The sequence below is a fragment of the Paroedura picta genome, chromosome 3 (assembly GCF_049243985.1).
Source record: "Paroedura picta isolate Pp20150507F chromosome 3, Ppicta_v3.0, whole genome shotgun sequence".
In the NCBI taxonomy this organism is placed as follows: Eukaryota; Metazoa; Chordata; class Lepidosauria; order Squamata; family Gekkonidae; genus Paroedura; species Paroedura picta.
The window spans coordinates 115,787,699-116,070,133 of record NC_135371.1 but is presented as its reverse complement, the minus strand read 5'-3'; the positions used below and the strand labels follow the sequence as shown (position 1 = coordinate 116,070,133).

The 282,435-nt window shown below is 43.6% G+C and overlaps 1 protein-coding gene and 1 long non-coding RNA gene across 4 annotated transcripts; one reads left to right on the top strand and one right to left on the bottom strand.

The window, feature by feature from the left end:
* Nucleotides 1-42,172: 42,172 nt before the first annotated feature.
* Nucleotides 42,173-229,683, bottom strand: ATP10B (ATPase phospholipid transporting 10B (putative)). Of its 3 annotated transcripts, XM_077327217.1 has the most exons (23): nucleotides 229,551-229,683; nucleotides 131,268-131,564; nucleotides 115,665-115,859; nucleotides 97,191-97,395; nucleotides 90,186-90,271; nucleotides 85,055-85,161; nucleotides 81,399-81,530; nucleotides 79,330-79,457; nucleotides 77,117-77,369; nucleotides 75,847-76,076; nucleotides 72,226-72,405; nucleotides 69,799-70,402; nucleotides 68,325-68,431; nucleotides 66,255-66,381; nucleotides 64,026-64,210; nucleotides 60,128-60,443; nucleotides 58,326-58,402; nucleotides 55,811-55,936; nucleotides 51,809-52,009; nucleotides 49,366-49,446; nucleotides 48,988-49,092; nucleotides 48,151-48,338; nucleotides 42,173-44,038 (listed from the first exon to the last, which is right to left on the bottom strand). In XM_077327217.1, the coding sequence occupies exons 2-23, from the start codon at nucleotides 131,543-131,545 to the stop codon at nucleotides 43,552-43,554; spliced, it is 4,398 nt and encodes a 1,465-aa protein (XP_077183332.1). In that variant the 5' UTR covers nucleotides 131,546-131,564; nucleotides 229,551-229,683; the 3' UTR covers nucleotides 42,173-43,551. The 3 variants fall into 3 exon arrangements, with proteins under 3 accessions (XP_077183332.1, XP_077183330.1, XP_077183331.1); XM_077327215.1 differs by lacking the exons at nucleotides 115,665-115,859; nucleotides 131,268-131,564; nucleotides 229,551-229,683 and adding an exon at nucleotides 114,102-114,783; XM_077327216.1 differs by lacking the exons at nucleotides 115,665-115,859; nucleotides 131,268-131,564; nucleotides 229,551-229,683 and adding an exon at nucleotides 98,881-98,995.
* Nucleotides 97,236-107,017, top strand: LOC143832588 (uncharacterized). The gene is made up of 3 exons (XR_013229324.1): nucleotides 97,236-97,379; nucleotides 98,927-99,096; nucleotides 101,675-107,017. It is a non-coding gene; the product is annotated as an uncharacterized LOC143832588 (long non-coding RNA).
* Nucleotides 229,684-282,435: the final 52,752 nt, after the last annotated feature.

Sequence of the window (282,435 nt, the reverse complement as noted above, 5' to 3'; positions counted from 1 at the left end):
CTTCATCTGCTGCCACATACCTAGTTAAAACCAGATCCATGGTGGGAAGCAAATGTATAGTCCTCTGCATGGCTTCTCACTCAGCCATAGTGTTCATCTATCAGCAGTTTAAATTGTACTTAGCCTTGTTTAACATTTGCAAATAAACAATAATTGGCAATTTTCTTCTTTGGGAATTAATCTGCAGTGTTTCCTAAAATGTTTCCCCTGCCTCATATTTCAGGTGTTTTTTTTTTTTTTGTAGCAATCAGTTATTACATAACTATTGCCAAACGTTTAGACCCATATGCAAATGATTTATGATTGCTATAATCTCTATTTTGGTTCAAATATGTGGATTTTTATGTCCTTACAAGATATCACTTCTGTTGCATGTCATGGAAACTGGTGGTGATTCATATGCAGTCACATTTTGGGGCATAAGAATAAATCACACGTAATTCAGAAACTGCTCATGCATCTGAAAGATGCAGTACTGCTGAGCAGAAATAGCTTGTCTGTAAATGACTGTGAGCTGTCAAATGACAGCTGTTTTGTATTTTTTGGGGGGGGGCATCCTATTATTTTGGATGTGCATATATTTAAAACATTAAACAAAGCCTTCAATTTTCCTCCAGATATTTTGTGGTGAAACAACCATCAGATCTCCCCTCTTTTTATTTATCTTATGCTATTAAATTGAATTTCACTTTTAAATAGGGAACTGTATTTCAGGCCAAAGCATGATTTCTGTAACCTGTCCCTTCTCCACCTCCTATTTACACTGAGAGCTAGCTCCATCAATATTCATAGTCAGTGAAGCAGGATCTCTGTAGGGAATGACTTCTGCAAGAGGCATATGCTGTTCGTTTTGCTTGAACTATTTCGGAAGTAGATTTGGACTATTTCGATGTAGATAAATTAGTCTCAAAAGCCTCAGAAAATATCCTAAAAAGTATTTCCTCTGTTTAATGTTTCCTGTCAAAGGTGATTGGTTGGAACATTTAACATGTGGTCATATAGATGAATTTGAATAAACATTTAATAAATAATCAACAATAATCAAATTAACCAATTAGATTGGTTGATCTGTGGACACACATGGTTTGTTGGATAAGCAGTCTGCCTCATCAGATAAAACTATCGGGGAAGAACAATTGCTCCGCTGCCAACTCCAATACGGAGTACTGCAGGGTGCAATTTTCTCCCTGATACTATTCCACATCTTTATGTGACCTCTCAGCCAGCTTGTCCAGGGGTTCGGACTTGGGTGTTGCCAGTACACTGATGACATCCAGCTCTACGTGTTAATGAACTACCGGCCGAACACGCCACCTGATTCTTCGGACAGGTGTCTGGGAGCTGTGATGGAGTTTCTCCAGCAAAGCCACCTGAAGCTCAATCCCCTGAAGATGGAGGACCTGTGGCTGCGAAGGAAGGAAGTGTGCCTTCCCTGTCTTGACGGGGTACAGCTGCAAACTGCACAGACTGTAAGGAATTTGGGGGTTGCCCTGGATGCCTCCTTTGCCATGGAGGCGACAGTCACAAAAGTGGTGCATCAGGCATTGTTCCATCTACACTGGGTAAAACTACTAGCACCCTACCTGGATCCAGAACACGTAGCCACAGTGATCCATGCGACAGTCACCTCCAGGCTAAATTACTGTAATTCGCTCTACATGAGACTGCCCTTGACTATGATCCGGAAATTATAGCTGGTCCCAGAATGCGGCTGCCTGGGGAGCCCGTATTTGTCTTTTTTTCAGCAACTGCACTGGTTACTAGCTGAGTACTGGATCAGATTTAAAGTATAGGTTTTAACCTTTAATCCGGGACCTGCACATCTTAGGAACTGTTTCTCCAAGTATATGTCCTGAAGAGCACTCTACACAGCTGGTACCAATCTGTTGGTGATTCCTGGCCCAAAGAAGCACACCTGGCCTGACTTTTCGTTCCTGGCCCCAGCCTGGTGGAATGAGTGGAACCAGGCCCTCTCAGAACTGCCAAAGTTCCAGAAAGCCTGCAAAATGGCACTCTTCCACCAGGCATATAGTTGAGGCTAAGGCTGAACTGGGGGTCCCTGCTCCCTTCCCTCCACCCCATCCAACTCTCTCCTCTCCCCATCCATCTGTTTTTCTTTTAATTGACTGTTTTAAATACAATTAGTTTTATATTTTATGTATTGACTTTTAATTGCTGTTAACCACCCCAGGATTACTGTTAGAGATGGGTAGCCTAAAATAATAATAATAATAATAATAATAATAATAATAATAATAATAATAATAATAATAATAATAATAATAATAATAACAACAACAACAACAATAACAACAATAACAACAATAACGATGATATTAATAATGATAAATACTGTACTTAATTGTAACATTTTGACTAGGAATCACTGGGTTTTGCCCTGCTGTGACCTTTCCCCTTATGCTCTTTAGGTATTACATCTTTTTTGTTTTTAGTAAGTGTACTGGTTTCATTTTGTTTATCTGCAGGACTGTTAAATTGCAATTGTGCATTTTGACTTCTTTGGCCCAAATCCAAATAAAGTTGGTTATAACTAACCAATGGCTGCAATTCTCATTCCTTTAAATTAGAAGGATATAGAATTTCAGATAGACCAAGTAGTAATATCAGGGCTCTCTCATCCTCACCCACCTCACAGGGTGTCTGTCGTTGGGAGAGGAAAGGGAAGGTGACTGTACGCTGCTTTGAGGCTCCTTCAGGTGGAGAAAAGTGGCATGTAAGAACCAACTCTTCTTCTTCTTCTTCTTCTTCTTCTTCTTCTTCTTCTTCTTCTTCTTCTTCTTCTTCTTCATGTGCTGTTTTCCTGTGTTTAGGTAACATTGCCAAATAACTGGCAATAACTGGTAACTTTTAAAGAGCTTATTAGAAATGGTTAAAATATGTCAAGATGCTCAGTCACATGATAAAGATGTTTGAATTCAACTAAGATCAGTGAGGCTGCTTTTGATGATTCAGAAACTTCAGTGGGTTCAAAATTAACACAATTTTATTGGGGATCTAATGCAACAAGCAAGTGCAGCCCATTTTACATCAACTACAATGACTTCTGGTTGGTTCTGGAATGGAAAGGTGTTATAGAAATTTGCTAGGTAAATAAAGTTGCAATTTTGAAGGAAAAATGAGTAAAAACCTCATATTTCATTGGTAGTTCTAAATGTCCAGCAATTCTTTCCCTATTTTCCTAGGTTCTTATAGGCTCTTGTGAAGTAACCCAAATTCACAAATTGTTTATGGGTAGACTCCATGGTGTTCATACCATCTGCCAATGCCTATAGCAAGAAAATATTTTGGTTGACTTTCTGAGCATACAGCAGGCTTCAGGACAGTATCAGCCATTTTATACATAACACTTTTCTTAATGTAAGTGCAGTGGTATAAGAGAAGAAGCATACATTGTAGTGTACACCTTCATGTGTGAAGATGATGCATGCATGTAATTTGGTAGGTATATATTTCTTGGGAATACTTGTTGGGAATTCACTATCAATTGTAGTTTTCCAAGACTACAGCTGGCAAATAGATACATTATGGACATGTAAACAAAAAAAGTATTTTCGGATTTTGGGAATAGCCTAAATTCTTATATTCAAGTCCTTGGATACCATTTTGGGATTTGAGTTCAATACACTCTCCACCCCCCCTCCTCGGATTCTGGAATTATTCACATTCCATTATTCCCTAAGGGGGTTTAAGTGGTAGTGGCTGTTTTTCAAACAAATGATAACAAAATTGCAGGGGATCGGGTATTGTCTATCCATTAAAGGCCCTACAAGTTTCAGGCAAATGGACCAAGGGGTCTAAGTTCTATGGGTCCCTGGAACAAGGTGCTCCCAGCTATCCTCCTTGTTTCCATTGTTTCTGGTAGAGGAAACATAAATTCAAAAAAGCCAAAATACACACATACACACAGGCCCAAAGTCTCAAAATTCATAGAAAATCAACAAGCCCAGCAGAACCAATGTCAAACCAGAGAATTGCAGCAGAACCAATGTAAGCAAGCCACAGAACAAACCAACCCTCCTTTCATCCATCTGTTCAATTGTCATCATGCTCGCTGTTAGTGTCCCTGTTTGCACAGCAGTATCTTATATTGCATCTGTTTCTTCGATCAATAGTTCAAGCAGCTTGCAATTGGACAAGAGAAATACCAATAGGAGACACAAAGATCCACAAGGTAGAAATACTTCCTTTTGGAACAAATCTGTAAAGTAGGCCATAGTTATTCCAGTTTTTTTAGATGGCCATAGTTGAGTGCCTGTGAACCAATGCTGCTTTCTCATAGCATTTAACTCATGCAACTAGTATTATCAAATGTGATGATAGCTCTAAACAAGATGGAAAATTACCAGCAGAAGAGGAATCTGAAATTATGGAGATAGAAAAGGGGATGTCAGAGTCTTGCAGCTCAGATAAGGACACCCTGCCTGAGAAGATATACAGCCACTCCAAAGCAACAATACTCAAGAAAGACATATGGATCTGCGGTGAAAGCAATCGATTGAAAGGAGCATCATGGAAAAACACCTGTACTGATATTGGAGTCCAGGAGGTACAACTGCCTCAAGATTTATCGATGCATACTCCGAGGGAAAGACTACAACTATACTTTCCCAGCCAAAGACCAATAGGACAGAACATCAGTCAACGGGAGTCACAAGACGTAATAAGCCTCGAAATGAGACCTCCCTAAGAAGCTTGGGGAATGGAAATGCAACACAGTGATCGAAATTCCTTTCCTCCTTTACCTCCTTTATGTAGCCATATAGGCAATATAACTAGTTAAGAAGTTAATCTGGGGGATCTTTTAAGTAAGCTGAATTTGTATTATTAAACCTAATTTCGCAGCGGCTACCAGCCCAAAATCAAAGCATAACTAAAAGGAGACACCTAATGGAATGGGCTTACATTATAGTGTGGGGTTTTAGATTTCCTATGATACCTGAATTTGAATTATCTAGCATATCTATGTAGTGACTTTCAGCCTAAATTTAAAGCATAACTAAAAGAAGGTTTCTAGCTGAGGAGGTGTATATATAACTAACGAAAAATCTTTTCTATTAATTAATGAAGACTCCATTTTATTATTTCTGGTATCAACAATGTATACTTATATATATTTGTTTCCCTTCTTTCCGTACAACTAAGTATTTTTTTTTCTCTTTTTTCCCTCTTTCTAGTGAAAATGTGGAGGGCTCTAGGACTATGTTAAGTATAAACTGTTTATGATTGTTAAAACTATCAGAAACTAAATGATGGTAACAAAGTAGACTTCTCTTTTTATAAAAAGTCTATAAGCTTTGGGTAAAAGTCCATAATATTGTAGCCAGTCTATAATCTTAAATGGAGAGAAGAGGGTTTGTAAGTTTGAAACAGGGAACCAAAATGTTTTTCCACAGCGCTTCCTAACCCACATACAGAGCTTCTTCTACTATGCGACGACGGCAACAAAACTAGAATTGGCCAAGAAATGGAAAACGTAAGAACTACCCTCGACAGAAGACTGGGTGAATAAACTAACTGATCCTACCAAGATAGCCAAACTGACACTAAGAGGCCTTTCAAGAATAATGGGGCCCTTACCTGAACTATTTACAAAAGGGATTAAAAATGGGGAACCAAGTGTATCAAATGAAGAGTATAGCTCTCCTTTTCTGTATTAACAATGTAGATTGCATGTATCTCACTGTTTTCAACTCTGGAAAATAAAATAAAAACTTTCTATAAAAAAAAAAAATCAAATGTGTTTACATTATGCAGACAATGTTTGTGTTGCAACGGTGCATTCCCTATTGGTGGCCAGTGGAATAAAAATTGCACTTTAGGAGCAGGGGTGGGGAAAGCCATTTGGTGATGTTGTGTCATGTGTGGAATACTTCTAGATATTACAGCAGAGAAGGGAAGAATTTCCCTAGGGATGCCATTTAGTACTGTATCCCTGAAGAAGTCATGATGTGCAACCTGATACTAAAATACAGGATGAAATTTAATAATAATTTTGATGATAGAAACTGCTAGATATGCTAATTTGATATCCTTATCCATGGTTCCTCTATATATTTCTGAAACAGCCTGGGGGGTGGGATTTGTCCGGCTGTCCAAGTTGGAATATGGCCAATCATTGCTGGCTGCACCCTGATTGGCCCTGCCCCTGCAGCTCCTGCCCTCCATCCCTGGACTCTAGCCTCTTTGCTCTCAGACACGCCTAAGTGTCTGGAGCCAGCAGCAGGTAAGGGGAGGGCCCTGGGCAAAGGGTTGTGGTGGAGGGCTTGCTAATGATGGCCTCTTGGCCTGCTAGGCTGGGCCTGCTAATGAGGGCCTCCTGGCCTGCTGCCTGCCTGCTAAGGAGCTCTGTCCTGACCCTGCTAATGAGATGGCCAGCCCCGGCTCGTCCTACTTGATCCGGCTGCATGCTGCAGCCTAAAGCCACCTTAAGCTTTGAAGCTAGTACTGTTCATATTACCTTGCTATATAAGTTCCTTCCATAGTGATATCCCTACAAAATTATGGAAGGAGACCAGTTGCTGCGATCTGATGTCTCCTCTTGATTGAAAGATTGTCCCAATTCGGCATCCACTCATCCCAAATTAATAATTTCTTTAATATTTTCATTCCAAAGTATTCACTTATTTAGCTGCTTGTTCCCTGCCAAGTTCAAAAAGAAAAATTCTTTTTATGTTGGGATTGAATTAAAGCAATGTATAACCATAAAATGATGCTTATATTAAGACTTGAAAGCATGGAAATCTTTGCTTCTTTAATTTAGATTGTATTAAGAAAGAGTCTCATGCATAGTTGTATTACTATGATTTTTCAATGCAAACGCTAATAAGAACAAGGCAGTATCTTTGGGATGAAATATTTTGAATGGTGGTACAAATACACAAGTGCAAGGAGGGACTAAAGAGTAGGTGTCAAACAGTGAATTTGAGACTGGAGCCAGCAGAACAAATTATCTGCCGCTACCCCCACCCCAATCTTCTTTTCGGAGCTGATGAAATTGTCTTTCATCAAGTTCTGTAGGCTGATGAAAGCAAGATTTTTTTTAAAAAAATTTACTTCTCCAGATAAAGGCCTCTGCTCTTAATCACTGCACCAAGCTGGCTCTCTATACATAATGAACATACCACTCCACAAACTAGGATGTATGAATAGAAATACCTAATGTCTGTCTTTTGGTCATACTGGAGAGGGACTTAGAAATGAGAATGCAGTGGCCCATTCCACACCAGGATCAATGTGGCAAATTGATTACGGAAAGAAAAAATGAAATTTAAAATAGTGGAATTCGGCGTAACGCATACCTGCCTTTGTAGTGGAATCCAGTTGCATTTCAATCGTTTCCCACAGGTTTCCGGTCTCTGAAAAAATCGCTAGAAAGGAAGCGATTTATTCCTTGCTTTGTCCCGCTCCTGGCAATCAATCAAACGAGCAGCCAATGGGCGGTTGTTACCATGCTCCGGAAAAGCCCCTTTCCCTTTAAGAACAGGGTTTTTTTTTAAAGAAAAAAACACGTTGCAAAGAATATGCCTTGATTCCTTGATTCCTTGCTTCCTCCTCACGTAGAGACCCATCTAGCTGGCAGCTGGTGTATGAGCTGCCGTTTCATCATTGCCACGCTCCCCCGAGTGAACCCCCCCCCCCCGTGTACGGGCGCGATTTTCGGCCGAAAAGAAAGGGAACTTGCAAACGGGGCTGTGTTGTGCTTGGTGACTTGAGGGGAGCTTTGAAGCAGCTCTGTGGAGGGACTGCAGCTGGAGAAGCCTTGCTGGGTGAATGAAGGCTCACCGGCTCGTTGCTCTCCGTCCGCTCCGAGAAAAAAAAATGGCGATTGCTTCACCGGAAGTTCACAGGAGAGAGCCAGGGGGAGGGACTTTGCTGAAACCGCAACAATGGTAACGCACAGAACTTTTTCGAAACTGTTGCAGATTGTTTGCAAGAGTAGCGCTTTCCAGAGGGTGAATCCACTTTTTTGCATTTCCCTGGAAGCGCTACAACGAAGCGCTTTTCGCGGGTCTGTTTCAGGAGTGTGGCAGATTGTGTGCGACGTCGTGCATAACTGGATATTAGTAGCAATTACAATTTGCAACCCTTCTGCTACATTAAACTTGTACGGAATGGACCAGTGTTTCCCACCTGCAGAGTATACAGAGCTATTCTGTTTTCCTTGCAAGACTTTGAGATTCATGCAATCTTCTAGGGCCAGCCCCCGCCCACCACCAATGGGGGGGGCTGGCCCTAGAACACTTTTTTTGTTTTTACTGTCTAGTCGCCGTCAGTTTAAATTGACTTTGTAGGGTTTTCAAGGCGAGAGATGTTCAGGGGTGGGTGGCCGTTGCCTGCCTCTTTGTGGTGTCCCTGGTATTCCTTAGTGGTCACTCATCCCACTACTAACCAGGTCTGACTGTTTAACTTCCAAGTATTAAGCCCATACTGTCCATACCAAGTGGTGGGATGGTGGTTGTGCATATCTACTATTTGGACAGACACATCATGATCTACATTTGTACTCTGCCTTTCATCCATAAAATGGTTTACCATACTCTTATAATTCAATGTCAGAGAACCCCCCCCCCAAAAAAAACATAGTAGAACCAGCAAAAACAGCAACAATATTCAAGTTAAAAATGGGAGAAAGCTAGTTGCTAGTTACTACGGTTGCATTAGACCGCCCTCCTAAGGGGGATTAATTGCATCACGCACATGGCAAGAGGGATAGAACTACTATAGAAAAAGGAAAAGCAAAGTGAAGAGTAATGAATGGATTTTGTTAGAATGAGAAAGGGTTGGCAAGAGAAAGTTGCAGTTAACAGACAGATCAATTAAAAACACAGCTCAACAATAAATCTAAATAAAACATAGGATTAATGAGAGCATTGACATTTGAAACACGCTACTCTTTCTTAAATAAATAATATAATTTAATTATTCAGTGTGTTACAGTTCTTAGTGCTGTCAGCATAACAAACTACAGAGTTTTTCATCATGCAGTTAAACACTAGACTGTGTTTATTTTCAAATAGATTGCTTGCTACTAATTTCGTACACTCAGCCTCTTACTTTCATGACTTTTCCCAAGTCCCCTTTTGCATTCCATTCACACCTTTAATTCTTGCTGCTCATTTTAAGCCCAATTTTCTTGTGCTGTTTCCTATATCCCCACTTTAATTAAGAGCTGGGAGAAATTTGGTGTGCATCCTTCCTTGACCTCCCAAGTTCCCACTGCAAATATCTGCCTTCTGTAGCACCACAGTGAGTGGCACAGTGGGGGAGGAACTGCCATAGAAATACACAGTTCAGACTTGTGCAATTTCATGATGGAATGGAAATTATTCACTGGGGGGAAAGGAACATGTTGCTTTGTACAGAATTAAATGCTTTGGCCTGCATTTTGCAGGGGTCAGATAATGAAATATGTCCTTTGGGGCTTCAAAATACATGACTCAATCTCGTTCCAAGATGTTTGCTTTTTAAAATGGTTCTTAACCACTGTCCTTTCTTTCTCACTGTAGGTTGTATGCTGAGTCAGTGTAGTTCAGGCAAAATTCTTCAGAATACAATGAGGCCGGCGGTTAATTTCACCTTTGTACTGTGCAGCATGAGGTTACCAGTAAGGAAACCATCACCTGCTTTTCAATGTCCCAACTGGCTGTGTGTGTTAAAATTGTCATAAAACCATGTAAAAATTGCACTGAGGGGGATAGGATTGCCAGGCCTCCTGCAATGGTGGGAAACCTCCCACTGGCGCCTCCCTCTTCCTGCCACCACACAGTGTGGAAGCTGAAAAAAGAATAGCCAATGGCAGTCCAATAAACAATTTATCCTAAATGTTAAAAAAAAATGTACCATATGTAACCAAGCCAGAATGTGTACCTAGGTTTGTACTTCATTTTTGGAAAAACCTTCCTCAATGGCTCTATTCTTAGAGAGTGAAATTTAAAAAATTGTAATTTTTTTTTCAAGAATGGCCCAAGCCAAAAACTCTTAGAGTATCACTTGGGCTGTCAGCTCCCAGTTTCACAGAGAGTACCACTCCTCTGTAATGAGGTCTCTGAGACAGACTCCACTCTTCACGGTCACTGCCCCCAAATCTCCAGGCATTTCCCAAGCCAGAGTTGGCAGATTCATTAATTCATTAATTCATTAATTCATCAATTCATTAATTCATTAATTCATTAATTCATTCATACTTTTATACTGCCCTCCCCGAAGGCTCAGAGCGGTTTACATATAACTGAAACTATAGATGAAATCATACATATAATAACATTATTAATATTATTAATTGATAAACCGGGTGACAGTATAACATAACAGTATATCATAACATAAACGGTGGTAACTCGAACAGGTCCAGGAGTCTTAGTAGGTTTCTGGGGGGAGGGGGGCAGGGGCCCTGCAGATGTTGGTTGGTTGGCCTGGCCTCAGCCAAATGCCTGGTGGAAGAGCTCCCTTTTGCAGGCCCTGCGGAACTGTTTTAGTCCCGTCAGGGCCCTGATCTCCTCCGGGAGCTTGTTCCACCAGGTGGGGGCCAGGACAGAGAAGCTCTGGCCCTGGTCGAGGCCAGGCAAACTTCTTTTGGGCCAGGGACCAGTAGCCGGTTGGTGGCGGCGGAGCATAAAGCTCTTGAGTTGGGTGTTGGCAGATGTTGTAATGTACTATGGGCAAGTTTCTGATTGCTTGCTTTTTGAGTTTTGGCCCAGCAGAGCTCTGTATGGCAGCCTGTGGCTGAGAAGCTGATAGAGAGGCTGACTGCAAGAAGACCCATCCAGAGAGAAGGTGCCAGAGAGCTAAATAAAAACCCTTCTTAAATTGAAGCTAAGCTAAGCTAATGTATCCTATTGTTCACAATACTACAGCAGGGTTGCCAGGTCTCCTGCTACAGTGGAAAACCTCCCATCCCCTGCCCGCCCTTCCCACCACCTGGAAAGCAGGAAAAACAAAAAAAGGGAGGGGGGTGGGGTACAATTGGCAGCATCCTGGTGTGATTATATATGTCACTGCATCACCAGTGATGCTCCAGTATTCAGCCAAAACTAGAGCACCACTAGTGACACAGATGAAACCCTCCCGCTGCAGATTAATCTCCTGCCAGTTGTCACCTTCATGAATGTTTTTAAGGTGGGAGGTCTAGAGGGAATTTTTATCTGGGGACTCATGGTGGCTCTTGACAATGCTGTTTGTGAGCACACAAACAGCTAACTTGCAACCTATACCCATTCCTGATACCCAGAGTTTTGGACAAGTAGTGGAACAGGCATGCAACGGACATGGTAGGGTCATAGGATGAGCCTGAGAAGCAGACTGTTGCAGGCACTGTGATATCCGGAATTGATGCCGACCCCCCACACCCGAGGAATTTCTTCACTGGGAGATGGAGGGCAGTGGCAGGAGCTTGCCCACTGTGGGAAGGCAAGTGGCATCTCTCTATATTCAGGTGGCTAGAACTGAGTGGGTCAAATCTGGAGCACTGCTGTTCAGATTATTTGACTATTCAATCAACAGTTCATAGCTACCAACTATTAATTAACCAGGCTGGGTCAAGGAGCACAGAACTGATTTCTGTCGTAATCATTTGGATGAAGCCACAGAAGTTTCTGTATAGCACTGAGAACAGAAGAGTGCTTTGCTTAGTTTGTAAAATTTTCCCCTTTTTATTAAATTTGTGCAACGTTCCCTTTCACAGTGCACACCCAAAGGCAATATTGATGCCTGGTATAAAATGCAGGGCTGGTTGCGATGCAAGATGACCTGCCAGTGCATAACAGGATGCTACTTTGAGGCACCGATTTGTTTACTCTGGACTTCATTGATGTGCGCAGCACTGAGGTGAACGAAAAGCTTTTCTGGATGAGTATTGACAGAGAGGTGGGCAGGTATTCCCTAAAGAGGCTGATCAGTCATGCAGAGCCAGACTTTCTCAAGGCCCTTTACTTCACCCTTGCAGAGCAATCTGTGCTGTTACTCGGGGATTTGGCCTGTGTCAGCATTTCCATTAGAAACCATTATTTGACAAATTTCTAATTCATCTGTGAGAAGTTTCAGGGCTGAAGGTGTCCTTATAAGTTCTTTACCCAAGAGAGGAAGTGGGGTTCACATAATTAAGAAGGAGATAAGACAGATCTGGGGAGGAGGGGATCTACTCTGCTTTACAGGAAAGTAGCAAAAACCAGATATTTGGTCTCAGGGACTCCTTTTGCACACAGAGCATTAAATTTAGTGATATTTTGCAGGCTCCAAATTTGTATTTGACAGGAATTTATGTAAATCAAAATAATCCAAGGATGACTGCCTCACATTTTGCCTTCTAATATATCTTCTCCTGAATTAGTTTAATATTAGCTAAGGCAAAATCACTAAGGGCAATCTAATTAATTTTAAAACCAAGCTGGGTGTATTTTATGAAGGATAACATATAATGAGTTTTACTCTCATTCTCCAGCAATGGTCTGCTGTGTTCAGGAAGATTTTCCTATCTTCCTCACCTTGGGAATTTTTATCAGCCTCTAAATTCTACCCAAAGGCAATAGTTAGAGAATAGATTGTTAGATGAGAATGTACTGGTATGCTCAGATGTTTTCTTCTGGCAACTTTAAAAATGAGTTTTGCTTATATGATAAGGTCCAGAACTAGATATAGCTGGTCTACGGGATCTATATAGTGGTTAGAGGTGCCAATTCCCATATATGTACTGCAATGGAGATGGAAGTACACAACTCTGCTCAGATAAAATGAAAACTATGGCTGCATTAGATATCTTCTTGTCAAGGCTGACCCTGCATTGGTGAGGTAACACAGCCATGCTATACTGAGTTTGGTCTTAGAAACTTCCCGAGTAACTCACATGCAATAAAGCAAGGAAATTTTTAAAATAAGTCATAGGGCAGTAAAAAGGCACAGAAAAAAAACCCTCTTAGTATTTCTTACTAGAGTCCTAACACAGCAAGGTTTTGGAAGCAAAGAATCCTTGAGCATAATACAAATGTCTTCTTGGAAGCATGGATGCATGGAGAGGTAAAGGTAAAAGAAGAACAGTTGGTTCTTAGATGCTGCTTTTCTCTACCTAAAGGAGTCTCAAAGTGGCTTACATCCGCCTTCTCTTTCCTCTCCCTACAAGAAAACCCTGTGAGGCAGGTGAGGCTGAGTGAGCCCTGATATTACTGCTCAGTCAGAACAGCTTTATCAGTGCTGTTGCGAGCCCAAGGTTACCCAACTAGCTGCGTGTGGAGGAGGAGCGGGGAATAAAACCTGGTTCGCCACATTAGAAGTTGGTGCTCCTAACCACTACACCAAGCTGGCTCCTAACCACTACATCAAACAAGGAGAATCTCACTATGGTCTTTTGTACCTGGTGTTTCCCTATATTTTTGCAGTGTATGCCCATTGTTTTCCCTCCATTCTGCATTCCCCCTCACTTTCACTGCACACCTCTGCTGGTTTTAATTTTACATTTTGTATTGGTTTTTTATGCTTCAGTACTGTTCACCTTCTGGCCTTTCCCCTCCCTGCATTGGTTATAAAGCTGCACTGTTGCATATTCCCATTATACTATAATTCTTTTTGCTGACCTTGAATTTCTGGAAAAAATAGTGTATGCTAGGGTGCTAGGGTGTGTGTGTATGTGTGTGTGTGTGTGGGGGGGGGGACACCAACACAGCACATGTTGGGCTGCTGGCTTGCAGCAACAGTAGCAGTGCACCCCAATCCCCCAGTAGAGAAGGGATCACTTTGTTCAGGATCAACTGCAGGGAAGGAAGATGGGGTCATTCTGCCCATCTCAACTCTGCTCAACCTGGCCCCTGCACTGGTTATCCCTCTTCACTTGTGCTGCTCTCCAAGGGATGGTAGAGAGTTGCAAATTTCCAGGCTTCTCTGCTCAGAGAAAGTGGCATTTCTCATCTGAACATGGGGTCTCCTCCTGAGGTCACCCGTTTTGTTTAACAGCACTTTTTCACCTGTTTAAAACTTTCCCTCTCATTAATTCCCCTCCCACCATTATCCAAGTTCAGCAAAAAATAATGGTATTGTTAGACTCATTCCTCTTATAACACTCTCCCCGCAAAATTGATAATATGGAAAAAGTAAGTAATTGTGGAGCTTGTATGCTGATAAAGGGGGAAGAACCACTAATGGTCTGCTAATATGGCTACCAGAGATAAGTACAGTATGAAGAATCTCAACTTCCTCTTTCAAAAAAACACGTCCAGCATGAAACTGACTGATAAAGAGAGACCAAGCACAGGGCACATTTCTCCCCCCCCCCCCCCCGTTGAAACACTACCCAGGTTTTCTCATTGGTATGCAGAACATTTACTCTGATACTCAATTGAAAATCAGAGTGAGGAAAAACATGCAGAGTTCAGGTACAGGATTAGAATTAAAGGCATATCAATTCTAATTCAGCGATAATCAAAAGTGAGCTGTGCATCCAGAAAAGGCTTATAGTTTTAGAAAGCTGTAGGCCATAGACTCCTGACCTTCTCAACTCATTACTGTCCATTGTCCTTGGAATCTTACAGCGGTGAGCCAATTCCCCACTCTCATACCAGACTGACAACTGAACTATGTGATCCTAATTAACAGATCTATGTAGTTTCAGCTGGAACAGACTAAAAAATTCCAATGAAATAGTCTCTGTCTTGCCACTTGTATGTATTGTATCATTGCAATGTGATTCATATTCAAGTATGTCTGCATGTGGTTCCTAATTGACAAAGATTCCAATAGAAAGGATATGTAGATCTGACCATTTGGCCCAGTGTTGCCTTGATGTGTCCTGGACGGTAAGAGCCTAGGCTGTTAGATGTTATCACAGATCCTTCCGGGGAAGGCTTGACAGCTGTTTGAGTTAGTGCCGTGGTGTGATTGTGTTCGGGATATTAGATGTGAGCTAGCTAATTGAATTAGTGCCATGGTGTGTTTGTGTTTGGGGACCTAGAGGTGAGCTCGCCTGTCCTCACAGCATTATTGCTAGAGCCATTTGAATTTGCTTTGAAATCTTAGGTAGCTGCATAGTCTCTCAGGAAAAAAAAATCCAAAGTCATAGTATTAACCACAATATGACAGTGAAAAATTCTCCAGAAATATCCCTTAGGTTGTGTATCCAAGTGTTACGTAAGTTATTCCTATATAAACATACTATACTATATTATATAGGTCATATCTATATTAACTTATAAGTTGGCGGTTTTGGTTCAAAACTCCTGGAAAACTTCTCAAACCAACCCATAACAGAGTCAAGACTGGGGGCCATTATGAGTGAAAGACAGGATTTGACGCCTGTCTAGACTATATAGCTATATTAAGGCTGTGGAGCTCAGACTGAGGAGAGGGGTGAGACAGATCTGGGAGACCATCTGGGACATGCAGGCTTGCATGAAAGACTCTGAAGAACTTGGAATCTGGAGCACTGGGAAATAGAGCTGTGCTGGAGGACCACTTAGCCCAGACCCCAAATTCTCCTATTCCCCCTCCCTGGACATTGGGCAACATTGAAGCCACCCACAAGAGAGGCTTCTGAGGTAGACCTGGCATGTGTGACTGAGGCCTGGGCATGGGAGGGTGAAACTGTTGCCCTGAAAGATCTGGCCCCACCTGGGTTTTCAGTCCTTCACCAGAATCAGCACCATGGAAGGGAAGGGGTGGTGGTGGCAAGGGAAGGGAAGGGGAGGCTTACTTCAACAGGGATCTCCAGGTGCCATCTATCCCAGGAGTGGAATGTGTCAATCTAGGGTGGGAGTCAGTTAAGAACTTGGCCATTTGGTTGGTGTACTGCCTGCCCAATGCTCCACCAGATGCTGGAGGCAGTGGCCACCTAGGTGTTGTAGCTCTCTTTGGAGTGAAGGTAGAGGTAGATCGGATGGTGACTAATGTCATCCCATGGTCAGACCACCATGCCCTCAAGGCCTGGCTGAGGGTACCACCTCCTCCCTGTTTGGGAAACAGGCACATTTTAGCCCACCCATAGAGACTTATGGATGTGGATGGATTCCTGAATGCTCTTGGGACCCGATGCCCTCCAGTGACTCATTCGTGGCCTTGGTGGAAGACTGGGAATCCTACCTGTCAGCTGTCATTGATGAGATTGCTCCCCAATGCCCTCCCTGCCTCCACCTCAAGTAGGTTCCTTGGTATTCCCAGGAGCTTCATGAGTGGAAGAGGGAAATGAGAAAGCCAGAGCCAGTGCGGAGGAAAACTCACAATGAAATTTCAAGAACATCTTATTGTACACTTATGAAATGGATGTGAAGGTGCAAAATGGGAGTTTTATGCCACCTCTATCACATCCGCTAGTTTCTGCCTGGCACAATTATTTAGGACTAGTAATCAAGCCCGCTGTAATCTAAATACAGCGGGCGCTAGACCAGGGAGCCCCCAGCAGTCGTGCGGAGTGTACGCCGGAGTGTCCCCCGGCAGTCGCGCGGAGTGTACTGGGAGGGGACTGGTGAATTGGGAGGAAATAGATTGGACTATGCTGCTCAGGCATTGCAATTTTTTATTGTTTTTTACTGGGGTTTTATTGTAAACTGCCCTGAGTGGTGGACAATAAATCTATAAACAAACAAACAAACATTATTTATTGAAAGTCCAAGAAGGCTGGGAGTTTCTCAAAAGTGAAACACTGAAGGCACAATTGCAGACAATTCCCTTGCAAAGAAAAACTGGGTGGAATCTAAGTTAACCAGGGTGACTCTATAAACAGCTTCGAAAAGAACTGAGTAATAAAATACTCATTTAGAAAATGGAAGGAGGACCTTATAACAAAGGAGGAATGTAAACAAATAACAAATAACCAATTCATGTAGGGAGAGTATTAGAAAAGCTAAAGCTCAGTATGAGCTTAGGCTACCATGAAATGGTAAAAACAACAAATAGGGTTCTTTAGCTATATGCAAAGTAAGAAAAAGAATAAGGACATAGTAGGACCATTGTGGGGACAAGAATGTGACATTGTAGCAGATAAAGATCAGGGGAATGCTGTGGATCTAGTTTACCTTGATTCCAGTAAGGCTTTTGATAAGATTCCACATGATATTCTTATTGACAAGTTGGTAAAATGTGGTATGAATCCTATTACTGTTAGGTAGATCGAGAACTGGTTGACAGATCGCACCCAAAGGGTGCTTGTAAATGGTTCATCATTTTCTTTGCCAAATTTAGCCAAAGTGACTTAAACATTTTTCTTTACAGTTTCTGTCACCTTTCGAACAGGCTAGTCTTGAAGCAGGATTTCAAGAATAAAAATGTCACACCTACCCAGAAGCATTAAGTTACCAGATGAAACCCACAGGATAGGTGCACAGGCTTCTGTGTACTGGGTTGTCTTCCTTGCTCTCTGATGGGTGATCTAGACCTGCCAGGCCGTTGGCAGAGAATGGGAAGTGGGGGGGGGGATTGGGTGACAAGATCCAGGTTGGGTAACTCTGGATTTGAGGATGGAGCCTGAGGAGGACAGGAAACTTGGTGGGGTACAATGCCATAACGTCAATGCTCCAAGGCATCCATTCTCTCCCAGACTCTGATGGCACCAGCTAGGAGCTGCTGCCTGGGTAAGTAAAGACATGCTGCATATGCAGACATTCACAATATTTAATTGCTTGAAATGCTTGAAAAGCTGAAAGTATCTGGAATCAAATAGCTCTAGGGCAATGGCCTTATTTATAAAGTTCACAGGGTAAAAAAACAGCTGCAGGGCTCAAGTATAATTTTTCTGAGCCCAGAACAAAATTGATTCATGAGTCCTCTCTGAGTCCAGCAATCATGGGTTATAATGGAAAAATAATTTTTGAAATTACATAAATTAGGGGTGGCAGCCTCTGAGTGGGACCTGAAGATATGGTAGCCAGGCCAGGCCTGAAACCAGCACATGGGTTGGGGGCGGTGTCATGGGGGGCAGAATGTCAGCTCCATGGCTACATCACTTCAGGGGAAAAAACAGAAGTCACATATCGTTTTATGTATTGCAGTGATGGGCAACCCTACAGTTTGCTCTAAGAATCACCAGAAACTCTGTGGTTTCCCTGGCAATGGCATTGTGGTGTGGCCGACATTACCCCCCCCCCCCTTTTCTTCCTCTCACCACTTAGAGCAGTGGTGGGCAAAAAATGTTGCTGGCAGCCCTACCTGGAATTCTGCCAAAATTATGACTGTTTTCCCAAACTCCTGGGCTCAGTGCTCCTGGGGGAAATGGCTGCGTTGGAGGGTGAACTCTGTGGCATTATACCCACTGAAGTCCCTCCCCTCCCCAAACCTTGCCCTCCCAGACTCCATCCCTAAATCTGCAGGAATTTCCCAGCCTGAAGCTGGGCACTCTGTCATAAATAGATATTATCAGAATAGTGAGTTTACAGTTTGAAGCAGGCTCCTGGCTTCCAATGGCCCCATTGCAGTGTACCCCATCACACCAAACCTCTGTCCTCATGCTTGGGCCCAATAACAGCAGCTCACATGCAAAATACCCACATGCTTTCTCCTCATAGATGTAGTCATTTTTCTACTAAAATCAGGCCTTAGCAAGCTCTCGGAACTGTGGATTTCAAAATCCTCAGCTGACAGTGACTGTTTTTTAAATTATCTCCCATGTATTTTTGCCCAGAGTCCTTCCCTTGCTATGTGTGGATGGACTATAATTAGGACATCAGCACGAGGAGAACTGTTTCTTTTTCCTAATTAAGCAAAATAAATTCATGATTAGGCTGCTGTTACTGTGCAGCAAGACAAACCTTTTCAAGAATTCTAAACACTTAAAATTGTAGAAATAATAAACCTGTAATCCTTTGGGGAGTGGGGAAACAGGCATGTATTTAGGTCTTTGAAAGCTGTCAACGGTATGGCTTGCAGAAACCTTAGATGATAGTGATAGGTTATTTTAATTATCTCCCATGTGACTTTGCCCGGATCTTCTTCCCTAGATCTCTATTACTGCAGTGCATAAGATCAGGTGATCCTAGTGCTAGTTTGCAGGTATCGACTGCTCTCTTGCTGTCAGTTCAGTGGTAGTGTAGCAATACAGGAGTGTCAGAGAACATTCAGTGAGGGACGCCACACACACCCCCCAGTATGCATATATACAATGCTCCATGTTAGCAGTCAAAAGGCTGCTGCCATTTGAAGAACATCCACACTATCTTATGCAAAGTTTTCTGGGGAGAAAACTAACAGGTAGAGAAGTTCAGTGGAACTGGATGATATTGTTTAGAAAGTCATTATGTAGATTTGTATTGGAAAGCAGAGAAAATGGGCAAGACTGCTGGGGGGCGAGGAGGGAGGGGGAACAGAGGACCAAACTCTAGGAAACATTACAGCAGGATCTCTGAACTCCCAACTTTCAATTTAAACAAAATCCATTGTTCTTTCCATTGTGGAGATGCACTTCGTCATATACCTCTGTAATGGAAGAAGACAGATGGCATTTCTGCACATGTGTAAAAATAGGTTTACGCCAGCTGAATGGTGTAACTCCAAATATAATCGCACCTCCTGGCCCCTCTTCACGCTTTTCCTGTCTCGTTCTTCTCTGCCACCTTTTCGCACTTCTCATCCTCCACATCACCTACTTGAAATGGCGGAAGATAGCAACCCAGTTTATACGCAACTCTCTTCCACCTGTCAATCAAGCCAGGCAGCCAATCCCCTTTCTTCATGCTTTAAAGGTCCCATGATGCCCACTAATTTTTTTTTAATGCATTGCTCCATTGCTATGCCTATGCATCTAATCATACATGCCTATGCATCTAATCATAGATGCAAAGTGCTTTTTGAATGCTACTCCTTGAATCAAGAGTCTTGTTAATTAAAAAAATTAATCTTGTTCCCGATTATTATTTTTTTTGGGGGGGGGGAGCTTTAGAGAGGCATGCTTTGTGCTACAACGTTCGGAAAAAAGAATCTTTCTGGCATCGCTTGCATGATTGTCTGCCAATTCATTGCTCCAGGATTTCAGACATTTTAAAAAAGACCTTCCCATCCCTGGGAGAGGGGGGTGGGAGTGAGGGTGGGAGGATTTTCAAGAATTCTAAACACTTAAATGATGAAAGACTCTCACTGAAAATGGATATTACCTGGATTCCGTTTCGACAGAAGTACTACAGAATAAAGAAATAAGGAAAACTACAAAAAAGGACACTTTTCTTTCTTTTATGAATATATTTATTGTATTGCCATTGGATAGGTCTGTTTATCCCAGACTCACCCCGCCCCTTTATCCTCCCACCTACCCCTTACTCTTTTATTTTTACCGCTCCCAGAGTGGTTTACAGATTATTTCTCAGTTGAGCACTTTTTGTGAGAGTCTGATGCCTCATTTCGTTCACTGTGCTTATTCCCGGGTAATTTGTGTTTCATTAGTATTTCATTTGTAGTGCATTTTAGTATTCTGGCTTGGTTGGGAGTCTTTTTGATTCTGCTTGCTCGGTTTTTAATTTTTACACCATATCCTAGTGTAATGTGTTCAGGGTAAAATTCTAAGGTCCATTCCGCACAACCACCTATGTAGCCAAATGTAAGTGCTATTGTAAAGCGGTAGAAATAATAGCGGCAGGTCTTTATAGCGCACACAGCTGTTCCTACCATTCCTACCGCAAAAAGGCCTCTTCCACCAGTATTGTTTTCATTACCCACAAATTTCTGGTCTTGACTGAATCGCAACAAAGGGGGCAATATTTTTCCGCATTTCTTCCTGCCCCCGGCCGTCAATCAAACAGAACAGCCGATGAAATTTTATGCTCATGCTCCCCAAAAGGCCCTTTCCCTTTAAAAACTGTTTAAAAAACTCCAAAAACACCAGTAGCAATGAATAGTTGTTTATTTGATGTTTCAAGACCTTTTTCGCTAGTGTAGGAGCTGGCGCTTAATCGTTTACACTCTCTTCAAGTAAACCCCCCCCCCCATGGGTGCAATTTCTGGCTGAAATTATGGGCAGTATTGAACAGGGGGCTGTATTGTGCTCGGGAACTTTGTTTTACTGTTAAGCACTTCTGAATTGCTTGTGGAGGGACTTCAGCCAGAGAAGCCTCGCTTATTCGTTGCTTTTGCTGGTTTAAGGGGAAATAAATGGCGATTGTGTCTCCGGAAGCTCGGGGGTGACAGCTAGGGAGGAACATTCTTTCTACAGCTATTTTGAGAATGCACATGTCTTTTTTGTATGTGTTACAGGTCGTTCTCAGGAGTGAAGTGTTTCTTTTTTAGGGGGAATCCACTTTTGACGATTCCCCGTCAAAAGCACTACATCAAAGCGGGAGTGTTGCAGGAGTGTTGCAGATTGTGTATGACGTCGTGCATAACTTAAAAAAAAATAGTGTTACACAATGGTAAGACTTCAGCTACATTAATACTGTGCGGAATGACTCTAAATTAAGTAAAATCCATTCTTTATCAAGCCTGTCCCTTTTGCTTAACTGTCTCTTACTTAATGAACAATAAATTATCTGTTTAGTGTATCAGGAAGCAGAATGATTTTTTGTTATGATATTTGATTTTTTTCAGGGTCATATGAGGGGCAGATTGAATTTTTGTCCATAGGCCTGTAGTGGCTCTCACATGGGAGTATACAAATACATACAAAGTACTTAGGAAACAATACATAGTTTCAGAAAAACATTTCACCTCACCCACATTCATCACACTTCTTGGAAGACCAGGAAAAAAGAATATTTTCAGCAAAATTTACCATCTGTTTTCATCAATGAGCTCAATCTTCCACCAAATGGGGAAGAAAATCTTGTTTCTAACGAAGGGGAAATTTAAGGGAATGAAAAATGGTTTACACATGCTTTCCCGCATGGTTTTGTTGGTTCTGGTTTGATTTTTGATTTATCCCCCTGATTTCTGCAAGCATTTTTCCCCTTTAGTTCACTGTTTTCCCCCAAAGTTGTTTCTGGTTCATTTGAAACCACTTTTACTCCAATCTTTTTTTCTGGGACCAGTTTTGAGTTTCCCTTTTCCTTGTGACTTAATGTTCCTGTCAGTTTTCTTTATCTCACCCACTCCTACTCCCCCCTCCAACCCCTTTTCTGATGTTTGGACTATGGACCACTACTGGACCACTCCCACTCCTCCCTTGAAATCTGAAGATGAGTGTTTGTTTTCTTTGTTACAAAGGGCACTAAAATATTGATAAATTACTAGAGCGTTTTAACAATAGGCTTGGCAGGTACTTGGAATTCAAAGTTTTCTTTTAAATGGATGTCTCTAGCTCTCCTCCCCAAGATATGCCCTTTTCCTTCTATCTTCGTGAGGTGAGAGGATATTTACTTTTTAAAATATGAAAGCTGGGCATTCAGAGAATCTGCTAGGCCTGTTTTGTAATGCTCTACCAATTTATCAATATTTCAATGCCATTTTTAAAGGTGGGGTGGTATGATGCCACTGATGACACCACCAATGACAACAACACCCTTCCTTCAAAATTCTCATTATTGAAGGCATGTCTGGAAGAAAATAAACTGACTTCACAACTGTGAAAATGCAGAGGGAAGGCAGACATGCAGAAGAACCATGCTTAAACTGATTCCATTGCTTCTGGATTGACTGAAGTTTTATAAGAAGAAAATGAATGGAAAAAGAAAAGGAATTCTAGATACATTAACAAGTAAGGATACTCAGGACCACAGCCTGAGTTAAATTACTGTGTTGATAATTTTTTTGGAGTTAGCATCATTTGACTGGCTGTTTTACAACCAATGTGAATTTTCTTTCTTTAAGTTTGAATGATAAATAGGAACGTTACACTTACATGTATATGAATGCAAAATTTTAATTTATTTCCTCTGTAACCTATATAAAACACAGCAGAGGTTGTGGGAGGAGTTCAACGGCTACCTGATTGCCCCCCTGTAGTATTTCCCATCCCCCATAGTATTCTCCCATTGGGTAATAGCCATGGGCCAGGAATATGTCATGACCCCCCTGGATCATGCCATCCTGCTCCCCGCCGACCCTGCATATTCTCACTCTCATGCCTTCTCCGGCCGAGGCAACCCAAGGCCATAAAGCAATAAACCTGTCCTCTGAGAACTTCACTCCCTTCCTTTCCCAGCGGGTGAGGAGCCCCAACAGCGGTATCAATCTTGCTGTAAGTGTCCTTGCGGAGACAGCAAAGTCTCAACAATGTGCCAACCTCCCGATAAGGCTCCTGGCCATCTGGCAGCCTGGGAACAGGACTCCTTTTGTCGTTTCTATCCGCTCTCCCGCCGAAACCTTCTGGGTACCCCTCCCCTATTTGGTGGGCCCTATATCTACCCCACCTGTCCCCCATGTACTTTGTTATTATCAAGATCTTTGCTTAGGAAGATCTTGGCATGCTTTAGCTAACTGTGGACTCTACCCAATAAAGCTCTACTTTGGAATTTGCAACCGACTGTTGGATTCTTGATGCGCTTTCATTTGGGACTCCACGGGCTGGGCTCAGCCTGATTCCTGACAGAATACTCCTCCCAAGTACTGTGTCTCCCCCAATGGGAAGAAGTCATCAGCTAGGAATACCCCTCCCAGGTATTGTGCCTCCAATAGGGATAGAGCTGTCGGACCAGCTGACCACCTCCAACTTCCAGCTGCCATGAGAATTTGTCTCCAACTTCCAGCCCATGTGGGATGTTGCTGGCTGGAAGATGAGCCACCCCCCCCCCCACATGCCACTCCATTATGAATTGCACTCACCTCCAGATGCACCCACATACCCCTTCCACTATCTTGCAAGTCCATTTGCACCCAGCAGCTGCAGGTTTTGCAAGCTTTCCATGCCTTGGCTTGCCTGCTTGCACCTCCCCCCATTCCTTACCCTTGCCCCAGCTCAGGGCAAGCCCCTTCTGCTGCCTTGTGAGGTTGCCTTTGCCAGGCAGCTGCAAGCAGCTCTTGGGGCCCACCCACACCTCCCCATCCCCATTCCTTGCCCTTACCCTGGTTTGAGATGAATCTCTTCTGCCGCCTTGTGAGGCTGCCTGTGCCAGTCAACTGCAGGCAGCTCTCAGGACAATCATGGCTCATCCTGCCTGCCCGTGCCTCCCCCCATTCCTCATCCGGCTCAGTGCCAGCCTCTTGCACTGCCTTGCAAGGCTGCCTGTGCCAGGTGGCTGCAGGCAGCTCTTGAGCCACTTGCAGCTCAACTTCCCTGTCCATGCCTCCCCCACATTCCTGCAGTCACCCTGGCTTGGTGCTAGCCCCTTCCACCACCTTGTGAGGCCTCCTATGTCAGGTGGCTGAAGGTGGCTCTTGCACCAGTCATGGCTCGGCCTACCCGTCTGCCCCCCCCTTCCAGTCCTCCCCTTGCTCTGGTTCAGGGGATGCTGACAGGGGGAAGGGGCAAGCCCCCCAGTGGAGGCTGCTGCCTGTTCACTCCCCCTGCCACCTTCCTATGGCTTCCTACTCAGATTGGGGGGGGGCACACCTTCTGAGGTGTCTTATAACCCACTGGTTGGGGGAGAAGCTTCCTTCCGCCCTCCTGTGCCTCAGTTGCTTGCTTTGCCAGGTGTGGTGTGCCTGCTGCCTGGAGACTTTTTGAAGGACCAAGGACAGTTCATGGGGGTGAGTGGCCTTCCTAGCTGACCAAAGCCAGTAGACTGTGCATCACCAGTGTGCATATGCCAATAGACACACCCTAAATGACAGCAATGCCACCACATTCAGCACAAGCCACCCCTGCTACCATGTGCAATGATATGCGGAACATCACTCCACTAAACTCCCCCACCCCAATGGGCTAGTGCCTATAGTATTTTCTAATTTGAAATACCATCTCCCTCTTGGGTGTAAGACCTATGACTTTTTATATATTTACTTCTTGAATTCCTTCTTTGTAAAATTCTGTTGAGCCATCAATGGCTCCATTTGTGTTGCAAAATACGTTTGTTACAAGATACTTGCTAAATACTATAAATGACAGAATCTATTCTCGTTATTCTTCATTAAGTGAAACATATGCTTATTTCTCCTCCTTATGCTTATTGTCATATATTACAAGGATTAATGGTCCAGTGATGTTTCCTTTGTGCCACAAATTAGTTAACCGGGCTCACTGGAAGAAAAATAATATTAAAATATGGTTAACAAAATGTACTTCAGCTTTTTATATTCATTCAGTTATCTATGAATAGAACAAAATATCCTAGTAGTCTACAATTAAAAATCTACCAAAAAAGTTTATATTTCTTTCCTTTTAATCTATACGTTGAGGATGACTATGAAAAGATTAAACAAATCAGGATGTTCAAAATTACAAAGTATTTGGGGCTTCTGAATAACTGAATTACCTAAAACATAGGTAAACACATTGAAATCTCACTGGAATCAGTAGTATTTCTTTGTTAATGATGGGCCGTACCGGACAATATGGGAAGTATAGAAAAGAAGAGGATACGAGTACATCCTTTCCCCAGTGTTCAGCCAAATTAGTGGCTCAAGCTGGGGAACTAGCCCCAGCTCAGACACAAAACACGTGGAACCATCCTCTCTAGCTGCTCAAGGACCAACTGTTTGATTGTTCTAAAATTTTGCCAGCTATAGATGTCAAGCTGAAAGGTTACCAGGAACCTTCTCCCCCCCCCTTTTGAAGGTGGGGACAACATTTGCCCACCTCCAATCTTCTGGCACTTTACCCGTTCTCCAAGAATTGTCAAAAATAATGGACAGAGGCACAGAAATTACATCTACAAATTATTTTAGTACCCTTGGATACAATTCATTTGGCCCGGAGGATTTGGTTTCATTTAAAGAAGCTAGGTGTTTATGGACTACCCCTACAGTGGTGCTAGGCAATAACTCCCATCCCTCGTCATGTAAAATGATTTTGCCACGTTGAGCATGATTCCTCTCACAAGACAAGACTGTGGAGTAGTAGGAATTGAACAGTTCAGCCCTCTCTTTATTACCTGTTAAAAGTCACATTCTTGACCTTACATTGGTCCTACGATGTCTCTATTCTTTTTCTTACTTTGAGTATAACTAAAAAACCTTTTTTGTTTTGTTTTTAACATTTCTTGGTAGCCTAAGCTCATACTGAGCTTTAGGTTTTCTAACACTCTCCCTACATGCATTGGTTATTTGTTTATATTCCTCCTTAGTTATGAGGTCCTCCTTCCATTTCCTAAATAAGTCTTTTTTATTACTCAATTCTTTTCAAGTATCGAACCACCCTGGAGCCTCTTGTGGCGCAGAGTGGTAAGCGGCAGAAATGCTGTCTGAAGCTGTCTGTCCATGAGGTTGGGAGTCCAATCCCAGTAGTCGGCTCAAGGTTGACTCAGCCTTCCAACCTTCCGAGGTCGGTAAAATGAGTACCCAGCTTGCTGCTGGGGGGTAAACGGTAATGACTGGGGAAGGCACTGGCAAACCACCCTGTATTGAGTCTGCCATGAAAACGCTAGAGGGCGTCACCCCAAGGGTCAGACATGACCCGGTGCTTGCACAGGGGGTACCTTTACCTTTTTCCTTTATGGAGCCACCCTGATTTCTTTAGGTTCCTCCTAGTATTCCTTCTCAAGGGTGTTGTCTGTGATTGTGCAGGTTCAAAAAGGCTGAGGTCCCTAACCTACAGAGCTGCACTGAGGTAGAGTGGAGACAATATTAGATTAGGTGGACTAAAAGGTAGTCATATGCAGTTGAGCTGATATAATTACTGCCCTACTATTACGCTTTTGTCTGCCTCTGAATTTAATACTTTAGAGAGAAATTAGCTGATGTATATGTCTTGCAGCCAGTAACTGAGTAACTTTTGGTTAAACGGTTAACTGCAAATACAATGGGAAGGAAGCACTGAATTCAGCACCAGGAATTTAATGTCTCTCTTGGGTGAGGTGCAGGGAATGTCTGTTCAAAACCGCAGTTTCCTACATTGGTTTTACATCAGCATTGTCTTAATGCTTCATTAATCTTAGTCTTCGAACTTAACACATGCAGAACAAACATTAAGAGACTTTTAAATTTTTTATTAGGCAGTTAATGTGTATCGAATGGGAAATTTATAATAATAAATGTTAAATGTTAAGACAACCTGAGTGCCTCTTAGCTGCCATGATAATTAACCATGTAGCCCGCTGTGTCCTTAGTTGTAATATTTAGCACACTATCTCAGAAATAAATATTACAAAGATTGGTAGGAATTTATTCCGCAGCATGGTCATGTGCATTCTGGTAGAGAGGGGGAGAGGAAGAGGGGCTTCTCCTCTGTTGAATAAGGAATGGGCAAGTATTGTATTAGCTTATACTTCTCTGTCATAGCCAGCTGTGGGAAATGTCTGCCGTTGTGGGGTTCCATTTTGCAATTGATATATGAGGGTTATGGGTATTTAGTTCCTTTAGTTCCGTGGTTTTCAAAGAGTGTTCAGTGGAGTCCAGAGGCTCCTTGGAGGCGTATTAGACATTCTCTACAAGGAGAAGATCAATAACTCCTGTCTGGTTTTTCTAAAAGATGCCCACTATTTCCCTGGCAATGTGCAGCCAAGTGGGGGATGCTGGGTGCATTCTAAAGTGCACTCTTAATTGACCTCAAACAGTGGTGGGGCCCATCTGGTCTTGCCAGAGCGTTGCATGAATTGAGAATGCACCATGGAGCTTACTGCAAAATAAACCACTGTGTGCAGTGTTTCAGAGGCAGGAATTATTTGGCAGGTGAATGGGCATGGGAAAAGCCTACTGAAGGCAGGAATTTAAAAATCTATTGTGGTGTTTTATGCTGTGCTCTTTAATCCTATATTGGGCTAGATTTCTCCCTCTTCCGCTCTTTGCCTCTGTCTCCTCAATTTTTTGTTTCTCACTGAATCTTTGGCTGCCTAGGAAAGCCCTGCTCTGCCTCTAGCCCATTCTTCCTAACTACTGTCCACTTTGTATAGCTAAGAGGCAGAACCATCTATTGGTGCTAATTTCTAGGAAAGGCTAGCATTTAGAACTGTCAGCCTTTCTTCCCCACAACCAGATTCTCTGTGCCTTTCAAAGCTGTATAGCGGGCAGAAATTCTGCAGGGGGAAGTAGTTCTAAATGTGGAAATGAAGCGATGCGGTAAGATTCATGTTTTTCATTTCTGCCTTTCAAATGGCTGTCAAGTGAGGAAATCTATCAAAGTGTGAGTATAAATAGATGATATGGTATCTTACATTTTGCATGACAGTTGAAACAAATGCAATACTAGTATTTAATGTTGTAAATGATTGTGGGACTACTGAACACAGAAGATGCAGAGCTAACTTTACCTTTTGGTAAGTGAATCATGCTGGTTGGCTGCAGCGTCCCCCCTCATGTGTGTGTGTGCTGGACAGAATTTTTGATTGAGGAAGAGCAAAACAGCAGCATGTTTTCTTGGGTAGGCTCCACTGTGTGTGTGTGTGTGTGGGGGGGGCAGTAATAGGAATTTGGGCAAATGGGTTGGCCTGTGCATGAGTGAAAGCAGACCATCTGCAGCTGTATTCTCAGGAGCTGCTTATCTGTCAGCCCCAGAGCTTTCTAATGGTCCAGGCCTAAGGCTGCTGTCGACTCATCAGCATTTCCTGCCTGGAAATGGAGCAGTGAAGAAACTAGGATGGGAATTACTCACACAAGTCTGATGTCAGCACAGGCCTTACCTTAAAAGGCCACAGCTCTCACTATAGTTGACAGTTTCAGCCACTGATTATGTTTTTAAAAAGGCCTGTGGGTTCTTTTGAGATTCACTTGCCATAACCTTGATGGACCGATAGATGGACCACTTGGAATGTACATCTCATCAACAGATGCGGAATTCTTCCCATTTTCTTAAGCTTCTCCCTCCCCCCTCCAATAATACAGTGAGATTGTATAGAAAGAAAATTAGCCATGGGGAAGGAAAAAAAGACTTCTCTTTGTTGAATTGCCAGTTTAATTTATTCCTCAGTGCCGATGCACCTGAGGAATGATAAGAAACAACTTTGATGCCATTCTAAATAAATAAAAAGGTTATGTAACCAGATCTCACCAGTTCCTGGGGACAGTTTCTATTCACCCCATGCCCATCTAACTACTGCAGCAAAGAGGGAGCGGATATGTCGATAGACATGTGCCTCTTCAAGGGTGAAGATGGGCTTAATATCAAAAGCAGACTCACAGCAAGTCCCTATTTTGTCATGCATGCCTGACTTTCTTCCCACTGTGCAACTGAAATGATAGACGTTCATTCTCAGGAATTAAATGTTTTTTCAGTGAATGGTTCCCTCCCTCCCTGCTTCAAGTGGGTCCATACAAAAAAGGATCTAGAACACAGCTGAATGGGATGGGGTAGGGGTGGGGGGGGGGGGAGCTTGCAGTGGAAAAACAGTGGATGTGGGAAGGGGTAAAATGCCTTCTCCTCATAATATTTCTGCTCTAAATATTTATTCCAGAAGCCATTTTTCTCTGATAGCAAAAGCTGTTATGTGTGCTTGCATATAACTTGCTGATTTTGAATAGTCATTGGTAAAGCTCTGTTCTGAAGCACATGAGGTTTTTTTTTTCTTTTGTCAGATTGGTCAGTATCTGACCTTAGCTGTAAGGGCATCTGTACCTTCAAACCATAATTGATTTTTATCTGTCATCTTGTTATGTTTTAATTCTGACAGAAGAATAAACCAATCACAATGTCATTTTTTAAAAAGGGTTCTGGCATTGACATGGTTAAGGTAGGCACCTCTGCCTCATCATTTGTGCATATGGTAACAGAAAAGGTTTGGGTGAATGCCATCCTAAAAAATGAACTTGAAGGCTGCCTACTGTGTGGCAAAGGTCAGGAAACCTAGGAGGGCACTGTAGTAGTAATTATCTGATTTGAACATGCTGTATATCACACTTAAGGCACAGAACTGTGCTACTAAATGTATGATAAAAGTGGAATTATAATTTTGCTGGGTTTATTAGGAGATGCTTGAGCAACCAAAAATACCCCAACCTATGGCAAACATAAATATTTGGATTTCAGTACCATTTTAATTATCCCCCTCAGCAATTTTAAACTTTCAAGGTAATTGGTAGCCAACTTATTTTCTATAATTGATTACATAGAATGACCAAATCAGGCATACATTTTCAAAGTTACAATAGTAAACAGAAGACACAGACAGATGCAAAGACAAGGGGGAAAGGACATGCCATAAATGTAAAGGTAAAAAAGCATACAGTTACAATGGACAAACAAATACAGGTTGTATTAACTGTGTTCAGTGAGGTATGTATCCTAATATGGAAATAGTCCTGGGCAGGATATGGGACCGATGCTTCTAGCTGAAAAAGAAAGTACAGGTTAAACAGGATAGGGTTCAAGGCAAGCAAGTGTTCTAGTCACTAAGTGGATTAACTCACAGAGAGAGTTGCAAAGAAAGTTGCTTCTACACCAAGCTTTGTTCAGTGAGTTCCTTTTAACTGTTCATTTTGATGAGTTATCCCCAAAGCCCAGGTGTGGATTTCTCATTCTCCAGATGTAGGTCCTTGTGGCTTTCCTGTTCCTATAAAGAATCTGCTCCAGGAGCCTACATTGATCACTACTGTGCGATTAGGCAAGCACCCTGTCTTCTCTCCCAAGCTGTCAAGTATTTCCCTCCTACTTCTATACACTACTGATTCAGGAAATCCCAGTGGGGTCTGAGGCTCTGGCCTCTGCATCCTTTCTGTTGTCTTTGGCCAAATGAGCAGTCTGGCTGTGAGTGGGAAGCATTCTCGCTTCTCGATGCTTCCCTCAGTTAGGTCTGTTCTCAACCCAGTTGCATTTCACAAGTGAAGGGCCCAAAAAAGGAGGTGACAGCTGGCCGGCCCATGACAGCTGCAGAACCTGAACAGGTGGCTCATTCATGGCCTCTTTTGCTTTCTGTCTTTCCCCAGAGTATTTCGTATGCCATTGATTGGTAACTACATCCCTAAAACAGAAGCACATCTGTATTAGCCCCAATTTCATCTTCTAAAAGATGCATACTTGGGAGTTAGCCACAGTGTGAGGAAGCTTGTGAAAAGGAGGTGCTTTTTGGAGGAGGTGCTTAAACACACCAACACATAGTGCTATCCCCTTCCAATCCCCTCACCCAATGTCTCCCTCCAGGAGTTCAAAATGCATGTGAGGGTGTGGCCAAGCCAGCCATCTGTTAAAAAGATGGCCTGATGTTGCTCAGCCTCTTTCCCCCTCAGGGCACCTGAAGATGCAAAATCCTCCCTCCCGGTTTATGAATGGTTGGACTGTTTGTTAGATGTTGTGTTGTATTTTTGTTTAATTGTCACAGCCGGTGGAAGTGGAGCGTGGGAAGGATCAATTTTGGGTTGGCCAAGCTTGCGCGCTGGCCTCCTCTGGGTTTGGGGGGGGGGCCTTAAGGGACTGTGTGGATGCAGAGACTGATTGAAGGCTATCATTTCTGGGGGGGCAGGAGAACCCCATTAAAATGGACAGAAAAATACCAATACAGTAGACCGACAACCCAACAACATGGTGGAGAAACCACCCTTATCCCCAACCCCAACTCCTTCCTCTAGAGGGAGGAGGAAGGAGAGAGAAAGTAACCAGAGTTGCAGCTTGACACCAGGGGGCCCACATCGATCTTTTCCCACTGTCCCAGCCTCAACCATAGACCTGGTGGAAGAGCTCCGTTTTGCAGGCCTGGCGGAAAGCTGGAAGGTCCTACAGGGTTATTTCCTGCACCATTGTATATTAAGGCAGTACAAAGAAATGAGTAAAATGTTTGTGGCTACTGTTGGCTTTCTTAGGAAGAAGAGTTCGTTTTTATACCCTGCTTTTCTCTACCAGGGCAGAGCTTGCAACAAACCCAGATGCCAACTCTGCTGCCACATACATTCCAATAACTCAATCATTGGACCTGACAACATCACCTACACCATTCAAGACTTACTCACTTGCTCATCTTCTAACATTGTATATGTCATTAAATTCCAACAATGCCCCTCTGTTCTCTACATAGGGCAAACAGGTCAAACCCTCCACCAAAAAATTAATGGACACAAATAGGACATCAAAAATCACAGGACTGAAAAACCTTCCAGGACATTCAATAACGAATTACGAAGAGCTGAAACCCCCAACCTTTGCTGGTCATTGATCAGATAAAGTGCAAAGGCTTTCATTCTCCTAAAATAGGTAGTCGGTTTTAAAGTCCAGATGTGGTGCAATAACTCCACATAATGATAACTCCAGGTTGAGAGAGCTTCCTTTTAGAGGCCAATTTTTAGTGTAATAAGGTAGCTAAAAAAAGAGATTACTCTGGAGCTCTTGGAGGTATCCTTTTTTGTTCCCTGATTTTAGCAATTAGTGAAATTTATTCATGTAATTTCCCCCCTCCTCTCAATTCCTTTCTTATCTTTGATATATTATTTATATGATGATAATAATATTTGATGATATCAAAATCAAATTATCGCATTGTGTGAAAAAACACAAAAAGTTTGCTACAGATTGTTGTTTCCAATTCACAGAACATCTTAAACATCTTAAATCGAACTGTTTCCACACTAGTGATATCCCTCGCTTTTGACTTTGTGTTCCTTTCTGAGCTTAATTTTACCTTTCCAGCCACAGGCCCGAATTGCAAAAACCCAATGCTTAATGATTCCCCAGTTACAGTGATTTCATTTTAAAGAGGGGTACTAATTTGGGATTGCCCAATGGAGAAATCCTTGCATTCGGTTTCTCTTACAGCTACCATTTTGATTAACTTGTGGACACCCCCCTCCATGTAATATCCATAGCCATCCTCCCTCCCTCCCTGCCTTTGTCCTGAAACATTTGACTTTTTAAAGAAAAATCTGGTGATGCTGCTTTTAAGTATAAAAAATTAGCAGCAATCAATCTTGATTGTAACGCAGCATTGTAACACAATAAACTAAGTTTTAAAAATTTATTTATTTTATTTATTTGGATTTTCATACTGCCCATTCTTTACAGCTCTGGGCAGTTAAAAAATAATTAATATCCAGTATATTTGGGGAGGGAAGGGGGGGGAGATGGTCAGTATATCTGAAGGAGGGCACAGAATGGTGGAATTAAGGGGCGCAACAAAAAGCAAGTTGCAAGCCAGAACCATTTTTGCAGACTATATACACATTTTTAAAAAATCTTGGAAACGCGGAAGGGTACAAAGCATGATGGGAGGCTGCCTTCTCTCAAATCAGAGGTGGGAACATAGGGCAGATTTCAGCCTGGTAAATGGAGCGGGGGGGGGGAGCCCAAATGCAGAAAGTCTAGCATTGACTTGTAGCATCTAATGGAAATCCAATATGAGGCTAAGACAAGGTATGTGGAAACGGTCTTAGAGAGAACACTGAAATAATTTGAATTCTTCTCCTTTTTCATAAAAAGCAAAACATCTTTGATTGTCAGTCCAAATCTGAATAGAGTCATAATATCTGTAAGGGTTGATGTAAATAACTGAATGGTAAATTAGTATTACCACAAGAAGGCAGACATTGCATTTCCCGTATTTCCAGGCAAAATAGGAAGAGGTCCAAAGTAGTCATGTGCACTTTGAACCACTTCGGCCCCCAAATGTCCAAATCACGGCTGCTTCGGACACAGATCAGCCGAATATGGTCCGAAGCAGCAAATGCCATAGATTCATATGGCTGAATCACAGCTGTCCAAATCCCCCGAATCATGATTCGGATCTCTCCAAAGTGATTTGGCCATTAAAGTCAATGGGGATTTTCCAATTTCTGACTTCTCCAAGGCTTTTGCTTTTTTTGGGGGGGGGGTGAGTTAGAGTCCCCAAACTTTCAGGGTAGCTTGATGACCATCTTCTCTAAACACCTTCCAGGTTCCAAGAAGACTGGACCAGTTCTAGGGGCACCCAAAGTAGCGTTCCCTATCCCATTGTGTCCTATGGTGGAAATTCAGACTCTCTAGTCTAGTCTCACTCCATACATTCAAATGGGTAGCCGTGTTGGTCTGAAGTAGCACAATAAAATCAGGGTCCAGTAGCACCTTTAAGACCAACAAAGATTTATTTAAGGTGTGAGCTTTCAAGTACAAGCACTCTTCCTCAGACTATAACTATGATTTTGTTCCATTGGATACAATGAAAGTTGGATGGGGCAACCACTTTGGGTGCCCCTAGAATTGGACCCCTCTGGTCCAATCTTCTTGAAACTTGAGGGGGGGGTCTTTGGAAAAGAGGGTCTTCGAGCTACATGGAAAGTTTGGAGCGTCTGAAACTCTCAGTGCCCCTGGCCACTGAGAAGATGGAAATGGGAACTTTAACAAAGCAGGGAGGGGAGGGGGGAGATCTCTAATATGCAGATTCCTCCCTCTAGGCAGGAGATGAAGGGAATAAACAGGAATTACAGCTCAATCTTCACACAGAGCAGTTCCCATTGCCTCCCCTGGAGAACAGGGATGCTAGATGCCATAGCAGGGGATCTCTGGCTTCATACCTCAGCAATTCTGGTGTGCCAGCCTCCATTTGGGACCTGGAGACCCACTGAAATCACATAATGGCAAAGAGAAATCACTTCAGTTCCCCTGGCAAGGTAGGGGGGGGACCTCAAAGCACACTAGGAGTCTCAAGGGAAGCCAGCCTCTGGGTGGCACCTAGACATCCACTGAAATCACACCACACAGCAGAGAGAGGTCAGATCACTTCCACAGAGAGCAGGGGATGCCTGTTTACTGTCCGCTGGCTGGTTGGGTATGGCTGCTGCTGTGCTGGTCCTTGGAGGATCTATCTTAATGGCAGTTGTTTTCTGGGATCTGGAAACCTGGGTTTGATTCCTCACCAGTGTTTGATGTGTGACCAGCTGGGTGACTTTGTCTAATTCCTGTCAGAGCTCTTCTCACAGAGCAGTTCTGTCAGAGGTCTCTTAGCCCCACCAACCTCTCAGAATGTCTGGGGAGAGGAAGAGAAGGCAATTGTAAGCCACTTTGAGAGTTCCTTAGGTAGTGAAAAGTGTGGTATAAAAACCAGCTAGCCTTTCTCTTAACTGTTCTGTTTTGGTGGTGGTGGTGGTGGTGGTGGTGGTGGTGGGGGAGACTGGAAGGGATAACCTGAGATGATGGAAGCACGGATCCAGCACTAAGGCCAACCAGAGCTCTCCCACTGGGGCAATGAGGGTTGGTGCACCCTGCTGATTCTGCTGAGGAGGAGGAAGGTGTCCACGTGGATTGGCTGCGGAAAACGGATTACCTTTTTGAGTGCCAGACATCATGATAGATTTGTTTCGCCTGCCACTGTCCCCCCCCCCCACCTTGCCAGTAGCAGGCATCCCCTCCACTCTCTTTCTCTCTATTGTGGTGTTTGGTGGGCCTCTAGGTCCCCCCTGAAGCCTGGGATCCCCTGACTCATAGTGGTGCTGTGAGACCCCCCCCCTTTGTCAGGCACCACCTCCTCTCCAGGGAAACACAAGTGAGCTCTGTGTGGACTGTGTTGTGATTTCAGTGGGTCTGCTTTGGCAATTTTCAAGTTTCTGCCATCTCTGTGACCTGAGGGGTGTGTGGAGGTTTGAGTTAGAGGCTCCAAACTTTCAGGGTAGCTTAGGAGCCTCTTCTCTGACCACATCACCTTGAAAATAGGGGAGGGACCACCTCATTATAACCAAGACTATACCAATCCAATTTCATATGGGTTAAAGATAATGCTATAACTTTTGCAAGACAATTCTGTAAAGGTGACAGTGATATAGGCATACCTTGAAAACACGTAAGCCCCAAAGTGATGAGTATTACCCTCCAGTTTCATTACATTTTGTAGTGGGAATATAATTATTTGTGGAAATGGACATTAATTTTTCCAGAGTTCAGAGAACCCTTTAGTAAATTGCTTCTTTATTACCACAGGATCATTTTAGGAAAGAAATAAGAAACAGATTGAGCTATGACGAAAGCAGTAATAACAGTAAAAGCATAAAACTCCTGCCAACCCATGGCTAATAATCCCAGCCAAACTCCTCCCCCTCCCTCCCAGAGATGATGTTATGGGAGGGGGGCCGAGGAGGTGGAATGAGTTCCTTGAAGAGCTGAGAGCCCTGTCAGAGCTATCACAGTTTCACAGGGCCTGCAAGACAGAGCTCTTTCACCAGGCATTAGGTTGAGGCTGCTGGGTCCCTCCTCCAAACACCCTCCCTGAGGCGGTGGGTCAAAGGGTCCATCGAGTCTGTTGGTGGTGGGACTATGGAAATTTTGTGGAAATTTTATGGGAATGTGAGCATTTCATTATATTTTATGCTTACTGTTGTAAACCACCACGAGTCAGCTGGACTGAGACTGGCGGTCAATAAATGTAATACATAAATAAAAGTAACCATTGTGTGCGGAATAGGTCCACTTCTTTGTGATACCACTAAAATATACAGAACGTTCCATTAAGGTGTTGAATTTAAGAGGCTTTATGAAAAAGTGCAGTGAGTTCTTATGGTGGCATTTGGGAACTTCTACAAAGCCTGTATCACACAAACTGACTCTCTTTCATGGTCCCATCACCAGATTTGTAAATCAATAGGTTAGGAAGTATTTACAGCAGAATACAGAACTATTGACATTACTATTTAACTGAAATCTCAAAAAGAAAAAAGAGGCTGAGCATAAATATTTACAGTGTTTCAATTACTGTCAGCATCGCAGCTGGCAGCCATGACACTTAGATCTACAAATCAATATTTATGAGCTTCTGAATGCTTAAATTACACCTGGTCTTAGTTTGAATTGACTGGTTTATTGTCTTAGCACTCTTTATAACAATGATAAACATCTCCAAACAACTCTTTGGAGAAGATATCTTGATTATAGCCTTGGACTGAGCACATGCAAAGAAGCTGGCAGCTGTCGATTCTGGTGGAGAAAAAAACTGCATTATGCTGATGCTCAACAGAAGAGCCTGTGAGATGGCGAACGATGGCTACGTAAAATGCAAACAGAAGGGGAAGACTGGCACAAGGATTTTAGCAGTAGAGGTCACTACCTTGCCTTGAAGAGGAACAGATTTGTATTAATTAGATTGAAAGCAGCAACAGTATCAAAGTGTTTCTCTGGAAGGTGATTACACAAGCAGAATACAGGCACAACACAAGACAAACTGGATATTCTAGACATGCTTTGCTACTAGTGGTTGTTTATCTCCCCTCGGACAGGAGATTCTCTGCAACTGCTTTATATTACTTTTGTTTTGTTTTGCTGCATAAACCTTAGAGCATAGCCTGACAGACCAACTTACCAGTCTGTTTGCCTGTGTACCTGGAACTGAGTCCCTCAGCATTTCAGTCAGATTGATATCTTGGTAAGAAGAAAAAGAAAAGCTGTTTTTTTATACTCTGCTTTTCACTACCTGAAGGACTCCCAGAACAGCTTACAAACAGAAGAAGAGAAAGTAAAATTGGTTTTTATATGCCACTTTTCTCTACCTTAAGGAGCCTCAAAGCAGCTTACATTCACCTTCCCTTTCCTCTCCCAACAACAGACACCCTCTGAGGGAGGTGAGGCTAAGACCATTTACGCACTGGAGGTTTCATGCTCAGCTGCAGGCTGGAGTTTTAGTTGTGGCAGGTTGGTTCTTATATGCCGCTTTTCTCTACCCGAAGGAGGCTCAGAGCAGCTTACAGTCACCTTCCCTTTCCTCTCCCCACAACAGAGGTGAGTGAGGCTGAGAGAGCCATGATATCACTGCCCGGTCAGAACAGTTTTATCAGAGCCGTGGCAAGCCCAAGGTCACCCAGCTGGCTGCATGTGGGGGAGTGTAGAATCGAACCCGGCATGCCAGATTAGAAGTCCGCACTCCTAACCACTACACCAAACTGGCTCTTTGCATTCAAAGGTTTATTGTCTCTGAATATGTAGGTTCCCATTTGTCACTACAGCAAGTAGCTATTGATGGATCTCTCCTCCAATACTGATCTGTCTAGTTCCTCTGCAAGTCACCTGTACTTACCATAGCCATCACAAAACACACAAAGAAGGCACACGGTTCCCATCTACTGACTAATTAGCACAATGGGCAAATTAACTTGACAAGGTTTATTTGCTTTTGCTAAAAGCAGAGGAATGCTGAAATAATGGGGGTGTGGGCAGAAATTGGCTGGAGAGTTGCATGGAAAGGAAATGGAAATGACTGAAAACACCTTATTCTATTCTGACAGCACTGCACATTTTTCTTCGAGCTCCTTCAACACTACTGGGAATATAAAACAAGCAGACCTTTTTTCACTTTGGAAAATGCTGAGCTTCCATAATGCTGAACACTTTTAAGTTGAACACACATCCCATCTCCCCTCCACCTCACCGCAGAGCACAGTTGAAAGTGAAAGATGAAACAAAGTACTCTGGAAGCTTGCTAGTAAATAATAATTGAACACTCCAAAATCTCCCACATCTAACTTATTATCAGTGCTGGATTTTTACTGTCTTTCTTATAAAAGATACCACACCTTGAAAAATTAACTGTTAATGTGGGGTTTAAACTTTCTTAGTCCAGTCCTTTCTTTTGAAAATCCCATTAATCAAACAAAACCTGAAAGAGAAAGCCATATTCATAGGTGGGGGGAAATAGTTTAAGCAGTCAGGGATTAAAAATATCTAAATTATTTTTGGTTCTGTGTCTTTGCTTGTCTAAATTGTGTATGGTTAGTGGGGAAATACAAAGTGGAAAAAAGTCTTATTTAAGATAGACATCGAGAGTGAGTACTTCCTAAAACTGAAGATTTCAAATAATTTGATTTGTTGAGTGTACATCACATTCATATAATGCCCTGGATTCCAGAATTGCGCAGTGGCTTATAGAGGTTTAGTGTGTAGCTCTGTCCTTGAAAGTCATTGGCTGTCTGAGACTTCAAGAAGAAAGTGAATCTTGTTTGTGAGATGAATGAGCTTGAAATCCTACCTGCCCCCTCAAATTCCTCAAGGCTGTATATGTCCTTTCTCTTCCACTTATAAACTGTGGCAGGAATGAAGAATTCCTTAATGGGGAAGTATTTTGAATTTGATGGTGTAGTAAATTTGTATTTGTTTTTGTCCACAAACTAGGCTTTTGCATCAGGATTAAACTGCAATTTGGAATCCTGGGGCTTATCTGCACTGGGCTTTTAAAACCTGTTGGCCTTGGTTTAAAAATGCCATCTACACCTGACCTCGATTTGCACTGGGATGCTGCTCATCCCCCCCTCCCATCTTCACAGTTGAGGATTGACTCTGCAGTCAAACTACTTATTCCCCGGCATATGCAAGAGTGGATTTTCTCTGTGCCAACTAGGAAATGCAAGCTCATTCTTTTCCAGGTGCCTTGCCTATTTTGGAGTTTCTTTCCCCACCTCCAGCATGGACATTGTGCCGAGGTCCCTGGTGATTGGTTGACGTCTAGCAGCAGTGGACCATTTAATTTCTGGTGCTGTCTAAAATCTGTCTGAGCTTTCATGCTACTAAGCTGTTTCATTTAATGTACAAGTTCTCTAAGCAATGCAAGAAGCACTCATACAGTAAAGAGTTAAAGATCAGCCATCTCTGCCTCTAGCTGCTTTGTGCTTCACAGGGGAGGGGGGAGAAACTGGTTGGTCTGTCCTTCCAAACTTGGCAATTTGTTTCTTAAAGTAAGGAGACATTGCCTGTCTTCCTTTGGGAAAAAAAGTGAGAGAAAACTCCAGAAAACCTGGCCTAGAGGTTTTGAATGCTATATGTCTAATGGTAGCTCACTAGACTTTTGAAAAGTGTTCCCCCCACTTACAATCTTTTTTTTTCAAGTGTTAACTGACCCCTTAACTTTAAAACAAGAAGCACTGAAATGCAAAATGCAAATCCCAGAGGTAAAAGCCCTGCTCCTGCCAGAAACCAATCAACAGAGACCAATTAACCGCTCAAGCAAATGGGGGGGGGGAGGGGGAGAAATAATCTTGGCAATCCGGGTTTTCTTATTAGTATGCAGATTAAAATGCTGCGATCTGGAGAAGAATATCCCAGAAAGAAGATAGGTGCAGAGGGCAGGAATAGATGTGAACAGGATGAGGATTAAAGAGATGCTGCTTCAAATAGAAATTAAACTGTGAGTGCAGACTGAGTGGCCCTGACCAGGAAGACCCAGGCTAATTTGATCTCAGAATATAAAAAGGGGTCAGCCCTGGGTGTAAGCTGCACAGAGCTTTTATTCCAATCCCAGGTCGATTCAGTCCCTGCCACCTACACAGAATGCAATTTCCGTTTTGATTTTGGGTGATTTAAATTTTCCTTCTGCAACAAGCAGGATTGATCCAGAGTCAACCTATCTTTTCTTCGCGATATTCAAGAGTGGTTTTAACCCTCAATATTTTCAGAATCGGAGTGAGAAAGTATGTGGATCTCAGGCTGCGTCGCATTTGCCACAGTAGAGAAGCCCTGATTGGTCAGGGTTGACTCCTGTGGTAGAGGAGACATGATTGGCCAAGGCAGCCCAGAGTGTAAGCTTTTCTTAAAGGGGAAATACTAATTTTCTCTCCCCAGAAGCTGTAGAAGCAATAACTTCTGTGGGTAGAGATTTGCAACATGGTTTTTCATCTCCCTCCTCTGTTGTCTTCAAACCTCTGACCCCCCCCTTCAAGAAAAGAATAGAAAGAGGCTCCGTCTGGACTTGGCTCCCCCCTCCCCTTCTGAGCCTCCCTAACCTTGTGCAGAACACTTTTCTGTTTCAGTGGGGAGGGGCGGGAAAGAGGAAGACCGAGTTGAAATCGATCTGGATTTAGCAGGATCCACACTGGAAAAAACAAAGTAAGTGCAGAATCAGCCCTGGTTAGTACTTGGATGGAGGAACATCAAGGAATTCCATGTCTGCTGTGCAGAGGCAGGCAACAGCAACCCACCTCAGTTCACCTCTTGCCTTGGAACCCCTATGGGGTGCTGATAGAATAATAGCAACAGTGCACAACCTGATTAAAGAATAGATAAAGGTTGATTTAGGAATTCATATACTTGATAGGAAAGAGAAGAGAAGATAGACAAGGAAGGACACTTAACAGGAGAGAAGGTGCTGACCTCACTATCCTAATTGCTGGCTTCTCTACTTCTTTGTGCAGCAGACATTGCCTTTTCCAACATGGGGTTGCCATAAATTGCAGCAACTTGATGGCACTTTCCACGTCGCCCACTTTGTGAACAAGAAGCAACAGTTTGTTGGAGTGTTTGAATTTGGTTTTCATTACAAATTGGGGTTACACACGCATAAACCAGGAAGACTTTAACCTTGACGCCATATGTGAAGAGAGGAGTGAACATGGGAGTCTAGTGATTTCAGGTACATTTATATCACAAATGCATCATGGTTTGCTTGTGACACCTGCATAGCCGATTCCTCAGAGATCCATATAGTTTGGCTTACATCTGTATCCGGGTCCCCCTAGGCAGACTCCAATGGTCTGCCCACTGTGCACTGGCTCTCAGTTACACAGACCCTGTAGGAAAGCTGAGTATGATGCAGTGAAAGAAATCTGTGAAGACTTTGCTGATTCATCCTTTGCATACCCGATTCGCATAGCAGAGGGCAACAAGCAAGTGTTTTCCTGAAAACATGGTGAATTTTTTCTTCTAATATACAGGCTTGTTTTTGTGCAAGGGATAATCATTATTGAAGCCCTAGCAATGGTTAGCTCCATTATTTGGACAAAAGCAATGAATTCCAGTCTTTAACATTATCCCAAGTACTTTCAATCATCAGCATTTCTGCTAGCTCTTGAATTTGCATTTCAATATTTAATGATTACCCTTGCTTACAAATATCTAATTGCTCTGCATCCTATATGTGGTCCTAATGGCCTTGCAGTGTCGGCACTGGGCTGATGCAATGATAAAAGGAAACAGTGGCTTAGTAAGAGATTGACAATTGCTCAGAGTTATACATGCACCAATGTTTACAAAGTTAAAATAGCGGATTCCCATGAGAACCTCTCCATTTCATATCCCTCCTCAGAACGTGATGAATGGGTCTTGTCTTTCTCCTCAGCTTAGCTCTTGCTGCTCCTGCCAATGATCTGAGAGTTAATGAAGTGTTGAATACATCTCTTCTCTAAACAAAAGAGGTTGCTTTTGGCTTTCCTTGCCTGGCAAGTCCTCTGGTTCTGACTCTCCACAAACCCAACGCATGGGCAATTTTGTCGGCATCTTGCTGTGATGAAATGGTGCTAAACAAAAGAAGATGAGTGGCTTCACCGGGATTCCTGTTAATTGAATATATTGTGCCTGAACTAAATAGATCACACCAGAAACCATGTTAATTTGAATGAATGAATTTTTAGGGCACAAGAAGAAATGCAGACTGCTAGATTCAGATTTCTGGCTTTATTCATATGCTATTCCTGTAGTGTGGAATGATTTACAAAACATTATCTTAACAATCTTCACAATAAATCTCTCGTGTCACTTACAGAGACCTGACCTTGAACTAACAGTTTGCCCAAGGCTGCCAGTTAAGGCAGACCGGCTTACGCCACCTCTGTTGCAGGTCTTAAAGCTGGCCACCTGCAAAACTGGTCTCTTCAGATTTGCTTTGGAAGTAGGGAAGAACTGCAAGGGAAACATGATGGGCAAGAAGACTGACATATTGTCTTTCCCTTGCCTGCCAATTTCCCCCTGAAATTTACCCTACCCAGAGCAGTCTCTGTTCCAAGTCACAAGGTAGAAGCAGCATGAAGCAGTAGAATACACCCTGAATTTGAGTGGCTGAGGATTGAAACCGACATTCTGGTAGTCACTTTCTTCTTCATTCCTCTGACCCAGGCAAAGTCATTTCTAGGTAGGCAATGATCTACAAAATCAATTAAAGTAGAACAGGTAGGTCTAAGCCTGCTTAGCCCTATTGATTTAAGTGGAGATAAATTTGCTTAAATCCAGGTATGGCAGCTCAGTTACTTTGGCTTAAACCTAAATTATTTTCCTGATCTTAAGCACACCTTCCTGGAAGGTAATTCCTTAGAAATCAACAGTGCCTACATCCAGGCACAAGTGTTTCAGGTTCAGGTGTTGGTTACAGAAATCACCCAAATGGGGATCTGCAAGAAGTCAGAAGTGGCTGTGTAATATAATAATTTACTGTAAAAAAAAGGTTATTTAAAAAAATTGCAAAATGTCCGGGTTAGTGAGTTCAGTGCAATGAGGTCATTCAGGTCCTTAAATCTGATGATCTTTGTTTAAAGATGTAACAAGGTAAAGCAATCCCTAAAACCTATTGCCACAATAATACATTGGTCATAACTGGGTTGCAGTTATACCTCCGTTTATTTGCTAGATGAAGACTGACAAGGTTAGGGCTTGATTCAGAAAACGGACAACTACCTGTGTGTGTGTGTGTGTGTGTGTGTGTGTGTGTGTGTGTGTGAGGGATATGATTGTGCCTTTTTTGGTTTTCCAAGCAGAGTCTCTTTCACATTGATTAGGGAATGCTAATGTAATATTTCTTCAAGTGACGTGGAACTTCTCTTTCAAAATCAGTACATACTTGTTTTCTTGAGGTTTGTCATACTGTGGAGGGAAGAGGCAATACTCCAGTATGCTGGTAAATTATATTGCATGTCACTTTTTAGAAGGCTCTGTTATTTAATATAAATAGAAATTCTGTTTACCCCTCTGATTCAGCCTCCCGCTATGTAGGAAGGAAAGAAGGTTCCGGGGCACCACTCCTTGTTAAATCAAGAGTTCAAGCTCCTTCACAGAGTCACTGCACTGACAGATCTCTGATGGCTCCTTCTAAAAGAGCTTCCAGTATCACTGGGAAGGAAGCCAGAAAAGGGGTTTGCAGCTGTACGTTGCCCAAGAGAAGCTTCTGCGAAAAAGGAACTGGCAGTCCCAGCCTCCTCCTCCTCCTCTGTCCATCTTTTGGCATGGTCACTGCTTTCTGTATTTGGCATCCATTCTCCTAGTGTGTCCTGCTCTGGGGGCCAGAGATACTGATGGCCGCCATTCCCAGAAAGTGACATTCCTGCTTCGGTGCGATCAAATATCGGCAAGCTCACATTTGCAGTGGGCTGAGTAAGTTCGTTGCTAGGAACTGTGGCTTCTGAAGACACGGCTGGTTTCCTTGATTTCCATTTTTTAATTTCCTGGTCCTGTTGTTCCTTAGGGAGTTTATCCAGGTGTTGGGCTTTGAGAATGGGAGAAACCTGGAAGCTGCCTTGCAGAGCCATGATAAAGTACCTTAGGAAAGGGAAAACAATTTATTAGCAATTAGACATGTCAGTCTTTACCCTTCCTGCAGTCTTCTGATGGGGAGATATGGTGCTTGTCATTAAGGAAGAGTTACCCAGCTCTTCTGAACTTGCAAAAATGTTACGAATTTTCAGAAAGGGTAGTCTGGGTCCACCATGGCTGCTGCAGTGGGTGGGGCTATGGTCGGTGGGGCAAACTCAGGCTGGGGAAAATTCCTGGACATATGGTGGCAGTGCATGGGGAGGGTGAAATTTGGGGAAGGGAGGGAGCTTAGGAGGGTTCTGATGGCGTTGGGTCCACCCTCTGAAGCTGCCAGTTCCTTCAATGGAAGGGATCATTGGAATTCATTTGCAATTTTAGGAAAAACTCTTAAGTCACACCAATTCACATACAATGGCTGCCACAGAGGAAGGAGCCAATCATGATTCTGAAAGGCTCCACATAGAAAACATTTCAGTGAACCAACTCTTCAAACTTTCTGGCTGAACTCCTTCTAACTAGAGATGGTAGGAGACTGAACTGCATGCAAAGCTATTGAGTTACAGGTCCTTCTCAGGAGTGTCACAGAATCCATTCTTAGGTATTTTTCTCCACTTCCTAAATTCCCTACACAGCCACAGAAGAAATGTATTCATTATTGCTTTGATGATGAGAATCTGAAGATCACCTGGCACATCCCAGGTGGGGATTTGTATGGATCTGCTGTTTATAGCCTTCATGCTTTGCAGGTTGCCATCTTGGTTTGAAGCCAACTGCAATGCAGAAAGAAGTATCCTAATTCTGTCATGGTGGGATCCTACTACAAACAGTATCAAACTTTTATGTCTCAAGTATATCAACTGGCTTACTTCATGTGCCACCAATAAAAACAATTAACAGCATCTCCCTCTCCTCTGATAGACTTCCTTGGCACTTGAAAATACATTAAGATCAATTATTCTAGTGTGGTGCTTTGAAGCAAACTTTGTCCACACCTCTGCTGCATCAGATGGAGTAGCCCACAAAAGTATGCTACAAAACAAAAATCGCTTAAGCTTTTGTAATATATGAAATTGCCTTATGCCTTTTCTCCATCCAGTTCAGTTATGTTTGCTGGCATTAGTAATGGTTCCTCGGAGTGTCAGATGTGAAGGGACTTTTTCCAAACATCTGCTACCTAAGATCCCTCAACTCAGCACTGACGAAAGGGGAAAAACTTCAGCATCCAAGGCATCTGCTCTTCTACTAAGCCCCAGACCCATGTTAAAGTGCCACAAGACCCCGTTCATGTAGTGTGGAGCCTCCTTCTCCAGTGCTGCCGGTTGGCTAAATGATTAATGGGTTGTGCAGGTCATGGATGAACATTTTGCCCCTTTTTGCCTTGCAAAGGGCAATTGGCTCTAACCATGGCACAGGCTATATCTTGCTTTAGCACAATATTTGGGGAAGGAGAAAAGAAAAAAATCAAGGATTGCAGGTTAACCAGAAAGTGGCAGTGATTAGCACTGTCTAAACTACAACATGGGACAATGGTTTCAGATTGTCTTGTGGTGCTGCTGGCAGCCTTGTGAACTAGTTTTCAGCACAGATTTAGCAGGATATAAAGTATAGCATCATTTGTTTCTATGCACGTGGATGGCTGATCTGTGAAAATTGTTTCATGAGGCTATTGCCAGATCTTGTGCTGGCTTGTCTATTTAGATTTCAAACTCTCAGTGCGAATTTTTTTTTACACCCTTCAGTTTTACAGCTCTGATAGAATTCCTTCTTCATTTGCTTTATAGTCTGTATTTGCTGTTATTGCAGCACTTAAAAGTTCCAGAACAAATTGACCATATTCCCAGTTCTTTGTCTGCAGTGGGAAAGATGGGTTGGAGCCTATCAGCTCTTCCACTGGAGCAACAGGGGAAGAGCCCCCCCACCTTGACTGCCAAAAGGACCTTGGCAGGGATCACTGGACACAAATCCATGTGATATGGGGCTACCGTGAAGAAGGGAACTGGACTTCCATCAGCAGATACCATTCCAGTATCTTGCTACTTTTCAGAAGAACTGGATTTCTATTCTTTTCCCCTTCCTATCTCTATCCCCTACAGGAAAGATTACAGTGTGGGATAGCTTACTGCCCAGCTCTCGCCTTCCCTGTGATATGGCAGAAGGAAACTCTGGCTGTCTTCCATACATTGCAAAGTCTATCCATATTCGGACAGGGCTTTTCAAATACACAAATGACAGCTGGAACACTGACAGCCATGGTGGACCTCACACAGCTCCTGTAAGCCATCTGTTCTACTTCTATACTACAGGGACTCCTGGGGAGCCCATTCTGAACAAATATTTGCCAGCAGAGGAAATGATTTCTCATTCTGTGGATAAAGAAACCATAAGGAGTACAATACTGTAGAAACAAAGTGTGATGCTCTCATGAAGCTGCCCTCAAGTCATGGGAATAGTCTACTCAAAAGGAATGGAGATTCTTCCTGCTGACCTTCCAGACAATGGAGGTGGAGGTGAGGAGTAGATGCTATACCTCTGTATAGCTTCCAAAACCAGTTTGACACCTGGGAAATGTTTTAAGATCTGAAAGCTAGCAACCTCCATATTCTAGCACTGAAGAGAAAAGCCCAGAAAATAGTTTTCTTTCAAAGGGTCAAGGGTTGCCACTCAAAGAACTGTATTACACAGCCCAACAACAAAGCCTTTATATGCCCGCAAAGGCACACAGACTCCGTTTCTCTGAACTACGGAAAAACCGCATGACAGAATGTGGGCTGTCAGGGAATTTAGGCTTCACTTCTAGGGTCAGTCAGAAATCACAAAACAGTGACAAACTGGGAGAAAGAAGAAACGCACACCACAGGCAAGTCTGCATGGAGTTTTGTCTGGGAAACAAGGGCACAAGTTGCATAGCTAGGTTCCACTGTATATGTCCTTCTGCACCTTCACCACTACTGGTCTCTTCAGGCATGGCAGACGAGGGCAATCACAACACCAGGAGATGTGTCTTCAACACCATCCAAGGAGAAACATTTCCCCACTGTGCATTATAGCTTCCTTTGAAGAAAATTCTTCTGAAATTGTAGCCTTTAAAGCAGGCTTTCTCAACCAGGGTGTTGTGAAACCGTAGGGTTTTGCAGCAGCCCCAGAAAATATATATATATATATATATATATATATATATATATATATATATATATATATATATATATATATATATATATATATATATATATATATATATATATATATATATATATATATATATATATATATATATATATATATATATATATATATATATATATATATATATATATATATATATATATATATATATATATATATATATATATATATATATATATATATATATATATATATATATATATATATATATATATATATATATATATATATATATATATATATATATATATATATATATATATATATATATATATATATATATATATATATATAAAATCAAGTGATATGACCATATATTTCTGTGACTTCTGGTGACATGACTTCTGGGGGTGTGGCTTGCTGACCACTTCTGGGGGTTCTCGAAGCTTAAATATTATTTCAGAGGTTTCTCAATGGGAGAAAGGCTGAGAAAGGCTGCCTTAAAGACTGATGACTCAGACACGATTCCTGCTATTTCCCCAGAATATTCCTGCTATTTCCCCAGTTTCTGCAGGAAATTCTCCAAGTGAGCCCCTTGAGTCACTATGGCCAGAGGTTAACTAACTGCACAGACTGAGGCTACTTTGAAAAGTAGGTTGCGAATGGAGTTCTTGCCACAGATGGGGAATGAGACACTGTGAGAAGCAGGAGTTGAGGTATCTGGATCAATAATCTCTGATACCCAATTTAAAAGTGATGCCAGATAAGAAGTGAATGTGTTTTTTAAACTCTGTCATTTGGCTCATGCTTGCATCATTAGTTAGCCAGGGATCAGTAGCCTGGGCAGGCATCAAACTGCATGCTCATGCTGCATATATGTTTCCCACACTCCTGCCATCATGCTTAAATGAGGCTGAACATTCCCAAAGATAATCTAACCACACACTAGAGGTATTTATATCGTAATACAAAGGATTAGAGGCAACTGTTCAAACCTTGGTAAAAGTGCTACAGTTGGTGTGAGCAGGCAAATGAGATAAAAAGTGGGGTTTGAGAGTTGCATCTCCATAATCCAGTAAGGATTGGTGGGATGGTTGCAAGTGATACAGGCAGCATTGTAGATGATTGAGAAAATGAAGTAAAGCAGAATACTTCCAATTATTGTGATCCCATGGAACAGCGTCTGCAAATGGAGTTGACAAAAACAGAAATTATAACAACAACCCAAATTAAATTCCATTGCAAGACAGTGGAGAATGCGTAATTGTCAGTATCAGTTCAAAAACAAAACTTCACAAGTCACCACAGCAACAGTATTCCTTGGAAGAAATACTACCTCTCTCTACATCGCTTGTTTAATGAAACTTAAAAACAAAATATCGATCATGAGAAAATGCAAGTTATAGAAACTTACCTAGAGATGTAAATGCCTCCACTTCTGACAGCCATGAGTCCATAAGACCTTTTTAGAATTTCATACCCTCTGAGATCGCAAATGTGAAGGGAGAGAGTGACCTCTTTTCTATTTTGTTTTAAGGGTAAACCTTTAGCAGAAGGCTGGGAAAGGGCGCTGTGGCTCTGGCAGCCCTTGGAGGGCCAGTTGACTTGGGACCAGGCTAGGGTTACCAGCTCCAAGATGGAGCCTGGAGTTCTTCTGGAATTACAATCGATTGGAAGACTGCAGATCAGTTTCCCTGTAGAAGGTTTATATCTTGATGGATTCTAGCTGTTGATTTATTTGCATTCTCTTGCATGCTGTTATTCTAGTGTGTAGAAATAATAATAGCAGCTACCTCTAAAAACATAACCAGTCAAGAGCTTCATATACATACCCAAGTTTTAAATTCTAAAGCCTGGTGGAACAGAATGGTGAAGAGGGAGACAGTGTTGACGATTGACCCAAACGTGAAAATATCAATATCAGAATCATAATACACCTGAAAAGAAGAAGCAACCATTAGCATATTGACTTGATTACAGATGATTATGCTTGGATCCAAAGTACTGTGGGCGTAATGAAAAGTCACATAAGGACACTTTCCCATCTCCCTCATGAAGAGCATGAAATGGAGGGGCTATAATGGGAGGTGGGAATTGGCAACACTTCTCTCTGTCAACAGAAGGACTGTTCTGCTAACACTAGTGCACATACACTGGCTGAAGAGTACCTCTGGATCTAATGCAGTTTCGGAAATGCCTTACATACTTACCAGATAAGGCACAAAGAAGCAGATGAGACTCTGGTAGAAAGCGTCCAAAATGGTGACCCAAAATGTCAATGGCTTGTATATCTGTAAGCAAATTATGATACAAAGAGATCAATGATTTTTAAGGGACTTGCAAGATTTTACATTATTGGTATTTTACAGCTCATCATTACAGTGATGATATCCTGATCTTCTCCTGTTTTGCCTGTTGTCTTTTACAGACAGGCTACAACAACTGTACAGGCCCTTCTGAACTGGCACTGCAGTGGACAGTAACAGACGCAATTCTGAAGAAGATAGGGAAACAGTGTAAATTATACTTTACTGTCATAATTCAATACAACAATGAATTGTTATGCCTTTATGGTCATACCTTATAGCAGTGGTCCCCAACCCCCAATCCCTTGGCACTGGGCTGCGGCTCCCTCTTCCCGCCCCCCCCCCGCAGCGAGAAGCTCTCCAGGCCGCAAGCAAATCAGCCGCCGAAGCGGCCGATTAGCTTGCAGCCCGGCAAGCTTCTTGCTTTCGGGGGGGGAAGAGCTTGCCGGGCTGCAAGCTAATCAGCTGCTTCAGCGGCCGATTTCCTTGTGGCCTGGAGGGGTGGGGAGAGGGAGCTGCAGCTGCCGGCATGCCAGTGGCGCAAGCGTGCATGTGCGGGCTTGCCGCGCGTGTGCGTTTGCGTCCAGCGGGGTGCAAACGCGCATGCACGGCAAGTCCGTGTGCGCGGGTTTGCACCCCTGCCGGATGCAAACGCACACGTGCGGCAAGTCCACGCATGCATGTTTGCGCTGGGGCTGGGGCGCGTGCGCGGGGCCCCGGGTTGCCCTCTCCCCACACCCGGGCGCAGCGGTCCACGGCCTGCAAAAGGTTGCGGACTGCTGCCTTATAGTATCATCCTGTATACAGAGACTGCTTTCAGGAATTGCATTTCATGTTTGCACTGTATATAATAATCTTTGGCTTGCACACAATTAAGTATATCAGCCTCCCCCCCCCCCCCGTTTTACATGTCTTCTGGGACTCAGTACCTTGTAGTTTCCTACCAAAGTCTCACTTCCCGCTTTTTTTTGCTGAAAGACTGAGATGACTCCTGGGAGTTCCCTTCACAACTTTCCTAGGTTCTGCATTATGTCACCTTTCCTCCACCTTCAAGGGGCAGCACTGTAATCTGAAAGAAGGGCAGCTGGCCACTCAGCTGCTATCCATGTACTTGTGCCACTAACAACCCAACTTTTTCTAATCCAGTGGCCTTGAAGTGCAGGCACCCAGTGGTACTCAAGTTTTATCTGCAGAATCTGGCAGGAGGCAAATACTGTAAGCCCTATCTGTGTACCTGTGCAAGTGTGTAGAGTTGGGACTTGGGTTCAGAACATATGTTTTGAATGCAGAGTTCAGTTCCTGGCATCTCCAATGAAAGGTCTCACAGAAGCTGGGGAAGGCCTCTTCTTGAGACCCTGGAGACTTACTGCCAGTCACACTGAGTGGACCAGGGGAAGGCAGCTTCATATGTTCACTGGAGCCTCAGTGATAGGCCCTGATGGCCATCTTAGGGATAGAAAATGCACGTTGATTGTTACTGATGATAGCTCGGCATACCCCACGGAGGAAATCACAGCTTTATTTCCCTCATGAAGGCCATAGTGAGCAGAAAATTGCAAAATAGTTTCATTTTATTGGAAAGAGTAGACGTGAGTGTTGTGCCAACCAGTAATTATCTGTGTATGAGATATGGCTCAAATATTCTTCATTAGAACAGTGTTGGACACAGATCTGGGAAACAGATATTCAGTACTCCATTCAAATGTAAACTTGACAAGCTGTCCTTAAACAGGTAATGGTCTGAGCTCCAGTACCTCAAGTGTAAGATGGGGGTATTTTGAGATCCAGGGAAGGATGGACTGTAAAGAGCTTTGCATACTGCAAGTCCTAAATGTACAAAAAGATAACAACACAGGCTTCCAAAATAAATAGTTATAACTGATATTGCAGCATTTCAGTGCACATAATTATCTGCTTTCTAAAATGCCACTGATCATTTCATAGCTTTGTTAATATCTTTTGATTTCATTGTGTTTCTTCTCTCAGTACTAGACAAGCCACCCAAATGGTATACTTGTATATGCAGCTGAAATGCAAGTACACACTGAAGATTCTTTCCTCCATGCTTGTTTAGACTCAGACCTCTCTTCCATTCTTTTTCTTGTCCAGCTACTTGGGTTAAAAAAAAAACACAGAGGAAAGAGTCACGAAACTCCAAGTAATATCTGCTTTGAGCCTTAGGCTAGCCTTGTTGAGACCCCTTTATAAAGCTAGTACAGCACCGACTAAGCCACAGATATCCATGACATCTATTTTATGAAGCACATTTCACTTTGGGATAATTACAATGGTTGTGATTTCAGGCTTGCAGGAACCCATAAAACACACTTGAACAAGAAAGGTATACCTCTGAATTTTGTCCACTATTGTACAGTTCAGGCAAACTTAATAGAGTTTCTGCAGAAATATCTTTATCCAGGACTCCAGAAAGGATGGGCGGCACAGAAGTGAAAAACAAATTGAAAAAGATCATTTGCCAGTAGTCTATCATGGAGGCCCCCGAGAAAGCACAGAAAAATTGGTACCAGAAGAGCAGGTTGACGTAGGCCTGGTGGGAATATGTTAAAAGGCAATGTTTGTAATATTCAGGATATTATTTGCATGCTTATGCATAATTCATATGTGCTCTTTGAAAACTTTGGTCTTAACAACTTCAAATGAGCTAAACCTCAAGTATTTAGCCTTGACTGAACTTTTGATCAGACTACAGGGTAATCATCCATTGCCTTCAAATGTCTGTAACTGAGTCCTGACAACATTTTTTTAAAATGAAAAGCTGCTTTAGAAGAGAAGTAATTTACAGTTGAGGAGAGGGGGTCATTGTCTGCAGCTATAATTTCCTCCCCACATGGTTGTCCCCCCTTGCCTCAAATTCTAAAAATGTCCTTGACCTAGTTTTTCTAAGTCCATGATGGTAAATATTATGTATGTGGTCATGTTAACTATCTTCCAGAGCAGTGGTCCCCAACCTTTTTATCACCAGGGACCACTCAACGCCAGGGACCACTCAACGCCTTCTACTGAGGCCCGGTGGGGGGGTAGTTTACTCCTCTACTCTCAACCACTGCCCTAGCGCTCTCTGATCGCTATGGTAATGTTTAAACATCCCTTCAAAATAAGATACAGACACGCCACAACAATTAACATAAGGAACATTTTATTTTCATGGAAATTTTAACTCATGACAATGACAAATCAATGGGAACCCTGAGCTTGTTTCTCTGCAATGAGATAGTCCCATCTGGGAGTGATGGGAGACAATGACACCCGAAGTGTGTTATAAAGGGCCGGGGGGGTGAAGTAAAGGGGCGGGGGGGGGAGAAGGCGTCCTTCGGGGCCCACCTCCAATTAGTCGAAGGACCACATGTGGTCCACGGCCCACAGGTTGGGGATCGCTACTCCAGAGGACCAAGCTTGAGGTCCGAAATAGGATCAAAGCGAACTTTGTTTTGACCAATGTGTGGTCGGTAAAATGAGTACCCAGCTTGCTGGGGGGTAAACGGTAATGACTGGGGAAGGCACTGGCAAACCACCCCGTATGGAGTCTGCCATGAAAACGCTAGAGGGCGTCACCCCAAGGGTCAGACATGACTCGGTGCTTGCTCAGGGGATACCTTTATCTTTTTTTTTTTTTTACAAATATTACAGGTGTTTAAATTATGAATATGGAAGTAGTATAATAAAACTGAAGATATAGCAATCCATTTTTTAAAAATGTAGGACAAGCCAGACTCCCTGATGGACAGGCTCTTTGGCAAAATGTTAGGAACTTCTACAGCAGAATGGCAGATTGCAGCCAGCAATTGGCATACTGAAGATCCTCCTGAAGATTCATATTTAAAGGGGCATATATTTAATCTATATATCTAAAAGCCAATAATGCCCTACTTGCAAGTACCTAAATCCATCAATTGGGGTGTTTTACACAGCAATAAGATTTTTCAGCACACTTGGAGGACACCCCAGGCTTGCAGAAAAATCCTAAACTGGGAGTGCAATTTGCCAAGGTGCGATGAATGTGTCTATCACTATTAGACTTGCAAGACCTTGCTGTTGGAAAAGTAATTTTAGCCAGAATGCAAAGGTAGCTATCCAAAACCTGGACTGAACATTGACCATACCTGTCTCAATCTACATTTGAGATGTTGTTTGGTATTGCCAAAATTGCCCTCAGAAATTTAGACTGGACCTTTTCTAGACTGCCCAATCTGCTTGTTATACTAACTGGAGCCCCATATGTTAGCTGAACAAGAGCCTTAGCCTTGAAGATGTTAATTGGTGCTGGAATGTAGCAGCCTCCTTTCTGCCAGAAGAATTTTTTAATTGCACCAGCACTTTTCTGTGCATTTAAAGAGATGTTATTGATATGGGCAGATCTTGAATAAGTTGCCTGGAAAATAACGCCAAGATATTTATACTGTTGGACTTGTTCTATTAGGGCGCCATTTAGTTTCCAAATATGAGATTTAGGTCTCTTACCACATACCACGATCTTGGTCTTATTGTGGTTAATTACCAGGCTATTAAATTGATCGTAGGAGTTTAGCACTCTTAAGGCTCTTCTCAGTCTTATGGGGGTTCTGGCAAATTGGGAAAAATGGATGGGTGGGGGATTTATCTGCGCAGCTGCAGCTAACAACAGGAACAGCTCTCAGGAAGTTGTGGCAGGCAAAAAAGAGAAGGTAAGGCAGGCAACTGAGTAAGCAGAGTGGGAGGTCCAGAAAAGAGGAGCTGGATTGCTGGTGCTTGCTACCCAGCAGAAAGGCAATGACAGTGGTTGGAAGGAAAAAGAAGAAGTGGTGTAGCTTTCTTCTTCCTTTGACAAGAAGTGAAGAAAGACAAACAGCGGTGGGTAGGAGAGAAGAGGGAGAAGGTGATGAGCAAAAGCACACACTCACTCCAAATCCTCTTTCTGCAGGAGTGAGCAAGGAACACTTCAAAACATTGACTCCTCCATTTACATAGACAAAGGGACTGCAATCCCATAGACTGTGCCCACCGTAAACAAGCAAGCCATTATAAATGGGAAAGTGTAAAGACCGATTCCAAGCTTTACTGCCTCCCTTGCCCTCCACTCATAAGGCTCTCACAGAGTTGCCTCCTTTCTCCAGCTACAGCAGCTGAGAACAGAGTCTGCAACACAGATTATTTGAATTAAGTATCTGTATCCTAGAAATGCAATGTTTACGAGGAAATAAACCATTTTCCTGCATTTTACCCAGAGTTAAGTATGTCTGCAAGATAATAGTTGCAAAGAAAAAAGCATTTTAACATCAATCCAGAAAGTAGCCATGAAGTAAAGTAGGACTGGGATTTCCAAAATTGACTGACAGGGAATAAAAAGCATGAATCAACATTATAAAGGTGATATACATTTTTCCTTTGAAGACTGGCTGTTTCCTTACTCTTTACCAACCTAGGCTTTGGATTTCCAAAGGATGCTGCATTGCATGTTGGAAATGTATTACCTAAGAACGGAGGTGTGTGTAATGAAGCTTTCCATTATACTGCTAAAGCTGATTACTGTTGTTGCTAATTACTAGCATGAGGCTCTCATCAAATTAAACATATTGGCAGGCTTTTTCAGCCTAATCCAGAGCCAACTCCCATTTTGAATGGTTATAATTTATCATTCTATATGCAGCAGCATAGCCAGAATTAAACAAACAGCTGTCAGGGTAACCTTTAAAAAAAGGGGGGAGGGGGGAATAATCAGAGGTATTTCTTTGTGGTTTTTAGAAAAAATTCAAAGAACCTGTTTTGCCAATCCAGGGTTAGCTGGTTTCCTCACCTTTTTTTATTGAATGGTTGTTTATGATTTAAAGTTTTCATTGGAATTTTATGACATATTAATATGAAACCTGTGTGCTACCTGGAGGAGGTTCCCAATCAAGTAGAATATCAATCTGGAGGTGTTCACTTGTAAAATTATCACTTTAATTTCTTATTAGAAAGTAATAGAACATTTTCATACGAATGAAATAATGGAAATTTTTATGGTTCTGGAAATAGTGGAACAATGCTCCCAATAATGCCCTTCTTGACTTTCCTATGCAAAATAATTTTGAAAGTGCCTCTTCCCAGACAAATCAAGAGTGAGGATACAAAGAGAGACAGAAAGAGCCTTCTACCCCTCAATGAGAAGATCTAGCCTTTAACCTCCAAAGGCCAGCTCTGAAAATCGTATGAAAGACCTGGTACAGGAAATATCAAACATTGCATAGGTTGGCAACATCTGACTGCACACCCCATATATGAATTGTTCTTTCAGGAAATTTTCTGTGACAGTGGGAAGAAAGCCTGATTAGCTTGTATAGAGCAAAAAAACCCCCCAAAACATTGAACTTACCACATTTTTATAGAAAAAGTAAATTACCATCTTTGCTAAACGAGAATAACACCAGTGCCCATGGACTAGAACCAACTTCTTGAGGTGCTTAAATCGAGATATGGCAAAATCACTGGCCATAACAGCCTAAAAATAGAAAAATTATTAAAATAAGTAATTTGTTTTCTTTGCTTTATCTGACTCAAGCTGACCATTATGTCAAATGAAAACAAGGAATATTGAATGCGTCCCATCTCTGGTGTAACTTACAAACCATTTGGAGTCTTACTATGAAACTACAACACCTTACCAAGGTTTTCACAATGACTAATAGTACAATCAACAGAGTCAATAGGAAGTGAGCCTAAAAGGAGGAAACTAACAACACTGAATAAGATAGCTTGCAGCACCAGATGAAGGGAAAATACGATATGTAGCTAGTTTATGATTGCTGTTTATCCTATCAATACATCTAATCCTCAATGTGGCCAAAACTGTGGATAGTTAAATCTGGAGACTGGAGCCAGGAACAGACAACATAGATCTTTCTACAAACCTAAGAAGAGTCTCAGGTGAGCAAAAAAAGACAAACAGAATCCCAAACCAAAAAGAAAAAAAGAAAAAAGGAAAAGTCTGAAGTACATTGGAGGCAGGATTAAAACCCTCCAAAATGAAAGAAGCAGGGCATTTAAGACATAAATACGTTCAGTAGCCTTTGCTAGGCAACTACAACAATATTGTCAGCTATCAAACCTTATGTCAGTAAAAGGCAGGAGAGTGGGGACAGAACTGATTCCAGGGTTGTTTTGGCCTTTGAGAGGGGGACTGATGGGAGGTATGGCCCATGAATAAGGTGACCAGATTGTCCCACTTTTGGAGGGACATCTGGGGGCACCTGGCAAATTGTACTTATGTTGAAATTAAATATATATATATGACAATACTATTTTTGCATTCTATGCGTTCCATGAAACTTTTTGTTGCTCCAAATTTTTAATCAAGACACCCCCCCCCCGGTCAATGGTGTCCCGCTTTACCAATATTAAAATCTGGTCACCTTATCCATGAACAACCACCAGGTGACCTGCCAACACCCAACTTGCATGACTTATTCAGGCCTGACTGCTTCCGACTGTTCAACAGCAGTCACCCTACAATCCCACAATAACCAGTAGTGGTTATCATTTCAGATTATCATCTGCCATGGAAACTCATTGGGTGACCCTAAGATAGTTATATATTCTCAGCCTGATTTACCTCACAGGGTTGTTGTGAGGATAAAATGGAGGGTAGGATAATGAAATAAGCTGCTTCCCCATTGTGGCGAAGTGAAGTAAACAAATAATAAATATATTATTTGATATAATAATATTTGAAATAATAATAAAAGGTAGATAAAAGGTTGGTTGATAGGTAGGTTATCAGGTCTCCCACTGTGGAGTCAGGTCTCCCACCAGCAACCCGTTCTCTCCCCCCCCCCATCACTCCTTTACGTAGTGGGAGAAAAAGGACAACAAAAATGCAGGTATTGTCTGGGATGTGATCACACCATTGCAGGATTTCTTAGAAAAATGTGATGGTAATTCCAGTTTTCCCTAAAGTGGCGTCATGTTATCTGCAATGCCAATGCCCCACATATCCCTGTCCCACATCATGGGAAGGAGAGCAGGAAGCAGGGAAAGATTGCTAGAACGGGTTGCCAGAAGTGGGGCAAGAGGAAACAGTAAAGGGAGGGGGAATATATGGTAAAGAAATGTGTACTTAGCAAGTCCATAAGGGTTCCTCACAGCTTTCCTGGATGCAGGCTACCAGGGGGAGAGAAGAAGGGGAAGCTGAAGAAAGGGTACAGATAAAGGTGGGTTGGCTGGTGGGGAGGTAGGAAAGAAGGAAACAGGAAAAGGAGTAGTTGGGTGTTTTCAGGGAAGGGGAGGAAACAGCGGTGGAGGGGAATATGAGATGCCCCTGAAATCTTGTGTGTAGACTTTTAGCTAATGTGATTCTACGTGAAGTCTGGTGGAACTGGGAAACATCTGGGTTAACCTAGCTGTCAAGGGTTGGGCCAGTCAGCAACCAGGAATTAACCCGGGGCAGCCACAGCAGTACATTTGGGGGCGACTGCAGGGCAAAACACTATTTATGGGCTCACTGGTCTCCTTAGCTACTTAGTATCTACAACTCAGAATCAGAGGTCTGCACATCCTTCAATTATTGTGTTAACAAATGAGTCATAACAGTGTCACCAGCTTTAGATATTTGCTTCGAGGATATGCTGTATGCTTAAATAAATAATATGGGCAAGGATGTAGACATTTTGATTAATTGCAAATCCAGGACATTTCACCTTGGTTTCACTATGGATAATGGGTATAATGCAGCAATACAGCAATACGGATAACTTAAATTCATGTTATACATAGAACAGACTCTTATTCAGATTCAGAAAACCTTTACTGACATAAAATTTGGAACACTGACAATAAATGCTTAAACAGCAACTGGCAAAAATGAAAGCATGCTCTCAAATTGTCATGCATACCTGCATGCCTTCTTGTCCAGAAATGCCAATTCCAACATCAGCTGCCTGAATCATACTTACATCATTTGCACCATCACCTGAAACAGAATAAAAGCATTGTGATTTTAACAACTTTTAAATGTTACGTTCAATTTTTTTTCAGAATTGAGATATAATCCTGCTTAGTGTCAAAGCCAGGATCCAAGAAAACAGTTTGGAGTTTCCACAAGCTCAGAGGAATTCTTGTCTCTCCCCTACTTTGGTTTCAAAAACAATTTCCCATAGGACATAGTGTGTGTATGTGTGTGTATGTGTGTGTTGTGCCTACTTTTTGATATAAACCATCTTTAAAGTCTTTTTTAGCTTATGGATTTAGTTTCATGATTCTTTGGTATTGCACTTTGTTAAATTATGGAGTTCCTAGAAATTAAGCCCATTGTGCTGTAAATACAGCGGGCGCTAGCTGTGGGAGCGTGGGGGTCTGGGCGGCTGTCCGCCCGGGCGTGAGTGCTGCCACAGCAGCCGGTCCCTTTGGGGACCCCTCCCCTTTTCCCCAGCCACACTCACTGTCGGCAGGCTCGCTGGGTGTGGCGGTGGTTCTCAGCACTCGTCGCCAGTGCTGCAGGCAATTGAGAGGGGCCGGGTGTGCGGTGGGGCGATGGCGGGCGGAAGGAGGCCAGGGTGGAAGCGCGCGGACGTGTGGTGGGGCGAGGGCCCCGAGGCCTAGGTGCGGCGCTGGCGGTGGAGCGGCTCGGCAGCGTAGGCAGGTGCGGCCTCCACTCGTGGACAGCAGGGTGGTGAGGCCTGGGGGCGATGCAGGTGGCAGCGGGACAGCACGTGGAAGGCCGCACATGCGTGGTTGGGGCCGCCATTGTGGTGGCAGCCACGCGGGCCTCACGGCGTGGGTGCGGCAGTTGCAGTGAATGCAGTGGACAGGCGGCAAACTGTAAGTGGGGGCTGAGAGAAGACTTCGGGCCCCCCCCAAGGGATGGTCTGGGTTGGGGTGGGAGGGGCGCGGGCAGCGGCTGGGGAGGCACAGTGAGGGTAGCGGCAAGGTCCCTGGGCGGTCAAGGGCTGTTGGTGGGTGGAGGGAAAGCAGCTTTCCCTGAGTCCAGTGGCGTGGGGCGACTCTCCTCCCCTGCGGCCATCCCGGTCTTCGGCCAAAGTCAATGGGCGACTCACCATCCAGAGGGCGCAGCGGCTCAGATGGCGGCTTGGGAGGACTGGAGAGTCGGCAGCGCGCTGTTCAGGAGACGGGCCAAGTAGCTAATGGGGAGGCGTGCTTCGCGTGCCTCCCAATTGGCCACTTGGCCCTGGAGTGCCACTCTGAGGAGCTTCGTGGCTCCTGATTTGCTCCTCCAAGTTTTTCTCCCGAACAGCACCCGCCCACTCGCCTCCCACTTAGCCCATACCCTTTTATTTAATACCGCGGAGCGGTTTAAAGATAGTAACAGAGAAGGGACTGAAGGATTTCTATCCACTGTGTACAACTTTTTTCTTTCTTCCCTCCTGCTCATCACCCCAAATTCCTGTGTAAATGCTGTTCCTGGGGAACAGTGTAGCGGATGGAATGCAAGAAAGTTATGCTCCACTGGTAGAAACTCTTGTCAATTGTAAATACTCTTTCAATTGCCAGAACAGAACAAACATGAAGAAGAGATGGACAATACATCTTCCATGCCATTGATTCCTCATAATTAACAATAAGCCAATGGTGGGCAGAGCAGGACAATCAAGGATATGGCATTCATTTTTATAAGGCAGGCTAAGTAGTAGCTGAAGTCAGTTAACAGGATCAGGCCATTCAAAGGATAATTACTTACCAATTGCCAGAGTCATGACTTTCAGGTGACTCCGCACAAGTTTGACCACCATGCTTTTTTGCAGTGGAGTACACCGGCAACACAAAACTGAGCGGCTGTACTTGGCTAGTTCAAGAAACTTATGCTCAAGTTGTCCCTGGAAAATGGTATGCAGAGTGCTCCCATCAACCACCAGACCAATAGGAGGATTTGGAGTCACAGTGCTTGACCAAGAAAACGGCAGCTTCATTCCAAAAAGGCTCCACATCGTTCTTGCTATAACTTGAGCCTTCTTCACTTCTTCCAGGGTGATATCCAACAGGGATTCACAGGTCTCCTACAAAGAGATCATTGTTAAAGTGGCATGTTATTTTGCATTATAAGATGGGGAATACAAATTGCTCCATTACTCAGTATTTTGCTAACTTTTCCATCAACCCATAGTGTGCCATTTTGTTTGGGCATCACAAAGAGCTTTGCATGTCACTTAATTGTTCCTTTATGGTAATTGATCAAGCCTTTAGCATTGACGATAATAATGTAGTGTGAAAATCATTGGGTTGGATCCAGTGATTCCCTTCCACTCAGGCTCCTTTGATGGATAATATCTTCCTTTGTTAGAAGAACACTTAGCAAAAGGGAGTAATTTGATGCATCTTGGTAGAATGGCATTATCAGAGCCAACCCATTCTCCTTATCCAACAAGTACATTTTATAATCTCTGATTTGGATGACCCGGGCTAGCCCAATCTTGTCAGACTGCAGAAGGTAAGAATAGTTGGCCCTATTTGTTATTTGGATGGGTAACCTCCAAGGAAGTCCAGAGTTGCTATGCAGAAGCAGGCAATCGCAAACTACCTCTGTTCATTTTTTGCCTTGAAAATTCTGTTTGGTCCTGGCCCCAACCTGGTGGAAAGAGCTCCTGGGAGTTGTCACAGTTCTGCAGGGCCTGTAAAACAGAGCTCTTCCTCCAGGTCTTTGGTTGAGGCCAGTGCCTGGAACACTGTGCCCCCTCCTCAGGCTTTGATGTGTTATATCTACACCCCTACCTCTAGGGAGGTCTGCTCAGGGGATAGGGAATTTTTCGGCTGCCAATCTTTATGGTTGCAGAGGGTCTTAGGGCCCCTGGTACCATGGGTTTTATATGACAATTTTATAGGGGTTTTTATGTTGTAAGCTGCAGCGAGTCTTCAGAAAGTGGCAGGATATAAGCTTAAATAATAATAATAATAATAATAATAATAATAATAATAATAATATATTGGGTATCCAAAAGTCTGCTGTGATTTGATGGCAACTTCCATTACCACATTTTATGAATTCATTTAGAATTTGTAGCTTGTCTCATTTTTATTTGGCTATCCATGTTTTAAAATTTACAAATTGCCTTCTTCATTCTTTATATACATAGAATTAACCACAATATGCAGGTGTGCTCAAATTGATATTTCACTTTATAATGGCATCCTTGTATTCCATGCAACTACAGGGAGAAAGATGATTCTGCACTGATGTTCCTGCTGCCATGATGGCCCAATAGTTCAGAAGAGTGAGCACTATTGGCCTGTGGTTGTGCCACCATTGTCCTGTCTGCTAAGCTAGACTTGCATAGGCTGAATGCAGCTAGTCAACCATGTCTGGTAACCTGACAGGTAGTTGAAAGCCTCATCTCTGAAATCAAAGCCAGACAGCTAAAAAGGTAAAACATTCCTTAGAGCTGGTGCACTCCCTTAGGCTACCTGGGCTTCACATTTAGTAATTTTATTTAGCAAGTAGTAAAGATAAACAATTGAGCCTCTTGTGGCGCAGGGTGGTATGGCAGCAGACATGCAGTCTGAAAGCTCTGCACACGAGGCTGGGAGTTCGATCCCAGCAGCCGGCTCAAGGTTGACTCAGCCTTCCATCCTTCCGAGGTTGGTAAAATGAGTACCCAGCTTGCTGGGGGGTAAACGGTAATGACTGGGGAAGGCACTGGCAAACCACCCCGTATTGAGTCTGCCATGAAAACGCTAGAGGGCGTCACCCCAAGGGTCAGACATGACTCGGTGCTTGCACAGGGGATACCTTTACCTTTAAAGATAAACAATAGTATTACAAGAAAAGGCTTTCTGCAGACTGCCAAATACATATCACAGTATCAGTGCCAGTTCACTTAGAATTGTTTTCAGTACCCAAGCATTCTGCTTGCATTCTTAATTCTGGTTCAGTGCAGCATGGTGTAGTGGTTAAGAACTCTGATCTGGAGAACTGGGTTTGATTCCCCACTCCTTCACATATAGCCAGCTGCATGATTTTGGGCTAGTTACAGTTCTCTTAGAACTGATCTCATGGACCTGTTCTGTTAGAGCTCTCTCAGCCCCAACTATCTCACAGGATGTCTGTTGTGGGTAGAGGAAGGAAAAGGTGCTTGTAAACCGCTTTGGGTAAGGTGACCAGATTGTGAGGAAGCTGAAGCGGGACACTGGGGGGGGCGGCAGCGGGGGGCGGCTCTTGTGCGGTAGCGGCAGTGGGGGTGCTCTCTTCCTGGCGCCTTCACCCTGGTTTGACCACCTGCTTCCTCTTCCCAACTGGCCGCAAGAGAGGAGCTCAGGCTCGGCAGGAAGAGGGAGCAGCCCCGGCATGTTTCGGCCCCAGCAACGCCTGCCTTGTTTGCCTGTCGCCCGGCTTGCCTTTGGCTTTTCTCTGGCCAGCTGACCAGAGCAAAATGGGGAGCGGGGCAGAGGCAGCTGCCTGGCCTCACGCCTCATCCCAGCTGGCATGCTGCTCAGCTCCTCCGCCACCTTGTCTCACCCTGCCACCCGCGCCACCAAGCCCCATGCTGCGAATTAGGCAAGGTAGTAAAAAGTTATAACGGCAGAGTCCATGGAGTCCGTGGAGTTTGCGGATGGTCACTCCTGCCTCTCACCCCCACCCACCTCAGCTCCGGACTGCTCTCGGAGACGGGGGGCGGGGAACAGAGGGCACCACTGCGCTAGCTGGGAGAGGCCAGCAGGGATGTATGCTCAGAGCGCATGGCCTCTAGCCTCGGCCGCCAGTGGCAGAGTGGACTTCGCCGCACTGCTGCGGGGGGAAGGGGATGGTGGAGGGAGGGGGAGGAGGGCTGCGTGCGTCCCCTAGCCTGAAGCTAGGCGAGGAGTGGGGCCAGCTGAGAGTGCTTTTGACTTGAGGATGGGGGAAGGGCGCCTGACAATGGGGTGGGAGTGTCTGGGGCCAGCTCCTCCATGCTCTGCTCTGCAGCCAAGGCGGTGGCAGCTGCTGGCTCAGCCAGCCAGCCAGCCAACCACCACCTCCAGTGGGGGGGGGGGAGAGGCCAGGGCAGGCGCGACATTTTAGAAATGCCGCGGGACACAAAGGCACAAAGCCTTTGAAGTCGGGATAGTCCCGCCCAAAATGGGATATCTGGTCACTATAACTTTGGGCCACCTTTAGGTAGTGTAAACTGGGATACATATAAATAAAGCTCTTCTTTTCTTCACGAGATTATTTTCCAAAGCCTAATGTGGCATGAGTTTTTATCTTTTTGTGTAGGACTAAAAGGGAGGAATTGCATGCACAAATTAATTATAATGAATTGCCTCTAATTTCCTTGAATGGAGCCCCTCTCAAAACCACCACTGCAGATTGAAATGTCCTCCCAAACAGTATGCAATGTAGTGCAGAGGGCTGCAGAAAGAAGGAGAACTTGGGGGACATGCTCTTGTGTGAGAGGAGCAAGCTTTGTGAACAGAGTAGATGCTCATGGAAGAGAAATTTCCTCTTCTTGCTGCAGCCTCCCCCACGGTATGATGCCCTAATCCTCAACAGTGTTTTTTTGTGTGTGTCTAAGTAGGATTCTGGTGGAGGAGAAGCTAGGGAAGATCTGCTTCCATGAATCCATTTGTGGGAACTTGGACTCCACCTACTGATGTTAAGTCCCTACCTTGCTTTCAGTATTAATGGTAAAGACAGTGTCTCCTTGGCCCAGAAGTTTGCAAGAATAAGCAATGTTGACTGCAGTTTCCTGCTTATCTCCAGTCAGCACCCAGATCTGGATCCCAGCCTCTCTGAATGCAGCAATTGTATCCGGGACACCATCTTGCAAACGATCCTCAATCCCAGTTGCTCCTAATGAAAACAGATAAAGAAACAAGGATGAGATAAATGTTTCCTGTGGATGGATGTGGGTGAGACAGAGTGCACAACTAGATGCTGTTCTTTCACCATAGTGCTATTGGATTCGCCAATAACACCCTGAATAAAACAAAGCAATAAAAGACACAGGAAAGAAAGTTAATACCTTATTTCTTTCCATATACACCACACAGGCAACATTTGCATGACTACTAACAAATTGCTATGTAATGAAGCAACCCCAGGACTGAATTTAATTTGAAATCGCAAATGTCCCCATTCCACCAAAGATGAACAAAGGGATATTAATTTTATGTTGTGTCGATAGCTGAATTATCATAATGTACAGCAGGGAGGTGACCAAGCCATAGTGCAGCAGAACTCCATAGAGCCTCCTCTCTGTGTAGAATAGTCTTCAGTATCCACTGGAAATACTTCGCACTTTATTTTATTTTATTTATTTATTTTATTTATCATACTTCTATACCGCCCTCCCCGGAGGCTCAGGGCGGTTTACATTACAACAGAGAACCATACATAGAACAGTCTGTAGAACATGTACATCGATAACCAACAATTGCAACCAAACACAACACAGTATAACAATAAATAGTCGTAATACAAACAGGTCCAGGGCTTGTTGATGGGATTCTGAGGGGGGTGGCTTATTGATTGAATTCTGAGGGGGGGTGGGGGGGAGCAGGGGCCCTTGGTCGCTGTAGATTGCGCCTGGTCTCGGCCAAATGCCTGGTGGAGGAGCTCCTTTTTGCAGGCCCTGCGGAACTGTTTAAGCTCCGTCAGGGCCCTGATCTCCTCTGGGAGCTCGTTCCACCAGGTGGGGGCCAGAACAGAGAATGCTCTGGCCCTGGTCGAGACCAGACGGACTTCTTTAGGGCCAGGGATCCTTAGCTGATTGGAGGCTGTAGAGCGAAGAGCTCTTTTGGGGGCATAGGCGGGGAGGCGGTCCCTCAGGTACACTGGGCCCTGATCGCATATGGCCTTGAAGGTAATTACCAGAACCTTTAGTCTGATCCGGAATTCAACTGGTAACCATTGCAGCTGATGGAGAATAGGCCGGATATGGGACCTCCACAGCGTGAGGATCCTGGCTGCTGCATTTTGAACTAGTTGTAGTTTCCGGGTCAGGGCTAATGGCAGGCCTGCGTAGAGCGAGTTACAAAAGTCCAGTCTAGAGGTGACCGTCGCATGGATCACTGTGGCTAGGTGTTCCGGGGCCAGGTAGGGCGCTAGTAGTTTGGCTTGGCTCCTGTGCACTTTGAAGCTCCTGTGTGGGAACTCTTGTGTGGGAAACCTAAACTGCAGAATTTAGTTCGTAACCAGCTCATTATGCAGACAGCTTGTGCCAGTGATTGCACCTGGACAAGTAGTGCTGTGGCATCTTCTTCCAATACCCCTCTGAACCATGACTTGTATCTTTATAAAGATCATATAATCACAAGAAAGGCACAGGCCTTAACTCAAAGTTGAACAGTTTAATTGAAAGACGTTTACTAAACGGATCAGTTCCTCATCTCTTCACAGGAAGGTGAAAGGTGATAATTGCTTGCACTGGATGTTCCAAAAGGAAGACCAGAAAGCTAAATGAACACTAAATTGAATTAATAACTGAAAGTGTAATAACATCTCTTCTACTAGAGATCAAGAGCTGGATATTAGTAGTGATTACTTTATATGAAATCCAGGTCCTATCTTAAAAAGTCATGGATGGCCAGCCTGCACTATGGATGCCCCAAGTAGAACAGACAGCAGAGAGTTAGGGTGCTCTTTGAGAGGAATGAGGGAGCCCACGTCCTTCGTGATGGACGGAGTCAGGCCTGCATTCTTTGGCCACTCACTGCTGCCTGGTCTGTATCTCAGCATCTCAGAGACAAAACCACAGCATGGCATGGTGTATCACACAAATCGAGTACACTGCACAACGGAGCATTATTTCATGTTGTGAGCTTTATTTGTGGCACAATTACCAGAAAGATGGTGAATTATTCTTGAATCCTAAATACATATTTTTAGAAGATACCTAGTAAAGTGAGTTTAGTCTCTAGATGTTGTGCTGTCTCCATTAATAGCTCCTCTCTGTTTTCAATTGCTGTTTCTGCCTCACGACGGAAGTTGGTCCATTTCTGAAAGTCATCTTCACTTAAGACCTACAACAAATACATAAGATTTCAGGAAGTGAAGTTACCATGCGTTTCAGCAGCATGCTGGGTTGCTAAACATTTCTGTTGGTTTAGATGTCACATGTATTATTCTTACATTCCCTCTCAGAATACATAACATGCTTTGTTTATCTCATACTTAGCCAATGGACCTCTGAAGGCATTGAGCAATGGACACCTCATAAGAAGGAAGGAATCCCTGGAGAAAAGCCTAATGCTGGCAGTGATTGAGGGCAAAAGAAGAAGGGGACGATAGAGAATGAGGTGGCTGGATGGAGTCACTGAAGCAGTTGGTGTGAGCTTAAATTACTCCGGGGAATGGTAGAGGACAGGAAGGCCTGGAAGATCATTGTCCACGGGGTTGCAATGGGTCAGACACAACTTCACACCTAACAACATATTATTCTTAAGACCTGTTAATGCATGAATGGGATGGGTTGCACACCAACTACTATGCTATATGATCAGAAATCATTAGGTGACTCAGGATTACATAAATCAGCTTCAAGTTGCTACATTCATCCCTCCCTTCATGGACTGGAATTTCTTTCTTCCCTTCTTGGTTCACAGGAAGCTATATTTTGCCATGACAGCTGAACTGACAAACTATTACTTATACCTACTGTTTAAAACAAATAGAAAACATTGCTTGTCTATAGTCTTCAATTCTGAATTGGTTCAAACCATAGTTTGCTGTTCTGGATGTGCTGGCAAAAACATGGTTTTCTGCTAAGGAAGCAATCAGAATATGCAGGTCAAGGAGGGAGAGGGTCTGCTTACTGCCTTCTGTGTCATGAGATGATGATGACCAACTTCTCCCCTTGTTGCTTCTCCTCAACCCAGGACTGGCCCTAAACATGACCCATGAGCTATTTTGAAGCATGGAAAGGCTGCTTTATAGAGTGGGCAAACGGGTTATTTACCCAGGGCTCAATGCCTTCAGAGGTCCATTGCCCAAGTATGAGATAAACAAAGCATGTTATGTATTCTGAGAGGAAATGTAGCTGACTGAAATATTTTGTTCCTAGATACCTTTACCCAAATTTAGGAATGAGACTTATGCATATATGTAACTTCCTCGAAGGGGGAACACTGCATAGGGTGGGGGTGCATTTCACTCTCTACAAATATAGAGGGGCACCACGGGACCACAGGAAATCATGCTGTCTAAGGACCTACAGAACCTGGAACTGGGCCTGAGTGCTGAACGGAAGACCAGGCACCTCACCTGACTCCCAGCTCATTTGCGTACTTTGTCACAGACTCCAGAAATCACTTTGTCAAAAAGTGGCATGGCTAAAGTATGAGAGTATAAATAGTTTAATTAAACAGTTAAAATGTTCCTGCAGGCCTTTATGGGAAAATAGCCACAGGTTTCAAACAAATTAAATAACTGTTAAGGTTTCAGACAATTTAAATAACTGTTAATCGCCCTAAACGGAGTATGGAATTAGCAGTGTAGTGTGACAGTTAGTTCAAGGTTCAAATCCCCTGGTAGTCATGATGTTCCCTGAGTAATCTTGGGAGAGTCATTCTGCTTCAGCCCTGTGTTGTGGTGAGGATAAGGTAGGGGAGGAGAGATTCATGTACACCGCTTTGAGTGCCTCAAAAGAAGGTTGGGATAAAAATAAGTATATAGATACAATGTATCATAGAAAAATAAGAGAATTTGAAAATATTTTAAAAGCTATGATAATCACAACCTAAAATGGAAAAAAAGGCTGGATAAGAGTATTGGTCCATTTAACTTAATTTTCAGATAATTCAGTGGAAGGAGATAAAAAGGAATAGGAAACAAGTCTATGAATGAAGATATGGAACCAGCTTTCCACAGGGGAACTGATTTGAAATATCTGTCTCAGCTTTCTTTTTTCTCAAGCAAAAAATTATTTAACATTTTCAAGCTAAAATAGCAGATAACTGCTTCTTACCTTCTTAGCTATGCACAGAGTTCTCAGGCCATCTCGTGCATACCAATCTAGATGTTTCTGTGTCTGAACTTTTACTTTCCTTATCCTTTTTTCCATAGCTATGGTAGCTGTGAAACACAGGAAGAATGATGCTTAGTCCTGCTCCTGAGCATCCATGACTAACAGCCAAACCCGGTGTCTTCCCTCCCTTTCGAAGTGGGGGAGAAGTGAACATGCATGCTGAAATGACTTGAAATGAGGGAAAGGAACCAGTGTGTTGAAATGGCTGTTAATCCCAGACAGGCCCTTCTTGCAGCTGAAGTTTAAACTGAACTGCAAAGAGAGCCAGCCCTAACCCAGGCAGTGGTGGGCTGCTACCTCCTGTCTCCCAGTCTGATCTTAGGCTGCCCCCCCCCCAGCAGACCCCCAAGCTGATCAGCTGTTTGACAGGGTCTGCTGGGCTGCCTGGCTATTTTTCGGGCTCTGGGGGGGCCACGGAGCAGAAGTTTCCTAGGTGCCCAGTCTGAACAGAGTGGGGACATTTCTTCTCTCCCCACTCAGACTGGGGAGTCATTTTAGTGTGCTATTTCACTTCCCCCAGCTTAGAAGCTTCCCCTCATCCCCTAACCTGAATTTTCTGGTCCATGCTCACCCCTAGTCTTATTGGCATACTTCTAATACTGCAATAATCTTTTCCCAAACCTATATATGTGTTGTGTGCCCACTAGGATGCATAAATGTAGCTGGATGCAAAATCAGAGACATCACCTTTCTGTGGTATAGTGAGTCTGTCTTGGATGCTGGCTCACAGTGTTCTTTCTAAATGTACCTTTTCTCTCCAGATGCACACTCTTTGGAAAAGCAAAACAATGCTGCAAATGTGCAATAGCTAGCTGTACCTGATGTCAAAAACAGTCTCTTAATCCTAAATCCCAAAGCAAATATGTGTAGTTTTTAAAGTTTACTTTTTAAAATAATAAAGCAGTGAATGGATAGATGAATACATAAAAGCACTATTAAGCTTTAAAAAAGGCTTGCTTGAATCTGGGTGGGCAGGGTGAGCCAGCAAAGATGCAAAGTGAGGAACAATTGGCTCCGAGCTTTGTTTTTTACATTGCATCTGTCTTTGCCACAAATAAACGCAAACTGAAATCAACATGATGTCAACTCTTAATGGTGCAAAGTGACTTAACTGTCCATAGTTAGATAAAAATGCCTATCTTCCTTCCTGTTTTGGCAGCATAACATGGAAGATTCTCGTGCCATTACTGTACAGTACATAGAAATATCCATGTAGGCTACCTCTGAATCTTAATTAGGCTGTTCTACATTCTGAGCACTCTCCAATTAAACAAACTGCCATTTCTTTGCTCTCAGCTGTGGCACTCGGAGAACTAACTCTTGTGCTTTCATTATAACCTTGCAGATTGGATCCATAATTCATGCAGAGCAAGCAATGTTTTGTCAACAGTTCATTGTTTAATGCCCAAGTTACCTCTGGCAGGGTCTTCCAATAAGTCCATTATGACAGAGTCAGCCCCCTTGGTATAGACAATAATCTCCTTGGTCAGGGGATGCCTCACCACCACAGACATTCTTTTCCTATTGGAGTCAAATCCCAAAGTATACAAGAGGTCAAAAGTCAGGAGGGTCCCTTCTGGCAATCTCACAGCCACCTGGTCAGTGGTTCTGGACACTAATGTAAAGTGGTATGCACGGGCAGCATGGACAAGAGCGGCTTCATCTGGGCTTTCGGCCTCGTAACAGAATCCTGGCTGCAAAGGCCCCTGGGGATCTGTCTCGCAGATCTCATGCAAACTGGTGGCACTGGCCCCAGAGGCCTCTCCCCGGATTATTGAGTCTTCTTGAAAACTGTCATCATCTGTTAGGGTTGAGCAGCTTTGGGTGGGAAAATAATTTTGTGCATTGGAACTGGCACAGACTCTGGTGCTTTCTGTGCTGAAACTGTCTCCTGTGTCTGAACACGACTGAGTTGATGTGAAAGACTGGGAGAGGCTTGCCAGCTTTAGCCGCTGGAACAGCTGGTGGATTCTCTCCAGGGAAATTCCTGATGGTTTGGTCAGGGGCGGAGTTGTAACCTTCAGAGGAAAGAGGGAGCTTGGATTAATCAGAGCTGAAATTATTGAGAGCAAGGCTGTCTTCAAACCACCAGAGCATTTCCAGCGCACTGCAACCGCACTCGTGATGAATTAAACAGCCACCAGGAGATGGCGCCAGTTACAATAAGGAGCTTGTTCAACTGACATCTAGATAATGCATGGGGCTTTCTGGTTCATATCCTTAGTACTGGAGGAGAAGACATAGGCTGAAAGTCCTTTTAATCTGTGAATGTACTGGGATGATTGAATGAATTGTTAGATAATCTTGTCACATACAAAACCACGTGCACACACACAGAATGAGGCTGTCACTCAAAGTTTTCTGAATGGCGGAAGTCAACGAACATATGAAGCTATTTCCTAGTGATTCAGGATAGTGGGCATCAAAGTCAGTACTGTACTCAGACTGGCAGTGGCTCTCTAGGATTTGGCTTTCAACTAGCTAGTTGGGTAAGTTAATTAAGTAAGCAGATGGAAATACATATACTGAGTAAGTGCTTTCCTGGGCGGAAGTGAACTAGACAAGTTTGCTCGTCTATTAGCAGAGTGTCTATAGGATACAGCCCCAGAACTCCCATTCTTAGGCCTAAACTACAGTAGATTTAGGGAAGAGTGTAGTTTGCCCTCCGGACAAACAGGCAGGATAAATGTATGTTTATTTTTTGTGGCTAGGAAAACGGCATTGGAGAGAAGGCTTAATCCCTCCCTACCCCTGCCCCACAGCACTAGTCCCAACCATGGTCTGACTTAAAAAAATATGAATGCAGAAACATTATGCATGGAAATCTCAGTAGCTCAGTAGTACTTTGGCCCTTGTACCATTCTTGTCAAATCTGTAACATTGGCAGTATTGAAAGCCTTAGGTCTGCCAGCTTATGACTTCTGAGCCTGGTTTGACAGGCTTTGCTACTCCCATGGGCCTCTGTCCTCTAGGCATGATTTCAAAAAACACAGTCTTGGCAGAATGACGGAGGACTCCTAGCTTATTCCTCTTGTACCAAACAATCTTCCATAAAGTAATGATGAAGTGACTAAGATGGCTGAAAATATTTATTTCCCCCCAATTTGAGCTCTATATTCCTTTGCCTCTTGTGGTGCAGAGTGGTAAGGCATCAGACATGCAGTCTGAAGCTCTGCCCATGAGGCTGGGAGTTCGATCCCAGCAGCCAGCTCAAGGTTGACTCAGCCTTCCATCCTTCCGAGGTCGGTAAAATGAGTACCCAGCTTGCTGGGGGGTAAACGGTAATGACTGGGGAAGGCACTGGCAAACCACCCCGTATTGAGTCTGCCAAGAAAACGCTAGAGGGCGTCACCCCAAGGGTCAGACATGACCCGGTGCTTGCACAGAGGATACCTTTACCTTTACCTTTATTCCTTTGCACAAGCAAAGGTACTCTTCATAGCATAGAGATTGCTCTGGAAAGGTGGTAACTAGCTTGATGAACCACAGTGCTTTTAATCCACAATTAAGACTTTAGTCATCTAATCATGCTAATTAATCAACTGATGTTTGCAGCTATAATCAAGAAATAGAGGAGAATACTGTTTCAGTTTTAAATTAGCATGTTGCTTTGGACCACCAAAGCAAGAAGATAGGCAGAGACATGTAAAGATAGACAAATGCTGGAATTACTGGAGGCCAACTCCCCACAATACAATTATAAAACAGGTTGCTTTTTCTTTTGGCCTCCTAGATAGTTGTCAGCATTAAGCTTTCAACCCTTTTGCTGAATTCAGTGCCTTTTCTGGCTTTCTTTTTTTTTTTTAATCTTTTACAAATAGTACAGCTAAAACGAGATTACCCTTTGTCTTGGATCAGTTGCTGTGGAGACCACCACAGTGTTGCAGAGGGTCAGAGCAAGAAAAAAGTCAGTGATGGAAGAGGTAGTCTTTGCAGACATAAACAGTGTCAAAGAGTCCATTTGGCATGATGCATTTCTCACTTTCATCAACAGTCTGATATCTGGGGTAACATCCTTTTCCTGGAACATACATTTTTCAGTTAAAAAAAGAAGCCCTGTATGCTTAGGATACTGTGAAAAAGAAGACGAGGAAGAGTTGGATTTTATACCCCACTTTTCTCTATCCTAAGGAGTCTCAAAGTGGCTTAAAACTGCCTTACCTTCTCCTCCCCACAGCAGACACCTTGTCAGGTGGGGGAGGGTGAGTGAGAGTTCTAAGAGATGATTTTCACATCACCAGCACAAATGGCTTGATTTCAAGTAAAGCAATACAGGGCAAAGATTTAATACTATGAATTTACTTCTGTTAATGAGCCATTTCTGAAGCACTATGGTGATTTCAAACAGTACCACTTCCTCCTCCCAACCTTTTTCACTGCATGATCTCCCTCAATTTTTTTTAATGTTCTAAATTGAGCTCTATAGTGCTAAACTGATAGAACACTAAAATGCTATAGTGGCACCATGCAGATGCCTAGACTTCACTGAGTCAATGGAGTCCAGGCATCTGAACAGTGCTGTTATAGCACTGGGCCCTTTCTGCACATGTTGGATAATGCACTTCTAGTGCAATTTAGAAGTGGATTATCCTGTTCTGCACAGGGAAATCCAGCCGCAAAAATGCATTGAAACTTCATTATCCAATATGTGCAGAATGGGCCCTGGAGTGCTATATTGGTTTAGTGCTATAGCATTCAAGTTAGAACACTTTTTTAAAATCCATGGTAAATTGTGAGGGGAAAAAGGGAGGGGAAAAAGGGCCATTATGGGAAGTGCTATGGACATTCTAAACAGAACAATGATTCAGAAGGGGTAGAAAATGGAAGAAATTAATTTCCCTCAAAAGTGGCTCAACCATGCTTTGTTAAACTGATGCAAGTGTGTTGGTTATGAACAGGCAATTAAATTCCACTAGCAGCTGGTTACTAAAGTGGGTATGTCTGAAATGACAGGAAAAAAACACATTAGCAATCCGGTACTAAAACGGAATACAAAGGCAGTCTGAAGCTGGCCTGTGACTGGCCTAAGATCACCCAGCAGGCTTCATGTGGAGGATTAAGCCTGGTTTGGCGCTCTGAACCACTACATCATTCTGCCTTTCATGATGTAGTAGTTAGAACAGTTGCCAATCTTTTTTCCAGTGCCATACATGTATTTAATAATTATACCATAGTATCAGCTAATGCAGGCACTGAAATCTACTGACAAGTGAATGTCACAGCAGACTGGGCATGTGTGTGTATGTATATGTGTATATATATACAAACACATATGTGTAAACACACAAACAGATGGAGACAGTTCATCAGTTATTTCCATCTCGCTTTTAAAACATCTAACTGGTTGGTTATATACATGGACATCTTACTGAAATCTTCCAAGGGGTGGGGTATCACTTCAGATGGTTCGATAACCATGGCATCAGACACATTCCTGAGGAAGCAGCTAATGCCAGCTATGAGGAGCCCTCAGGCAAGATGCCCTTCACAGGACCGCTTAACGTGACTTCTATTGCCTCTTATTTCAAGGGGAAAAAACTTTTGACATTTAATTGTGGTTGCGCATAGTTATTTTGGGAGTTGCTAGTGCAGATAGTCTCTATTAAGCTCAGCATAGGGTCCTCTGCTCTGCTGCTAATCAGATTTCTTGGCAATGGGATGAAGAAGCAGGTGTTTGAAGATGTTGCGCTAACATTTAGCTAGGAAACATGGTGTTCTCTCTGCGGTGCCAATCTCTTTCCATTTCCATTCTACCGGAGGCAGTTGCTTTTCATGGCTGGCACGTAAACACGAAGGATCTTGGCATTTATTAAGCAAAAATTGATAAAGTGCATTGACCTGGCAATTTGAGGCACACCTGTTATCTCTTCACCAGAACCAAGATTACAGCCTAGCATTTATGCAAGTAATAATGCAAGCATGAGGGGAGCCTAATTGATGTATACATTTTTTAAAAAAACAACAACAATGACTGCCTGTGCTGTTTTCAAGAGTTCTCTGGTTCCTTTAATCAGAGCTCAGTTTGTTCCACCTCTGGTAAGATCTTCACCTAGGAACACATTTCAGTTCGAGGAGTCTGACTTCAACATTTTCAGCCAATAATAAAGAATGATTTGCAATTCCACCATTTTCTAATGTTATTGTTGTGATCATGTTAAGTTGCTGTTGTTATAATAGTATTACTGTTATCACCGGCTACCATATGTTATTTGTATCTTTTCCTGTTCCCTGTAAACCGCCCTGAGCCTTCGGGGAGGGTGGTATATAAATATAATAATAATAATAATAATAAAAGATATTTATTGTATATTTTATGGACACCCATCTTCCCCCCCTAATCAGGACTCAAAGCAGCTTATCAAATTGTTCTCTCCTCCTCTATGCTAACTTCAAAATGACAACCCTCATGAGGTAGTGTAGGCTGAGAGACTGTGATAGGCCCCAGGTCCTCTGGTGAGCTTCCATCGCAGAGCTTGGCTTTCTGAGATCTTAGCCCTATATTCTAACTATTATGTCATACCGGCTCCCAGAGTGCACAGTGCCTAGAGCTCAAGCACTACTATGGTCGTTTGCTGGAAGTCTGGGAGAAACCTACTAATTGCCAGTTCCATATAACATGACAACCAGATGTTATTTGAGCAAATTACAAATATATATATATTTGTAAATATATTTTTCCTGGGCTCCAAGATCACTGCAGATGTGGACTGCAGCAAAGAAATTAAAAGACGCTTGCTCCTGGGGAGGAAAGCTATGGCAAATCTAGACAGCATCCTAAAAAGCAGAGACATCACCCTGCCAACAAAAGTGCATTTAATCAAGGCTATGGTCTTCCCAGTTGCAATGTATGGCTGTGAAAGCTGGCCCATAAGGAAGGCCGAGCATCAAAGAATTGAGGCTTTTGAACTCTGGTGCTGGAGAAGACTCTTGCGAGTCCCTTGGACTGCAAGGCGAACAAACCAGTCAGTCCTAGAGATCAGCCCTAACTGCTCCTTAGAAGGCCAGATCCTGAAGATGAAACTCAAATTCTTTGGCCGCCTCATGAGAAGGAAGGATTCCCTGGAGAAGAGCCTAATGCTGGGAGCGATTGAGGGCATAAGAAGAAGGGGACGACAGAGAATAAGGTGGCTGGATGGAGTCACTGAAGCAGTCGGTGCGAACTGAATTGGACTCTGTGGGATGGTAGAGGACAGGAAGGCCTGGAGGATCATAGGTCTCCAATCGCTTGGCTTTAGAAAGAGAAACAGATTGTAAGAGTGAAAACTAAGGGACGTAGTCTGCAGAGGCCTGTGAAAGTAGGACCCAACCTTTTCCCCCTGGCCGAATTCAAAGACCATGAATGAGGTACCCTGTCTTTTGTCCCACCGAAGTTACCAATTACAGCACAGCAACATCACTTGTCCACACTCCCCCAAACCTTAAGGAGGAGAGAAAGTTCAGAGCAATTAGAGATGTTACTCACTATGGTGCTACTGAATGCCACCTGAGACCGAGAGCTTCCACACCGACCCAGAGATCTATGCCTCACATGCCCCTGAAAATGAGCCCGAGCACTCTGACTCCTCTTCAAGGGTTTAGTGGTCCTCTGTGTTAAAGTGGTTGTTTCTCCTCCCCTGTTTGCAGGGAGACTGAAATGTTTGGTCCAGTCTTCACTATCCGAATCCAAGTCCTTGTAGGTCTCCAGTCGCTTGGCTTTAGAAAGAGAAACAAATATTTGTGCCCGTTTCAGTCAAGACAGAACAATTTCCCAGACAGTTTCTCCCAGCAATTTCATGTAGACATTTAATGAAGACCGTTTACACACTGGAGGTTTCATGCCGGGCTGCAGGCTGGAGTTTTAGTCCTGGCAGGTTGCCCCACCTCTTCCTGCACTCACACGGGGGAGCATTTGGCCTGGTGCGCCTCATCTGCCCCCAATTTGTATTCCTGCATGGGAGCTGGGGAAGTGAACTAAGTGAACTAAGGGATATAGTCTGCAGAGGCCTGTGAAAGTAGCTTATAAACTTCAAAGCTCTGCAAATTTATGTCTATAATCCCAGGAAGCCCCTTTCCCTTCATCTGATGGGACTGGATACAAGAACTGAAGCTCCTGTGGCCATCACTGCTAGGAATATAGCAACTGGATGACAATCTAGATCTCTCTATAGATCTTCTTCAGCGCACATTACTCTAACTGGAAATGGAACATGGACATGTACTAGGAGCCCCAACCTTTTTTTTTTTTTTTTGCATGCAGGGATCTTCAGACATAGGATGGTGGGTGCATCCACAAAATGACTAACCCAAAATAGCTGCCACAGGTTATATGCTGTCACACAGGGAAGATCCTTGCATTGTAGTAGTAGCTACTGACAATACAGTCAGTCAGTCAGTAACCTTTTATTGGCATAAATACTGACAATACAACATTGTCCTGGATGGCCTAGCTTTCCTTATTTCTCCCCTGCTACTTCTATGATACCCACAAATCTTCTCTCCTTGCTTGCTGCTCAGTGACCTGGTTGCCTTGAATTGTCTGTTGCTGGTGCAGGAGACAGGTGCGGTTCTGCAGAATTTTCTGTACATCTAACAGATGCAAGATGGCTTTTTGAAAAGCAAAAGGACAAATGTTCTGGCTTCAGTGGCATTCTGCAAGGGGCTGGATTAGATGACCCTAGAGATCCCTTCCAACTCTATGATTCTATGATTCTGGATTGAATGTTCAAGAACACATCCAGTTCAATATGAATTACCATTTTCCTGATGTGAAAATTCCTTCCCATCGATCGTACATCGTCGAAACACCATCTTGTTCTCGGTTAGGGTCCCGGTTTTGTCTGAGAATATGTACTGGATTTGTCCCAGATCTTCAGTGATGTTTAGTGCTCGACACTGTATGGGCAGATCTTGCTCCTCATCATACAGATCAATATCATTGTGAATGAAGAACACTTGACCCAACTTGACTAGTTCGATGGAAACGTAGAGGGAGATGGGGATTAAAACCTGAAAAAGAACATTTCCAAGGAAGTTAGAAAGATATACCTCTTTTGTATTGACTGATCTAATGAGACTTCCTGGACAAGGAAGGAAAAGAAGCCATTTCCCCCTATTAAAAACCCAGTTAAGAGCCAAACTATTGGCACATCTCTTGTCATTTGCAAGGCACCTATTATGCCGCTTAAACCTTTGGGTCTATGGATTGCAGATAAGAGAGAAAAGTTCTTTTGGGAATTGATGTGAATTGTTGTTGAGAACCAGAGAAATTTCCTCCCATGTACGGGGAGTAAGATATTACTAGAAAATTCTTATTATGGGATAAGAACACATTTATGCTGATGTCAACTGCAGCCAGAAAAACATTCTGTGCAAAAGTGTAGCAATTAATATTCTTCCAAGTACTCACATGGCAACAATAGGTGGGTATATTTGGCTATATATGACTAGCGTCTCCCAGAGGTTCTTCCTTGTGTCTGTGAGAATAGGTTTGTGTAGCTTGTAACTGTTACCAAAAACAAAGATTGGATTTTTTCCCCTACACTTCTCTCCCCCCGCTTTAATTATTTTGGCATTTCTCATGTAATGTATGGCATCCCTTGGGAATCTACAAACAGCTCAAAAAACTAGTTTTCAGTCATATTTATGAAATTTCGGGTTGCTTATATGCCAGCAGCTATTACAATAAAATGGCAATATGAATGTCTTATTTCAGACTATTGGCTCTAAATAGCTCTAACTGGTCCCCATTTATCCTATTTTTGCACACCAACATTACTTCTATGAAAAGAATTTACAAGTAATTTTTGTTGACCATGGCTGAGGAACCATTCTGACAATAACATCCAAAAGAGGGCAGGAGTCCTGGGCTTTTAATGGCTGTGTGGAAGAGGGCAATTGGGCAGCTGCAGCTCATTATGCAGAGTCAAGAAATGCTATATCCATTTTACACAACCATTAAAGGTTCAGGAGTATACCGCATCCAGTCACCCCAAGATACACCAAGTAAAATTTCTGGACTAGAGAATAAGACATGTTATACTGGTATTATTAAATAGAGCTCTCTATGTGGGCCTAATCCATGCACACATGGATTGAAAATCTGGCATTTAGTTGCAGCCCCTGTTTTCTCATCAATTGTCATTTTATAGAGTCCCTCAAGTTAGCATGTTTCCAAGGGGTGAGAAGAGCTCTGTGGTATGTATGTCAGTCCTTTGGGTACTGGTCACAGACTGCAGTCAGTATATTTATTGGAAAACTTTAAAAAAACATGCTAAAGAAGTAAAAAAAAACACCCAAAAAGCATGGGGAGAAAAATAAATAGTGCAGAGTATATGTATATGAGAGCCTCTTGTGGCGCAGAGTGTGGCAGCAGAAATGCAGTCTGAATCTCTGACCATGTCACCATGTGTAAAAATACTTCTGTCTAAATCTATTGATGTCTATGGGCTTAGAATGCATAGGATTGCACACAGTACTGCAACTCAGTAAGGTAGTTTTCAAGGGGAGGTGGGGAATGGCTGAGGCTGAAAGAAAGTGGCTTAGAGTCATAGAGTTGGAAGGGGCCATGCAGACTGTCTAGTTCAACTCCCTGCTCAATGCAGGATCAGCCTAAAGCAGCCTAAGTATATGTCCTGCCACTGCTTAAAGACCGCCAGTGAGGGGGAGCTCACCACCTCCTCAGGCAGTTGATTCCACTGCTGAACTACTCTGAATGTGAATTTGTTTGCCCTGGTGTCTAGCCGGTACCATCCTACACGTAGGCTTGCCTAAGGCTGTATTGGCCAAGGTAAAGTTTAGCTTTGTGGCTTGTAGCTTAGCTATTTTATAACCTGTTCAGTTTTACAGCTTGAGCGTACTCATGTTCATGCAAAACCAGTCTCATTTACATGGGACTGGCTCCCAACCCAGTTTGTATAGAACTGTGGCTTTAAATACTTTCCCTCATCATCAGCACACGTTTTCCCACCTGTAGAAGGATGATCATTGTCAGGAACATGTAGAAACCTGCCAGAGCTGGAGCAAGATAGCTGCCATTTATGTCTGGGACGATATATAAGGGGGGCTCTACGAAATGTCCATTCCAAATGCCATGGCCTGAAAAAGGAACCAATTAAACAAAACTACTTCAGAATAAGAGCACTCAGGGGTGAGGCGCAGGAAACAACTGGTAATAGCCTAGCAAGCTTTTTTTTTCTGTCTGCAAAAAACTAATACTGTTTTTAGATTCAAATCCAAAAAAAGCTCCCACAGGGTAATGAATCAGAATAGATCAGGCTGGATGTTAAATGCAAATTCTTCACCCTTGTGGTTTTTGACACAGCTCCTTACAATATTTGGCTAGAAAGTAGCTTTTCCCCTAGAGTTCATAATGGATATTTTGCTCTTCTAATCATAGCCAAGCAGCTCCGCAAGCAGCTCTACAAACTACAAGCTAGATTCTGTATGAAAACCATCTAGTCTGTTTAATATCCATGAATAAATAAATAGCATGCTTTTTGACTGAAGTCCACAAAGCACATCACAGCCTAAATAAAATACAGCAATTAAAAATGGACAATGTTTGAAAAAATAAAACCATGTCCCCATACCAGCATCTACAATGACAATATTTATCCATCATATATATTTTTCTTGCCCATCCTTCTTCAAGCAGCATTGGCTCCAGATCACCCACCAAACTTTGGGGCAGCGTTTCTAGTACTTAGTACTCTCACAATTCCATCACACCCATCCCTTTCAGCTTAGAGGCACACTTGAAGAGGCAATAGTTCAAGGCCTTCAGATTTCCGATGGGAGGCTGTTGTAGGGTGCTTGCAAAGAAATGTGCATATCTGTTTAAGAACTAACAGGGTTGCATGGCCATCTCAGATCTAAACTTTTAAAAAACATTAAAACACAACCCCCCCTTCCCTGTGTTGAGCAAAATGGAAACAGTTGAAATTTCATTTCAAGCCAAGGAACTCATTTAAGATCTGGGGTACCAGCATTTCAAAATAATGAAACTGGAGCTTCTACTCAGCTGAAGAAGATTCTTCACTTTTGAGTCTCTTAGTCTGGTTAATTTACTGGCTTGCTGCCATATCCTGCCACATTTCTTCAAGGCTAACTACTAAAAATAAAGAATCAGTCCAGTGTTTTGCAATTCACTTAATTAGCACAGAAATCAAGATGCAACTATAGGTACTGTTGCATTCTTTGCCAAATGTTTATTTGTGAAAGCTCCATGGACCTTTTCTTATTAGAGTCTGACATCCTTGCAAATCATAGTCACATTAGGACAGGATCACTGCAGACACTAGAAAGAAAGCCTTTCCCTTTCTGTTTTTTAAAAGTGGTTGGTTCTGGCAGCAACAATCTAGGGAGTGTCTCACAAACGAATGATTAATTTACTTTTAAAGTTTGCTTCTTGATCCAAATTACTGCTTATTTTTACTGTCCAAAATATTTTCCAAGGGATCTGGAGGTTCTTCAGAGAGTGGTTTCAGGAGGATATAAAGTTGTCTGTAGTAGAGGAGCTAGATTCTGGTCCAGCAGCACTTTAGAGATCAACAAGGTTTGGGGGGTATAAGCCTTTGAGAAAGCTTATGCCCCCCTAATCTTGAAGAGTTTTAAGATGCCAGTAGAGAGAAATCTAGTAATGTATATATATATGTATATATATGAAACTCATTTCAGGACCATAAGGAGGCTTTGCGGGGCAATCCTAAATACAATCATATCATTTAAAGCCCATTGACCTCAATGCACTTAAAACGGTGTAACTTTTTAAAGGATTGCATTGATAATCTTGTTTTTCTCCTCTTGTCAAACTCAGGTTTCCCATTTCTCTCCCATTTTAGGCTGGATGGCACAATGCCACAGAAAATGAGAGGAACTTAAATAACACTCCACTATATGATCCCTGATCCCTGGGTTAGCTGTTTAAGTAAAAAACAAACAATGTGTTATCATAAATGGAATAGATACCAATTGAGTGCATCATGATAACAAATGATGTTCACATCTGAATTCAAGGTTTTCACTATTTTTCCATACCTACTGCTCCAACAAGACACATGATGAACAGCAGTCCCACACAAAAGAATATGTCAACATTCATTCTTCTCTCTATTTTGCTGCGTTTATAACGAGGACCGCTGTTATTTAACATGGCTTTCGTTTCATGGCCTTCAAGACAAAAAACAGAAGTAACAAGCATATGAATTTAGTTTTACAGGAATCTCTGAGAACTAGATAACATTCATTGCTACCTACAGGTTGGCTCCTAGTATCCATTATGTCGGATTCATGATTTCTTAGCAGTTTGGGGGAAAGTTCTTTAAAATAACAGACATGTGCGAAAACTTGATTTTAATGTGGACCTTATGTCATGACTTTGTTAGTTAAGTATATCTCCCAGCTGTATCTGGATAGGTTTGTCTGAAAGACTCTATACGAGGCTACATAGCATTTAATGAGGGGAAGGCTTGCCCAACTGAAGAACACAACAATTAGTTCATTTTACAATTGAACAAGCCAAGAAGGAATTCAGGGAGAAAAATGGTTGAAGTCATGCCAACAAATTGTAACAAAATATTTAAACAAGAAGAAAGAAATCAAGCAGCCAGAAATAAACCTTTAGATGACAAGTTGGAAATTGTGGACATTGTAGAGAAGACGCAAATGAAATATTTGCATTTTTCCTCATTTCAGGGCATGTTGGAAAGGTACACTTACTTGAATTACTTTGACAGGGAGGCTATGGATCTTAAGAACTATTGAGTTAGTTGACCAATAATTCAAAATGTCACTAGTACTGGATGGCATGCTACCAAGAGTTCTTCTAATGTCTTACCTTGTCAGTAAAATTGGCCTCCTTATTATTAGAGCGCTGGAAGTTGGCCAAAAGAATCCCAATCTTTTATGTTTCTATTCTATCTATTTTCTATTATGTTTTGGTGGTGGGGGGGGGGGGAGCTGTGGCCCAGTAGGCGAGTACCTGCTTTGCATAAAACGGGTTACAAGTAAGATTCAATCCCTGCCATCTCCAGTGAAAAGCATCACATAGTAAGTGATATGAAAAATCTCAACCTGAAATCTTGAGAGTCTTCAGAGCAGATACTTCTGAGCTCAACAGACCAATGGTCTAACTCAGTGTGTAGCTTCATGTCATTCAGGATCCATGAAATGATAGACCTCTTAGTTTAACAGGGAAACTGACAGAAGGCATTCTGAAGGTGCACAGAGGTGCATATTATACTAATTGTGAGGGCCCCCAGCCTCAAGGGAAACTGGTTTTGTGAGTTTAGAACCCAGCTGTGTAGGGGTGCCTGGTGTTAATAACTTCCCGCTCTGTTTCCTCCTTAAGTGATTTTTGAAGAATAAAAATGAAAGGGGGATGTATATGCACTGCAATGAGTAAGTATACACACGGGTTATTATAAAAGAAGAGAACCTGGTTGAAAGTGTGGGAGTGAGGCATACCTGATACATCTTTCAGATGAGTTGTTAATGTGGGGAGGTGGTGGGGGGGGGAGGAAACAAACTGGAACTGTGAGAGGAAAATCATTTTTATCACGTTCAGAGGCAACTTGCATGGAAGCTACATTTGCTTCCTGACACTGGACTGCTCTGTGAGTTGGCATGCCTCTTCCATGAGGCATTATTCATGGACAGACACTGACCAGTTCACAAGGGGTGTGGGGGGAGGCACAATAAAGCCTGTGGTAGCTTTTCTTTCATTATTGCCCCCTCACTCAGAAACACTCTTACATGAGGCATCCCAATCCTGTAAAGTCAGCAACGTCAGTGATTTTGTTTTAACATCTGAAAATGGTGTAAATGCACACCTTTTGTGCAATGAACATTGATTTGAAAAGACCAAAGCACTTAAATGTGTTGGAATCTAATTAGATAGCCGGCTGATTCTTAAGTACACTTTACTATTTCACAGCAGCCAAACTGACTTAATGAGAAGCTACCAGTGCACTTTCTGTGTGAGCATAAAGCAGGCCAACATGTCAGATCCAGCCGTGAGTAATTTTAATGTTATTTAGTTTTTCCCAAAGTGAAGCTGAAGTACCAACAAAACAGCAGGACAAAAAGAAAATGTGTACAAAATTGGAATCAAATTGCTAGGGTTTCAACAGATGAGCGTTTGAAGTTCTAACCATGAGACATGAAAGGGAAACCAGACTTTATTCTGTACCCCTCACTGTGCTCTTTGAGCTCTTTGCTTTCCCTCTTGCTATGAGCTTGGCCACTGTGGTGCCATGAACTTGGAACAAATGACAGTCCCAGCACCAGAGATCTAAGATGCAAGCAGACAGTTTTGTACAGAGATTTATTAAGAAAGAATAATGTATTCCTCTAGCTCCCCCTCAGTATGCCTAAACGTATAACCCTAAAAAGCCAAGAACTGTCATTTAAACCAACGTAACAGACGGTGGCAAAGGCTCTCTTTTCCTAGTGGTATCTTTGATCATGAATGCAACATACTTTCCTGAGGAAGTATACATTCTGCACATGTTGGATTATGCAGTTTCAGTGTCCTTTTGCAATTGGGGCTGAATCTGCGCAGAGCTTTTATTCCAATCCCAGGTCGATTCAGTTCCTACCATCTACACTGAATGCAATTTCCATTTTGATTTTGGGCAATTCAAATTTTTCATCTGCAACAAGCATAATTGATCTGGAGTGACCCTACCTTTCCCCCCTGATATCCTGACTGGGTATAACCCTCGATATTTGAAAAATTGGCATGAGTAAAGGCGCAGCTTTCTGCTTTTCCCAAATTAACTTGCTTCCTTGAGCCTCTAATGCTGTAGAAGAGCGCTGATTGGCCAGGGCATCAGTTCAAAGGCTTCCTCGTTCCCAGGTTACAAGGCTTCCCTTAAAGGGGAAGTCCTAACTTCTCTCAGCAGAGGCTCCAGAAGCCCTAACTTCTCTCGGCAGAGATTTTCCTCTTGGATTTATTCCCCCTCCTCTGCTGTTTCCAATCCCCCCCTCCCCAGTTAAGAAAAGAAAGAGATTCATGCTGCGCTTGGCTCCCCCCTTCTGAGCTTCTGCAATCACGTGCAGAACACTTTTCTGTTTCAATTGTGGGTGAGTGGGGGGATAAAGGAAGACCCAAGTTCAAATTGATCTGAATTCATCAGGATCCACAATGGAATAAACAAAGTAAATGCAGAATCAGCCTGGGTTTTCCTGTGTGAAAGTGTATTATCCAACATGTGCAGAATAATCAGGAACATGCAATAAACCACACCGATCTGAAGCTTTTTCTATACAGCATATAACCTATATAAGTAGCTTCTCCTTGTGGTACCAATTGCCACACATATGAGACAACTATCCGCAACAGACCATATTCTCCTTCCTTTGGCCTGTTTCTGATTGTTCTTGGTTACATCCACATATTGCTGGATATTGGGCTATTGTTGTGCTACAGAAGTTCCATAAACCCCAGTTATGAATGACTGCTGTAGCTGCATGATTGTGTAATGCCTAGTGATGTGTGGTGTGGATGTAGGCCTTGAATGAGTGCTTCTGGGAAATATACTGATGAGTATGCCAGATTTTGGCTTGCACTTGGCTTAACAACTTCCTAACCATAATGTTCCCTATGTTCCCTAGTATGCTGTGGCTTTAACTTGCATGGCCTTCAAAAATTCTTCATCAGGAGCCATAGGAGAAAGGAAAGCGATTATTACCTGTGTAGATGACAAGTCCTATTGCAACTTCTGTGTTCCTCACTGTGCAGCCACGAAGAAGAAGGCTGTCTCTGTTAAAACCAATGCGTGAGAGATCAGGCCTCTCCCTGTAAGAAAGAATGGGATTTTCCTTTTATTTCTAGTTTTTTTGACATATGCATACTCATGGTAAGACCAATTTATGTGAGAACAAGATGTTTTCTCAAGAGCGATTTTCTTATTTTGTGTTCTCTTAAAAATACGCATCATGCTTCCAAGGACATCGCCATACTCCTAATTTGTCAAGGATGGAATGTGCTTTGGTTTCTAAGCATGCAGCAGTTTTGTGCCAGTGAGTAACCAGACCACATCCCGCCTTTACAAGAAATAAATTTCTAGGTCACTGTGGCCTTGACAAGATCATGGTGTTCATGCTTAATGCTCAAATGCTGCTCCCTCCAGTCACTTGCTTCTTGTTTGTCAATAGCTTTCAAGTACTGCTGTTTAAGTACAGAAAAACTGCTGTTTTTCTATAACAGCTATCAAACAGGGTTTGCAAAGCTTCCAGGTTTTATGAGCAATTATTATAGAGTTCTCTCAATTATGTGTTTGAATAGAATAAGCAAGGTGAAAAAATAAACCTAATCCATCCTGCAAATCAGTGTAGCTGAGTGCTCGGAAGACCAAGTTCAAATTTCTACTCAACCGTGAAGCTCACTGCGTGACCTTGGGCTGTGTACTCTCTCTTAGCTTAACCTGCCCCAGAGTGTTTTTGTGAATCAAAAATGGAGGAGAGGCAAAATATATACGTCACCCTGAGCTTCTTGGCAGAAGGGTGAGAGACAAATTTAACAGATCGCTTCATGCAACATCTGGTTTAGCACACAGGAAGGGGCAAATAGTTGCTCCTCATTTGCACCAGAAGTCTTCTCAGCATTTTCTCATTGTGTACTATAGCACTCACAAATGCGAAACAGATTTTTGGAATGTTAGCATGCTGTCATGCTGGATGGCCACATAAACCAACTGTTTAAATTCTTAAGCTAAATGTTGCCAGTGCATGTGTACTTGTTGGACCAGCATAGGTGGAAAGCAACTGAGATGTAAACTCTGTAACAGCCATAATAGGCTTCCAAATGACAGGGGTCCTTTGTGACAGGCTGTTGCTTTATTGTGCTGCTGATGCTGCGGAGGAATCTGAGGGCCATTCCGCACGAGTTCAATGTAGCAGAAGGCTTGCAAATGGTAAACACTACTAATTTGCCATTCCGCATGACATCGCACACAATCTGCAACAGTCCTGCAACACTAGCGCTAAAATCGCTTCGTTGTAGTGATTTCAGGTGAATCCAGAAAAGTGGATTCACCCTCAGAAAACTGCTACAATCCTGGCAACAACCTGCAACACTTGCAAAAAAGACCTGTGCGTTCTCAATGTAGCGGCTGCAACAAAGTCCCTCCCCCTGGCTCTCTCCTCTGAACTTCCGGCGAAGCGATCGCCATTTTTTCCCCCTCGGAGCGAGCGGGGAAAGCAACGAACCAGCGAGGCTTCTCCGGCTACAGTCCCTCCACAGAAGTGCTTTAAATCTCCCCTAAATCCCCAAGCACAACACAGCCCCCTGTTTGCAGGTTCCCTTTATTTTTGGCCAAAAATCGCACCCGTGCGGGGGGGGATCTTTTTTCACTTGGGGGAGCATGGTAACGATGACTCGTCAGCTCACATGCCTGCTAGATGGGTCTCTTCATCAGAAAGGCCAAAGCTGAGAGTGAGCTAAGATTGGCCAGGGAAGCCCATTGTAACAAGAAAAGATTTTTCAGTTGTGTGAGGAGCAAACGTAAAGTAAAGGAGGCAATAGGCCCACTGTTGGGTGCAGATGGACAAACTCTAACGGAGGATGCAGAAAAAGCAGAAAGGCTTAGTGCCTATTTTACATCTGTTTTTTCCCACAGGTCAAAGTGTTTAGGCACATCTAGAGATGGCCGTAGCCAAAGGATAGTGTCTGAGTGGCAGGTTAACATGGATAGAGAGGTTGTCGAGAGGCATTTAGCTGCACTGGATGAGTTCAAATCCCCTGGTCCGGATGAAATGCACCCGAGAGTGCTCAAAGAACTTTCCAGAGAACTTGCACAGCCCTTGTCCATCATCTTCGGAACCTCTTTAAGGACTGGAGATGTCCCAGAGGACTGGAAGAGAGCAAACGTTATTCCGATCTTCAAAAAAGGGAGGAAGGATGACACGGGAAACTACAGACCAGTGAGTCTGACCTCTGTTGTGGGGAAGATAATGGAGCAGATATTAAAGGGAGCGATCTGCAAACATCTGGAGGACAATTTGGTGATCCAAGGAAGTCAGCATGGATTTGTCTCCAACAGGTCCTGCCAGACCAACGTGGTTTCCTTTTTTGACCAAGTAACAGGTTTGCTGGATCGGGGAAATTCGGTTGATGTCGTTTACTTGGATTTTAGTAAAGCTTTTGACAAGGTTCCCCATGATGTTCTGATGGATAAGTTGAAGGACTGCAATCTGGATTTTCAGATAGTTAAGTGGATAGGGAATTGGTTAGAGAACCGCATTCAAAGAGTTGTTGTCAATGGTGTTTCATCAGACTGGAGAGAGGTGAGTAGCGGGGTACCTCAGGGCTCGGTGCTCGGCCCGGTACTTTTTAACATATTTATTAATGATCTAGATAAGGGGGTGGAGGGACTACTCATCAAGTTTGCAGATGACACCAAATTGGGAGGACTGGCAAATACTCCGGAAGATAGAGACAGAGTTCAACGAGATCTAAACACAATGGAAAAATGGGCAAATGAGAACAAGATGCAATTTAATAAAGATAAATGTAAAGTTCTGCATCTGGGTCAGAAAAATGAAAAGCATGCCTACTGGATGGGGGATACGCTTCTAGGTAACACTGTGTGTGAACGAGACCTTGGGGTACTTGTGGATTGTAAACTAAACATGAGCAGGCAGTGTGATGCAGCGGTAAAAAAGGCAAATGCCATTTTGGGCTGTATCAACAGGGGCATCACATCAAAATCACAGGATGTCATAATGCCATTGTATACGGCACTGGTCAGACCACACCTGGAGTACTGTGTGCAGTTCTGGAGGCCTCACTTCAAGAAGGATGTAGATAAAATTGAAAAGGTACAGAGGAGAGCGACGAAGATGATCTGGGGCCAAGGGACCAAGCCCTATGAAGATAGGTTGAGGTACTTGGGAATTTTCAGCCTGGAGAAAAGGAGGTTGAGAGGGGACATGATAGCCCTCTTTAAGTATTTGAAAGATTGTCACTTGGAGGAGGGCAGGATGCTGTTTCTGTTGGCTGCAGAGGAGAGGACACGCAGTAATGGGTTTAAACTTCAAGTACAACGATATAGGCTAGATATCAGGAAAAAAAATCTCACAGAGTAGTTCAGCAGTGGAATAGGCTGCCTAAGGAGGTGGTGAGCTCCCTCTCACTGGCAATCTTCAAGCAAAGGTTGGATACACACTTTTCTTGGATGCTTAGGGCTGATCCTTCGTTGAGCAGGGGATTGGACTAGATGGCCTGTATGGCCCCTTCCAACTCTATGATTCTATGATTCTATGATTAGGAAGAATCAAAGCATATTCGTTGCAACGTGTGTGTGTGTTTTTTAAAACCTGTGCTTAAAGGGAAAGGGGCTTTTCGGGAGCATGATAATAACCGCCCATTGGCTGCTCGTTTGATTGAATGCCGAGATTCCACTATTTAAAATAGCATTTCCGCTTTGTGAAACCAATTGGCAACATTGGTCCTTGTGCGGAAAGGCCCTGAGTTCTGGAAACACCTACTGATGTCCAAGTCAGAAAGACTGGAGTGCGGTCCTTGCATGGATTGTGGCGTGTATGATATGTGCCCCCTTGGTGGTCAGAAAAACTGACAGTGATAGTGTTGGGTCTATCTTTGGCACTGAATACCAGGTGTGAGAGAGCCAGCACTATTGTTACTAGCTAGAAGTCCTTATTTAATGGCTTGATGTTATATCTAAGCATGAACACAAACCAGCATACAGACCAAAACTCATTACAAATTTGGGCCAGTCTGTGGTCCATAAAGCTATGTCTGTGGAGGCTTTGCCGTCACAAATGTTTACACATTTTTAGTGAGCTTCTTGGAGGTTTATGAGTGGAGACGGATGGGTGTCCATCAAGTAAACTGTTAACAAAAATCCAAGGCAACAATAGGGGCAGAATTCTTCAGCCTTGGGAACACCAAAAGAAGTCTTCCAAAGCTGAACAGGCACAGCTGGCTGCCCATAACAGAGTTTCCATTGAGGTCTATGGGCTCAGAGTTAGGCTCCCTCCTTCCCCCTCCTTTGTCGACTGGTGAAGTAGAAGAGAGACATGGGGCTGATTCGTTTGCTTGATCTGCTCTCTGTTGCTGGGGTTTGGGATTAATGTGCAGTGGACCCTGGGCTCTGACTTTCAGCTGCTGAACCTTCCTCTATCCCAGCAGTCCCCAACCTTCTTGTAGTCGGGGACCGCCTCTGAGGGTGGGAGAGAGCCGGTGGCCCGGCCACAGCAGCTGCACGTAAACATGCACGCGCAGTTGCCGCGCATGCACGTTTTCGCAACTAGGTGGTTCTAAGGTGCATGCGCAGAACAGCCGCACGTGCGCATTTTCGCCAGCAGGGGGCGCAAACACGCATGCACGGCGGCTCCGCACGTGTGCGTTTGCGTCGCTGGCGTGCCAGCGGCCGCGCCTGTCTCTTCCCCCCCTCTCGCTGCGGGTGGGGGGGATGGCAGGCGCGGCCGCTGGCGGCCCGGTACCATGGCCTTAACGGCCCGGTACCGGGCTGCGGACCAGGGGTTGAAGACCCCTGCTCTATTCCACCTCTCCTGCTAGTGCTCTGTGGTGCTCTCTGCTGTATGGGTTTGATAATTTCTTATAGTTTTTAAAAATAAGGTTTCTGAGAGACATTCTTTCACAGAGACACATTAACACCCTTAAGCATTCTGAATCAGAACAACCAGCACATTTAATACAGTGAGGCCATTCCTTGACTTAGGGCAAATATACGGTGAAGGCATACTAGAAGTTACACAAATGGCTTTGAATTTATAATAGAATTTGATAAAGATGCTGATTGTAGAGCAAGATAAATAAAGGATGAGATTACTCACATATAGCCTTTAAATCTATTAAGATCATTGTTGGGATTTTCACAAACAACGATGTTTTGGAATAATTCTGGGTCAAATTCAACATTCTGCAAAACAAAACAAAGAAAAAAAACCATAATTGGTTCTTGTTATGCAACCACCTGTAATGAAATAAAGTGAAATAAACTTATGGATAGGCTATCAACTGAAGGTGAAATTGTGAAACAATTTTTAGAATAGAAATGGATTCACACCAAGGCTGCAGTTGTTGGTAACCAGGCCCACCTTCACTCTGAGGGGAAGTCTGCCTACAAAAACCCTTTGTAAAGCCTGCCTGCACCCTGCTCTGGATTGGAAATGTACCTTAATGTGACAGTTTCAGCCCAAGATACTGAACACCAGTATTTGAACATAAGCTGTCATGTGAAAAGGTGCACTCCAGCCAGTCTCCATTTTGTCCAATGGGTAACCTTGCAGCCAATGTGCTAATTGTTCTCTTTCCCAACACAGCAACAATATATTATCTGCAAAATTATGTCCTGCCCCAGAAAGTCTCTGTTGCTAAATATATTTCCTTCCTGCTACACCTAAGGCAATCACTTCCTTTACCCAAATTCTCATCCAAGCTTATCCCAGGTTTCTCATTTTTAATTAAGCATCTATTCAGGTGTATCATTAGCACTTTTTGTCTTTGCCTCGGAAACCTTTCCTCAGGGTTTCCTCAGCCAATATCAGAAAATGCCATAGTTTGAAGAAGAGTTATTTTTATAGCCTGCTTTTCACTACCCAAAGGAGTCTCAAAACTTCTTAAAATTGCCTTCCCTTCCTCTTCCCACAACAGACATTTGTGGGGTTGGTGGGGCTGGGAAAGCTCTGAAAGAACTGCTTTGTGCGAACAGCTCTAACAAGTTTGTGACTAGCCCAAGGTCACCCAACATGTGGAGGAATGGGGAATCAATCCTGGGTGTAAACTGCACGGAGCTTTTATTCTAATCCCAGGTCGATTCAGTCCCTGCCATCTATATAAAATGTGATTTCCGTTTTGATTTTGGGTGATTTAAATTTTCCTTCTGCAGCAAGGATTGATCCGGACCTTTATTGTGCAATAGAGTGCTTTTAATGCTCAATATTTCAAGATTCGGATTGAGAAAGCAGGCTGTTTTGAACCTGCGTGGTAGAGACTCCCTGATTGGCCAAAGGTGGCCATGTGACAAGCTTGCCTTAAAGGAGGAGCCTCTAATTTCTCTCAACTTCTGTTGGTCTTGGATTTTTTTCTCCCTTATCTGCCTTCTTCAATCCTCTCCCCCCCCCCCTCCCCAAGAAAAGAAAGAGGCTCCTGGCTTGGCTCCTCTCCCCCCCCCCCTCAAGAAAAGAAAGAAAGAGGCTTGGCTCCCCTCCCCCCCTTCTGAACTACCCTAACCACATGCAGAACACTTTGCTGTTTCAATGGGGAGGGGTGGAAGAGGAAGACCCGAGTTCAAATCAATCTGAATTCAAGAGGATAGACAATGGAATAAACAAAGTAAGTGTAGGCTCTGCCCTGGCTTTCCAAATTAGAGGCTGCCAATCTTAATTACCACACTAAACTGGCTGTCCATACACCAAACTGAGATATCTTCAGTGACATCATGCTGGCCTTATTAGGACACTCAACCAGACTTTATTTCATATTGCCACATTAAACATTAAGAGATTGTTATAGGACTGCTATGTCCAACCACAGCCTGTAGAAACAAACTGAACTATAAAAAGGAGACAGAGACTATCTTTGTCTCATGCTTTGGGTCTCATTGCATAGACTTAACCTTCAGAACAAGCTGCTGCTACTTCTCCCCCTCTCTCATAGTGGACCGCTTCATGTTGGATGATAATTATAACTGTCTGTGACACAAATCTTAATCCCCTATCACAAACAATCACCACTTTTGACTGAGATTTTTGGCTAGATACTCCCTCCATAGAAATTGGTGGAGATTCTCACTTGTTGCCCATCTCTCAAAGCTTTGTCTCCTAGAATTGCTAATTCCCCATTATAAATTCAGGAGACAGTCTATTTCAGGTACCACTGTGAGTATATGAAGGTAATAACTGATGCAACCCATGAAAGACTTTGGTTTACCTTGGGATACAAATCTGTTATAGAATAGGGCCAGGAGTCATTGTAAAACAGTGATAACCATCAGGTTGGTTCATACAGTGCCAACCAATCACATCCTTCTAAGTCCATTGATTTCAGTGGACTTTACAAGAGGGTTAAATCTGCTGAGGACTGTGCTGCTAAATCACTCTATTAATTGTGGGTGCAGTTAACTGCAGCGCTGAGAGATGAGATGAAAAGCAGAATGATCCCTGACTGGAGCAATTAGTTAGCAGACTATAAGACAATATGCTGAGCTTTTCCATTTGCATGAAGTGCTTGCATGTGGATACAAGGATCCAACAATGAGGGGCCTCTGCAAGTGGAAAAGAGGCACCTGTTCATAGATCTCCCCTGCAGAAGGGCAAAAGACTAGGACAGTGGGGATGTCAAGCACTGTCATTAACTTCAGTACTATATATGTGTGTGTAGAAAGGCAGGGTTGATGGCTGTCTCTAATAGACATAGCTTTAGCACACTTTAAGGGAATAAAGTGTTTCTTCACATCCTGATGTTGTAGAGCTAGCTTATTTTATCTTTATCTGACACTTGTGAGTAATATATTTGAGGAATCTCTCAGGAGTGTGACAAATGCAAGTGTTCTGAAGTTAAACTGTCTTGTAAACTCAAGATTTATTCCCTGAAGACAGTTCAGAAGGAATAATTCAGTGTAATGTTTCTTGAAAAGGCAACAATTAGCTTTTAAAAAGGAGTACAAGTGTTTAAATTTCTGTCCAAACTGCCAATCAAACCCAAATTCATAGTCAGTTCAACATTTGTTGTTAACCTTTCAATTTTAAATGTGACCTAATTTTACACCCAATTATCATGCAGATGCTCTTTCAGATCTACCACCTAGATCCAAGTATATCCCTGTGCAGCAGGAAGGCACCCCTGCCAATGACAAGGCAAGCCCCTCCCTTGATTTTGTAGATCCTTCTCACCCATTGCAGCTCCTTATGCTACATTCCATATCATTCTACTGCGGTAAACTCTAGAAAGTGCCCCAACCCCCAAGAAGCAGCAGGAACAGGGAGGTACATTGTGGTATTTGTAAAACTAAGGTTTAGACAGTACACTCCATGTGAATGCCATAATTGTGTCATTTAAAAAGTGAACAGCAAAGAAAATAGTATGTGCTGGAACACAGGATAGCACTTCACTTCTCTGCACCCTCTTCTGCAAGTCAACTGTATCCAGACAACTCCCAGGAGCTCCTCTCCTGACCTGCCTTCCTGACCTCACCTTGCAGATATAATAACACATAATTCTGGATGGCCAACTAAGGCAGATTGTGAAGAGTGCCAGAGGATCTCTCTGAACTGGATGAGTGAGAAACAACATGGCAAATTAAGTTCAGTGTAAGCAAATGAAAACTGTGTTAGCAGAGTTTAAACCTAGAATGGGGGTTAAGCACCAGCCTGCTTAAAAGAATTTGGAGAGCTGTGTGCAGTTCTGGTCACCATATCCCAAAAAGGGTATTGCAGAGGTGGGAAAAAATGACAGAAGAAGGCAAGCAAGATGATTAACAGATTGAAGCATCTTTCCTATGAAAACATGCCTGAATCTGGGATTTTTGCATTCAGAAAAGACACTAAGGGGAGGGGGGGAAATAACAGAGGTTTATAAAATTAGGCATGGGCTAGAAAAGTAGATAGAGAGACCTAAGATTAGCAGTTGGGGTCCCCCACAGATGGGCAAAATATTTGGGTCAATCAAAAGAAAATACATTCTTTTTCATTCAACAGTTACATTTTGTGGTGATTTCTGACAGTGGATATAGTGATGGCCACGGCCCATTATGCACGGCCGCCAAAACGGCGAATTTGGGTCACATAGAAAACGCGGAGGGGGAAGACGCGAAGCATACCGGTTATGCATGGGACGGGGCGCGGCGGCGGCAAAACCCGGAGCGGTGGGTGTCGAGGCATCGATGCGGAGCCCAGAGGAAGCAAGGCATCCGGGGGCTGCTGGCTTCTCTGAGGACGTGCGGGGCAGTCCCGGTGCCCCTCGCGAGAGTCTGGCCCGGACACCATGGGGCGTGGTAGGAAGGGGCGGGAACTGGGCGCGGCTGGTCACTTGTGACCATGCTGCGGAGCTGGCGGGAGTGGCGCGATGGGGCCCGGTGGCAATGCAGGGCAGTGGAGCTGTTCTTGCTCCACTGCCTGTCCCTGGGCCACGTGCGCCGGCTCATGACCAGCAAGCTGGTCAATTGCCACGACATTTTTCGTGGGGCCTCCGCGTATTTGGAGGTCGCTGGATACTCTTGGACGCCCCGGCAGTGCCGGGAGAAGTTTGAGAGGCTGCGGGCAGCCTTTTTCGAAGCGCTCCGGGCCATTGCCGCTGAGACTCCAGGGCCGCCTCCTCCCCATGCGGACTTGCTGGACCTCATGTGGGCAGAGGCTGGAGCGCCCACATGGATGTTGCGTCGTCAGGAGGGTGTGTATGGCGGCAACGGGCGGCTGCGCGAACCCAGGTCACTTGCCTGGCCGTTCTGCGGCGCCTTGCCGCCATGGCCCTCTAGGGACCGCTGGTACGGCCGACGCCCTCACCGGGTCCCTTTCTTGCCCCCTTGCAGGGGATGCCTCGACGGACTCCAGTGCTGCCGGACCCTCCTTGCCACCCACGTGAGCTGCCGTTGTGGACCTACCGCCTCCCTTAAGCTGGACTTCGGGGGGGGGGGTTCGGGTGTCGCCGCGGTCCCATCACCTTAGTTGCCTCCCGGTTCGCCCCTCCCCTTGTTTGCTGCCCCGTTCCATCTGCCCCCTAGGTCATCCCCTTTCGTCCCATATTGTGTTTGCTGTTCTCCCTTGTTTGTACTGTTTTTTACTATTTGCACTTTTGTACACTGTTTTAATATTTTATAAAGTTTGTCTGTTTTCACATCCCCCCTCGCCTCTGCTGTCGTTTGTGGTTGGGGGAGGGTGGGTGGTCGCTGCGGTGGCCTCTGCCGTCCCTCATAGGGACATGCTGCCCCCTCTTCCCCCCTGGTGCTCAGCACCCCGGCCCGTTGCCTCCGGGGCTCCCCTGCTTCCCCTCCCCTTTGGGATCTCCGGACGCCGTTCTGTCCCCGTTCCCTTTGGTGCCCTCCCGCCTGACGTGGCGTTCCACCCGCCGCTTCGATTTTGCCTCTGTCGCTGAACCCGGAACTCCCCGATTATGCACGTGGCGCCTTCGGCGCCGCGTCTAATTGGGCCCTGGTTGTCAAGGAAGCTGCGGTTTCTCCCGCGTTCCTCTAACGCAGCTTTTTCGGTGGCGTGAGTCGCATCTGCAGCCAGTTGCCGCCGGCACCGTGCGTTATCGGTGATTTTAGTCGCCGCCATTCCACCCCGAATGTGCGCTAAAACCCCCATGCATAATGGGTCCACAACAGGCATGGATAGCTTTAAAGGGGATGGTGGTGGTGGCTAACAGATTAATGTAGGATAGGTTGATCAATGGCAATCCAGCAAAGGGAACCTCCATATTCAGAGGCAACAGGGAGGAAGAGGCAATCTTCCTTGCCACTATCCTTCAGCCGCACAATCAGGAGATTTGGAGGCTTTAGGGAAGACAGGAAACCCTGTCATGCTCTTGGTGATGCAATTTCCAAATTTTAGAACTGGGCTTCGAAAAGCCAAGCTACTTTAATTACATTTAAAAGATACCTCTCAGTTGCAGCTAGAATTATATGAGCATAAAAATGTAAGTCAGACGAAATGCCTACAATTCATGAATGGGAATGTAAAGTTATGGAGCTGGCCAGTTTTACAAACCTTTTAATGTAGAAGACAAATATACCTCAGATTTTGACATAGAATGGAAGCTGTAGAAAATTTAAATCGGAAAAAATATATGACTATAAATATTAAGGATGGCTCTATATTTCACAGAATATCTGTTATATTAGATATTATAAGACAGCAAAAGTTTATATATGGGGGAAAAAGTTTAAACATTTTTTTTTCTTTGTAAGTACAGTTGGAAGTCATTTTTAAATCACATACTTATTTTTCTTTTCTTTCTTTTACTATTTTTCTATCTCCTTATATGTATTTGTTGTTCTGTAATCTGTATATAACTTTGTTCTGTATTAATAAAATATAAAAAAAACATTTAAAAGACCCAAGTTTGGATTGCTGAGCCCAATTCTTTATGAAGTGCTGGAGGGAGGGAGGGAGAGATTGTCTCTTTCTGCATTTCTTGGGTGCCAGGATCTTTCCTTTATCTCAGTTATGACATTCATACTCATAGGCTGGCCTGCTTTGTGATCCAGCAAGCTGAACACAGCCGATCGCCCATAGCTGTCAGTTTACTAGGAGCCCAATAATCCATTTTGTTGTCTCGAGAAGGCAGAGACAAGGGAGTGTGTTTTCAAGCATCTGGCAAGCTCAATAAATGGCTGCCAGGTTTTATTTGGCCTAATAGTTGACATCTTGGGCCATTCTGGATTCAGGTATGTTTGCTATATGAGATATAACTACATCTCATATAGTATACAATAAATGTCTGTTCCAATTCTGCATGTGCCAGTATTTCTACTGAATGTTAACCGTCTTCCACCATTTTAATTAATTTATTTAGGGATTCATATTCAGGCCTGTTTTTGGAAACTCCGCCACATTTCCCTGTCTCAGCAACAAAGCTTTGGAGCTGATTCCCAGCATCTCTTTAGAACACTCTTGTGGGAGAACCTTCAGTCACCTTTGATCTTGTAACCTGAGCTAACAGGATAATGGTCTCATGCAAGCCAACCAAGGCACCTGTGACAGATGGGAACATCTGTAGAAGAAGTCATCCTGTTAAAGAGCCCTTTCTAGCTGGGCAATTCTGTGCTTTTTGTCTAACATGTCTTTGCATAAGAAAGAAGAGGGGGAAGGCAGGCTGCGTAAGGATGCTCCTAGGCCTACCTGATTAGAGAAACCTTTCACCACTTGTCGTTGTTTCAGACTGGTCTCCCCATCAAGACTTGCTGTTTCCAAATGACAGATCCCATTCTGATCAGAGGAGTGGAGCAGCAGGATGTCCGCGGGGATGATCTCATTACACTGCAGCTGTACAAAGTCTCCCACACGGACGTCTTTCCAGCACTTTTCAATGTAGGTCTTTTTGCTTCTGCGAAGAAAAAAAAGGTAACACTACTTGATGCTCTTCCAGAAACCCAAAGCTTCTCCTTTCCTTAGGGCACAGGAAGACGACTGAAGCAGAATGCTTTGTTGACTTATTGATCACATGCAGCAGTCATAGATTCAGATTCATTTGCAATGCAGCTCCAAGCCTGCTATAACACCTCCACAACTTTTAAAATTGCAGTCTAATCTTAACAGCAATACTTTTAAATCAAACGTTTTAAACAGAATTAAACTAAAACACATGCAGCAGTCATACACAGTTCTTCTTCCAAGGATCTCAGGGCAGTGTGCTTGGGGATTTTGTAAAAAATCCCTACAATCAAGGTATGAAGTGGTCTTAAGCTGAGAGCTAGTGGCTGGTCCAAAGTCACTGAATGACCTTTCATGGCTGAGTGAAGATTTGAACGTAAAACTCCCTGCTCAGACAGACAATATTAACCACACTGTCCTGGTTAAATACACTAAGGATGGATTTGAGTAAGAAGGGCTTGTATGAGGCCTATTTAGGGTTGTCAGCTGCTGGGTTGGAAAATACCTGGAGATTTTAGGAATGGAGCCTGAGAAGGGCAGACTTTGCAGAGGACAGAGACTTCAACGGGGTATAATGTCACCAAGTCCACCGTTCAAAGAGGCTGTTTTCTCCAGGTGGCCTGATCTCTGCTACCTGAAGCCTAGTTGGCATGGGAACTCTCCAGGTACTACCTGGAAGTTGGCAACCCGAGGCCTCTCTCATTGTTGTCACGCTTGCTATTGTTGCAGAAGTGCAAGAGGTACCACAAACATAACAGCTGACATGGGTGTAGAAGGAGAAGAGTTGTTTTTTATACTCCAGAAGGTGCCAGTTGATAGTTCCATTATGTTGGTGTACTTATGTGGAATGGGGGAAGGAACCAAAGTAACAATTCACCTAGGGCACCCATACTGAATACCTTTTAGTGTGAGTTGCCAAACACTGAACCAGACTGTGGCCTGCCACGGAGTTACAGCAAACCTCATAAAATTACAGATTTGTGAAGACTCAAAAGGATTTTCACCAGGGTTATCAACAGCAGCAGGCAACTTGCTTGGAGGAACGGTGGAACAGGAGGGTGGTAACTGGTATGCCAGTGTTGCAATGGCCCATTATGTCACTTCCAGTGCAAAACTTCCAGAAGTGGCATCATGATTTTAAGCTTTATCCGAAGCTCTACAATTTAGCTTCACTTTTAGCACTGGAAATGACCTTCTGCCTCCACTCATTTTTCCCCTGCTGGATTTTGAAGCAGTAGCAATGAGTGGGTGTAATTGACTGGAGGTCTCCCATTGGGCTCCATGTCTGCCAATCAAACCACTCATTTGCATGTCACTGCAAATACTGAGGTCTCCTTTATCATGGCAAAACAACTATCATGTCTCTCATGACCAAGTCATGTCTAATTCCTAGAAGCTTTTTGGTTTACAGAATTAAACTGAACTTTTTATTTCTCACCTTTTAAATAAAAATGACATCTATATTGATGCAATCTTTCCTTCAGATTCCACTCTGCATTCCCATACTTGTCCACAGCCTCTGACTCCAAACTGGGAATTTGTTACAAGAACTAATTGAAAGGGAGTGATGGTAGATGTACTGACTGACTGAAAAGCAGTAGATTGCATGGATCAATATCCTCATCAGCAACATCATGGATAGAAAACAAAGCAGGTATTTGTTAGGGAAACAAACCTATGAGGAGGGAGGGTAAGCACATTAAAAGACAGGTTTTAAAAGTCTCAGATGACCTTGATAAATTGGAGAGTTACGCTACAATCGATACAAAGAAGACAGATGTAATGTTTCACACCAATAGAAGAAAAATGGCTCGATTCTGCTCAGCATTTTAAAGTCAGGGACAGAATAAAAACAATGAAGAGTTTGTAGTGGGTAAGTTAGCACAACCTGGGTTAGATGAAGTTTGCAGACTGCTTTGAATGCTATATTTTAATAAGGATTTTGGCTCTTATCTCATGAAGTATGACTCCTGGGTAGCAATAAGTGTATATCATTGTGTAGACCAAGAACTTCTTAGTCTTTGTCACAGGTAACTTTCTCCCAAGTGTAACTAGGGGCATATTTAAATATGAGTACCAAGCGTATTTTTCACTATAAGGTGCTCTCTGCTTGACAAATGCACCTTAGCTCTTGGCAGAGAGAGATGATATTATTAGTCTCAATAATGCCTTGAAGCTAGTGAAATGGATTCTCCTTTCTCTGGTGACCTACTATGGGGAAATCATCTGGGCTTATAGGAGCCCATTGAAATGCCAGAAAATACTACAGAAATACTGTCGTTAGGGTTCCCAGACTCCAGGTGGACCTGGAGATCCCCCAGAATTAGAACTGATCTCCAGGTAACAAAGGTCAGTTCTTCTGGACAAAATGGCTGTATAGAGGAGGGACTGTACAGCATGATACCTCACTGAGGTTCTTTCCCTTCCCAAACTATATCCTCTCCAGGCTCCACCACTAAATCTCCAAGAATTTCTTAACCCTGAGTTGGCAAGCCTGAGGGAGCCTGATCTGGACTCTACTTCCCTGGGGCTAAATCAGAACTAGAAGCTCAGTCACTCAAACACAATGGACAAGTCTGTAGTGATACCTCTATGCTGAACAAGGAGCTGTTTACTTTTTACAGAACAAAACAACCCCTGTATGGAAATTCCAGGTCAACATTTTAACTGGTACAACCCACAACAATTTATAACAAAACTCAATATGTCTTTGAGATAAAAAGCAGATAGTGGTTATTTCTTTATTTTGCAGACTCATGGTGCTTGGAGTCAGTAGAGCTAGCCCGAAGCATTTTGTCATGAAGCACAATGCTAATAAAATGCAATAAGACACATGCCCATGTTTCTAAAATGGAAGCAGCAATTCTCCATGCTGGAGTGTCCCTAACTGAACATCTGTAGTGATAGTTCCTGACAATGGTCTGCTTCTCTCATGAACTTCTTCTAACCTACAAGAAGAAGGCATTTGAACCTCTAAATTCCTGTGCAAGGAGGTAACATCAGAGTATGGCCTTGGCCACTATGTCCTCCTGTTGACCTTTCAGGATAACTAGTTCACCACTATGAAAAACAGGATCATGGACTAGATGAACTACTGGTCTTATCCAGCAGAGCATGTCTTCTGTTTATATGATAAAGAAGCTCTATGGGTTTTCTGAAAGGATATCTGAAGCACTGAGTCTAAGTCAAGAGTTGAAATTCTAGGACTTCTAGGCAAACTGAAAACTAAACTGAAAATTCCTGGTCCTGATGGCATGCAACTGAAATTTCTTACATAACTGAAAATTGATTAACCAGCATATGTAACTTGATGCTAATACAGGCCTGAATATGAGATGACGGAAAACATCACTGATTTTTAAAAAGCGGTACACAGGGGAGCTACAAAATGACAGGCCAGTTAAGTCTAACATCTGTTCCAGGTAGATTTCTATTAAACTGTTCTTAAAGAGATAATTATTAAGCGCGTAGGTGAACAAAGCCTGCAGAAAGAAAATCAGCATGCCTTCTGCAAAGGGAAGCCCTTCTGGAGTTCTCTGAGCTGGCAAGTGGTCTATGACTTAGTAGATATTATATACTAAGACTTCCAAACGGCTTTTTCCCCAAAGACTCCTGAGTAAGATTGAAATAAGTCATGAAATAAGATGACCAGCCCTTTTATGTATCAAAAACTGGTTAAACTATAGGAAGCAGAGAGCAGGAATAAGTGGACAGTTACTGCAAAAGAGGGAAGAGAATGACTGATATTGAGACCAGTGTTATTTAATTTATTCACAAATGATTTGGAACTGGGAGGTTAGCAGTACAGTGTCCAGGGGCAGACTGGGAGGCAAAAGCAGTCCTGGAAATGACCCCATGCCCCTGATTTTTATTTGATAGAAGTTATGTGGCTAACACATTAAAACATATAAAATAAAAACAGCATCTCAAAATCATTAAAGCATAGCAGCCTCCCATGATTAAAACAAATTCAGAGCTACATACAAAATAAAAACGCCTGAGAAAGTTTTTTTTTTGGGGGGGGGGAATGTATTTAAACAGGCGGAATCACTGATGAATCCCTGAAATCAGCCACTGCTGTCAGACTGTTTAAATGCAGGGGATGGGAGGTTCAGCTTGGATAAGTCTGAAAAGTCTGAATCAGCATTGATTCTTTTGGCTTATCTGAACCGAATTGCTCGTGCCTAGATCAGTTCTCTTAGAGCCTTCTCTTTTAAATTTGTTTCTCTTAGAGCTTTCTCAGCCCCACCAGCCTCACAGGGTATCTACTGTGGGAAGAAGAAGGGAAGAAGAAGTGTTTGGAAGAAGAAGAAGAAGAAGAAGAAGAAGAAGAAGAAGAAGAAGAAGAAGAAGAAGAAGAAGAAGAAGAAGAAGAAGAAAAGCAGTTTTGGGACTCCTTCAGGTAGTGAAAAGCCAGGTATAGAAAACCAGCTCTTCTTCTCTCTCTTTAGCTTGTGCCTGCCTAGCCCTCTATTCAGCAGCTATGCCCACACACTTGGTTCTCCATTCACAGCAGCAGCCATGGGTGTTGCTGCTGCTTGGGCCTGCCTGCTCCTCCAACTGCATTGAATGCCCTTGTCCACCCACCCCATTTCTCCCTCCACTTGTAGCTGCAATGACTATTGTTGCCCTTTTCCTGGCTGCAGATGTGCCCATCCACCTCTCCATCCCTCTCCTTGTAACTAAGGCGGCTGCTGTCCCTGAGGCTCCTTGCACCTTCTCTCCTGGTGGCTGCACCACTCACCCCTTTGCCTATGGCAGCAGCAGCAACAGAAGCAATTTGTCTCTACCTGCCAGCCCTTCAGCTCAGGATGAGGGCTGCTCCTTATTTGGGGTTGGGTTGTCCCCAGTGTGAAGGAGGCAGGCCTTCAGGCTATTGGCCCACTGGGACTTTTCCTGGTGGTCTTATTGGCCAATCTGCCCCTAGTGACTACATCTGCAGATGATACCAAATTATTCAGGAAGATAAAACCCACAGTCATAATGTCTAGAAAGCACCTGCATATACAGAGGCAGCAAACCTCAAAATTAGAAGGCAACATCTGGCCTCTTGTATAGAGGTTGGCATGAACCTGGAAAATGGAAGTTTGTGGGAATTATGGGGGATTGGGGGGACATCATGAACTTCGGACCCCTAACTTGCATGTTCATAAAGCTTTGGGTTAGTTTGAGTTCGTTAACTGTTTAGGGGTTTCCTGGGGTGCTATACATGTGAAATTCAATGTGGAGCCCCCTGACTATTGTGGACATGGTTTCTGGGGTCTTGTTCAGTGTCCACCCTTCTCCCCTTTGGCCCTGGGAGGTGGTCACTCACACACCTACCTTCCCATGTCATAGTTTTAGAGAGGAACATGGTTTCCTACGGACTTAATGGATGACTGAAATGGTCATTGGGAGCCCCTACAGGGGCCAAGTGGTGCTTACACATATGACCGTGAGGGTCCACAAGCTTGGAGGAGCCTGGATGGGGTGCAGCTCCCAACATGCTCCCTGGGTCCCAGATCAGGTGCTCTGACTTCCCACCTACCAGCCTAACAAACTTTCTACCTGCCTACCAACTCAACTATCTACCTACCAAACCAACTGTCTACCTGCCTACCTAACCATCTACCTGCCTGCCTACCTACCTACCTACCTACCTAACCAACTGTCTACATGCCTACCCAACCAACTATCTACCTGCCCACCTACACCACCATCTGCCCACCTATATAACACCTTCTGAGCACAACCCAGGGCCCAGGGAGTACAGTGACAGCTACAGCACATCCTGGCCCCTCTCCCCAGGAGACATTGCAATGAACTCTGGGGCACGATTGGCAGCAGGGTAGCCAAGCAAAGGCAGGGATGCCTGACCATCTATAGGTGCCGAGGCATGGCCGGGTACATTTTTGACCTCTCCTTCCTATGGGGTGGATACGCTGCAGGTGCTGGTGGAGAGTGGAGGAGGAAAGGTGGCTTGGGTCTGTTCCACAGCGCATGTGGGATTTGCACATCCTACACTCCACAACACAAAGATCATCGGGAATTGTTTGGAAGTGATCCCAAAGCTCTGGATGAAACCTTGGGCCCCGTTTGGGACTGCAGCCAAACTGTGCTTCAGATTCAGATTATTGGGGGGGGGGGGGGTCTTTCACCCCACTCCCAGACAGAAAAGCCAAAGTAAAATAGGGTATCAAGTTAACCCTCCGAAAGAACACCACCTGAATATGAAATGTGTCCCAGAAATGGAACTCTGATTGTATTTGAGATTGTTCTATCTGCTTAAATGATGAAAGCCAATAAGCAGATTTGGCTGTGTAGCACCCAGATGAGATGCAATGCAATTGGCGAAACCACAGCCAGGGACCCCTTGTCCTGCATCACACACACATGCACGAGCACACACACACACACGTGTGAAGGGAAGAATCAAAATTAAATGTTTCCCCAAAGAAAAGTAAAGTAGAAATCTGGATTCTGGTTTGCAGCCCACGAACTACTCAATTTCATGGGTTTGCAGAAACCTATGGGCTGGCTCATGCCCATCTGTACTCTTGTGCTCCGTGTATTGGTGGGATGTTCCAGGGCAACTGGTGGGATGTTGTGTGAAGCAAGTTGTTGGACTAGATTTACCACTGACCTTCTTCCTTTATGCTGTGGGCCAAGGATTAATGGGTCAATATTGTGCAGATTCTCTCTTTTCTTGCCATAGTCATGAACAGAATACATATAATGGTAATACAATGCAGTTTCTGTATTGTGGCAGTATTCTAATCTAATTGTGAAATGTAAAAAGTACAGGCTTTTAAATGCTGGCATCTGCAGACATTTTTTGCCTGCAGTGGAGTCACCAAGGTGAGAGATCTTTGGTCCACTTTATACAAAGAACTGAAAGTAGTGGGTGTGGTATAGTCAGTGATTAAAGAACTGCTTGTGTTCTCTGCCTGGGAAGCGGCACATTATTTATTCTTGCAGTTTTGCCAGGGAAAGATTCCCTGATAAATGGAGACCTGCTGCATTAATTTACTGCTGGGAGTGATTTGAATGTCACAGCAAGACAGTTACCATCTTTCTGTGAAATATCTATTCCCTTTAGGGCTGAGCCCTGGTTAGCCCGGTGTATGGAAGCTGTTGAGTCAAACAAGATAGAAGGCCAGAGCAGCAGCAAGTCACAACACTTGCTCTACTAAAGAGCAAAGAAATGGAAAAATAGCATTACGCCAGCTGAATGGCATAGTGCTAAATGTTATCGCACCTATGGCCATTCTTTACCTTCTTGCCATCTTGCTGTAGTCTGCCGCCTTTTTGTGCATCTTACCCTCCACAAGCACTGCTGGAAATTGCAGAAGAGAGCAATGCAGTTTATACGTGACTTGTCCACCTGTCAATCACGCCATGCAGCCAATCCCCTTTCTCCTTTTTTTAAAGGTCCCACTATGCCTGCCATTTTTTAAACTTAATAGTTCTCTGTTTAAACACCTATGTATCTAATCATAGATGCATAGCGCTTTTTATAATGCCACCTTTATGCAATCACGATTCTTGAATCTTAAAAAAATTAATCTTGTTCCTGATTTTTTGGGGGGGATTTTAGAGACACATGCTTTGTGTGACAACTTGTGGAAAAAATTATTTTTGGCTTTGCCTGCACGCTTGTATGCCTATTTGTTGCTCCAGGCAGTTTGCGTAAAGAAAATTCCATCCCTGGGAGAAGGGAGAGGGAGGCAGATGCAAAGGCGGGACATTGAAGGTGGAGATAGTGCTTCTTCACCTCCATACTTTTCTTTGGCACGTAGTGTGCTGGTTGTCTGCCAGGGGAAAGTGCTTTTTAGGTTGGCGAATCTACATTTTGGGATTCACTGACTTGTGCTTTAAAATGGTGGATTTAGCATGAAGTTTCCTGGCCAGACACGGGAGGTTGTTGATGTCATTCAAAGTTCCTGGAATTTAGTGTCTGGGGGGAGGGTAAGTATCACACTAAATTTATGGTGTGTGGAAAAGCCCCTAGTATTGGTCTATTTCAAAGTCTGCAGAATAAGTTTGCACCTTGCATGATTGTTGCTGTCAGTGCAGGGCTGCTGAAATCACCATTGGCCCCCAGACAACAGTTCTACCTGCCCCCCATATGAACCTTATCCAAGACAAAAAACAAAACAAATCACTTGGATTTTTCATGTTCTGAATAGAATAAAAAATGGTTCAGTAGCTAAGAAACATAAAAGGAACAGGACTATTAAAGAATATGTTTTATGCAATTTAGGATTTTCACAGTAGACAACGTAATGGAATTTTAAAAGGGGGGAGGGGAGAGCAAGCAGAATCGGGAGGGCTCCCCTAGCCAGAACATGTGTGCACTATATAACTCAAGTTATATAGCCAGCTAGAATAAAGTGAGTCTTTCTCAAAAAGTACTGAAATAAAAACATGCTTTAACTTTCCCCCCTAATAACCCCAAGCAAAAAACAATCTCACAACAGCATGAAGATGCTTAATAGGGGAAGGAAAATTGGGGAAATGTGAAAAGTGAGTTTTATCCCACTGGGAGAGGAGGCAGGTGAGCTGTCTCACCATCTGCTGTTGCCTTCCTGCACCTGTCCTAACTTTAGAAAGTGAAGTCCTGGGGTGCTGAAATCCAACTAGCTCCAACTCTTTCTTCTCTCCCCTTTCCTGCTGCTGCCTTTTCAAAGAGGAGGGAAAAAAGCAAGATAGCAGGGGGGGATTGGGCAGTTAAAATGACCCTGGAAATAAATCTCAGACAGGCCCAATCCTAGTTTCCAATCAGGTTGAAGGTGCACACTGGAAGGCACAGGACTGTCTAGATCTTTGGGAAGTCATCCTAAATAGGTTACCTTAGAAGCAAGTCCCCTTTTATGGAATGGGGCTTACTTCCAGTATTCCAGTATGGAATGGGGTTTACTTCCAGTATTCCAATATTCCAGTATGGAATGGGGTTTACTTCCAGTATTCCAGTATTCCAGTATGGAATGGGGTTTACTTCCAGTATTCCAGTATTCCGGTATGGAATGGGGCTTACTTCCAGTAAAACTGAGCATATAATTTGAATTAATTACAAGGTTCCATAGCTCCATAGCATGCATTTTAATGAGAGTCGTAACTGCTTTCCTTCATCACAAACATTTCACATACGCTGTGATAGTTGGACTATCACTGTGATAGTTGGACTATCACTAGATTTTTAAAAATATTTAACTACACTACTCTGATATTTGCTACTTTTCTGTATTTACAACAGGGCTTTGTGCCATTAAGAGAGACTAGCTTTGGAACCAAATGAGTCAGAGGTGTGTAGAGAACTCTGTTACACTTGCTTTATTAGAGCACCATTAAAAATAAAAATCTCCACTTTAGATTGCATTAGGAACATTTGTCCTTGTACTGATCCTTTTTTGCCTGGTAGAAAAGTCTGACTTTTATTCCTTTTTGAATTTATTTTACACACTTGTGAACGAGCTGATATTCTGAATAAAGATTTCTATAAAACTTTATAAATCTAGAATTAGCTAACCACAACTTTGTGTTGGCAATATGGGCAATGCAGTGAATAGTTAGAAGTTGCTTATTGATTGATATTGCAGAGATAGTATGCATTAATCATAATACATTAAAACAATTCCCATCAAAGAGCAAGTCCCTTAAAACAATGACAATTGGATCCACGGAATGATTCCACTCCCATCTTGATATCATTAAGAGTTCCATTTTCACTTTCCTACTTACAAAGTCCTTTACAGTTATCTATCATCATCATCATTTTTTTGGTGTGGGTGGGAAGTAAGTTAGGCTGAAAGTAAGCAGTTTAAGACTACCAAATAAGTTTCATATCCAATTGTGGCTCTGGCTTTCACCTCATCTACTCCACATCCACCAAGAGTATCATATTGTCTTTCTCAAGCTCGCCTACCTTACTGAGTTTCCAAATGAAACATTCAAATCTCTGTGCACACTGAAAGCAGATCTACCTGTGATCCATCACAAAAACCCTTAAGCACCAAAAGATTTACAAATCCAGCCTAGTCAACTTGGGTCAGTGTTTATCCACGTTTTAGTTCCAAATCAATACAATGCATAGTGCTACTGTTTACTTTCACAAATATGCTCCATAAGATACCTGCAGTATACAACTGTAAAATAGCTTCAGTATTTATAGATACCATTCAATTCCCAATCTACAGTCCATTATTTGGAAAAATCAGTATGGTGGCTTGCTTTGAAGTAAGTGCTTTTCAGGTGAATGAAAGTTACATTAAACTACTATTTCTCAAGCTTTAAGCCTCGGGGCACAATCAAGCTACACACTTCAGTTAAACAAAGTTTGAGTCCAGTGGCACCCTTAAGACTAACAAAGTTTTATTCAAGGTGTAGGTTTTTGTGTGCACTGCACACTTCATCCTTATCTGTTGAAGTGTGCAGTGCACACAAAAACTTACACTTTGAATCAAACTTGGTTGGTGTCAAAGGTGTTGCTGGACTCAAACTTTGTTCTGCTTCAGACCAACACGGCTCCCCACTTGATCCACAGTTCAGTTAAGACAAACAGCTTCGTTGGGTGCAAAGTCTCAGCTTGTAGAGCCTTGCCAAGCAACCAGGCCTTTCCCCACAATTCCACTCCCGTCAAGAAACCAAAGCCAATAATGATTGAACTTGGGGAGTTCCCCTTCCCTCCAGTTTACTTCCTTCTTTAGGATCTGTAGTGTCATTTTGTTGTTCTCTGACCAAAGTTCATAGTAAGCACCTTTGCCTGCACTGCTAAATAAACAAAAATCTCCCATAAATCCAAGGAGTCCCAACAAGAGCAAATAGAAGAAGTGAACATGGGGCAATTTCTTAGGTTAAAGACTGAGAATGTTATCTTTGCCTCAGTAGGAACTGAGTCAAAAGGACAAGGGGCAGAACCCGGAAATGGGAGTTTAGCAGAAGGAAATATTGTAGCCTGAAGATATTGCCAGAGGAAAGGGTTCTGACTAGAATAAAACTGAGAAACTGCAAATAAAGAAAAGGGGATAGAGAGAAGTTTATAGGAAAAAGATGTAGTAAAGTGTAACAAAGGAAGTCCATTATTTCAGGGAAATTTCCCTCCCTCCCTTGCACTTTCAAGGCTATTTTGTTGTGGTGTAGCAATTAGTGTGTAATTAGAACTGCAGTTCCAGTCCTACTGTGACATGAAGTTCACTGGGTAACTTTGGGCCAGTCAATCTGTCTCTCAACTCACACATTATTGTGAGAAGAGCTTTTTTTTTGTTGTACCTCACATTTTATTACCCAAAAGAGTCTCAAAGTCACTTACAATAATCTACCCTTCCTTTTCCTTCCTTTCCTGTCCTCTGAGAGAACAGGCTGGGCCAAGATCTCCCAGCTGGCTGCATGTATAAGCATAGAGTTGGAAAGGACCATACAGGTCATGTAGTCCAACCCCTCTGCTCAATGTAAGATCAGCCTAAAGCATCCATGAAGGAGTGGGGAATCACACCTGGTTCTCCAGATTAGAGGCTGCTGCACTCAACTACTGTACCAAGCTGACTCTCAGAGGAGAGCTGTGCATACCAGTCTCAACTTCTCAGAAGAAGTCTTGCCAGTCAGGCCTTAGGTCCATGGCACCACCTATTCTGGATGCAACACTGACACTCTTTCAGCACAGGAACCTTTTAGCAGCTCCACCATATTGTGGAATGCCTTCCCTTAAGAGATGCATTTAGGCCCATTCTTTTCTCCTTTTGTAGGGTAGGCAGAAACATCACTCCATCTCTGAATTGCTATTAATTAAGGTCAATATGCCTAGGTAGCAAAGACTGATCTTGCTACATTGGCCTCTTTTTCTTCTCTTGTTTTTATTCATAGCTTTAATTGACTGCTTGTATTCATTTATGTTTTAAGGTTGTGAATGACTGTTGAAAAAGCAGTCATAAGGAAAACAAAATGGTTTGCTCAAATGATATATTCCAATATGTCATGACAAATAATGCTTCTTGAATTTTCACAAGCTACCATAGAAACTATGATTATTTCCCAATTAACATACTAAAAAATGCCTGTTTCATTGTTATTTCATTCCCTTTGTCTTAATAATAGGCTGTGGAGAAAAGGACACGCAGTAATGGGTTTAAACTACAAGTACGATATAAGCTAGATATCAGGAAAAATTTTTTCACAGAGTAGTTCAGCAGTGGAATAGGCTGCCTAAGGAGGTGGTGAGCTCCCCCTCACTGGCAGTCTTCAAGCAAAGGTTGGATACACACTTTTCTTGGATGCTTTAGGATGCTTAGGGCTGATCCTGCGTTGAGCAGGGGGTTGGACTAGATGGCCTGTATGGCCCCTTCCAACTCTATGATTCTATGATTCTATGATTCTATGATAATATTAGAAAATACTGGCTCCTACCTTGATGAAATGCCAGACTGGCTCATCAACATACTGAGGTGACCACAGTGTGCCATGGTAAGAGAAAATTAGTAAAGTGAAAATAGTTGTGTATGTATTTTGTTTAGATTCAAGATAGACTTTGAATTGAATAGGACACACTCCAGAGGCAGTACTTCTCTATTTCTTAAGAAAGAAACTGAAGTGACACAAAAAATTGTTATCAAATATCCTCAGCTTTAAATGTACATATCATGAGATCAAACTTGCTAGAAAAATCATTATGGTCAGCAGCAAACGGAAATGTGGTTGCCAAAGGATCCGCTGGCTCAACATGATCAAAGCCGATACAGGGATGACCATGAACCAACTAAAAGAAGCAGTCATTGACAGAGATGCATGGCGGTAACTTTCTTATAGAATCGCCAAGGGTTGGACACGACTGAACGGATCAACATTTATTTGTTTAAAATAATTGGGGGAGGTAGTGGCACCTTTTCCAAAATGGCTTGTAACCAAGTCATACCACAACAAAGTGAATAAAAACATACTGTTCTATTGAATACAATATGAGACCTGTGGTACCTTTAAGACCAACAAGTTTCATTCTGGGTATAAGTTTTCATGTGCAGGTACACATCTTCAGATACATTGAGACAGACTTTACCAGCCATTACATATAGATGGTATGGGGATGAGTTGCCAGGAAGGGCTAATTGGAGTCAAGATGCATAAGTAACTGAGCTATTCTAGTATTCTGTCGTCATTCATTAGCACAGCTTGTAACAAAGGCATATTTCACCAAAATGAATAAACTATCACATAGTATTCTATTATCACTCAGTATCTTAGGGCAGTGGTCCCCAACCTTTTTATCACCGGGGACCACTCAACGCTTGACAATTTTACTGAGGCCCGGTGGGGGGGGGGTAGTTCTCTACTCTCAACCACTGCCCTAACGCTCTCTGATCGCGATGGTAATGTTTAAACATCCCTTCAAAATAAGATACAGACACGCCATAACAATGAACATAAGGAACATTTTATTTTCATGGAAATTTTAACTCATGACAATGACAAATCAATGGGAACCCTGAGCTTGTTTCTCTGCCATCTGGGAGTGATGGGAGACAATGACACCCGAAGTGTGTTCTAAAGGGCCGGGGGGGGGGAAGACGTCCTTCGCGGCCCACCTCCAATTAGTCAACGGACTACATATGGTCTGTGTCCCACAGGTTGGGGATCGCTATCTTAGGGCATGCTAATTTCCAGGTGGGCTCTGGAGTTCTCTCAAAATTACATCTGGTCTACAATCTACAGAGATCAGTTCCACTAGAGAAAATTGCTAGTTGGGTGTCTGTGTGAAATCTATAGAACTATACCTTGCTGAAGTCCCTCCCTTGCAAGCTCCATTCCCAAATCGCCAGGGATCACCTCCAGAATAGATTTCTGTAACTCGCTCTACGTGGGCCTTCCCTTGTCCTTGATCCGGAAACTTCAGCTAGTGCAGAATGCAGCTGCTAGGGTCCTAACTGGTACACCTTGGAGGGCCCATATCCAGCCAGTGCTGAGGCAGCTGCACTGGTTGCCGAAAGCTGCCCAGATCCGGTTCAAGGTTTTGGTTTTAACCTTCAAGGCTTTACGCGAGTTGGGACCCACATACCTGAGGGACCGCTTATCGCCCTATGCCCCCCGCAGAGCTTTACGTTCTGCGGGAGAAAATCTGTTGGTCGTTCCCGGCCCTAGGGAAGCACGCCTGGCCTCGACCAGGGCCAGGGCCTTTTTGGTCCTGGCCCCCGTCTGGTGGAATGAGCTCCCGGGAGAGCTGCGGGCCCTGCGGGCCCTTCTATCGTTCCGCAGGGCTTGCAAGACGGAGCTCTTCCGCCAGGTTTACGGTTGAGACCAGGCTTAACATCTATGCCCCCCCGGGACCTGAGGATTGGGATTAAAGAGACGGGTACCATCAGTATCCCCTCTCCACCCGCTAGTGGGGGAATGGGTAGTCGATTAGCCGCTCTTGCCAGGCAGCTTTAATTGTAGATGTGTCAATGGGATTTTAATGTATTTTATGGGGTTTTATACTGTTGTAACCCGCCACGAGCCGCAAGGGAGTGGCGGGTAATAAATCTAATAATAATAATAATAATAATAATAATAATAATAATAATAATAATAATAATAATAATATGGAGGTGACAGCCTAGAGGGTGGCATTAGGAGAGTGCACACCAAGCCATCAGCAACTGGCTTGTAGAGTCTCCCAGGGGGCAGTTCTCTCTCCAATAATATTCAACATCTTTATGCGCCCTCTTGCTCAACTGGTGTGGAGGTTTGGGTTGGGTTGCCACCAAAATGCAGTTGACACCCAGCTCTTCCTCCTGATGGATGGCCTCCCTGACTCTCCCCCAGAAACCTTAGCCAGCTGCCTGGAAGCAGTGATCAGGTGGCTCAAGCAGAATCATTTGACGCTCAGCCTTTCAAAGTCAGAGTTCCTGTGGCTGGGCAGGAAAGGTCCAAGTGAGGAACTTTCCTCCCCAACCTGGATAGAGTGCAGCTAGCAGTGGCCCACTCCGCCAGGAACCTGGGGGTCATTCTTGATGCCTCCCTTTCAATGGAGGCTCAGATCACGTCAGTAGCACGGCTGGCATTTTACCACCTTTGTCAAGCCACTTGGCCCCAGAACACCTAGCTACAGTGATCCATGCAACAATCACCTCTAGACTGGACTTCTGCAACTCACATTATGCAGGCCTGCCCTTGTCCTTGATCCGGAAACTACAACTGGTCCAGAACGCAGCTGCCAAGGTTCTCACAGCAACACCTCAGAAGTCCCACATCTATCTCATCCTCCAGCAGCTGTGCTGCTTCTGGTCAAATTCCAGATCAGTCTTAAGGTTTTGGTTATCACCTTTAAGGCCACGCATGGTCTGGGCCCAGTGTACTAGGGGATCGCCTTTCTGCCACACGCCCCTCAAGGAGCCTTGCACTTTACTCTTCCAACCTCCTGGTGGTCCCTGGACCCAAGGAAGCCTGCTTAACCTCAACCAGGGACAGAGCTTTCTCCATACTGGCCCTCTCCTTGTGGAATGAGCTCCCCAAGGAGATTAGAGCCCTGACAGAACTTGAACAGTTCCACAGGGCTTGCAAAAGGGAGCCAGGAATTTGGTTGGGGTCGATCTGAACCACCGCTTCCCATTGGTCCCCCAAGCCTCCCTCTGACAACAATCATTACAGATCTTCCCAAACCACTGGGCCTTCAGTATGAATTAATTAATGTTTTCTACTATTCTACCATTCTACGTTTATTGTTATCACTATATTGTTGCTATTGTTACCACATTACTATAAACTGAGCTATTTGTATTGTTCCCGTTTCATGTAAACTGCCCTGAGCCCTAAATAAATAATCCCACATTAATTTGCGGTTTCAAGGTTTCATTCTGGAGGACAGACCACTGACTACAAGAAGGTCCAAGATTGGGCTGCCAAAAGTTTAACACACCTCAGAGATGACACATGCATTAAGACTGCGGGAAGGAGCTTATCTGGCACATGGGTTCAGATCTACAGGGATGATTTTTCAGATAAAACTGTGAAAAAATGCAGCTTGGATCAGGCACACTGAATCTTTCTTTGTGTGTGAGCATGCCTAATCATGCTCTGAACACAGAACATTTGAAATTAAAATGGCTGCGCATGGAAACCAGGGACTGCTTTACATAAAAATTTGTACCTAATAGATGATTTAGAATGATTGTAGGTCAACTGACAGCCAAAAACTCCCCAACAGAAGTATTTTTAGGCATGCACATACTTAGGCATGTATTCAAACAAAATGTAAAAATACACTTTGTCTTATTTAATATCTCAAGGCTTAACTGCAGTGCTTGTGAAAGATCTCTGAATTCTATCCAATATATTCATTATTTATTGAAATTAAATATCCTATTTTCCCAATATGTTCAAAATAGTTTACATCAATAAAAGTTCAGGAAAAGAGTTTAAAAAGTGATAAAATGACAAATCAACAATATTAAGCAATTCTAAAAACACCACAAAGTAAACATGAGAATTTGCAATAGATTAGACCATCAATAGGAACAATTGCTTAGCAGCAAATTACTGAAACAAGCCAGGCAGCAAAGCCAAACAACCAAGTCAACATAACAGAATAAAGCCAGATGACAAAATTAACTCAAAGTAATATGGTGTGTGTTTTTTCCTGGAGCCTAAACGCAAAGGAGGCAACAGGTGAACATTAGGAGCAAGGACGTTCCAGGCACAGGGTACCCAGTCATTTACCTGCTGTATACCAGGCAGTCCATTCTATTGATCTCCTTGTCCAGCTTGAATCTCCAAAAATCCTCCCAGGCATCTTTGATGGCTGTGATGGCCATGATAACACAAACCGGGATCACGGAGATACCTGGCTCAAAGGCATTGACCACTGGCACAAAGTTGAGTGCTGCAATGATCACAAAATATACATTGGCAAAGCGATGGAGTTGCTCAAAGATGTTTTTGGGAATAAAAGACAGGAGGGAATATCTTGTTGTTTTGATTTTGTTGCTTCCATAATGTCTGTTTGGATTTTCTTTCCACCTGTTGCCTTCAAAGAGCAAGTTAGAAACCACCACTCTTTTTGTGTCTTCTTTCCTTTTTTTCCTCTTCCATCTCCTCCCAGGCTCCTCATTCTGAGTGGCAGCATCTGAAGCAGTACTCTGGCAGCATGGGCTTCGGAACCAAAGTCTGTCCCTCACAAACTGTATAGAGCACATTTCTTTAACATCTTCCTGCCCCTTAAAAGTTACACCTTCAGCACAAGGTTTAGAAAATTAAGGGTTAAGTATTCCACCTGATTTGCTATACGGTGAAGTGCCGGACTGAGTTTAACTAAACCTTTCACTTGCGTGTAATCAACACCTGCCAGAACACAGACGTCACACAAGCACACAGAGTAGTATCATCCTCTATAAACCGGTTTTTCTGTCTTCACTGCTCATGACCCTGGGTCCTAGTGCTTGCTCGGTGTCTTGATAAGGGAGGACATTGTTCTGCAGATTTACATCTACACAGAAACTTTCTGCAGAACAGACTGAAAAGCAGAAAACTTTCACTCTCTCCCAAATTCTGCAAAAAAGGAATGTCAAGTTTTCATACAACCTAGTTCTGCACAAACACAATTGCTTTGCTATATTCTGTAAAAAGTTGAATTTTGCAACCTGTATTTACTATAAAAATAAAGCATTTTCACATATTTTTCTTATTTCCCATAATTTATACTGCATGTCCTAAACTTATGCAAGCAAAATACCATCTCATACAAACTTGTGTCTGTTTTCCAATTGGACCTATACCCACACCAAAACAGACCCATATAAGGAAGTTATCTTTATCTTCAGGAGTCTAAACAACCTTTTTAACACTTAATTAAGGTGACCAGATTTTAACATTGGTAAAGTGGGACACCATTGACCGGGGGGGTTCTTGATTAAAAATTTGGTCTATATGGAACAACAAAAAATTTCATAGAACACATAGAATGCAAAAATAGTATTGTAATATATATATTGTTAATTTCAACGTAAGTAGAATTTGCCAGGTGCCCCCAGATGTCCCTCCAAAAGTTTCCCAAACCTTTATCTTAATAAGAATTCAGGAAGTAGTTCTTGAATTAACTCGAAGAACATATATGGGGGCCAGAAACCAGGTTTTAATATTAATTTAAAATCAATAACAATATTCTGAAGGAAGTTATTTATGATCCCAGTATGATCAAAGTAGTAACAGAGTCCAGAGTTAGAGCACGACTTAATGAAGAATATTATTTATTTATATTATTTAGAATAACCTTTTAAAACTTACTTGATATACACCTTGGTTTTAGAAGAATTGATCCGCTGATCAAATCTGTATCTCTCATAGTCCTCAGCACCATCTTTAATTGCAATAATTAAAAGCACAGCAGCCAAAGGTAACACTGTGATCTCCCTATGGAAGACTTCCAGTGGTGGGAACCAGTTGATGATAGCCAAAAACAGGAAATACAAATTGGCCAGCCTAAAAAGAGTTACATTATATTAACCAAGTTATACATTTCACTTGAACATTTTAATTTGATTTATTTTTGCACATGAGAGATGGAGTTGCCAGCCCAAGCCTGGCAACTCATGGGAAACTGGGGGGTGGGAGCATGGGGACAGCTGTCTATGATAAAATCCATTGTCACAGATCATTGACCAAGATCTGAAGAATTATGCAATAAATAGAAAGTCATGTTGGTAAGAAGCAGTAGAACAAAGTTTTAATACAGTAGCAGCTTTGAGACCAACAAAGTTTTATTGAAGGTATAAGTTGTTGTGTACAAGCATACTTCTTCTGATACAAAGCAATAAGCAAAGGAATGACTTCCTACAGCTAAGATATGCAAAGTGGTTGAATGAATAGGTCTTGACCTTGCTATTACAACATTACTATTATTGTAATTACATTATTTGAATTTATATTCCATTTCTGAGACAAAAACATGGCCCTTGAAGGAATTAAAAGTATTAAAAGAGCACTAACATAAAAACCCTGAAGAACAAAGCAGTAACATAAGACTAAACTCTAATTAAAACCAATAATTAAAAAGTAATAGTTATAAGTAGATACATTTTGGAGAGGAAGCTATCTCAAAGAGATTTTGTTTTGACCCTCCTTTTGAGCATAGAAAGAAAGAATACCTTGCCTATTCTGAGTAGGGAATTCAGCAGAGAGGGAGCTATCACGAAGGCCCTCAGAACCAGTGTGGTGTAGTGGTTAGAATATCAGGCTAGAAGGAGACCTAGGTTCAGATTCCCATTCTAGCATGCAAGGCTACTAGGGCCACCACCCTAACCTACCCCACAGTGTTGTTGCGAGGATAAAATAGAGATAAAGAGAATGATGTAAGCAGCTTTGGGTTCCCATTGGGAAAAAAGTCAGAGTATAATGAAGTAAATATTCAATCAATAAAAAATATCTCAGTTATGGAATCCACCAACTGTGGGGAAAAGGAAGAATTCTGGATCCAACAAGTGCACATATTCTACATCAGCCATTCTCAACCTTCTTTTGGCTGTCACCCTTTTAGGAACTCTTCTCTGGTTCCAGGCTGGCCACATGCTCTATGAGGATCATAAAGGCCTAAGCTAAGAGTGAACTAACAATACTTGATTAAAACCTGAATGTGTTAACTGGGCAAGGGGTTGCGGTCTGTTGCAACTATATCCAGACAGTTTTCTGTCCCAGCTCTAGCAGAGAATGTATAAATCAAGGTACTTGAATATATAGAAACTGCCATCAGATTCCCTATCTACTAGGCTGTTTATGTAGAGCAGCCATTTTAAATGGGGGCCACATGCCCCCCTGGGGGCCCTGGCACATTTAAAGGGGACCACAGACTGAAAAATGTGAGAAGGGGAGACTAAAGGGTTCCCTGGTGTTGTGCCCTCTTTGTCTTCCCCAGTTCCCAATTAGGAAGAAAGGCAAGGTCTCAAAAGAAAAACAGCATAGTTTATTGGGCCAAGAACTATGTGGACGGGTTCCGTCTTTGCCAAGGGCTCAGATGGAATGCCGTACAGAGCATTTACCATGAGTTGTACTTATACAGAAAATCCATCCATTGTCCATCAGTCATAAACTTAACATAATCAACACATAGTCAAACGTGAGCCATGACATATACCAGGTCCCTTACCATCTTCTATTTTCCATTGACATTAGCATCTATCATCTACTGATACATATAACTATCTTATCTCATATACCCTTTTAACATACTATAGAGCATCATTAATTTTCCTATACCATGCAGTGGCATCAATCTACCTGCATTCCATTCTGGCATTTCGAGGGTCCTCTGTCTCTTATTTATAGTCTTTAATAAACTGGTGAGCTGTTAGCTTGTCTATCTATTAGCTTCTATGTGAAGACTTCCAGGCCTGATGTCTATATTGAGCCCCTCACTAGGATAGTGACCCTTGGTTCACCTGCAGCCTCATATCTTAGAAAGAGAGAAAGAGGCCCTTTTGGGCTAGGAGCTGACCAGAACAAGAATGTGCTAACAGAGCATCTATTCCTATTAACAAAGCATTTCTAACTAGTGTTTGCAAAGGCTAGTATTTTAACATGTCTATAAGAGATTTATAAAAATACTATCTATTGGCAGTACATATCATAGTAATACAAAATGTTTCCCATTACTATCATGAATATGCAGGGTTCTCAAAAGCAGTTGTTTGATTCAATTCTTTTCCTTTTGGACCCTTCATTTCCTCCCTTTTTAACTTGTCACAGATTTCTTTCTGTGTGGGGTATAGTGGAATACAGTCAGCACATTCCTTAGGGATAACTTTTACTATCATTAACTTTGGGGCATTAATGGAGCTTGTTGAAGACCCCAGGTTTGATGGCGGTTTCATTGGGTATGCGGTGAGTTGAGCTCCCTCTATCACACTAGTTATTAGACGCATAAAACAAGGAATACAGCAGGGTAAAAACATGAGTCCCGCTAAGGCACAGGTCAAAAAGAATAACACCTTCTTCCACCAGGCTCCATTGAAAATACCTGTCCACCAACCATCATCCAAGAATCCTTTCCATCTCTGTATTGGAACATGAGCCAATTTTCTGATGTTCTTAGCTATTTCCATTACCGCTTCTCCATTATCGTCTATTTTGAGACAACAATTGCTGAGATTAAATTTTTGACAAACCCCGCCCTCTTCGGCTAAAAGGTAGTCAAGGGCCATACGGTTTTGGTAAATTGCTGTGCGCATCTGGGTACTTTGAGCAGCAAGCAAGTCCAAAGCTGTAGCAGTCTGGTTTGTAATTAGTTCCAACACTGCCTGTAACCGAATTATGCGGTTTAACATGTATATGGGTGTCCGGTACCCCCACATACCATCATCTCTCCAGGTTGCTGGACCATAGACATTAATGATTCTTTGAGGTGACCATTCTTCCCCGTCCCATTCCTGCGCACCCCCTATATCTGTTGTTATTGATCTCTTGCTTCTTGTGTCTGGAATGCTATTATCATCATATAGGGGAATACCTAACTGTTGTTCCATTTCTGAGCCTAATAAAAAGAAAAAGGGAGATATGACACCAGGATAGCACCTGCCAGTCCAGTTAGCGGGGAGAATTGTGTAGGCCTTGTCCCCACATATCCAATAGTGTCCTTTGAGAGCGGGATTCCTCTTACTGAGCCACAAGGGGTCGATTACATTCTCATGGTCAGCATAAGGAAAATATTTTGTAGTTAGTAATCCTAATGGTCCCGCTTCGCGTCTATCAGATATTTTACATCTCCACAATTGATTCAATGTTTTCCATTTACAAACAGCACCATATATTGTATCATTGGTTCGAGACCAATACGTTGAAAAACCAACAACTTGAGTCCCATTTGGATGATGCCACATCCATCGGTATACATAAGGAACTAACCCATCCTTTTTATAGTTATATTGCTGACAATAGAAAAGTGACCAATAATATCCAGAAGATAACTTTGCTCGAGGGACTTGAAGTTCACATGAATCATATGTAAACCCATTCTGGGGATGACTTGGAGTACAGCGTTTTGACCAACTCCCATTAGAGAATTGGAAATGGGTATTATTCCATTTACCAACCAATTTTGAACAATTTACAGGTGTGCAATCGTCTATTACACACTTTTGTGTCCATGTCAATGTCCAATTGCATCGGCTCCATCCCACCACAGGACCTTCCCCTTGGTTTTGTATACAGTAAGATGCCTCCTCGTTGTGTCTAAGTTCCCAGACCTCTTCTTGACCCCAATCCTCCCCGTTGTTATTGTTAACCACCACAAGGTCGCTTAGCAACCATTTGGGTGCCAGGGGAATCCCTCTCCATGGCCACTGGTCTCCTACTAAGGGCCCACCACATACCAAACAGTTTGTCAAATTCAATTCTCTTGCTATGGTTACCATAGTTTCTATATATCCATTCTTCCACGTGTCTTCTGTTATCTCCGTGATTAGTCGTCCCCATCCCCCAACACAAACACAAATTATCACCCACAATCCTCCTGAAATATTAAGAGTCATAATTTTTCTTTTTCCCTTCTGGTCGCTTTTACGGACAATCACTTTGTGCACAGTTTCTTCGAAATCTTTAGCTTCAAGGGCTCCAGTTGTTCAGCTTGCCACCACTCGTCTGGAGGAGGACACGCCTTTACACGGGAATAGTGTATCCACGCCTTAAGCCCTTCAACTTTTACAGCAGTAGGGGTAGACAGCAACACTTGCTTCGGTTCCGACCACTTAGGCTGTTCAGCTGTTGGGTCGAGCTCCTTCACAAGGACCCACGATCCCACTTCAGCAATGGGTTCCTTGGTAGGCTGAACCGGAAGGGCGTCACGTACCTGTTTGTGAATAACAGACAATACCTGCGCCAGTTTCTGTACGTACATTGTCACATTGACCTCCCCTGAATATTTGGACATGTGTCTATTTACGGTGAACGGGCGGCCATACACTATCTCAAAAGGAGACAGTCCTAACCTTGAGCTTGGGATGGCCCGGATGCGGGCCAAGGCAAGGGGCAAAACTTTTGGCCAAGGCAGCGATGTTTCCTGACACAGTTTCCCCAAATGAGTTTTTAGAGTTCGGTTCATTCTTTCGACCTTGGCAGAGGCCGTTGGTCGGTAATTTGAGTGTAAGGACCATTTTATGGCTAAGTAACTACTCACCCCTTGGGTGATCTGTGAAACAAAATGACTCCCATTGTCACTCTCAACCCCTTTTGGTACTGAAAATCGAGGAATAATATGCTCAATGAGGGCCTGCACCACTTCGCTTGCTTTCTGCGTTGCTGTTGGAAACGCTTCAGGCCAACCAGAGAACATGTCAACAAAGACTAAGAGGTGATGTTTTCGTCCTCGCTTAGGTAATTCAGTGAAGTCTACTTGCCATGCCTCTCCAGGGTAGGAAGCCCTTCGAAGGTGGCCTTTTGGGTGTTTCTGAGTAGATCCTTTAGGGTTGAATCGTAAACACTCAGGACAGGATTGGGCAACTTTTCTCACAATATTCTTTAGGCCTGGGTTACAATAAATGTCTCTTAGCCATCGGGTTAGGGCCTTAATTCCCATGTGAGTGGACTGGTGAGCCCGCTGAACGAGAGGAAAAACTATATTTCTCGGTAACTGTATTTTTCCCTTCACTGTCCACCATCCGTTTTCCCACTCTCCCCCTGGGATAAGCTCATCATTGGTTTCGTATAAGGCTGGCAGGTCAGCATCTGGTTCCACCATAACCAGGGGGCAAGTGATGCAGCTAGTGGGAGACTGTAGGGCAGCTTTCTTAGCCCAGTAATCTGCCGCTTGATTTCCCCGTGTAACCTGAGAATCATCGGATTGATGTCCCCGACAGTGTACTATGGCCAATTCTTTTGGGAGCCAGATAGCAGTCATAAGTTTTTCAAGAAGTTGCTTAGTTTTTAGGGGCTTCCCATCTGCACCTCGATATCCCCTTTCTTTCCATAGGGCCCCGTGTGTATGGGCTGCTAGAAAGGCAAACCGGCTGTCCAAATAAATTGTAGCTCTTAAGTCCTTTGTTAATTCACAGGCTTTAATGAGGGCTGTTAACTCTGCTATCTGAGCAGAGCAATGAGCTGGCAGGGCCTCTGTCCATACAGGCTGCAAATCTTCCCCTACCACAGCGTAACCTGTGTAACGATGCCCATAGTGGACGAAGGAAGACCCATCAGTCCAAAGCTGCAAATCATTTTCCTGCAATGGGGTAGATTGGATATCCTGTCTTCCCCCTGTGACCACTTCCAATACCTCTAAGCAGTTGTGGGGCTCTTCACTTCCTTCCAGGGGAACAGGGAACAAAGTAGCAGGATTTAGTTTTGTTGGGACTCCTAGTTTCACATTTTCTTGTTCTAATAGTAAAGTGACAAACTCAGAGACTCTCTTGGAGGTAGCCCAGACTGGAATTTTTTGTTCCAACAATGTTTTGACAGCATGTGGGCAGAACACAGTCATTTCAGATCCCATAACAATCTTCTGTGATTCCTCAACTAAACTGGCTGTGGCTGCAACTGCACGGACGCATGGGGGCCATCCCTGGGCAACGGGATTGAGCCTTTTGGATAGGTATGCCACTGGCCGGGTTACAGGACCTAATGCCTGTGTGAGAACTCCCACTGCGCAACCAGTTCGTTCCATGACAAAAAGTTCAAACGGTCGAGTCTGGTCTGGAAGAGCGAGGGCCACCGCTTTAATCAGGCCATTTCGCAGTTCAGTCCAGGCCCGTCGATGTTCGCCTGTCCATTCCCAGATCTGTCCTTCCTGGGTAAGCACATATAAAGGTTTGGCAAGGATTGAATAATTGGGGATCCATAAACGCCCATAACCTGTGATTCCCAAGAAAGAACGTAACTGTTTCCTGTTTTGGGGTTCTGGTAAAGCCAAAACAGCTTGGACTCGGCTCTGGTGTAGCCTACGAGTCCCTTCCTTGAGAACAAATCCCAGATACTGAACTTCCTTCTGTACCCATTGCACTTTCTCCTTGCTGACTTTGTAGCCGCAAAATGACAGGTGGTTAAGAGTCATTACGGATGCTGCATGGAGGGCTGCTTCACACTCAGATGCCAGTAATAAATCATCAACGTACTGCAGCAGGGTACATTGGGGTACCTCTAGGCCTCTCAGGTCTTTGCTTAAGGCAGCAGCAAAAACAGTGGGACTGTTTTTATATCCCTGAGGCAATCGGGTCCAAGTTAGCTGACCTTTCCATCCAGTTTGGGGGTCTGTCCATTCAAAAGCGAAGATGGCTCGGCTTTCCGGTGCTATCCCGACGCAGAAAAAGGCATCTTTAATATCAATGACTGTGTAGTATTGTTGGGTGGATTTCAGGGTGCTAAGGAGAGTATAGGGGTTCGCCACCGTGGGGTGAAGACCTGTCACTCGGCGGTTTACTTCTCTTAAATCTTGCACAAACCGCCAGGTCCCATTTGGCTTGGGCACTGGAAAAATAGGGGTGGACCATGGAGACTGGGTTTCTTCGAGGAGTCCATTGTCTAGGAACAATTTAATAACTGGCTGGAGTCCCCATCTGGCCTCCGTCTTAATGGGATATTGCTTGATGGAGATAGGCTGTGCCTCAGAGAGTAAATTGACTTGATGAGGGACTGCAAACTTAGCTTTTCCTGGGACTCCCTTATACCAAATTTCAGGATCAATTTCATTCCCATCTTTGCAGACCAGCTGTGGTGTGGGAATGTCATGGATGTAACACAGATAGGCTTTCCCTGGAGGGATTTTCAGTCGGACACCTTTAGGGGTGCACTGGACTGTAGCTTCCAGTTTTCCCAGCAGGTCCTGGCCCATTAAGTTGATGGGGCATTGAGGAACTAACAGGAATGAATGAATCAATCGTGGGCCTGAAGGAATTTGGACTTCTAGGGGAAGACTCTGATATACACTGTCCATTTTCCCCTCAACTCCAACAATTTGTTTAGTAAGCGTACCTAGTCTCGGGATAGACGGGGAATTCAGGACACTGTAGGTGGCGCCAGTGTCCACGAGAAATGTTTCTGTTCGTCCCCCTATTTTAAGTTCCACCAGAGGGTCAGGGGATGCTGATAATTCCCCTCCGGAACCCTGTCAATCCTCTCCTTGGAAAAATGTCCCATCCAAACCAGGCGTAGCCAGAAAAGCAGCTGGACGTTCTCCTGGTGGCGGAGTCATTCCCCGGCCCCGTGGTCCTCGGCCCCTTCCTCGAAAGCCTTGAGAGGGTAGGCCAAATTGGGGTGGCTTTGGGGGTTGCCAACTTTCAGAATTGCCAGGGCCTGCCCTTAGAGGGCATTCATTCTTCCAGTGACCCTCTTGCTTGCAGATAGCGCATTGATTCGGGCCCAACCGAGGGGTCCCACGTCCTCTTCCCATCCCATGGCCTCCCCTGCCCACAACATGGGTCTGAGCCTGTAAAGCAGCGGCAAGTAAGGTAGCCTGTCGCTTCATTTTCTTGTCCTCCTTTTTCTCCTCCTCCTGGTCTCGCTGAGCATAGACTTGGTAGGCCGTTTGAATAAGGACCTCCATGGATTGGGCAGAAGGGGCATCCAATTTTTGCAGTTTTCTTCTAATATCGGGTGCACTCTGGCCAATGAAGGCCGCTTTTAACATAGACTCATTACCTGGGGCCTCAGGATCTATATCTGTAAAGCGGCGATAGCCATCCTTGAGGCGAGCCAGAAAGTCTGTAGGTGATTCTTTTGATTCCTGTAATATCTGGCCCACTCGGTGGAAATTTACTGCCTTCGGGACACCCACTTTTAGACCATGGACCAGGCATTTACGAACCTCGACCAAAGCGTCTTCATCCCTATTGGGATCTATAGTGGTGTTGGGATCCGTGAAAACCCTCTCTGGCCAATTTCCATGTCCTCCCCGGACTCTCTGATATTCTGCCTCAGCAGCCAACAATACCTGGCGTTTATCTTCTCCTGACAGAAGAGCTGCCAGTAGTGCATGAAGATCAGCCACTGTGGGGCGATGGGTGGCAGCAATTCGCTGAACCAATTCAACATATGACTGGGGGGATTCTCGATAGGGTGGAAGGCTATTTCGCCAATTGAATAAGTCATTGGTTGTGAAGGGGGTGTGGATGTAAACCAACCCTTCATGTGATGGCACTTGGCGCAGGGGCATTGTTGTGGCTGCTCTAGTGTGGCTTGCAATGGGTGACATTGATGCAATGGTTTTCACAAGGCTTCCTATTGACTGGTCCAATTTTCGGGCCAACCCATGTAACTTTGTTTCCTCCCCCTCTTCTTCATCTGAACTTTCTTTACTTAAAGAGGGGCGGGTGCCTGAGGATACTCCTGAGCAGGGAGTTGATGCTGTTATTATAGAACTCTGAGGAGTGGATGATGCTGCAGCTTCCCCGGATCCCCCTGATCTGGGGGTTGAGGCAGCTGGGGAACCCTGAGCTAGGGATTGCCGTTCACCTCGGAGTGAAGGATAGATCGGGTTGTAGGGTGGTGGGAAATCCTCTTCTTCCTCTGGGGGTGGAGGTGGTGGTGGGAAAGGTTCTTCGTCCTTTTTAGCAGCTAGCAATAACCAGGCAGCCTGGGGTTTTGGAGTGACTTCGAGACCACTTTGTTTGGCCAAATTAGGTTTTCCCCGTAGTTCCCAGAAGGGGAACAAATAAGGTTTTTCGCTATCCTTCCCTGCCTTAGCCATAAAAAGGTCCAGTTGATACAGGGCATTATAGTCAATAGACCCCTCTGGGGGCCATTCAGCTTTTCCCTCCAAGTCATATTGTGGCCATATGACCTGGCATAGAAATACCATTTTCTTTTTGGACAGGCCTCCCGTATCCAAAGATCCCCAGTTGTTCAAAATGCATCCTAGTGGCCCTCCTGTGGTGCTTAGTGTTCCTCCCATCCTGGCGACTTGGGAGCGCTCGTCAGCGGGGCTGGTTGACTCTCTGTCCTAACCTAGCCTCTCTCCCTACCTGGCGCCGCCCCCCCTCCTACAGCAAGTTTTCCGTGGCTTTCAAACACTTCAACAAACAGACACAGAGGGAAACAGCCCTAGGGGACCAGGGTAAGGGGTCCCTGGGTCCCGACACAAGAAGGGTAAGACAAACAACTTTCGCTTCGTCCGTCTCTGGCCGGCAGCCTCGCGGCTGTTCGGAACCGCAAATCGGGACTCCGCACTCACTTCGCAGGCAATTCTGCGTCTCAGACACACACCATTCAATAGCCACGGACACACACTCCCCCAGCCCTCCCTTTTTAAAATGACCCACAAAATGCTCACCCGTTGATGCTGAAGATCAGCCTCGTCCTCCCCTGTAGAGACCTTTTTGCGAGCGTTCAGTCCCGGCTTCCCGGAGTCTGCCGACGGAGCAGTGGCGAGGTCCCGCTGACGAAAAACAGGTCAGGTGCGCACTTCGGGAAACGTCGCTAGTCCCACGTCGATTTTCTCCGGAGCCGACCGCCGAAGGCTGGGCACCACTAAAAGCGTGCTGCCCCCCAAAGGGAATTGACTCCCCTTGACCTAACGACGGTCAAAGAGTCCCATCTGGGTCGCCAAAAATGTTGTGCCCTCTTTGTCTTCCCCAGTTCCCAATTAGGAAGAAAGGCAAGGTCTCAAAAGAAAAACAGCATAGTTTATTGGGCCAAGAACTATGTGGACGGGTTCCGTCTTTGCCAAGGGCTCAGATGGAATGCCGTACAGAGCATTTACCATGAGTTGTACTTATACAGAAAATCCATCCATTGTCCATCAGTCATAAACTTAACATAATCAACACATAGTCAAACGTGAGCCATGACATATACCAGGTCCCTTACCATCTTCTATTTTCCATTGACATTAGCATCTATCATCTACTGATACATATAACTATCTTATCTCATATACCCTTTTAACATACTATAGAGCATCATTAATTTTCCTATACCATGCAGTGGCATCAATCTACCTGCATTCCATTCTGGCATTTCGAGGGTCCTCTGTCTCTTATTTATAGTCTTTAATAAACTGGTGAGCTGTTAGCTTGTCTATCTATTAGCTTCTATGTGAAGACTTCCAGGCCTGATGTCTATATTGAGCCCCTCACTAGGATAGTGACCCTTGGTTCACCTGCAGCCTCATATCTTAGAAAGAGAGAAAGAGGCCCTTTTGGGCTAGGAGCTGACCAGAACAAGAATGTGCTAACAGAGCATCTATTCCTATTAACAAAGCATTTCTAACTAGTGTTTGCAAAGGCTAGTATTTTAACATGTCTATAAGAGATTTATAAAAATACTATCTATTGGCAGTACATATCATAGTAATACAAAATGTTTCCCATTACTATCATGAATATGCAGGGTTCTCAAAAGCAGTTGTTTGATTCAATTCTTTTCCTTTTGGACCCTTCATTTCCTCCCTTTTTAACTTGTCACAGATTTCTTTCTGTGTGGGGTATAGTGGAATACAGTCAGCACATTCCTTAGGGATAACTTTTACTATCATTAACTTTGGGGCATTAATGGAGCTTGTTGAAGACCCCAGGTTTGATGGCGGTTTCATTGGGTATGCGGTGAGTTGAGCTCCCTCTATCACACTAGTTATTAGACGCATAAAACAAGGAATACAGCAGGGTAAAAACATGAGTCCCGCTAAGGCACAGGTCAAAAAGAATAACACCTTCTTCCACCAGGCTCCATTGAAAATACCTGTCCACCAACCATCATCCAAGAATCCTTTCCATCTCTGTATTGGAACATGAGCCAATTTTCTGATGTTCTTAGCTATTTCCATTACCGCTTCTCCATTATCGTCTATTTTGAGACAACAATTGCTGAGATTAAATTTTTGACAAACCCCGCCCTCTTCGGCTAAAAGGTAGTCAAGGGCCATACGGTTTTGGTAAATTGCTGTGCGCATCTGGGTACTTTGAGCAGCAAGCAAGTCCAAAGCTGTAGCAGTCTGGTTTGTAATTAGTTCCAACACTGCCTGTAACCGAATTATGCGGTTTAACATGTATATGGGTGTCCGGTACCCCCACATACCATCATCTCTCCAGGTTGCTGGACCATAGACATTAATGATTCTTTGAGGTGACCATTCTTCCCCGTCCCATTCCTGCGCACCCCCTATATCTGTTGTTATTGATCTCTTGCTTCTTGTGTCTGGAATGCTATTATCATCATATAGGGGAATACCTAACTGTTGTTCCATTTCTGAGCCTAATAAAAAGAAAAAGGGAGATATGACACCAGGATAGCACCTGCCAGTCCAGTTAGCGGGGAGAATTGTGTAGGCCTTGTCCCCACATATCCAATAGTGTCCTTTGAGAGCGGGATTCCTCTTACTGAGCCACAAGGGGTCGATTACATTCTCATGGTCAGCATAAGGAAAATATTTTGTAGTTAGTAATCCTAATGGTCCCGCTTCGCGTCTATCAGATATTTTACATCTCCACAATTGATTCAATGTTTTCCATTTACAAACAGCACCATATATTGTATCATTGGTTCGAGACCAATACGTTGAAAAACCAACAACTTGAGTCCCATTTGGATGATGCCACATCCATCGGTATACATAAGGAACTAACCCATCCTTTTTATAGTTATATTGCTGACAATAGAAAAGTGACCAATAATATCCAGAAGATAACTTTGCTCGAGGGACTTGAAGTTCACATGAATCATATGTAAACCCATTCTGGGGATGACTTGGAGTACAGCGTTTTGACCAACTCCCATTAGAGAATTGGAAATGGGTATTATTCCATTTACCAACCAATTTTGAACAATTTACAGGTGTGCAATCGTCTATTACACACTTTTGTGTCCATGTCAATGTCCAATTGCATCGGCTCCATCCCACCACAGGACCTTCCCCTTGGTTTTGTATACAGTAAGATGCCTCCTCGTTGTGTCTAAGTTCCCAGACCTCTTCTTGACCCCAATCCTCCCCGTTGTTATTGTTAACCACCACAAGGTCGCTTAGCAACCATTTGGGTGCCAGGGGAATCCCTCTCCATGGCCACTGGTCTCCTACTAAGGGCCCACCACATACCAAACAGTTTGTCAAATTCAATTCTCTTGCTATGGTTACCATAGTTTCTATATATCCATTCTTCCACGTGTCTTCTGTTATCTCCGTGATTAGTCGTCCCCATCCCCCAACACAAACACAAATTATCACCCACAATCCTCCTGAAATATTAAGAGTCATAATTTTTCTTTTTCCCTTCTGGTCGCTTTTACGGACAATCACTTTGTGCACAGTTTCTTCGAAATCTTTAGCTTCAAGGGCTCCAGTTGTTCAGCTTGCCACCACTCGTCTGGAGGAGGACACGCCTTTACACGGGAATAGTGTATCCACGCCTTAAGCCCTTCAACTTTTACAGCAGTAGGGGTAGACAGCAACACTTGCTTCGGTTCCGACCACTTAGGCTGTTCAGCTGTTGGGTCGAGCTCCTTCACAAGGACCCACGATCCCACTTCAGCAATGGGTTCCTTGGTAGGCTGAACCGGAAGGGCGTCACGTACCTGTTTGTGAATAACAGACAATACCTGCGCCAGTTTCTGTACGTACATTGTCACATTGACCTCCCCTGAATATTTGGACATGTGTCTATTTACGGTGAACGGGCGGCCATACACTATCTCAAAAGGAGACAGTCCTAACCTTGAGCTTGGGATGGCCCGGATGCGGGCCAAGGCAAGGGGCAAAACTTTTGGCCAAGGCAGCGATGTTTCCTGACACAGTTTCCCCAAATGAGTTTTTAGAGTTCGGTTCATTCTTTCGACCTTGGCAGAGGCCGTTGGTCGGTAATTTGAGTGTAAGGACCATTTTATGGCTAAGTAACTACTCACCCCTTGGGTGATCTGTGAAACAAAATGACTCCCATTGTCACTCTCAACCCCTTTTGGTACTGAAAATCGAGGAATAATATGCTCAATGAGGGCCTGCACCACTTCGCTTGCTTTCTGCGTTGCTGTTGGAAACGCTTCAGGCCAACCAGAGAACATGTCAACAAAGACTAAGAGGTGATGTTTTCGTCCTCGCTTAGGTAATTCAGTGAAGTCTACTTGCCATGCCTCTCCAGGGTAGGAAGCCCTTCGAAGGTGGCCTTTTGGGTGTTTCTGAGTAGATCCTTTAGGGTTGAATCGTAAACACTCAGGACAGGATTGGGCAACTTTTCTCACAATATTCTTTAGGCCTGGGTTACAATAAATGTCTCTTAGCCATCGGGTTAGGGCCTTAATTCCCATGTGAGTGGACTGGTGAGCCCGCTGAACGAGAGGAAAAACTATATTTCTCGGTAACTGTATTTTTCCCTTCACTGTCCACCATCCGTTTTCCCACTCTCCCCCTGGGATAAGCTCATCATTGGTTTCGTATAAGGCTGGCAGGTCAGCATCTGGTTCCACCATAACCAGGGGGCAAGTGATGCAGCTAGTGGGAGACTGTAGGGCAGCTTTCTTAGCCCAGTAATCTGCCGCTTGATTTCCCCGTGTAACCTGAGAATCATCGGATTGATGTCCCCGACAGTGTACTATGGCCAATTCTTTTGGGAGCCAGATAGCAGTCATAAGTTTTTCAAGAAGTTGCTTAGTTTTTAGGGGCTTCCCATCTGCACCTCGATATCCCCTTTCTTTCCATAGGGCCCCGTGTGTATGGGCTGCTAGAAAGGCAAACCGGCTGTCCAAATAAATTGTAGCTCTTAAGTCCTTTGTTAATTCACAGGCTTTAATGAGGGCTGTTAACTCTGCTATCTGAGCAGAGCAATGAGCTGGCAGGGCCTCTGTCCATACAGGCTGCAAATCTTCCCCTACCACAGCGTAACCTGTGTAACGATGCCCATAGTGGACGAAGGAAGACCCATCAGTCCAAAGCTGCAAATCATTTTCCTGCAATGGGGTAGATTGGATATCCTGTCTTCCCCCTGTGACCACTTCCAATACCTCTAAGCAGTTGTGGGGCTCTTCACTTCCTTCCAGGGGAACAGGGAACAAAGTAGCAGGATTTAGTTTTGTTGGGACTCCTAGTTTCACATTTTCTTGTTCTAATAGTAAAGTGACAAACTCAGAGACTCTCTTGGAGGTAGCCCAGACTGGAATTTTTTGTTCCAACAATGTTTTGACAGCATGTGGGCAGAACACAGTCATTTCAGATCCCATAACAATCTTCTGTGATTCCTCAACTAAACTGCATTCTGCATATGAATTCAGACCATAAAACCAATAGTAACAACTATAACCCGACTAAGCCGAAAAACCAGCAGAAAAAACAGTAGGAAAATAACATTCATTAGAAGGCCTGGGAGAATAACAATATTGTTGCTTGGTGCCTAAAGCTCAGCAAGCTTGCCGCCAGGTGACTCATCACAGGAGGAGAATTCCAAATTCATCGTGCCAAAACTGAAAAATCCTTTGCCATAGGACTCCTCGTTGTTGCTCATTTTATGGGTAATTCAGCCATGTGTAAAATGCTATATTGGACAGATAAGTTTTCAAAATTACATGGATGTGCCCTGTGGGGATTGGATGATTTCTTATGAAACAGTATCCCTCCCCTCCAACTCCTCCCAAAAAACAAAAGGAAACAAACAAACAAACAAAAACCATCCATGGGAACTGAACTCTGGTGGTCTTTAAGCAGCGGCTGGACAGACACTTAACAAGGATTCTTTATGCTGGTGCTGTATTGTACAGGGGGTTGGACTAGATGTCCTGTATGGTCCCTTCCAACTCTAGGATTCTATGAAAAAATTCATCCACACCCTCATTCAAATGTAGCTAGTGTGGGTGAGATTCGTTTTTGTTTTTTTTTAATTATAAACTTGCTTTATTATTCTGTTTCTTTTTTGTAAAATGGCTGTTCTGAAATTCCTACTGCTAAAACTCAAATACATTATACTGATTTTGTTGTTGTTCTGTTGTGCCATGCATACATACCTGTGAAACTGTTCAAAGATGTTCCGAGGTACAAAGGTCAGCAAAGTGTACTTTGTGGTCTGTATCCCATTTCCAGAATAACATTGAGAGACTTTGCTGGATTCCTTTTGAAATCTCTCATTACCGGGAAATACAATTCTCCACTTGTCAAAATCATATTTCCGCCTCTCGTAGTCTGAGGCCAACAGAGGCACTGACTCCAGCCGAGCCTGGGAAGGCTCTTTCACATGCCACTGATGCTGCGAGCGATATAAAGAGGAGTCTACTGACAAAGCCATTCTCACCTAAAGCGGATGTCTGGAAAACAAACGCATAACAAGACCTCAGAATGAGCTGAAGTAGGAAAGCAATTCCCTTCCTTGCTAGAGAAGGTTTAAAGTAGCAAAGGAAACTCCCAGTTTTCTCAAAAGCATTTCAGATTTAGGGCTTCCGGTACCAATTATGCAGGTAATCAAATGCAACACAAACACTTCAAAAAGTAATACATTGTTCACCATTGGAAGGAATTGTTTTGCACAGCCATTTCCTCTAGGTTCACAAACACAGAGGCAAAGCTGTGCCAACATTGTGAACTGAGTCAAAATAGCAGATACAGAAACAGCCTGACAACTAAAGGCTATTGACCAGGCTGTCAAAGGATAGTTTTGTCTGCTGGCCCAGGGCTGCTCTTTCTGCTGCCTCACTGGACAATGAAATTAATCAGAACTGAAATGGGTTGCCAACTGTACCCTGGGGATTTCCTGGGAATTTGGGGGCGGTGCCTGGGAAGAGTGAGGCGGGACCTCAAACAGGATATAAGGTCATAGAGTCCATTCTCCTTTTGCATCTTTATTGACAATTTTACACATCAACAAATAGAAAAATAACACTGGGGTGCTTGAACAAGAAAGTGTTTTTCACACATACACATACCCTGGAGAAGGCAGGCATGGAGCTCCCCTGGCTGCCCTGGCAGCATACCTGAGGTGCTGGTGGGCCATGCTGGAACACCACTCAGTCTGGGGTTCAAGTTTTTGGTGGCACCGAGCAGGGGGAAGTGTGGGAGGCTGGCGGGTCAGGGGCTTTCAAGGCCTGTGAAAATCTGAAGAGGCTTCGCATGGTCTGCTACCACGGTCTCCCGCTGAGCTTCTGGCTTTCCCACCACAATCTCACCCCCCTGCCGCAGCGGGGAAGCTGCCCTCCTGTGGCACAGGGCTCTGATCACATCAAGGACTGAGCACTGACTGCTAGAGATGAACAAGAGATGGACATACCCATCAGGCCCTCTTGTGATTGATTATATCTCTATGCACAATGTTTACCAAGTGTTGTTATATGTCATTTTGAAAAAGCACAGTAAAAGTAATGGAAATTAACATGTAGGTGCAATTGAAATAAACTGATTTTATAAGACCTTTCATCATGGAAGGTACAATTTTGTCAAACTTTTTTTTAAAATTATAAGTTAGAAACAAAGTTTCAGAGCAGCTATGTCTAAAGAGATGGCTCCTTACCTGCTCTTACAAATTCTTGCTGACCACTGTACAGGTACCTGTGTTATTGTCCAGCACAGCAGATGAAGCAGACTCATTCATCCTGGCACTGCTGAGCAATTGCTGAGTTGACAACAGCCACTCATTTCAAATTGCAGTTCTTTGTTTGTCACACCCTTCAGACTGCAGGCAGTGCCTGAAGAAAGGATTGAGCTTCATCTGAGTTGAAGGAAGAAAGGAAGAAGATGGAAAGCCAGATGAGCAGGCACTGAAGAAGTAGAAAATAGGCTTATGGGCTATGCAGGTTAAGTAGACAGAGCTGGTGTGAAAGAAAAGGGATGGGATTTCCTTCTTCTGGGGTGTAATCTAAGAAGGTATAATCTGGGACAGAATGACTTTTGTCTGCAGAAGATCAGTAAATTAATTTAGGAAGATGTGATTGGGAGGGGATCTGAGAAGGAAATGAGAGTTTTGGTGGCCTGGTGGTGTGGGCCTCCAATTCTGCTTTATTCTTAGTTTGTGGTCTTGAGTTAGTGACTTGCTGTTCAGCCTGATTGGATTTCCTTCTGTAAAATGGCAGCAGATTGTGGATAAAAGAATAGATTGCTGCTTGGGTACATTGCCTCTCCTCTCCCCAAATCCTGTCCTTCCCAGGCTCCAGCCCCAAATCTCCAGAAATTATCCAATCTGGAATTGGCATCTCTAATGTCAGTCAACAGGTGGGACCTGGGGATTTCCTTATAGCTCATCTCCATGCTAAGGAGATCAGTTCCATTGGAGAAAATGGCTGCTTTGGAGGGTGGAATCTATATATCCACTAAGGTTCCTCCCTGCTCATTCCCAGCTCCACCCCCAAAGTCTCCAGGTATTTCCCAATTCAAAACTGGCAACCCTAGTTTGACCTGCTCCTGCAAGGTAGTTCTTATGTTATGCTTGTTTGTTCCAGTTCTTTCCTTTCCATCTGCTCTCACTTCTGCTTCCAGGCCTTGGTAGCTTAATAAACCTCTCCCACTGGATTAATTATAAAGGTGGTTGCTGCAAGGGAGGCGGTTCAACATGAAAATGTGCTCGAAGGCTTTTCTTTCATCTGAAACACCACAGCAACAAGTTCAGACAACATGACCTTGTTAAGAAACAACTAACTGCATTAGGAAGATTTACTTCTACAGTAATATACAGTTTCCTATGTGGGAAGGAGGATAAGCACACAGTAGGTTTTTTATTTTAGAAGTGAGATACAAAAGAATCTGTCTTTTAATATGAACATTAGAGGTTCAACCTGGCACATTTTCTTTTAAACAGGTCGAGTTCTTCAGAGGGAAAGAACAACCTGCTTAATCCCAATATGATTTAGTCCCATGTGTACATACTGTCCTTCTTTGTAATGGCCTGTTTATAGTTGTTTGGCCACTGAAGGCAACTCCTAATGTTACAGTTGTAAAGAATGGAAATGCTCCTCTCTCACACAGCTCCTGTGGAAGAAATGTCATGAATCTTGCAGATGTGTATTCTTCCAGCAGGGCACTATTTACTCATGGGTAAAAACTGTAGCTTTGGAAACAATCCTGACAAATCTCATCTAGAAAAAGGAAATTGGTGGTTATGAACAACACGGGTTCTCAGCCAAAGCCTTGAAAAGATAGAAACAGTTTAATTCTCCAGGGATTTCATTCACCAAGAACCAACTTGCTTCTGTAACAGGGAAGAGCAAAAACAAACCAGTCCTACTGCACACCTATGCCCAAAGGCAATGGTAACACTCTTTTATTAGGTTAGGGTGTTCACCTTGGCATTGCGAGCAAGTTCCAAAGGATGAGTTAACCAACCCGCATGAATGTGCCCATGAGCATGGTAGCAAATAAAGTAAGTGAGGACATTTACAAACAGGAACAACTGATTGAAGCCAGGAGGAAAAGCAAAAGGAAGAACTGCTTGTTACTCCCCATTCCCCCCATATTTAAAATGCAAATGATTATATATTTTTTCTAAATATGAAAAAGGATCCCTCTTGAAAGCTTTGTGAGGCCTATAGTACACTAGCTTTTAAGGCTGTCATTTTAATGAAAATTAAATAATTCATCTTCATTTTTACATCCCACTTTCCCTTCCATTGACCATTTCCGCATGGAGGGGTAAAACGTGAGTGGCTTCCTGCTTACAAACGTGGGATGGTAAATCTCACGTTTGCAACCCTCCTCACAGGAAGACGCCTCTTGCAGTTTCCCTCTGCCCTGTTGTGGCTTTTGTCTCCTGACGAAACTGCAAGGGAAAGCAACACAAACTTCTTCCTCCGCTCCTTGGCTTGTCAATCAGAACAAGCCACCAATCACAGCACAGGAATTCTCTTCTGGACTGAAACTTTCTCCCCCCCCCCATCCCCGAAATAATTATTTTTTTAAAGGCAGTTCTGTGTTGCTATGGGGTAATGCCGCAACACATATGCATTTTCAATAGAAATCAACACTGCCCTGTTGCTATGGAGAAATACCAGAACAATCCAGCATACCCCCCTTTTTTTTGGAATTGCCTCTCCCAATAGAAACCTCCATGAAAAATATCAAATATGTTTCTACATTACAAATAATAGTGACTACACCTATGATACTGCTAAATAGAAATGTAATTATGAGGTGTTATTTTAAGTGGTTTTAAATGTTGTAATGTTTGCTTGCTATTTTACTGATTTATACCTCCCTGAGTCAGTATGGAATGGTGGTATATAAATGTAATAATAGTAATAGTAATAGTAATAGTAATAGTAATAGTAATAGCAATAGTAATAGTAATAGTAATAGTAATAGTAATAAATGTCATTTGAACACATCAGACTGGACATTGTCCAGCTGTTCTATATATGCTTTATCTGGACGGCAGGGCATTATAAGAGTGATTCGAAGGCCTACAAACAATTTCAGTTAGATGTTATCAGAATCCTAGCTTTTAAAAAAATTGTTTGAGAAGCCAAACTTATATTAAACAATGATGATTCATTTATTATTTGGCTGTGCCTGGAGCGATGTTTCTGAGGCTCACGTGCCAATTTACTTGTTATAGTCTACCCATACGAATAATGTCTGGATTTTCCATAGGTGGTTCTTAAATGAACCATTTTTAAGCAAGTGGGCTCCATAAGGAATGGTGCTTGCAAACCAGGCTATAAAGTTAGGGTTGCCAACTGCATGGAGAAAATATCCTGAATCTGTCTCCCTGGCTGATAATTAAATTTTAACAGCCAATAATAAAATATGGGACACTAGTTAATCACTGAGCCTACTAAGGACTTTCAGCAGTAACCAATGGTATCTTGCACTTTTGAGCATTGTGTGGTGAAGCGCCTGAATATGGAAGAAAGACAGAAGACCACAACCCTCCTGCACCCAAACAATTAAAAATTGGTGATTTCTTTTATATTTGAAATCCTATCTTCAGTTGGTTTGCTGCCTTGGTACACCCACCTCAGAGGCTTGTCCTGAGGGTGTTGGAGTTGATGAGAGCTCGTTAGAATCACTGAACGGACCAATAATGAGAATGAACTGGCAAAAGTGGATCTTTCTAACCTGCTGCAGCTGACTGCAAACACTGCAGAACACATCTGTAAGGCACTTGATTCACTACACACTGTATACTTAATAGAGGCTTAATGGGATAGTATTTACCAGGTGTTGTTATACACCCCTGTGCCATGAAAAGCTTCATCTGCCTATTTCCACCTTTTAAGCTTCCTTTAAAGGGACAGGATAATTTTCATGGCATGGAGATAAAAAGCATCACTTGATAAATAAGATCCAATATAGCATCTTTTAGAGGGACTTTTTCAGCAGGCAGTTGGCTATCGTATGGTTACTCTGGATTAGTTGGACCAGTGCTTTGATAGCATACAGAAGTGTCACGGATTCATGATTAGCAGCATATCACTGGCAATGGAATGAGAGAATGCATGTGCATTTTGCATCAAGGAAAGAAAATCAAGACCACAAACCTTATGAAAAACAAAAATAAACATATAGCTTCTGTCTGTAATAAAGATGTAAGCTGTTCTAAACTGCAGACAATCTCTAAGCAGCTATGAATTTATTTTGCCATCTAAATACCCTGCTTACCAGTTCCCTCTATTAGCCACTGTGCTTTCCTGCCTTGTACAAATAGCTCTCTTGAAAGCAGTTACATTTATGAACAGTTTGTGTGCTGATCACACTGCCAGCTGTCAGCAGACAAACAATCATTCACTAGGAGGGAAGAAAATTGATGCTGAAGAAAAATGGCTCTCAAGCAATGTTCCCATAAATCCAAGTAGAGAAATAACTACAAGGCCCTTCTTGCAACTTTGAGTTTTATTAATGACTCCCCAGGTTTGTTTCTAAATACCTACCTGTCCTGACTTTATTCAGTGACAGAAATGCTCAGCAGGAGAGGCCTTAAGCTGCAGTGTGTGTGTGATACAATCATATCCCAATATAGCTGGCATTTTATTTATTGTAAATATTTATAAACAGATCTTCCAAGGCACAAAAGACTGGGAATTTGCATTCGTCTGCATGGATTTTGAAGCCAAAGACACATACTTCTTTCCATTTTGAACAGCACAGCATGTCTCCACTGTATACTAAATCTGCATATTTTCCACAGCCTTGGCCATGAACTATTATTGCAAAAGAAAAGAAAATGCAGAGAAAAAAGGCAAAATCCTGCTATTTTTATAACTGGCCACAATATAACATGGAAGCAGTTAAGAGAAAATGCCGATGGCCACACTGGGGATGGAAGGAATTTCCACCAGGCCAAACTGGCCAGGGATTCTGTTTTTCTTGAGGGGGGGATCATCTGGATATGGAATTGGGGTCACTGTGGGTGGGCAGGTAGTTGTGAGCTTCCTGCAGTGTGCAGGAGGTTGGACTAGATGACCTTGGAGATCCCTTCAATCTCCATGATTCTATGATTCTGTAAATATCACAACCAGGATAATAGATAGAGGTCCGTAACCCTGGTGGACCTCTGAACACATTTGGAATTTTAAGATCATGTTGAGGACACAACAAAATGGCTGCCATGGATGCATGGGTAGGGAACCAATCACAAATTGTTGGGTGGTCCAATTAAACATCAATAGGTTTCAAGACCAATGTGCGGCTATCATAAAAAGAATCAGAACAAGACACACAATAGTAGGAAAGTGACCTCCAGAAATATACAAAACTCTTATTCAAAATTTACAACATGTATTAACAAATAACATTATGTCACATTAACAGCCATCAGTAATAACCCTCCAAATCCTTAGTCCACATACTTTATGAAAAATGTCCATTAGATCTGAGCCCTGAGTACCTGAGAAACTGCCTTTCTATCTATGGCCCATAGAGAGTGTTACGCTCTACCAACATCAATAAACTGGTGATCCCTGATCCCAGGGAAGCTCAACTGACCTCAATCAGAGCCAGGGCTTTCTATGTCCTGGCCCACACTTGGTGGATTAAGCTTAAGGTGACTAGATTTTAACATAGGTAAAGCGGGACACCATTGACCGGTGGGGCTCTTGATTAAAAAGTTGGTCTATATGGAGCAACAAAAAGTTTCATAGAACGCAAAAATAGTATTGTAATATATATTTTTAAATTTCAACATCAGTACAATTTTCCAGGTACCCCCAGATGTCCCTCCAAAAGTGGGACAATCTGGTCACCTTAATTAAGCTCCCAGATGACATCAGGGCCCTGCTGGACCTAAAACGATTCTTCAGGGCCTGCAAATCGAAGCTCCTCCACCAGGCTTTTGGTACAGGCAAGTGAGCCATCACCAACCAGAGCCCAGAGGCTCCTCCTACCACCAGCTGCACTCATAGAAAAAAATCTGAATCAGCAGTGGAGCAAAACTGAGTCTCATTGTTAAACATTGAACTGAAGTAACAAAACAAATGGTTCTAATTTACTGTATTATGAATTTGTGCAAGTCCTTAATGTTAAAAATGTTATACATTTCAATCCAAGATGTTGTATTGTATTATACAGAGACAGTTCTAATGTAAACTGTCCTGAGCCACAAGGGAGGGAAGTATATAAATATAATAAAATAAATAAATAAAAAATTTCCTTTGCAGGTTAACTTTTCTTGCCTGGTGGAAATTTTCCATGGTCAGAACAGCTTTATCAGTGCTGTGACGAGCCCAAGGTCACCCAGCTGGCTGCATGTGGAGGAGGAGCAGGGAATCAAACCGGGTCACCAGATTAGAAGTCTGTGCTCCTAACCGCTACACCAAATTGGCTTCTTCTTGTAAACAAATGCACACCAAAAGAACTCCTGGATATTTTTACTGTTTCAAATATCATGTTTTCTTCCAAGGTCAATAAGATTTATAAATACAAAGCAACAGAAATCAGTATGGATACAGGATCACAAATGTTTGGATTTAACTATATTGTGAAACTGACCTTCAGATAGCCCTTTACGGGTGATATGTTTGATTTTGTGTACACAGAATTCTCTGCTTGCAATTCTCTCAGTATGCTAATCCCCATTTTGTCTGAAAGGTACAATATGTGGATTTCCAGAAACTCATGCTTTGTGCCTTGCAGATAAAATGATGTCTCTTCATACCTGGAGAATCATGTGTAGTACAAACACAGTAGTGTGAAGGTCCCCTTTGATAGTGGGTAAGTTCACCTGAGCAATTAATTCTTTAGCAGCAGCACTGTTAAAGGTTCACAAGCTTTCTTGGTTCTCACCAAAGTCAGAGTTTGTTCCTACTGATTTCTTCACTTGCATTACATTTTTCTGATGCACTCCTTTCAAGGCTCTGTGGGTAGCATACAAAGTTTATCTTAGAACACTTGTACTGTTTTGGACTTCTTGGGAGATCATATCCCCTCTAAGAGTTCTGGGTGGACCTGTAAAATCTGCGTAGGGCTGACTGGGAATCAGAATTCATGTATGAAGAAGTGAAAGCATGGCCCAGGCTCAGGAATATGTGGAGTTGTGCTAAATGTCTACAAAGGAACATTCTTTGTTGAGAAAAGGAGGTTGAGAGGGGACATGATAGCCTTTGATATTGGAGCTCCACAAATCTTTAAACTGGCTATGGTGCTTTAGGCTCTGCAAACTAAAACCAAATCTGACTAGCTCCCAGTCAGAACTGTTTAAAGGGGATTGTGAACAGGGCTGCAAAGTCAGGGAGCTGTTTCAGAGATAACTAATGACCTTGTAAGGAGGTGTCACTGGGATAAATAGTCATGGTTCAAGTACCAGTACCAGTACCAAATCCCTCCAGCCTCTCTTAAAGGGGCAAGGCAAACTGAGAGCCAGTTTGGTGTAGTGGTTAGGAGTGCGGACTTCTAATCTGGCATTCTGGGTTCGATTCTGCACTCCCCCACATGCAACCAGCTGGGTGACCTTGGGCTCGCCACGGCACTGATAAAACTGTTCTGACCGAGCAGTGATATCAGGGCTCTCTCAGCCTCACCCACCTCACAGGGTGTCTGTTGTGGGGAGAAGAATGGGAAGGCGAATGTAAGCTGCTTTGAGCCTCCTTCGGGTAGGGAAAAGCGGCATATAAGAACCAACTCTTCTTCTTCTACATGCCTTTTAAAAATCATTTCTGTACATTTTACATTTCAGTGTTTGTAAACCAAAGGATATTAAAAGTTTGCTGTTTCTTGTTCCTGAGTAAATCAGTTAATACAATGGAAAACGTTGGCTGCACCAAAGGATGCAAATCATTCCCAAATAGACATCTCTAACAACAGGCTCTTCCCCTTCACACATTAACCCTCCATTTAGTCATACCTGAAAGTTTTGCATGCAGCAGAAGTCAGTAGGGATAAAGGTAAAGGTAAAGGTATCCCCTGTGCAAGCACCGAGTCATGTCTGACCCTTGGGGTGACGCCCTCTAGCGTTTTCTTGGCAGACTCAATACGGGGTGGTTTGCCAGTGCCTTCCCCAGTCATTACCATTTACCCCCCAGCAAGCTGGGTACTCATTTTACCGACCTCGGAAGGATGGAAGGCTGAGTCAACCTTGAGCCGGCTGCTGGGATCGAACTCCCAGCCTTATGGGCAAAGCTGTCAGACGGCTGCCTTACCACTCTGCGCCACAAGAGGCTCATTCAGTAGGGATATAGGATCACAAATGTTTGGATTTAACTGTATTGTGAAGCTGTCCTTCAAATAGCCCTTTACAGATTATACATTGGACTTTGCTCTGCATGCAATTCTCTCAATATGCCAATCCACATTTTGTCTGAAGGGCACAACACATGGATTTCCAGCAATCCATGCTTTGTGCCTTGCAGATAAAATGGTCTTTGTTCATACCTGGAGAATCATGTGCAGTACTTTCTCTCTGTATACTCAAAGATGTATCACCTGAAAAGGCTCTCATATACTCATTTAACCAACTTCCATACTATTTCTTCCCAATTTTGAATCACTAACATTTCAGTTTACATATATTCATCCAATAAAATAATCGGAGACAGGGAGATGCTGTAATATACAGTGTGCCAGTTTACAGAGTGCACACATTTTGTAATTTCAATTTACCATTATCACTAAATATAATAAAGCTGAAGTTTACAGCTCCCTACCTGATTGGCCCTCTCTGGGGTTGTGCCACCAATAGAGAGAGATAACTCTACCACTGAGGGCTAATTAGTTCAAACTGCACTCTGCCAATAAGGGCCAATCAGGTCAAATTGCATGCAGACAAATCATTCCCTACCTGATAGGCCCTCCCTGGGGATGTGCCACCAATAGGGAGAGAGCACTTTGCCAATGAGGGCCAATCAGCTTAAATTGCATGCAAAAAACTCCCTACCTTATTGCCCCCCTCATTTTTAATATTCCCCCTTAGGAGATTGCCCTCAGAGAGAAATGGCCCATCTTGGTAGTTTAGCCCCAATCAGGAGGGAGCTCACAACCGGGAAATGCTAATAAGGAATCAGCTCTCTGCCTCCAACTTCCTGTCAGTTTCAAAAGTTGGCTGGCTTGCCTCTGATGCTGTAAGAATACCTCCTAGATAGTTAGAGCTGGCTAGGACACTATATGGAGATAGTGACATATTTTATTTTTCTGGGCTCCAAGATCACTGCAGATGGGGACGGCAGCAAAGAAATTAAAAGACGCTTGCTCCTGGGGAGGAAAGCTATGGCAAATCTAGACAGCATCCTAAAAAGCAGGGACATCACTCTGCCAACAAAAGTGCATCTAGTCAAGGCTACGGTCTTCCAAGTTGCAATGTATGGCTGTGAAAGTTGGACCATACGGAAGGCCGAGCGTCAAAGAATTGAAGCTTTTGAACTATGGTGCTGGAGAAGACTCTTGCGAGTTCCTTGGACTGCAAGGCGAACAAACCGGTCAGTCCTAGAGGAGATCAGCCCTGACTGCTCCTTAGATGGTCAGATCCTGAAGATGAAACTCAAATACTTTGGCCACCTCATGAGAAGGAAGGACTCCCTGGAGAAGAGCCTTATGCTGGGAGCGATTGAGGGCAAAAGAAGAAGGGGATGACAGAGAATGAGGTGGCTGGATGGAGTCACTGAAGCAGTAGGTGCAAACTTAAATGGACTTTGAAGAATGGTAGAGGACAGGAAGATCATTGTCCATGGGGTCGTGATGGGTCGGACACGACTTCGCACCTAACAACAACAAGGACACTATATAAGACAATAACAATGAGGACGAAGTAAATTGAAAACGGGATACAGTAACATTGATTTATCCCAAACCCGTTTTGGCAATTGTTTGATTCACACTATACAAGTCTGGTTATTGTTGGATTTATACTATACAAATCATTATAATAAACAAGAAAAATTAAGAGCAGCTAATTAGCCGGAGTTTTTTCCTATCTTTTTGGACTTACAATCCATGCAGCTTTCTGTATACATTTTCACCTGGGGAGCTGATCTCTATAGTCTGCAGATAAACTCCAGTTCCAGGAGATTTCCAGGCCACAGCTGGAGGTAGGTGACCCCTGGGTCAGGAATGTTTCTTGAGGTTTGGAAATGGGGCCTCAAGTCTCCAGGGGTGGACAGGAGCTTTTGCCATGTAGCCAGCCCCCAGGAAGGCCACAGTGTAGGTGTGCATCCTAGTGCCTGTTGTTTTCCTGGGTGCATTGGGCTTTGCCTCTATTGTTTCTACTTATTACTAAAAATCCTACCTATGGGATCCTAATATGTCTCTTGGGGTCTTACCTTCCATAAAAGTCATGTTTTTTTTTTTAATGTCTGCACCCCACAGATTCCCCAAAAAGCCCTTGGCAGTCCTAATACTGTGAACTAACACCGAAGATCAATCAAAGACATCAACTGAAAAGTTGTAAAAGCCCTGATGCCTCTTGAAGTACAGATCTCTCATCTCAGGAAAAAAAACAATGCCTACAGACCTTTCATTTGTTTCCAAGGACAATGTCCATTTCAAAGACTTCTGGAGAAGAGAAGGCAGGAAGGATTAGGTGGTCCAGCTCTGAGGTGAAGGTGACAGGAGTGGAGGTAGGCAGGATGTGAGGGTGCCCACCCTCTAGAATCTCTTGCCTAGGGCAGCTGCCTTACAAGGCCTCATGGCAGAGCCAGCCTTACTCTCAAAAACCTTTGGGGCAAGTTTTGGTGTGACATGAAAGGATTTTGTGTGCTCTTAGTCCCCAATTTTGGGCTACAAAAATAACTGTATATTTCTAAAAAAAATTCCAGGTACTCTTTTGTTGGGTGGAGGTGGGGCTTTATTTCTTTTAAAACTGTGCAGCCTTTCCGTCTCACAGCGTATGAGGATTCTTTAGAGTATTAACTTCCACTCAAGCAACTACACCAGTAGGTTTACCTTCAATATTCTGCCACATGCTTATGGTTTTCATTAAGATAATCCTTGAGGGAAGCTTATGCAGTTGCACTGGCTCCAGCAGGCTGACAGAGTACTTTCTCCTCTCATTTCTCATCAGTGTCCACATCCATGTTTTTGGCTAATAGATGGGTTTCTGCTTCCAGATATATGGCTGAAGATGTACCTTTGTGCCAGCTGAATTAGACCTTTTCAATGAGAGACGCTTGGAATTTGTACTCTTCACACATCACAGGTCATTTGAAACTAGTTGCTCCTGCTGTTTTCCTACCGCTGCCATATTTTATGCTCATGGCGAACAAGAACATTGCTATTAACGTGCAATGGAAAGTGGCCAGTGACAGCATCTTTCTCAGTTCCCCTTGTCAAGGCTGTATTTAAAACTATATGTTCACCCCCAAACCTGTTTTGGCATATAATGCTAGTCTCATTATAGAATCTGATTAATCTTTTGGTATCTGCTTTAATAAAATACTGACATAATAGTAAAATAATAATAGTGAAATGCTGGCATCGAAGGATGAACAGGCCAGATGGAAAATGGTAAATGCTGTTACTTTCGAGAAGGGCTGATTTGATAGGATTATCTTTATTGTCTTTGAATTGTCTTAATGCTGCTCCCTCGCCAAGCTTAATTGTATTCAGTGCAGTACATTATACTGTAATTGATTGTGCTTATGTTGTTACAAGTCAAAAGAAAGGTTTTGATAAACAAACAGCCTAGAACCCTTGTCCACCCCACAGGAAAGAAGGGGGCTGGTATCAGAGAAGCTTAATGTATCTACTGACACTTGTAAGTGAGAGTTATGAAATCTGGACTATTTAGATCAGGCTTTCTCAACCAGGGTTTCCTGAATCGGTGGGACTTAATTTTATAAATTTGTTACACATTTATTCCCAACCATATTCTGCACAATTGTACCAGAATGTTTTAAGGGTTTTTCATTGGTAAAGAAGTCGAGAAAAGCTGTACTAGATGTTGGGATATAGCAGTGTCTTGTGGAAAGAGGAGGAGGAATATCCTGCAGAGGGCAGCAAGCTCTAGTTAAACAGGACTGTGGGAGGGATATATTATTTCTTAAAGGGGGTCTTTCCTTGTCTGTCTACAGAATGCTGCTCTGAGGCTTTTGTTCTAGAAAGTCTAGAAGTTTCCCTTGTCTACTAAGATGGCTAGGTTTATCCCTTTCCTGTCCAATTTGTTAGACCCACAAATAAAGCCTTTGTCACTCTACAATGGCTTTGCTCACATGAGCAGAGCTGTCACAGGAGAACATAACAGGAGAGACAGTGTAAAACAGATGGTGGCTCACCAGTGGGCTGATATTCCTCTCCTGCCCCATGCCCTTTCAGGGTGAAGCCATTCCTGCTTTGGTTGCCCTCAGGAACATAGGATCTGGTCCTGTGGTGTCATCTCATCTACTATGTGATTCCTAATTAGTTGCAGTGACTCAAGGTAGAATGCAATAAAGAACAAAATAGTGCTGAAGCAGCAATAAAGACTGAAGCCAATGGATGTAAACAACTACAAAAAGGTGCTTTTTAAGTGGAAGGATGTCAGTTCCTCAGTTCCCATAACTGTTGAGTATGATTACCAGCAATTACTCTTAAAATTCATAACTTCCAGAAAGAATTATTTTCAAGCAGAAACACTCAGAATGCTGAAAATGCATTTAGCACAATTGTACATAATACTGAGTCTTTTGCTCTTTAATGGAACATGCAAAAACTTTCTGAAATAGTATTACATTTTGGATTTGTGAATATAAGTCTCTTTGCCATGTTGGGATAGCTACAAGGGCTTTATGCCAGACATTAGAATTCTGAAAGGCAACATTTTGTGGCAACTGGCACATTTAGTGAAGACCAGATGGTGGACCTTCACTCTGATCCAAAGACCCAGGTGTGCTACAATGCACAAAGGGATTTTTTACATGTGTAGATTAACCTGTTACTCCAAAGGAGTTAGCAGATCCATATGTGCAAAGGGATGTGCCAGCAAATCTGTTACTTTACTGAAATGGACAAGGAAGTCACTGAAGGCCAAGGAGTCTTTGTACCTTTAAAAAGCATGTTGTACAAGAGCATTATACATTTACTGACCATGAACACCTGAGCATGCTGGTCCCAATCCGGGTAAATGAGGAGGGTTAAGGAAAGACCTGGCAACCTACTTTGTAAAAAAATAATTGCCAAGAAAATCCTATGGTACAGCTCTCAAACGATTTTGAAATGGTGCCCAATGGTGAGACACTCAGGCCAGAAGGTACCCAACAAGTGACTGGTGAACACCTGCAGCAAGTAGCCCTGGATTTTATGACGTGTCTGGGCCAAATCCAGGAGGAATCCCAGGTGCCGATGCTGCCAATGGTGAAAGCAAGGCTCTGCACCGAATAGCAACTTGCAGTGTTAGAGGACTGATTCAAGGAAAACTGGAAATTGTCAAAAGAGAAGAAGAAGAAGAAGAAGAAGAAGAAGAAGAAGAAGAAGAAGAAGAAGAAGAAGAAGAAGAAGAAGAAGAGTTGGTTTTTATATGCCGCTTTTCTCTACCGAAGGAGTCTCAAAGCGGCTTACATTCACCTTCCCTTTCCTCTCCCCACAACAGACACCCAGAGGTGGGTGAGGCTGAGAGAGCCCTGATATCACTGCTTGATCAGAACAGTTTTATCACTGCTTGGTCAGATCAGTTGGTGAGCCCAAGGTCACCCAGCTGGCTGCTTGTGGGGGAGTGTAGAATCGAATCCACCGTGCCAGATTAGAAGTCCGCACTCCTAACCACTACACCAAACTGGCTCTCAGAAATGGTCAGGTTGAACATTAACCTCCTTAGCATTGGTGAATGACACTGAACAGATGATGGTTCTTTCAATCGGAGGGTTTTACCATATACTATTTAGGATACAACTCCATAATAGGAAATGGTGTGGATTTCACTGCAAGCAAAACATTTTCTCAAGCAGTGGAAAGTTTTTTGACGATCAATTATCAAATCATGACAATTTGAATTTGTGCCAAGCCAATAAATATCACAGCTGTCCAAGTTCCGACAACTGATGCAACACAGGCAGAAATTGAAGACTTCTATTCTGCCATTCAAGACACTTTAAAACAAGTACCCAAGGAGGATGTCATTTACATAAAGGGTGACTTTAATGCACAAGTTGGCACACAAGCAGAGAGAGACATTACTGGCAACTTCAGATTTGGAGTAAAGAATGATGCAGGTGATCATCCGGCACAATTCTGTCATGAAAATCAAGTTTGCATCATGAACACTTGGTTCAAACAGTATAAACATCACCTATACACTTAGACATCACCAATTGGACTACACAGGAACCGTGAGCTATGGGCCCTGTGGGATTTGTCAGCTTTCAGCAGGGCCTGTAAAATAGAACTCTTCCGCCAGGTTTATGGCTGAGGCTGGGGTCTGTGAGGTAGAGCGTTGCCCCTGCTGGGGGGGGGTCTGAAGTATACATCATCTCCCCCATTCTCTATCGCCTTGGCAGGTGGGAGTAGATTGTGATTGGCTGCCGCCATGTTATGATTTTTAATGTCTTTTAATGGGGTTTTAATTGGGATTTTTAAGACAACTGTTACCCGCCACAAGCCTACCCAGGGAGTGGCGGGAAATAAATCTAATAAATCTAATAATAATAATAATAATAATAATAATAATAATAATAATAATAATAATAATAATAATAATAATAATAATTTGACTATATCTTATGCAGTCAACCATGGTCCAGTTTAATCCTTGCTGTCAAAACATATCCAGGTACTGAATGCCATTCAGTGTTACTGGTTAAAATCAAAACAAACTCGGCAACATCAAGAGAACATCAGAGTTAAGGAAGTTTGATGTAAATAAAATTCCACTCAAATATGCAGCGGAGGTGAAAAACCTGTTTCACCTATTGGATGCAACAGAGAATATTCCTGATGCTGTTGAATCAACTGTTGTTGAAGCAGCAGTTAAATACATACCACACAAGAAGCTAGAAAAAAAGATAAAAATGTCTCTCAGAGGAAAATATAAGAATAGATGAATGTAGAAAAGCAGTGAAAGCTGCAGGCAAGAGGGAAGAAGCAGGACAATTAAATGCAGAGTTTCAAAGGGCAGCAAGAATAGACAGTGAAGCTTACTGGAATTAGAAATGCAAGCAGTTAGAAAATTACAAAAAGGGACACACACAAAATGCTCTTGCACAAGTAAGGAAGTTCCTAAATCATTATCCAAGATAAACAAGGAAAGGAACTGACTGACCAAAAGAGCATTAAGAACAGGTGGTAGAATATACAGAAGAACTGTATGCGTGCAGAATGGAAGTTCACTCTCTTTGAAATGAAAAAGGAATAGAAATAGAACTTGAACCAGCTATTCTTGAAGAGGAAGCTGAACCAACCTTGAGTCAATTGCCAAAAAACAAGGCTCCAGGGATTGACATCATACCCATGGAATTGCCAATCAAAACCATCACAGCTTTGTGCCAGATAATCTGGGAAAGTAATAACTGGCCAGAGGAGTAGAAACTATATGTCTTCATCCCACTAAAAAAAAGGGTGACTCAAAAAACTGTTCCAATTACTGTACAATAACCCTAATTTCTCATGCTAGTAAGATCCTGCTCAAAATCATAGAATAACGCATAGCAACAACCATTGAAAGTGAATTACCAGATGTTCAAGCTGGCTTTCGACAGGGGCATGGCACTCATGATCAAATAGAAAACCTGTGCTGGATTTTGGAAAAGTCACAGGAATATCAGAAGGATTACATCTGCTTTTTTGACTTTTCATTGTGTGGATCACAACAAATTGTGGGAAGCCCTGCAAAATTTGGGTGTGCCAGTGCATTGGAGGCCTGTTAGCCACCTTTGGAGCTAATGTTTGATGGCTTCAGATGGCTCTTTTTATCTGAAGTGAACAAGCTGCTAGGATCACTTAAGGTCACTTGCCCTCTCGATCTCTGTCATCTTGGCTCCTTAAAGGGGGCAGCCAGCTGATACCAGGTCAGCTCAGGGATATTATCAACCTCTCCAATTTGGTATAGTGGTTAGGAGTGTGGACTTCTAATCTGGCATGCTGGGTTCAATTCTGCACTCCCCCACATGCAGCCAGCTGGGTGACCTTGGGCTTGCCATGGTACTGATAAAGCTGTTCTGACTGAGCGGTAATATCAGGGCTCTCTCAGCCTCACCTACCTCACTGGGTGTCTGTTATGGGGAGAGGAAAGGGAAGGTGAATGTAAGCCGCTTTGAGACTCCTTCGGTAGAGAAAAGTGGCATATAAGAACCAACTCTACTACTACTACTACTACTACTACCTCTTCTTCTTCTTCTTCTTTTCTGGGAGTTCCCTGAGCTGCTGAGGGAGGCAGTGGTTTACCCTCTCCTTAAGAAACCATCACTGGACCTGCTGGACCTGGCCAGCTACCACCTGGTTTTGCATTTGGCGTTCCTGGGTAAAGTGGTTGAAGGGCTGCGGCGGACCACCTCCTGGCATTTTTGGATGAAACGTCAGCACTTGATTCATATCAGTCTGGCTTCCATCCTGGCCATGACATGGAGACAGTGCTGGTCGCCCTCATGGATGATCTCCGCCACCAGCTGGATTGGGGCAGGTCAGCTGTACTTGTTCTGTTAGATCTATTGGCAACCTTTGAAATGGTCAATCATGAACTGGAAAAATAGGCAAATGAGAACAAGATGCAATTTAATAAAGATAAGTGTAAAGTTCTGCATCTGGGTCAGAAAAATGAAAAGCATGACTACTGGATGGGGGATACGCTTCTAGGTAGCACTGTGTGTGAACGAGACCTTGGGGTACTTGTGGATTGTAAACTAAACATGAGCAGGCAGTGTGATGCAGCGGTAAAAAAGGCAAATGCCATTTTGGCCTGTATCAACAGAGGCATCACATCAAAATCACAAGATGTCATAGTCCCATTGTATACGGCACTGGTCAGACCACACCTGGAGTACTGTGTGCAGTTCTGGAGGCCTCACTTCAAGAAGGACGTAGATAAAATTGAAAGGGTACAGAGGAGAGCGACGAAGATGATCTGGGGCCAAGGGACCAAGCACTATGAAGATAGGTTGAGGGACTTGGGAATGTTCAGCCTGGAGAAAAGGAGGTTGAGAGGGGACATGATAGCCCTCTTTAAGTATTTGAAAGGTTGTCACTTGGAGGAGGGCAGGATGCTGTTTCTGCTGGCTGCAGAGGAGAGGACACGCAGTAATGGGTTTAAACCTTTATATAGGCTAGATATCAGGAAAAAGTTTTTCACAGTCAGAGTAGTTCAGCAGTGGAATAGGCTGCCTAAGGAGGTGGTGAGCTCCCCCTCACTGGCAGTCTTCAAGCAAAGGTTGGATACACACTTTTCTTGGATGCTTTAGGATGCTTAGGGCTAATCCTGTGTTGAGCAGGGGGTTGGACTAGATGGCCTGTATGGCCCCTTCCAACTCTATGATTCTATGATTCTATGAACTGCTGGCCCACAGCTTCGCCGGGTCAGGGATACAGGGCACAGCTCTTAGCTGGTTATGCTCCTTTCTCCATAACAGGACCCAGAGGGTTGCTATGAGGGAGGAGTTGTCGAGCTCCTACCGACTCCCTTGTGGGGTTTCCCAGGGTGCAGTTCTTTCACCCACCCTCTTCAACTTCTATATGCGTCCTCTGGTTCAGCTGGTGTGGAGTTTTGGGCTGAGCTGTCGTCAATATGCACATCTATCTCTTCATGGATGGCCACCCAGACTACCTCCCCTGAACCATTTGCCAGATGTTTGGAAGCAGTGACTGAATGGCTGGAGCAGAATTGTCTGAAACTCAGCCCCTCCAAGAGGTCCTGTGGCTGAGAAGTTGGGGGCAGGCCAGGAAGCGTGCTTACCTGTCCTGGTAGGGACGCAACTTACGACCGTGACCCATGCCAAGAATTTGGGAATGGCCATTGATGCCTCACTATCCATGGAGGCACAGATCAAGAGAGTAGCTAGCCAGGCATTTATCCATCTTCACCAGGCTACTAGCATCCTACCTGTCCTCTTAGGCTGCCTAAGGAGGTGGTGAGCTCCCCCTCACTGGCAGTCTTCAAGCAAAGGTTGGATACACACTTTTTTTGGATGCTTTAGGATGCTTTGGGCTGATCCTGCATTGAGCAGGGGGTTGGACTAGATGGCCTGTATGGCCCCTTCCAACTGCATGATTCTATGATTCTATGATTCTTAACACCTGGCCACAGTGATCCATGTGATGGCAACCTCCAGAATAGATTTTTGTAACTCACTATATGCAGGCCTGCCCTTGTCCTTGATCTGGAAATTGCAAGTGGTACAAAATGTGGCTGCTAGGGTCCTCACAGGAACACCATGGGGGCCCATATCCAGTCTGTGCTGAGGGATTACATATCTGAGGGACTGCCTGCCTCTGCATAGGGTGTATGTCTGCCGGTGCTCCGACGCCTGCACCTCCCCTCTCCCCCGCGGCATAGCCCTGACTGCGTCAGGAGCAAACGGCCGCTTCGGGCGCTGAAGCACCCAACCTTAGCATGCAATCATAGAATCATGGAGTTGGAAGGTACCTCTGGGGCCATCTAGTCTAACCCCCCTGTACAATGCAGGAAACTCACAGCTACATGCTCACCCACAGTGATTCCAATTTCATGCCCAGATGTTGCATGTGATGTTAGAGTTTCATTGTGTTCCTAGGAGCAGTAGCCTCATGATAGTTCATACTGAAACTTAAATTTGTCACTCACTGCTAAGCAGGGGCTGAGGAAGTAGGTGGGCCTCAGACGTATCCCAGCATTTAGTGCTAAGTAGTGGCTGGGATGGGGATGAAGGTTTGATTGGTGCAAGGCCTATAGTGACTGGCACATAGTGTAATCCTATGCATGCCTACTAGGTTAAGGGTTTTCAGCTCTAGCTTGGGAAGCAGTGCTGGGGGAAGACACAGTTTTGAGAAGGAACTCAGTGGAGATGTGATGTCACTCTAGAACTTTTGTTTTTCCAATACTCTATGGAATACTGTAACTGCCATTTCCACCATAGGATCTGATCTTTGTAGTCTGGATATCAATTGTAATTTTGGGAGAATTTGCAGCCTGATATTGAAGTCTGTAACCCCACCATATGCTTGGTAATACTATGTCATATTTGATATGTTTAGTGCCTCAGCACCTAGCCATCATCTTCCTCTGATCTTCAATGACCTGAATTTTTGCTTTCCAGCTTTTCAGGCATTATGAGTACAGGAAATTAGCATAACCTTCTTTCTAAAGTGATGTTAACAGATCTAGTGATTAAAAAATGCTTGATGAACGTGTTTCTGTTCTTCAGGAGAGGATTCTATTCTTCAAGACGATTTCAGCTGAGAATATTATTATTATTTCGATTTATTTCCCGCCACTCCCAAATGGCTCGTGGCGGTTTACAGTGTCTTAAAAAAACCCATTAAAACTCCCATTAAAAGACTTTAAAATGACACAACATGGCGGCACAATAATAAGATCCCCTTCCTACCCCCATTCCTAAAAAAGGGGGGGTGGAGGAGAAGGAGGTCAACGATGTTAAAGAAGCCTGGGGGAGAGCAGTCGATGTACCCCAGCAGTCCCAGCCTCAACCATAGACCTGGCGGAAGAGCTCCGTCTTGCAGGCCCTGCGGAATGTTGAAGGGTCCCACAGGGCCCGCAGCTCACCCGGGAGCTCATTCCACCAGGTGGGGGCCAGGACCGAAAAGGCCCTGGCCCTGGTCAAGGCTAGGCGTACTTCCCTAGGGCCGGGAACGTCCAGAAGATTCTCACTCGCAGAGCGCAGAGCCCTGCGGGGGGCATAGGGCACTAGGAGGTCCCTCAGGTATGTGGGTCCCAGCCCACGTAAAGCCTTAAAGGTTAGAACCAGAACCTTGAACCGGATCCGGACAGCAATTGGTAACCAGTGCAGCTGCCTCAGCACAGGCTGGATGTGGGCCCTCCAAGGTGTGCCGGTGAGGACCCTAGCAGCTGCATTTTGTACTAGCTGGAGTTTCCGGATCAGAGACAGGGATAGGCCCGCGTAGAGCGAGTTACAGAAATCCAATCTGGAGGTGACCGTTGCATGGATCACAGTGGCCAGGTGTTCGGGGGACAGGTAGGGCGCTAGTAGCCGAGCTTGGCGAAGATGGAAAAATGCCTGACCGGCTACTTTCCTGACCTGCGCCTCCATAGTCAGGGAGGCATCAATGGTCACACCCAAGTTTCTGGCCTGGGACGCGATGGTAAGATGCGCCCCTGCCAGGGTGGGTAAATGCGCTTCCTGTTCCCACCCCCTACTTCCCAGCCACAGGACCTCCGTCTTGGAGGGGTTGAGTTTCAGGCGACTCTGCTCAAACCATTCTGTCACCGCTTCCAAACATCTGGCAAATGGTTCCGGGGGGGAGTCTGGGTGGCCGTCCATGAGGAGATAGAGCTGGGTGTCGTCAGCGTACTGATGGCAGCCCAACCAATATACTGTCCAATGAACGAGTAAAAATAAATGACCAAAAAGGGGCAGAGACAGATTGCACAAAGTGAAGGATATTGAAGAGACAGCTAATCAGTCTAGTTACTTCAGTTTTTATTGCACTACCTGGAGCAGAATTTTTCTCTAAAGATTGCACCAGTGAGTAGGACAAAAATAGCTGGCTCATTGAATCTGTTTCCTCAGTTATTATGATATAATGAATTACAGCCAGCATTACAGGTTAGGGGAAAAAAACCCATCAGTTTCTGCTAGCATTTTACTAACAAAAACATTGGCAATATAAAGGGCAAAAAACATTTTAGTAGAGCGATAAAATCACCATTGTAATGGGTTATAAAATGACTTTCTTGAAATCTTATGTGTTCATGATTAAGATTAAACTAGGAGGAAACCATTACTAGCGTAGCAATTTGAATACTGTATTCACATGTCTGCAGGTTTCAGCCCAGGAATGTACCGAATCTCCTAGCTTTTAGAAGACTTTATAAAATAGAACCATTCAGCGTCTCCTTTGAAAACAGCTACAGGAGAGTTTTTTTGTGTGATAGTTTGGCTTTTTAAAAGTGATTTAAAAATCATTTATGTGGATATGGGAGTGTTTAATTATGTTGGGACACTGTTTCGAGGCCTTATTGGAGAGAAAGGCAGATTAGTTTCAGATAGACAACACAGAGAGACATTTTGTACTTGTCAACCTTGACAAAAGCCTTGCAACAATATTTTAGGAACAGGGAGTCAGTAGTCATTCAGGGGATCAGATGATCATGGTGGGGAGGAACATCTTTTTAAAAATTTTGGTGGTTTAGAAGAAATTTGTGCAAGTTTCCAAGAGGACTTGGATCAGTATTATTACAGGTCTCAGTGCCTGAAGGAAGACTATCCATAGTCAACTATTATGGTTGGGGTATATACACTTCTGAACAATCTGTGAGAAACTGAAGAACATGAATGGAAGTCCATATTAGATACAGGCCATTTCCACATGAAGAAAATGTTCCTGAATAGCCTTGCCATGTTGGCAGCATATATAGCCCCCTCCACATGAAGTCGACAACATCCTGAGGCTGTCCAGTAGCCGGGTCGCAATTTGGCCATTTTTAAATTGTGATTTAGAGAATCCAGAAAACTGGATTTACTACCCTAAATTGTGCAAACCACCCATGAGCCACCAGTGAGCAACCAGGGATAAAACTGTATGGAGGGGGAAACGTGCGATAATCTCAGCAGCTTTGTCCCACCTTCGCTCCTGCCCTCCCCTCTGCATTTCCTGCTTTGAGTAATTTTATTTTTTAATGGCATGGTCCATGTTGCAGCAGGACCGCAAACCTACATTATCCAAAAGAAAAGAAAATCCTTTAAAAAGTGCCCACGGTCTTCTTGGGATAAAGCAGGCAAAACACAGCACCATTTTAATTTGGAGGTGGGAAATGAACTAGGAAAGGGTTGTGTTTGTGATTGAGCAGCCTTCTCCCAGTCATTCAGCCATGTGTGCGCTTTATTTTTAAGCCTAATGTTAGCACAAAAAATATGTTTGGGCTTCTTTTACCTGTCCAGCCTTCTCACAACTCGGGCAGGCAAAAGCAGTCCTGTTTGTGTCTTTTGGGAGTGGGAAATGAGCCAGGAAAGAGGGCGGGTATGTGATCTGGCTGCCTTCTGCCAGTCATACAGGGACCTGAGCAGCTTGTTTTAAAGCCAACCATTAGCACAAAATGTCTTCTTGGGATCCAGGGACAATGTGCAGTGTCTCAGAAATCCACCCAGACAGAAATAAAGTGCAAAAAAAAAAAAATACAAATTCTAAAAGGGGGGGGGAATGCTGTATCATTCTGGTGGTTGTCCATAGCAACGGGGCGATGTTATTAAAGATGCACCTGTGTTATGGCATTACCACACAGCAATGTGGAAATGCCTTTTAAAAAATAATTGGGGGGGAGGGAAAGAAAATTTCAGTCCATGAGAAAACTGCTGTGTTGTGTTGGGTGGCTTGCTGTGATTGATAAGCCAAGAAGACAGAAAGCATAATCATAAATCAGAGTGCAATCAATATAAAAATCAAGCCTTCAAAACAAATCAACCAAGGAACTGCGAAGCACGCTGGAGCACAATCCAAAGTTTCCCATTGCCCTTGGGAAGAGGAGTGTCATTGCTAGCCAACTGAAAACGATTAGTGATGGTATAAATCAGAAAGAATTCCATAATTCCGGTTCTATTCCTTCCCTATCTATAACCACTGAACCTGCTTCACATGTTGGGGACATTTACAATGCAATCTCAGAGAAAGATCTTTAAGATTGTGTAGCTTCATATGTGAGAAGGCACTTCATGTACCTTAAGCCCAAACCACATTGGTCTTCAAAGGGCAAAGTCAGTACTTTGAATTCTGCTCAAAAAATAAGTGGAAATAACTGAAGATGTTGTAAGAATTGCATGCAGATCTGAGTTTGGCAGCTGCTTTGGGGACCACCAGTTTCTGACAAAGTAAGCCCACATAGAGTAATTTGCAGTAATCTAACCTTTGTGGGCACAGGGGAGGGCACAGACAGAACAATGAACCTGAAAACAGTGATTTTGGTAAAATAGGCCATCGTTTTTATTGACAACACTACACTGCAGAAGCTACATGGGGACAGATCCTGCATTGGACAACCTTCCTGCTGCCTGATGAATGGTGCACTTCCAGCCAGTTTGCTGGGTTGCATCTGAGGTTGCAAAACCACCCAACTGGAACCATGATGGTGTTACTTGTTGTATGATTTCCCTCACCACTCAGTGGTGAAAGCTGGACATACCAATCTGTTGGCTCCACCCCAGACCTCTTATGGGGGGGTCTCTGGAACCACAGGATATAAGACCACCTCCCTAGCCAAAGGATCCATCCCAATTCTCCAGCCACTGAAAGCTGTGACAATAAGAAAACATCAAATCTCACCCCATTACAACCCAGGTATAGGGAGGGTTGGGAGAATAGTCCATGTGGAACAAAGGCCCGATGCCCAGATGGCTGGCCTTTATATAGGGGGTGGGCAGGCAGGCAGAGCCCACTGACCCATCCCTGCCCTTGTCCCAGATGTGTCGTACACACTGGGTGTTGCCAGCCACTGCCAGGTCCCACCCATGACCTGGCTAGGAATGAGGCCAAAGAAGTAGAGCGAGACAGAGAAAAAGCAGATATGGCCACCAATCTGTACTCCTCCATAAGTCTGTACCTCAAGGCAAGATCCATGTATTTGTTGAGGAGCTATGAGAAGACTTGAAGTACACACCATGGCTTCTGTTAATCTATGTGAACTATTCCAGTTTTCTTCCTGAGCTGGGGGTGGGTGGGGGGAGTAGTTCCATCTACTTCTGTCCTTTCATGTTTCTTCTCTGAAAATAATATTTTTGAAGTTTGACATTGCTGCTAGTCCCAGATCCCGAGATCTGACCCTCACTTGAACTATGTAGGCACCAGAGCCATGCCATTGTTGCTGTCCTGCTCACCCAAGATTACCTCTTTCAGTTGCCTGTTCTAAGTGGGCCATCACAGAAAGCAGGCCACAGAAGCAAGCGAGATCAAGAGTTGCAGTCCTGTAAAAACACAACCAGAAGCCAGATGTTGTCACTGACAGATGTCCACAGGTTGAGCTGACCCTGGCTGTCAACAAAACCACCTTAGTAACAACAGATGTCAGTGAAGTTGGACCATATGTTGTTACACAGTTGCTTCAGAGGCTGACACAGTTTCAATTACAACACATCCCTATGGGCAGACTGGTTCTGCTAATGATTAATAACTCTCAGCCTCTCAGACTGTTTCTACAAGAATACTAATTATTGGTAGAGAATGCAGAAGTCTGCTATCAAAGTTGCTGGGAGGGTATCCTGACCCCTCCCCATCCATGTGTGACAACGGGGTGTTTGTAAAGTAAATTCTAGGACAGATGAAGGAAATTGAGAGAAAATGTGTTTGAAAACAGAAATTCGGCGCTAAGATAGAAACAGCATTTCCTGATAGCCACTGCTTGATCAAGGGAACCAACACTGTTCTGCGGAACTGTCTGAATGAATTATTCAAGTCACACCACTTGTCATTTTCCTGGTAGAAACCTTTTCCCTCTGGTGCTTGGTAAATCCCGTCTAGCAGATTACCTGCCAAAGAACACCATTTCCAAATATTCAACACTCCACTTGCTAATTTCCAGGGCATCTCTGCTTGAAATGCATTATTTACAAGAGAGCCTTGTGTGGAAAGGTATTAAGGAAAATTGCATAAACCTAGCAAACATGTCTTGAATTTGGAGCAGAGAGCAGGAATCTGTAATGCAGTTTTTGCAGCTGGGCTACAAAAGGGCCCTGCCATTGTGGATGAGCTTATAAGTATCACTACAGTATTTTCAGTTGTTCCTGCTCCTGCTTATGGCCCTCTTTCACCATGATAAAAGAATATCTTATGTTTTCATTCGTATGGACGTGTCCCATACAAAACTTCATGGGCTGCCAAGAACATCAGATCAAATAAGATGCAACAGTCCTTCTTGACATTCAGTATATATCCATCATTAAGGATATATCCAATCAGCAAATAATGAATTTCACATAAGCAGACGCTAATTGCAAAAATAAAATCAGCAAGCTGGGATACAAATTAAGAAAACAAATCATATATCAACTAAAACCAACTAACTAACAGTAAAATGACAACAGTATCAGACTCCAGAGGAAAGCTAAAACTAGGGTGTAAACTGCACGGAGCTTTTATTCCAACCCCAGATCGATTCAGTCCCTGCCCTCTACACAGAATGCGATTTCCGTTTGGATTTTGGGCGATTTAAATTTTCCTTCTGCAGCAAGAAGGATTGATCCGGAGTGACCCTACCTTTATTATGCAATATCTCAGACTGCTCTTAAGCCTGAATATCCAGATTGGAAAAAAAGCTCCGTGGTGGAGAACCTCTGATAGGCGACACCTGGTCATGTGACATACTTGCCTTAAAGGAGAAGCCCCTAATTTCTCTCAACTTCTGTCGTCCTGGATTTTTCCTCCCTCCTCTGCCTTTTTTGATTCTCTCCCCCTCCCATCCAAGAAAAGAAAGCGGCTCCCTGCTTGGCTCCTCTCCCCCCACCCTTCAAGAAAAGAAAGAAAGAGGCTTGGCTCCCACCCCCTTCTGAGCCTCCCTAACCACGTGCAGAAGACTTTCCTGTTTCAATGGGGAGGGGGGGGGAAAGAGGATTGACAATGGAAAAAACAAAGTAAGTGCAGACTCTGCCTAGGTCAAGTCAGACAAGAATCAAAAAGTCCTCAATACCTAATGAAAAACAAAGTGGGTTTTTCTCAGGAGAGGTGCTACTCTGGAGAATTCATCTCAACTTATGGACCTCATGCAGAAAAGGAACGCATTGCAGGGCCCTGGAGTGGTAAGTACATGTGGCAAGAGGTAGACTTTCATCTAGCTTACTTGTATCTTTTATGAACTCAACCCTCCTTTTTCAGCATTTCCACGTATGAATGGGTTTAGGGCTAAGGACGCTTAGACTTCTGCCAGCTTGGCTCACATTTTTCATGGATGTTGAGAGCATTTCAAGCCTGTCAGGTTACTTTTTAAGTAGTCAATCAATACTGTACAGTATCATTAGCAGAGTTTCCTGCATGCATGTTCTTACATAGTAGGGTAATAGTTCTAATTTTCCCTCTCTGCCACTGTCATGTCTCAGAGCATGCTTTTCTTGGCCACAAGTTTTATAAATAAATATTGAACAAATCAGCAAGTCAGGCAGTGATGAGAAATATTCTGTTTTAAATCTTAAAGACACTCAGAAGTGATGTCATGCAATGCTAGAGCAATGCTCTAGAAATCCCCAAATCTTTATGGTAAAAAAAAAAATCCCTATAGCAATTATGCAATGGCACTTCTGGGCACAATTCCCACTGCTTCACTGAACAGCAGTGAGAGCCAAGAGCTGTGCCAATATCAAGTGGTGGCTATTCACCCCCAGGCTTAACCAGTGCTACTGAGTATTTGGATCCATTTCAATCCAGCTTTGGCCTTGATTTTGTTATGGAAACTACCATGGACATCAAGGCAGGATGATTGTGACCCTCTTGATTCTCCTGGACTTTTTTAGTAGCCTTTAGCATTACCAACCATGGTATCCTTCTGGTTCCTCTGGCTCACACAGGGATTCATGTTATGGAACTCTGGTGTTCTGCTCCTACATATCAGGTGGGTATCAGAAGGTGGTACCGGTGGGTTGTAAGATGCTGCAATCATCCAGGAAAATGTGGATGGTCTTTTTAATAAACATATTGTAACTCTATGTGCGCAAAACGAATATAAGAACTCAAGGCCTATCAGAATACTTCATGGCTGTTCCTCTAGGCAGTTTATTCAGAACTCTGAGTAAAACCTCCAGAAGTCCTCCAGAGTCTAGCATCCTGGAACTAATATAAAACATGAACTGGCTGCTGAACATTGTAGACACTGCCACAAACCATGGAATTTGAGCTATGGTGTTCCACAAGGATCTGTCCTGTTCCTGATGTTCTTTAATAGCTATATGAAATAGGGTTGCCAGCTCTGGGTTGGGAAATACCTGGATACTTTGGGGTTGGAGTCTTGTGTGGAGACCTCAGTGGGGTATAATGCTATGGAGTCCACCCTCCAAAGGAGCTATTTTCTCCAGGGGAACTGATCTCTTTAGTCTGGAGATGAGCTATAATTCCAGGGGATCCCCAGGTCAACCCTATAATGAGTACTCAGTGATGATGTTTGTCTTGTTTATATGCTCCCCTTCTTGGAGATGTTTGCTTGGTTCCTATTCCTGATGGTCTTATATGACAGGCTAAAATGGTCCTTTTCAACCAGGGTTTCAAAGGAAGATTTTAAAAACATCCTTATTATCTTCTACTGTTCTAAATTTATATTGTTTAGAATTTTATTGCTTTTTTATATAATGTGGATCTAGAACACTTGAGGATGAGAATTTTTATTTAATGAATAGCCTCAGGCCATTTAGGGGTTTGAAGCACTTTGAACAAGACCATGGCCATGCCTTTACCTTTTAGTTCTGCAGGTGGGGACACACAGAGATGGCATATTCTGCTTCATCTGGCTCAGAGGACAGTAAATGAACAGGCAATCATAACTGGATTATATCCTTGTTAAGGACTAGGCTGCCTTATTGGGGCTGGAGTTTTGACCATTTTTCAAAAGCAGCCTTATGAAGAATGCCCTGAACTAATGTAACCAGGAAGCTTTTGAGCATGCTGGACAGTAACCAGGTTGGTCATTTATAGCAGTGGTCCCCAACCTTTCCGAGGCTGGGGACCGGCAGGGCATCGGGCCGCGCCCCCGCGGACCGCACCCGTGCGGGCCACGCCCGCGGATCGGGCCGCGCCCGCGGGCCGCGCCCACGGATCGGGCCGCGCCCGCGGGCCGCGCCCACGCCGCGCCCACGGATCGGGCCGCGCCCGCGGGCCGCGCCCACGGATCGGGCCGCACCCGAGCCGCGCCCACGAGCCGCGCCCACGGATCGGGCTGAGCGGGCGTGGCCCGCACAGGCGCGGCCCGGCCCTGATTCCCTCTCCCCGCCTCCCGCAGTAAGAAGCTTCCCGGGCCGCAAGCTTGCGGCCTGGGAAGTTTTTTACTGCGGGGGGGGGGGGCGGGGAGAGGGAGCCGCGGCCCGGTGCCATGGCCTTTGAGGCCCGGCACCGGGCCGCGGCCCGCAGGTTGGGGACCACTGATTTATAGGAAAGGTTGCTACTGGAGTACCAGCTAGTAATAGGCACTCCTGGACACAATCCTAATATGAACATTCAGATGCAGTGAAGGATCCAAGAATACTTCCAAGCTATGTGTGTGAGTCTTAAAGGAGAGTGGGGCCCCATTCAAAATGGGGCACAAATCATTTCCCAAATCAGCTGAAGCCACAAAACCTGCTCCTGTCTGGATTTGCATTTCTGCATCCCAACTTAGTCCATTACTGCCTTCGTTCAGCAGTTTCCTAGAATTTCATGGAAAAGAAAGGTGGTGACATTTTAGTCCAAATATTTAGATGACCTCCACAATAAGCTTCATATAGATGTTAAATAACATAAGACAATATGGATACTTAAGAAGCTAGTAAGACAGAGGCCACAAGATGAGCAGCAGCAGTGTGGCAACACCATCTTCAGCAGCCATTTCGCAAGGAGTGAACATTCAAATACGTTTCCAAAGGAAGATATGTTCAACAAATCTGAAAGTTTTAAAACTTCCAAAAACTATAACCAGGAAAATCCTAGCAACATTAAATATATGGTAGCAATGGATAACTAAATGAGGTACTGTACTGTTAGTGAATGGCCAACATCATTCAGCAGTAAAGGATGACTAGTGGGTATTGTGAGGCAGCCACCATTCCAGCTGCACCACCATTCTGTACCTCATGTGATCCCCCCTTTGGGAGGGTGGTGAACAAATGAGTGACAAGAGGAGCTTCCCTCCAGTTGGCTGGGCTGTGGATTGGAGGAACTTTAGGGCAAGTGTGGGAGGAAGCAGGCAGAGGCTCTTCCCCCCTCCTTTGAGAAGCTGGCAACTCAAAGCTGGCTGAAGGGACAATAGAAAGTGCAAAGAAAACTGAAAGAGCACATAGAGGTGGGTGGTAAGAGGAAGGCGCTCAAGAGATGTGAAGTGGGGAGAGGATTGGTATTTAGGTGTGAGGAAGCATCCCTGAAATGATCTGTGATGTGATAACAGAAGAACCTGCATCTGTTCTTCTTTCCCCTTAACTGAGGAAAGATCTTTGGATTTGTTTAGAGTAAAAAATAATTACAGGTGACGGAGGGGAAAGAGAGTTGATCTGTGCTTGAATCTGAAGCCTCCTCAGGTCAAAAGTGACACTGCAACCCGATTTATGAAAGGTTCCTTTTTGGGGGAGGGGGGGGGGTTGCAGCTGCAAAATAAATTCACCAGAGAAAGAAGAATGGTGCATAAAGTCAGGTACTGAATTCAAAGTCAAGCTTAAAGGTTTGACTGCTGTGAAAATCTGGAGTAAGCTGTTCATGCAGAAAAGCCCAGAGACAGCTGAAAAGGAAGAATGAGCCTTAGAGAGTAACTGGTTATTTTTAAAGGAGTAAGCTTGCATAAGCTGCAACCTAATGATGTATGAAATGGAACTATTAATAGATAACACTGCAGGCAGTTATCAGAATGTTACATTCAGGATGGCTTTTGAACAATGGGAAGGGGAGGGGGAGCTTTTGACACCTTGGGGAAATACTGCAGTGAGACGCGTTGGGATGGATTGAAAATGGCTTTGAAGCAAGCCAAGTAGAGTAGCCCCTGCAGTGCCACAAGCCAGCGCTGCATGCCCAGAAGCAATTACTGGCTTACCCATTGCCTCTTCCTGTAAACCAGAGGCAATGAAGGAGGCAGCTGGTACCAATCTTCTGTTGCTGCTGGAGGAACCGAGCCAAGTGGTTCTTCAGGGGCTGGAAACATTACTGGGGCTTGGCTCTGCATGCTCCTTGCTACCAGTGGCCTGTTACAGAACTGCCCACCATGAACTTCCCCTGTGAACTGAATAGCCACTTCACTGCAATGGAGTGGCTGACACTGAAATCCTACCTCTTAACTGCAGGAGCAACATTTTGGAGGGCTCAGTAGACTGCATCAGAAGAGAGGTCACTACTGCCCCATTTTAAGAAAAGGGTACTTCAGGGTTCTTAACGATGTGATTGGACACAAACCATTATTGGGTAATCTTTACAACGATCCTGTAAAGTAGATCACAGTATTTCCAGAGTATAAATAAGGGTATCAGATCAGGGATTCTCAACTGGTTTGCTGCAGCACATTGGTGCATTGCGGCATGTTGAGTTTTTATTTTATTATTGATTTAAAAAAAACCTCCCTTATATGGGCAGATCAACCTGCCCCCTCCCAAAGTGGCCAATGATGGCCCCAGAGAAGGTGGGAAGGGGAGGGGGCCTGGCCATAGAAAACCTTCATTGGCCGAGGCTCTTTATTATTATTATTGTTGTTGTTGTTGTATTTATACCCCGCCTGCCACCGAAGGCTCGAGGTGGCTTACATAACCCCATCCCCTAAAAACCATAAAATAACAATAATTCCAATAAATTTACAATAATTGGTAACCAATTGGTCACAGTGGCAACAATGATGGCTTAATCTTACTCATTTAGTCTCCGCATCCTCAACTACGGGAGGGGGGGTGACACTCTCTACCACCAGTTTGTGAGGGGGGGGCTGATCTTACCGCCCGGCCTCAACTATAAGCCTGGCGGAAGAGCTCCGTCTTACAGGCCCTGTGGAATGCTGGTAATTCCCTCAGGGCCCTCAGCTCTTCCGGGAGCTCATTCCACCAGGTTGTGGCCAGGACCGAGAAGGCCCTGGACCTGGTCGAGGCCAGGCGGACTTCCTTGGGGACAGGAACGACCAATAGGTTAGCCCCCGCAGAGCGTAAAGCCCTGCGGGGGATATAGGGCGAAAGGCGGTCCCTCATATATGCTGGGCCTAAACCACGGATGGCCTTGAAGGTCAAAACCAAAACCTTGAACCTGATCCGGAAGGCGACCGGTAACCAGTGCAGCCACCTCAGAACTGGCTGGATGTGAGCCCTCCACGGTGTAGCTGTGACTCTAGCAGCCGCATTTTGGACGAGTTGCAGTTTCCGGATCAAGCCCAGAGGCAGGCCAGTGTAGAGCGAGTTACAGAAATCTAGTCTGGAGATGACCGTCACATGGATCACTGTGGCCAGGTGTTTGGAGGACAGATAGGGCGCTAGTAGCCGAGCCTGGCGAAGATAGAAAAATGCCCAGCTAGCTATCTGTTTAACCTGTGCCTCGACTGTTAGTGAGGCATCAATGGTCACCCCTAAATTCCTGGCCCGAGACGCGATATTAAGTTGCGTCCCAGCCAGAAAGGGTAAGCGCGCTTCCTGATCTGCCTCTTACCACTTTGTTGATCTGTATTGGTGACTGAGGTGAGCATGATGAGTCCTTTCTTGGGGTTGGGGGTGAGGTTGGGGAGGGGAGGGGACTGGGTGGTGTATTTTTTGGGATTTTTTGTTAATTTGGAGGTGTGTAGAAGGAGCTTCCATGAGTTCTGGGCCATGGGTGGTGGGGAGAGGGGCTTGAAGACTGCCAATGAGGGGGAGCTCACCACCTCCTTAGGCAGCCTATTCCACTGCTGAACTACTCTGACTGTGAATTCCCCCCCCCCGATATCTAGCCTATATTGTTGTACTTGTAGTTTAAACCCATGACTATGTGCCTCCATAGTCAAAAGGTAGAGAAAGGCTGTCTTAGACTGAGAAGCAGTGGCATGTTAAAAGCAGTGATGAGTAGATTTGGGGATAATCTGATTTGATTTCTATTCATCTTTCCAAATGTGGACTAAATTGTTCTGTTGTTGATTTGCTGCCGACCCCCCCCCAAAAAAGTGCCAATAATGGTGTGACTAATTTGTTTCTTGTGCCTTTCCAAAGCTATTCTATTCCAGGTTTCTAAACTAACTTTTTGGCATGTTTAACTCATTGGCTAGGCCAGCTATGTTTCTGAATAACCTTGGAAAGGCACAAGAAACAAACTATGATTTTTTTGGAGGGGGGGGGGTTCATGTCCAGAAACAGTCCTACTGTATTCCTGGCTATATCTATGACTAGCAACAAAGCCTCCACTCTGCAAGCCTATTTTGCAAAGCAGAGGGTGGACCTGGCATGCATGATGGAAACCTGGACCAGGGAAGGTGAAACAATTGTCCTTAAAGAACCTTGCAGGGTTCTCTGTCCACCATCAGTCATGGACCATAGGGCGAGGAGGCGGAGTGGCAATCCTAATCCATGAGAATTTCTCCTTCAGGGCTCTCCCTGTACCATCAATTCCAGGAATTGAATGCGTTGGCCTCAGGTGGAGAACAACCAAGAGCATGGCCATCTTGCTGGTGTACCGCGTGCCCAATGCCTCTCAGATGCCCTGCTAGAGGTGGTTGTTTCCTGGATGCTACAGTTCCCTAGACTATTAATTCTGGGTGACTTTAACATCCATGCAGAGCTGCCATCCTCTGAAAATGGGTTGGACCTAGTGTCAGCCGCAGTGACACTAGGGCTCTCGCAATTTGTTGTTGGCCCTACCCAATAAGAAGGTTACACCAGACCTCATTTTTGGTGCAGGGTTGAACATGGATCCAGTTATGGCTAATGCCATGCCATGGTCAGACCACTATGCTCTGAAGACCTGGCTAAGGCTGTCATCTCCCCCTCAGTTGGAGGCCAAGCAGATTTCAGGTTTTCTGCAGAGACTTATTTATTTATTTATATATTTTTATATTTATGGATCAAATTGTATTCCTGAATGCTCTCTGGTACCCAATGCCTTCTGGCACTTCTCTCAATGGCCTGGTCAGTGACTGGCACAACAGAATTCTGGCCACCATTGATAAGCTCCCTGATGTCCTCCCCACCCCCATCTCAAGCGGGCCCCTTAGTATACTGAGGAGCTCCGCAAGAAGAAACGGGAACTGAAACGACTAGAGTGAGTTTGGAGGAAGACTCACGATGAAGAATCAAGAAGCCTATAAGATGGCGGTGAAGTCAGCAAAATGCAAATTTTACTCATGCCTGGCACAATTATTCAGGCTAGTTCAATCTCTTACCACCATTGATGAAGGGTGACAAAACAAAAGCCAATCAGGTATGAGCTGTGAGGCATTTGTGATGGATGACCACCCTGACTGTCCCCTGGAATCCTTAGCCAGATGCCTGGAAGCAGTGACAAGGTGGCTCAAGTAGAGTTGTCTGAAGCTGACACCCCGCACCTCCCCTCCCCCCCACGTCACGGCACTGGCTGCGGTGGGAGCGAACGACTCCTTCGGGTGCCAAAGCGCCCGACCCTAATCCACATAGCCATGATAATTGAAGTCAAAAAGCCCATCTTGTGTATTCAAAACACAGAATCAAGATACATAACACTGATGCCACGCTAACAGGGAAATGTCTCCAACATAAAATGCCCCCCCCGTCCCTGTTCATCACCTCCCACCAGAAGAAAAAGACATGAATGTGTCTTAGATGGGGTGGCAGGCTGCTCCCAATATATAAATGTGCACTTTGAAGACAACATGACAGTTTATTCATTTTACTAGATTTAAAGCCCATTTTATACTGCCATAAAATGGGCGCTAGACAGCTCCCCCCCCCAGAATGCGAAGGGCACCAGCGATGCGAGGGATGGCGTGGGGTCAGTGAGGCTTTTGCGGAACGGGCCTTGGATGGGAAGAAGGAGGCCTACCTGCGGGCATGTAGCGCGGCTCCTGAGCGGCCAGGTGGTCCGAGGGCACTGGGTTGCGACCGGCGATGAGGCGGGTGACCATGTGCAGGGGCGCGGCAGCGGCGGGGCAGCTGCGATGGTGGCGGTAGCAGGCCAGGTGCGTTGCTGGCGGTGCAGGCGCGGCAAGTGGCGAACAGCGTTCTCTCGCCCTCCGGAGCGCCCTCGCTGCAGCGAGGGCACTCCGGAGGGCGAGAAAAGGCCGGCTCCCCCCACCCCCACCCTCCCCAAACGGCGAACGGCGTTCTCTTGCCCTCCAGAGCGCCCTCGCTGCAGTGAGAAAAGGCCGGCTCCCACCCCCCCCCCCGCCCCCCGAGGCTCTCTCGAGCCTTCTCCCGGCCGGCGGAGCGGCCTCGCTGCGTTGTAGATGCAGCGAGGCCGCTCCGCCGGCCGGGAAAAGGCTTCCAGGCCTCCCCGCCCCCCCAAGGCTCTCTCAAGCCTTCTTCCGGCCGGCGGAGCGGCCTCGCTGTGTCTACAACGCAGCGAGGCCGCTCCGCCGGCCGGGAGAAGGCTTCCAGGCCCCCCGGCCCCCGAGGCTCTCTCGAGCCGTCTCCCGGCTGGCGGAGCGGCCTCGCTGCGTCTATGACGCAGCGAGGCCGCTCCGCCGGCCGGGAGAAGGCGGCGCGGCCCACCACTCACCCGTGGCTGTCTGTGCGGGTGAAGCAGGGAATGGGGAGCCGCGCTTTGCGCGGCTCCCCATTAACTGCTTGGGCCGGGATGGACACTTGGAGGGGCCAATCAGGAGCCACTTCGCGGCTCCTGATTGGCCCCTCTGAGTTTTTATCCTGGACAGGGCCCACCCTAACTCCTCCCACAGTGTCCTTACTCCTTTATACAGTCCGTGGCGCTCCGCGCCACGGGGCTGTTTAAAGATTTTCACCAGTACATAGGCACATAGGTTTGCATACATGTAGCTACATGGACCACACCATTGTTTAAAATTTTGACCTGCAAATGGTGAGGGGAAGGTGGGTATGAGGGTGGGCATAACATCATTGAGACCGTCACACATTTCTCCTTTCAGATGGGCTTGCCTGTTTTTACCCTAATTTGCAGTGTGCCAAGAAAGGCAAAGCAGGTTTTTGCGATTTCCCTCATTGCAGAGCAAACTAGATGAAAACTCGAGCCAGCTCCTGAACAGCCGTGGGTTGCTGCTGACATCATGAGGAAGCAGCACTAAAACCCATGAGAAATGAGAGGTCGTGCAGGGTCAGATTCCTAATGCGGAATCGGTTTCCTATGCCATTAGTTGCCCTCTTCCATCCAGTTTTCCTACTTGGTACATATATGTACATATTCTCATTTGCTATGAGGCATTCCAGTTACTAACTGTAAAGCAAATGTTATGATTGTTAGGAATATAAGTCTAAAAGCAATTCCTTCATATGTCCTCTCCATCACATTCAATGCTACACTGTTTTTATTTGACCCCTCCATCACCTCATTGGCTGCTGGTTGCCTACAGGCTGCTAAGCATGACGATGCCTTGTAGTTTGTTTGTTGCATGTTATGGGGAAGAGGGAGAAGGCGTTTGAGGTACAGCTCTTGGCAACTGCCATGCATTTCCTCACTGAGCAGCGACCTTTACTCCTGCCATACAAGTGATTAAGAACTGTGAACTGTGAATCACAAAAACAAATATTTGCTACTCTGGCTGGTGGCCTCTAGTACCTGCAAATATTGTTATTGTTCAGTGACACCTGCTTTAATGTCTGTTTTTCGTCTGTTTCTAACTTTGAGGATGGAGAACAGCACTAGTTTTGTTATAATCCATAACAACAATTTACTGGAGTTTCTACAGATAATTAGTTGCTAGTTTTCTATGGCATACAACACAAAAATTCATACATCATGGGAAATGGTACACTAATCCAAGAATTGAAAATAGAACAAGACTGAGGAAAGAGAAGTAACACAGAATTTAGTGATCGTTGTGAATTTCATGAGCAGTTAATGAGTTAATGAGAAGCCTGCAATCAGGAGTAAGCTCCTTTCAAATCAATGTGATTTACTCTTGAATAAAACACGTAGGGAAAATACACTGAGGTTTTGAGAAATCCATATTTCATCAGGTATGTGCAAGTGGCCACCCAAGATGATGTTACATTGAATTCATTTCTCCAAAGAGACTGAGAAGCATCTTGGTTATAATCAATCTGATCTTCACTTGCATAGTCAATAGAAATGAGGAGTTAGAATGCCACATATCCATAAATGCTTATCGGAAGTGAATGTTTATTGGAAATGGTGTTTAAATCTTTACCTTGTCAAGCCCTTGATTACAGAAGAGAAAAATATTTGGTCTTTATGGAGGCCTTTTGGCCTTTAACAACATAGCAGAATACATTAATATTTGATTCAAACATTGCAAAAATTATTTGTGCTTCACCACGGGTAATGGAATGAAAAAGGTAAGGCTTCAGTTCTGTTACCATAGAAACTGCAAATGAAATGGGTTTTTCACCTAGTATATACATATACAAATAATCCTGTCTCTCATATGGAAGTCTTTTTTTCATGTTTGGATTCTTTTTTAAATAAAAAGTGAACTGAATGTTCCAAAACCAGAACATTAAAGGACATACAAATTTTTTTGGTGGATCTCCTAGAGTGGACAGTTATTTCTTGCAAAGAAAAGATGATAGCAGTTCCCCTTTTTGGTCCACAACATTCAGTAACCAGACAGATCTGCAGCTGAAGCCCATTTAACTATTACACCTAACTGCTGTGTACAGACTTATCCTCTATGAATGATATACCACTTCTAAAACCAGCTTGAATTAGTATCAATGCCATATTTCATGCTAAGGTCCATGTGCTGTACTTTATTTTGTTTTGTTATTTATTCGAATTCTATACTGCCCTATCCGGAAAACCAGTGGACCCACAGAAAAAGAAAACCAGTTCAGGGTGGTATACAACATAAAAATGTTAAATACAGAGGTTAAAACAAATACATTTAAACTTAATTTAAAATTAAAATTAATTTAAAAAGTCATTGGTGCAAACAGATTAAAACAGCAGTGGCATCTCATCCCTCAGAACAGTCAAGAGGCTGGCAACGATTTGTAGCTTCTTCCACTCAATGTTGGTAGCTAATAGTGGGGCCATAGAATAGGTGGATGTTGTTTAGCTTTGGTCCCAACTGAAAACCTGGTGGAAGAGCCCCGTTTTACAAGCCCTGTGCAACTGTGCCAGTTCTGATGTGTTCTGGGAGCTCATGAATTGTTTCTTTATAAACTATGGCTATCAGTAAAGAAGCCGACCCTCAGCCTTTAAAAGAATAGACAATCTCCATGTGTACAGGATGCAGAACAAAATATTGCTTTTGTTTACCTCGTACATACCTGTATCCTGACCTGGATAGCTCAGGGTAACCTGATTTCATCATATCTGGGAAGCTGAGCAGAGTTGGCCCTAGTCAGTTTTTGGAAAAGAGAACACTAAGGAATACCAGTGTCATGGTGTGGAGGTGGGCAGTGGCAAAGCATCTCTGAACATCTCTTGCCTTGGAAAACCGAAGGGGTTGTTGTAAGTCAGCTGTGACTTGACAGCAAAATAAAAATAAGCCTGTAGAGCAACATTTCATCTCACAGAAACAACAGAGCTTTCTTAGGACCTTCCATAGACAACATGATGGTTGGGCCAGCATTTCAGACCAAATCTCATGTGATCTTAAGTCTTAGTTGATTGGAGTTGGAAATAGTCAATAGTGAACATGCTGAATTTGCACTTAACATTGAAGCTCCTTACAGGAAAGTTCATCCTGGAGGAATAATAGAGGATAAGTCTATGCAATTAGTTGTGGTAGTAACATTGAACTGTCTGATCACCAAATGCTGAAATATTGCTATCTCTGTGTCTTTAGGAGATAGAATATTGTTGATTCAACAAAAGCAATTAATATGCTGTAATGTTCATATCAATATATCTATTTCCAAACCATGCCATGGATGATACAATTAGTAGAGACACAAAAACTGGATTTGGGGACAAATCAAGGGATTTCTCTATTAACCTGAAGGAAGTCCCAGGGCTGCTGAAAAATTTCAGATGCACTCCCCCCCCCCAAAAAAAAAAATGGTGGGGGATTAAAACTAACTGAAATAACAGAAAGCATGCTGTATTTTAAAAAGAACACCCATTGAATGTTTAGTCAGTGTTGGAACATTGCTAGATAACCACAACAATATTCTCAAGACTTCTAAACCTTGGTTTCTGTAAAGCAAAACTGAGAGGAGGGGAGCAGAATTGGACTGGAAGGCTGAATGACCCTGGAAAATACCCCCCTCCAAAGTTGCTTTATGGAGAAGGATTCACTAGGGCCATCAACAAATTGATGTTCCCTGGACACAGGGTAGATCATCTGACCTGGACCAGAGCCAGACCCTCACCTGGTGGAACAAGCTCCAGAATGACATCAGGGCCCTGCCACAGCTAAAACAATTCACTTTGCTCCTGCAAACTGGAGCTCTTCCACTAGGGCTTTGGTTGAGACAAGTGAACAAATCCACCAACCAGAACCCATATGTCCCTTCCATCATCAACTGCACCCACAGGAAAAGAATGCAATAAAACTGATTCAAATGTTCTACTGTTGAATTGTTAAATTATAAACTGTTTTACTTTTTTGACTCTAGTTCCTATTGTTAAGAATGTTATATTCTAATCAAGTTGTCTATTATTTGTATGGTTTCATTAAAGTTCCAATGTAAACTGTCCTGAGCCACAAGAGAGGGAAATATATAATATAACTAATGACTGACTGACTGACTGACTGACTAGCTGGGTCTACCCACATAACTTGGCCCAGCCTGGTGGCAGCTGCCATGCAATTTGATGTGACTTGAAGACTACCACACAACTAGACTAGCACCAACTATCACACAGACCAGTCAGACTTCTGGGACAGAATATCAGTGGTAGGAAGGGAAACTGAAGAAATGGGGGCAGATAAGTGAATGAAAATGAGAGAAGACAAAGGGAAAAAGGAGAGGTTATGGGGCCTCTCGGGGAAGGGAAAGAAAAAATAATGAGGGAGGGGAAAGTAGGATGCCCTCCACATGTCCTTCCAGGTCTACACTTGTACTGTTCTGTTTTCAGACATGCAAATTAATGTGGAAGGGCAGCAAGGAATGCAACCAATATTAATGAATTAAGTACAATTTTATCTCACCTGTCCTTCAAGGAGCTCATTTCAGGGGCAGGGCAAAATCTTTAGCAAGGTTTTCAAAAATAAGGGGTAATTCCACCATTACTGTCCCTGAGGAACTCCCTCAGTTCTGATTTTCCTCTCACTAAAAAAAGTCATTTCAAAACATTACCATAAGATAAGAAAATGTTACATTTTGAATATTGATTGAATACTTTAGCAATAAAGCATGTATACAAGTTTTCAAAAAGCCTTTTCCTTCTCCTATTCCCCCCCTCCATTTCCCATTGACAGAAGTTTCTATTGCAGCCTTTGATTCAATGCCTCAGTTTGAGTGGGCAGGAGATGGAAACAGACAATAATTAATATATTTAATTTGTATATAATGTTGACATTTTAAAAATTCAGAGTAAAAGAAACCAGCATTTTCATTAAAAACATTTTAAGCTAAAACTCAAAAAGCATCATATTAGGGTGGCATATATACTGTTTGGGAACATCACATATTAATAAAGCTCTGGGCTTCAGATTTAATAGGGAAAAGTGAGGTGAGTCTATTTGGAAGATGGTTCCCAAACAAACAGGCTAGGTATTTAGATGAGTCCTCGAGTAGCCGAGAGAGTAAGCTCCCAAGGGTAGATGAAAAGAAACCTTCACCAACAATCAAAAGACAGCTAGAGTTGCTTAAGATAACATAACTCTCATCATGGCACCCCACATACCTACTTTATACAGAGAACCCACTGACATTCTGAAGACCTCATGACTATTAAAGGTCATTCTGCCTATATATATATACCTTCTCAGAACAACACTTTTTGGAAGATTACCTCACAAGGTGCTAAATGGATGTGTATGGCTGAAGAGAGTGGCACATAAGAAAGACAAATGTGGCCACGTGCACTACCATTTGTTCACTTACTGCTTAGATCATCATCTGTGTAGAGAAGTCCTTTATCTCTTTCTAGAATTCCACCTAGCAAATGGAATTAGTGTCCAATAAGATTTTCTATGTATACCTGATGCAACCAGGTACAACTGAAAATGCTGATGCATAGGGAAAACAAACCCAGACAAGTAATTATCATGAATGATGGGCATCCATTTTCATGCCAACTCAACTGGCTAATTCTAAGGAATCTATTCATCTGTATTAGGCATTTACTTGAATTGTACGTTACTGATGTTCAAGTGCAGGAAGGAGTTCTTATAGACAGTTTTGGTATAAAATGTTAACTTTAAAAACTAATTGTCCCCCCCTCTTAATTTGCATGAAACAGGAATAAGGCAAAATTAGCAAGGTATTACAATTACACCAAAATCCTACCATTTATAAGCTGATTATTTGCAGGGAAAACAATCAATCTCAAGTGATAATTAACACATTTCACATCTCTGTTGTTTTCTGTTTAGTGACATATGCAGTGATCAACAATTTGTATCAACTTTCAAGTTGATAAAGTTTGGGAGAGCAAAAAGATGAAGCTTCAGTAGCTTATTTCCGTTAGTATTCCAAAGGTTTCCCCCAGAAATCTAATATTTGGCTCCTGAAAGTTCAACTCAGCCCTAATGCATTTAGAACTTTACGTGCAAAGTTATTGTTTCTTCTTAAATGTACTATCATTTGACAAGAAATTTTGTAGTGATGTCAATGAACAATGGCATAACACCAAAAAAGATTTTATATACCTTTCAAATGTTTTCTTCACTATTAGAAGATATCATGAGCCTGAAGGGACAGATGGAACAGGGCGTAAATTTTAAAAAAACACACACAAAAAAACAAATGACAAAAAATATATATGAAAAAGACATTCTCTTGTATTATGAAACAATATCTGCCAGTTCCTGTGATATGTTCTTTTTCTGTAACTGAAAGTTCCTTTTTCAAGCAAGAAATTAAAAACCAAGGTATGGGTCTCACCAAATCCCTATCTGAACCATACAATTTATGGATGTATTTCAGACTCTAAATTTTTAAAAAGAGGCCAGCTAGTTAAAAGTGGTGACAATCTGGGATTTTCCCTGTCCTCTCTTGCCCCTGGAGCCATTTCCAATCCTGGGAAATTTTGTGGAGCGACTCACTTGTGTGTCCTAACAGATGCATTAGTTGGGCGGCTGTAGCAGGGAGTGGGAAGGGAATGAAATTGCTGGTTTTGCCTCTTGTTTGAGTGGAGCTCTGCTCACAGAAGAGAAACAAAGGAAGGACTTCACCCCCTTCTGTATACCTGTGGTCAGTAGGACCCACCAAGCAAGACAGCACCCAGGCTAATCCAAGTACAGGGTCAGTTGCAGCAATCACCTGAGACAGTGGCCTGGAGCCTAATGCAATTGGTAAACAACACAGTGGCATTTATCACCATACACAATGGCTTGTAGCCATGGCTTAACACAATCTCCTAGCTAGTACATCACTGTGCAAACAGCAGGGGGGAGGATGGGGAACTCCACTTATGCCACGATAGCACATTTGGTGGCACAGAAGGGCATGGTGCAGAATGTCATCTCTTTCATGACCATTCTGCATGGGAGAAGGAGTTCAGCATCAGCTCCAACAACTGGTTGACTCTTTTCCAAATGGTGTGTGTTCTCAAGTCCTTTCAGGGCAACATCAACATATGATGTACCCATACTGTCAGCCTGGGTCAAGTCACCCCCCTGATTTGAGGGCTGGACCAGGTATTGGCCTCTACATTGTCACAGAGGTTGCAGGTGGGCATCACCAGCAGGTTGCATCCTCTCTGAAGTAAAGGGAAGTACAAGCTGGCCTGTATAGACTGTGACCCTTTGATAAAAGGCAACATTGCCCTTCTGAATGCAAAGCTCTTGCAATGGAAGTATGGAGTCTGCAGGCCAGCAGATGTGGCCAGAGGGAACAGTGGGTGGAAAAGGCTGGGGAGGAGGAGGAGCCTCCAGAGTCCACCTAACTCCCAAACCTCAGCAGGGAAGAGAAGTTCAAAATCAGAAGGAAATAAATGAATGTGCTCTGCTAGGCTTTTAACAAGTGCCCTACCTCTATGTGTAACTGTAATGCGAACGGCTAATAGATGAAAATATATGGAGCTGAACAGAGCATATATACCTTTCTGATCCCATAGGACAGAATAGGAACTCTGTTGTTGGCAGCCAGCAGTGCCTGTTAAGCTTTGGAGGGCTCCTATTGGTGTTTCCAAGGCCAGATAATTCTGTTGCCTTGGAGTTTTGTAAACAGTTTAATTTAGTGGTAACTGTCTGAAAATGTATCCATTCACAAACCACTCCAAATAGCATCCAAGCTTGTGGCATGTTCAGGCGAATATTGCTTTGCAAACCACGAACTGGCCAGAATTTGGTTTGTGAGATAGTTCATGCCTGGGTGTCAGGATGACAGACTAGAAAACAACAACTTCTTTGAAAAGAAAATGTTTATTTCTTAGCAGATCTATCCAGGACAATTCAAAGCTGAAACTGGCTTACAGAGTCAAAACGCAGTTCTTATCCCCACTTTTCTCCTGGACCAATACTGCAGTCCCAGTCTAAATTGGAACCTGCCCACCATGGATACAATGTGTGAAGATATGAAGTCTAATCTGAACTCTTCCAATGGTTTTGCTGCCAAAAGGTCTGTTTACTGGCTAAAAGCTGGGATTTGCCTTCTTGACAACACCCATGGGAATGGTCTCTGAATCCATGGCTTCCATTTTGCCCTAGGGGTGTCTTTCCCCAGTGAAACCCAAGAATGCCTTCTATGAATGTGCAGGCAGGCTGCTCCAGGGACTCCACCACCTTTGCCTGTTAAAAGCCTGATGCTCCTTTGTTTCCTCCCTGCTGCAAGACTTGAACTCTTCTGTGGGAAGGGTTTTCCATGCTCTACCAAGCTTGTATCTGGAAGGTTATCTGTGCAGGGATGCAGTGGCCGGAGAGCCAAAGATCCTTTCCCATGGGCAGACCTGGCAAAATGGTATATGGCTGCAGACAGGGCTGGAGTGTGCATCTGCAGAACTCTCAGCCATGGGGCCAACTAGTCTTCTCACAGTGGTGTGTGTGTGCTGTGTGCTCATTGTAATCCCCCCTTTGTTGTGTTCTGTGTGTAGGCACTGCCAGGCTGGCTTTCACAAAACACTGGAAGGCTGCTTTGCTTTTTGAGGGGAAAAGTTACAAATTTGATAATATGACAAGACCCATACCATAAAGCTGTTCAGTTATCACTGAACAGATTATTCTTTCTCTATATAACATACCATGGGTTGTCAGAACCCATTCCTATAGTTTACATTTTTATGTTGCTGTAAAGCTGTCAGCCTTATCATCCTGGTAATATCCTAGATTAGGAGAGGGGTTTTGATGTTGCAAGTCATATACTGGGGCACATAAACTCTACTCCGCTATTAAGTTGTGATGGAAAATTTCTGTCCACACAGTGAATTGCAGCAGGAAAATGAATGCCTCTCCAGATCACCAGGGATCTGCAGGACAGACAGTGCTTAGTAGATGTGTGTCACCTGGGCCCTGGACAGTAATCATGTCATATTTTCTAACCCTTTCATCATCTTTGTTGCCAGCCTATATATTCAGAGCCATTTATCTCTGTTCTTCTTCATGGATTCCAACAAACCATATCCGCCATCTGATTTTCACTTGACATTTTATACTCAGATGCACACAACTGGGCTGTGCCAATGGAGAAGGTCATGTGCATTTATTCACTTTTTCTGGCTGTCTTCCACTTTAATAGACCCACAGATTTGGGCTGGGTCACACATCCTTTATACTGGGCAGGGCATGTGTATCTTTTGTGTTTAGATACATCTGCCTGCGTAATAAAGTCAAGGGCTATTAAACCCTGAAATCCTCCAGGAATCTGGGCTTCTGCTTCTTCATTGTCAATCCAATGTAGCCATGATGGAATATCCTTTCCTTTTCAGTTTGTGATTCGGCTTTCATGGAACATGGTGGGTGAGGAAGCAATGCTCAACCCCACATTTTTCTATCTTTTTACACCACTTTTCCTGGAAAGGGAAATGAATTTTTCTCTAATCTTTTGTAAAGCTGATAATGCAAAAGAATTTGTTAATGGTAACTAATGGCTAAAATACCTTCTTGAACAGTTTGAGGTGGCTCAGCATGGTTAGGTACTGGACATGTCTAACATAATGGGTACAGGGTTTATAAACAATTTGCAGTTGGAATGTGGTTAGTCTGAAATTTTGCAGAAGGCTGTGGGGTTCAAACCATGTTCTCTCCCCCCCCCCCAGGGGTATGTTGTTAAGTATTTTTAGATATTCTTGATAGTATTTCTGGGCTTTCTCAAACTTAACCTGAAACAACCCAACTTTTCCATTTTGTTCCTCTGGTAGTGATTCATGACTCAAGAGCACAGCCTTGACATCTTTTATTAAAAATGCAATGAAATTCGACAGCGATTGTCATCAGAGGCCGCAGAGAAACAGTTTCAAGTTTGGAATCTGCTAAAATGGGGGCGGGGGAGTAATCATTGTGAGTGGCTGCATGCTACGCCATTCCAAGAGAGACTCAACATAGTTGATCATTTATTAATGTTTCCTTGTTATAGTGTTCTACTAACCTGCACTTTGGACTAGCTGAAGGCAACAGAAGCGTTTAGTATCCTTAGTTACACAACAATGTCTTGATAATTACACATGAATTTTATGTTCCTGGGAATAGGCCTTAACCTACCTCCCCCTGCCCCTGCTCTAATTATTTCAGCAATTTACCACTGTTATTGAGCCACTCAGAGCTTTCTAAGGTAGAAGGGTAGACTCCCGGGGTTCCAGTGCTAAAGTAGGAGAGAGATTCATGTCAGCAGTGTTCAGCAATGGGTAGTTTAGTACAAAGCCCACTGTGCCCTTCTTTACCACTGCAGACAGATCCAGGTCTATTGGTTGTCCTAGCAAATGGAAATTTACGATCCTATGTACCTGCTTCAGGACACAATAGCCAGTTCTGATTCCCTGATACACGGACCTGCATGATGTATCTGAGAGAGCTATTACACTGTCACACCAACGAAATGAAAGGAGAAAGATAATTCCCACACAGCAAACTATGTTTCTGAACATATTTTTGACCATAATGGCTGCTAAGCTTGCCAGTCTTGCTGGTGGGGCCTGCAGACTTCCAGAAATTACAACTGATCTTGAGACAACAGAGATCAGTACTCTTGAAGATAAAGGCCACTTTGGAGGGTAGACTCAATGGCATTGTACCCTACTGAAGTCATTCCCCTCCCCAAACCCCACCCTCAAATTTCCAGGATTTTCTCAACATGGAATTGGCAACCGTAACTATTGTACAACCAGAGCAAATGGCCACAGAATGAAGGAAATTTTAAGGAAGTCAAGCAGGAATTAATATGCTGAATTAACAATGCCAACTTTGGCTTGGGATCTTGGGCATTTGAGGGTGGAGCCTGGAGAGAGCAGAGTTTGGGGAAGGGGAGTTCTGTAGGGATGTGATTCCATAGACTCTATTTCTGAAAATGCCATTTTCTCCAGGGGAACGGACACATGTAGTCTGGAGATCATTTGCAATACTAGGAGATCTTTCCCCAGTGAGGATGGCAACTCTTAACTCTGGAAATACATTTAGGCATCAAGCAAAACCAGTTCTTTTCAGCCCAGGCTTTTGATGAAGAGGTGCCATCATTTCCAGCAGTTCTTATGGCTTACTTCTGGCTTGAAGACCATGTTAAAAATGCTGTTTTTATGTCTGTGATGTGTTTTATCATTTACAATTCTTCTTGATAACCTTCATTGATTACTACTGACAGATGCCATCCCCTCATCACTGATCAGTTGTCTGGCAGGGGAGAACCTAACCCCCCCAAAAGAGGGAGATCCATCCGACATGCTGCAACATGTCTATGTCATTGCCTAACTGACCCAGAACTGATGTCATCACATCTGGGATGTCAGGGGGTCACTCTGGTATTTGGGCAACACTCAACAGTAGAAGCCAGATTTACCATGGAACTATTACCCAAATGACAGAGTGTTGCTGATATCCTGGACATATGCAGTGACATAGACAGGTTGTTATAGGATGGATGGCCACCCCTGCTGCTCTTGGTAAGTCCCCCCTCCCATTGATTGCCAGGGGGGATCCAACTAATCTACATTTAGCAGGCCTTGTTTTGTTTATAATCATGTACAGAAGGCAGGTCTGGGAAACAAGACCATTGCCTAACAGAGCATACTTTGATTGTTAACCCCATTGTTTTAAAAGGATATAAGTATGGTCTGATGCATCTTGGGTTGTGGCCTAAGAGTTTAGCCCGATTGCCATCCTTGCCATGCAGTACCATGGGTATGTTCACATGGAAAACAAAGCCCCTTTTCAGCACTGCACCCTATTTGGCCACTATCACTGCAGTCTAGAAAGAAAAGGAAGGAATTTTTCATAGGATAGACATTCCTGAGGCAATAGATATTACATTCCAATTAGCAAAGATAAGAGCAAGAGAAAAAAGAAAACTAAACCCCTTTACAGAAAACAATCTAATATTAGTCAGAACTTCTTTAGTTCTAATTTTAAATTGCAAAAATCCATGCCAAAACTCAGTGTTAATTGAAAATTAAAATACAGCCAATTTCTCCTAAAATTACAGTGGACTAATACTGGATAAATGGCTAAGAAAACAAAGTTCTTGAATATCAGTATATCTAATGTTCAACATGGCCAAATTTGTGGATACTTTTATCCACAGATAAAACAAACAAGACAAATCTTTCCACAAACTTTAAAAAGCCCAAGAAAAACCCAAAATCTAAAAAAAAAGGAACAAAACTCATGGGTAGGGGTTAAACTCTACCACACAATAGAAGCAGCACTTGTAGCATTAAGAAACAAATGTACTCAGTGGCTGCTGCTAGGAAACCACAACATATTGCCAGACTTCCAGCTTTGGTTTCTGTCAGTAAGACAGGGGCAGAAGTTAGGATGCATCCCAGGGCTCCTTTGGTCTTTAGCAGTAATCTACGTAATCTTGAGAGCCTCTTGTGGCGCAGAGTGGTAAGGCAGCTGTCTAACAGCTTTGCCCATGAGGCTGGGAGTTCAATCCCAGCAGCCAGCTCAAGGTTGACTCAGCCTTCCATCCTTCCGAGGTCGGTAAAATGAGTACCCAGCTTGCTGGGGGGTAAACGGTCATGACTGGGGAAGGCACTGGCAAACCACCCCGTATTGAGTCTGCCAAGAAAACGCTAGAGGGCGTCACCCCAAGGGTCAGACATGACTCGGTGCTTGCACAGGGGATACCTTTACCTTTACCTTTACGTAATCTTGGGCCAGTTCCATACACATTAATTTTAATCTACCTCACAAGACTGGTGTGAAGATAAAAGACAGAAGAATGATATAAGCTTCTTTGAATCCTCATTATGGAGAAAGGTGGTGTATGAATTAAGTAAAAATAATACTATTATTTATTTATCATACTAAGAGGAAAGCCCATTTTAAAAAGCCCATTTGGATGGAGTTCCTCCAAGAAATACTAGGTCATGGGCACTGTCTGGGCTTTGGGAAGAGCTTCCCACGGCCCCCTCTGCCAGCCAGTTTGCCGGCTGGTCAAGGGGCCACGGAAAGCCCCCCCCCCCACGGTGGGCCGGCGTCTCTGGGAGGAGCCACTCAGTTCGCAAAGGCCTCTCACCACGGCCATGACTCGGCAAGAGGTGTTCGCGCAGTGAGCGGTGAGGGAAAGCTCCCCATCCCATCTGGGCCAGTGTTCCTGGGAGAAGCTGCTTGCCCCACGAAGCGCTCTCGCCACACTGCTAACATGGTGAGAGGCCTTTGTGGGGCAAGCAGCAAGGGAAAGGCCGCCATCCCCCCGGCGAGAGGCCTTTGTGGGGCAAGTGCTTAGGGAAATCCTCCCCGGGACAGAGGTACCTGGGAGCCATAGATGCACCCTCCTCACCGGCCAGGAAGCTTCTGGCAGTGAGGCTGGGCGTGTGGCTCAAGGAGGCAGCACTCCAAGGGCTGGCCTAATCTAGACGCGCCCAGTGAATTGATTGGCCCACTGGATGGGAAGTGCTGGCCGGACAGGAGGTTCCTGTCCTAGACAGTGCCCAGACAGCACTGCCCAGATGGCCATTTCCCTAATATATAGAGGAAGTATGGTAAGGATGGTATGTATAGTGTAGCTAGGGGATCCAAGAATTGTCTGGCAGCCAGGGAAGTGACACTCAGAGGTGGTTTGCCATTGCTTCTATGTCATGACCTAGTATTTCTTGGAGGAACTCCATCCAAATACTAGCTAGGGTCTGCCCTGCTTAGCTTCTGAGAGCTGATGGGATCAGGCTTGCCTGGGCTATCTGTCAGAATCCTCAGGTTTTCTGCCATGATTTTATTATGTTTCCATGATTTTATTCTGTCGCTTGTTACGGTGTTGCTTTGACCTGTCTTGCCCTGATGTAACACAGATGCTTTGGTTTGCCACCCCAAGGTCATTTCCTGCCACTATGTTTTATGCCTCCCTATCCTGCCTCCACATTCCTTCCCCTCCTTTTTGTTAGTATCCCATACTACCCAAACCTGTTGTTCTGGATGGCCAAATAATTATCTCTATGTTTTGACTACTCTGGATTGTGCCTGGTTTGAATTCCCAGGAGAGAGGGAAAGAACTCCTATACTACTTGTGCTATGCTTTGTTCCTCAGTCCTGACTATGCCTTCATTGCAAATGCTTTAATTTTATTAAATAAATAATTTTATTAAATAAATAATTTTATTAAATAAACTTTCATTCTATGAGGTTACTTATTTAGAAATCGAAGTTTCTCACATTATCCAGGCCAGGGCAACTAATATTATGTAAAGCTAAAGATGAAAAGTTACATGAAAGGTAGTATGGGTGGTAGGAAAGTCAGAAGGAAGGAAAGGTGAAGATGTGCGGGTTACCAGGACCAAGGCGACATGAAATATTGTGGGAAGGAGGATACAAGGGGAAATGAACTTCCTTACAGAAGTCCTTGTAGGTTCTATATCTTGCAACTGATCCTGACTCAGCAGTCAGTACTGCATAACTGGTTTTTCCAGGGAGAGGTTGCTGGGGGAGGGAAGGAGGGAAAGTTGAAGACAGGGCAGTAGATAGGTCAGTTGTTCAGTAAGTGAGAAGGAGAGAAGCAAGAAAAGGGGAGAAACCACGGGACTTACAAGAAAGGGAAAGAGAAACTAGTGGGGGAGGGGCGAAAGAGATGCCTCCTGAAAGTTCTTCTGGGTTGCCTGCTTGTGTACATTTTAATAAGACTACATGCCAGATTCATATGGTAGCACGCTTCATTCTTGGCCCAGATCAGTATGAATCATTCCTGCAAGATTATTCAGTAACATTTCAGTCAGAGTAGGAATTTGAACCTGGGTCTCCCAGGTCCTAATTCAACACTCTAATTTATTATTTACTCCATTTATTTTTGTCAAGTCACAGCTGATGTATGCTAACCCTTTATGGCAGGGGTGGGCAAACTGTGGCTCTCCAGATATCCATGGAATTGTAGTCCACGGAGAACAACAGTTTGGCCACAACTGCTGCAGGGTTTTCAAGGCAAGAAACATTCAGAAGTGGCTTGCCATTGCCCGCCTCTAAATCACAGCCCTGCTATTCCTTGAAAATCTCCCATCCAAATTATAGCCAGGGCCGACCCTACTTAGCTTCTGAGATTAGACAAGATCAGGCTAGCCTGGGCTATCTACTTAATTTATACCCTGCCTATTCTTGGAAAGAGAGGGCTTACATTATTCTGCCCTTCTCCTTTTCAACCTTCATTATAACGCATTGGCTACATCATTGTGCCACCACTAAGTGGCTGGTAAGAAGTCCTTCTAGGTGACCCAGGTTAAATCCTCACTCTGCTATGAAAGCTTGTTGGGCTCCCAATTTGGGCATGCCACTTTGAAGAGAAAGACAGGGTATAAATAAGGTAAGTAGATAAAAGCATTTATGGTATACTGACAAAACCATTCTTCTAACCTAGAGATCCTTATTTGGTTTGCCAGGCATGACCTAACAACAGGTGGGAGTTGTGGGAGGCACCACTGGATGATGTCACTACATCTCTTTTGGCAAAAACCTAGAAGTGATGTCACGCCTCTGTAGAAATCACCAAAAACTCTATAGTAAAACCATTCAGTTTCTGGTATTCCTAGAGTAGACTGTCATCAATTTTGCATTTTCCTGGAACTGAGGTCACATGGTTGGTGACAACTATTCCTGCCCCCCCCCCCCCGCTATTATTTCTGTATAGCCATCCACAGGAGTAGTAGTGAAAAACAGGAGCCAGAAGCAGGAGATCCCTCACCTGGGAACCTAGTCCTTATGCCTCATCAAAATCTAATCATGTGCCTAAAGAAATTTCCTCCTGCTTCCCACTCAAAGGATTATATAATACTGTTAAGTTTGCTCTCTCTCTCTCTCTTAAATCAATTAAAAGCAATCTGAAAAATGGGTGAAATGTAATTTACATAACGAACAGCTTGAAAAACCTGGAGGTACACATGGTGTTCAGATTTATTTTTGCAGCAATTTTATACTTGACAAATTCTACACAACCAGAATCTAAAATTAAATGATTTCAGACTCCATCTGCAGTTGTATTCCCTAGATACTTTGGGTCTCTTTTATATAAAGTAGACCACAGATGAGGAAATACACCTTGTTGGCCTGTGCCAGATGTCAATGCTAGATTAAAATTCATTTTTAAAACATTATTCTCCGAACAGGTTTCTTCTTTTATGGAGCACACAGAAACTGAAGATGTTATTGATGTATGAAAGATGCATACAGCATAAGAAACAATTAAAAATTGGCTCAACAAAGCTGAAGGATCTTCACTGTTATAAATTCCTTGTAAATATATAAGATGCTTTCCTTAGGAAAGGAGGAGTCTCTTGTAGCATTTCTGTTACAAGTGAAGAATGTTGAGATGTCAATGGTAATGATCCCTAGACTTTAGGAAAACTTTGTCCTTGTCCACATTCCTTCACTGCAAAAGCACACTGAAAGTGCGCTATCCAATGTGTGCAGAATGGGCCTTTCTTTCAGTATGTTGAGGGAATCAGTGTTACATGTGTGAGCAAAAGTGATTTTTACCTTAAACATTACACATGCATTCTCTCTTTTCACTTTATTCTAGCACCACTCCAAACTACAGGCCTGCAAAACTTGTGATCCAGTAAACTGAATACAGACCAGCATTTGATTGCCACTAGGGCTGCAAACCTCCAGGTGGGGCCTGGAGACCACCAAGAATTACAACTGATCTTTAAACTACAGAGATCAGATCCCCTTGAAGAAATGGATGATTGAGAGGGTAGAGTCTATGGTCTTATAACTCACTGAAGTCTCTTTAGGGATGACAGTCCCCAGGTGGGACCTGAGGATCCCTCAGATTTACAACTGATCTTTAGACGACAGAGAGCAAATGGCAGGCGCGGCTTAACCGTAGTGACCATTGACGCTGCAGGGGCGCCCACGCAGCGCGCCCCAGTGACATGGGCAGCCCCCGTCACATGACGGGGGAGAAAAGGGGCGGAGCGCCGGCCTATAAAAGGCCGTGCACATGCGTGGGCCCCCATTCCTTGTGCTACGCTGTTCCGGACAGTCACCCTCCCTACCCTCCCTTGTGTTATGTTCGTTGCAGCTGTGCTGGATGCTTAGTAGGGAGCCTGGTTTGGCGGGGAGACCCGTTTGCATACGGGAATCCCTGAGGCAGGGGGTCCCCGTAAAGGGACCGGCCGGTAACCAGGCACGGCCTACCTGGCTGGGAGGCCAGGGGCCCGGGGGGCCAGGCAGTTGGGGGATCCAATGGAGGCGGACGCCAGTTGGATCCCGACCGGCTGCTTCCCGTGTTGTTGCCGTGGCGGAAAGCGTCCCATCCTCCCGGCTGGAAGTGAGGCGTGGAGCTGGAGTGCCACGGTACAAGTTCGCTCAGCCAGACGGCTGTCGGGGGCTCAGGCTTCCCTACTAGCATCAGGCCAACCCTCTGTTTGAGGGTGTTTCTGTTAATAAACGGCTGCGGCCAAATTTTATGCCATAAAACTGGGGTAGCGTCGTTACTGGAGTAGTCGCCACTTGCAAGTCAATTCCCCTGGAGAAAATGGCAGCTTTGGATGGTGGACTCCATAGCATTCTGCTTTATTGAGATCCCTCCCCACCTCAAATCTCAGCCATTCCCAGCTGTATCTCTAAAGTCTCCAGGTATTTCCCAACTCAGAGTTGGAAACCCTCCTTCTCTCCCCAAACTTTGCCCTTTCCAGATACCACCCTCAATTCTTCAGGAATTTCCAAAACTGGATTTGAAAACCCAGCTCAAGCTACTAATTGGTTTTCCTCTGATTTGCTTCATAGTCCCATGGGGTTTTTTGCAGGTAGGTTACAAAATTAGCAGGTTTTTCATGCCCTTGTGGGGACTATCAATAGCCAACTGACTTTTCAGCTTTACTGATCACAAATTGTACAGACTTGATGTATATATTTTTAACAATGGCAAAAGTTTATCTGACTAATCAATCCCATGCAAAGTCTAAAATAGCATGACTAACCATGAAGTCCTTTCTTATATACCATGGCCACCAGAGTTCCTGTCATGGTGAAGCTAGGGACTCCTCAGCCCTATGTTGATCTGGGCAAATCAATGAGAACCTGTAGACAAAACGTCCATCTGCTTTGGATTTATTTCTCATGTAAGAAGCATGTCCCAATAAAGTAAATTCAATGGAGTACAACAAACGATGAAGGACCTTTTTGGGGGAGTCTGTTCATTGTATGTGAATTAGGGTTACCGACATTTCACAGGAACCAAGGGAATGGAGCGAAGCTTTTAAGTGGAGCAAGGAAAGTAAAATGACAGGAATATAAATGCATTTGGGAAAATAAACTACAATAAGAAGTATAAGTAAAAATAAATTTAAACAAGCTTTTGCTTATCTTAGGGTTTACCAGTCAACGATTGGCAGGAGCGTATGGTGGCAATGCTGTGACACTACTTATGGCTACCTGACTGGAAGTGATGTTGAGAAATTTGGAGAATTCTTACGGCATCCTGAAAATACATGACATCACTTCTGGTTATAAGTCTGGAAGTGAGACAGATTGACAGCAGGTATTCAGAGGTCAGGGATGGTGAAGGGGGGTCTCCTGCTATGGTGGGATACCTGGTCCTGCTAGATTACCTCCATATATGTACCAAGTTTCTTTCACAGAAGAGGAATTCCCTACCCCAGGCTCTTATTGTTCCTGTTATTCCAGTGGCTTGTGTGAAGTGACATCACTTCCAGGGTGATGCCTCTGCTTTCTATAAATCTCCAGAAACACTGTGGTTCTAACACAGAGATTTCATTGATTCTTAAGAAGCATGATGTCACAGCTGGATATCCCTGAAAGTGATGTCATGCTAATGCTTGATGGAGCCCCCCCCCCAATTTCCCACTTCCCACATCCTGCTGGGTTCTTGGCCGTGCCTAGCAATTTGTGCAGGCAGTCTCCCAGTTACAAAACCTCACCAAATCCTTTAAAGCAGTGGTCCCCAACCTTTCTGAGGTTGGGGACCGGCAGGGCATTGAGGCGCGGCCCACGGCCCGCGCGGGCCACGCCCGCACAACGGGTTGCGCCCGCGGGCCGCACCCCTGCATCGGGCCGCGCCCGCACATCGGGTCGCACCCGCGAGCCAGGCCCGCACGGGCGCGGCCCGACCCCGATTCCCTCTCCCCGCCCTCCCGCAGTAAGAAGCTTCCCGGGCCGCAAGCTTGCGGCCTGGGAAGTTTTTTACTGCGGGGGGGAGGGGCGGGGAGAGGGACCCGCGGCCCGGCGCCATGGCCTTCGCGGCCCGGCACCGGGCCGCGGCCCGCAGGTTGGGGACCACTGCTTTAAAGATTTTTCTGAAAGCCCATAGAAGAACAACAACTTTCAATAGTCCCACCCTCTCAGTCTACAACTGGCTTCTTAACTATCTACAGTGATTGTTTGTCTTATTCTCTAAAGTACATAGTACATGTACAGCATTCACCCTCTGTAACCACTCTAGGACTTCAATTTCTTCTAAACTCAATGTAATATCATAGAGCTGGCTCACCAAAGCTCCCATTTCCTTCAAGAGAACTGACTGCTGTAGTCTGAAGATCAGTTGTAATTGCAAGAGAATTCCAGGCTCCACTTTAAGTTAGTAACTGGTCTATTGTATTAGATGTAATTATGTATGTGCGAAGGACCTGCATTACAAACTCATACCAGGTTACAGAAATGATGCCTGGCCTTGGATAGCTGCCATGGCTTAATGTTTTCTTGAGAAGAACAGGCAAAGCAACTATGGCTAACAGTATGTAATACAAGATGGACCTTTTGGCTGAAGCCAGCAGATTTCTTCTAATGCTAACCACCTGCTTACTCCTAATTCAAACATAAGCACCATTATTTATATGGATCATTTGTACAGATTTGTGTTTATATCTTGTTGCTGCCCAACTGTCTCTATGCCAGATAGCCTACTGTCATTGTTGACTTTCTTTCACGTTTGGGAAGGGATGTGCTTCTACCCCCACCCAGCCCCGAACATGTTTTCTGAACAGTTAAGAGACAGGTTGTGCCTGTGGATAGGATTGCAGGCCACTATATACAGAAAGACTGAAACTGTAGACATTCTGGAATCTGGCCTGGTGTTCTCTTGGAAGTCAGTGTAACCTCTTCAGACCCAGAAACCCCCTCATCCACTAAATAACCTTACAAGGTTGTTTTCCCCTACACTTGTCCATTGAGATTGCTTAGTTCCCCTTCTTACCATAGCTCCCATGATTTCTGTCCATACAGGTCCAATGATCCCCAACATAGTATTTATGGGGTGGTCAAAGAGGTCCCTCTTTCCTTTTACACCAGCAGAAAAGCTGTCTGAATCCAGCCCTTATGCCCTTGCAATGATGATTTAGGTCAAGCAATTTTGCTTGATCACCAGATGCCATGATCTGAACCTGCCAAGGTTTTCCCTAGGGAGGCCCTAGCCGCACATATAGAGGGCATCTTCTGCATGGTAATGAGAGTAGAAGAAAGAGGTACTTTTCTCTGAAAAATGGGGACAGTGCTGAAGATGATCTCCTGTTCTCCTATCCTCTAAAACGGATGTTGAATCAGATTATTTCGCTTAATATCTGATTTGTACGCTTGCTTCCTTTTTGTCTCAGGTGGTGTGTTGTTTTATATCTAAATATAAGCCATCTGTCATATAACATTTCAGAATTAGTATTCCACCCAGGTATCCAGGAACACTGAAATAGAATTTTATGAATTCTGACCAGATAGAAATTTTCAAGTGCTGAAGCACCTTCATAAGCATACAGATTACAGGCCTGTCTACTCCTTTTCTCCTGCATCAAGTGATACTCTGAAAATGGTGTGGGGCTCTCAAAAAGGCATATAGCAAAGGGAAAACCATGTCAAAAGGTGGCCAAAGAAAGAGCTTGCCATTTTAATTCATTTTAAATGGAACTCTGAAAGGATTTCGCTTTCAATCCATATATCTATTTCCCAAAGCATTCCTTATGCAAAGGCATTGCATACAATGGTTTTATGCAGTGCTGTGATTTTTTCTGTGTGGCAAAATTTGCTTGCCTGTCCCAGCATTCTTCCCCTCCATCTATCTTCCCTTTCTTCCCCTACTCTCACCTCCCATGACTAGGGAAAGTCTGGGCTTGACTTGGCATTTATAGAAATGCAAAATTAAAAAAAACCCTCTTCACAGGGTAAGTATAATTTGCCAGTCAGAAAACTAGGCAATTGCTGGTGTGTGAGCAGACGAAACTGGCACCTGCTCACCCTTCCCATCTGCCTCTCTTGGTCCTTGAAAGCCAGTGGAGACAGCTGGAAGGACCCGGCCACAGGTGATACTTGAATCTCAAGTAGACCCATTTTGCTTATAACACAGTAGTTTTTGTTTTGTTGCTCTTGCATGACCTTTATGGGTAGGTGCAGGCATCAACAAAATTAGAAAGTCAAATCAGCAGTTCATATTAATGTTGCTTCGTGCATTACTGAAGTCTAAAGCCATGTTTACCATTTCAAGAGGACTGTAAAATTATGCAATTTGCTTAGCGGCTGGCATAATATACATTATGTTCAGGTTCACTGGCTAGATGTGGAAATGCCTTTCTTTAAAGTTGCACAGTATGAAGAATGCATTCACTTTTGTTATGTTTCGGCAAAAAAAGTCTGGCTCTCAGGGTTGAACCAAGGGTCTGATTAGATGCTATGTTAAATGAGAGCTCTCTTGAAGGTAGGGATGCCAGTCCCCAGGTGGGATCTGGGGATCCTCTGGAATTATAGCTCATCTCCAGGTGAGAGAGATCCGTTCCCCTGGGGAAAAAAAGGCTGCTTGGAGGGTAGAATCCATAGTATTATACTCCATTGAGATCCCTTTCTGCCCCAAATCCTACACACTCCTGGTTTTACCCCCAAAGTCTTTAGGTATTTCCTAACCCAGAGCTGGCAACTCTAGCTGGAGGAAAAACCTACCCAATTCACATTTAACATACGACCTGGCCTTAAAAGTAGTTTGAATGCATGCAGCAAATTGACTCTGGAGCACGTGATGGGACAAAAGAGAATTCATCTTTTCCTCTCTTTCACCTCATGAAGGATAGACATATGGAACCAGCAGTAAGACAGCAACCACCACCCCTTTTCTGCTAGTGAAAGCACAAAGGGTTGAAAGGAGGGAATGATGAAGTGTTTCTTGCCATTGTGCCATACTTGGGAAGCAATTAGGCCCAAACTCATATTTAACATATTGTCTAATCAGACCCCAGGTTTGATGATAACAAAACTGGCCCATTCATGTAGACAGGGTGATAGTGCTAGTGTTTAAATCATAGAATCATAGAGTTGGAAGGGGCCATACAGGCCATCTAGTCCAACCCCCTGCTCAACGCAGGATCAGCCCAAAACATCCTAAAGCATCCAAGAAAAGTGTGTATCCAACCTTTGCTTGAAGACAGCCAGTGAGGGGGAGCTCACCACCTCCTTAGGCAGCCTATTCCACTGCTGAACTACTCTGACTGTGAGATTTTTTCCCTGATATCCAGCCTATATCATTGTACTTGTAGTTTAAACCCATTACTGTGCGTCCTTTCCTCCGCAGCCAATGGGAACAGCATCCTGCCCTCCTCTAAGTGACAACCTTTCAAATACTTAAAGAGGGCTATCATGTCCCCTCTCAACCTCCTTTTCTCCAGGCTGAACATTCCCAAGTCCCTCAACCTATCTTCATAGGGCTTGGTCCCTTGGCCCCAGATCATCTCGTCGCTCTCCTCTGTACCCTTTCAATGTTATCTACATCCTTCTTGAAGTGAGGCCTCCAGAACTGCACACAGTGCTCCAGGTGTGGTCTGACCAGTGCCGTATACAATGGGACTATGACATCTTGTCATTTTGATGTGATGCCCCTGTTGATACAGCCCAAAATGGCATTTGCCTTTTTTACCGCTGCATCACACTGCCTGCTCATGTTTAGCTTACAATCCACAAGTACCCCGAGGTCTCGTTCACACAGAGTTACCTAGAAACGTATCCCCCATCCACTAGGCATGCTTTTCATTTTTCTGACCCAGATGCAGAACTTTACACTTATCTTTTTAAAATTGCATCTTGTTCTTATTTGCCCATTTTTCCATTGTGTTCAGATCTTGTTGAACTCTGTCTCTATCTTCCGGAGTATTTGCCAGGCCTCCCAATTTGGTGTCATCTGCAAACTTGATGAGTAGTCCCTCCACCCCCTCATCTAGATCATTAATAAATATGTTAAAAAGTACTGGACCGAGCCCTGAGCCCTGAGGTACCCCGCTACTCACCTCCCTCTAGTCTGATGAAACACCATTGACAGCAACACTTTGAGTGCGGTTCTCTAACCAATTCTCTATTCACCTAACTATCTGAAAATCCAGATTGCAGTCCTTCAATTTATCCATCAGAACATCATGGGGAAACTTATCAAAAGCTTTACTAAAATCCAAGTAAACAACATCAACCGAATTTCCACGATCCAGCAAACCTGTTACTTGGTCAAAAAAGGAAACCAGGTTGGTCTGGCGGGACCTGTTGGAGACAAATCCATGCTGACTTCCTTGGATCACCAAATTGTCCTCCAGATGTTTTGCAGATTGCTCCCTTTAATAACTGCCCCATTATCTTCCCCACAACAGAGGTCAGACTCACTGGTCTGTAGTTTCCTGGGTCATCCTTCCTCCCTTCCTACCTGCTGAGTTTCATTTTTTTTGTTTATTTTGGGATTCAGCTTATCTGTGCTTTATAAGGATTCTTTGAAACCTAAGGGAATCTACAGCAAGACCTGTCTTATTCAACGTTTGCTCTCTTCCAGTCCTCCGGGACATTTCCAGTTCTTAAAGAGGTCCCAAAGATGATGGACAAGGGTTCTGCAAGTTCTCCGGAAAGTTCTTTGAGCACTCTCAGGTGCATTTCATCTGGCCCAGGGGATTTGAACTCATCCAGTGCAGCTAAATGCCTCTCGACAATCTCTCTGTCCATGTCAACCTGCCTCCCAGACACTATCCCTTGGCTACTGCCATCTCAAGATGTGCCTAAACCCTTGGACCTGTGGGAAAAAACAGATGTAAAATAGGCGCTGAGTCTTTCTGCTTTCTCTGCATCCTCCGTTAGAGTTTGTCCATCTGCACCCAACAGTGGGCCTATTGCCTCCTTTACTTTACGTTTGCTCCTCACATAACTGAAAAATCTTTTCCTGTTACAGTGGGCTTCCCTGGCCAATCTTAGCTCACTCTCAGCTTTGGCCTTTCTGATGATTGATCTACAGTGCCTAGTAACCTTTAGGTACTATTCTTTAGAGCTCTGTCCTTCCCTCCATTTCTTGAACATTTCCCTTTTCTTTCTTAGTTCCTCTTGAAGTTCTCTGTTCACCCAAATAGGCTTCTTAGAGCTCCTGCAGTGTTTTTGTCTTTCTGGGATAGTCATGGATTGAGCATGCAATAGCTCTTGTTTGAGTAGCGCCCACCCTTCACATGCTCCCTTCCCTTCCAGCATTCTCGTCCATGGTATGACGCTCATCATGTCTCTGAGTTTATTAAAGTTTGCCCTACGAAAATCCAACATCTGCGTCTGGCTACAAGCTTCCTTGGCTCCCCATCTCAAAAGGAATTCTATGAGGACATGGTCACTTCCCCCTAGGGTCCCCACCTCCTTCACCTCATCCACCAACTCTTGCCTGTTCGTCAGTATTAAGTCCAGTATAGCTGAACATCTTGTGGGTTCATCTACCATTTGATAAATGAAATTGTCAGCCACGCAGGTCAGAAAGTTGCATGAGTGAGGACGCTTCACAGAGTTTGTTTCCCAGCACACATCCACCCACCTAAATGGGTGGAACTAGTCCATTACCTAGAGTGATAATATAGTCATTTAAGCTTCCACAGATCAGGATGCCTCTTGCTGTCACTTTAGATGGCAAAAAAAAGCAGAGGTCATAGAGAATTCTCAAGCTGCAGTGCCACTGAAATGCCAACTTTGTAACTGAAATGCCAGATGTGCATTATCAGCTAATTGAACGCTGGCTTGGCTTTCAATCTTGTCTCTCTCTGCATGCCTCAGGTGGGATATTTACTTTCCAGAAAGCAAATGTTTTAATAAATTGCTGTAGGAGCTAGTGAAGAAAAAGCTTCTCAGTAACAGCACAGGGGCTATTCAAGCAGCACCAAGCAATGACAAGTTCTTCTCTAAGCTTGCAGTATCATTTCCTCACTCTCTGACTGATTCTACATGGGCAGAAAGGGCTGGGCCAGTGCTCGGATAATTCCTGCTACCATACGGCATCGGCCCTGTCCCAGGCCTGTCGTGCTTTAGGCCAGTGGTCCCAACTTGCGGGCCGCGGCCCGGCGCCGGGCCGCGAAGGCCATGGCGCCGGGCCGCAGCTCCCTCTCCCCGCCCCCCCCCGCAGTAAAAAACTTCCCAGGCCGCAAGCTTGCGGCCCGGGAAGCTACTTACTGCGGGAGGGCGGGGAGAGGGAATCAGCGCCCGGCTGCGCCCGTGCAGGCCGCGCCCGTGCGGCCCGATCCGCGGGCGCGGCCCGCGGGCGCGGCCCGACCCGCGGGCGCGGCCCGACCCGCGGGCGCGGCTCGCGGGCGCGGCCCGACCCGCGGGCGCGGCTCGCGGGCGCGGCCCGATCCGCGGGCGCGGCTCGCAGGCGCGGCTGGGCGCGGCTCGATGCGCGGGCGCGGCCCGCGGGCGTGGCCAGAAGAGTGGGCGTGGCCTGCGCGGGCGCGGTCCCCGCGGGCGCGGCCCGATGCCCTGCCGGTCCCCAGCCTAATAAAGGTTGGGGACCACTGCTTTAGGCCCTCAGTTGCCCTACGGCATGAGAATGGTGATATTTCCGTATTCCCCAGTCTGCTGTGGGGGCCAATGGGGCCTATCCAGGTGCAGGCTCAAGGAAATACAGTATCCTGGAGGGGACAGAAAATGTTCCACTCAACCCCTCAGCATTGCGGGCTGTCTGGGGCATTAAAAAGAATTGCATGATGGTGAAATTGTATTGTTACACAATCCCATTTTCACGCAAATAATAATTACAAACAACTGCGCCCCTGCACGGTGGAACCTTTCTGCCCTGGCTTCATCATGAGGCCGCAGAAATCTGGGGCAGACAGCGTGTGCTTCCATAAAAGGTCCCCTGCCTCATGGCAACAAACTGGCAGTGGCCTGGACTGGCGCTGCTGGTGCGGAACTGGTTTCTGAGAAACTCTGGAGAGGGCTACATTTGAACTATGTGGTTCCACAACACCCTCAGCACCCCAGTGCCAAAACTGCATTCATGGTTGAGCAATCCTAAGCAGGTCTACTAAAGAATAAGCCCAGCCCTATTCAGTGGCACAGACTCTCAGCAATGTGAACTTAGGGATGCAGCCAAAATGACTTATATGATGCTTAAAATTCACCAGAAGAAAGTTATTAAATAATTCAAATTACAATCCAAATCTACAACGATTCTATTGCTGTAATAATGTTTAAACATATTAGATGATGAATTTCAATTCTATTTTGAATAATTCTGAATGCCCAGCTGCTGTCCTCTGTCCTGCAAGCCCTCTCTTACCTGATTCCTGTCTGAGTTCTGCGTATCTAAGGGACTACCTCTTCCAGTGTGTCTCCGAATAGTGCTGTGTTTTGCTAGTTCCTATCTGTTGGTGATTCCTGGCCTCAAAGAAATTTGTTTGGCCTCAACCAGAGCCAGAACATTTTTGGGCCTGGCTCCAGCCTGGTGGAATGAACTGCTAGTGAACATCTAGCCCCTATCAGAACTAGGCATGTATGATTCATTTCAGATAGTCTGAAAAGTACCCAAATCAATGTTGATTTGGACACTTTGTGGATAAAACTGATCGGAATTGCATTTCCCTTAAGTTAAATTCCTCAAATAAGCCTTAGCTGAAACTCCAGACCACAATTCAGATATGACTTGGACATGCGGAGATCGGGCAGTTTAAAGGTCAAGGAAATGGCAAGGAGAAAAGACAGGTACAATGGCGGTCAGATGAGGGTACCCTCTTTGAATGACCACAGAATTGGACCAATCTTTTTGAAACTTTTAACTTTGTATAAACTCTAAGCTGTAAGCTGCCTAGAGCCTGCTATGCAGAAAAAAATTCATAATAATATTTCCCTGATTTGTGAGGTAACACTCTATAGCCCCCACCCGCCCAGTTATGCTGCTGCCTCTCAGAATCTGAGCCTCAGGCACTCTGGCAACTCTAGTGCCTCTGAAAGATACTATGATGCTATAACTTACTTCAGCAAGATTTGTATAGATATATGCAAGATTATAAAGCATTTCCACAACCCACTGAGCTGTTATCACACCAGTGGTATCAACTTGTTCAGCCTCAACAGTTATTTCCACTGGTAGAAGCAAATAAATAACTCCTTAGAGAATGTCCCATAGGAATTGCATGGATTTTTGCCATGAGACAGAGAAAATATTGCTGTGGGCATGAAGAACAGAGTTGCTTCTACTAGAAGTGAAAAAGTCTAATAAAGTTTTGCAGACTGTGTTATGAGGCAAAACAGTAATAAACTTTAAATTAAACCATGAGCTGTGGAGGTTACGCCCAGAAGCAATTGTAGCTGAGGGGAAGGATGTTTCCCAGCAAATAAAGGCCTTGTACACAATTCTCTTCCTGGGTCTCATTTATTTCTTTAATAAAAGTACTTCAATGAGCAAACAGAATGCATTATGGCATAGTGTGATTGCCAACAATATGACCTAACTGAGATTCAAGCATCGGAGCTCTTCCACTGTGCCAGCAGCGTCTCTCCTCTTCCCATGACGGTCCTGCTCTCTAAAGGGCGGAATGGGTCTGGGAAGATGGGCGGGACTGTAGCAGAGCTCTGAGGCCCAGCTCTGAGCCTTGCAGCTCTGCTTCTGCCATCTACTGCCACGCTCCCTAAGACGGGACAACGGACATCATGTCTGTTATCATTTCTGTTTTAGGGAAAGTGGCAGTAGATGTGTTCCACATCAAAAAGCCATTACTTTGAACTGCCTGTACCAACTCACTCATCAGTCAAGATTATCTTTCATCTTATTTTATTTTTTCATATACCCTCCCAATTTTTCATGTCCTTGCTGGAAAGATTCTAAGGATTAGTATTTTGGGGGCCAGCCTCATTACTGCCAAATCCTTAAATCATTGTAGCCTGTTGCCTTCCAGGTTGTCGGTGCAGCAGACTTTAATCTAAAATCATTCTGTATAAGCAGCTGCGGTAGAAAAAAATGCAGCTTGAACAGAGAATGTCTTGGCTGCATATGAAGATGGTAGAGGGATAACTTTGGTGGCTTAAGTCATACCAAAGCTCCTTATTATTTTATCATATCACTCTGAATAATATTAAGACCCAGTTCAAGGCTACATCAGTTCTAGAAGTAGGGCAGTAGTATTAATGAAAATCCTATCGCCCTCTCCCTGTCCTTTGTGATTAAAAGTCTAGTGCTCTGTAACCTCAATGCACCAACCAAATCCTATCTTAAGGGAAACAGTGAAGCTACCTTTTCAAAGCCACAGGGATGCAAACATCAGCTTGTTAATCTAATTATCTTGTGGAATCACTTTAGGCAGTGTGGTTAAAAAGAGGGAAAGCAGCAGGAGAGGCACTAAGACTGCATTATTAAAGCCAAATACAGAAAGGTTGCTTTTGCTAGATTCATCAGCAACCCATTCCTCCCCCAGCTCAATTATGAGGCAAATTTAGTGTCATTTCCCTAACTGCAGCACCAAAAGAAAGAAGGTTCTGAAAGCACAAAGCATTTTCAACTTATTTCAAAATGATTTTTTGAGTATTGCTAACAGGTGGAAAATTGAATGACCTGAATCCTGAAATGCAAACAATGTTTAATTATTTAATGGCTACACACCATCACTTACACACCCTTGCCCAATTATGACTGCCTCACCTGCCCTTTTGATCCCATTTACCTTTTCTGTATCCCAGGCTACCAAGTGTGCAAACCTCTTAACTATATATTAAAAATTGAGTGGAAATTGCACTTCCAGTTTCTGTCGGGTTAACGTTCTGTATGTATTCACATTACATTAAAGCACACAAACCTCCCCCTTTTTCTGTTTAATGACTTATGAATGTGAGAGATATCTAGTGAATGGTGAGGATGTTTAAAATGCCCTAAGATTAGAAACACATGGCTATTTTACAGGACTAGTTTAACAAAATTAACTTCAGCTCAAGACATAATACGCTACCAATGTTTATCCCAATGCCCTGACCTGCATAGCCCAGGCTAGTCCAAGATCATCAGATCTCAGAAGCTAAGCAGGGTTGACCCTGGTCAGTATTTGGGTAGGAGACCACCAAAGAAGTCCAGGATCACCATGTAGAGGCAGGCTGTGGCAAACCACTTCTTTTCAAGCTCTTGGCTTGAAAAATCAGTGAGAGATTGCCATAAATCAGCTGAGACTTGACAGCAAAAATAAATACATTTCATTTTATCCAAAATATAGTCTTATTCGAAATTTGCAGATTCTTCCTAGATTTTGAGGCTACATTTCCCAGGAGGCAGGATGTGGATGATGTTGTTTGAAATACCAAAAATATAGTGTCTGTGAACGGTAAGCTGCAAGCTATATTTTACGGGCGTGGACTGGGCCCAGGTCTCCTGCATGCATGAACATCCTCATTCCCTGGAAACTTGGTCCCCACTTTAGAGTCCCCATACCAACCCTCCACCCAGCTCCTCTTCCCAGAAGCTGCCACTAACTGGTACCCATACTGTCTGCACCCCCTTACTGGTACCTCCCTACTGTCTGCATCCAGGCAGACCACTCCAACCACCCCACCCTTAGTACACCATTGCTAGCAAAGGCTATTCTATAGATTCACAGTTTATATAATTTCCATTGGATGGTTTACTTCTGTCTTTAAAACACACACACACACACAAATACCATTGTTGGAAAGTGACCATACAAATCTATTTTTACTTTGCTAAAACAAGAAATCATATTTCAAAAACAAAGTCTGTAGGAGTAAAGGGAAACTAGACACTGAGCTACCCCATGGTAAAAGAAACTAAAAAAGTAATATACACCAGAAAAAGAAATGGCAGCAGGGTCCAAAACCTGTGAAATATAAGAAAGTTTTAGAAAAGGGAAACAAGAATGGAAGCAATTATCTTAAAGAAGTGAAGGAGATTCTGAAAGAAAGGACTTGTAGAACTGCTGATTTATTAACTGCAGAACAATTGCCTCCCCTTTTATGAGCTCTTGTCCTTTTTGTTCCAGAGCAGAGCAGAAAGGGGTCGATTTTTGTTGATGTCCCTTGTGCTGCCACACATGCTGATGGTCCCCTATAGGGATGTCAACCCCCCCAAAAACATTTTTTCAGATTTAGGTTTTGGGACAGACATAAACAATACTAAATATCAATATTCGCCCCCTGATACCATTTTGTTATTCAGGTTCAGTGGATTTTTTAATTCTGTTTTTTCCCCAGGTTTATTATTTACTACGGGGAATATTTCAAGGCAGGCTGAAGCAGCCGTTTCTCAAGCAGATCCCACCAATGTGCAGGAAACCTAGTTCTATCTATCCACTAAGGAAACCTAGTTCTATCTATCCACTAAGGACTCCCCCCCCCCCCAAGTATCAAGTAGATGGGATCCAAAGGTTCAATTTCCAGAATTTGTCAGGATCCGTTTACTGGTATTTTGAAAAATCCCAAGTGCTACCCAGGTACCTGAATATATCTAAAAAGGTTTTTTTTTACATACTCACACATACAGAGGAGAGATTTGGACTACACATTACTTATGTCTTTATTTTTAGAAATAAGGGAAGCATAGAACTGCAGTGGGAACAGGGAAACCAGTAAAGATCCCCCTCACAATCTCTGAGCAGCTCATGGTGCTTTAGATCCAAACCACTCTAGAAAAGTAGGAAAGATCCAAACCACTCTAGAATAGCAGAAAAGCAGCAAAGATTAAAATATCATTGCCCAGTTGAGTCCATGTGCCAGTCAGTCTGGGCATTCCTCAGTTATGTGTGTCACTCTAGCTACTGAGATACATTGCAAAAGACTTTGGGTTGGATCTAATGTAGCACTAGCTTAGTTAAACTTCTAGAACAGGACTTGCCTGCCCCTCCCACAGCAGCTCACTGAGCATGGGGGAATTGTATTGGCAGAGGAAATTCTGAAAAACAGGCTCGAAAAGTGATGTTCCACTGGTGTAAGTGGCATCAATAGAAGAGCTGTTTTGGATCCAGAATGTGTTGAGGCTCAGGCAAGGGACAAAGAGCATAGCAAAACTCAGTCCAGGATCAAAGCAGAGACATTCAGTAGGCCAAATGTCAAAACCAGTGGGGCAATTCAAAATGCATAAGCCAAGACACAGTCCAGAAGCCAAACACCACAAGATCCAGAATGGGACAAGAATCAAGAACACACAAGGATTGCAGACAAGCTGCTTCCCCACTGACTGACCCTTTTCTGGCCGTTTTTATCAGAAGAAACCCTGCTGAGTCATCCAGGTACAGATTGAACTCATCAATGGCTGAGCAGCCTATGGGGTTTTTAGCCGTGATCCTATGGTGACTCAAGCTCACACAGAGTTCACCTGATGCTGAGTTACCATCTGCGCACTGTAGCTTCAGCCCTGCACCTCTCTCCAGGCCCACTTTCTCCAATGTTCCAAAGACTGTGGACCCCAGGGGTGAGAATGGTGGTTGCAGGGCTTCTGATTCAGTTCTTGCAGGTGGTGGCATGCTGATTTCATCCTTAGACTCTCCCTTTGCATCAGATAAGAATCCTCCTTTTTTGACAGGTTTTCGGCATCGTCCAAGGGTTGGAGCTGACTTTTTATAGTTGTCTTTCTTTGAGCCTCAAGACTTTTGGGGGGAGTGCGGGAAAGGCACAGGCATGCATGTGGATTTAGATCAGTGAAATGCTCTTCTTGCTGTTTAATTGTTGGAATACAGTTATGATCTGCAAAGGCTCCTTCAGGAGAAACAGTCCTAGACAGCTGTAAAAGGCACACACGCAAGTCAAATGTTTTTGTTATGTGTTACAGAGTTGCATTTCCATGTTTTCTCGTTGCCCATCATTACTTATGTGTCTGAGTTTTCTGGTTTTATTAAACTAAATAGTGTTTTAAATTGCTATATTTTAACATTATAATTTAAACTTGATTGTTGAATTATTATGATTTGCTGGTTTTCGACTGTATAACATATGCTGAGTTCTCTGCAATGTGCAGCTCCTGATTATAAAATGTACAGTAGGGGGCAGTTTGGTTTCATGTTTGCAGATAAGCCACATCCCTAAGGTTTTTTTTTTTTTAATAAAAAAATCACTCTGGACTTTTTTATTTTTCTATCAGTGACATGCTAAAAGGCCACATTTGGTTTCTCTTCAAACTCGATATCAATAATCAATAATATTACAAAATCATTGCTTTTTTTAAAAGCATTCAAAGGGAAAATATCTACAAGGCCCAGACTATCAAAGAGCTCTGTTCACATGGCTGCTTTATTTATTCTTCTTCTTTATAGAAAAATGAGCTAGAGCATTTTTTGAAAACTGACTCTTCTTTTATTTTGGCAAAATCTTGGCATAATTCATGAATAGCTATGAAATGCGGGTCAGTGATGAGAATTGTCCAGCAAAAGCCTCCTCTGCACATGATAGTTTCCCCTTATATATAGCATAGCCCATTTTTACTGTCTTGCATGCAAGCTGCAGATGTCTACCTCTTTAACCCCCTATGCATCTGTTGCAAAATCAATGTAGTCTCTAAAGGTTAAAGGTAAAGGTTTCCCCTGTGCAAGCACCGAGTCATGTCTGACCCTTGGGGTGACGCCCTCCAGCGTTTTCATGGTAGACTCAGTACGGGGTGGTTTGCCAGTGCCTTCCCCAGTCATTACTGTTTACCCCCCAGCAAGCTGGGCACTCATTTTACCGACCTTGGAAGGATGGAAGGCTGAGTCAACCTTGAGCCGGCTGCTGGGATTGAACTCTCAGCCTCATGGGCAAAGCTTTCAGACGGCTGCCTTACCACTCTGCGCCACAAGAGGCTCAAAGCATACATAAATGCAGCAAAACAGATGCTTGAACAATCTTTGCACAAAGATACATGAATACATACTTTTACTCTCCTTGAAAAAGATCAAGCATGCAGAGATTCAAGAGGTAAGATGAGAAATCACTGAATCCCACATGCATTCACCTGTTGTGTATGCTGATAACAGAAAGCAGCGCCTTGAGGAATCTGCACTTTATCATAGGTACTGAATTCCCTCTCTATATATGACAAGAAATATATTAATATATTCCACCAATAAGATATACTTCAGCCCTCACCCTTGCATTCTTCAGTTCTCCCCTTACTTTACAGTCTTTTTGCTGGATCACTTATGGACATACTGCTGGACTACCCATAAGGTAATTTCTTTAAGTCACAGCCAGATTCCATAATTGTCTAGATGAATACATGAAAGCTGGAAATGTTCTCATTGCTGACTTGAAAGACTGCAAAAAGGGATGTCAGGCCATCTCCTGCTATAGCAGGAGACCTCCTGGCATCCCACTCCTTTGCCCCTCAGGAAGAAATGGAGGAGGAAATGGAGCATGCACTAGTGTGCTGATGTCATGGGCACTACAAAATTGATAAATCTATGGTAAGACTATAGATGTTTTCTAAATTCCAAGCATATAATGATATAATTTCTATTTTGTGCTGGAAGTGATGTCAGTGTGCAGGCATGTCACCAGCATGCCCCACCCCCAATTTTTCCAGGGATTGCTGATTGTAGCCTAGCAACCCTAACTACAAAGGACATTTAGAGGCCCAATTTTCTCTGGCGTGTTTGCCGAGGCTGTACAGACTGTGGGCTGGGTAATATTATTGATTGTATAATCCCTGCATGTAGGTTAGGCCAGAACACTTTTTGATGACATATTTTTCTTGAGAGGAGAATGTTGGTTTTGTTGGAGTATCCACCAGAGCTTCAAGATAACTCTTCCCATCCCCCCCTCTCTCTTTCTATATATTTCTGAAGAAACACAAAGCAGCAGACAGAATTTGGAATTCTGTGTTCAGCTTTCATATCGCTGTATAAACATAAAAGGCTAAGGGCTAAGTGGGCAGAGAGTGGACGGAGCCGGTCCGGGTGAGGGCCCAATCGGAAGGTGCTTTGCGCCTTCCGATTGGGCCCTCACCAGGACAAGCCAGAGCTCTGAGAAGAAGCCGGGTGTGGAGGGGGCCAGAAATGGCTTTCCCACAGCCGCCCAGCATACCTGCCGCCTTGCTGGCCTGCTGGGTATGCTGAGCGGCTGCGGCAGGGGGGGGGCGACCTTATCTGCCCCGGAGTGCCAATTTCAAAACAAAGGCAGTCCCCGCCTGAATTCATCACTCGTGGGGTGCCTATCTCCAGCTCACTCCACCCTTCACCTTTGAACTGCTCAGTCCCTCGCGAGCTGCCGTGGCCATGCTGGAGCCAGCATCCCCCCGCTCCCATTGGTGGTTTCAATCATCACGGCCTACTTGAACGGTGAAAAGCGGATCATACCTAGTGAGGCAGCAGCCGCGGACTGTCACAGGATCTGGCAGTCATGCGGATCATCGCTTCCCCCCCTTCGTGAATCTGCAGCCGAACAACGCCCCCACCATGCTCACAAGCTCCGCCACCCACTAGGACTGGGAGAACATCCCCCCGGGGGCCAAGGCACTCCCCACTTGGCCGCTGCAGCTGCTGCGGTCTCCCGGACAGTCCTGGGAGCTCTGCAGGACAATCAGCACCGCTTGGCTCAGCCACAGGTACAGGGGGCAATGGAGAAAGCGAGCAAGGCAGCCAGCTTGCTGCTCCCGTCTCCCCGGGATGGGGTTCTTGGCCTGTGTACGCACCCACCATCTTAGGCTCCACTGTGTTCCTTTGTGCCCTTCTCCTCTCCCCTTCCTCTTCTCTCGGAGCTTGACCTCTACATCCGCCTCGCGCCTCTGGAACTTCAGGAGGGAAAGAGCTAGGTGGGGAGAGGCTCAGGTGTTCGGGATGTGTAGGTGGGGGGCCTGGGATGCCGGGGGGGTCCTACTTCCTGGGTCTCGCTTCCTTACCCTCTGCTGTGGGGGCCAACAGTGGCCAGGGGGGCTTGGTGCCCGTGCGGATGGGTCTCGAGTTAAGCCACTCACGCAAGAAGGGGTCCAGGGCCACCGGGGGTGAAGGAGCATCCTGCCCAGACCGACTCTGGAGTTGCTAACAGATAATTCTTCTTGGTGCTAGTTCTGCTCTGCCCAGAGGGGGAGAGGCCCCTTTCAAAGCTCATTATTATTAATGGGCTTTGAACCTAGTTTTGTAAATAAAAGAAATATTATAAAGACACTACAAGATTCTATTTTCTCTCATCCAAAAGACAATAACCCACATAACTCTGCTCCTGGACACACTCACTGCTGGGAAAATTGGGGGAGCACGTGATGACAGTATATAGTTTGGAATAAGTGTGACCGCTTTATGAAAGTGGTGATCAAAGAGCTAGCTGTGAAAACAGCAGGAAAGCCACAGAAATCTTACAGTGCAATGTTGCAAGATGCAGAAGCACCAGCATGAAAAGTAGAATGTGGCAGAAAGGAATGAAAGTGAGACACACCAGTTTGGGACAGGTGCATTGGCAAGAAAGTCAACATTGCATAGAACATCAGCCCTCCCCTTCTCCCCAAAGGCCTCAACTTTTGATCTGAAAATTTATAGCAATTTTTTTGCAACAGCAAGGTTTTTCTGTCAAGCATTTTGGTACTGAGGGAGCAAAGGTGCCACATGACAACTAAACTCTTTGCTCCACTAAGAGACTCTTTTACATGTCAGCAAGCCAAATTAGATACCCCAACACTAATAGATATAGCCACCATCCCCTGGAACTAGGCCTTTGATCTTGTACCATAATTGGTTTGCTTGTCAACCTGCACAAAAATCTCTGAGGTCAGGCATTTATTAATTTGCAGATAGGGAACTGAAGCTGAAAGAGGCAGGCTTGCTCAAAACCACAGAGTAATTCTAGGGCCAAAGTAGGATTGTAAACATCTTCCCAAGGTCAGGGAACCATACTTGTCTCAAGATTGGGTTAGGTGACAGAATAAATCCCACTTTGGAGATGTAACTTGTTACCAAATATTGCTTTCACATTCAAGAAGCCCACCTAAATTGTTAGTGATTATATATTTTCCCTAGTTGGCAGAAAGTGCATTGTCTCCACTCACCAGCCCCAATCAATCCAAATCAGCCAGAGCAAGAAATTTGTTCAGCAAGACTTTGGTCTCAACAGGGCAATAAAACATAACTGTACTAACAGTAAAAACAAAATACTTGCTTTTAGCACAGGATGATTTCCTTGGAGTCCTCACCTGGCTGTGCACTGTGTTACTATTATGAGATAGATAACAAGGCCCCTGTGTAATAATGGGCTCTGTGCATGAACCTCCCATGCACTGTCACTTTCTAAATGAAATATTGCGAGCAACTAAGGCTTAGGTTTCACTTGAGGGAGTAAACCTGTGTCTAAACTGTACCACTTACCAAATGTTAAAAAGAGAACAGATTCACTCCACATAATAAATTAAGTATCAGAAAAACCTAGGCTGGAACCTTCTTCCCAAAAGGCAAATTTTAAAAATTCAGGCACATTTTTTGTACAAAACACGATTCACTTCTGTAGTCTGAAGTGGTACAAGTGAGATTGAAGCTTAAAGCCAGTTACTCTTGGCTCTGACAACCATCTGAATGGGCACATTGGTACCAACATGTGTGTACTTATTGGTACGTACATAAAATTGAAAAACTGAGAATTGAGATTCCTGGGTATAACATGCATGCTTGACTGAATCACTAAGCAGCGTGTAACAGGCATTAATGCCCTCATTATACTGTTGGAAGTGAAGGACTTTAGGCTGTCTCTTAGTCTCAGACTTCAGAGGAGGGACTACATAGAGTAACGGAAACCTTTTCTGCACCAGGAATGTGCCCCAACTCACCGTTAGTCCCGTGGTGGGGCAAATTCCCTGTTCTGCATGACATCAACACTGTCTCGGGGCTGTCCCAGGCCTGGCCTTACTCAGGGCCTTGTTTGCTCTGCAGCAAGGGAATATGGATATATACATGTTCCCTTTTTTGCCCCAGGCTGCAAGGGAGCCTATGTTAGGCTAGGGCCATCTAGAAGGGAAGAGTCAGGCTGTGTTGTCCCGGCTCGTCCCCACCCATGCCCGGGTACAGTGTACTGGAAGGGACACAAGTATGCCTCAGGTAGCTTCACTGTGCTGTGCAGTGCAGTGGAGCACCTGGGGCATTTTTTGTTTAAGAATGTGATATTGCATTGCTTTGCAATGCCATATTATTATACCCATCTGGCCATCTGGTACCGTGGGAAGTGATCATAGGAGAATGTCCATAGGCATCAACGTCTATTGGAGATTCCTTTAGCCACCCACCATGCATGATAGCTGTCCCCCCCCCCCCCCCGGGAAGACGCCGCAGGTATCTGGCCTCTTAAGGAGGCCCCCAAAACTTCTGACCACTAGGATCTGCCCGCCACCAAACTGCCATAGAGCAAGGCAACCAAGAAAGCCATGCTCATCAAACACCGAAGCCACAAAGCACAAAGCGAATATCTGTAAGCCAGACATCCATACCCCACTCGGACAAATGAATGCCATTCTGATAAAACAAGGCCTCCTGCCAAAAAACAATGTCCAGATGAGCCAATATCTTGCACTGATCAGTCACATAGAATTTTGAGATTGCCTTACATACTTTTTGCCAAGATAAATCAACCTTCCTGGGGTTGACAGCATTTCTCCATGAATGCCATTCACGTAGCTCAGACCAGATGACAGGTGCAAAGGTACAAAGGTGCTGAATCAACAAAAGGTCCCTCATGATAGATGTTGACAAGTCTAATCCCTATACTGCAGACAAATCACTTCCCCAGAATCACCGATGGCTGCCCAAAGGTAGCCAAAATTGTGTGAATCATATCTTTAAAAGTAGACCATTTCGTGCTTCTGATCCCATGCCAACAGGCACTGAAGTTACCAAGACCCAAGTTGAATGCCCACCCAGACATTGCCACATACTTTGAGCCCAAAAAACAATACCATGGCCCACAATAAAAATTTGCTTGTGTTGACCCACCAAACCTGAAACATAACAAATTTATAGTTGGAGGCTAGGACACACATATGAGAGGTAAGCATTGGACTAGCAGCGCCATACAGCTTTTACACACTCAGGAAGGAGGCCATCCACTGAAGCCTGTCTGAAAGGAATGGGAGCTGAAAGGCTGAAGAATGTTTCAGGGATTTCTCCACGATAAAAAGGTTGTGAAAGGCCGCTCTATAGTTTTAAGCAATGTACTGTTTTATGCAGACTACCAAAAGGGAGAAATGTTTCAATTGTTCCAATGGGGATACAGGATGAAACAGCTTTAGGACCTATATCAACTACATGCAATTTGAACATAAGTAGAAAACAAAAGCTGTATTTGTGCTGCCCTTTTGAAAAAAAACATTTTAATAAATTTGGATCTTAACAAGGTATTTGTCTGAACAGAAGGGCTGACACTTGAAATGCTAAGTAGTGTGTTAAAACTAATATAGTTAGTGCTCAAACAGCTGTGGCAGATTTTTTTACTACATTTATTGGCAGAAGGACTGGAAGCCAGGACTTGTTTGACAGCTGCCTGGGTATATTTGTTCTCAGGAATCTGTCATTTCCATTTTCCACCTTCACTTCCCATAGCATTTTACCTCCTGCAAGTGCAGTAAGAAGAATTTCATCACCACATCACTTAACATTTTGCTACATTTATTGTATGGCATGTGTAGTGTAAATGGCAGCAGGAAACCCCTGCCTTAATTAGTCTTGGGGAGTTTCCAGCTCCTTTGGCCCTACAACATGACCTGAGGATCTGCCGTTTCCTTAGGTTCTTGGGGACAATCCTTAGACCCAGAATTCTGGCCTACAGATCAGAAGCAAATTGCATTTCCCATTTTGCAGACTCTTCTTGGATGAGAGTAAAAGATGGCTCCAGAGAAGATTAAAGAATGGGAATGTGAACATGTGAGGTGTTTATCCAAAGCTCAAGGTCACAGCTGTCTGTGAGAGCGATTGGCCAGGAATCTTGCGGCTATGTTTGGTAGTGCCAGAATGAGGCTTAACAAGCTTTAAGCATAACTAATTTATTGTCTCAAAACACAAGCAACCCCAGAACAGGAAACTCCACCCACTTCAGATATCCTCCAAAACTGAAGATGTCCAAAGGGGCTGAAGATGTCCAAAGAACTTCAACTAAAAGGCACAGTACATTCAGATGTAGATAACACCACATTTTATTACTCCCTAGTCGCACTAGGTCAGCAGGACACCCAGAGCTAAAAGGAAAAACAAGGGGATCTTGATTTCCTTATCTATAAGAACCAAAGTAGCCCTGATCTAGATCTTGGAAGGTAAGCAGGGTGGGTCCTTGTTAATACTTAGATGGGAAACCACCAAGAAATATCAGGGTTGCTATGCAGAGGCAGTAAATAGCAAACCATGTCTATTTGACTCTTGCCTTGTCATAAGAAAACTATGAGGTGATAGCACCGTCAAAAGTAGCACTGGTAAGACTCCTCATTACAGACAGGGACAGAGGCTAAATCCAAGGATGCACAGGCCAATCCAAAGGAAGAAGGGCAAGAAGCACCCTCCTAGATGCCCTTCCATGACTGAACAATTCGATCTCCCCAGTTGTTGTTATTCATGTTGTGTTGTAAACTGTTACTTGATAGATTGTGTTATGATTTCTGTTGAAATTTGTATGTTATAGATTGTTATAATGTTCCATGTAAACCGCACAGAGATGCAAAGAATGGGCAGTATAAAAATAAATAAGTAAATAAGTATGGAAAAGAAGGCACAAGAGTGAGGATAACCTTTTCCCCAAGGTCACCCTCTTCTCCTTGAACACCTGGCTTGAGCTGATAGCGCTTCCTCCAAAACACAATGGTAACTGGGCTAACACTAGGTAATTTTTGTACATGTATGAGAGCCTGAGTAAAATCCAGGCCATTCTCTTGCTCTTTCAAATGTAGTTCAATTCTATGAGTGTGAGCATGATGTTTTCAGGGTTTTTTTCCCCACAGACCTCCTTCTAGCTTAGGGCCCAATCAACCCCTGGCTTGGACTGCAAGCAGGGCAGCTCAGGTTAACTTTTGGTCCTAACAAGGTCACTAGAGCATCCTGTAGCCCTATGCAGTTCTCCCCTTCTACATAGCTAAGAGTTCAATCTGTGCTCCTTGAAGGAGTAGACTGAGGCAGGCTGGATGGGAATATGGAATGCACTCCTGAATCCAATCTCCACGTGTTGGTTGTGTGAAAATTGCAGTGGAAGGGGAAAAAACATGATTCTATCATGTCCCTGGAGATCTCTCTACATGTTGCTACTGCATCTGCAGTTGACTGAGCTCTCTTTATTCATTGATTTACAGCTGGCTTATGCACTTGAATGATATACCCCATAATTATCATCATTCCTTCTGGGGCGGCTATAACTAACAAGCAAAATTAAAACCACCAGTTTTAAAAAAAAACATTAAACAAGGAAACATGACAATAGTGCAGAAAGGGAACAATAATTTCAGCCATCTTAGAAAGCAAACTTTTAAAACTTGCTTTCTAAAAAAATCTTTTAAAAATACAACAGCATTCTAATAAAATAAATCAGACTATCTGCAATTGTCAATAATTCTTTAACAATTGCTTCATGAATATAGAACTGATGACCTGGTTTCCTAGCTCACTTCAAACTTGGAACTGACAGCTTGTTCCACTTCTGCAGACGGCATGGGATGCGGTGCTTACTGGCCCTGATGATAGTCAGCTGACAGTGCCACATACCCTACCTCAAGGGCACCACAAGTAAAAATGTATTATTTGGATAACAAGTGACAGTTCTTTAAAACATCTGAATGCCATTCCTTTTTGCCATAAATGTTATGGGTCATCTGCCTGCCTTTGAACCACATAACCCGTAAGAAAGACGCAGACTTTTCCTCTGCTTTACTGATGCATGGGGTCAGCACTCGTACTGCCAATTGTTAACCTTCCAGTTCAGCACGGAAAACAGACTGCAACAAATATTACAAAGGAAGGCAATAACAAAGAAACAAATAAAAACATATAAAGCATTCAAAAGCCAAATAGGCTTGCAGGAAAAAAGATATATATGGCATCAATCAGGAAAACAAATAATATTTCTGTACTAGTAATTGCCAGCCTGTCCTGGATGGTTCAGGATAGCCCAGGCTCATCAGATCTCAGAAGTTAAGCAGGGTCAGCCATGGTTAGTATTTGGGTGGGGGAGATCTTTACACAGAACCAAGCAAACCACCTGTGAATATCTCTTGCCTTGGCCATTACCATAAGTTGACTGTGATCAAATTGGGAGTGTTGCATTGGACAAAAGAACCCGAAGCCGGCCACTTGGCTCTCATTGGTGGTTTCATTCTCCAAGTTGCTGGAAGTCATACCCGTGTCAGCCATGATATCCACTGTGGTCACCAGGGCATTGCAGCAACCCACAGTCTGCTGGACATGATTGTCTTGGACAACGGGATGCAATGCACATTGGCAGAGTTCAGGGTATTCCTGGAGGAGAGCCTGATCTGTCAGGTCACATCCGCACCCTTTCATCCCTCTACAAATGGAGAAACTGAGTGCATGGTCCACACAACCAAGCTCACACAGGGAGATTGGCAACAGTGCCTTACCCACTTTCTGCTTTGCCAACATGCAACACTGTCATCAGCAACCAGCAATAGCTCTGCAGAACTCTCCTTGACTGCCTGCACCCAGAACACGCTATGACATGGTCTCCACCACATCTTACACCTTCACCCTGGATAACCTGGATGATCCTGTCTATGCCAGAGCTACAGCAATGGCCCTGACTGGCTTCCAGCCACCATCACCCAAGCAACAGGACCAGTCTCCTACAGCTTTCAGGCCTCCAATGGTCACACACTATGCCAACATGTTGACCAAGTACGCTGCCATGATGCTGGTCCATTTTTACCAGAAAAACCATCTAGACTGGAGCTTGTGCTGTGGCCACCACTGACAGCCCACTTCTACAGCCTGTCACAGCACCAGACCTGGTGAAAGCAACCCTGAAGGGATGTTAAGCTGTTTAAGCACCTGTGTCTGGATCTGTGTCTCATCCACAACTAATAACGGCATAGTTTCAAAATGTTCTGTTATTCTGCAGCTTTATTTCTCAGGAGGGACTGAGGACCCTGCCAAGTCCAAAAGTCCCCAAAAAATCCTGAAAATTTGGGGGTTGATCATGGGGAGGATGGGGTTTGGGGCAGGGAGGAGCCTTAGTGGGGTATTATGCCATAGAGCACATCCTCCAAAACAGTCATTTTCTTTGGGGGAACCGATCTCTGTAGTCTGAAAAACAGTTGTAATGGGAGTTGCCAGGTCTACCTATCATCAATTGACATCAACAAATACAGGAGAGTGCTAACATTAGCAAGTTGTTACATCTCCCTGAGTCTCACCAGTGCTTTCTAATTCCTGAAACAGTCCTTTCATAGTTGATACATATGCATCAAAAGACTTTCCTTCTTTAAATCTCATTATAAAATTTCTTAACAAGTCCATAGGAATAAGTCTATCCTCTCTTAACTAGCTTTGATTCCAAAAACTTTAATATTTCATAAGCTGATTTCAGAGTTAACAGGGGAATTCCAGGGGAATGGATCTCTACAGCCTGGAGATCAATTGAAATTCCAGGAAATTCCAGGAAATCTCCAGGCCCCACCTAGAAGTTGGCAACTGTAGCACCATGCTCCTCTTGCATGCATGTTGAAAGAATCAGTGGGACAGCACAGTTAGAACTCATCAGAAGAGAAAAGTCCACTTGAGCACAGAAGCTTAAAGACTTGCTTCTCCTTGACTAGTAAGATAGTAATTGGCCAATAAGACACAAGTCGGCATTTTTGGCATGAACAAGGCCACAGCTTTTAATAATAACCATGAACAAGGGTTGGCCTGGCATGAGGTAAGAGTAATCCCCGCAGCCATCCAGCTACTGATATGGGCTCAAGGGGCGCCCTGGAGCCCAGCTGGGAGGAAGGATCCTTTGCCCCTTGAAACCCTCCTCAGGGAGGAGGCAAGTAATGGTTGCCGGGTGTCCACCTCATCCAACCATCCTCACCTCCTGGCTCCGAGCCCCTGGCCTTCCCAGCCATGTAAGGCCATGCTCGGTGTTAGCCTATCTCTTGAGACCCCCACCTCAGGGCCCAGTATGCAAACTAGCTCCTGAACAAATACTCTACCTCGTGCTCCTATTCCACAGCTGTGACAAAAGAAACAAACTCTTATGAACGGGGAGGGCGGGTGGGTGACTGTCCTCTGGCTCTGTTGGCGGCGAAGAGGGCGAGCTGGGGGTGCTTGACACTTATAAAATGCTTGCCCCCTCTCCGGGCCGCTCTCCGGGCCACCCCCCTCTCTTCCTGGCCCGCCCCCATCTGCCACGTCAACTGCAGCCTCATTTAGCCTCGGCTGCTCTTTGTTCCATCACATAACTGTGATGAAACACAACCTCCTGGGTTGTGCTTGCAATGCAGTGGGCCTCATGCTGCTGCCTTTGATTAAAAGTGGGTTCTGGGTCTGAGCAGCTGAACACTACTACTCTAAAGAGTCATGCATTTATCACAGTTTCTGATGTACATTTATTACTGCAAAGTCCTTCCCGTCACACAATCAAAAGGAGCATCTGAAGCATCTGAAGCATGCTTTGTTGGTAATGAATACTTATCAATAGTATCAATAGTAATATGTAATATTTCTTTGACATTTATCTCACCCTTCCTCCAAGAAGCTCAGTAAAATGTACATGGGGCTTTCCTACAGTTTATCCTTAGAACAACTTTGTGAAGTAAGTTAGCATGTGGAAGTAGTCCAAGATCATCCAGTGAGCTTCAAAGCAGATTAGGATCTGAACTCAGATCTCCACAGTCATTGTATGAAATGCTAATGATTATATTAGATTTGCTCACTGATAAGATTTATACTTGTAGGTGGGAACTGTTGGAATATGCAAATTCTGTAGTGTGAATGATTGACAGAATAAGGGGAATGTGCTACAATGGGCATTGGAGGAGATGTGTAGTTAGCATATTTAGGTCAGTAATGTCTTTTACAAATAATATCCTCTGTGTCCTGACTGGCTCAGTTGGAGACTTCCTGCTCCTTAAACTTCCTACTTGCTTGCCTCCAGAGCAGGAGATGAACACAACAGGCAAAATGAATGAACTGGATGGATAGTTAGTGAGTCAGATAGTTTTCTGACCTTTACTGCACGGAGGGCATAAAGACGTGCTGCTGTCTGGTTCTTACCCCTGTTGCTTTCCCTTGGCTCCACAGTGGGGCTCTTACCAGAGCCTCACTGTGGAGCCAAGGGAAAGCAGTGGAGGAATCATGCTGTGGAGCTGAGGGAGAGTGGCAGGGCACCTTAGCTCCAGTCAGAGCCACACTGCACAGCCAAGGGAAGCATTTAAAAATAATTTGAATAAGGTGTTATTGCATTATTATGCAATAATCACTTACAATTTTTTTAAAATGTTTCTTTTGACTCTGCAGCAGACCTCCAGGGCAGGAGAAAGACTCAAACCAGGATTTTAAAAATGTTCCCTGTGGTAGAAGAAGAAGAAGAAGAAGAAGAAGAAGAAGAAGAAGAAGAAGAAGAAGAAGAAGAAGAAGAAGAAGAAGAAGAAGAAGAAGAAGAAGAAGAAGAAGAGTTGGTTCTTATATGCCGCTTTTCCCTACCCGAAGGAGGCTCAAAGCGGCTTACAGTCGCCTTCCCATTCCTCTCCCCGCAACAGACACCCTGTGAGGTGGGTGAGGCTGAGAGAGCCCTGATATCACTGCCTGGTCAGAACAGCTTCATCAGTGCCGTGGCGAGCCCAAGGTCACCCAGCTGGTTGCATGTGGGGGAGTGCAGGATCAAACCTGGCATGCCAGATTAGAAGTCCGCACTCCTAACCACTACACCAAATTGGCTCTCCCCTTGCCAATCCGGGCAAGCTGAGGGAGAAGACAGGTCAGGCTCCGTCATAGTCTGTAGAAGCTGGAGAACCCTCACTGACCCATCAGAAGTGGGCAGCCAAAAGTGTTTTGACAGAAAGGGTGGGGGAGGTGGATGGTGGTTTGGCATGAGGGTGAAGAAAGCTTGACTGGGGATGGCATGGATTTTCCGCTTCCTGATGACCCAGCCCCAACATACTCACTGATTAGTCCTGCTGCATTCTCTTGACACCTGCCAACTGATGGCCAGAATTGTGCCAGCCCTGGGACATTCCTGATATCATTAGGAAGCAGGAATTAGCCTCATGACCAGGCAAGCTCTGGGACATGGCAAATCTTGTGCGTGAAAAATGTCTCTCTTTCCTCTTTCTGTACAAGACAGTTTCTCTTCTAAATAAAACTTGCTAATTTAAATGCTACCAACAGGAAAAACACGTATATTTTTTTAAAATGGTAAATACAAGCAGTTTTGGATATCCATAAAGCAAGCAGAGAGAGACTGCCAACTGCAATAGTGTGAGCCTATCAAGATAATCCCTCGACAAGGCCATTAATCTGGCAATGATTAGTGTCTCAAGGAGACCACACACCATTTGAAAACACTGTGGGTACAGGTGAAAAGTCCCAATACCAGAAGATGACTATCCAACAGAAAGCAGGGCTCAATCTGTAAAATACTGTAAAATACAACCTGGCAACATTAATAAGGTTGAGAAGTACAGTTTACCTGTAATGTCATAACTAATAAAGCTGAGAATGAAGATCTGTTTACTGATTTCTAGCCTGTTGTTACACAGGCAACTTCCCAATGATTTCAGCGAGATGTGGAGACCACCAAGGAAGTGCAGGGTTGATACACAGAGGCAGGCAATGGCAACCTACCTCTATTTGTCTCTTGCCTTGAACACTGTAGGTGGTCACCAGAAGTTGGCTGTGATTTAAGGTGACCAGATTTTAACATCAGTAAAGCGGGATACCATTGACCGGGGGGGGGGGGATTCTTAATTAAGAATTTGATCTATATGGAAGAACAAAAAGTTTCATAGAATCCATAGAATACAAAAAAGTATTGCAATATGTATATATTTTTAATTTGAACGTAAGTACAATTTGCCAGGTACCCCCAGATGTCCCTCCAAAAGTGGGACAATCTGGTCACCTTGCACTTTCCATCACCCCCACTTTGTCATGTAAATGTGCAACCTTATTGGCAACTAGATACTTTGCAAGCCAGAGCACTAAAGTGAATGAGATACAAATTGCTAGGATTAGATACCATCTGATTAAAGGGCTCATATTAATACATTTTTTAAAAATATCTAATTAAAAAGTATGAAGGCCAAGTGAGCTATGCATGATAAAAATCTCCAACAAAATCACTGTAATAATCTGCTCAAGCACTCCACTTCTTTCTGGAAGATGGATAGAAAAATCTCATGCACATCAGCTTGATATCCCCCAAGGAAGAAGCCATATTATATTGAATGTTTCACAGTTCTCTATTATTATATCAACTTTCCAGGACAGTAGAGGACAAACTGTCTTTCACATGATATAAAGTAATATGCCAGCAGTTCAAGAAAGGAGTAAGATTAAACAAGACTGCCAGATTTATCTATACCAAATAGAAGACCTCAAGAAACTTTCCAACGGCACACTATTTAATAAAAGCAGCACGGCCTCGGCTTTGAAAGATTATACTAAAGTACAATGAATTTACCTCCAAGCTAAATGTAATAACATGAAAAAGCCCCCCAAAGCATGCCATGCATCAACTTCCACATTTTTATTGACCTTTTCAGCGCAGCACATCTAGAGTTTGTGTTGCTTTTTCAACTAGTTTTACATTTGAAGGAGGCAGGTGGCAACACCTGGGTCACCACTATTCCTGGCTCCTTCAACGGTACAGGAAATGTGCAGCAGAAAGATATATGGCTCAATCCCTCTGACAGAACATTCCTGACAATGAGCCATTAGAATGGTCATATTTCAACAAGGACAGAAAAAGCGTAGCATGTAGGAAAGCCGTAGCATCTTCAGTGCTTCCTGAGGCTGGGATCACCAAACAGTAGTTAAAGGGAGCTTGTAAATGGTAAAGACCAAGGAATAAATCTCACATCTTCTGTGCCATTAATCCTATTAACCTGACTTGGATAGCCCAGGCAAGACCCATCCTGTCAGATCCCAGAAGTTGAGTAGGGCTGACCCTGGCTAGTATGGAATGCTAGGGGTCATGACACAGAGCCAGGAAATAGCACAGCAGTTCCCTTGGCACAGTCAGGAGTGACCAGCAGTCAGGGCACTTAAGGCACATATGTAGTGTATGCTATAGACTGAAGAGGAATTAAAACCAACATTCTTGCATGAGGAAGTTGTTGTGCAAAAGAACAAATTACAGCTTCTTATAGGCTTTTTCCTTGGCGTGTAGTGATGAGCAGCCTATTTAGGCCAAACGATTGCATCTTAATGCAGTGACAGCTGGCATCAGCATAGCTTAGAAGCTAAGTAAGGCAAATCTTTCACAAAGCACTATGTTTGCAAGTTGTTTATTACTCACTATGGGCAAGTGTGTTGACAGATGCTAATGACAAGTGTGTGCTCGCCATGTGTGAGCGAGATTTACTGAACGATCCTTGCCTTCTGTCCTTCCTTTCCCCCCAACCCCAGGGTGGCCAGACAAGAAGCACAGTTTGTTCACAGCACTTGGCAATACTTCCCTTTGTTGCAATGATGAATTCACTACTATAGCTTGTTGACAGAGTTTAAATATGCAAAGAGGAGCAACACATCAGACTGCTTAAAATAATAAGATAGTTTTATTTTATTAAGGATAGAGACAATTTTGTAAAGAAAGAGGAGAGATAGAGGGTCCTAGCTAGCTGTCTAACTGTTGTTCTGTCTGTTCGGTCTGGAGGGAAGAACTGTGCTCAAAGGCAAAGGAAATCTCCACATGAGCAAATCAGAACACTAGAGAAAATTATTTGAAAAACATCAGGAAGTTCCTATTCTAAATATGCTAAATCCACATCTCTTCCAATGCTTGCTGTAGGAATTCTTCTCATACTGTTGATTCATGCACCCCGCATATTCCAACACCGATGACAGAAGTGGTCATAATAAAAGCATTTTCAGAAGAGTGAAATTGTAACAAAACAAACGTAGGAGTGAACTCCTGGATAGCAAAGTCCTTGAGACTGAGACACTGGCAGCTTGGCTTCTGGTAATTGACTGATTCACTTAACATTTTGAATTTGGGTCTCCCTTTAGGCTGTTGATCACAGCTGATATCACTGACACCTTCCTTCCTATTAAGGACTCCTTGGGTGGTGAGTCTTTACTCCATGCCTCTACTTAAATCATTAGTGCCTTAATTTAAAGTGGTGGAATCCATTCTTCTACTTGCTGGTTAAAAAGAATCCAGGTGCCTTTTCAAAAGCTAAATTCAAATCAGTTTTGAAGTTTAAACTATTATAATCTCTATTTAAACTATTATTTTGTCCTGTTGATAATCAGTGGTTGCTCAAGGCTCAAAACAATATATTACATTTTATGCAGATTTCACCAGACTGACACCATTACAGTCTTCCAATACACATAGCAGGCCCAGGGTCTCCCTGGGTAAGCATTCTGTTCCCAGCTGTGGCTTACCAGGTATCCAAGAAAGCCTGCAGCAGAAGCACAAAGGCCAAAGCCTCCCCATGCTATTGCCCCCCGGCAACTGGGATCCAGAGGTGTGCCTCCAAACATGGAGCTCCCAGTCAGCCATATATCTAATAGCTATTGATGAACATATCCATCAAGAATATGCTTTTAAAGGTAGGTAAAAGAATTTCACATGAGTGTTTGTCACATTTACTTACGACACTCAGGGTGGATTTTTACATAGCTTAAATCTGTAAAATGTACTTTTCCTTCTTTCTGTGTTACTTGACACCACCCATATTCATGTAATTTGCATGCACCATAATGGACGGCACGGACTTACCCGTGTTGTGGGTTGGCGGGTAGGGGGCCGGGAGAGGAGCATCGGCTCCACCGGCCAAGCCTCGGGCTCCGGTAGTTGCGCTGCGGCGGCAGCACGCACGGCAGGGGGCGGGGACAGGAGCGTCCTTTTAGGACATTACTGGGCTCCTTCCCGCCTCTTTGCCGGCTGCGCGGGGCGAGCAACCCACCCACCCTCCTCTTTTTTCGTGTTGTGTTTGTTATTAAATTGCATGATGTTCTTTGTCACAGCGTATGTTGGCACAAGAGAATGAAGCTGTTTTGAAGGGAACCAGTGTGCGATCGGTCTCCCCGCGGTGACTGGGACCTCATTAAAGAGGTGGTGGTAATGAGCCGCAAGCAGATCCTGCAGGGTAAGCTTGTGTAGCTTGTTCATGACCAGATGGCCCTGGCGGTAACCAAGGAGGTTTGCGCCCCTTGGCCCTCCATTCTGGGTCATCTCCCCGGTATAGGCTCATCCACATGGGAGACCTGTATTCTCAGCAGGGAAAATGATGGGCTCCCTGTGGACCGTCATTCAGATGCCGCAGTCAGCGGACTGCGTAGATCAGTTTCATTCACTTGTTGCCTCCAACCCTCTGTTTTGGGTGTTGAATAAAAGCTGTGGCCAATTTAATTGCCAATCTTTTTGGAGTCGCGTCTTCTTTCCCAAGGGTGGCCTCCTCCCTGCCAATGGTATGTTGGCCTTAGAGGGCATGCCACTGCAAAGAATCCTCAGTTGGAACTAGGGGTGTGTGCCTTTTGTTTTTTTGTTTTGATACTTTGATAATTATGTGTTCATCTGTGCATGAATCACATCATATGCATAAAGAAAATGAGCAGATTTAGCATATTTAAGGAACATATAGATCGACTCACCTTATACCAGCCCCCCTATACTTATTGCTGCACTTAAAAGCAGGCATTTCTCTTATACTAGCTTCAAAGCTCATTCCTAAGAATGGGCCCTGAAAGGGTCCCCTACCCTGGCCAGGCATCTTAAGGTGGCTTTGGGCCGCAGCTCGCAGCCAAATCAAGTGGGGTGGGTGGGGGCTGGGCAGCTCGTTAGCAGGGCCCAGACAGAGCTCCTTAGCAGGCAATCAGCAGGCCAGGAGGCCCTTGTTAGCAAGCCCTCCACCATGACCCTTTCCCCAGGGCCCTCTCACCTGCTGCTGGCTCCAGGCACTGAGGCTTCTGAGAGCAAAGAGGCTAGAGTCCAGGGCCGGAGCTACAGGGGCAGGGCCTATCAGGGCAAAGCTGGCTGCACTCTGATTGGTCCTATTCCAACTTGGGCAGCCGGACACATCCCACCCGCTAGGCTGTTTCAGAAATATATAGAGGAACAACAATGGATAAGGATGTGAAGATGGTTGCATATTCTTTTTGTGTCTGGAAATGAGTACTCTGGGGTTGTTTTGCATGTTACTTCCCCTGCATATAAATCTTATTAGTGCAATATTGCTAAGAGTTGCTGTTGGTGACACTGTGATGCCATTTCTGGGAAAACTCAGAGTTTCTGGTGATTCTTAGAGAGGACTAATGTCACTTCTGGTTCTCTCCAAATCATGCTGCTGGCCCAATGGCAATTTTGAACAAAAATTCTTCCACCACTTCTCCAAACATCAGCAAAGAACAGGAACTGGGAGTAGGGGCCTGGCAGTCTTGTTTTCCTCTAGAACTAAATGAGAGGTTTCCAGATCACTGAGCCTTAAACCTGTATAGTCCAGCACTATAGCATAATTCAAGACCAGCAGAGCAATTCTAAACAGAGTCTGCTAACTTCAGTGGACCTAGAAAGATGTAACTTTCCTTTGGATTGTACTGTGAGAAGGAGGCCCTATTTCAAAATCCTCCTGAAAGGCATTTGATCTTGACATTTGGTTTCAGAGGGAATGATGATGGATATCAGAGTTTTTAAACTATGGCAAAATATTCCTGGTTTCAAAGCACTGAACTTAAAAAAAAAACAATTTAGAAACAATGGTATGGCCACATGTAATTAAAAATGCAGAAAGAAAGAAAGATCAGTTTTGTTTTCAACAGTGTATGTAACAATCAGATATTAATATGGTTGCTATGAAACAGATGGTGGAGGCACTAGAAACCCATCTGCTGGGAAAAGTAGGAACTGATACTCACAATAAAAGGTCTGTGAACCAAACTGAGCATCCAGCCAGTTCAACAAGGCTCAGATCAACATCAAGATTCTATCAATTATATTTTAAACTTAAACAGATACCATTTATAGTAGGCTAAAACTTGCAAATGAACCTAAGCATTTAGAAAAAAGCCTATGTAAATTAATGAAAATTTAGTATATGTCACTGCACTAATGATACTAATACCTAGAGAGAAAACAAAATCTCTGGTTTGCTTGATTAGAAACTTAATAGACCGGTTCATTTGTTGATCAAGCATTGCATAGTAAACCTGTCTGTGTTAACTGAATACTTTTGGTAATGTCTTACATTTAAGAGCCAATCTTTTCACTAAGCCTTTCATCTGTATAAATCTTTAATTTCATACATCAAAACGTCCACTGACTTTCTCCCCTTCCCAGTGGAACACACACACTTTAAAAAGCCACTGTAATCTTTATGACTAGTAATTATTCTGTTTCAGTGCCAGCCAGTATCCAATGCCAATGAATAGTAATAAAGCATCCTACACAATAGGTATGTCTTCTGTGCAGCTGTAGAAGGTGAAAGTAAAGGCTGAGCCACTGGTATACTTCTGGGGTTATTTTCTGGCTGGCTGATGCTCCAGACCGTGCAGGCAGATGCAGGTGCAAAGGGGCTTAGGTACGAACTTAGATCCTGTATATTATCTCTGGCTGCTATGCCAGCATACAGCTGCCAGCAGTCCCTGGAACCAGGGAAGCAGAACCGATTGGTGAGACAGGGAGCATGATCACACAAATAAAAATAAGCTCAAGAAACATGGAACAGCCCAGCTATTGATGGGCTCTGGAATCCCTTGAATTACCTTGGCAGCTATTTGTTATGACATTCTGGATAGCAGTATATTGCTCGTTAGCTCATAATACTCGTTGCCATTTGGCTCCTGTCAGCAAGTGAAATGGAATGCTGGGTGGAGGATGTGCTGGCCCTGATGGCTTTGGGTAAGGCTGCTTCAGCTTTTAACACATTGGCTCCACCTGGTTATTCACAGAAGATTTCTGTAAGGAGAGTAGATCAGGGGCCAACCCGAGTTCCCAGCTCTTACACTTGAGATTACACCCCCCCTTTTGAGTTTGTTGTTAGAATTAGGGGGAAACTAGACATGAATGTAGAAGTTTGTTTTTTCCTTCGTGTCCAGAATGATTTTTGGTCTATATCTTGCAGCCTGGGGCCTGTGATGGTCCCATGCATCAGGATTAGGGTAGTCAAACTACAGCCTGGGGCCTGTGATGGTCGCATGCATCAGGATTAGGGTAGTCAAATTTACATCTGATCTACAGACTACAGAGTTCAGTTCCTTGGTTGCTCTTAACAAACACATATATTCTGTGGAATGTGTAGATATGAGTCTAGTAGCACCTTAGAAATCAACAAGAATTTCAGGTAGGGATGCCAGCCTCCAGGTGGGACCTGGGAGATCCCAGACTACAGAGATTAGTTCCCCTGGATAAAATAGATGCTTGGGGAGGTGGATTCTATGGCATTGCACCCCCCTGAGGTTCCTGGCCTCCCCAGATTCCATTCCCAAATCTCCAGGAGTTTCCTAACCTGGATCTGGCAATCTTACCCGCCCTCCCTCACCAGTGGCTATGGAAGAATTGGCAACCCTACCTTCAGAGAATAACCTTTTGAGTGGCGTTGTGTCTGTGGACATACTGAAGCCTTGAGCTCAGAGCAAGGGCTGGAATCCTGAGCACTTGTTAGGGATTCGCCTGTCCTGGTTTACAGCAAGCAGACGTATGGACCTACCATGGGCCTCTGTTAAGGGCCAATTGTGTGTGTTGGCAGGAGTCTCAACTCAAGCATGTCTATAGGTTTCCCTGTTATGATTGCATATGTTCAGTATTTCTGGTTCCAGTAAAGTTGTTGGTTGTTGGAGCCGAGTGCCCATGTCTTACTGAACCCACATATTTAATAAGAGTCAAAGCTCCTTCCTTGAGACACATTTGGCTCCTAGCTGGTGCTACAACTAATGACACTTCCTATTTCATTAGCAACAGAAGCAGGTCTAGATGCAGGTGGAACAAGACTTGAGTGATGTATGGGTCCACTCTGATCACCATTCTGACTGCCACATTCTGAACCACTTGTCACTTCTGAACAATCTTTAAGGTCCTTTCAATATTGCTATCTTGGTGTTATGCACCATATGAACCACAGTGGCAATATCCTTCCTGCTCTGGAAGAACTGCTGGTGGTCAAAGCTTGTACAAGGCGCCATAGTCCCCTGTTTATCCAACAGCAGGCCTGGGTCCAACAGCACCCCCAAGCTATGAACCTGCTCCTTTAAGGAGAGTGCAACCCCACCTAATGTTCACCCACCTTTGAGATCAGAGATGGCTACAGGGATCAAACACATATTCAAGTTTCTGGCAGAACATTATCTCTTAAGTGTACATATACATATTGCATTTCACAGAAATCTCATGGCATTCTGTGCTATCCTGTTCCTGGTCTCTTTGAAAATGATTGCAGGGCTTGTTCTGGGGTTCAGCTTGGAATGCTATCCTGATTCCTTAATCTCCAGGTGGGGGCTGGAGGTCTAAAATTACAATTCTCCCGAGAGAATTTATCCCCTGGAGAAAGTAGCAGATTTGGAGGGTAGACTCTATGCATCATGTTCTTGCTGATCTCTCCCTAAATGCCACCCTCCCCAGTCTTTGCTTCCAAATCTTTAGGAACCCAGAGTTGGTAGCCCTAGTTCTGCATCCAATACAACAGGATTCTTCTTACGTATTAATATAAATAAAACCAGATCCACCTACAGAACAAGGATTATGGTTTCTTAGTATAGACATCACAAACTTATATTTTAAGAGGCCTCTTATAATACTACTAGCAGACATGTTACAAGGCCCTTCTCCTATCTAGATATGTCATTTGAGAAAAATTTCCTCCTTTTTACTTCCCCCCTCAGGCAAGTATATGTACCCAGCCATTTAAAAAAAGGGATATTGTTCCCAGCAATAAAGTGTTTCTGTGGCAGCAAAACTAGCAATCATCTGTACCCTGCTGCTTAATTCGGGGGGGGGGGGCAGGATAAGCTTTCGGTCACTATCTGCAGTATTATTGCCACCTGCCAAAATCCTCTGTGTGGATGGGTTCAAGAATACATTGATGTTTAGTGAGTTTCTGTGTTTAACTAGATGCTGTGCACCACTGAATTCTAACACATATCTGTTCTTTGTTCCATACAAATATAATGGCATTTCCACATGTGTTCCCCATTGGAAACAGGCTTCCTCAGGAGGTGGTGGGTTCTCCAGCTTTGGAAATTTTTAAGCAGAGGCTGGATAGCCATCTGACGGAGAGGCTGATTCTGTGAAGGCTCAAGGGGGTGGCAGGTGACAGTGGATGAGCGATAGGGTTGTGAGTGTCCTGCATAGTGTAGGGGGTTGGATTAGATGACTCAGGAGGTACCTTCCAACTCTATTATTCCATGATTCTATGAAAGATAATCAGAAGAAGAAGCAAGTCCCCTTCTAAAAGCCAGGTTTCCTGCTGGCATCCTCAAACTAACAGCTAGAAGCTCACCACATTCTTAGGCAGCCTATTCCACTGCTGAACTACTCTGATATCCCCCCCCCCCGATATCTAGCCAATATCATTCTACAGGCAGTTTAAACCTATTGCTGTGGGACCTGTCCTCTGCTGCCAAGAGGAACCTTTCCCTGCCCTCCTCTAAGTGACAACCTCTCAAATAATTAAAGACAGCAATCACGTCCTTTCTCAACCACCTCTTCTCCAAGCTGAACATTCCCAAGCCTTTCCTCAGAGGGCTTGGTGCCCAGGCCCTGGATCATTCTCATTGTTCTCCTATGAACCCTCTCAATTTTATCCACATCATTTTTGAATTGAGCCCTCCAGAACTGGACACAGTACTCCAATGCAGTATACAGCAGGACTGTGACTATGATTTTGATGTGATGTCTCTGTTGATACAGCCCAAGACTGCATTAGCCTTCTTTACCACCACATCACACTGTCTGCTCATATTTAGCTTACATCCACAAGTATCCCAAGATCACATTCACACACACTGCTACCCAGAAATGTATCTTCCATTCAGTATGATTGCTTCTCATTTTTGTGACCCAGATGTAGAACTCTGCCCTTCTCCTTATTAAATTGCATCTTGTTCTCATTTGCCTACTTTTTCAGCATGTTCCTGCAGTTGCTTTTGAGTAAAGAGAAAGGGGAACTTTAACAGACAAAAATGAATCTCTTGAAGACATGATCAAAAGAGTTAAGAAACAGAAACTCCAGCTACATAGGGTCCCACAAGATTTGGGGTGGGTTTAAAAAAAAAATTAAACATGTTTATAGTCTTTCCTGCTTTATCTACAACAGGAGGCTCTAGGTAGCTTACAAGGCCCTTAAAATAAGAAAAACACATCCTAACCGCAACATGAACAACATAAACACATGGATCGAAGCAGTCTCCACAAGTACAACTAACCTATAGGAGCAATAACTACAAAACCAGAATGTCCTGTTAGAGTCAGTTAATAACCGGAAAACAGAGGTGAGTCATATTCCCCGTTCTGAATTTTCATAGATATTTTAGTCCCTCCTAGGAAATGATTTCAGTGATTTTTGTGGGGAGGGGCTGTAAAGGGTATGAAAACATTCATGGAAGTGGCCCTGTTGCCAAGGCAACTGAGCAGTGCTTTGTGTTGCAGAATTGCAACACCTATCTGGTCAAACAGGGAGTATTGGCCTGGCAGAGTCCTTTGGAGAAAGGTGAGGTAAAAATGCTGAAAAACAACCAACCAACCAACCAAACAAGTTCTGCAGCAAAGAGATGCCTTCCCTTCTGCGGCCCATTCAAAGTGAGGGTAAGACAATGACCTCCATTTGTCCTTACTGACTACAAGGGCTACGAGGTGCTGTGAAATCACCACATATAAGTTGTGACAGCTGATTGGCTGGGAAGAGAAAGAATAAGCTTCTCTGAATGCCAATCCTTTCACAGTTCAGGGGAACTATGACTTTGAAAAAGCACCCAAAATGCATGGAAATCACAAGGCATCTTGGGCACTCTTTGCATCCCTTCAAAAGCACATTTTGTCATCCTGAAGATGCTCATGAGTAAAAATCCAGTTAAGCTTTGCTTGGATCCCTGGGCTCCTATAGGAGAGAAAGTACTCTGCCAATGAATTACAGCCAAGAGTTCATAACCTTTCACACCATTATTAAGACAGCACTAATATTAATCTGTTTTAGAGGCGATTAAAAAAATTACAAACCATTTTGTATTTTTCAGCCACATAAAATAACATTGGAACAGCACTACCTTTGAATAATAGAAAATGTCACTCCAAGACCATAATTGAAGCTGAAAAACAGCCCACAGTTAACATTCAAATCAAGTAGTGGAGAGCATTGGTGCAAGTCATTAGAAGGTCGTAGGCAAGAGCTTGTGACTCCTTGAATAGCAATTAATCCAAATCAATATAGAAATTAGAGAGAAAGATTAGAAAGTGGTGAAATTTACACAGTGAGAGCTAATTTATATTTTAACAAATTGCATCCTGCTGCACAATCAGGAAGGTCAGAATTAAGATTCAAGCCCAAGTTCCTCACTGTCTCTTCTTATTAAGTGCCAAGGCACGGGCAGCCTCGAGCAAGAGGTGCAAGCAAAAGGGAAAACATAAATACAAATAAGATGCTGCAGCTGGTAGAGTCTCTCCATATTCCTTCTGAAGTTAAATGAGAGCCGTTTATGAGAAGCACAACCTTCAAAAATTTTGCCAGGACCTAGATGAAGTGATCGCTGTTTTTCGAAATGTAGTAGAGATGTCCACCTGCTTATAAAATATTTTGATTCACAGGACATTTGCTAAAGCTCCAGGTGGGTATCTATTTTTATGTGCTTGAGGATCTCAATTCAGTGGCTGTGCCAAATGATGTGAAAAATGAATATGAGGTCACTATCAAAACACGGGGTGTGCAGCATTTTCTAATGGAGGTACCTTTATAAAGGCTCACTGCCAGCATTAGCCTTCTGCTTATCCACAAGTGTTTCTATAGGCACAGAAACTAGAAGGATATCTGAGGGTGGGGGAGGGAGGATGGGATAGGTGTCCAAGAGCATTATTTTCCTGAAATCCTTGCCATGAAAATATCAGAGAGCAGGGAAGAGCTCTGGGGTTGAAAGATGGGATATAGAGTTATTAAACAAATGACTAAATGTTCTCTCTCCAAACTCTACAGAGTGCGTGCCCAGAATTTATGGAGGATTACAAGCAGCAGGTCATCAATGAGAAGACGACTTACTGCTTGTGTTCCATATGTGTCTTCTTGGCTAAGCATCAAAGAATTATTTTGCAGCAACACCAGCTGGCAGCCAAAGGTACAAGAGGATACAAACAGGGACTTCCCAGCTCCCATATGTGGGTACTGAGGAGAAAGTTGGAAGCCAAACATCCTTCCATAATCCCTGGAATCATCTAGCAAAGCTACTGCTACCAGCATTCAAAGGAAGAAGAGACAGATCAGGAGCAATACCTTACTGAGAACTTTTCTAGGCATCTTCAAACCTTATAAGATTGTATTATTGTAATTTTTATAGGGTATTTTGGAAGCCCTTTTGTGGTTAAAAGGTGGTTTAAATAAATATAGACAATATTTACATGCTTCATTTCATCAGTGGCTCTTAGGAAAAGTTAGAATTTGTTTTCGTAGAGATTAAATGGTAAAAATAAGTTAATAAAGAAAGAGCACTCTGTTTCTGCTAGCAATTCCACATGTGTGTTAGTCTGCAGGAGTGAAATAAAACCAGTTACATCTTGAAGGCTCTGCTCAGCTGTTTAAGATATTTTGGCACTTGTTGACTCCTAAGCCTGTGTCTTCAAATTCTCAAAAACTGATGGTTAGCTCTGACACTTGTGATAAATTTTTGCTGAGAAGATCTCTCAGACACATTTTGAGTTGGGTTCGTATTCTGATGTAGTCAAGAGAGTAGAAATGTACAGATCTATTGAGGGATCATTTAGACTCAGTATGATAGATTCCTGAGGGATCTTGGGATATGTGAAAGTCACTACGTGTATTTCAGATTCTTGTCCATTCTGGTTGCTGAAATCTTATAAGTATCACATTAGTAAGTCCCTGATAACCATCTCCTTTCCTTTCACTGTAGAACAAGTGGTCAGCTATCCATTAATTCCAAAAGTATTGCTAGAGAAGAATGATGTAGCCAATTATTATTTGGTCTCTAATTTGCCCTTTCTGGGCAAGAAAATAGAGAGAGAAGTTTCAGAACAACTCCTTGTCTTTCTGGATAGCTTATCTAAACCCCATTCAGTGTGGTGTTGGTGCTCTTATGGGATTTATCAGCAGCCTGTAATATTGTGAACCATGACATTTTTTTGAGACATTCGGAGCTAGAAACAGGTATTAAGGAATGTGTTTTGAATTGGCTTAAATCATTCCTTATGGACAGAATTCAGAAGGTGGCTGTTGGAAACCAGTTATCACCAGTGTGGTACTTGTCCAGTGGGGTTGTAGATGGCTCAGTCTTATCCCCCCTGCTATTTAATCTCAATGTAAAGCTCTAAGGAGACACCATTCAGATCAGTTTCTTCATTCAGGTTGTCAGAACTATTTGGGAAAGCTGCCTTGGAGGACATTATGCTTCCTAAATTTGGTAAGGTCCAGCTGACACTCACTGATTCAGTTAAGAGTCTAGGGATTCAATTTGACCCAGCATTATTACTGGTGAAGAGAGTCAAAGCAGCTGTAAAAATTATTACTTTCATTTTCATTTAGCCTGGAAGATGGTTCCCTACCTTGACTCAGCCAGTCTGGCCACATAGGTCCATATTGTAATGTACTCTACAAAGGTCTTAAAGTAAGCTCAGAAAGCAGCATCTTGGTTTGTAAGGGAAGCTAGGAAGAAGATATAACACCAATTCTGCTGTCATGCCATTGGCTACCAGTCAGTTACCAGGTTCATTTCAAGGTGCTGGTTATTACCTACAGGGTCCTTAATGCATTGGAGCCGCACATTTACAAGATCACCTCTTCTGCTGTGCTCTTCTGTAGCAGTTTCAATCAAAACCTTCTACTAGTGCCACCCTGCAAATGAGTAAGATTGGCAATTGCTCATACACATTCATTTTCTGTTGTGGCTTTTACCTTGCAGATCAGCCAACCTGGGTAGGTCAGGAAGATGCCTACACTTCTACCATTCTGCAAAGTGTCCAAAATAGAAATGTGAAAGGCTAAAGAGATGGCTTTTAGAAGGGAATAGGATGCAGTCTGTTGCAGTGTTCATTATATGTATAATTTTTTTTTAGTGCACTGTCTTCTACCTTTATAATCCACTTTCTGTATTATTTATGGTATATCATGCCTTAGATGTTTTATAACTGCGTTATATTATAACTAGCATTATAGCCCGCTGTAAAAAAAATACAGTGGGCTCTAGGGGCCGGGGGGACGGTTTGGCTTCCCCCCCCACGCCGATGTAGAAAAACGCTCCCCAGGCCCCGGAGAAGGCGATCCGCGGCTCGGGGAGGTGCCCTTCCTCATCCCGGACTGGGCCCGCCCTTGGGGCCCTTACTGTTTTATTTCTTCCGCTCCACGAGGAATGGTTAAAGATTTTGTGAGCTTCATTTAGTTTTATTGTTTATTCGAAGTTTTATGCATTCTGATTGCATTGTTATATATTTTGTAAGTTGCCTTGAGTCCCAGTGAGAAAAGAGGCCTATAAATAAAGTATGTAGGTAGATAAATACCATATATTTATTCCAGCATAAGCTTTGGTGAACCATTGCTTACTTCATCAGATGTACTGCAGTGTTGTATTCATTACGTGGATGCATTTAGATTCATAACAAAAATGCTGGGAGTTACAAACATGTTACAATGAATGGCCAATTTAAAACAATGGGTAATTTCCATTGATCTCTCCTTCTTAACTTCTATAATTTCTCCTTTAGTCATTACCTCCTAATATAATTCCTCCTATTCTCACTTTGCCCAGTGCTGAATCTGCACGGAGCTTTTATTGCAATCCCAGGTCGATTCATTCCCTGCTGTCTACACAGAATGTAATTTCCATTTGGATTTTAGGCGATTTAAATTTTCCCTCTGCAACAAGCATGATTGATCTGGAGTGATCCTACCTTTTGCCCGCGATATCCTGGAATGGATAAAGGTAAAAGTATCCCCTGCGCAAGCACCGAGTCATGTCTGACCCTTGGGGTGACGCCCTCTAGCGTTTTCATGGCAGACTCAATACAGGGTGGTTTGCCAGTGCCTTCCCCAGTCATTACCGTTTATCCCCCAGCAAGCTGGGTACTCATTTTACCGACCTCGGAAGGATGGAAGGCTGAGTCAACCTTGAGCCGGCTGCTGGGATTGAACTCCCAGCCTCATGGGCAAAGCTTTCAGACGGCTGCCTTACCACTCTGCACCACAAGAGGAGTGGATATAACCCTTGATATTTGAAAAATCAGCATGAGAAAGCATGCAGCTCTCTGCTTTCCCCCAAACTCTTTTGCTGCCGAGCCTCCAACACGCTGATTGGCCACTTCAAAGGCTTCCTAGATGTAAAACTTTCCTCCCAAGATGTATTTTTTCTCTTTGTAACTGTGCTCCCAAATCAGGAGAGATTTGCCTTGTTCTCTGAGAGGCTGCTGCTGCTGGCTGGCTGGCTGGCTGCTTGTCTCCCCCCACTCATTAGAGAAAGAGCCTCGTGCTGCACTAGGCTTCTCCACCGGCAGTCAAAAGAGGAGAAATAAACATGCCAGCTGGACTTCTTCAGCCCTTCCTGAAGAAGACCTGGGTTCAAATCGATCTGAATTCAACAGGATTGACAATGGAATAAACTAAGTAAGTGCAGATTCAGCACAGGACCAGCATTTTCTGGAGATCAGTGGGCTGGCTTGGGAGGAGGAAGGCAGGAAAGTTCCATTCGGCCACTGGAAAATTTAAGTCTAGCTCTAACCTCAGAGCAGTTGGGGATCAGGTAGGCAATGCAGATCAGCAAATAGTTTTCTGTGTATATTCCAAGGGATATTATCTTTTCTATATTGGACCACAGCAGAAGCACATGTTCCCTGTCCAATGTTTTTAAATTTCTCCTGGTAAGGGACTTTCTTAGAGATACAAAAACATAAGAAGAGCTCTGCTAGATCAGACCAGTGGTCCATCTAATCTAGCATCCTGTCTCATACTGTGGCTAACCAGGTACAACAGGGCAGAGGGGCCAAGGTTTTTTCTCTGATGGTACCTCCCAGCACTGGCATTCAGAAATTTACAGCTTCTGAACTTGGAGGTTCCATTTAGTCACCTCTTTAAAGCCTTCTGTACTTGTGGCTATCATTGAACCCTCTGGTAGTGGATTCCACAGTTTAATCACTTATTGAGGAAAGAAGTACTTTCTGTTTACCAGCAAAATTGAAGATTGCATCTTCACCAGGAGCAAAGTAATCACTATGAGGGGAATGCATGAGAGAAAACACCATCACTTTCTCCTGGCTAGGGCAGCACCTCACATGTTTGTATTACTATATTGTTTACTGTTATACTGTGTTGTTATTTGGTTACAATTATTAGTTATCAGTTATACATGTTTTACAGACTGTTTTATGTATTGTTCTCTGTTATAATGTAAACCGCCCTGAGCCTCCGGAGAGGGCGGTATAGAAGTATGATAAATAAAATAAATAATAAAATAAATAAAATAAATACTCAATGTCTGTAGGTCATAACTGCACTACCCTCTGGCAGACAACCTTTTAGTGGCATACACTTTCCAAGACAGAGGGGTCATATATATCTCACACGATGTAAAAGGAGGTAGAGTGCTCAAAATTCAGCTTTGCCTGAGGTATGAATTGTTCCAAGACCTTACTTGTAGTCTCATAGCAGATCTAGTTATACAAAGATTGACCATGCTCATAGCTCTGCTGATCACTTTTTGAAATAGTTGCTCTCTGCAGGCTTAACAAATCAAGGCTCTGGGAGCAAATAATCAAGGTTTATGGAGATGAGAGGTTCTTCTGAGCTATTAACTGATTTTTGTGAGTTCATAACCTTTCAGGACTTATGCAATAAAAGTAATCATATGCCAAATTACAAATGCAACTACTGTTGTACAATAGTACATATGCTGAACTTAATACAATTTATGCCTAGGACTGAGGAGTCTTGGAACAACCAGACAACACTAGAGAATTATGAGTGATAACAGAAAACTGCAAAATAAACAGTTCTATCTCCCCCCATCCTTGGAATATTTATACTTACTGAAATGATGGATTTCCTTCCTTTTTGCCTCTAGGATTCCACTCTCTGAGTGACTTTGCCCATGTACCCTTGAAGAAATTGAGAATAGGGAGCACATGACTAAACTCTGAGTTCCAGTTCTCTCTGTCAATCACATAATAGATTCTCCAACAAGTTGAATATGAGATATTCCCAGAACCAAGTGCAACATCATTCAAGCTCCACTGTCTACTGGGTGCTTCCCCCCCCCCAAAAAAAAACCCCCACAGTACCTGTGAAGTCAGAAAGAGACGTAATGGAATTTACTATACCAGCAACTGGAGAAACTGGAATTTCTTGAGAACCACCTGACCATTTGCCCCTCCTTGTCCTTTGGAACATTTCTTTAAAGCTCAGAAAACTTGATGCTAAATAAGAATGTGAGGAGATAAGACTTACAGTCTAAATATTTGAATTTATCACCGACTACCATGGCATTGATAAAGACTGTTTGCCTCTAAAAATATTTGAATATGATAAGATATATGTAGAACATTACCACACAAATGAAAATCTACAAAAATGCAAGGAAAGCCTCTAGACTGCAGTCAAAAGCAAATATCTTCTTCCCCACCTGTTTCATATCCCCTTACATAGCTCTGAAGTCTTCATTGAAGTCAGGGCAGTGTGGAGTTCCATTTTGACGTGTTATTTTCTAATGGAGCTTCTTCCAGAATCACAGCTGCAGAATAATATGTGCAGCAAACCAACTGGTAGCAGCATGACATGGGAGACATTTACATTCCTGAATAGCAAAAGGGGAGGAAGACTGGTTCACCTTTATTTCTCAACTAAAATTGGGTGTCTCATTTTGTATTAGTGGATGGCAGAGCATTTTGATCCTTTGAAGAATGCTTTGATTGAATGATGCAAGAAAAAACATCCAGTTCTCTCATATAAAACTCTGGTGTCTCTCTGGGTTCACTGCTGCAAAGTACAGAAGGTGGCATTTGGAATGGAATTTGGAATCCTGAAAATCTCTCTCTACAGAAAATTGAGGAAGGATATCCAGACTAGTTTCTAGTAATCACCTGATATGCCATGTAATTTCTGGTCCCAAACAGCTATTGGTCTGCTACTAGAAGGACACCTGACTCTAATCACTGGACCTTTTCCTCACCCCATTCCTCTTGTCACCTTTCCCCCCCTTGCCAAAAATATTCCAAACTATTTTAAAACCTGGATAGAATAAATTACATGAAGTAAGCTTATCAATGTAAATTTGCTTTGTTCAACTGCAACAATGTGGAGATTTTGAAGTGCATGTTCTTATCAGATCACCTGCTGAATATGAATGATGTAAGATCATTTACGCAGCCTGCATTAGTTAATGAGCTTTGACTCCTGTGGAACACTCCAAGCTTCCACAGGGCTTGCAGTCAATCTTGTTCAGGGAGGTCTTCTTCTGTTCTTGTTCAGTTGGCCCTCCTGAAACTCATTGAGCCATTCATTTCTCTATATTTTATTGATTATTTATATTATATGAATGGCTGCTGTATGATTTTATTTTCTTATATGTGACATGTTTTATATGTAATTCTTGCTTTCTTGTTGTAATGCATCCTGAGCCCTAGAGGACAGACTAGAAATCTAAGAGATAAATAAATAAAATAAATATGCATGCCACATATGTTGTAAGTAGTATTAGGATAGCAGAAGGCAAAACTGAAATAAAATATAACGAGAGTGATATTTATTATTTATTTATTTACAACATTTCTAACCAAGACATTAAAATATTTTAAACATAAAGCTGCATTGGAAATAAATATGTGAAATATTTAACAACACAAAAACATACAGACGTACAAACACAACACAATCAAGGAGGAGGGCTGATAAAAAGTTTACCTGGGTCTATGCCAAATGAAACAACAAAAACCATCTTCCCTTGCTCATGGAAGGAGTTCCAAAGCTCCTGTGCCACAACCAAGAAGGGCCTTTCTCAGGTTGCCACCTGTCTAGCCTCATATGGCAGGGGCACCCAAATCAGAACCTCTGGAGTGGATAGGTAGATGCATATGGGAGAAGATGGTCTTTCTGCGCCATGTGGATGCACCATAAAGCTGCCATCCTGCAATCCTAAGCAGAGTTACACACTTCTGCTGCCAATGGGCTAAGGATTGCATCATCAATCAGCTGTGAAATAGGCTATTTCAGCCATCCAGCTGTATACATTTTGGGGAGGCAAAAACAGTACAGTTAATTAAAGCTTTGTAAGAGTTATGAACATCGACATTTTAGGAATCAGTGAACTAAAATGGACAGGAATGGGTGAATTCAATTCAGATGACCATCAGGTATACTACTGTGGGCAAGAATCTCTCAGAAAAAATGGAGTAGCCTTCATAATCAATAAAAGAGTAGGAAAAGCAGTATTGGGATACAATCCCCAAAATGACAGAATGATCTCAGTTCGAATCCAAGGCAAACCATTCAACATCACAGTAATACAAGTCTATGCCCCAACCACTGCTGCAGAAGAGGATGAAGTTGACCAGTTCTATGAAGCCCTACAACACCTTCTAAAAGCAGTGCCAAAAAATGATGTGCTTATCATCATGGGGGATTGGAATGCTAAAGCAGGAAGCCAAAAGATAACCGGGATAACAGGCAAATTTGGCCTTGGAGTACAAAATGAAGCAGGGCACAGGCTGGTAGAATTTTGTCAAGAGAATACAGTGGTCATAGCAAACACTCTTTTCCAACAGCCCAAGAGACAACTCTACACATGGACAACACATAGAAATCAGATTGACTGTGTGCTCTGCAGCCAAAGATGGAGAAGTTCTATACAGTCAGTAAAATCAAGACCAGGAGCTGATTGTGGTTCAGATCCTTGACCATGGGGTTGTGATGGGTTGGACATGACTTTGCACCTAACAACAACAACAAGAGTTACACATTGGCCAAAGAAGCCAAGTTTCAGTTTTCTTTCTCGCAAAAATGGCAAATGGGGGAAAAACAAAATGGTTGTGGCACAGCTCGTAATCATGAATCTGACTGATTTATTTAGTACCTTTTATCCCACTTCTCTTCCATTGAAGTCAAGACTGATTCTTTCCCCTCCTCCATGTTAAACTCATAACACAGGCTGGGGGACAATGACTAGCCCAAGGTCACCCATAGAGTTTAATGCCAGAGAAGGATTTGAACCTGGGTCTCCTAGGCTCTAGGCCAATACTCAAATCACTGTACCACACTGGTGTGTTCTGCAACCTTTGGACAATGGAAGAGTAATGACAGATGAGTCACAAGCTAGCTGAATAGCAAAATGATTTGGGGAGTTTGTGCCAAATCTGTCCCTCTTAATAAAACAGTAAGGGGTGTTGGGGTGGGTTGAGTCCGGGATCAAAACTCCTGGATTGGCCCCTCTTCCAATTGGGCCCTCACCAGGACAGACCAGAGTTCCATCCAATCAGCCCAGACCACCGCAGGGAGAGGAGGTCAGTAGGGCTGTCAAGGGGGATGAGAACAATGCCTCAGAGTCCAGCCTTCAAAGGAGCCATTTTTGCCTGCAGTTAGGAGGGAGTGGTGCAGGTGTGTCACTCCTGGGATATGGGCTATGGCCAGCCTTTTCCAGCAACTGTTTGTATTCTGGGGCGCAGACAGGCAGACCAGCATCAGTCCTGTGAGTCTGGAAAGTGCAGGAAGATCTAAATAAATATTTACAGCTGTAAACAGTGAACAAGTAAATGGCTGAAGATACGCGGGAACTGACCTGACTTTTTCCAAGCTTGGCCTGGCAAATAAATAACTAGTACAAAAAACCTTACTAAGGTCAAGACTGCTGTGCACAGAGAGTCTTCCTCTTAGGGTTGCCAGCTTCCACGTGAGGTTCTCTACCACACCTCCCTCCTGTGGAGTCTGCTATGGGGAGAGGAAGGGAAGACGATTGGAAAATGCTTTGAGACACCTGAGGCCTGCTGGGTCACTGTGGCCCATTCCCAGTTCTCTCAGATCTCTCACAGCCCCACATCCCTCATAGGTTGACTATTGTGGGTTGTTGTTGTTGTTATGTGCGAAGTCGTGTCCGACCCATCGCGACCCCATGGACAATGATCCTCCAGGCCTTCCTGTCCTCTACCATTCCTCGGAGTCCATTTAAGTTTGCACCTACTGCTTCAGTGACTCCATCCAGCCACCTCATTCTCTGCCGTCCCCTTCTTCTTTTGCCCTCGATCGCTCCCAGCATTAGGCTCTTCTCCAGGGAGTCCTTCCTTCTCATGAGGTGGCCAAAGTATTTGAGTTTCATCTTCAGGATCTGGCCTTCTAAAGAGCAGTCAGGGTTGATCTCCTCTAGGACTGACCGGTTTGTTCGCCTTGCAGTCCAAGGGACTCACAAGAGTCTTCTCCAGCACCAGAGTTCAAAAGCCTCAATTATTTGACGCTCGGCCTTCCTTATGGTCCAACTCTCGCAGCCATACATTGCAACTGGGAATACCATAGCCTTGACTAAACGCACTTTTGTTGGCAGGGTGATGTCTCTGCTTTTTAGGATGCTGTCTAGATTTGCCATAGCTTTCCTCCCCAGGAGCAAGCGTCTTTTAATTTCTTTGCTGCAGTCCCCATCTGCAGTGATCTTGGAGCCCAGGAAAATAAAATCTGTCACTATCTCCATTTCTTCCCCATCTATTTGCCAGGAATTGAGAGGGCCGGATGCCATGATCTTTGTTTTCTTGATGTTGAGTTTCAAGCCAACTTTTGCACTCTCCTCCTTCACCCGCATCAACAGGCTCTTTAGTTCCTCTTCACTTTCTGCCATTAGAGTGGTATCATCTGCATATCTGAGGTTGTTGATATTTCTCCCTGCAATCTTGATCCCAATTTGTGACTCCTCTAATCCCGCATTTCTCATGACGTGCTCTGCATACAAGTTAAATAGGCAAGGCGACAGTATACAGCCTTGCCAAACTCCTTTCTCAATTTTGAACCAGTCAGTGATTCCATGTTCAGTTCTCACTGTTGCTTCTTGACCTACATATAAATTTCTCAAGAGACAAATAAGATGCTCTGGTATTCCCATCTCTTTAAGAACTTGCCACAATTTGTTGTGCTCCACACAATCAAAGGCTTTAGCATAGTCAATGAAGCAGAAGTAGACGTTCTTCTGGTACTCCCTAGCTTTCTCCATGATCCAGCGTATGTTGGCAATTTGATCTCTAGTTCCTCTGCCTCTTCGAAATCCTGCCTGTACTTCTGGAAGTTCTCGGTCCACATATTGCTGGAGCCTAGCTTGTAGGATTTTGAGCATAATTTTGCTAGCATGAGAAATTAGTGCAATGGTGCGGTAGTTTGAACATTCTTTGGCATTGCCCTTCTTTGGGATTGGAATGTAAACTGACCTTTTCCAATCCTGTGGCCATTGTTGAGTTTTCCAAATTTGCTGGCATATTGAGTGTAGCACTTTTACTGCATCATCCTTTAAGATTTTGAATAGTTCAACTGGAATGCTGTCACCACCACTAGCTTTATTATTGCTCAGACTTCCTAAGGCCCATTTGACTTCACATTCCAGGATGTCTGGCTCCAGGTCAGTAACTACCCCACTGTGGTCATCAGGGATGTTAAGCTCGCTCTTGTATAGTTGTTCTGTATAATTTTGCCACCTTTGTTTAATCTCTTCTGCTTCTGTGAGGTCCCTACCATTTTGGTCCCTTCTCATACCCAACTTTGCATGAAACGTTCTCTTCATATCTCCAATTTTCTTGAAAAGATCTCTGGTCCTCCCCATTCTATTGTTTTCTTCTATTTGTTTGCACTGTTCATTTAAGAAGGCATTCTTATCTCTTCTAGCTTTTCTCTGGAATTCTGCATTCAGTTGGCTATTGTGGGTAGACGAAGGGAAAAGATGTTTGTAAACTGCTTTGAGACTCCTTTGGGTAGTAAACAACAGGGTACAAAAATCCATTCTTCTTCTAAGGAGCAATCATGAAAGAAGCATGTGGGCACATAACATTTTATCAACAGTGAAAAAATGGAGAAGGAACAGGGTGGACACCTGTGTACTGTGACTACCCTATGTGTATTAGGGCAGAGGGGTATTTCGGTGTCTGTGGCCTAATTCACGCAAGAAGGGAAATGACACAGAACTAGGAGGAATTAGTTGCCATATAATTTTCCCCTAAGAAGAATCTCCAGTCTGATTTTCCCTTCACATATCTGAAGACATGGCTCTGGAAAGCTCATCTGTAACCACTATGCCACAATTCCCAAAGGTCAGTCCTCTCCCACACTCAACGAACATTCCAAACCACAAGTTCTTGACACCCATACCCTCATTTGCCACCATGCCACCACAACCTCCCACACAACACATTGAACCCCATGCCCTTACAGACTGGACAACTCCCTTCCTCTTCCCACTGCCAAGCTGTAGCGCCCGTTGTATTCTTTTATACAACGGGCTTTACCCCTAGTATAATATAGCAACAGATAGTATCATACTCAGCACTAAAGTCTACAGAACTGTTTTCTTCCTTAAAACATCTCTTCAACCATTTTATTCTAATACAATACTATTAACTTTAGAAATTTGCCCTTTGGAACTATTCTATTCTACATAGTTTGCAGAAAGTCAGGAGAGTGGGAGCCGCAGGCAGGTTATTCCATAGAATGGGGGCCATCATAGAAAATCCAAATCTATAGGCAGTTATTCATCATGTCCATTTGCAGGGTGATACTTGCAGAAAGTCCTGCTCAGATGAGCAAAATTGTTGTGGTGGAGCACATCCTGTAGATATGAGGGTCCTATTTTATATATGATAACCAGGACCTTAGATTGGACCCAAAGGCTCAGGGGTAGGGATGCCAGTCCCCAGGTGGGACCATGGGGATTCCCTAGAATTATAACTCCAGATCACAGAGATCAGCACCTCTTGAGAAAATGGCTCCTTTGGAAAGTGAACTCCATTATACTCCACTGAGGTCTGTCTCCACCCCAAATCCTGCCAATCCTGGATCCACCCCAAAGTCTCCAGCAGGTGTTTCTCAGCTCTACTGCTTCACAACGCTGGTCCACACAGGTACAAACCAATCTCAGGCACATGTGCAGGCCGCACCCAGCCGGAACAGCAATGACTCTGCAGACCATCCCTCTCATTCTGGTCCTTTCCTGATTCTGGACATAGCCTCCAACTGAAGAATGCTTGGGGGGGCTTATAAACCGCATCTTGGGCTTCTACTTCATGGAGGTTTTCCATATTTTCTTCACTGTCTGTCTTGATATTTAAGAATTGCTTTGAGATTCTGCCCAGATAGCTTTTCTGACCATCTTGCTTCTGCCTTCCTTTCTGTCAGCATTCTTTCAATCTCAGCAGGTGCCTAATGCCTCTCAAACAAAATAGCTTAGCAGAAACAGTAAACCATGAGAGAGAAAACTTTTTTTATTTTTAAAATGCAGATGGTTACTTACTTGTAAGTAGAACTCCACCATATGTTTCAACTGTCCTTATGTACCATGGACAAGCCCAATTCTTGTGTACCTGACACAAGATAAGTCATTGCCAAGTATGATTGAAGCTTCTCCATTCCCTAAGGAGTCCTCTCTGCTATTAGTCACCATCTCATGTATACACTTATAACAGCTACGGCATTTTCCCACCTAAGCCAGGTAAGGCTACTTCTGCTCTATCTGTCCCCAGAGCACCTAGCCATGGTGATCCATGCAATGGTCACCTCTAGGCTTGATTTCTGTAACTCGTTCTATGTAGGCCTTCCCTTATCCTTGGCCTGGAAATTGCAACTGGTACAAAATGCAGTTGCTAGGGTTCTCACTGGAACATCTAAGAAGGCCCATATCCAGCCGTTGCTGAGGCAGCTGCATTGGTTGCCATTGCGGACTGGATCAGGTTTAAGATTTTGATTGTGAACTTTAAGGCCATCCATAGTTTGGGCCTCACATATCAGAGGGTCCACCTATCTTCATTCTGCAGGGCCCTTCATTCTGCAGGTACAAATTTGTTGGTGGTTCCTGTCTGGGGACAGAGAGGACACTAGTAGCCTCACCTGGCGTAGGTGGAAAAATGTCTGGTGACCTGGACAACTCTGGTGACCTGAGCCTCCATCAATAGGTCACTCTCAAATTCCTGGCATTTGGCAAAAGCTGCACTACAGCCAGGTTGGGAAGGTGTGCTTCCTGATCTGGCCCCTTCTTTCCCAACCACAGGACCTCTGTTTGGGAGGGGTTGAGTTTCAGGTGGCTCTGCTTCAACCATCCAGCTATGGCTTCCAAACATCTGGCAAATGTTTCTGCAGGGCAGCCATCCATCATGAGACAGAGCAGGGTGTCGTCAGCATATGGGTGACAAGCCAGTCCAAAGCTCCAAACCAGCTGGGCCAGAGGGCACATATAGATGTTGAAGAGCATGGGGGAGAGAATCGCCCCCAGTGGGACTCTGCAATGGAGCCAAAAAGGGCGGGGCATCTCCTCCCCCACTGCAACCCCTGTGTCTGGTTTTGGAGAAAGGAGATCAGTCACTGAAGGGCTGTCCCACATATCTCAGCTCTGGTGAGATGGTGTATTGTACCAGTTAGAGCACATTGACATGAGAAAAAGCTGGGTTTAGTGAAACACCAACTGACCAGAGATCTGTCTGCCTTGCCTTTACTTGCTATTGGATTCAGGACAAGAATTTCACCTAAACTTGCCTTTGGATTCTGCACAAGCGGATAGAAGAATTGGATTGTTTCAGCTTTCTTCTACTCTCCTAGGTCAACAGGAAGTCCCCAGGGGGAAACAATTGACAGAAACAAACTATCACCCAGAAGAATCTACTAAATCCAGCCAGACTCAGCATTAGTTGTTATATATTACAAGGGATGCTCAGCTAGGGTAAATTTTTAATGTGGGAGTATGAAACTGCTTCTTCTTAAAAATTTAGACTAATATTTTATTATTGTACTAGAAATATAGACCATTGCACTTTTGAATGCAATGGGCGCTAGGAGCGGGCTGGAAGGGGCTGTGGCAGGGTGGCCCTCTCCCCCACCGCCCTCCCGCCCCAGCCTCCCTGCCTCGTGGCAGGGGAAGGAGCTGGGCCGGCACATCTGCGATGTGGCAGCCCAGCTCCTTCCCCAGATGCGAAGCCCTGTTTCCCGGCCCAGCCTCCCTGTTTCGCGGCTCCCAATTGGCCCCTAGGGCCAGGGCTTACGATCGGGGGTCTTCTCATCCCAGACTGGGCCCACCCCAACCCCCATTACTGCTTTATTTATACTTCTCTCAGAGCAGTGTAAAGATAGATTATATTAGTGGAATCTTTGTGCATCCATTTAAATGTGCAGTTTGTTACAAAAGAAATTTTTGTGAAGGCGGGTTATGCAACAAGTAAAGGAGTTCAGTTTTTCTCATCATGTAGTTATGCCTAATTGGTGCTCCTTCTTATCCTGTTTTGCTCTCCCTATTGGTGGCACACCCCCAGGGCAGGCCAATCAGGTAGGAAGTGTGTTGTCTGCATGCAAGTTGAACTTTATAATGGTTAAAGATAATCTGCAAATAATGTTGCTACGATGAACCACTACAATAAAATATCATATTAGATGGGACTTCTGAACACTCTGAATGCTTACCTGGCTCTTATGGCTCAGCCAATACTCTAAAGTGAACAGGAGAGCTAGAAATTACTTTGCAGGCAATTACAGTTGCTTGTAGAATAATGTCACCTCAGATAAACACCAATCAGAAGCTTATTGATTCCAATTTATAACCTGTTAAAATACAAGTCCTGCCTGCCCAGGTAACAAAGTTCTGGAAAATGTTATTAGGGGACTAAAAGATTACTTGAATTAATGAAAGGTAAACAGAAATGGATAAGGGACAGCAAGAATTCTGTCCTAACCTTGCAATTTTATTTTGATTCATTTGGGAGAAAATCTGTAACAGAAAACATTTCTAGGCACAGGAATATCAATAAACAGGTTTCCTTTCCATTTCAAAATCACAGATTCTTTGGCTAGAAAGCTGGGGGAGGGCTTTAAGCATTAAGCATTAAGGTGCATTATGTAAGAGCAGAGTGAGAACAAATTGGGTAAAAATATATAATTGAACAACATCAGTGATGTACCCACCCATATAAAAGATATGCACGATGCATTAGACAGTGGCAAAACTCAATCAGGAAGAGGTTCGTTTTCTCTCTGATTTCCCAACAATACATTTTCCAACCATTTGTTGCCACACCCAAGTGCTTCTGTGGTTGATTATTAGTAATCTTCATGAGCTCTCTGAAAATGCAGTACAGTGGAACATGCATACATTATAAGCCAGTGAGAAAAATAGATTTTTAGATACCACTGCCTCCAGGAATCCTCAGGGCTGTTAGCATTCTTCTCTTACTGTGAACTGTGTTCCAATTGCGGACATTTACTGTAGCATTTAGAAAGTAGAGTGAATGGCTGGTGATTCGCAATTTGCAGGTTTAGTCTGAGCTTAGCCTGAGCTGGTGGGGGATGGGGGATTGTAACATGGCTATTCCCAGAGCAGAGCAAAGTTGGAGTCTGGTGGTGCCTTTAAGTCCATCTAAGTTTCATTCACAGTACAAACCTTTGTGTGCGTGCACATCTTCCTGCAATGGCCTGCAATGGGAGTTATCAGGCCATACTTAAGAGGTAAAGTGTGAGCACTCTACAAAATTATAAAAATGTTTTACAGATTTCAGAAACGAATGGGATAACAAGCTTAGACCTTGAATAAAACTTTGTGGGTCTTAAAGGTGCCCCTGGACTCAAACTTTGTTCTGCTGCTACAGACCAACATAGCGACCCAATGAATCTATTCCTGGAGCAATTATTGTTTCAATTATTGTTTTCAGTACAGACTGTCATAATGGTGGGACCTTCACTTGTTTTGTATTCAGTCAGGACTGAAGGTGTTACTGTTTAACTTTGGCCAATAGGATCTTACTCAGAATATGAAGGCTCAAGTTTCTGCAGCCCTGTAAAAAAGAAATGTTACAGCAGCCAGCGTTTAAAACAAGCTGTAGTGCATTGCAACCTATCGCAAACCAATGTTTAGCAATGAGTTACGATTTGCAAGTTGGCACACAACTTCCTTTGGGAATCAAATGGATTTTAGATTCACACAGAGGTCTTGGCCTGTTGTAACTTTATATATGATAACCTGTCCCTTGCCTCACTCACTCCATTAAGGAAGTGTGAAAGATAGTGATATGCACTGGGAGAAGCTAAAGGAATGCCAGGGCAACCAAACTGAACTGATTTCAGCAGCTGACATATTTCTGAATATGGGAAGGGGAGGTGGGGGGAGACCCAGAGCAGATGAGAGCATCATAAATATGCTTGAAGGAGAGTAGTGGCTAATTAGAAGATAAGGAAAGTGCCTTAGCACAGCAAAATTAATGAGCTCATAAAATCAGTACCTTTGACAAAGAGAGAAGTGCTAGAGAAGAAATAATAAAGGTGGCAGCAGAGGGCAATTGCAATTTCCACTTTTCAAGATATCCAAATTCAATATTTAAATAGGAGTTCAAAACTCTATTTAAAAACAAAAAGCTTTCATAGTGATTTTAGCACCACCATGTCCATATTGCCATTTTCCACATGAGTATTAGGGTTAATTATTTTCATATGGATCTGACAGGGTAGCTGTAACCTTTGCAATGCCTGAAAATACACAGGCCACACTGGAAAGCATATATTCTGTCCTTAGAGATACTTCTGTTAAGACAGAAGCTTTGGCAAATACAAACTGGAGATAAAAATACAGATTAATTGTGCTGACATGCAGAAGAAAATAAGACCTCTTAAAAATACTGAGCATTTCCAAATCTGGATACGAGCACTTACCTGGATTCCCAAATGCCTATCTCTTCCTCCCATTTGGAGTGAAACAAATGGGAATTCTTAAGGTCATATCATAGAACCCTCTGTTCCAGGTAGAATAGAGAATGATTTGATTTTGTTGTTCCTTTTGTTGAATGAATCAATGACCCCTTTTCCTACCAGATGTGAAATACTGCTGTTTTTCTCTGTTTAGTTTCATACTGGAAATTCCTACTAATGCTACTGACCATGTGATGTTTATTAGGCATAGAATTTCAATATGGTGCTATAGAAAAGGAGGAGCATTTTATATGCTGGTAAGATCTGAACTTGCTAAAAATGGGAGATAAACAGACTTTGGGGGCTTAGTGGAGAGGTCAATGAAACCATCTACTTGGTGTGCTACAGTGGTGAAGAGGCAGATTTTATGATAGGGATAATTAGGAAACAGATTGAAAATAAACCAGCCAGTGTTATAATGTAAGGTGACCAAATTGTCCCACTTTTGGAGGGACATCTGGGAGCACCTGGCAAATTGTACCTATGTTGAAATTAAAATATATATATTACAATACTATTTTTGTGTTCTATGTGTTCTATGAAACTTTTTGTTGCTACATATATACCAAATTTCAATCAAGAACCCCCCCTCCCCCCGGTCAATGGTGTCCCGCTTTACCAATGTTAAGGCTATACACGGCCTGGGTCTGCCATATCTGCAGGACCGCTTATCTGCGTATGCCCCCTGCAGGGCTCTTAACTCTGCGGGTATAAATTCACTGGTGGTTCTGGGCCCCTGGGCCATACGCCTGGCCTCGACTAGGGTCAGGGCTGTTTCAGCCCTGGCCGCAACCTGGTGGAAGAGCTACGGGCCCTGCAAGATTAGTCAGCTTTCTGCAGGGCCTGCAAGACGGAGCTCTTCCTCCAGGCATATGGTTGAGGCCAGGGCGGCTCCCGGCATTGTCAGCTGTGGATCTCTAGCTGAAACCAACTAAGTCCCTCGCTCCCAGATAGAGAGTAATAGACATTTGCTGGGTGGGAGGGAGGGGAGTGGGTTATATATTTATTATCTGCCACCATGATATTGTGTTTTAATTATGTTTTTAATGGGTTTTATGGGATTTTATTGTTTTTATGAATTCTGTAAACCGCCGCGAGACATTTGAGAGTGGCGGTATATAAATATAAGAATAAATAAATAAATAAATAGAAGACAGCAAAATGAAGGAGAAAAGTGAGGAAAAGCATTAGAGAAATGAAGGTGTAAAAGGACATGCCCACTTTTGCTTTGCAAGTCCTGTTCTGCCTTTTCCAGCTGATTGCCAATTTGAGGAGGAATACAAAAGAGAGTCTCTGGGTAACTGCCACCCCCCCCCCCCAATCAATGTACAGAGCTGCCTGCTGGGAGAACCAGGACCTTTCACTTCTGAGGTCCTGCCTCTGTGTCTCTCAGCTCAGCACATGAGCACCATGGGGACAATTTACTGCAGGGTACACCCCCTTCCAGATGAGTAGCTGCTTGCCAAACGCCCTCCCCTGACACTGGGCTCCTCACACTGGGCTAGTGTTTTCAAGATGGGAGAGCTTGATGTGGTCGGAGAACCACTGCCAGCTTCAAATTTATAAAAGATTTATTAAAAGAACAAGGTTCATAAGCATATCTTTAGCACAGTAAAAAGTTAAGCAAAAGAGTGAAAAGAAATCGGGTAAAATGCAATCATTCTGTCACTCTCTTAAACCATACCCTATCTGATGTTAAATTTAGAGTAGGAGCATTTGCTTAAGGTCTCCAAGTTCTTATGGCATGGTTAGTTCACCTGGCAGCCACATGGTCTGCTTACTTCTCCTAAGTCAGAGCAAGGCCCTAATTTGATGGTCGGTAGGTGAAAGAGAGAGTCTTTTCCTATGGTCAACAGCAGATATTCCTCTTTGTCCCCTCCCCCAGGTAGCTTCTTTGTTTCCCAAGTGAATTTGGTAAGACGTGTCCTGTCCCCCCCCCCCCACCTGCTTCCTGACTAGGCCAATTAGCATTTGAAAAGAGATGAGCAAGTGATTAGTTGCTCCTCCCTTCTCTCCACAGCACAGAGGAAAAAAACTGTCTCTTTATGGAATAAGAAGGGAAAGGGGGGATTTTGCCATAGGAATAGTCAATAGTGATATTGTTTAGGTTAATTTTTGCCTACCATGTACAAACACAGCTGGCTGTGCAGGAGCTGGGTGGAAGAGGAAAACAATGGTACAGAATGGTAGAGATAACAGCCTTATTGGGATAGATTCAAGTGGGTAGCTATGTTGCTCTGAAGCGGCAGAACAAAGTTTGAGTCCAGCACTGTAAGGTAAAGGTAAAGGTATCCCCTGTGCAAGCACCGAGTCATGTCTGACCCTTGGGGTGACGCCCTCTAGCGTTTTCATGGCAGACTCAATACGGGGTGGTTTGCCAGTGCCTTCCCCAGTCATGACCGTTTACCCCCCAGCAGCAAGCTGGGTACTCATTTTACCGACCTCGGAAGGATGGAAGGCTGAGTCAACCTTGAGCCGGCTGCTGGGATTGAACTCCCAACCTCATGGGCAAAGCTTTCAGGCGGCTGCCTTACCACTCTGCGCCACAAGAGGCTCATAAAGCTTATCCCTTGAATGAAACGTTGTTGATCTTAGGGGTGTCACTGAACTCAAATCTTATTGGGAGGTTGACTTATCCTGATAAGGACTGTAGTTAGTCTTGGCTGGTCTTGCCTTACTCCAATGCTGGCTTGACTTGACTTGATTTAGCAGAATCCGAGAAGCAAGGGTTTCCCTCAGACTCCTAATAAACATTGCAGACAGGCCCCACCCACAGAATCTGAGCCACTACTGTTGACTGTGCTCTCCTTTCCCTGTGCTCCTAATGTCTGCCATACAGAACAGCAGACATTCTGTGACTGCAGTGTAATAATGGCTTCAGGAGCCCTCCAGCTGACTGGGGCCTCTGGAATTTTATCCTCCCAGTCTCCCCTCTTGGTGGCCCTAGGAAATATTTTTTTCTTTGCAAAACATTTAAAAAATCAGCTTGATTTTGTATCGGGACCATTTTGTCTCTCAGTACAGGTGAAACCTACCTAGTGAACTGTTGAGATGAACAGACCCACAAGGATGTTTGTACTGTTACTTTAAACATGTTGTTCTCTAAATACAAATGCAATGACAAGGAATATTTTTCTCCCGATAATTTCCAACAGAAAAGCACCTCTATGAATTACCCGAAGCAGCCATCATTGGCATGATTTATCTTTTATTATTCAAACTGCCAACAGTGGTTGTTTAAAGATTCTGGCTGTAATTTCACAGTTCAAAAATTCAACAAAAGGAAAAGGAGCCAGAACAAGGGATTGAATGTGGAATGCTAACAAAGGCTAACTTCCCTGACATAATCACATTTAAATTTAAAATCCATTCAAATCACATCATGGTACAGCATCAGCGGAGGGTTAAAGGGGCCAGCAAAACCCAATTGCAGAGATGGCCCAAAGGCAAATAGTCCCATCCTCCCTAATATGCAAAGAGAGCAGCAAACTGCCCATCAGCCTTCCCAGCTCTCTCGACTCATCCCTGTTAGAGCCAAGCTATGCAAAGGCAACCTACCAGTTACAGCCACAACATGCTCTGCCACTGCATTCCAGCACTAGATGTCCCTATTCTCTTCCCCAGCTGTGTCTTTAGAGGTAGATTTTTAGCGTTAAAGATTTAGAGCTGCTGGATGGCATAATGACTCGAGGCACTTCGCTATATGCAAAACTTTGGTTGCATTATGGAATTCAGCCCAGGATGGACTCCGGGCAAAATCCACTTGCACGGAAACAAAACAAAACAATCCATGCAAAGAATGTTATTACCGTAGGCAACGTGCAGCTCATTAATGAAGCTGAGCACAGCATCAGTGCACAGAGGCAAACCGCACAGAAGCTCTAGCAGACTTCTAATCACTGAGGCTTCACATCTTTCCATGTTGGAAGCCAATTTAAATTACACATTGGGCCAGGTTCGCAAGCAGGCGAGCGTTTCAGACTCGAGATTGTCCGCAGAATGTTAATGAAGATGTCAGTCCTGGACATGAGCTGTGATGTTATTAGAGATCCAGTTCAAGCGAACAGGGTTGGCTCACTCTGGCTCTCTGTTGACTTTCGGGGCCCTGGTTAATATTCTGTAGCCAGACATACCTTCGAATATATTTGACAGAAAACTTGTCGGAGGCGGTTCTGTATAAAAAAAGATCATCTTCCAATATTTTATGAGGAATAAAAAAGCACATCTGGTGATAGGAACTGGTGATTTCCTAAAATTAATTTTCTTCCTTATCAAGTAGTTTAAATGGAAATGGGGGGGGGGGTCTGTTTAAATAACTTGGAGTTAAGCATGATGCATATCCTGAAAAATGTCAGCATAGTGTGAATATGCAGAGAGGGTAAAGCACCTGGTTACTTAAAGAATAAAATAGTTTGTATTAATGAGAGAAACACCCGTGTATAGAAAGAAGAGAGAAGAGACCTAACTAAATTAACCGTTAGCTATTGTCTGCAGTCATTCTGTAATTCAACATTCTGGAGGCAAGCAGAAAGGAAATGTGCTCAAACAGGAGGAAGTTTCCTATTGAGCCAATCAGGACACTGGAGTTGGTTATTTGAAAATCATCAGGCAGTTCCTATCATACTAATGCTAAATATATATCTCCTCTGACGCCCCCTGCAGAACACCCCTTATATTCTACTCAGTTATTCACGCTGCAGATCTTGCATATTCCAATAAAAATACATTTTTCAGAACAACAGTAAGTTTATTTATAATATTTTGATCCATATTTTTTACTAAGACAGTTAAAGCAGCTTCAGAACTAATAAAGTGCAATTAAGTAAATTATATATATATGTTCATCCTAGAGCAGAGACATGGCCAGCTCTTCCTCCTGGCTTATTTAAAGCTCACCTAAATAAAACCATCATGTTATACCTTTAATGACCAGCAATGTGTTAAATTATGACAGATACTTTTGTTTTTAGTTTGTACTTAGAAACAAAACTAGCACAAGCCCTATAGAAAAACAAAAAGGCACACATTTGAATAAGATATGTGTAGACAAGTTCATTATAGCCCCAAAGCATTTCAACTCAAGAATAATCTTCAGGGGCAATAGAACTGGAATTTAAAAACAAACACCTACAGCTATCCAGATACCCACTAATAATTTGGAACTTTAGTGCAAAAAATATTCATATGCTGAAGGAGAAACTGTACCATCCTCTGCTCTGTGGAGAATGCCATGTGTGATGTGGGTGCTCCATGAGACTGGTTGTTTCTTGAAGTTCTTACACTTGAAGGGCTGAGAGATCACCTAGCAGCAGAAACAGATGTGATGGAGATGTGGGCAGCTCCAAACTGGACAGGGCTATTTGGGGAAGAAAGAGGGGGTTTAAACTAGGCATGCTGAGCATTTCCTTGCAAGCATGCTCTCCATGGCGAACTTACCTTGGTTGACCACCACATCCTATGCACAGACCAGTTTATTTCATCCTTAGTGTTTGCTCCTGGCTCATATGCCGTGCTGGGCACCTGGGTGGTAACCTTGGAGGATGAGTTCTTATTTATCACTTATATCCTGCCTTCCTCTCCAACAGGGACCTAAAGTAGCTCACAGCATTCTCCTCCATTTTGTTTTTACAACAAGCCTGTGAGATAGGTTAATCTCAGGGTATGTGTGGCTGGCTCAAGCTCACCCAGTAAGTTTGTGTGGCAGAGCAGAGGTTCATATTTTGGTTTCCCAGACCCTAGCCAGTCATTATAACTGCTGCAGCACGCTAGCGCTCTCCTTATGTCTTGGTTTTCTGCCTCTGTAGTAGAGGAAATCAATTTCCCCATAAGGTCATGGCAACTGTTTGCACATATTTTTATGGAGGGGGAATACAACTCCCATTAGTCTGTGTGAGAATGTGTATGTGCAAAATCTCTTTCCCCCACTCCTACTGGAACTTGTCATCTTGGGCAGTTCACAGACCCATAACCCAACTATTTGAAGTAAAGACTAGGAAACAAGTACTCCTGGATTCTATTCCACTGAGAACTGCTTGAAGGGTAGAGCATTTCAATATTTCATTCCATCAGTGTGTACGTCTTTAGGTCCAAGAGAGCCAGATGCAAGAAAGATGTTCACTGAAAGTCATGACGAAAGCAAGACAAAACAATATCACAAATTGAATGACCGGCAGTAAGGAAGGATGTTCAGGTACATTTAAAATGCAGATTGAGTATGAGCTTTTGACCCTTTGGCTCTTAGTGCATGACTTGTTGTAGTGTTTGTACTTTCTTTCAACAGATGAATGAGATCATGCTTGGCAGGCATGTGCTACATTTGAGTACAGTAGCCTGGCCCCCAGTGATCATCATTAGCTTTACCTACACACCTTGGACAACCTATGCATGGTTGTTGGCTGTGCCAAGGCTCCTCCCAGACATTAAGACAAATTTATGCATGAAAGGCCCTGTGGGGCCCACTAAAGGCTGTAGTACCATGCGGTAGATGTAATCAGAAAGTAGCTGAGTAATAAAATGTCAACATTAAGTGTAACCAATTGAGGTTAGCCATAGCAGAAACCTCAGTGGAACTCCACTGTCAGCTTATTCTGATGGCCTACTTTAATAACTGACTGCAAGGATAAAATCAGAGTCCAGTAGCACCTTTTAAGACCAACAAAGCTTTTTTCAAGGCGTGAGCTTTCGAGTGCAAGCACTCTTCGTCAGACTAAGAACTGACCATCATAACAGTGAGAATATATAAGCAAAAGTTAATCTTGTTACATTAGTAAACTATGTCACAGCATCCAAACACAGCCATATGATAACTCTCTGCCGTGGATCACTGGCTTTGACAGTTTTACTTCTAATATGTCTTTGTGAACTGCAAATGGATTTGAGGGGTTTGATTGGCTGGTTTGGCAGAGAGTTATCGTGTGGCTGTGTATGGATGCTGTGTCACAGTTTACTAATGTAACAGAATTAACTTTTGCTTATATATTCTCACTGTTATGATGGTCAGTTCTTAGTCTGATGAAGAGTGCTTGCACTCGAAAAATCATGCCTTGGATAAATCTTTGTTGGTCTTAAAGATGCTACTGGACTCTGATTTTATTGTGCTACTTCAGACCAACACGGTTACTCATTTGAATCTGACTGCAAAGATGTTCATTCATCAGTTGCTTCATCTCCTTGCAGATTTCAGAGGCAGTGGATGATCCTATGGCAAACTGGTTGCTCAGCTCCATGTACAAACCATTGAAGACCAGCTTGTCAATGGGAATGCTGAGGGTTTTTTTCAGAAACAGTATTGTGTCCTGATGAAGAAAGATGTTCCTCATCTCCCAGACTATGTATTTGTATCCAGATCACAGTTTTATATCCTGGTTTGACAGACCCAGAATAACCATATTTAATGGGACACCTTATATTTAGATGATCAACTATAACCATGATTTCATGAAATATCTGAATCAAGCCATTCTGATTGAACTAAGCCACTGAATCACAGTGCTAGAAAACTGATTGAATTCAATAGAGTGACAAATTCTGCCATAAACTAATGCTGATAAACATAAGGCACCATATACAATGGTAATATCTCAGTCCAATAAAAGTATCTTTCAAACAAAAAAATAAGTGTAATGGAAATCTGACATTTTACCCTGCATTTTATATTTAACAATATGTCCATAGGTAGCCAATTATCAATATACAATATATCACCAGCTTAAGGCATGTAACATTGCCTACAATGGGAAATAAACTTAATTAGAAGGCTCATTAGTTTGTTCTAGAACACCAACTTTTGTTTCTTCTAAGTAGTGCTCTTTTCCAGATGTCAAATGGTCTCTGTTTTAATTAATGCAATTAGTTACACTAAATTTTCTTTAATCTTATCTAGTAACAAGGCAGTGAAAGATGTTCTGTAGAGTTACTTCATGGGGCCCCAAAAGCAACTAAACAAAAATATGCAACTGAAAATTCGTTTTCCAGCAAAATTATGTTAATATCCATTTTAAAGCTTAAATTAATCTTGCAATGTCAATCTATAAAATCTTTCAGTCTTCTAAAATTGCCTCTCAACAGCTGGAAGAATGGATGGAACTCCAAATTTGTATGCAGAGATAGCTAATAGAGATCACAGAGCATACCTATTGGCTGAAACCTCCCCACGATGCCTCCATCCCTGCCTCCCTCCCTTATCTTGACTTAGGAATGCAATAAGCTTTGCATGCTGCAAGACCTCATTGCAGTGCATTTCTGTAAATGCACTGCAGTGATTGGCTCCACTTGGGAACTTAGCCATTCAGCTGCCTCTTTCCCCCTCCTTGTTGTCCTGGAAATAAGGGCAAAGGTGGGAAAGAAAGAGCGGGAAAGCAAGAAGCTGTTCCTGCTTTTGCTTCCCTTTAAATGCCAAACTGATTCTTCTGAACCAATGAATTGTGCCAAACTGCAGTTTGGGCAATATGGAAGGCCATGATTTGGCTATACGAATCTATGGGGAAGTCTGATTCAGACCATTGTTGAATGATCTGTGCCTGAATTAAGTTTTTTCATATGACATAGTCCAAAATACACATGCCTGGTGTGGTGTGATTGCTTTCAGTGGGGTGTGCAGGTTTGGCCTAAGCTATTTATTTAGGGCTCCTCTAAGCAGGCCCCAACTCTTTGAGGTAGCAGGCCCTTCTCCAGTAGTAAAGTGTCTGGAATAAACAGGTGGATTTAGCAGATATGCAAGTTCAGCAGTAGGGTGAGAAAGCCAAAGTACTAGTCTCTTCATGTCCCTAAAAGGATAAGCATACTTTCTACAAACAGATCTACATAAATAGGAAACTTATAAAAATGAAAAGGAAAGGAAAAAAGCAATTATAATGGTAGAATGCCAGCAGGGGGTTGGGGGCTATCCAATATATTCCACTGAATGCAACATGTATTACAATCTGCCAGTTGGACAGAATCATGGATGTGTGCTTGGTACAAGAAGCTCCTGGTTCTCAGGGAATGCGTTCACACCCTTGTAGCCAAGATGGCTGACCTGAAGCAGCAGAGACCATAGGGCACACAGGTAATATTGGGGACTTGTTAGATGTGTCCCACTTCATGAATGGCTGCTGTGCTGCTGTCAAGGAGCATGCTGGTCAAGGGGAAACAGGGCCCCATGCTGAAGAAAGGGTGAATATTCCCACCAAAGGTCTCCTTCTGCAGTTGGTGACAGAGTTGCCAGACCCCCGTAGAGGTGGGGGTTCTCTGCTGCCAGGCCCCACTTCCCTGCCACCAATCAGTTGGCCAATGGATGAAAAATTACCACCCCACAAGGGAGAAGCATCCAATATGCAGCAATGTGATTATGGTTTAGAGTAATGACTTCTAGGATGTCTGGTATTTGGGCAAAAACTCTATGGAAGCAGCCAAATTTATGGCAAAAACGCTGTGGTTGAAGCCAAATTTATGATAAAAACATTATGGTATTTTGCCCAAATACAAGAGCATCACCCTGACATCTTGGACATGATGACATTGTTTTCAGGTCACGTAGGCACTGACAGAGACATGCTGCTGTATATCGGCTGGGCCTCCCTACAGTTTCCAGGAAGCTTCCTCCATCCACCACAAGTTGCTAAGAGGGACTTGGCAAATCAATTGGTGAACAGCTTTATCAGTGCTGTGGCAAGCCCAAGGTCACCAGCTGGTTGCATGTAGGAGAGCGGGGAATTAAACCCTGCTCGCCAGATTAGAAGTCGGCGCTCCTAACTACTACACCAAACTGGCTTTCTCTCTAGTACATAAAAGGGAGCACAGATTTTGGCAGATAAAACACAAGTCAATGGTAGAAAGGGACTATGAGGAATGTTTCACAAAACACACATGAAAACCAACAATAGCAATTTCTTCAAATATATTAGAAAAATCAGCCAGCAAGGCAGTGGGGTGCTTGGATGAGTAAGGGGTTAAAGGATTACTGAAAGATGATAGGGAAATATGGGAGGTTCTTGCCCACTCCAGAACTACTGATTTTGGGACAGGTATTGAAAGACCTCAGATTGAGGAAATGAAAGGTGCTCCTAAGACTGATGGACAGATTAAAAAATGACAAATCACTAGTCCTAGGTGGCATACATTCAAGAGTTCTGAAAGAACTCAAATGTCAACTTGTGGATTTCCTGACCAAAAAAAGTAATCAATCACTAAAATATGCCTTCATTCTCAAGGACTGAAAGGTAGCTAATATAACTCCCATCTTTAAAAAGTGTTCCAGAAGAGATCTGGTGAATTGCAGGCCAGCCAGCCAGCCTAAGTTTGGTAGAATCCGTTATCTGTTATCAAAGATGAACATTCTTTCCATATTGATGAACAAAAGCTATTGAGGAAGAATCAACATGGATTCTCTAGGGCAGTGGTCCCCAACCCCCAGTCTGGGGATCAGGACCGGTCCATGGATCAGCCGGTACCGGGCCGCAGCTCCTCCTTGTCCTCTTCCCCAGCTGCTGCCTTGGGGGCTGCCCTGCCACTCTGCCACCAGTTCACATTTGGTGCTCTGCAGCAGCTGCCATGGCTGGGGCTCCCCCGCGGCATGGCACTGCGCAGCTGCTGCTGGCAGTGCCATCCAGCGGGTGGCGGGAAGTCAGGCGGGAAAGCAAGTGGAGCAGGGGCTCAGGCGGCGATGTCCCTCGGCAAAAGACTACCCCTCCCCTCCCATCGGGCCTCAGTAAAATTGTCAAGCATTGACCGGTCCCCGGTGATAAAAAGGTTGGGGACCACTGCTCTAGGGGAAGAAATTGTCTCACTAACATTTTAGAGTTGTTTGAGCGGGTGACTAAAAATGTGGACAAGGGTGACTCAGTAGATGTTCCAGAAAGAACTTGCATATCTGCTAAAGTTCCTCATCGGAGGCTCCTAAGTAAACTCAACAGTCATGGAATAAGAGGACAAGTCCTCTTGTGGATTAAAAAATGGTTAATTAACAGAAAACGGTTAATATAAATGGACAGTTTTCCCAATGGAAGGTGGTAAGCAGGATCAGAATTTGGTCGGGTTCTTTTGAACTCTCATTAATGATTTGGAGTTGGGAATAAACAATAAAGTGGCTAAATTTGCAGATGACATGAAGTTGTTTGGGGTGGTGATAACCAGGGAAGACTGTAAGGTGCTTCAGAGAGATCTGTTGAGGCCAGGCATGTGGGTGTCAGCATGGCAACGAGATTCAACAATGGCAAGTGCAAAGTAATGTCCTTTGGAATCATAGAATAATAGAGTTGGAAGGAACCTCCTGGATCATCTAGTCCAACCTGTTGCAATTTGCAGGACTCTCACAACCCATTGTGACATTTTAAAGTCTTTTAATGGGAGTTAATGGGGTTTTTAAGACACTGTAACCCGCCAGGAGCCATTTGGGAGTGGCGGGAAATAAATCGAAATAATAATAATAATAATAATAATAATAATAATAATAATAATAATAATAATAATAATAATAATAATAATAATCCACTGTAACCTGCCACCCCCTTGAACCTTCACAGAATCAGCCTCTCTGTCAGATGGCTATCCAGCCTCTGTTTAAAAATTTCCAACGATGGAGAACCCACCACCTCCTAAGGAAGCATGTTCCACTGAGAAACCACTCTGTCAGGAATTTCTTTCGGATGTTTCGATGGAATTTCTTTTGAATTAATTTCATCCCATTGGTTCTGGTCCGTCCCTCCAGGGCAAGAGAGAACAATTCTGCTCCATCCTCTGCATGGCAACCTTTTAAATACTTGAAGATGGTTATCAGATCCCTTCTTAGTTGTCTCCTCTCCAGGCTAAAAAGACCAAGCTCTCCCAACCTTTCCTCATGTGTCTTGGCCTTTAAACCCCTCACCATCTTTGTTGACGTCCTCTGGACACACTCCAGTTTGTCTGCATCCCTCTTCAAATGTGGTGCCCAAAACTGGACACAGTGCTCCAACTCAGAAACCTTTATTGGCATAGTACAGAAAAGAAAGAGAACAGAAAAGAAAGTACTTCTTCACCCAGTGAGTAAGTAACACCTGTCATTCACTGCCACAGGAATTCATGGCAGCTACAAGCTACAAACAGTAATGACTGGGGAAGGCACTGGCAAAGCCACCCTGTATTGAGTCTGCCATGAAAACACTGGAGGGCGTCACCCCAAGGGTCAGACATGATCCGGTGTTTGCACAGGGGATACTTTTACCTTTACCTTTACAAGCATAGACAACTTCAAGAGGGGATTGGATAAACACACAGAGCAGAGGGCCATGAGTGGTTATTAGCGTCTAGGGAAAGATGGAACACTGTGCCTGGGTCTGTGATGCTCTCTATTTTTGGTAGGTGTGTGGTCCACACCAGGAGGGTTTCTAGAGTTAGCCAGTGGGACTGGATGGCCCACTGGCCTGATCTAGCATGGCTTCTCTTCTTTATTACAGTCTATACCACTGTGTACAGCTTGCTGAAACTAGGATCCTACTATGGAATTTTGCATCATTTAAAGTGTTGTGTGCCTATTTATGCTTTGCTTCAGTTCTGTTTATAAACTTCTGGTTGATTTTATAATCCTAACCCTACTGCATTGTTGATTGAATATCTCATCTGTCATTTATATTGATTAACTCTGTATAATCTGCATTGAATCCAAGTGAGAAAAGTACACTATGAACAAAGCAAAAAAAATAAACATACCAGTCACTGATACTCAGTAGACACACAACCATTCTTAGTAATTTGTTCTGTTAAGTAGGTTGCCTACCTATATGAACTCCAATTAATGTTTACAGTAAATCTACAAAAGTCTTAACAATACAAAATCCCTTTGGAACACAGGTTTAAATATTTATAGCTACACTGAAAGATGTTATGTAATATAATTAAAATATTTATTTTTTTAAACATTAACTTTACTTAGGTTATTTGTTACATTGGCTAATTAGTTAGGTGCCCGATTCAATTAATTGCAAGATTGCTCATTGTTCAAAACAGATTAGGATGAATTAATTACAAGAATACTCATTAAAATACATCTACTGTATCAGCATATTAAACCTACATGGCAGGAAAAAAGGACTCTGTCTTTGTAAGAAGGCTGGCATGAAGTCATCCATTTATAGTATGGGGGAAACCCCATAAGATTCTGAATCTGGATTAAATTTCTCACATTAAACTGCATCAAACATTCCTAGGAGCCTAATCTAAGATTTAATTAGGCACATTAATTTCAAATAAGGTAAAGTTGAAGAAGTAGAGGGAACACTGGATTAATTAGCTGAAACTGTGGACTCACAATGCAGTCTTGACGCCAGTGGCAGGATGATGGCAGAATGTTGGTGCCAGTAGCCAGTATCCTAAGGGGTAGTCAGTATCTTATTGCTGCCACAGTTGGGATCACAGAAACTCCAACAGAATGCCTAGACTTGCAGATGAGTGATAACAGCATGGCAAATAGGGCAATAGAAACCAATCAGTGCACAGCAATGGGATGCATCTTATTTATTTATCTATTTATTTGATTTTCTTGAATTTCTATACTGCCCTCCCATAAGGCTCCGGGCAGTTTACTTAAAACATTGTGGGTATACCTCAGAATCATAGTAACAGTAATCATAACAGTGGTTCAAAATTTAACAGAATATTGTAACAGATGGCTGTATCATCCACATACAATAACAGGGGTATTGCACGGGAGCCAGCCTTTGGAGGGTGCCTGTTGAGCTGATCAAAATTCTGGACCCCAGACACTGCCAGCCATGCCCACAGACAGGAAAACTCCCAGAAAACCCAGTGCATAAAGCACCCAGGCCAGTGCTCAATGCCAAGCATGCAGCAAGGTGCATCAGCAGTAGGGACAGCAAGAAACATTGGAGGACCCACTGCCAGATCCTGAAATATGCTGCCACGTCCACCAAATCTCCAATAATTTACTAACCTGGAGCTGGCATCCCCAACTCCTGTACAGGCTCCTCCCTCATCAGATGATGAAGAAGAGTTTTTATATCCCACATGACTTGAGAGAGGTCCAGGGCAACTGAGACTGGCTGCAGGACACCTAGGAGACTTCATGTAGTGGAATGGGAAATCAAACCCGGTTCTCCAGATTAGAATCTGCCACTCTTAACCACCACAGCACACTAACTCCCAAGAGGCCAAAAACTCAAAGGAAGAAGCAACTAGGTAAAACCACAGAAGAAGGCAGAATCCCCAGAAACCCCCTTTGATGGACAGAAGACGTTCCAAACGTCTGAAACAGTGTACTCATCCAGAGAAACAGTCTTACTTTCTAAGACTTGGTTCCTCTAAATCAGAGCATCAGACGTCTTCCGCAGCCATCTCCTAAGGCCCCTCAAAACCCTGAACCATCTCAGTAGCATCTTTAAATACTGATAGCCTGCTCCTGGAGTAGAGGAGCCTATATCTCCACCTCCTTGACAAATCCCTTGGATTTACAGCTCATCTCCAAGCAACAGAGATTAGTTCCCCTGTGGGAAATGGCTGTTTTGGATGGAGGACCCTATAGCATTATACTCTAACTAGATTTAAAGAAAGCTGTAGTCCCAATACAGCGGGTGCTAGCTTCTTGGGAAAGGAGGAAATCTGGGGTGTCGGTAACGCGGCAGGCCTACTCCTTTCACCGGAACGAAGCCACGGCCTCGGGTGGGTGGGGGGAAAGGCTTCGTTCCAGGGAAAGGCGGTGGCTGCAGCCGAGGCCACGGCTTTGTTCTGGGCCTGCTCCTTTCCCTGGAACAAAGCCGCTCTCCCGGTGGGGGGGCTGAAAAGGCTTCATTCCGGGGAAAGGCCATTTTCCCCTGGAATGAAGCCTTTTAGCCACCCCCCCCCCCCCACCCAAGGCCATGGCCTCGTTGTGGGGAAAGGAGCAGGCCCGTCCCCGCTCCTTTCCCCAGTGTGAAGGGAACCGGGGCGGGAAAGGAGCAGGTATGCCATGTCTTTGACGCGGTGTCCTTTCTCCTTTCCAGAGGGCGAGGGGAAACCGGCCGGATGACTAACCTTTGGGGAAGTCTTCTTCCTCGGAGCGGCGACTCCCCGGCCATCCCAGGTGAGGCCGGGCCAACCAGCCAATGGGGAGCCGCGCAAAATTGGCCGCTTGGCCCTGGAGTGAAACTCGGAAGACACTCTATTCGTCTTCCGAGTTTTTATCCCAGACAGAGCCTACCCTTTCTCCTCCTCTTTAGCCCTTACTCTTTTATTACTACCACTCTGCAGGAGCGGTTACAGATGAGGTCTCTCCCTGCCCCAAATCCTACCCATTCCCAGCTTCACCCCCAGAGTCTCCAGGTATTTTCCACCCTTGAGGCGACAACCCTAAGTATTATTTAAGGCCTCATTTCACCTTTACCCTTTCCTATAATGATATCCATGATACAGCAGAACTGACACCTTGACTCCTGGAGTTCACCTGTGAACACAACAGAGTGAGGACATCCTGCTAGATCTGTTATGGTTATCAGCTGTTCCTACTTGATGGCTGCTCATACAGCTATAGAAAGCTCCGGGGGTTCATGGCAGGACCTGTCTGGCCACCTCTTCCTTCACTGCCATACCCAGCCAGGGCTGATGTACACCATGACTAGGACTCCACCCACATGTCCCTTAGGCACTATGGTCCATGTGTATTTTCATTTTTTTAAAGTAGTACCTCACAGATATTGAAATCACCAGGAAAGAAAAAGTGCAGTGCTGCTACAGGACAGGGGAATACATGAGAGGATATTTCTCCATGGGGAAGCCCCATTTCGGCCTATTATGCACGACCGCCATAACGGCGGTTGGCAGTCGCATGAAAACGCGGAGGAGGAAGAAGCGAGGCAAACGCACGGGATGGAACGCAACAGCGGCAAAATCCAGAGCAGCTGCTGGCTGCGGCTGATGAGGCGGCGATGTGGAGCAAACAGGAAGGGAGGCGAGCGCAGTGCTGACTGAGGCTGGGCTGCCAAGCAGGGTGGCCATGGCAGGCGCAGGCCCTGCTGGCAGAACCGAAGGGAGTGGAAGGGGAGAGAGCAAGCACACCCAGAAGCTCTGTACACCACGGACCTCCCTGATTATGCACGCGGCCACTCCGGCGCCGCTTCTGGTTGCGCCCTGGTCGCCCGGGAAGCTCCACTTTCTTCCGCATTTCGCAAACGCAGCTTTTTTGGCGGCCAAAAAACGCAGCTTTTTTGGCGGCCAAAAAACGCAGCTTTTTTGGCTGTAGCAGCAGCAGCAGCAGTGAGGAAACCACACTGTGGTGATAGCCTGTGGATGATGTCACTTGAAAGCTTTCACATTTATGCAATCATATGTTTCATTTTATTTGCAACTGTGAGGCAATGAAACTCTTTTCTAAAAACCTTTGGTAAGAATTCATGGCAGCAGAATTGTCAAACTAATTCGATTATTTCTGCCACTTAAGATATTTATTTCCTCCATTTAACTGTTCAGTGACTTAGCTGTCTCAAATCTATTCGTCTTCCTCATTGATTTTCCTGGATGATTTACATTAGCATCTATTTAACTAATTAGGATGCCTTATTTACCTTCTCACACAGCTTTAAATGGCCTTCTCCTGCCTAACATAGATTTACATTTTAGTCTCCGCTGGAGGCTCAGATGTCTCACTTGCTTACTATCCTCTCTTCTGTAAGCTACACCAGTTCTGCCATCACTCAAAGGGAGAGGATTTTCATCTACTTATATAGTGTGTATCACAAAAATCTACAAAACAAAACAAAAGTTGTTTAAAATAAAACAAGTTCTGGGAAGAGCTTGCGCAGTGCATAAACACTCATAGACCTTTTCCACAATTTGTGAGTTGTCAGTTTTTTTCACTATATTGGGCACTAAATTTAGAATCCTAAATTACACCTGGCACTCTGCATCTATGATTGTCTTCCATCACAGCTTAGGGCTGAATGTGCCACATGCATTTTGCATTTTCTTCGGAAGAGTGGGTGATGCTGTCTCCTGTCAAGCCCTCCTTTTTTTCTTTTTTTTTACAATTTTTTAAAGCTTGCACATGCGCAGTCATGCAATCACAATGGTAATGTAATTAAAATGTCAGCCACAATAATTTAGCATGTGGGCATTTGCAGGTTTTGAGTCCCCTTGCTTGAAGCACAATTTTGTGTTCTAGATGCCAATAGTTCTCTTCTTGAGCAAGCCTAGACATTGCAAGTGGAGGAGGAAGCAGATTGCAAACTGCCTCCTTGGGGAGGGGAGGGGGAAATCAAAGTTACTGAAGATTTATTTATTTATTTATTTATTTATTTATTTATTTATTTATTTATTTACTTATTTACTTACTTATTTACTTATTTACTTATTTATTTATTTATTTATTTATTTGTTTGTTTGTTTGTTTGTTTGTTTGTTTATTACATTTGTATACCACCCTCCCCACTGGACAAACAGGGATTGCATTTGTATCTACTGTTTAACAGCCAGATTTTTGTGTAAAACTTGTTAGTCCCTGGAATAACAGGGAATTTAAGAATACTGAAATGGAATGTTTCTTGGCTGTAGAAAAGGAAAACTAAAAACACACACAACGGAGAACCACCAGGGGCGCCATAAAGAAAGCTGGACTTCAGTTCAGCTCTTAAGCCATGCCGAGGGTCAGGGGCTTATGCACCTGGCTGACCTGAACAGATACGCAAATCTGCTCACTGGTCGCCCCAGGAACCGGGAACGGCGACCTGAGGGTCCTACAGATCCGTAGGGAGAAGCAAGACCTCCCTGGATTAATAGCGGCTTGAGCTCAAGGTCAAGATGGCGTCTTTGTCGCAAACAACTTTACAAGCTTGAAATGACCAGCCGACCTCACATTCTTCCCAGATCATCATTTACCAGATCGATAGGAGCAGAAGCTGACAGAAGCTGGAACCTACAACAGTAAGAATTGAAAGCTTTCTGGCTTTTCTCTCTCTCCTCTCACAAGCTCTTCCCTCCCCCCCCTCAACCAATTTACAAGCGAATGCCTTCTTTCCCCGAGTGAGAGACTCCCAGCTAATTACACCCATTAACCAAACAAAGAGAGTGCCTTGAAGATTTATGGGTGAACGTTCAGTGGGAGAATTTGACTTGATACGGAGATCGACAAACTGATAATTTGGGATCGCTCGTGCTCCCGCGAGACCTCACGAGACTTTCTGTTTATAGTTTGTGACTGCCTAGAACTATGGAAGAATTAACTAAGGCACAGCTTTTCCATTTGTTATGCAAAGGAAACTCAGAGATACTGAAAGCAGTCAATAAGCTGGAAAAGGAAATTCGTGGGACTAAGGGGGAGCTTTTGGATGGAGCCCAAGATCCGGAGAGACCAGCTGATGACGCAGCTCAGCTAACAGTAAATCAAGTGAAACTTCAATGTCTGGAAGTTAATCAACTGGAGGGAGAGAGTGCCAGAGATGTAAAAACCCAAAGTATCTTTAAAGAACCTGGGAAAACAGATTCATGGAAGGAAAGTACCAAAAACCTGGAAGTCTATTCAGAGCAGGAAATGACTTGGATCAGCAAAATAAAAAGAGTCTATTCAAAAGCGACAGCAACTAGGAAGCTATCAGGAGATACTTCTGTGCGACCAGAGGAAGAGATCCAGATTGACAAAGGATTCAGAGCCCCCTCAAAGGCGATTACAAGCAAGAATCAAGCAAGAGATTTCTCTGGCCCTGACAGAAGGACAATCAGAAACACTCTACTATGGAAAAAAATACAATTTCATTTTCTGCGACCACCTGAAAGATGAGCTGAACAATGGAGTATTCTCCTGGCTTCTTGTGAGAAAAAAAAAAGCAGTAGCAACCTTTAGGACAGGTCTAATATATGAAGGGAACTGACTTTATATCACTTAAGACAATAATAGAATATATCCTTATAATAGATTATACCTTCCTATGTATCAACAACTACTTTGTTAAGAAAGATGGTAATAACTCCTAGATCAGGATTAATATGCGATGGGAATTGAATATGTATGTTAATATGTATGCCAAAAGAGGATGACAAACCATATTTTATAGGCATTAACAAGACAACAGTAGTAATTCTTGGGTTAGGGCCAACTTATGAAGGAGACTGACCTAATATCATTTAAGATAATAACAGAATGTATTCCTATAACAGATCTCATATGTACTAACAATCACTTGGCTAAGAAAAATGGTAAAAACTTCTAGACTAGGAATAATATGTGATGAGAACTAAATATCTATGTTAAAAGAGATGGCAAACCATATCAACTGGTCGCTTTTTCTTTACAACTTTTCTGTAAATGCTTCATATAATAATAAACAATAAAATTATTATAAAAAAAAATAAAAAAAAAATAAAAACACACACAACCATCAGCCAGAAGACAACATAATCTTGATCATAACTTCTCTCCATATATTAACTTTTCTAAGATCAAATGTTATAATATGTCAACTATGGTAAATGCTTAATCTGGAAGGCTAAATCCTGGTTTTACCACTGTGGACAATACAACTTTTCCTTGAGTGTTGCATGAAGGTGTCTTTAATCTGAATTTATATGGACCTTCACAGCAGCTGAATCAGTTATATAGTTGATGGTGGATTTTTTTCAGCTGTTAGACTATTTATGAACACAATAAAATCTCTTCATATCTTTATAATCACACCGTGTATCCTTCATCTATTTTAGGGGGTCCCACTACATTGAGAGCAAAAATTGCAGCCGTTGTTTAAAATTACCAAGTTTTAAAAAGCGGTTCTCGACAATATATTTAAAATTAAGTTTATATAATTATTGTTTTAATGTTGTAAATTAAATTATATTGTATATATTTTGTTGTTACCCGCCCTGAGCCAGCTGGGAAGGGAGGAATACAAAAATACAGTTGTTGTTATACATGGCTTTAATGGTCAACAGTAGCACCTTGAGCCCAAAAGAACAATAAAACAACAGCATACAATCAAGCCATGTATAATAAAACATCTGTTCTTATTTAAATTATAATACTAAGATCTGTGTGTTTTGGAGATAAATCCATACACAATGTCATTCATGTGTCATTTCCCACCAATAACAGAAGAACCTTTTATTTTCTTTGATGCTTACTAAGATTCAAAAGGCAGCTGCTCAAAACATTGTAGGGATTCTGCTTCAATATATAGAATCCAGTTCAAATCAAGATTTTGGAGAGCTTTCTCAGTTCAGACCAAAGATTTCATTAGATTTGCACTAACCTGTTTCTCTGGAATTTCCCAGGAAAAGTGATCTGAGAAGAGTGCTTACCTCTTCAATACCAAGCTGGGCTGGGTAGATGTGTGCTAGCAAAGAACTGAACCCCTGTTCAAATTGCACAGGGCTTCCTGGATATCTTGCTGGCTAGCTAGTGAGTGAAGGCTTGTTGTGTGATACTGCTGAAGCAGAGATCAGGAAGTGACATGGGAATCTTCTGTTCCTGCTATCATGATGAAAAGCTGTCCAGCTAGCAATCTGTTCCCATCAGATGCTGGAGAGCTAAAAAAGGAATTGAGTTTCGTACCCTTTTTTCCTTTCTTTCTCAGGTATCAGGTAGCTAAATAAATAAATAAATAAATAAATCCTCCAGTACTCACTAAAAGGAAGCCCTTGTTTCTGTTTTAGAAACAGCCACTTATATTCTGCTGCCAGGCGTCATCTGTCATCTTCTGAGGGATGAAGCCACGCTATAGGGTATCCTTTATCCCTAAACCAATTTGAGTCTTTGTCCGGGGTCAGAGCTGTTTTGATAAGGGCATCATAAATGGGATGGCTCTCCCAAATGGCACATTTAACTAAACAAGAGGAGAATCTTATTGATGTTACCTGAAAGAGCACTCGTTAACATGCAGGCATAGCAAGGAATCTTGCACTGCCTGGCAGCTTGGCTCAAGTTTATAGATTTCTCATTCATCTGTGTGGGTGGAAGTATTTGAAAAATGCTCTGTTAACTAAGGTCTCTACAGAATTTTAAAATATAACTAATTTTAGCTAATGCTGTTAATATTATGCTGTTGTGTTATCTCCACTGTGAAACAATCACCACGAAAGCATTCATAACATGATTTAAACAATTCATTACCGCTAACAATATTTCTAATTTCTTGTCAGTTTTCTGTGTTTTTCTGTGTTTTAACAATGATGGTTGATTTCTTACCTCTCTGGGAAAGCTAATAAGCGAAAGATGTCCAATTTATAGTCAATATAAGTTACTATTTCTTGATTGCAGTGTCTTTCTTTCTAGCTTCTTTGTGAAAGAAATGTGACAGAACAAGCTAGTGTATACAAAGGCCTACGAGATCCTTAGACTGTTGATGTGTGCATTTGTAGGGGACACCGATGAATGCCAGCCTCACGGTCTTGGTAACAGGTCCTCTGTTATATCCTCACAACAATAGCAATATAAATTATCTCAGACTGAGAAAACGACGGGGTCAAAGTCACCAAGCAAGTTTTTATGGCAGAGTAGAAATTAGAACCTGAGTCTTCCTCATTCTAATCTAAGACTTTATTCACTACACCATGCTAGCTGTTTTACTGAAAAGGGTTTTCTTGCAAGAGGTGGGGGTCAAGGCAATTTAGTTTCAAAATTAAAGATATTCAGAATAATAATTAAACATTATTAACTGTCTCCTAAGAAAATGCTGGCAGATTAAAACCTATTAAAAGAGTTCGAAGATGAACTGATCTTACAGTACCCTCTAGAAAGTTCTAAAGGTGGTATCTCCCTTCACCTCAGGGTTGCCAGGCATCATCTTTGCTTCACCAAAAGAAAAACCTGTTTTTCTTACCACAAAGGTCAGGGAATTCCTAGGACATCATGATGCCCTTACAGTTGTACCTAGGATTTCCTAGGATGGTACTCTAGGATTTCCCTGATCTCTGTGGTTAAAACATAGACTGTTTTCGCACTAGTGATATTGTTCGGATTTGCATTTTTAAAATGTTGACTTTTTTTGTTCGTTTCTGCACTAAATTTTCCTTTTTCAGAAGCAGTCTTAAATTGCTACCTCACTTGCCCTACATCCAAGGAATCCCTAGAAAACTGGATTCCATCTTTTCAGGTGGGGTCAACAGGGTTTTATTCGGGGCTGCCCAATGTGGAAATGCATGCAATTGGGCTTTCCCCACACCCACCATTTTGAATAATCTGGGAATGCCCCTTTCCTCATTGCCATCCTCTCTCTCCACCCTCCCTTTCCCTCCCTCCCTTCGTTCTGAAGAATCTCCTTTTAAAAAAAAGTTGTGTTACAATGCCGTTTCTACGTTTAAAAAAAAATCAGTCCTGCACAGCAGTGTTATAATGTTATAATCCAGAGTTTTAAAGAAAATTACATTCAGGACACTTAGGGGGGAAGTGGGGGAGGTAATCAAGGGTGCAGAACGGTGGGATTAAGAGATGCAATGAAAACAAAGGTATAGGCAGCCACCATTTTGCAAAGCATAATGGGAGGCTGCCTCCATCGGACTCAATGTGGAAAGCATGTTGTGAATTTCAGCCTGCGAAATAAGGCAGGGAAAGCCTGAATTTGAAAACTTTAGATTCAACTTGCAGCATCCAAAGGAAATCCAAGGTGAAGCAAAGATATTAAGATATCTCAATGCAGAAACAGTCATAGAGATTTTCCTTTCAATGAATCATAGAATCATAGAATCATAGAGTTGGAAGGGGCCATACAGGCCATCTAGTCCAACCCCCTGCTCAATGCAGGATCAGCCCAAAGCATCCTAAAGCATCCAAGAAAAGTGTGTATCCAACCTTTGCTTGAAGACTGCCAGTGAGGGGGAGCTCACCACCTCCTTAGGCAGCCTATTCCACTGCTGAACTACTCTGACTGTGAAAAACTTTATCCTGATATCTAGCCTATATCATTGTACTTGTAGTTTAAATGCATTACTGCGTGTCCTCTCCTCTGCATCCAATGGCATCCTCTCCTCTGCATCCAATGGCATCCTGCCCTCCTCCAAATGACAACCTTTCAAATACTTAAAGAGGGCTATCATGTCCCCTCTCAACCTCCTTTTCTCCAGGCTGAACATTCCCAAGTCCCTCAACCTATCTTCATAGGGCTTGGTCCCTTTGGCCCCAGATCATCCTCGTCGCTCTCCTCTGTACCCTTTCAATTTTATCTACGTCCTTCTTGAAGTGAGGCCTCCAGAACTGCACACAGTACTCCAGGTGTGGTCTGACCAGTGCCATATAGAATGGGACTATGACAGTCTGAAGCAAACAAACAGATTTTGGAAATTATTGGCATGTTAAGATGTTGCTCTCTACACTCCATTTTTGCTCCTGCTGGGCTGAAGAACCCTGGAAGAGCCTGGGGGTGGGAAATTGTCACCGCCACGGAAATGGAAGCTCAACCTCACTTCTACCAGGAGCCTATTTTGCAGTGGTCTTCCCTGGAGTCACTCAAGTTCAAATTGTAGTACTAGTAGTAAAGCCCGTTATGTTCTGTAATGCAATGGGCACTAGCTAATAGTTTTGTGTAGGTTTTGTGCCTCACTTGGAAACTGGCAACCCTATGCACAACCTAAGTCAGGTTCAAGCACACCTAAGAAGTGTGGAATTCCAGAATGTGAACTCACACCTATCAGGCAACCTTACCTCCTCTCAGCAATGTTTTCTTGATCTGAAATAGCCCAGGGGGCATTACATGGCTGGCTGGGTGGCTGTGGAGGTATTATACCCTTCTGAACCCCCACTTTCAAACCCCAAGTAATATTTCCAAGCCAGGGGTGGCCAACCCCCAAGTGGGGCCTGGAGATCTCCTGGAATTGCTGCTCACCTCCAGGCTATAAAGATCATCTTCCCAGACAGAAATGGCTGCGTTGGAGGGTGGACTCTGAGGCATTGCACCTTTTTGAAGACCTACCTCCAAGCCCTGCTTTTACTGGGCTCAGCTAGCACAGTCTGTTACTTGACCTGGGATGTCTGCTGGCCTACTGCTGGCAACTACAGTTCCTTTTGTTGTCCACAAATCCGAATTGTGGCCTAATTCAACTGGAAATCCAGGTCTTGCTGTCTACTTTCCTGTAAACTTTTTGTATGGAAACTCCAAAGTTAACTCCACTTGAAATTCTGGGCCACTTATGCCTTTTATTTCATAGGACCTTCATGGCAAATATTTATCAGGTCAGGCTTGAAGAAGAAGAGTTGGTTCTTATATGCCACTTTTCTCTACCCGAAGGAGGCTCAAAGTGGCTTACAGTCACCTTCCCTTTCCTCTCCCCACCAACGACACCCTGTGAGGTAGCTGGAGCCGAGAGAGCCCGGATATCACTGCTCAGTCAGAACACCTTTATCAGTGCTGTGGTGAGCCCAAGGTCACCCAGCTGGCTGTATGTGGGGGAGTGCAGAATCAAACCCAGCTTGCCAGATTAGAAGTCCACACTCCTAACCACTACAACAAACGGGCAAAGTCACTTCAGTTCCTATGTCTCTTGTTCAGCTTCTTGTTTACCATTTACAGGTACAGGGTCTAAATATTCCTTATTTAGATTTTACTGCATTTTCCAGACTCGCAGGACCCTTGCTGGTCTGTCTGTTTGCACACAAAAATTAAAAAACTGTTGTTGTTAAGGGCTGGCCAGAGCCCACAGCCCAGGCAGGACACACCTGTGCCACTCCATCCCAAACTCAGCCTGCAGTAGGCCTCACATGTTTCATCTCCACAGCAACCTTTTGGGGATCACACGATGCACAATATTGGCAGTTGTAGGCTGTGTGAGCGTCCCGAGATGTTTGTTTGTCTTCCGGGGTGTGGTCATGTTTTTGATGTTGTTTAATTCCACGTATGAGCAGGGAATGCCTGGTAAAGGGATGAGTGGATTGTAGTGGTGGAATGGAGTGAATGGAGATGCAAGGTAATGGATGGCGGGTGTGGTGTACTTACCAGTCAAACGGAAGTGTTGTTTCAGAGGGTGTGTTCAGGATGCTAGAAGACTGTAGGAAGCAGGAGCGCTTGAAGGTTTTATAGCAGGTGGAGATGCAGGTAGGTACACAGGCAGCTGGTGAATGGAGAGAGAAGGGGAAAGGAGTAGTGAGTTTGTTGATGGGGAGTGGGTAATGCAGAGTAGGCAATGCATTAGGAAGGAGATGGATAGGCAGGCATTCCAACTTACTGAGGAGTGTTTGTGATGGAGGCTGAACCCTCGTGCCAGAGGGTATGTTGTAGGGGCCCCAAAAGTGGTCACAGTAGGCCTTTTTGAAGGTGGTATAGGAGGTTGATATTTAGGCAGGAACTCAGGCACCTGTTGAAGGGATAGAGAAGATGCTTAGATTAGTGAGAGGCATGATGGGGAGAGGGTCAGGTTTGTAGCACAGATGGGAATGCATTAGGAAGGAGAGGGATAGAAGGTGGAGATGCTGGGAGGCATGCAGGCAGTGGTGGAATCGACATAGAAGGGGCAGGGATTGTCAAGTGATTGGATGTTGAGAGGGGATGGTTTTTAGTAGAGGAGGTAATGCGTTAGGAAGCAGAGGGATGGGGAGGCCTCAGAACTTACCAAGGAATGGTTTCAGATGTGGCGGAAGCCTCATTTGAGAGGGTGTGTTGAGGACGGTCAGTAGTGGAGGAAGCAGGAGTGCTGGAAGGTGGTATAGCAGGTGGTAAGGGAGTGAGGGACTGTGGGAGCTGTGGAATGATCCCAGCAGGGGTAAGCACTGGCAAGAGATTTAGTGGGGATAGGTCAAGGTTTGTATCGGAGGCTTCAATGCCTGAAGAAACAGAGTGATGGGCAGGCAGCAGTATTCACCAAGGAGTGTGTTGTGAGGAGGCTGAACCACCGTTTCAGGATGTGTGTTGAGGACAGCCGAAGAGTGGCGGAATCAGGAGTGTTGGGAGGCAATATAGAAGGTAGAGATGCTGGCAGGCACGCAGGCAGCAGTGGAATGGACACGGAAGGGGCAAGGACTGGCAAGAAAGTTCATGGGGAGAGGGGAAGGTTTTTAGCACTGGAGGGAATGTGGGGAAGGCAGGGGCCAGAACTCACCGAGGATTGTTTTGGCAGGAGGCTGAACCCGCCTTTCAGAGGGTGGGGTGAGGAGGTCCAAGGAGTCAAGGAAGCGAGTTTCTGCAAGGCGGTGTGGAGTGTGGAGATGCTGGCAGGCAGACAGGCAGCTGTGTAGTGGACACATAAGGGACAAGGATTGGCAGGAGATTTAGTGGGGATAGGGCAAGGTTTTTAGCACTGGAGGGAATGTGTCATGAAGCAAAGGGATGGGCAGGCATCAGTACTCACCAAGGAGTGTGTTGTGAGGAGGCTTAACCCCCATTTCAGAGGGTGTGTTGAGAAGGGCCGAGGCCTGGGGAAAGCAAGAGTGTAGGAAGGCGGTGTAGAAGGCAGGCAGGCTGCAGCTGAAGGGACACCGAAGGGGTAAAGGTGGTATGAGAGAGATGGTTGTGATTGGGAAAGGTGTGGTGAACAGGAGGTAATGCAGGAGGAAGTAGGGCGGTGGGCAGGCATGAGAATTTACCAAGGAGTGGTTGTAGAGGAAGTGTACCGTAGTTTCAGTGGGTGTTTTGGAGGCCGAAATAGTTGTGGAAGCAGGAGTGTTGGAAGGTGATGTGCCAGATGGAGAGTTAGGCAGGAATGCAGGCGGCTGTTAAGGAGACACAGAAGGGTCAAGGATAGGTGACAGAGTTGATGTTTAGCGGGTGAGTGTTGTAGCAGAGGAGGTAATGAATTTGGGTGTAGACAGATAGGCAGCCATCAGAATGCAGCATGTTTGGAGGATGCTGGTGCCGTGGTTCAGAGGGTGTATGCAGTAGTTCAGAAGAATGGATGAAGGAGGAGAGTAGTCGAATCAGTCTGTGGAGGGACAAAAGTAGTAGAAGAAGTATACTCGTAGTGTGTTGCTTTCTGTGTAAGTGTTGAATAGGTGTTTGGTGGGGAGGGGGTTCTAGGAGAGGCCATGTATATTGTCTGTCACAATGTACTATTATTTAGACATTTTTATACCTCACCACCCCTCCCCCACTGCCGTGGTGTGGCCTTCCCCCCAGGCCCTGAAGCACACCTGCGGCCCGAAGAGGCCCTGGTTGTGCTTCTGGGGGCAGGGAGAAGGCCTCCTTTACCCCCCTCCCCCCCGGCTGTGGCCCTTTCCAACTCTATTATTCTATGACTAGATTTAAAGCCCATTTTATTTAAGGCTTCTGCGGGCCCGGGGACCCCGCTGGGCGGCTCTGTGAGCCGGACAGCGCCATCCCCCAGGGCCACGGAAGGCTTTTTCCTCCCCCCCAATGGGCAAAGGGTTATGCAGGCCCAGGGACAGCGCTGGGCGGCTGCGCCAACCAGCCAGCGCCGTCCCCGGGCCCGCAGAAGCCTTTTTCCTCCCCCCCTCCACTGGCAAAGGCTTATTCCAACAGCATGCTTTGGGGAATGAAATGGAAAGATAATTGAGGGATAATGGGAGAAATTCAGCAGGTGATGGAGGTTGTTCCTATTACACCTCTCTGCCATACAATAAATGAAGTTTCACAAGGTTCTTGGGGTATATAATGAAGGATTTTTCTATAGATCATCTACTCCCAGTATATGAGATGATATTTGGATGGCCAGATATGGAAATCCATGTTTCTTTATGAGACAGGCATGGGTGATAGGCATTATGTCTGTTAAAAAGAGAGATTTCCATGGCGATGCTAAAAGCAGCTAGAGCCATAGCCTGACTGGAAGCAATGACTGTTTGCAAATGCATCAGACAAATGAATTTTAATATCGGTGGCCAGTGTTCCCACAGAAGAGAAATCTAGCCCGACCTCTAGCACAAAGTTGACATTATGTTCTTGCTATGATACTTTCTCCTGTGGAGAAAAGTGCAGCAGGGTTGCTCAAGCTGTTAACCTAAGGACTGGCAGTCCAAGAGCTGACAATTAGCAAGGCTATTTACTTTGAAATGGTGCTGCACAATATTTTTCTATGAGCTAAGATACATCCCAAAGGTTTCAAACTAAACTGCTTATTAGTAGGCTCATATACTTCAGCCATATGTGGGCGGGGATGGCCTAAACACTTAAATGCAGTCCCTGAATTGTGTCATATACAGATTTTCTGCTAAGCAAATACAGTATTTTGCTGTTTACCAGTGTCTTGCACGTGAAGAATTTGCTGCCCTGTAGGTTTGAATTAATGAAGCTCCAGCCCTCTGCAAAGCATAGGTTATAGAGTAGCAAAGTTTACCTTCCAGTGGCCTTTGGGAAGGACAAAAATTGTAGCATTGGGCTACAGAACAGCTGAGGAGAAAAACTGAATCCAAGTGAACGTACAGGGGAAATTTGAGTGGTGATGGTCATCACTTATCTTGCAGGTTTCTCAGATTTATCTGACCACTGAAGAGAGGGGACTTTTTGTTTTCTTCCTGTTTGTGAATTGCATAAACTACTTGATTTAAAGGAAGCAATTTGGTGCCTTACAAATAGCTTTGGAACTGTGACTTCTTTTTTCCTATGGATGATAATAGCATCTGGACCCAAAATGTGCTATGGATTTTTGTGTGCAAGGGGAGATGTGGCCTAAATTGCCTTCAAATCCCTTTCCAAAAAAAGAGAGGCCCAATCCCCAGTTCTTTCATTTTACCTCTCTGGGTTTGGGCCCCTGAGCCAGTTTCACTAGATCATAGATGACTGACCAATAGAGAAGTAAGGTGCTACAGCTTACAGCTACAGTGAACAAGGCATCAGCTCCTACTCCTGTTGACTCCTTTACCATTCTTTCCTATTTTCCATAAATGAAGTTTTAGGATTTTCTTAAGACAATTTATCTTTATGTGGAGAGATCTGGAGGCCACCCATTCTGGCATTGCAGTTTCCACCATTGGTGTCACTACCTTCTATGAGAATGATACCTTATCATAGTCTAATTAATGTCATATGGATTTATGTCCTATTTTGCATCTCTTGTTGCAGTTTTTCTCAGCTTGTTGCAGGCTGTACCTAACACCCAATAAAAAGTTTTTAATCTGTATTCTCCATGATTATACCATGGTGCACCTGAACAGGTGTTTTCCTGACTAATTCATAAATTAAAGCAATTCCCAGCAGAGCCGTCACACTCTGGAGGAAAGCAGACTTAATTTTATGCAGCTTCTTCATTGTTGCAAATAAATGCAATCTGTTTTAAATCAACTGAAGGGAAAGGCCAAGAGAGAGAGAGAGAGAGGGAGAGAGGGAGGGAAATAAACTATTGGGTCAGGTCATTGCACACTGACAGATACCCTGCAGACCATCTTGATCTCTGGAGGAACAGCATGAAAATTACATTGCTTATATTATTTAAGAAAAGCTCAGTAATGCATGGTAATGAAACATTACTTTTATACTACAATAAATGCAGTAGGTTATGTCTTGAGCATGTTACTAAGAATTTACAGATGCAGGATGAGACAGGGTTCTCTGCTCCTCACCCCAACTTCTTAATCATGCTAATGGGAGGTTGCCTGTATTTTTCTTTTACCAGACCTAAGAGCAGTGTGTGTGTGTGTGTGTGTGTGCATGCATGCGCACGGGCATGTCTGTGTATGTTCAGGGAAGTGAAATTCATATGGGGACTCAGTAAGTTCACATGCTTTCATTTGAAGTTAAGGAGATATTACTGAGATCTCAAAAATGAGGTCCTCATTGCTGATGTTTCACAAAAAAAGAAACCATTTTCAGCTGCTTTTTTCATCACAGATCTCCAGCATGGTCCTGCCTTGCATTGTGAGTGAAGAGCTGTTCGTTTCTGTCCTCCTGTCGTTGTGTGTCTAGCCTGCCTGCCACCAGAATAGCTGCAAACAGTGCATTTGCTTTTCTTCGCAGCAGCATGCTATTTTATCCATGATGGCGCAGTGCCTCGTCTTCTTTTCTTCCTAGTGAGGAAAGCAGGCAACCTGGAGCAATTCCACTTGCACAAGCACTAGCAAAGGCAGCACTTTTCATGCCCAGCAAGTACTTATATAAAGACGTGTACAACTTGAGCGATGGTCTTTTTGGATCCAACCCATTGTGTTTTAAACAAACCTCCAGCTCTTACTATTAAATACTATTAATGATAAGAGGGCCTGCAGGGAGGACCTAACCTTACCTTATTGCCCCTATACCCTATCAAGTTCTGAAGAAATTAGTTTTGTTTTTAATCAAAGCTCCCTTCTGCAAACATAGATTTGGCTATCTACATTGGCAATGGAATCAGCCCTTTGCTATTTGAAATACTGATTTACTTATTACTCCAGAAAACTGTAATTTCTTTTTTTTTAGTAATATATATTTTTTAAACCATAGTTTTAAAACCAAGTTACAAAGAGTTATAGAAATAAAGAGTCTTACACATATTTCAGATATTCATCCCAGTGTTTCTGAAAGTCTTCTGGCAGTCTGTGGTTAGCCAAATCTATTAGAAAACTGTAATTTCTTAATGAAATGTGACATTTGAAAGAGAAAGGTTGAATTGCTTCAAGTGTAGGAAGGTTGGAACAGGTTTTTTGTATACCGATAGCATCTCATCCCAAATATCCAGAGGACCCTTCCTGGCAGTTTCAAGTAAAAGTTAAATAGCATGGGAACAGAAAAGAATCCTATCCGAAATCTTCTGGTCTGGTAGTATAAGGACATTAGAGGAAAGGGCTCCAATTACTATCCCACAATCACTTTAGGAGGATACTGTAGCTGATGGTATGAAGATTGCTGACTGAATTGTCCCATTTTATATATGTGTAATAACTTCATTCTGCCCCAGTGATGAGGCTCTTCAGCAATTCAGACCCTGCTGTAATGAATCTTTCCTTCCAAGCTGCTTCCTCAGACCATCTTTAGAACCTGACCATTTTTCATATGCTGCCCTATGCTTCCAGCAATTTGCTGCATATGCTGGAGTTTTAATGCACCCAGAGAGTTCCCTTGCCCACGCGGCCTACTTCATTCATTTCCATGAGCACAAAGTGACATGAGGTTCCTTTGACCTAGTGTACAACAGTAGCTAAGAGACTGAGCTATGAATCAGAAAGTCCTGTGATTGTATCCTTCCTCAATATTGAACTAATGTAAAGGGCCTCAACCATCTCTTATTCCCCCAATTACTGCAATATGTAGTTAATAATACTGGCATATTGTGTAGGGTTGTGATAAGAATTATAGTCAGATAATATAAGCAAAGCCCTTTGAATATGTGAAAGCACCATACAAATGTAAAGGATTAAGTATAATGAAATGAAGTGAACTGGACAGGCCATATGTGCAGGAACACCACATGACCCGTGAAGGTATGTGCACAGTACTCTTAGCTGACATTTTAAAACAGTGGCTTATAAGTATAATGGGATGCAAGGGGAAAATCCTTGTCCATCAGTTCTGGACCCAGCCCCAATGACTAGTGGTTGTTACAGAGATTGAAACAGTGCAGGATAATGGAGAATGGAGAAAAATACCGGGCTTGCCAGCTGAATATCCTGGGAGGAGGCAGCAAATGGCTCTGGTGTACAAACCAAGGCAACATATCCGTCTCTAGGTCTGTGCTTTCTGTAGTTGTGAGTAAAGGAACAGTTTATCATGCATAATTTTTTCCATCACTGGTTTGTGATACCAGAAAGTATTGTACCTTGCACTCCTCACCATGCAGTTGCTTAAATGCCTCTTTTAGAACTGTGTAACTAGTTTTCTGGAATCTAGCTAGAGAAACAAGAGAGGCAAAGATTAAGATAAACAATGAACAGGAGTGAGCATTTCCAACTATAAATTATTGTGTTCTTATAACAGGAGAAAGGAGTTTGGCAAGGCTGTATACTGTCGCCTTGCCTATTTAACTTGTATGCGGATCACATCATGAGAAAGGCGGGATTAGAGGAGTCACAAATTGGGATCAAGAATGCAGGGAGAAATATCAACAACCTCAGATATGCAGATGATACTACTTTAATGGCAGAAAGTGAAGAGGAACTAAACAGCCTGTTGATGCGGGTGAAGGAGGAGAGTACAAAAGTTGGCTTGAAACTCAACATCAAGAAAACAAAGATCATGGCATCCAGCCCTCTCAATTCGTGGCAAATAGATGGGGAAGAAATGGAAATAGTGACAGATTTTATTTTCCTGGGCTCCAAGATCACTGTGGATGGGGACTGCAGCAAAGAAATTAAGATGCTTGCTCCTGGGGAGGAAAGCTATGGCAAATCTAGACAGCATCCTAAAAAGCAGAGATATCACTCTGCCAACAAAAGTGCATTTAGTCAAGGCTATGGTATTCCTAGTTGCAATGTATGGCTGCGAAAGTTGGACCATAAGGAAGGCTGAGCGTCAAAGAATTGAGGCTTTTGAACTCTGGTGCTGGAGAAGACTCTTGCGAGTCCCTTGGTCTGCAAGGCGAACAAACCGGTCAGTCCTAGAGGAGATCAACCCTGACTGCTCCTTAGAAGGCCAGATCCTGAAGATGAAACTCAAATACTTTGGCCACCTCATGAGAAGGAAGGACTCCCTGGAGAAGAGCCTAATGCTGGGAGCGATCGAGGGCAAAAGAAGAAGGGGATGACAGAGAATAAGGTGGCTGGATGGAGTCACTGAAGCAGTAGGTGCAAACCTAAATGGACTCCGGGGAATGGTAGAGGACAGAAAGGTATGGAGGATCATTGTCCATGGGGTCGCGATGGGTTGGACACAACTTCGCACCTAACAACAACAACAAATAACAGGAGATACTGTATCCAAAGAAGTAACAACAGGTAGCCTGCTTGCCTCAGTGCATCCTCAAACTATATTGTTTAGAAGGGATTTTCATAGCAATTTATCATAGCATATTTCCCTTTCTTTTATCTGCATACAAGCCAGCCTAAAAATGAGCCAGTGTGTGTGGATCATCATGCACCACTGAATTTATGAGATGGAAGAGATCACTGGGAAAAGCTGCTCCATGGCTTTGAATGTCAGCACATCATTGGCAGCAGCCCGAGTGTTTTCTAACTGCAGTATCCTAAGGAACAGAATTTTTTTTAAAGACTGAGGCCTATTATGGCTAGGTGCTCTCTTTTGCTTTTGATGTGCATGTCTGTTGGGTTTTCTTTACATTTCTTTACATTCTGCATTGATTTTTCTCCCTTTAGCACTGAGTTTGCTTTCTGGCCACTGTTCCATGGGTCACCTGAGTGTGCTTTTGTGCTGATTTTCCCCTTGTTTCACTTCCAAGCAGAAGGTAATTAAAAATGTACAGATTCCATCAAATTCCCCCCACCCTTTTACTGCCCCTCAAAGGTCACCCCCTGTCCACATTGAGGTCATTCTGCCATCATCCTCCCCTTATCGGTGTAGAAGCTTGTTTTTTTTAAATTTTATTTTTATTTTTACAAACGGCATGAATCCAGTGATATGAGACTATCACTAGTTTCAGATTGTTGAATTTAAAAAATAATGAGGGGAAAATTAAAAAGGGGTTGCACAAGGTTTTGCTCCTTGTTGGCATTGACTTGAAACAGGGACTGAAGAGGAGGCAACTTGCAGCTGCCTCAGTGCAAAACAAAACATATAGATTTCAGCACTACATGAGATGTAAAGAGAGACAGCCTAAATGGACTCCGGGTCACATCATGAGAAACATAAAGCTTTTAAAATGCGTTCTCCTTTCATGCTTTACTGAACAAAGTTCTTTTGGGAAACCATTTTGGCAGTCTCTAGAAGCCTAACATTAAAATGGAAGCTGAACCACATGGACCTTTTGCAAACTGCCAAACTTAAGAGTTGCTTTGGATTGATCCATTTGGAGGACAGAGTGCAATCTGCACAGGGCAGACTCTGAAGAGCTGCCAAGATCACAATCAGTGTGTAGGATCAAATTAGAGGATCACAGAGAGAAAGCCACACACATTTGCAAGGAAAGGACAGAAAGTTAGCATAACAATGCGGCTGTGCTAGGGCACTGGCAAAAATGCCACTGCCATTTTGTTTTCAATTTAGTGGGACAAGACCAAGCTGCCAGAGGACTCCCCCATACAAATTGTAGCCCTGTGCAAAGGGTGGTGGAGTGTCAGTGGGTTCTACTATATATTTACACTCAACATGTTCCCACATATTGTGAGACTGTATGACTCCCATTTTTCACAGTGGCTGATAACACAGCAGAAAATCTCCTAGTGCTTGAGAATATGGGGGGAGGGAGTCTGGTCAGTTTTAACATTGGGTTTTCCCCCTTTGCCTGTGTTTCTTTCTATTCCCTTACATTCAATGAGCTAATGCTAAAGGGCATTCTCAAAACCAAACCCATGAAGATTTAAATTGAAGGTGTTTGCTGGATGCTATTGTGCAGCTGTGATAGAGCAACTGCATAGATTTTTTTAAAATAAAAAACTTTGGATGCCACCCCCATCATATTAAAACTGATGTCCCACCCCTACTTAGAAAAGTGTGTTTTTAAAATTGTAGCTGCAAAATAAATACACCAGCAGGTAAAAATGATGGTGCATAAGGCAGGCGCAGAATCTGAAGGCTTACTGCTCTGAAATTCTACAGTAAGATGTGCATTTCTAATGGACCAGAGAGAAAGAGAGAGAAGAAAGGAGGAACATGCTTAAGCGAAAACCATACCACCTCACAGGCAAATGCTTCTCTGAAATCACAAGCACTCCTACGTATGTCAGTGGAAAATAAATGTCAGCAAAATACATTAGCTGTGTGTATTCTCAAGGGGTGAAATAAAAAAAGACTCAAAAAGCTGCCGGTTGGTGGTGTGGTATTCACACATTTCTATTTATTCCTAGGGTTCCCGTTATGGGGCACAGCTTCATTTTCAGCTGATTACATGAGCTGCTGCTTAAGAACTGTTGCCCCAATGTTGGCTGAAGACCAAGTGCATACAATGCTAGCCTGGCTCAAAAGCCAAGCTGTAAGTACTTCTTGCTACTCACCAAAAGCAAAAGCCAGCTCTGCCAAGTTCTGTTCAGATAGGCAAAATAGAGGCAAGGGCACCATGTTGATCAGCAAAGAACACAAAATCCAGGAACAGAAGAAGCTGTTGTCATTTGCCAGAGAACTAATAGCTGGACTGGAGGCCGCTGGGAGACCAACTGTCTCCTTAGGCTTCCAGATGGAGATGAGAAGGTAACAGTAGAAAATATGCATGGACTAAATTAAACAAGCACAGGTTAAGCTGTATATATAGAGCACCTTGGCCTAATTAGAGCAGTGTGGTGACACAAGGTATTTTAATACAGTAAAAACCATCAGAAAAATTGCAAGTCTCAAATACTTTGGCCACCTCATGAGAAGGAAGGACTCCCTGGAGAAGATGCTGGGAGCGATTAAGGGCAAAGGAAGAAGGGGATGACAAAGAATGAGGTGGCTGGATGGAATCACTGAAGCAATCGGTGCAAGCTTAAATGGACTCTGGGGAATGGTAGAGGACAGGAAGGCCTGGAGGATCATTGTCCATGGGGTCGCGATGGGTCGGACACAACTTCGCAACTAACAATAACATATTGTTTTAGACGTTATAAAGCATTGAAGAGTATATTATCCAATAAGGGCTGGAGTACACCATCTTGTACTATCTGCTGTTATTCAAGGTGTCTCGGGGAATCATATGTGTTATCTTTACATGTGCATATTTAGGGAATGTACATGTGGTGGGGAGGGACAGGGATAGATAAATTTTTAGCTGAACTGTATCAGTGGTTACTGGATGCAGTGAAAATGTGTGTGCATTTCTGATCCTTGTTAACCACATTTCCAGCATCATTGTATGTTAGCACTATATAAATTAGCCTATGTTGAGTTACATGCCATAGGATTTCAAGATTTGATTTGATATTGGAATAGGAATGTGTTTGTGTGAGAGAGAAAGAAACCGTTAATTGAACTAAATCAGTGATAGAAAAGCAAGAAAGGTTGGCAGATGTTGAACAAGGCAAGACAATAGTTCCATAATTTGGGAAATGCAGTAGAAAGCAGTGGAATTATTTCTAGTGGGAGTTATCACCTGTAGATAGATGCAACCTCTTCTCTCTCCTCTCCCTGTCCTTTCCCTTTGATTGAGGACACTGAAATGCATTCACAGGTGGTTTGAAGAAGCTTTTCACTACCCAAAGGAGTCCCAAAGTGGCTTCCCTTTCTCTCCCCACAACAGGCACCCTTGTGAGGTAAGTGAGGTGCAGAGAGCTTTATGAGAACTGCTCTGTGAGAACATCTCCAAGAGAACTGTGACTAGTCCAAGGTTACCCAGCTGACTGCATGTAGAGGAGTGGGGAATCAAACTTGGTTCTCCAGATTAGAGTCCACCTCTCTTAGCCATTACACCACATTGGCTCCACCTGTGAATGCATTGTAGTGTCCCCAATCTGAGGAAAAGGAAGACAGAGAAGGACTAAATTATGAGAAAGGGGAGGCTGGACAGTCTGGAGAGAAGAGAAGGGAATGAAGGGGAAAGGACAGAAGGGTGCAGGACTAGGTCTTAGAGCTTAGCCTAATGAATCTAGGAGAAGAAGGTAAAGAAGAAGCAGAATGCTTAGGGAACTGTTCAGGAGTGAAAGGGAGAAGCAAGGAGGCATATGTTGCTGGTGATGGAAGAGAGGGAGAACAGTGTAAAAAGGGTTCTTTGTTGTGCAGATATTACCCTTTCTCCCTAATGTTTCTTGTTTGTTTGTTTCTTGATGCTGCTGAGACAGGAGAGGAAGTTATTTGGCTGACTGAGACTTTAGTAACTTTACTGGGCAAGTCTACATTGTGAGGTGTATATTTAAAAGGTAAAGTTATCCCCTGTGCAAGCACCGGGTCATGTCTGACCCTTGGGGTGACGCCCTCTAGCGTTTTCATGGCAGACTCAATATGGGGTGCTTTGCCAGTGCCTTCCCCAGTCATTATCGTTTACCCCCCAAGCAAGCTGGGTACTCATTTTACCGACCTCGGAAGGATGGAAGGCTGAGTCAACCTTGAGCCGGCTGCTGGGATTGAACTCCCAGCCTCATGGGCAAAGCTTTCAGACTGCATGTCTGCTGCCTGACCACTCTGCGCTACAAGAGGCTCTTTAGGTACACTTAGGGGCTTTTTGCACGCCTTCAAAATAGCACAATGGTTGCCAATTGAAAACGCTACTGATTTGCTGTTATGCACAATGTCGTCGACAATCTGCCACACACCTGAAACCAATCTGCAAAAAGCGCTTCCTTGTAGCGCTTTCAGGGAAATCCCCAAAAGTGGATTCACCCTCCGGAAAGCGATACACTCCTGCAACCAATCTGCAACACTAGCAAAAAAGACCTGTGCGTTAACATTGTTGCGGTTTCTACAAAGTCCCTCCCCCTGGCTCTCTTCTCTGATCTTCCGGCGAAGCGATCGCCATTTTTTTTTCTCCGAGCGAGCGGGGATAAACGCACCAGCGAGCCTCTTTCAGTTTAGAGGCTTCCCCGGCTTCAGTCCCTCCCCTTCAGTCACTAAGCACAAAGAACAGAGTAGCCCGTTTGCTGATGTATTTTCATTTTATTTTTTACACATTCATTCAGCCGAAAATCGGGCCCGTGAGAGGGGGGGGGAGATTTTTTTTTCACTCGGAGGGAGCGTGGCAACGATCAAACGACAGCTCAAACACTCTAGGCAGCTAGATGGGTCTCTCCGTTGCAACGAATTAACACAGATTCGTTGCAATGGGTCTGTTTTTTTTTTTTTTAAACCTTTCTTAAAGGGAAAGGGGCTGTTTGGGAGCATGCTAACGGCTGCCCATTGGCTGCTTGACGGCCAGGGGCGGGACGAGCTTGGCAAGAGCGCTTCCTTTCTAGCGATTTTTGCCGAGACCGGAAGCCTGTGGGAAATGCTACAAAACGCAACTGGATTCCACTACAAAGGCAGGTATGCATAACGACGAATTCCACTATTTTAAATGGCGATTTTTCATTCAGTGACCAATTTGCTACAAAGATCCCGGTGCGTAAAGCCCCTTAGAGGTGAACAAAATGTTTGGTTATTGGCTGCCAGGAACTGGTGATTAATTCTGGCCTGGGTGTGGTGAGATCCAATGGAATCACAAGACAATGAAGAGAGCTGGTGGTTTCCCAAAGGAACTGGTTTCATCCTGAGATGGAATTTTTGCATTTAAATTCTTTGAGGATTCTCTGGTTTGATCCACAGTAGTTTGTCTTTACCTGTGGATGCCTAAAGCCCAGGAGTGTAAAGGGTTTGGGTGGAAATATTGCACTGGAAACCAGAAAGAGTATGTTTTGCATTAAGGTTTATACACAGGTAAATGTTTGCCGTGACTGAAAAAGAAAGCCTACACAATTTAAAATACTATTTTTAATATATGTTCTATTTTCTGTAACATATGATTTAGAAAAATATTCTAATTACACATGATTACGCAGGCAGTGAGACAATTGAACTATGAATAAACAAATGCATTCTCCAAGAATTAGTGAGATCAGCAGACTGTAAAATAGATATACCCTCTGAATTACTAAATTATTACTAAAAAGTATAGCCATTTAATTAATAAATAATTTATATCTCTTTACAATATATATTTCAACCACAGAATCAATAATAATAGAATAGGTAAATTCCTACCAGTATTGTAAAATTCAATAAATCTATAGAGAGATTTCTTTACATCAGAAAGTACAGAATTGTTGCCAACTATCTTCAACGTGAAGTTTCGTAGTATTACCAAAATTTAATAGTGCTAATTCCATCAATTTTATCCATTTTGCTATGTACTCAAACTTGACTATCTAGTTTTTAATATTCAGTGTTGTCTTATTTGAAAAAAAAATCTAAAGTTGGAAATGTAGAGGGAAGGGCGGGCAAAATGCTACAGAGACTGTCACATGTTTCTCCCTCCACACTGGTTTGCCCCTGGTTGCTCCTCGATGTGAAGTGCGACAATAAGTGGCAAGTCCAATATTGCTTTTTAAAATAATGTATTTGTTTTTTATTGTATATGAAGCGCTTACAGAAAGATGAAAAGAAAAAGAAACAACCAGCTAGCAAAATACTTATTGATACATGTAAGAGTATAGTCTGTTATTATCTTAAGAAGTATATAATCAGTTCCCATCACATAATAGTCCTAACCTAAAAGTTACTGCTGTCTTTCTTAGCAAAGTAATTATTGATACATATGAGAATATAATCTGTTATTATCTTAAGTAATATATAGTCAGTTCCCATCGTATGTTAGCCCTAACCTAAAAGTTGCTGCTGTCTTTCTTAGGAAAGACCAGATAATTGCTCCACTGTTCATCACATTCTTCAGGTGGTCGCAAAAAATGGAATTGTCCTCTTTTCCATGATGTATCTGCTGGTAGGTCTTGAAATATTTGTGCTTCTTGATCCACAAAATTCAGCGGCGTCTCCTGATGCTTTTTGAATAGATTATTTCTTGCAGCCTTGCTTTCAGTGCTTACAAAAATGTCTCTTGGTTGTATTTCCTTCCTTAGGTCTGTTTTCCCAAATTCTTCCAAAACACCTTTGATTTTTACATTCCTAGCTTTAGATTCTACTTCCAGGACTTTGGATTTGTCTTCTGCCACTTTCTCCCGCTCCTGTTGATTAGCTTCCAGACATTGGATTCTCGTTTGGTGTGTTGCCAGCTGAGTTGTGTTTTCATCAGCTATTTTTTTCAAACTGTTGATTCTGTCTGAGAGCTCTTTCTTGGTATCTTGAATCTACTTTTCAAACTTTTTGACTACTTTCAGTATCTCTGAATTGCCCTTGCATAATAAATGATACATCTGTGCATTAGTTAGGTTTTCCATTGCTGTAAACAACTCCACAGAATGCATAGATCACAGGCAGGGCGTCTCGCGAGAGTTCGGGCAATCAGGAATTATCAGTTAGTCAATCTCCGTATTCTGTCAACATCTCCCGCTGGGCTCTCCTTAATAAATTATTAAGTTCTTTCTTTTGATTGTTATAACGAGTGTATTTATCTGGCTTGCCTCCCGTCCGAAAAAAGAATTCTCTTGCAGATTGGTTAGGGGGGAAGAAGGGGGGCTAGTGCCTGGCTTTAAAGAAGAGGAAAGCAAACAGAGAACTCACAGTCTTTGCATTGTTGATTCGCAAGACTTCCGCTCTTTTCAAGCTGAGAAGAGATGATCTGGGGAAAATGCAGGATTTTATGCAGCTGGTCGTTTCAAGATTAGAAAGTTATTTTCGACAAGGACGCCATTATGGCCGCGAGCACAAGCAGCAGTGATCCAGAGAACTTAGTCTCCGCAGATCTGTAGGACCCTCAGGATGCCATTCCCGGTTCCTGGGGCGACCAGCGAGCGAGATTTGTGCATCCTGCTCAGGTCTACCAGGTGCTTCTGCTCCTGGTCCTCTGCTTGGCTCGGGAGCTCGTTACGGAACGGGCTAGCACAGCGCCATCTTCAGTCATCTCGCAAGTCCAATATTGCTGATATCCCTCATTGCAAAGCAAATCTGCCCAAGACTCTTGTCAGCCCCTGCATAGCCTCAGGTTGCTGCCGACATCATGTGGAAGTAGCACTGAAACCTGCTAGCAACAAGAGGCTGTCCAGGGGCAAATTCCTTGTGCAGAATTGGTCTATAACTTTCATCAATTTAATCCTCCATATCCAAGATTGGCATAATGATGTCTATTTAATATCTTCTTTAATTTGAGTCCACATACATAATTTTTTAAAAAAAATGTTTGATCTTAGGCAATAATCATATTGTTAGATATTGGACAGGGGCTATTGCTCAATTAATCCTATAACCACTGATCATTCTTTTTCCTGTTCTTCAATGTTTATATCCTTTAATTGTTTTTTAATTCTTATTTATTATATAGTCTGATAATTTACTCTTCAAAACTACTCAAAACATTGCCTATTGAACTGTATAGTGAATGTTAATAAGATATGATTCAAATGGGTAGCCATGTTGGTCTGAAGTAGCACAATAAAATCAGAGTCCAGCAGCACCTTTAAGACCAACAAAGATTTATTCAAGGCGTGAGTTTTCAATTGCAAGCTCTCTTCCTCAGACGATGAACTACCATCATGACGGTGGGAATATAAAGCAAAAATTAATTCTGCAGGAATGTTTTACACTTGGAGACAGATGGGACCAGCAGCAAATGGTGGGGTGGGAGCCATTGATCACTGACATAGACAATTTTATTTCTCCTA

Excerpts from the sequence above, each read along its gene's own strand:
- ATP10B (XM_077327215.1), bottom strand. The coding sequence starts at position 114,577 with ATGTGCTCTATACAGTTTGTGAGGGACAGACTTTGGTTCCGAAGCCCA. Across the intron at positions 76,077-77,116 it reads ATTTTCACATCAGGAAAATG|CCAAGCGACTGGAGACCTAC; the intron begins GTAATTCATATT and ends CTCTTTCTAAAG. Across the intron at positions 66,382-68,324 it reads CTCTGTGCATAGCTAAGAAG|GTCTTAAGTGAAGATGACTT; the intron begins GTAAGAAGCAGT and ends TATTTGTTGTAG.